Consider the following 282,470-nt stretch of genomic DNA (forward strand, 5'->3'; position numbering starts at 1 on the left):
TGCATTCTGCCCAAGACCTCACAATGCTAAGGCAGAAACAAGAGGCTACACGGAGCAGCGTCCACTCACTATATAAAACAATGATGGGCAAATGTCACCCCGAGGTTAATGCACCCAGCAGACGCTAAGGCTAACCCGTATTTTTACCTTAACTGGGATCCCAGAGATTCCTATAAACCTGATTTACTGGAAGCAAGGGAAGTGGGGATTAACTGAATCTGGGCGGTTTCCATGGAGCCCAGATTGTATAAAATAATATTTAGCCTCTGGCGGGGGTACAAGGACCACAGGTTGGGGAGGGAGCCCTCCTACCTGCCAAGAAGGAACCTGAGAGATCACTCCACTGCCAACTGCCAGCATCAGCAAGATGTCTGGGTCCATGGACCATCCCAGCAGGTGACACAGGGGCCATTGTGTACTGGCCATACTTTCTGAGCACTTCCCTGGCCAGGAGAGCATGGTTTTCATTGGCATACTGGCCCCAGCCCTCCCCGGGCCAGGCTGCAGCAGATCTGCCCAGCGTGCTCTTCCCCAAGACCTGTCTAGGGCCAGGAGATGCCAAGGAGACAGAATGTCACTGTCAGGCAAGGAATTCCTCAAGGTCTCCAATGCAATCATTCATTCATCTATTCATTCATTCATTCCATGTATTCATCACAAAGCCTTTAATTGTTAGATCCTTTCTTATCAGTGCCTGAAGGGTTGGGAGCAGTCATCCCCTGCTCCCCAAATCCTCCAAACCATCACTGACCCTCCATACCCCCGAACTCACTGAGGCTGAGCTGTTGGGTGTAGTGAATCGCATGCCTACACAACACCTTCTCTGGGCATCAGATTCGATTGGACAGTATCTTTAGCGATAACAGCAAGAGCTGGCACAGAGCTCTTACCATGGACTCAGTCTGCCATATATTAGCCCATTTACAATGGCCCAAGATGTAGGTGCTACACTGTATTCATTATCATAAGATAGTGTATTCATTCATTAATTCTTCCAACAAATTCTTATTGAGCATAGACTCCACCCCCAACCCCAGGCCCGTGCAGGGCCCTGGGGAAACCAAAGGCGAATAAAGCAAGGCTTGCTCTTGAGGCGTTAAGGGTATGGTGGCTGGCTTCCAAGATGGCCCCTCCAGGTATTAAAGCTCTTGTGTCATGACCAATAGAGTGGACATGACAATATGTGACGATATGTGACTTCCAAGGCTGAGTCACAGAAGGCACAGTGGTTTCCACCTTGCCCCCTTGGATTGCTCACTCCAGAGGAAGCTGGCTGCCATGCTGTGAGGACACTCAAGCAGCCCTGTGGAGAGGCCATGAGCTTGCCAGGCCTGTTCATGAGCCACGGGGGATGTCCCTTCTCCAGCCTCATGCGGTCCCTGCGGACACCTGACTGGAATCTTCTGAAGGACTCTGAGCCAGAACTATCCAGCTCAGCTGCAGCCAAACTTCTGACCCACGGAAACAATGAGATAACAAGTGTTTATTGTTGTTTTAAGCTATTGTGTGTTTGGGGGTTATTTGTTATGCAGTAACAGATTAATAAGTGTGTATGTGTGTGTGGGTGTGTGTATAACAGACTTGTAAACAGATGAATCAAGTGCAAAAAGGTATGCAGGGGACTATCCAGGGAAGGAAGTGTCCCCATGAGCTAAGTGAGGTATTCCCAACCATGGTGTCCTCAGAGTATACAGAGGAGACACGCAGGAAATAATGATTCACAAACTGTTTTGTTCATTCAGAAAACACAACTGTGAGTGTATATATATATATATGTATAACTGATTCACTTTGCTGTACACCTGAAATGAGCACAACGTTGTAAATCAACTGTACTCCAATAAAAATTAAAAAACACAACTGTGCACTTGCTGTGGACTCAACAGTACTAGGTACAGGGGCTAGGGGTGGAAAGCAGGCCCAGTGCCAGCTGCGATAAAGTTTTCATTCCAGTGGGGGAGGCAAATGCTAGATGAAGTCATAAATAAACATATAATTCCAGATGAGATGAGGGCCATAAGAGAAAAGATGCTGGAGGTCTTACTTAAGGCCATATAAACTTAGGCCAAAAGGATCTGCAAAGTTGGTCAGGTGCTGCTGGGAGGTACAGGGAGAGAGCATTCCAGGCAGAGGGCACAGCATGTGCAAAGGCCCTGAGGTGGTGAGAAGCCTGGTGAGTGGGAAGAAAAAACTGAAGGTCAGTGTTGTGGGAACAGAGTGAGTGCAGGGGAGAGGGACATGAGGTGTGGCTGGGAAGGTTAGGCACAGGCTTTGTGGGCCAGGCTGAGGCTTTCTGTCCTTATGCTAAGCAGAATGGAGAACTGCTGATGGTTCTAGTAGAATAGGGGTGTGTCACTACTACCAGTAGCAGAACACCCAGTTAGATCTAAGTGGCTTGAACCATAAAGTTTATTCAAGAAGAATTACTGAGATAAGAAGTCCTGGGGTTTCCCTGGTGGTGCAGTGGTTGAGAATCTGCCTGCTAATGCAGAGGACACGGGTTTGAGCCCTGGTCTGGGAAGATCCCACATGCTGCGGAGCGACTAGGCCCGTGAGCCCCAGCTACTGAGCCTGCGCGTCTGGAGCCTGTGCTCTGCAACAAGAGAGGCCGCGATAGTGAGAGGCCCGCGTACCACGATGAAGAGTGGCCCCCGCTCACCACAACTAGAGAAAGCCCTCGCACAGAAACGAAGACCCAACACGGCCAAAAATAAATTAAATAAAAATAAATAAATAAGAAGACCCCAAGATCACTATTTAAAAAAAAAAGTCCTGAGGTCAGTCCAGTAGCTCAAGAGTCAAGATTAAAATCCTTAATCACATCTGCAAAATTCCTTTTGCCACATAAGGTAACGTGGGAATGAGCGCCTTACGACCTTTTACTCTACTGTCCTTGGGGTTTTTTAAAATCTCAAATGTGTCACCTTATGGTTGCAAGATGGCTGCCACAGCTCTAGGCATCACATCCTCACACACGAGCATCCAGAACAGCTCTCTCTATATTTGTGAAGTGGGGGGAGGGAATCTTTCCAGAAGCCCCCAGCAGACTTCCCTTTCTATCTCATTGACCAGAATTGGGTCACATGCTCACCCCTGTCCCAGTCACTAGAATAAGGGAAACAGATTGTCATGAATGGCTTGAACTGATCATGATTGATCCCCTGGGGCTGGCCCCAATGATCCCCAAACAAGGGTGGGAATCTGTGCGCAAGGAGAAGTGACATGATTATGTAATCGGGATGAATGCTTCAAAACAGAAGTACCCAGCCTCTTCCGAAATTCTGCATTTGTTTGTCTAGCACAGGCTGCGTCCAGTGCAAGCCCGTGAATGAAGGAGCCTGCATGAGGTCAGAGGTTGTAAGCAGCCTGCAGAAGCGAATGATTCCTAAGACCAACGTCCACATCTGAGCAGATTCAGACCCTCCAGCATCCAAGTGGCCTCTCCAAACATTGGCTCCAGGGACTTCCCTGGTCTGGTGGTTAGGACTCTGAGCTTTCAATGCAAGGGGCGCAGGTCTGATCCCTGGTCAGGGAACGAAGGTCCCACATGCCGCGCGGTGCAGCCAAAAACAAAAACAAAATAAATAAACATTGGCTCCAGCCTCTGGCTCCTGTTGTTCAAGCCAGGAGTTCAGGAGGTCCAGCCACCCACCCTTGGCAGGGTGGGAATGTCAGGTTGACGCTATTGCGCTCAGGTATGAGAAGAGAGTCAAACCCTGGACTCCCAAGCATTTGCCAGGTCACTTCTTTTGGTCACTTCTTTGCCAGGTCACATACTAACAGGGTCATTATTCTGCCTTCCACTATATGTCCTTCTACCAGAATGTAAGTCCCTGAGGCCAAAGGTATTTCCCTGATTTGCTCACTTGCATGTCCCAAGAATCTTCAGGACCTGGCACATAGCAGGAGCTGAATGAATATTTGGTGATTTATGAACACAGGAATGAAAGTGCTCCAGATTTCACAGGGAAATCTTTACAGAACTGTGTCTGGATCCAAGGAGCCCGATTCCCAGGTCAGTTCTGATTGCAGGGAGCAGGTAGTGGTCCCCAAGGGGAGGGCAATGGAGCCACATTTGTCCTTGGCACAGCAGAGGATGGCCCGTTAGGGGACGCGTGAATCAAGCAGGTTGTACCCATGATGCAGAGATCGCAGGTGTGAGCCGCCGTCCAGCTACCAAGAGGCAAAGCAATGTTGTGACAGTGCCAAGGGGAGCCTCCCGTCTCTGGAATGTGGGAGAACTTTGCCTGTGACTCTACGAGCAAGTACAGTCAGGGCAGCAAAGAGCTCTGCCCCCATCGCGCTTGGAGGTGGCCAAGCGAAGACACAGCGAACTACGGGTCCTTTGTAGACCTGGGAGACAGGAACAGTGACTGTGATTCCACTCTAACGCCTGCTGACCTGTTCAGTGTTATTCTGAATCTTTGTTTACAGTTCAGGGTTTTTTAAGGTAAAATTTGCATAGAGTGAAATGCACAAATCTCACGTGTACAATTCTATGAGTTTTGACAAATGCATGCACCGGTGTAACCCACACACTTATCAAGATATAGAACCTTTCCATCACTGCCAAAAGTATCTTTATGACTTCCCAGCCAATCCTGCACCCCCAAAGACAACCAACGGATTTTTTTCATCATTGAATAGCTCTGTCTGTTCCAGAACTTCATATAAACGGCATCCTACAGTTTGTGCTCTTTTGTATCTGGCTTTTTTCATTCAACATAATGTCCGTGTGATTCATCTGTGTTGTGTGCATTGATAGATCATTCCCCTGTTATTAACGAGTAGGATTCCATAGTATAGAGACACCGCGGTTTGTATATCCATTCTCCTGGTAATGGACATTTGGGTTGTTTCCAGTTGGAGGGGTATTATAAATAAAGCTGCTATAAACATTCACATACACATCTTTATTGTGAACATACGCCCTTATTTCTTTCAAGAAAATACCTAGAAATGGAATTCCTGGGTTAGGAGGTAAGTGTGTGTTTTACTTTACAGGACACTGGTGAAACGTTTTCCAAAGTACTTGTAACATTCTGTGTTCCATTCAGCAATTAAGAAGAGTTCTGGTTGTTCCACATCCTTACCAACATTTGGTGTTGTCTATCTTTTAAAATTTTAATCATAAAAATATCTTAATCGTGAGATACTGTAGTAGTATCTCATGGACTATAGTTTGCATTTCCCAGATAACTAATGACGTTGAGCACTTTTAAAAGTGCTTTAAAAATAAAAAAGTGCTCATTGGCCATTCGTATACATTCTTTTTTTTTTTTTTTTTTAAGTTAGGGTTTTAACATTTTTTCAATTGAGGAGTTTTTTGTTTTTTGTTTTTTTGGCCATGGGGCTTGCAGGATCTTAGTTCCCCAACCATGGATTGAAGCCATGCTCCCTGCAATGGAAACGCTGAGTCCTAACCACTGGCCCGCCAGCGAAGCCCCATATACATTCTTTTCTAAAGAGTGTGTCAAATCTTTTGACCATTTTGAATTGAGCACATGCCCTTTGATTATTCAGTTGTAGGATTTTCTATATAATCTGGACACCAGTCCTTTATCAGTTATATGTTTTGCAATATTTTCTTCACGTTTGTGGTTTCCCTTTTCATTTTCTTAACAGTAAGCAGAAGTTTTCAATTTTAATGAAGTCAATCTGTTGATATTTCAATCTGTTGATGGTTATTGCTTCCTGTGTCCCATCTAAGAAATTTCCGCCTGTACACATCAAGAAGTTTTTTTTAATGTTTTCTTTGGAAAGCTTTATAGTTTCAGTTTTTACATTTAGATCTATGATCCATGAATGTTGTCTATAATGTGAAGTAAGCGTCAAGGTTCATTCTCTCAATATGGACTCCCAATTGTTCCACGACCATTTGTTCAAAAGACTTCTTTTCCCCATTGAGATGCTTTGTCCCCTTTGTCAAAAATCAACATGCTGTATAAGTGTGGATCTACCTCTGGACTCTCCAGTCAGCTACATTAATCTGTTTGTTGTGCCTTGATCCCTTAGCCTTGAAATCAGTTTGGGTAAGTTCTCTAACTTACAGCAAATGTTTTGGCTGCCATAGGTCCTTTGCATTTCCATAGAAATATTAGAATCAGCTTGACAATTTATATATTTTCACAAGGCTGCTGGGAATATAATTGGGATTGTGCTGAATCTATCGGTCAGTTGGGGAGAACTGACTGCTTAGCAACACTGAGTCTTCCAATCCATGGACATACTACTTCTTTCCATTATCTTAAGACTTTTAAAATTTTGTTCTTTTGTTGAATTTATTACTAAGTATTTTATGCTTTTTGTGTTATTGCAAATGGAATTTTTTAAAAATTTATTTATTTTTGGCTGCGTTGGGTCTGTTGCTGCGCGCGGGCTTTCTCTAGTTGTGGCGAGCAGGGGCTACTCTTCATTGCGGTGCATGGGCTTCTTATTGCGGCAGCTTCTCTTGTTGTGGAGCACGGGCTCTAGGCACGCAGGCTTCAGTAGTTGTGGCACGCAGGCTTCAGTAGTTGTGGCACATGGGCTCAGTAGTTGTGGCTCACGGGCTCTAGAGTACAGGCTCAGTAGTTGTGGTACACGGGCTTATTTGCTCCGTGGCATGTAGGATCTTCCCAGACTAGGGCTTGAACCTGTATCCCCTGCATTGGCAGGCGGATTCTTAACCACTGCACCACCAGGGAAGCCTGCAAATGGAATTTTTAAATTTTTCATTTTCACCACCGCACACCTATTAAAATGACCAAAATCCAGAACACTGACAACACCAAATGCTGACCAAAATGTGGAGCAACAGAAACTCTCATTCATTGCTAGCAGGAGTACAAAATGGTACAGCCACTTTGGAAGACAGTTTGGCAGTTTTTACAAAATTAAACATACTTTTCTTGCACGATCCAGCAATAGTGCTCCTTGGTATTTTTTTTTTCTTTTTTCCTTTAACATCTTTATTGGAGTATTATTGCTTTACAATGTTGCGTTAGTTTCTGCTTTATAACAAAGTGAATCAGCTATATGCATACGTATATCCCCATATCCCCTCCCTCTTGCGTCTCCCTCCCACCCTCCTTATCCCCCCTCTAGGTGGTCACAAAGCACCAAGCTGATCTCCCTGTGCTATGCAGCTGCTTCCCACTAGCTATCTATTTTGCATTTGGTAGTGTATATATGTAAGTGTTAGTCTGTCACTTCATCCCAGCTTACCCTTCCCCCTCCCCGTGTCCTCAAGTCCATTCTCTACATCTGTGTCTTTATTCCTGTCCTGGCCCTAGGTTCATCAGAACCTTTTTTTTTTTTTTTTTTCAGATTCCATATATATATGTGTTAGCATATGGTATTTGTTTTACTCTTTCTGACTTACTTCACCCTGTATGACAGACTCTAGGTCCATCCACCTCACTACAAATAACTCAATTTTGTTTCCTTTTATGGCTGAGTAATATTCCATTGTACATATGTGCCACATCTTCTTTATCCATTCATCTGTCGATGGACACTTAGGTTGCTTCCATGTCCTGGCTATTGTAACTAGTGCTGCAATTAACATTGTGGTACATGACTCTTTTTGAATTATGGTTTTCTCAGGGTATATGCCCAGGAGTGGGATTGCTGGGTCATATGGTAGTTCTATTTTTAGTTTTTTAAGGAACCTTCATAATGTTCTCCATAGTGGCTGTATCAATTTACATTCCCACCAACAGTGCAAGAGGGTTCCCTTTTCTCCACACCCTCTCCAGCATTTATTGTTTGTAGATTTTTTGATGATGGCCATTCTGACTGGTGTGAGGTGATATCTCATTGCAGTCTTGATTTGCATTTCTCTAATGATTAGTGATGTTGAGCATCTTTACATGTGTTTGTTGGCCATCTGTATATCTTCTTTGGAGAAATGTCTGTTTAGATCTTCTGCCCATTTTTGGATTGGGTTGTTTGTTTTTTTGTTATTGAGCTGCATGAGCTGCTTGTATATTTCGGAGATTAATCCTTTGTCAGTTGCTTCATTTGCAAATATTTTCTCCTATTCTGAGGGTTGCCTTTTCATCTTGTTTATGGTTTCCTTTGTTTATGGTTTCCTTTGTTGTGCAAAAGCTTTGAAGTTTCATTAGGTCCCATTTGTTTATTTTTGTTTTTATTTCCATTTCTCTAGGAGGTGGGTCAAAAAGGATCTTGCTGTGATTTATGTTATAGAGTGTTCTGCCTATGTTTTCCTCTAAGAGTCTTATAGTGTCTGGCCTTACATTTAGGTCTTTAGTGCTCCTTGGTATTTATTCAAAGCAGTTTAAAAACTTATGTCCACACAAAAACCTGCACACAGATGTTTACAGCAGTTTTATTCATAATTGTCAAACTTTGGAAGCAACCAAGATGTCTTTCATCAGGTGAATGGGTAAATAAACTGTGGTAATCTGGACAATGAAATATTATTCAATGATAAAAAGAAATAAGCTATCAAGCCATGAAAAGACATAGAGGAAACTTAAATGCATATTACTAAGTGAAAGAAGCCAATCTGAAAAGGTTGCATACTGTACGATTCAAATTATATAACATTCTGGAAAAGGCAAAACTATGGAGACAGTAAAAAAATCAGTGGTTGCCAGGAGTTAGGGGAAGGGAGAGTATAGACAGATCATTTTTAGGGCAGTGAAAATACTCTATATAGAGAAAACTCTCTATGTATCTAATGGTAAATATATGTCATTTTACATTTACCCAAACCCATAGAATATACACACCAAGAGTGAGCCCTAATGTAAGCCATGGACCTTGGATAATAATGGTGAGTCAATTTAGGTTCATCAATTGTAATAAATGTACCACTGTGGTGGAGGATGTTGATAATGGGGGAGGCTATGCACATGTGAAGACAGGGGGTGTATAGGAAATCTCAACAAATTTATTTATTTATTTATTTATTTATTTATTTATTTTATATTTTGGCTGCACCGAGCGACTTGTGAGATCTTAGTTCCCCAACCAGGCAATAACCCGGGCCATAGCAGTGAAAGCAGCAAGTCCTAACCGTTGGACCACCAGGGAGTTCTCAAATCTCAACAAATTTAAAAGAAATGAAATCAGAGTGTGTTCTCTGATCATAAGAGAATCAAAGTAGAAATCGATAACAGAAAGACAACAGGAAAATCTCCAAACACTTGGGAACTAAACAACACACTTATAAATTATCCATAGATCGGGCTTCCCTGGTGGCACAGTGGTTAAGAATCCTCCTGCCAGTGCAGGAGACATGGGTTCAAGCCCTGGTCTGGGAAGATCCCACATGCTGTGGAGCAACTAAGCCCATGCGCCACAGCTACTGAGCCCGTGTGCCGCAACTACTGAATCCCATGTGCCTAGAGCCCATGATCCACAACAAGAGAAACCACAGCAATAAGCCCGCGCACCACAAGGAAGAGTAGCCCCTGCTCACCGCAGCTAGAGAAAAGCCTGCATGCAGCAACCAAGACCCAATGCAGCCAAAAATAAATAAAATAAAATGAATAAATTAAATACATACATACATACATACTACATACATAAATTATCCATAGGTCAAAGAAGAAGTCTCAAAGGAAATTTTAAAAATACATAGAACTGAATGAAAACAAAAACACAGAATATCAAAATTTGTGGGATGCAGCTAAAGTAGTGTGGTGAGGGAAATTTATAGCACTAAATGCTTACATTAGAAAGAGAGAAAGTCTCAGGTCATTCATCTAATCTCTCACCTTAAGAAACTAGACTTTAGAAATAGTTTTATATGAATGAAATATCCCACCTACAAAGTATAAACTGTAAATCCAGTATTGTATTGGGGAAAAAATTTAAAGATGAAACTAGGAAAAAAAGAACAAAATAAATCCAAAACAAACAGAAGGAAGGAAACAATAAATATAAAAGCAAAAATCCATAAAATTAAAATCATAAAAACAATAGAAAAAATCATAGAAACAAAAAGCTGATTCTTTGAGATGATCAATAAAATTGATAAATCTCTGGCAAGACTAAAAAAGAAAAAAAAAGAAAAATCACCAATATCAAGAATGGAACAGGGGATACTCCACAGACTACGAAGACATCAAAAGGATAGAAAGGGAGCATTGTGAATGGCTCTACAAATATAAATTTGGCAATGTAGAGAAAATGGACCAATTCCTTGGAAAGCACAAACTATCACAACTCACTCAATATGAAATAAATCATTTCAATAACACTATAAGTTTTAAAGAAATTGAAATAAGAAGAGAAGGGAACATTTCCAATTCATTTTATGAGGGCAGTATTACCCTGATACCAAAACCAGATGGTACAAAAAGAAAAAAAGAAAACTACAGATCCACATCCTTAATGAATGTAGAGGCAAAACCCCTTAACAAAATATTAGAATTTGGCAATATATATATATTAAAAAGAATTATACACTGTGATCAAGTGGGGCTTATTCTAGGGGCATAAGACTGGTTCAATATTTGAAATAAATCAATGTAATCCACTGTAAACAGGCTTAAGAAGAAAAACCACATGATTATACTAGTGAATACAGAAAAAGATTGACAAAATTCAACTCCCAGTCAAAAAATGATCTAAGAAAACTAGGAGTGGAAGGGAATTTCCTCCACTTGATAGAGAACATCTACCAAAAAACTACAACTACAATTATACTTAATGGTTAAAGATGGAATGCTTTCCCCTCCTACGAATGGGAAGAAGGATGCCCACTCTCAACAATCTATGTTTATTTGGTGCCAGAAGTTCTACCCAAAGCAATAAGGCAAGAAAAGGAAATAAAAGCCATATAGATCAGAAAGGAAGAAATTAAAACATCCCTATTTGCAGATGACAAGATTGTCTATGTAGAAAATCCCAAGAAGTCTACAAAAAATATCCCAGAACTAATAACTGAGTTCATCCTGGTCATAGGATACAATATCAACACACAAAAATCAACTGTATATCTCTACATCAGCAATGAACACATGGAAACCAAAATTCCAAGTATAATACCATTATAGGAACTTCCCTGGTGGCACAGTGGTAGAGAATCTGCCTGCCAATGCATGTTCAAGCCCTGGTCCAGGAAGATCCCACATGCCGCGGAGCAACTAAGCCCGTGTGCCACAACTACTGAGCCCACGCACCTAGAACCCGTGCCCTGCAACAAGAGAAGCCACCACAATGAGTAGCCAGAGCACCGCAGTGAAGAGTAGCTCCCCTTGCCGAAACTAGAGAAAGCCTGTGCGCAGCAACAAAGACCCAAAACAGCCAAAAATAAATAAATAAAAATAAATTTATTTTTTAAATACCATTATAAAGACTCAAAAAAATGGAATACTTATGTATAAATAAAATGTGTACAGGACTTGCATGTTGAAAACTACAAAACTTTGATAAAAGAAATTTTTTAAAGACCTAAATAAATGGAGGGAGAATTCGTGTTCATGGATTGGAAGAACCAGCAAAGTAAAAATATCAGTTCTCCCAGAATTGATCTGTAAGTTTAATGCAATTCCTATCAAAATCCAATCAAGATGATTTTAATTTTTTAAATAAATTTATTTTTATTTATTTATTTATTTATTTTTGGACGTGTTGGGTCTTTGTTGCTGCGCGCGGGCTTTCTCTAGCGGCGGTGAGTAGGGGCTACTCTTCATTGCAGTGTGAGGGCTTATTGCGGTGGCTTCTCTTGTTGTGGAGCATGGGTTCTAGGCATGTGGGTTTCAGTAGTTGCAGCACATGGGCTCAGTAGTTGTGGCGCATGGGCTTAGTTGCTCCATGGCATGTGAGATCTTCCCGGACTAAGTCTCGAACCCTCATCCCCTGCATTGGCAGGCAAATTCTTAACCACTGCGCCACCAGGGAAGCCTCAAGATTATTTTTAGATATGGATGATATTATTCTAAAATTTATATGGAAAAATCAAAGGAATTAGAAAACCTAAAACAATTTTGAAAAAGAATAAGAAAGTGGGAGGAATCACTCTACCCAATTTAAAAATACTATATAGCTACAATAATCAAGACTGTGTAATATTGGTGGAGGCATAGGCATATAGATCAATGGATAAGAAAAGAGAACCAGAAAAAGACCCACACAAATATATACATGTGATTTTTTTATTAAGGTACAAAATAATTCAATGGAGAAAGGACGGCCTTTTCAACAAATGGTGCTGGAACAATTGGCCATCTATAGACCAAAAAAAAAAAAAAAGTTGAACCTTACTCCTTATATAAAAAATAACTCTGGATGGATTTCAAACTTAAATGTAAAATTATAAAACGTTTAGAGAAAAAATAGAAGAAAAATCTTCTGGAGCTAGTATCTGGGTCTAGGAAAAGAGGTCTTAGACTTAACACGAAAAGCACAATCCATGTTAGAAAAAAATTGATAAACTGGACTTCATCAAACTTTAAACGTTTTGCTTTGCCAAAGACCCTGTTAAGAGGAAGAAAAGACAAACCACAGACAGGAGAAAATAGTTGCAAATCACCTAACATCTAACATCACAAATCATCTAACAAAGAACTTGTATCTAGATTATATAAAGAATTCTCAAAACTCAACAGCAAAAAAAGCCACAAACAATCCAATTAGAAAATGGACAGAATATATGAAGAGATATTTCACTGAAGATATACGGATGGCAAATAGGCACATAAAAAAGATGTTCAACATCACTAGCCATTAGGGAAATGCAAATTTTGTCCACAATGAGGTATCACTATACACCTATTAAAATGGCTAAAATTAAAGAAAAATACTGAAATACAAAAAATCAAATGCTGGTGAGGATGCAGAGAAACTGGGACATTCATGCATTCTTGTTGTAGAAAATAGCATGGCCACTCTGCAATATAGTTGGAGAGGTTTTCAAAAAACTAAACATAGAGTTACCATATGACCCAGCAATCAAGTTTCTGGGCATTTATCTAACAGAAATGAAAACTTATATCCACATTAAAATGCATACATGAATGTTCACAGCAGCTTTATTTGTAATAGGCCAAAACTGGAAACAACCCAAATGCCCTTCAGTACGTGAGTGGTTTTAAACAAACCATGGAATAGTACTCAGCAACAAAAAAGGAACAAACTGTTTTATACACACAACAGCTTGGATGGATCTCAAGGGCATCATGTTGAGTGAAAAAGCCATTCTGAAAATGTCGCATGGTGTAGGATTTCATACATATAACATTCCCTAAATGAGAAAATGATAGAGCTGGAGAACAGATGAGTGTTTTGCTAGAATTAAGGGTGTAGGGGGCAGGGGTTGGGTGTGACTATAAAGGGGCCATATGGGAGTGATCTTTGGGGGATGGAATAGTTCTGCATCTTGATGGCCATGGTAGTTACATGAATACACATGTGTGATAAAACAATACAGAACTCTATGCACCCATTGTATCAATGCCAATCTCCAGGTTTTTCTATTAGACTATTATGTAAGATATAACCATTGGGGGAAACTAGCTCAGGGTACCCCCTCTGTTCTTTTTCTGGAACTTCCTGTGAATCTATAATTACTTCAAAACTAAATTTTTTTTAAAGAGGAAGGAAAAAATACTTCAACCCAATAATTCTATAACCAGCAAAAATATCCTTTAAGAATGAAGACAAGATAGTCACTTTCAGATTTAATAAAAGTTGGGGTTTTTTTTAAACCATTTTTTAAATTGAAGTATAGTTAATTTACAATGTTGTGTTAGTTTCAGGTGGACAGCAAAGTGGTTCAGTTTTATATACATAAATATTCTTTTTCAGAGTAATAAAAGTTGTTTTGTAAATAGAGACTTTTTCACCAGAAGACACGTACATAAGCAATGCTAAAAGGGAAAGAATACGAGATGGAAATTCAGATCTTCAAGAAGCATAAAGTATCTATTTACCTAGATATTTATCATTTAGAAATGATAAATATCTAGGTAAATAGAAAAGATCATTTTTTCCTCTTAATTTCTGTAAAGTATATAGAACTCCCTAAAGCGAAAATTATATACATTTACATATGACAACTATAGCATAAAGGGTGGCAGGGTGGGAGCCAATGGACCTCCACAGTTGCCAGGAGTCTACACTTTATGTGATGTGGTTCAGTGTTAGCTCTAAGTTGAAAAGTCAAGGACGTAGGAATGAATATTTTAATCCCTTAAGCAACCACTAAATAATAATAATATTGGTGCAAAGACGGTAGGAAAAAAAGTACAGAGGAACAAATTGCAGAGTTGTGCTTTAAATATAAAGACACAGCTGGATTAAAAGTAAATGGATGGAAAAAGGTAACACATGCACACAGTAAGCCAAGGGAGGATGGCAAGTTACATAAATATCACAGCAAAGACAGCTCTGTCCCAGGTGTCCTCAAGACCCACTCTCTAACTTCATGCCCACCTCCATCTGGGGCCTCCTCCTGGGGAAGCCTCCTGTGACACCAAGGAGGGAAGGGTGACATGTGGGACACCAAGGCAGGGCTGTGTGTGAACACAGGCTGGGTCTTCCTCTGGCCCCTTTCCACCTGCCAAAGCCTGGCCTCGTTTTGGCACATACAGGGGGTGCTCGGTGAGGACTGGCAGATTCTGTGGATTCCTGGGTGGTTTCTTGATACCGAAGGCTGCCATTTGCCTTTGGTATACCAGCTCCTGGCCAGAGCCAGAGCGGGGGGGGGATTCAGGGGGTCAACAAAATATTTACTGAGCACCTACTGTGTGCCAGGCCTATCTGCGCCAGGTCCTGGGGTTGTATCAGCGAACTGTACAAACCCAGACCCTCACCTCAAGGAGCTTATATTCTGATAATGGGTTAGGGAAGGGAGACAGTAAACAGTAAGCATCATAAAAAATAGATTATGAAGTTTGTTAGAAGGATACTAGTGCTATGGGTCTGTCATACATGGCCTTTATTATGTTGAAGTAGTTTCTCTCTATGCCCACTCTCTGGAGAGTTTTTATCATAAATGGGTGTTGAAGTGTGTCACAAGCTTTATCTGCATCTATTGAGATGATCGTACGGTGTTTATTCTTCAATTTGTTGATGTGGTGTATCACACTGATTGATTTGCGGATATTGAAAAATCCTTGCATCCCTGGGATAAATCCCACTTGATCACGGGGAAACCAAGTGAGGTAGGGTGAAGGGTGGGGTGTGCAGGGGTGGGGTGTGCAGAGGTGGGTCTGGGCAGGTTGCTCTGGGTAGACTTCTTGAAGAGATGAAGTTTGAGCCAAGACTTGAAGCGGGGGAGGGAGGGAGCCCCCTGATCTCTGGGGAAGAGCTCCGGGCAGAGGGAACAAAGGGAACCTGGAAGGGGCCAGGAGCAGCGGATTCTCGGGGGAGGGTGAGCACTGCCAGGATGCTCCTGTTACTTGGGCACCCAAAGGCCAGGCCCAGGCTCCGTCCCTCAACTTGCGGAAGGACAGGTGATCCACCAGGTGACTCCCGCCTTGCAGGGAGGCTGGGGAGTGAGGCTGAGGTCCAGGTTTGGCAGGATTTATTGGGAAAACAGACTTGCTGTTATCAGGCAGTCCAGTCAGTCCCGGCTGCCCTGACCTGTGCTGTCAGAGTCCATCCCCTGTTCTTCCAAAACCCAAGATCTGTTTGCCCTGCCCACTGTCTGAACACATACCCAGGTGTCCTCCCAATGGATTTGGAAAATGTCTGCTGCAGGTCCCATCCTTGGACACATCTGTTCCCAAATCCTCCTTATAGGCTTCTAAGGAACCCACAGTCTAAGTCAGGCCCCCAACACATCCAAACCCAGTGGTCTCTCCATCCATTTCCCCTCCTAAGGTTGCCCAGCCTGGTTACTTGACAACCACCATGGACTCACCTCCCTCCTCCCTTGTTAATGGGCCTGTTTCCCCCCAGAGGCGCCTTCCCACCACACCCCCAGTGCCCTCCTCATCCTGTCCCCCTTTGGCTGGTATTAGCAAGCCCCATTAAGGAACATTCCATATCATACAGGTATTTGATATTCCAGATAAAATCTTGGTAGCCCCCGTGAACCATCTTAACTGTCGAAATGCCCACAGGATGTGGGATTAGCTCTGCAGCACATGCAAAATGAGGGGATTTTATTTGGTGTTTAGGATTTATACATGTATACTTTTGGGGGGGGGAGGGGTCCTGAATATCTATTTAAATCAAGTAACTTAATCCACGGAGTTCAAGGCTAAAACCACCATAGGAAAATGGCATTTACATATATTAATCTCTTAACATCCACAGGGGAGAATGTGCACGCCCCCTTATCACACACATGTGTGCATACACACACTAGCAGCCCAGAAGGCAGCCTCAGCAAGAAGGCCGGTCAGTGGGGGACCCGGCATTCCGCTGACCTTGACCATGGTGCCCTAGGCCAGGTGGAGAGGCCGGTTTCCCTTCTCGGCAGCTCCCAGCGGAGGAGCCAGAGACTAAGCCCCACCTGCAAAGATGCCCCAGGGCTCCTGGGGGCACAAGGCTCCCAGCTCCACTCCCAGCAGGGCCCCTGGGGAAAGACCGCCAAGCCCGGTCCCCAATCACCTCCAGCAACAGCAGCTTCTGAGCTGGCACTTCTGGGACCCTGAGGTGTCTGAATTAATTTGACTCCCTCCTTAGAGATGGTGAAACCGAGGAATTGACTTGCCCGAAGCCACAGAGCCCATCAAGGGCAGGGGCTGGGTTTGAACCCCTTCCGCCTGCGCAGCTTGTGCCCCTTCCCCAGTCACCCGGCCGCATCCCTGCCCTGTCAGGAGTTTCAGTTCAGCAGACTCTCATTCATTCAAAGCCTCCGTAATTCAGAATTCTGGAGAGGAGGAACTTCTCCTTTGCAACAAACACGGAGAGAAGCAGGGTTTACTGAATAAATGAACTGCATTAGCAAGATTCATGGCGAAAGGGTTAGGAGAGACAGTCAAAAACCTGAGAGGCTCACTGCTCACAGAGGATCTTCACTAGAGCCTCTGTGGTCCCAGTTCGCACCACGGGGGAGGAGGAGGCACTAGCCTAGCTGGAGGAAGACCTGCGTTTGCTCTCTGCTGTGTGACCTAGGGCCGGGACACCGCCTCTCTGAACCCCAGTTTCCCATCGAAAGCGTAAATAACAATGCCTTCCCCGCAGAGCTGCTGCAAGAGGTGATGTGTATAAAAACAGTGTGAGGCTTGGTGCATAGTAGGTGCTCAGTAAATCACAGCTGTTTTATAAGAGTTAAAAAGCACCTCATGAACCAAATCTCATGCATCTCATCTTCTCACTAATTCACACTGGTCTTCCCAGACATCGATGAGAGCTCCAGGTACAGTTCTTGCACCTGGCTCAGGGTGGGGACCCCTGCACTTGACCTATCGATGGGTATCAATCAGGTTCTCTGCTGAGGGCTGGGCACACAGCAGTGGCCTAGACAGACAAGATCCCTGCCCCCATGCATAGTCTGGCTATTGAGCGTGCCCGACAGGGCACAGAGAAGGGTGGCAGGTGGTAGGGTTGCCAGATTAAATACACGATGCCGAGGTACATTTGAGTTTGAGATAAACAGCATTTTTTTTTTAGTATAAGTATATCCGGACCAATATTCAGGATAGAGACTTCCCTGGTGGTCCAGTGGTTTAAGACTCTGCGCTCCCAATGCAGGGAACTAGATCCCACATGCATGTCACAACTAAAGATCCCCCACACCGCAAGGAAGATCCCGCGTGCCACAACTAAGACCTGGCACAGCCAAATACATAAATAAATATTTTTTAAAAATATTCAGGATATACTTATACTCGAAAGTTATTTGTCGCGTATCTGAAATTTATGATTGAGTGTGCTGTATTTTTCTTTTATTTTGTTGCTAAGTCTGGCAGCCCTACAAAGCTGGTCTTTCCACTGTTAGCAGTGACCCAGCCCCTCCTGCAGAAGTCCTTCTCCTGAATGAACAGACCTGTGGGCCAGGGGATAAACAGAGGGACAAGCCCACAAGAGAAGCACAAGGGGTGGTCCAGGAGGCCCCTGACAAGTGACTTTTGAGCTCTGACCTGAAGTGTGGAAAGCAAGAGTAAGGGTGTTACATTTACGAAGAGGAGGGGGTAGGAGGGCTGGGGGAGGCGAGGCAGAGAGCCACCGGCTTCGGAGGAGAGCGCGCGGGCCAGGACGGGGGCGGGGGGTAGGCATGGCGGGCTTCAGAGAGGAGGCAGAATGGAGCCAGGCCTTGATGCATGAGGACAGGGTAGCTGGACAGAGGGGAGGGGTGCTGAGGGATCCCAGCTTGAAAGGGGGATGGTCTCCCTTCCCTGGTAATCCAGACAGTAGGCCCCTGAGGTATGGCGTCCCATGCCACGGACCACCTCTCACAAGGGTCTCTGACACACGGGCAAACGCACACAACACAATGTTGGGTGAGAAGTTCAAGTTACAAAACAGACGGCAGCTACGGTGTTGCAGGGGTTGAAGCTGACCACCTGACCTAGCACATCACAGGAGCTCAAGATGTGGGATCAATGAAATCATCGTTTTCCCATTTGCAGACAAACTCAGGGGAAGCAGAGTCTCGAAGGTGTTTTTCTTTCCATTTCGAGAATATTTTACTGAATGAATGAACAAATCCAACAGATGTCAATTTAATAGGACTCCATCCAGAAACCGCTGGTCCCAGACTTAGTAATAAAACAACAAGCAAAGACGGAACCTGCCTCCTGGTCCCCAGTGGGCGCCATGGCTCTTGAACTTGAGATAATCAGTGCGTTTGCAAGTTCCCTGCTCCCTCCCCAGCCTGCTGGGTCTGCGAAGCCTCCTGCCAAGCACAGCAGGAGAGATCAGCTCCACAGCCTCCAACACCCCAGCCCTGTGTTCTCAGCCCCCTGGGCCTTGAATGGGTGTAAGATCCTGGCTCACCAACGAGGGGGGTGGGACCCAGGAAGGGAGCTCTGTGGGGAGGCCATCTGGCACAGACTGAAGGTTTCACTCACCACTGTCCTCCTGTGTGTCCTCGGGCAAGTGGCTTCACCTCTCTGAGCCTCAGCGTCCTCTGTGATGCAGGGACGGATTATAGCCATGCTGCCCTTAACTGATTCACAAAGGTTTGGGGACAACTTGTTGCATGCCAGGCACCACACCAGGGGTGGAGCTACAGAAAGAAGGCCTTGGGACGCCCAGCTCAGGTTCTCACACAGAGGCACCAGACAGTGAACAGGGGCTCAGCCCACGGGATGATCACACAGGGTGGTCAGGGAGGCCCCTCAGACAGGCTGGTCTTGGAGCTCAGACCTGAAGCCTGGGAAGGAGGAGAGAAGACAGATCCTTTCATTACAGGCTGTGGGCGAGAGAGTTCCTGACAGCCAGTTCCTGCTGGATAAAAGGACCCCCAGCCCAAAGAGCCAAGTGTCGTGCTTAAAAGGTCCCCCTTGATTCCCTCAGACTTTTTTCAGAGGGGGAGGTGTTGGCAATGACTTCTTTATTGAAGTATAGTTGATGTACAATATTATATAAGTTGCAGGTGTACAATATCGTGGGTTTCCCTGGTGGCGCAGTGGTTGAGACTCTGCCTGCCGATGCAGGGGACATGGGTTCGTGCCCCGGTCCAGGAAGATCCCACATGTCGCGGAGCGGCTGGGCCCCTGAGCCATGGCCATTGAGCCTGCACGTCCGGAGCCTGTGCTCCGCAACGGGAGAGGCCGCAACAGTGAGAGGCCGTGTACTGCAAAACAAACAAACAAACAAACAAAAAATCGTAATCCCTCCAGCTTTTTAACCTCTTTGTTATTAAAAATAACACACGGGTAAAGTTTGTTGAGCATTTACCATGAGTCCACATCCTCCACGCTTTGAGGGGTTAATGTGCTCAGACCACACAGCAGGACGGGGAGCGGGGCAATGCCCTGCCAGGGCTACACAGCAGCTGGCAGCAGGCAGAGCCAGTGAGCCGCGGCCCAGCCTGGACCCCCATGTTGGCGCCTCCTGGGACCTCTCCTAAGGGGAGGAGGGAGTGAGGGCACAGGCTGGAGACTGGGGCAGGGAGGAGCCCTTCCCATCGCATCCCTACACCATCAGACCCCGAAGCCCCTCTGGCCATCAGGCCCCACCCTTTCCCTCTAAGGAAGGAGAAGCTGAGGCCCCCCCAGGAGACTCAGCTCTCCCAGCTCCCACCCCAATGCTCACCCCACGCTGCCGGCCCATTCCTCAGAGCCCCCTAAGCAGGAAAGGCCCCCCCGCAGCCCTTCCCATGACCGGTGTGCAGAGGATGCGTCGGGACGGGTGGGGAACAGGGAGCCAAAGCTCTGCTCTGAGATCAAGAGCCAGACCTGGGTGCCCAGCAGCCCTCTAGGGCCACCCACGTGTGTCCACACAGCGGGCTCTCCCTCCACATACCACCACCCCCACCCCGAAGTGTCTCCTTCGATGCCACTGTGTGCCCGAGAGGTTGCAAAGGGGAGGGGGCCACCTGGTCAAAGGAGACCCCTGCAGAATGGAGTGGCGCGGTGGACAGCAGATCCAGCGAAGGCAGGGCCCCTGGGTTCCAGGCTCACCTGGTGACCTTGAGTGGCTGTTCCTTCCAAGGCCCGTACACACTGTCCAGACTCCTGGGCCCCTCGCTGTCCCCCAGCACCCTCCCTCCACAACACACTCCCATTTCTCCACACCCTTCTCCTTCCAAGTGACTAGGACTGGGTAACCAGAAGTGACACCACCGGCACTAGACCTCTCGCCATGTGAGGTGAAGTCAGGCCCATTCCCCAACTCACTGGCTGTGTGACCTTGAACACATCACCGGCCCTCTCTGATCAGCTTCCTCACCTTAAAATGGGGGTCACGTCAGCCCCAAGCCTGCAGGACTGTTGGAGGAGGGGGGGTCCCAGAAGATGCACTCAGCACAGACACAGCACCAAGTGCCTGAACCCCCCCTGCCAAACTCGTCATCACCTCTGGGGCAAACGTAACAAAACGAGTATCAACCGGGTCTCCTGACTAACGAAAGAGCAAAACTCTACCCATGGCCCCCCGTCTTGACCCAGCCCTTCAGGTAACACCTTCGCTACGTTTTACTAAATCTGAATCATTGTATTATTTGATGTTTTTCTTTAAACGAATTCACTATTCTCACCTAAGTAAATGCGGCTATCCGGGAACTTTATATGATTACTGTAAGTGGAAAACTAAGATCCCATGCCATAAATAGAAGATAAAAGTAAAGATAAATTACGATTAAAATAAAACAGTGTTAACAAAGTCTATCTGGCTATCGTTGCCTGCCACAGTGCTTTGTAATAAAGGGTTAGGGAGTGTGAGCTTCTCCTCCAGGAAACTGAGGGAGAGTGCAGAAGGGAGTCTGTGGGGCTCCTGGAATCACCCCCTCCTATGTCCCCGGGGCTGCTCACCCACACCTGGGAAACCTCAACCAGTGGGGAACACCCCCCGGCCACTGAACCAGGGACGGGGCTCCCTGCAAGGTAGGGACCCGACCTCATTTACTGCTGACAGGTACCGTCATTACCTCCCTGCAAGAGGCGAGTACCACTGTGGTCCTGTTACAGAGGAGGACACCCAAGTCCTGCGGGGCAAGTCTGGTCCATGGCCTCCTGCTGGAAGTGGGCGGACCACAGCCCTCCGCCGTCTGCTCCCTGCATGGCCAGTCTGTCCTCTACAAAGCCTCCACATTTTGGGGGGCCCCCCTCCTCCAGCCGCAGTGGCTCCCCCCACTCCGGGAGGGTGGGGACACCGCCCCACTGAGGATCACGGGGTCTGCTGGGCTGCTCTGCTCTTTGGGACCCAGCACTCTCTGCAAGCAGGGCCCTGCTGACCGTTGTCCCCTCCACACAGACAACGCAGCCCAGAGCCTTGGCCAGAGATGGAGGGGAAGGAGGCCACCCCCCAAAATCCTCACAAACTACCCTCTTGATTTCTAAGTGAAGTAGGTAAGTCGGAACACAATCCTCCCATAAGCTAACAATTTCCTTTATGAGAATGCAAGTATAAGTCTCAGAAAGGGATGCGTGAATGAAAATGGGTGACGGTGATAAAGGGGGTAAGAAACTCACAAGGGTGCCTGGACGGTCCCCGAACAGTCCTTTGGGTGGGAAGCCAGCCAAGATGGAGGGGACGCTTCTTTGAGGAAAGGACTGGCGGCTATTTGTCCCATCTCGCCCCCCCCCACCAGAACGAGGAGGCAGAGTGGCCGTGTCAGGGGCCAGACAGGCAGGCTGGTGGCATATGTCACAGGCGGCCAATCTGTCACTCAGCCCAAGTGCAGACCATGAAGCCTCTGTCCACATGGGTCCCACTGGGCCATGACCTCCTTCTGAAGCCCATAATGTTCCTTACTTTGACCCCACAACTTCCCTGGTTCCCCTCAGAGCAGCCCGGACACTCTCTGACCCGAGAGCCTCCCTAACCCCTTATAAAATGCGATGAGCCCTGGGTGGAGAGAAGGTGGTGCGGGGTCGGCGGGGGGACTCTTAGGCAGTCCCGCTGGGCTGGGGCCACTCAGACCCAGTCTGCGGAGTGTCTGCCTTAGATGCAACTTGCAGGATGAATTCAAAGGTGAGCCCAGCCCTTTGCAGCCTAGACAGTGATTCTGCAAGTGAGGGCCTGGCCAGGGGCAGTGGGCAGACTCCCTGCCTGCATGCAGACCCCTTATGAGAAACGCTCAGTCCCAGGACCCCACTTCCAGGGTCTTCAGAGCCGTCCTGGTCTGGTCCGGGAGCAGGAAAGCAGGAGGGCCAGCAGTTGCAAAGGGCAGCCCCCAGGCATCCCACCTCACCGTTCACGTCACCCTGAGCAATTGCCACCTTGATTCCTTCTAGGTCTTAGCCTCAAGGTCCCATCTAGGCAAGCGAAAGGGGACCCACCTCCCAAAAGGATTCCCTAGGGCAGAATGCCTAAAAAGCAAGGACAATCACCATGAAATACGGATGGCAAGCGGAAAGCGTTCTCCTAAAACATCCAAGTGCTCTGGGGCCAGCAAGGAGGAGACACGAGAGGGTGATGAGGAGAACAGGGGTTTTGGTGCTACCTAGAGCTGGGTCCAAATCTCAGCTCCACCAGAGCCAGTTGTGTGACTTTGGGCAAGTGACCTCCCTTCTCTGAGCCTCGGTTTCCTCCTCTGCAAAATAGTCAAGACAATAGCACTGACCAAACACAGGTTTTCTGTAGATTTCCATACATTTGTGTGGAAAGCTCACAATGCCTGGGATATGCAGATAAAATTGGCATAGGTGACAGCAATTACCATTATTGAATGTCACGTACAGACAAATATTGGCAGGTATTAAATGTATAAGAAAATTTTAAGTAAAGAAACTTAAAACTGAGAATTCCTATGCATTAATTCAATTTAGTCTGCAGATTGGAACAGATTCCTGCAGTTCTATTTCTGTTCAGCTCCTGGTGCCATGTCATGTCAGAAGTGAGAAGTAAGCCTTGTGGCTATCTGGGGAAGCACATGCTGAAGGGGCCCTTGAGTCCCCGCCCAGGCTCTGAGCTTCAATCCGGGTACCTCGACTCCCAGAGTGGGACAAGTGGCTGCCCCCTCCTCAAAGCAGAGGTGAGGAGCCTGAGGGACCTAAACCAGGTTGCCAGCGCTTGCAAGTCCGGGCTTTCTGGAGCTCGGTTGGCTTGAAGAGGGGTGTGGTCACAAAGGGGCGTGGTCTCTACTCCCTCTGCCACGCCCACCGGGTGGGGGAGGTGAAGGGAGGGACCCGGGAGGGTAACCAGGACCAATAGAGGAGATTCACACAGGATTAGGAGGATCTGGGGGCACCAGAAAACCTTATTCCCTGGGGCACCTCCTTTGCAGAAGAGAGCTGGCCAGCAGAAGGAAGAATTCTTGAGGCTGCACACCTGGCCAAGGGGGAGGGGCCGGGGGCCAGGTGCAACCTGGGCAGGCAGAGAGCGGGAGGAAGCTGGACCCCCGCTCCGGTGCAGGGCGGAGCCTCCCAGGGAAGGCCAGTCGTCTGTTCCTCACTTATTCATTCATGCAATTTGTACCAATGTGTGGTCTGGGTGCGGGCCCCGGTGCCAGGGGAGCCGGCCGACACCAAACACACGGCCCTGCCCTCACGGGGCTCAGAAGGGGTCAGCGAGGTAAGGGAGAGGTGGGATCAGATCGGGCCTGGGTGACGGGGACGTCGGGCCTCCCTCTCCCTGCCATGAGAAGCCACTGGAGGATGCTGAGCCTGCAAGAGACAAGATTGGACTTGCATTTTAAAAGAATGGTTTGGCCTACAGTGTGGAGAATAGGCTGAAGGGGAACAGAGGGTGAAGCCGGGAGAAGGTCAGTTAAAACGGAGGAGCGGGGATGGCGGCTGGCCCCCGCCCCCCGGGTCCCAGGAGGCCGGGAGAAGGGGCCAGATTCCTGGTGTGTTTCGGGTTAGGGCTGACAAGACTCGCTGGTCTGGATGAGGATGTGAGAGAGACAGGAGTCAGGGACAACTCCAAGAGTTTTGACCTGAGAAAACGAAAGCATAGCGTTTCCATTGGCTGTGGGGGGCAGGTTTGGGGTCAGCTGGTGGGAGAGACACTGTTTGCAACCGGTGAAGTGTGAGGGGCCACGAGCCATCCCTCGGAGATGCTGGGGAGGCCATGGGATGTGCAGGCCTGGCGTTCAAGGGAGGGGCCGGCTGGAGGCAGGCATCTGGGGGATGTCCCTGCAAAGCTGGTTCTCAGCCACAACGGAAGAGACCACCCAGGGAGAGCTGCAGACAGACAAGGGAAGCGGGGTCGGGACCGAGCCCTGGGGCAGGTCCAGGTTAACCGGGAGAAGAACAGCAAGAGCAGAGGTGGGAGGTCAAGAGAAGGGAGTCTTCGGGGATGGAGGAAGTGACCGGCTGTGTCCACTGCTGCTGGCAAGTGGACCAAGGGTAACCTTTGGGGTCAGCGACATGGTGATCAGCCCTGACCTTGGCGAAGGCTGTTTGGGTGGAGGGGCGGGAGCCTGACTGCAGCGGGCTCAGGAGATCACAGGAGGGGGCGCGCAGAGAGACCTCACTAAGACCACCCTGACGAGAAAGTGTCCCGGAAGAGGGTGGGATAAACAGCGCTGAAGCTGGGGTGGGAGGATTGTAGGGTCAAGGGGTGGCTGTTTTAAATATGGGAGGCATTCCAGCGTGTTTGTTGCCTGCTGATGGGGACGACCCAAGAGAGGGGACGTGAGAGAGATGGTGCAGAGCTGCAGAGAAGCCTGGAGCAGGTAAATGGAGAAGAGAAGATGCACAGGGCCCCTCGCCAGTTCCACTGCCTGGGGGACCAGGACTTGGCGAGAAAATAGGAGGAGGGAAAGGGCAGGGCGCTGAGGGTGGATGCAACAGAGACATTCGCCTGTAACCTGAGTGAGGACAGACAGAGGCGGTGGCGGAAGGACAAGGAAAAGGGGGTCAAGGATGGCAGGGGGCAAGGAATTATCGGACTCAAGGTCGCAGAGGGAGTGTGTGGAAAGGCAGGAGTCCGAGAACGGGGAGCTGGAAACGGAGACTCCAGGTGGGCGAAGGCATTCCTGGAGAAGACCAGATCCAGGTGTGGCCTTGGAAATGACAGCTGGGGTAGGGGCTGAAAGGTCTTTGGAGCAGAGAGTTTCGGGGAACTGAGAGGTGAGACCAGGTGAGGGGAGGACGAGGCGGAGGGAGTCCCGGAGCAGCCCCGCTTATCACGGAGGTCTCGGCCTTCCCTGGGGTCAGGAATATTCCTGGCATCCTGGCTCCAGCTGCAGAGCAGAGGCTGCCTGAGGCCTCCATGCAGACCACCCTCTGTCCCCCTAAGCAAGGACATCTCTTGATGGTGGCTTCTGGAAAAGGTAATCTTTGAAGTCTTTTTTTTTTTGTAAAATACATAAAACACAACATTTACCATCTCAACCATTTTCAAGTATAAGTTCAGTGGCATTAAGTACATTCACATGGTTGTGTCACCCATCTCCAGAACATCTTCCCAACTGAGCCTCTGTCCCCATTAAACGACTCTCCACTCCCTCCTCCCCCAGCCCCAGGCAACCACCATTCTACTATCCGACCCTAGGAACTTGACGACTCTAGGTACGGCATATACCTGGAATCATACAGTTTTTGTTTTTTTGATGACTGGCTTATGTCGCTTAGTATAATGTCCTCCAGGTTCATGCATGTTGTAGCAGGTATCAGAATTCCCTTCCTTTTTAAGGCTGACTAATATTCCATTGTATGTATTTCCCACATTTTGTTGATCACTCATCTGTCAATGGACATTTGGGTTGCTTTTACCTCTTGGCTATTGTGAATGATGCTGCTATGAACCTGGGTGTACAAATCCCTCTTCAAGTGCCTGCTTTCAATTCTTTTGGGTATATACACAGAAGTAGGATGGCTGGATCATATGATAATTCTACGTTTAGCTATTTGAGGAGCCACCATACTGTTTTCCAAAGCAGCTGTACAATTTTACATTTCTACCAGCAGCACACAAAGGTTCCAATTTATCCACCTTCTCTTGAAACTTATTTTTTCCTGCTTTTTTTTTTTTCTATTAGCCATCTGACATCAAAGTTCATTGACAAACATTGTCTCACTTGGTGAGGCGAGAGCATCCCAGGTGGAAGGGACGTAGAGGGACATCACTTGAGTGGAACAGGAGCTTGAGTGGAACAGGAGTCTGGAAGCTAGGCGAGGTTGGGGCAGAAACAGCAAGTGACGGACATGTTGGGTTGAAGGTCAGGAGTGTAATCAGAGACGAGGCTGGAAGTGTGGGTGGGTGAGGCTAAGCCAAAAGTGATGGGACCGCAGACGAGAGCACTGATTAATCCTTGGGTGAGGAGTACAGGTTGACTGGAGGGGAAGAGCCAGGAAGTTGGGAAGCCAGATAAGAGATGCTTAGGACAGTCTGGAAGAGAAGAGAGGACACTGCTGGGAGACAGCCACCACCATCAACTCTCACTGCTATGAAGCCTCATGTGGACCCAACCCCAAGCCAAACAAAGCCCTGTGCCTCTATCATCTCCACATACCTGGTCAGGTGGGTACAGGATTACCCCAGTTTATAGGGGAGGAGACTGAGGCTCAGAGAGTGTAAGTAACTTGCCCAAGGTCTCGAGCCAATAAGCAGCAGAGCTGGAACTCAAACTCCAATCTGTTCTCCATCATTCCACAAGCATTTATCGAGCACCTACTGTGTAACAGGCCCCACGTCGAGAGCTGTTTGATATCAAATCCATTGCTCTTACCAGCAACTCTACACCAGCTCAAGCAGTGGTCAACCTCCAAGCCACTCTAAGACACAATGCATGAAGGTAATCCACCAGGACACAGAGAAACTGGAGAACAATTAGAAATTGGAGGGAATTCCATGGCAGTCCAGTGGTTAGGACTCCGAGCTTTCACTGCCGAGGGCACAGGTTCAGTCCCTGGTCGGGAAGTTAAGACCCCACAAGCCGTGCAGCACAGTCAAAAATAAATAAATAAATAAAGTACAGCTGAAAAAAAGAAAGAAAGAAATTGGAGAAAGTGGCTAAACCATGTGGGCTATTTTATCACACGCATTTGAACTCACCCAACGCAGAATCTTCTCGGTCCAGGAAAAGGTTGATGGCCCACACAAGAGGGGAGAAGGGGAGTGCCAAGAAATTACAGACCATTCAGAGCCTCCCATCCCAGCAGGCAAGCTGATGGTCACCCAGGGATGGGAATCTGCAAAAAAAGGAGAGGGTGGGAAGGCTTCACTCACAGGCAACTGGAATATTTGTAGGTCAAAATCAACCAAGTTTTGTTGGCAAGCTCCTATGGTTCAATCTAATACAAAACGATGTGGTGTCACTTTCACTGGCTTTCATTCCTTCACCCAACATTCAGTGAGTTCCTACCAAGTGCCAACAGTGGAAACACAGAGAGGAACAAAGCACTTGTGACTCCTGTCCTCGTGAAGCTGTGGTCCGCTGAGGGTCACAGACGTAAAACACACAGTCACAAGTGTAATTGCGGGGGCGGGGGGTTTACCCATCTGGGGCATCAGGAACAGCTTCCCCAATGAAGTATAGTCCAGGCTGAGACCCAAAGCATGAGTAGGAAATGCCCCAGCAAGGGCGTAGGAGGGAACGTGTTCCAGAAGAAGAAATCAAGGGCCAGGAGCCTTTGGAGGAAGAGACAGGGTTTACTGAGCGAGTAGACAGGCTGCCAGATAAAGGGAGACCAGGGTTTTCATCTGTTTAGACTTTCAAAGGTCAAGGCAAATAGGGCTTACCATCAAAAACATTTTAACAGGCGTAGAATCTTTGAAATGTTTCCTGCTGTGTTCTCCCTTTTGCTAACCCAGTATTTTTTTTTCCTCTCTCTCGAATTGCCACCACCATGAAACTTAAACCATGAGGCTTTCGCCCCAGGAAGAGATGGTGGATAACATCTGTAGCACAGAGTAGAAGATTTGTTGCCAGACAGTGCGGGGGTGTGGAAGGCCCTTTCAAGGCAGAAGGAGAGATGGTCAGAGGGTCCTAGGGCAGCAGAACGATTAAGACAGGTTTAGGGGATGTAAGGATATCCAAGGTGGTGCCTGTGCCACCCCCCTACCCAGGTTGTGTCCACATTGGGCCAGACAGTGCACATGGCAAGACTGCAGGACAGTGGAAATGGCTGCAGGTCCCCAGGCAGGTGGAATGGAGGACAGTCTCATAATAGGGACCCTCACTGCCACACTGAGTGAAGGGAGCCCAGGAGCTGAGAAGGTCCAGGGACGGTATTATGGATTGAATTGTCTTCCCCAAAAAAGATATGTTGAGGTCCCCACCACCCCTGCCCTGTACTTGTGATTGTGAACTTCTCTGGAAATAGGCTCTTTGAAGATGTAATCGAATTAGGATGAGGACATTAAGATAGGCATCCTGGTATGACTGATGTCCTTATAAGAAGAGGAGGAGATGCAGGCAGAGATTGGAGCGAGGCAGCTGCAAGCCTGGGGCTTCCAGAGTGGGAAGAGGCAAGGAAGGATCCTCCCCTAGAGGCTTCAGAGGAAGCATGGCATGGGCAACACCTTCATCTCAGACTTCTAGACTCCGGAATAAGTAAATATCTGCTGTTTGAAGCTACCCAGTTTGGGGCGCTTTCTTACAGCAGCCCTAGTAAACCAACACAGATGAGAAGAGGCTTGACTCTGAGATGCGAAGTGTGGTACAAAGCAAGATCCAGAATTACCATCCTCGAAAGTCAGCAGGATGCCCAAAGACCAGTGCGTACCAAGCCAGCCACACCTGAGCAGGTGCAGTAAGTAGGACAAGACACTCCTCCCTCAACCCCTTTAGACCACATAAGCTTCTCCACGCAGCCAGACACCACCTACAAAAGGAACGGAAATACGATGGCCTGAGTGCAGAGGAATCACCCTTACAAGGAGTCAGGGCTTTGAATTGACCAGGTATTTGCCTGGAAGAGACTGTTTTACAAAGGCAGAGATGACTTTCAGTATGTCACCTCACCTCGTCCACTGCCAAGACATCAGTAGGAAAGGGGACACAAGGGCAAAATGAGACCAATTCTAGAATAATCAAGGTTTTCTACACACTTTCGTCCAAGAATGTACATTTCGTCCCACTACACTCGTTTTTATAGATAGTGTCTATGGAATTGGGGCACCTCCTTAAGCTCGGGTGAAGGAGAGGCTCAGAGACAGGAAACAGAGGTGGGATGAATTGATGCATCTCCAGATCAGGTGACCTGATTTATCATGAGGATGTTCACTGGAGCCTGACTTATAAAAGCAAAATGGCGGAAGCAACCTAAATATCCAACCATATGGGATTGAGCAAATAAATAATTATAATGGACTACCATTAAAACCATGCTATCCAAGATTGTTTAACAATATAGAAGAAGGTTGCTGTAAATGGTAATAATAACAAATACAATAATAATAATAAAATAATAATAACAAATACAAATCAGCCTAAAAACTGTATCTACAGTATGATTCCAATATTTATGTGATGTTACTGTATCAGGCTAACTGCTTTAACAAACAATGACCAGAGTCCAATGACAACACAGCCAAGGTTCATTCCACCCTATGGAACTATCAGGGGGAGGTAGGGTCTCCACTGGGTCATTCGGGAGCTCAGGAGCCTTCCGACTAGTGGTCTAACTGCCCCCTAGGGTCTTGAAGTCCTTCACTGAGTCCTTCCCATCCTATGAGCAACAAGAGAAGAGAGAAAGCATGGAAGATCAGAAGAGGTTATGGTCCAGGTACAGAAGGGGGTGACATCACTCCCTCCCACATTCCATTGGTCAGAACTCAATCACATGCCACCCCACCTGCAGGGGAGGCTGGGAAATGTAGTCTAGCTGCCTGCCATGAAGAGAAGGGAAACAGGATTTGCTGAACACATTAAATCTGCCACAGTTAATATGCATTGAAAAAAATACTGCAAAGAAATCACCACATTTTAACGGTAATTATTTCTGGGTGGTGAAATTAGAGCCATTTAAAAATTTTTTATATTTGTGTCACTTTGAATTTTCCAAATTTTCTGAAATAAACGTTTAGTACGTCTCCAGAGAGAAAAAAAAAATAATGTAATTTAATAATTGACAAAATAGTCCCCAGGCTTCCTGTGGGATTTGGACAGGCTTGTTTAGTAGTTAGGCTTCAGGGTCAGACTTACAGGTTATATGATGTAGAGAAAGTTACATCACCTTCCTAAGTCTTCAAGTCTCCGCATCTGTAAAATGGAAAATAAAAATACATGTCAGAGTCGGTGGGAGAATTTAATGAGAAAACGTGTGGAATATCATTTGCCTGGTGCCTGGCATGGAGTAAACCCGCAGCAAACAAACGGCAGCTGTTTTTCTTTCTGGCACCCACACCGCCTTCCCCAGGTCTCTGTGCCTTCTCACTCCCCAGACCATCAGCACCACCTCCCCTGACTCTCTCACCTACGACCCTGTTCTATTTCAGAGGGACATAAACAATAAGAATATCCAGGGACTGGGACTTCCCTGGTGGCACAGTGGTTAAGAATCTGCCTGCCAACGCAGGGGACACAGGTTCAGTCCCTGGTCCGGGAAGATCCCACGTGCCGCAGAGCAACTAAGCCCGTGCGCCACAACTACTGAGCCTGCGCTCTAGAGCCCGTGCTCCGCAACAAGAGAAGCCACCACAATGAGAAGCCCGCGCACCGCAACGAAGAGTAGCCCCTGCTCGCCACAACTAGAGAAAGCCTGCGTGCAGCACAACGAAGACCCAACGCAGCCAAAAATTAATTAATTAATTAATTAATTAATTAATTTAAAAAAAGAATATCCAGGGACTGCCACCACCGCCCCACCCCTGGTCCAGTCCCTTTGCCCCCTCCTGCTCCTAGAGATGCCCAACCCTGCCTTGGGCATCAGAACCCACCTCCTGCCCTCCGGGACATGCCTCACCCCAGCCACTCCGCCTTTCCTCCCACTTCATAAGATTTCCCTTCCCTGCTGGATAATTCTCACCCGCATACAAACGCGCAGTAACTACTCTCATCTTTGCAAAACCTCTGACTGCATGTCTCTCGCCAACTATCACCCCATTTCTCAGCTCCTTTTTATTACAAAATTTATCTAAAGAGTTATCTGCCTGCTGTCCCTGCTTCTCATCCCAGTCTCCCAAAACCTACTGCAAACAGGCTTCATCCCTCCCACTCCACCAGCACCGGTCCGGTCTAGGTCACCAATGTTCTCCCCGTTGCTAACCCGATGGTCCGTTTCCTTCCACCTCTTATTTGGCCAGAAGCAGCCCTGGCGCTGACCATCACTCCCCGCCCCCAATACCGAAGGCACATTCTCCTGATTTCCCTCCACCTCCCCGCCGCCACTCCTCAGCCTTCTTTGCTGGCTCCCCCTCATGTCTTAGGCCTCTTAACATTGGAATGACCAAGACTTAGTCTTCTGACCCCAATAATGGGTTCAGTTGTGTCCCCAAAAAACATATGCTGAGAGATATGATTCAGCCTTAAAAGGAAGGAAATCCTGACTCATGCTGCAATGTGGATGAACCCTGAGGACATGATGCTAAGAGAAATAAGCCAGTTACAAAAGGACAAACACTGTATGATTCTGCTTATGTAAGGAACCTAGAGTAGTCAAATTCACAGAGACAAGCGGTAGAATAGTGGTTGCCAGGGCCTGGGGGAGGGGAGGATGGGGAGTTAAGTGTTGAATGGGGACAGTTTCAGTTTTGTAAAATGAAAAGAGCTCTATGGATGGATGGTGAGGACGGTTGCATAAAAACGTGACTGTACTTAACGCCACGGAACTGTACACTTTAAAATGGTTAGGATGGTAAATTTTATGTCTTGGGTATTTTTCCACAATATACAAAAAAGACAACCTAAAAAGATTTTTTTTTTTTTTTTTGCAGTACACGGGCCTCTCACTGTTGTGGCCTCTCCCATTGCGGAGCACAGGCTCCAGACGCACAGACCCAGTGGCCATGGCTCACGGGTCCAGTCACTCTGCAGCACGTGGGATCCTCCCAGACCAGGGCATGAACCCGTGTCCCCTGCATCGGCAGGCGGACTCTCAATCGCTGCACCACCAGGGAAGCCCTAAAAAGATTTTTAATAAAAAAATTTTTTAAAGATATATTGAAGTCCTACGACCCATCCCCTGGAACCTCAGAATGAGACCCTGTTTGGAAATAGGATTGTGCAGGTGTAATTAGTTAAGATGAGGTCATACATGAGTCAGGTGGGCCTTTATCCAATTTGACTGGTGTCCTTATAAGAAGAGGACAGAGACACAGGGAGAGATCAGATGGCATGTGACGACAAAGGCAGAGATCAGAGTGATGCAGCTGCAAGCCAAGGACTGCCGGCCACCATCCAAAGCCAGGAGGAGGCAAGGAAGGATTCTCTCCAGAGTCCCGAGGAAACATGGCCCTGCTGACACCTTGGTCTTAGACTTGTAGTCTCCTGAACTGTAAGAGAAGCACTTTCTGTTGTTTGAAGTTACCAGCTTTGGTACTCTGTTACGACAGTTTCTAGGAAACAGTACAGGCTCCCCCTCTTTTCTCACTTCCTAGGTGGTCTCAGCCAATCTGGAGCCTTCCAGTGTCCCTCTAGAATCAGGGGGCCCACATTCACATCACCACCCAGCCCTCCCCACTGAACCCAGAAGCATCTTGTCAATGGCTACCTAGTGGTCTAATCTGCATCTGAAATAACACAGGGAGCTCAGCTGGTGCTCTGTGATGACCTAGATGGGTGGGATGGGGGTGGGGAGGGGAGGGAGGTCCAAGAGGGAGGGGATGTATGTATACATAGAGCTGATTCACTTCTTACAGAGCAGAAACGAACACAACATTGTAAAGCAATCATACGCCAATTAAAAAAAATGCCTAAAAGGAACTTCTGTTCTTCCCCCCAAAACTTGCTTCCTCATCTCAGCTAATGGCTGGTCATCCAGCAAGTGGCCCCAGGGCCCAAAACTCTGGGGTCAGCCTTGACTCTGCCTTTTCTCAAAAACCCTCCTCTATCCGCTAATACTGGCAGCTCCACCTTCAAAATCAATCCCAAACCCAGTTCCTTCTCATCTGCCACCTCCCCCTGACCCTCGTCCTGCAGTCCTCAGTATTCCCAGCACGGCAGCCGGGGTTGGGGGGGGGCGGTGTTGTGGGGGGATCCTTTTAAAATGTAAATCAGATTATGTCCTGCTCAGAATCCTCCAGTGGTATCCCACCTCTCTCCTGGTTAAAGCCAAAGCCCCAAGTGACTGCTAAGCCTCTCCTCCCCTCATCTCCTGGTGCCACAGACACCCCTCTTCCCATCCCCACTCCAGCCACACAGGCCGCCTTTCTGTCCCTCAAGTCCCACCTTGGAGCCTTCACACTTCTGGTCCCTCTACTGGACACTCTTCCCCCAGACATTCAACTTGCCCTTCACCCATCCCCCTGAGCCTTTGGTGAAATGTCCCTTTACCTCCAAGGTTTCCAGGGTCTCCTTCGTTCACATCACAAACCACTTCCCAGCACTCCCGTTGCCCTCCGTCACTTAATTTTTCTCCATAGCCTCTATCACCTCTAATAAAGTGTATAACCTACTCACTTCTTGCTTACTATCCACCTCCCTCCACCAGAATTCAAGCCCCTGATGGCAGGATCTTTTGTCTCTTTTTTTCCCTGCTGATTCCCAGTGCTTAGAACCGTGTCTAGCACAGAGCACTGCTCCGTAGTGGGTGGAAGGAGGGATGGATTTTCTGAATAATGCCCACATTTTTTTCATTGGCAATTTCAACTCCAGAAAGGGGTTACATCAGATGGAGGAGCAAAGGGCTCCTTTTCTTGCTTCAAAGCTGAGTTTAGATTTTTCCCCATAAGATTTAAGGTCATTTCAGAGTCCACTGAACTGTCTTCTTTTTTTAAAATTAATTATGTATTTATTTGGCTGCATTGGGTCTTCTTTGCAGCACGTGGGATCTTTCGTTGCGGCACACAACTTCTCTAGTTGTGGCGCACAGGCTATAGCGCTCGGGCCTAGTTGCTCCAAGACATGCGGTATCTTAGTTCCCCGACCGGGGATCGAACCTGCGTCCCTTGCATTGGCAGGTGGGTTCTTAACCACTGGACCACCAGGGAAGTCCCTGAACTGACTTCTGATCAGGGCTGGAGGAGAGTCTGTCCAGTGTTGTTTCTCCTCTGTGTAACTGATGATTCTTCTCCATCCTGGCTCCCACCAGGGATGCCCCTCACCTACTAGACTGAACATGGCACACCCCAGTCTAGGCCTGGGCAGCCAGCTACCCTCCTGGACCCCCATGATGACTCCCTGCCCTAACTCTGACCCTTCCGCAGTCCCATTCTACGTAGCTGTCTCAGTCTCGGCCATGTGACCTTGGGCACGGCCTCTTAAAGCCTCAGTGCTTCCATCTGTAAAATGGAGAGACCAGTAGTCTTTACCCGATTCCAAGATGAAAATGAGAGTTGACAGCCCATACGCAGCACAGTGCCTGGAATCAGGGATCACTCGATAAGCATTGCCTAGTTTTGAAATTATTGTCATTATGGGTGAGTCTTTCCAAATGTTCACCCTTCCATATCCCTCACCCACTGGTGTCCCATTAAGGGTTTTTACTATATGATTTATTAGTAATAATGGTGACCACACAGCCCAGTTCTTTTTTTTTTTAGCAATTTTGTTTTTTGGCCGTGCCGCATAGCTTGCAAGATCTTAGTTCCCTGACCCAGGACCCCGGCATTGAGAGCGCCGAGTCCTGACCACTGGACAGCCAGGGAATTCCCACACACAGCCCAGTTCCCATTTACTAAACGCTCTTGTGCTGAGTGCTCTTTGCACCCCCCAGCACATCCCAGAGCCCCCAGAGTGCTCCAGCCCACCTGCCTTGCCCTGTGTATGTTCTCCCTTCCAGCCTGTAGCTGGAATCCCCATCCTTCTTTTTTTCTGGCCCCCAACATCCAGGATGCCAGCTAAACCAGTGGCCTAGGACTATGGGGTTTCTGAGGAGCCTCCCCTGGGCCCAGCCCTGTGGAGATGATGGAAGAAACAGGAAAAATGCAGCCCGTCTCTGAGATCCTGAAACTTACACATAGTTGCGGGGTGGGGTAGATTTGCACCCAGAACCACCAGGAAACAATTCAAACCAATGGCAGGAACTGGATGGAATTCACCCTGGAGGTGGTGAGAGGTCTTCTTGGCCCCAGGCTTGCGGGAGGGTTCTGAGGCCCACATTCGGTCCCTCCGGCCCACCCCACCTGGCAGTGCACTTTGGATGAAGGTCCTTAGCGTTCCTGGCTGCCTCTGCCTGTCCTGGGGATCCAGACACTCATGGCAAAAGGGAAGATGCAGCAGTACGTGCAGGTGACCTGATCCCCCAGCAGCAAGAGCTGCAAAGCACTGACTGTTCTTGTCCCAGCAGAGTGGCGCTTGGAGAACAGGATCTGGGGGCTTCTTCTCCTTGACACCTAACACGCGGCACATTTTTCTCATTCACCGTTGTCTCCCCACTAGGATGTAAACCCCACGAGGATGGGAGTTTGTGTTTGTGTTTCATCGGTGACTAGAACATGCCTGGTATGTGAGGGGATCTGTAGGGGTTGGATGAGTGAATCGTTTCCCATTTGTCTTAAGTCTAGGCTGGGGACCTTCTGTTTCGTTCTGTGTCTAACCTGAGGGCTGTGAACAGCTGCCGGCTGCCCACCTTCCCATAAAACACAGCTAATGGCCATAAAGCTTTCCAGGCAGGACCGTTGTGGGGACGAAACATGACAATCCATGTAAGAAGCTTGGCATTGACCTGGACACAGCAAGTGCTCAATGGTATCTGCCGCTAGTATTATTTGGGGGTTGATTTCCCACTCCTAATTTGGGGAGACTTCAGGCTGACCATGTTGCGACCAAACCTCAGTTTCCCTTCAGCAAGAGGAGATTGTGATGGGGCCCCTGCTAAGCATTGGGTGGATCCCGAAGGCCCACAGATGCCGGTTACTAAGAGCTTGGGTGTGATGGAGAAGCACGTTTTCCTTCTGGGATCTGCAGTGTAATGGTAACATTCTTGCACGTTGTAAAGTGCTTTCAAATAGATGAAATGCTTCCTGTACGTTCTCTGGTCTCAGTTACGGAGGATGGGGCCGGGTGGGTAATTTCAGGAATCCAAGTCCAGAGAGGGACCGTGACTCCCCCAAGGTCCCACAGCTCGTTGGTGGAGGAACCCATGTTTCCTCCCACCTCCCCTGCCAAGTGGGTCAGCAGGAAGGAGAGGATGAGAGGAGGGTTTGCCTGCCTCTCCAGCTGGCCCACCATCCTTGCTGGGGGTGGACATGGCCGGAAGCTCCAGAAGCGTCTCTGGAAGGGAAGGAGATGAGACTGGAGTGGTCGGAATATCGCCTCCTCAGAGGGTCCCTCCCGGATCAACATACTTAAAGTAGGTTCCCTGTGTTACTTTTCCGCCTTGTCACCTACAGTGTTCACTGCATTCTGTGGCCCTTTTTTCCTCCCTACCTTGCCTTTCTTCTCTTGTTCAGGGTCTGCCTCTCCTACTGGGGAGCATCTTGTAAGGAGGCAGGGACCTGAGGAATCTTTGCCATCATTATGCATCTGCCCCCTTGCACAGGCCGGGCACTTAGCAGCTGCTCAAGGCATATATTTGGGGGGTAAAGAGACACATTCGTCCATGAATTGGTGATAACATATACTTCATGGGGCTGTTCTGAGCTTTCAGGGGGATGGTGCCTGAAAGCATAAGGCACAGGGCTCCTGGCACAGAGCAGGGGCTAAAGATGGTGGCTTGTGTCCCTCCCCTGGATCGGGAGCCTGTGTCACAAGTCCCCAGCACACCTGGCACAGCTTGGCAGTAAATCTGCTGAATGCTTGAATGAGGGATTCACAGGACGGAGAAATGGGGGTAGAATCACTGTGCTCAGTGATGGCTTTTGTTGCCTAGGAACCCCCAAGCCCACCCTCAGAAGTGAGTGACTTTGTGGGTGAAGAATGGGGAGCTAAGGACCCAGGAAGTAAATAGCCTCCACTGTAAGCGAGCAGGTTGGGAGAAGGGCTTGGGAGGGTTCTCAGCTCGGTAGGGCCCAAAGCCGGGAGAGGTGCTGGTTCCTGTTTGGGCAGAATTAAGATCCACAATGATTTCCCTGGTGTCCACAATTTACCAAAGGAGTTTATCATAAGAAAATGATAACATCTGCATTTCAGCTCCAAAATGCAGTTGAAGGATGGGGGTCAGTCGTCATGTCAGTTGATGGGACCTAACGGCAGGTTGTCTGAAAGCTCTGTGGGTCTTGGGTTGACTACAGAATAGTACCCCAGAGGTACCCAGATGGCCCCTCAGCCCCTGAGAGCCACCCAGGGCAGGGTCTCTATGGGTGCTTGGGGTTAGAACTCTAGATCCTCAGGGCCCAGTACATCACTCCATGTCACTGACATGGGCTCTGCTTTGCTCTTGTCATGGATCTTTCTGGGGCGTTTTGGGACATCTACCTGGGGCCCCTCCTCATTGTCCCAAGGTGACTTCTTGAACTTTCCAATTTGGCCAATGGCTGAGGAGCGGGGTGTGGCCCAGTAGGTGAGAGCAGTGATCCAGGTTCAAATCCCATTTTCATCTCTTACTAGTTATGCAGTCTTAGATGATTGCTCAGCTTCTCTGGGTCTCAGTTTTCTCTTCTGTAAAATGGGGTGAACATTCCATGAGGTGACATCTCTGGAGTGCCTGGCATAGAGCCTTACAAGGGCCTTGGGGAAACTTCTTAGCTGACAAAGCTCTTGCTCTGGTGGAAGAAGCTTCCTCTCTCAAGCTGGGCCCCACATGGGGTGCAGCGTGAACAGGAACACGGGAGTCCTGGGGCCCGTGGACATCACCAGACAAGGGCTGACCATTCAGGAAGGCTATTTCTCTCCTGGGAATCCTGGATTGGCCACCATCATACCAGCAGCAATAGTATAAATGTAGGTAAGAGTAAAATTGACAGTAATAAAGGCAATAATAACCAGAATTTATGGAGCGTCAAGAATGTGTTTTATGCTGTGCTGGACACCTTACGAGTATTATCCCATGTCATCCTCACACTGGCCCTGAGAGGTGGATTTTGTCACTATCCTTATTTTATTTTACTTATTTATTTATTTTTTTCTCCTCCATAGAATTCTTTCACCCAAAGCTGGGACTTTGTTTTTTTTTTTAATGCTTTAATTGAAGTATAGTTGACTTACAATGTTGTGTAAGTTTCTGGTGTACAGCAAAGTGATTCCGTTTCATATATATATATACACACACACACACACACACACACACACACATACATATATACATACATATTCTTTTACATTCAATATTCAGTATATTGCAGGATACTGAATATCGTTCCCTGTGTTATACAGTAGGACCTTGTTGTTTATCTATAGTTTGTACATGCTAATCCCAAACACCTGCTTTATACCTCTCCTACCCCTTTCCCCTTTGGTAACCATAAGCTTGTTTTCTCGGTCTGTGAGTCTGTTTCTCTTTCTTAGATAAGTTCATTGGTATCATATTTTAGATTCCACATATAAGTGATGTCATATGGTATTTGTCTTTCTCTTTCTGACTTACTTCACTTAGTATGATAATCTCTAGGTCCATCCATGTTGCTGCAAATGGTATTATTTCATTCTTTTTACGGCCGAGTAATATTCCATTGTATATGTGTGTGTGTGTATATATATATATATATATATATATATATATATATATATATATCACATCTTCTTTATCAGCTCATCTGTTGGTGGATATTTAAGTTGCTTCCATGTCTTGGCTATTGTAAATAATGCTGCTCTGAGCACTGGAGTGCATGTATCTTTTCGAATTATAGTTTTCTCTGGATATATACCTAGGAGTGGGATTGCTGGATCATATGGCAACTCTATTTTTAGTTATGTAAGGAACCTCCAGACTATTTTCCATAGTGGTGGCATCAATTTACATTCCTACCAACAGTGTAGGAAGGTTCCCTCTTCCCCACACCGTCTCCAGCATTTGTTATTTGTGGACTTTTTAATGACTATCCCTCTTTTAAAGATAGGAAAACTCATACTCAGAGAGCTGAAAAGACTTGCCCAAGGTCACCTCACTGGTACATTGTTGGGGGGAGGGGCAGACTTGAACCCAGAAGTCCAGCTCCCAAGTCTCTCAACCTCTCCATCTGGCTGCCTCTTTTTGTCCATCTTCCCCCTTCTACCTGTGCTGATTACAGCTGTTCCCACTTCCTTTTTCCATGGACGTTCTGTCTCAGAGCGGAATGGGAGGCGAGAGCGTGTGTGGTAGGATTGCAAGGAGCTGAACATTGATGGGGGTACCTGAGGGCTATGACAGTGAGTTTCTCACATTTGTTTTGCCTGGGCAAGGGCTCTGTAAGGCTGCAGGGAAGATGGTGACAGGGCCTACTGTCAGTGGGGCTTGGTGTCCCCTCCTGGAATCAACTCCTCCCAAGTAGCCCAGACCCTCCACATCCATCTCGAGTTTTGACAGCTCTTTGAACCTCTTCTTGACCAGGCCACTCCTCTTATGTCCTAGGACTAAGGTAAGAGTCAGGGCTTTGGAGTCCCTCACATCTGGATTAAAATTCTGCCTGAGTGCATCTATGAAAAACCCACGGCTAACATCATACTTAGTGGTGAAAGACTGAAAGTCTCCCTCCAGATCAGGAAGGTACAAGACAGGGATTCCCAGTCTCCCCACTCCTGTTAAGTATTGTACTGGTGGTTCTAGCCAGAGCAATTAGACAAGAAAAAGAAATAAAAATCATCGAGATTAGGAAGGAAAAAGTAAAACTATCTGTATTTGCAGATGACGTGATCTTGTGTATAGAAAACCACAAGGAATTCACTAAAAATATATATTAGAACAAATAAATGAGTTCAGAAAGGTTTCAGGATACAAGATCAATATACAAAACCAATTTCTATATACTAGCTATGAACACTCTAAAACTGAAATTAAGAAAATAATTCAATTTATATTTGTATCCAAAAGAATAAAATACTTAGGAATAAACTTAACAAAAGAACTGTAAGTTTTGTACAGTGAAAACTACAAAACTTTGCTGAAAGGAATTGAAAGAAGACCTAAACAAATGGAAAGACATCCTATGTTTATGGATTACAAGACTTAATATCTCCACCTCACACCATATACAAAAGTTAACACAAAATGGATCACAGACTTAAAAGTAAGAGTGAAAACTATAAACCTCTTAGAATAAAACAAAGGTATTAATCTTCATGACATTCCTTAGGCATGTGACACCTAAAGCACAGGGATACAAAATAAATAAATAAATGCAGCTTCATCAAAATTTAAAGCCGGGACTTCCCTGGTGGCGCAGTGGTTAAGAATCCGCCTGCCAATGCAGGGGACACAGATTCGAGCCCTGGTCTGGGAAGATCCCACATGTCTCAGAGCAACTAAGCCTGTGCACCACAACTACTGAGCCTGTACTCTAGAGCCCACAAGCCACAACTACTGAGCCCACGTGCCACAACTATGGAAGCCCATGCACCTAGAGCCCGTGCTCCACAACAAGAGAAGCCACTGCGTTGAGAAGCCCACGCTCGGCCACGAAGAATAGCCCCCACTTGCCACAACTAGAGAAAGCCTGCACGCAGCAACAAAGACACAAAGCAGCCATAAATAAATAAATAAATAAATAAATAAAAATTTAAAGTGTACTTCAAAGGATGGCAAGAAAGTGAACACAACCCACATAATGGGAGAAAAAATTTAGAAATCATGTATCTGATAATGGACTTGTCTATATAGAGAATTATTTACAACTCAATAATAAAAGACAAATAATCCAACTGAGAAATTCCAAAGAAGACATACAAATTGCACTAAGCCCATGAAAAGATGCTCGATACCACTAGTCATTAAGGAAACACAAATCAGAACCACAATGAGATACTCCTTCACTCCCACTAGGATGACTAAAATAAAAAAGATGGACCATAACAAATGTTGGGGAGGATGCAGGGAAAATGGAACCCTCATACATTGCCGGTGGTATTGTCAAATGGTACAGTTACTCTGGAAAACAGATAGGTGGTTCCTCAAAATGTTAAACACAGAGTTACATATGACCTAGCATCCATTGCTATGTATATACACCCATGAGAACTAAAACATAAATTCGCCCAAATACTTGTACACATATGTTCATAGATACATTATTTATAAGAGCCAAGAAGTGGAGACAACCCTAAAGTCCATCAACGATGAATGGATAAACAGCATATGGTATATTTATACAATGGCACATTATTTGGCAATAAAAAAGAATGAAGTACTCATACACGGTAAAACATGGGTGAGCCTTGAAAGTATTATGCCAAATAAAAGCTTCCTGTGGGCTTCCCTGGTGGCGCAGTGGTTGAGAGTCCGCCTGCTGATGCAAGGGACACGGGTTCGTGCCCCGGTCCGGGAAGATCCCACATGCCGCGGAGTGGCTGGGCCCGTGAGCCATGGCCGCTGAGCCTGCGCATCCGGACCTTGTGCTCCGCAACGGGAGAGGCCACAACAGTGAGAGGCCCGCGTACCGAAAAAAAAAAAAAAAAAAAAAAAAAAAAAAGATCCTGCTTGTGTGGCCTCAGGCAAGCCCCCTCTCTGAAGCTGGGTTTGCACATGTATAAAAAGGGGTTGGTATCTGTCCCATTTCACAGATGAGGAGACTGAGGTTCAGAGAGGTGGCGTGACCTGCCCAGGTTAGAACTGGAGGAGCCAGTATTAGAATCTGAACCCACCCAGCTCTAAATCCTGTTCGTCACTGCCTTGCTTCCCTGTGGACATGGTGGCTACCCTTGGCAGTTGTCATCTGCGTGTGTATGTGTGTGTGTGTGTGTGCGTGCGTGTGAGAGAGAGACCTCGGGGCCTGTCTGAAGCCAGCCTGAAGTGGAGTGGAGTCCACTCCGAAGTGGAGTCTGTTTTCTTCCTCAAGCGGGCACAGTGGACCCTGGGACATCTCTGAGCTGGCTGCAGCTCTCACACAGGCCCCTCAGTCCACCCTGCCCTAGGTCACCCTCTGCCCCCAGCTCCGGATGTCCAGGAGCCAGGCTCAGCGGCCCAGGCAGCCGGACAATGGGCCCTTTGGAGACCTTGCCAGGGCCTGAGCCTCGGCTGTGGGCTGCGGCCGAGGCCACCACAGAAGGTCTCTTGTGGCCGGTCCGGGCTGCAGCCAGAAATAGGTCCTGCTGGGCACGAGCTCCTGAGGGCCCCGCCCTGGATTCGGCCTGGGAATGTGGGTGTTTGTGGCACTGAGGAGAGGAGAGCTTCATCAGGAAAGCAGGCCTATTTTGGGGCCTTTGGAAGGCAGGGAAGAAACTCAGCCCACCCCTTAGTGCGGAGGCGGGAACACAGGCTCCCAAGTCCCCCTGGGCGCAAATCCTGCCTCCGTCCCTGTTGGACGTGTGTCGTGCCGGCTGTGCAGTTGGTTATTTCCTTGTCCGAGCCTCACTTTACTCATCTGTGTGATGGGACAAATCATAAGTCCTTCATTGGTTGTAAGGATTCCAGTGATGCATGCACAGAGCCGGGAATAGTCTGTGCTCATAACACGTCTGTTATTAAAGTGCTTCTACCACCTTCGCCCTCCTACCCCTGGCTGGGGGCTATTGTCCTTGGATGGGTCCTGCAGGGCCTGGAAGGTGGTCTACGGCACACATCTGCATCATCACTGGGGGGAATCAAAGCACTGGAGCCCAGGCAGAGGCCTGCAAGACCCCTACGGCTGGGCAGCCCCACCTTTCCCCTCCCCAGCCCAGCTCCCTTGTTATCCTGCAGGCTCCCCAGGTCTGCTCTGGACTGCAGCCTCGCATCTTCCCATCATGCACTGCACTGGAGTCCTGCAGGAGTCATTCTCAGAGCTGGCAGTGGGAGGGATTTCAGACATTTTTTCCTGCATGACTTTTACATCTGCCTCTCTTTGCCCGAAGCTGGGTAATGGGGGCTGATAACTGAGGAGTTTGCAAGCCTAGGCCTGTGGTTCACAGACAGATACAGACCCAGGGTCAAATCTGGAGTCATACGGGCAGCAGTCTGGCCCTTGGAGAAGGAGAGATGGGAGTCGTGCTTATCTAGTTCTTCTGGAAGCCAGGGGACCAGGTCTCCCTCCTCCCGCCCCTTGGATGTCCTTGAAGCTATTTTTATGTATTGCTGGAAACCAGAATTACAACCAGAGCCAAAAGCACTGGGAGGTTTTCTGTGCGCCACGGGTCTCACCCAGGGGAGCACAGGCCATTCCCAGCAGACTGGTGGAGCCCATCCAGATGCTTTACTGTGTGGGTGGGGAAGCCTGGTCCCCATCCCCCTTGAGCCTGGGGGTCACTGTTGCGAGGCCCCTGGTTGGTTGGCGCAAAGATGAGGAGTGAGGATTTACAGAGGCTGAAGAGAGCGTGCAATGGTCCTGGGGTCTTTGAGGTCTGCGTGAAACTCCAGAATGCTCATGGAGTTCAATCATCCATCCACCCACCCATCCATTCATTCATTCATTCATTCACTTATCGCCGACCTCTTCACTCATCACATATTGAACCAGGATCTTCTTGGTGTTGGTGGGGCATCACCCACCAAACACACAGAGCCCTGCTTCCAAGGAGCTCACAGATCTGACTGCTTCACCCTCCAGCTCAAACGGAGGTGCTGCGATCTTTCTACCATGACAGGGACGAGGCACAGCAAGGGCCCCCACTCACTTAGGTCTCATAGAAGAGGATCTTGATCTTGGCCCCTCCTTCCGTCCTCTGCAGAGAGCTCTCCCTTTCCCAGCCTGGTTCCAGGGAGAGGCAGGGAGGCAAAGCAGAGGGGGAGGAGCACGGTTGTGCGCTTGCTGGGGCAGTTCTGGGCCGTTCTTTATTGGGGGCTCTGTGCAGTGGGGAGAACAGAAAGGGACTGGAGTCCCTGAGGGTGAGTGGAGCTGTAACTGAAGAACTGAGTGGGCAGAGAGGCAAGAGAGCCAGGGGTTCTGGAGTAGAACACAGTACAAGAGCCCTGGAGGGGGCTTCCCTGGTGGCGCAGTGGTTGAGAGTCCGCCTGCCGATGCAGGGGACACGGGTTCGTGCCCCGGTCCGGGAAGATCCCACATGCCGCGGAGCGGCTGGGCCCGTGAGCCATGGCCGCTGAGCCTGCGCGTCTGGAGCCTGTGCTCCGCAACGGGAGAAGCCACAACAGTGAGAGGCCCGCGTATCGCAAAAAAAAAAAAAAAAAAAAAAAAAAGAGCCCTGGAGGGAGAGGTGGGGGGGTTGGGAAGAGTTGCTGGGGGTTAGAAATTGGACCCTCCATGATATTCTTTGCAAGACAAAGCACATTGGAACCCCCTGTAAATAATATGTGGGTGCTGTCCCAAACTCCTTTTAATGAAACTTTGCAGGGAAGAGACCACATGGGCCCCAGGAGTTACTCGGGTTACATTACATGGCTTATGGGGCTTTCCACGATCTCTGGTCTGCCCTTTTTTTTTTTTTTTTTTTTTTGCGGTACGCGGGCCTCTCACTGCTGTGGCCTCTCCCGTTGCGGAGCACAGGCTCCGGACGCGCAGGCTCAGCGGCCATGGCTCACGGGCCCAGCCGCTCCGCTGCATGTGGGGTCCTCCGGGACCGGAGCACGAACCCGTGTCCCCTGCATCAGCAGGGTGACTCTCAACCACTGCGCCACTAGGGAAGCCCTGCCCATCTTTTTAACTTTATCACTCATCTCTTCACTTTTTCCCTCCCCCAACTCCTCATCCAAACCCCACATTGCAGCCTGAGCTAGTCCCTTTGACCGCCTGCTGGCCTTACTGTGACCTCTGCCTGGAACCACCTCTGCTCTCACACCTGGACTGTTTCGAAGTATTTGGTCTCCTGAGCTCTCTATCTCTTCCCTCCCTCAGTCACTGGGTTGATATGCCCAGACTACTTTCCTCTTGTTTTCTACTTTAGTATGATTTTTAGTGCAGTCTTAGACAGATGAATATAAACTTAGCACACCGGTGAGTTTTATCAGTCTGTTCACACTTAACACAGCACACAGACAAATAACCAGAATATCTAGGGAAGTGACCCTGCCTGGCACTTTGTCTTTCTTGTTCACAATAAACCACAGTAATTAATTCATTAAAACTATCCCTTGGGCACCTATTACCTCCTAGATATTCTGTTGGAGGCCGGTGATATAAGTATATTTAATGGAATTCAAATCTACAATCCAAACCCTAACCCAACACCAGGCCTAAACCCAACCCTAAACCCAGCACCAGCCCTCATCTTAATGCCGGCCCTGATCCCAAACCCAACGGTAATCGTGATCTAACCTTAATCCTTTCCTGGCCAAACCCAATACCAACTCTACCCTTAACCGAAACCCAACCCTAACCCTAATTCTAACCTTTGTGTTAAAAATCTTTCAGTAAATGTGTGTCTCCTTGTCTGTCGTAGTCAGTGGATGGTGCTGAGTAGTAACGAAACTCATCTGATTTTGGATCATCCAATGCCTTCAGACTGGAAAAGGTAGAAGGCAGGTGAGACCAAGTTGAACACCAGCCCAATCCAGGAGGTAACTTTGAAAAACAGGGGTGTATATTTTCATGTAAGTCCCCATGAGGCTATGTCATGGCCCATTTTCTAAACTCAAGATCCTTAGTGTGACCCTGCCTGACTCACCTGATACCTGCTGACTCCTTCCCTCGCTGGCCTCTGGGCCACACAGACCCTCTCCTTCTGTGGATGCCCCGAGCTCCTTCTGGCCTCAAGGCACCCATGTGTTGTTCCTCTTGCCTGAAATACCTTTCCTCCCCTCCTCACAGGGCTGACTTCTGCTCAGTCCTCAGGTCCCTCTGAAATGTCACTTCCTGCCCTGCCTGCCCTCTCCCCGCAGACTCGTTTTTATTTCCTTCATGCTCACGGATCCTGTGCTTTCCTTTCAGGGCATTTGTGGATGTTTGTGGCCACATGTTTGTTTGCATGTTTATTCCTTTAATGTCTGTCTCCCCAGCCAGACGGTGACCTCTTTCAGGGCAGGGACTGTGTTTTGTTCACTGCTCTAGCTCCAGAACCTAGCACAGTGCCTGGCACACAATAGACCTGTAGAAAACTCGGTTGATCGAACAAATGAATGAATGAGGGCATTTTCCACTTCTTCATAAAAGTGAAAGAAAGATTCCAGCTAACTGCAGCTCCTGGCTAGGGAATGTTTGTCCCGGGCCCTGAGCTGAGGCTTGGGGAAACCAGGAGAGAGGGGCCAGGTTTCCCAGTGCAGCTGACCATCCATTTCCTCTTTACAGATTCTCCACCACACTGAGCGGGAGGGCCTCAGGTATCATCCTCACTGTTTTAGAAGATGCTTTTGCCCAGGGCTTCCCTGGTGGCGCAGCGATTGAGACTCTGCGTGCCAATGCAGGGGACACGGGTTCGAGCCCTGGTCTGGGGGGATCCCACATGCCGCAGAGCAACTGGGCCCGTGAGCCACAACTACTGAGCCTGCGCGTCTGGAGCCTGTGCTCTGCAACAAGAGAGGCCGCAATAGTGAGAGGCCGGCGCACCGTGATGAAGAGTGGCCCCCGCTCACCGCAACTAGAGAAAGCCCTCGCACAGAAACGAAGACCCAACACAGCCAAAAAAAAAAAAAGATGCTTTTGCCCAGAGAAGTAAAAACGCTTGTGGGGGTCACCTGGCTGGTCGGCAGAAGTGCCAAAACCCTGCTTCCTGGTCCCCAGCCCTTGGCATTGACCCTTCCTTTCCATCTGCCCCCGCAGCTGGAGGTGCTCAGCTCTGTGTCTGCCTCCAGGAAGTCAGCAGCAGGCCCGCTGCCATGGGGACCCTGACAGACTCCAGGCCACCTTCCCATTTTGTTAACAATTATGTTGAGACTGGTGCTGGAACCAGCCTTGAGCAAATGAGTCAGAGGTCAGCACCCTGGGCTCCCAGCTGAGAGGGTGGGTTCTTCACACCCAAACGGGGGCCCTCCTCTCCGGTGGGTCAAGAGAAGGAGCTGAGTCATAAGGGTCACTGCTGTTTATTGAGCATCTACTGGTGCCAGACCTGGGTGAATTGCTTATTATCTCGCTGGAGCTTTACAATACTCAATTTACCAGATGAAGAAATGGAAGTACAGAAAGTCTGTCACTTGTGCAAGGCACACAGCTGGTAAATGTTGCTGGTGGGATCTGAACCCAGATCTAATGGGGTCTAGAACATTAACCTTATACTTAAAGGCAAAGAAAATCCCAGGAGTGCCAAGGAAACGCTGCCCAAATGTTAGCAAAGCTGTCCGGTCCAGATAACGGCACATTATGGCCCCAGGGAGCATCCTGTGCACTGCGGTCCGCCCAGGCTGCGGCTTGTGATCTGGGCCCCGCCCTCAGTTTTCGGACACCTCGGCCCCGCCCCGCCCCTCCTGCTTAGGCCGCGCTTGGCCTCGCCCCAGCAGGCAGAGCGGGACTCCCATTGGCCACCGTTTCCATGGTTACTTGGGGTCTGTGGAGCTCCGGCTTGCCGACACGTGTCCCCCGGAGCCGCCCGAAATTTGACAGGGGACCACGTGCCCGGCAGCGCGGGAGCCAGACAAAGGACCGGGGGAGGCGGGGAACGAAGCCGGCGGAGAGGCCAGCGTGGCCGCTGGTTCCGGCGGGGGTAGGCTCCACGCTCCTCCTGTGCGAAGGAGGAGCCCTCCACCTCCGCCTCTTTGTATTTTGGAGGAAAGAAAAAAACAAAAAGAATTGCTGCGGAAAGTGATGGGGGAAGAGGATTCCAATCAGGCCCACCTGCCCTCCCTCTTCCAGGAAAAATCGGGTACAAGGGCATCTTTTAAGGCCTGAGAGCCCACAGTGTCCTTACTTATGCCCTGGGCTTCTAACTCCGCCTTGACTTCAGTCCTTGAGGTTTCAATTCTCTTTCGCTGGCTTGTTCAGTCAGCAAAAGCTTAACGAGCATGGTTGTTTTGATGCTTGAAAAATGAAACCCACGGAATTCTGGGGGACCTTGCCATCCGTTCACCCTACAGCAGCTACTGCATTCCCAACCGTGATGATGTTGCCTCCGGCCCCAACTTCTTTACTGGGTCCCTGGGTTCTGTGCCTAGCGAAGGCCTGGGCTGGGCTGGGCCGCTCAGGTCAGTGCAGTAGACAGATACTCATCCTGTCCCTGTGGCCTCTCCTGGTTGGGGGCATTGCCATCTTTCCAGTCTCCAGGCCGGATGCCCTGAATATCCCCTATCCTCAGCCCCCATTCCCATCACCAGTTATGTCTGCTTCCTATTGCTGCTGTAACAACTCAGTGATAAAACAACACAGACTTACTCTCTTACAGTTCTATAGGTCAGAAGTCTGACACACATCTCATTGGGCTAAATTCAAGGTGTTGGCAACCCCTCATTCCTTCTGGAGGCCCTGGAGGAGAATCAATTCCTTGCCTTTTCCAAGTGTGGAGGCTGCCCACGTTGCTTGGCTGGTGACCCATTTCATCTCCAGAGCCAGGAGTGGGCAGTGGGGTCTGCGTTTACTGTGACACCGACTCTTCTTCCCTCTTTCATATTAAGATCACACTGGCCAGCTTGATAAGTCGGAATAATCTCCTCATCTCAAAGTCAGGTGATCAACCACCGTAATTCCACCTTCAATCTTAATTCTCCCTGCCAAGTAACATAAAATAGTCACATGTGTGGAGGTCAGGACGTGGACATCTTTGGGGGGGTATTCTGCTGACCACACCAGTCCTGACAGTTTGAACTCCGAAACTTCTCCGCAGTCCCCCCCGCCTCTCCTCCCTTTCTGGCTGCCCATATCTCTGGCAAGATGCTCACAGTGGCCACCTTTCTTTCCATCATCTTCCTCTCTCACCCCCCTCTGTCCACAGCCCCCAGGGTGAGTGCTTCAAGATACAGATGCCGCCACTTCCATGTCCCCAGTCACCTGCAGTTGAGAGTTCAAACTCTGTACTTGAGCACAAAGGCCCTCAACCTGCCCCCGACTCTGCCCCCTTGGCTCCTGCAGACCCATCCCCTCCCTCTCTCTGCCTCATGCCCTTTGCCCCTGTAATACTAAATCACTTCCGGTTCTCTTTATTCCCCAGGGCATTTGACACCTCCTGGACTTTCGGGATTGTTCGCCCACCTTTATTTATCTCCCCCAGGAAACCTTCTCTGACCCCTAGGGCGAGTTAAGGGCCCCTTCATTGTCCTTCCCCAGAACCTAAACGTGCACTGACCACGGCAACTGCAAGAGATCCGAACCTGTGTCTGCCTCCTGGTGTCTCTGCAAGCCCTCCGCGATGGGCCCTCTGGGAGGGGCACTGCATCTCACTCCCCTCTTTTGGCCACACTGCCCAGCATGAATTGGCCACAGTCAGCTCAGGGACTTGGTGGTGGGTGTGAGGAGACCAGCTGGGCTATTCTGGGAAACAAAGGATAAACTGGATGGAGAAGGCCTTTCCTTCCCGATAGGGGAGAACCTTTGCTCCACCTCCGGCTGCTGGGATGGAGTAATAATAACGGCAACAACAATGGAGGCAAAAAACCAAAACAAAATAAAACAAAAAAACTGGGCTTCCCTGGTGGCACAGTGGTTGGGAGTCTGCCTGCCGATGCAGGGGACGCGGGTTCGTGCCCCGGTCCGGGAAGGTCCCACATGCCGTGGAGTGGCTGGGCCCGTGAGCCATGGCCGCTGAGGCTGCACGTCTGGAGCCTGTGCTCCGCAACGGGAGAGGCCACGGCAGTGAGAGGCCCGCGTATCGCAAAAAAATATAATAAATAAAAATAAATAAATAAAACAAAAAACTACCCCAAGAAAACAATGGCGGCCAACGCTGCAGGCTGCTCCACATCAGGGGCACCTGCCAAGTGCTTTATACATGTGTTGTCAGCTGATTCTGACAACAGCCTAGGAGACGCCAGCTATTATTCCCCCACCCCCATTTTACAGATGAGGACCCTGAAGCTTTCCAGGTTAAGAATGGGTGGGCTTCTGAAGAGACCCTGGGCCAGGAAGGTGTCTTGGGCTCTGTTTGGAGGGGTGGTAGGAGCCAGTGGAAAGTTCCCCAGGCTGTGGCTGGCTGTGCCTTGGGTGGGGTTGGCCTGGCCCCTGGGGAGCAGCTTCCGGGATGCACTTCCTAGAGCCTCTTCTTTCCTCTCACTTCCTGTTTCCTTTTCCTCATGGTTCCGCCAGCCTATTGTCCTGTTCAACCAGGATATGTAGGCAGGAGGTTCATTTTCAAAAGTAAAGGAAGGGGAATGGGGAGGTAGGGTTTGTCAGGGACAGAGTTTCAGTTTGGAAGATGAAATGTTCTGTGCGTGAATGGTGGTGATGGCTGCACCACAATGGGAATGCATTTAACGCCACTGAACGGAACACTTACAAATGGTTAAAATGGCAATTTTTGTGTTATGTATGTTTTACGTCGATAAAAAAATTTTTAAAAAAAGCGAAAGGAAAAGTGTTTCACATTTGCAGAAATTTTGAAGATACTGCGCCTTTGTCATTTCTCAAGCCCCTCTCAGGGGCCAGACCACAGGCATCCTCACTTCATCTTGGAAACAACCTCCAGGAGAGAGGTGGCCTCCTCCTTGGCTTATGAGGAGACTGAGGCTCAGAGACTGGAAGTGGTGAGGCTGTGTTTAAAGACGATACGCCTCTAGTTCTAAGGTGCAGTGTAGGGAAGTGGTAGGGGTTTGGGCTTAAAATGAGCTCATCTCCTGACTGCTGTGAGACCTTGGGCAAAAGTTTTCCATCACGGACCTTCCTCTTCCGGCAACTAGACACAATAACAGTGTCCTCCGAAGTATGATGGTAAGATTTGACGGGGCTTCCCTGGTGGCACAGTGGTTGAGAGTCTGCCTGCCGATGCAGGGGACGCGGGTTCATGCCCCGGTCCGGGAAGATCCCACATGCCGTGGAGCGGCTGGTCCCGTGAGCCATGGCCGCTGAGCCTACGCGTCACGGGGAGAGGCCACAACAGTGAGAGGCCCGCGTACCGGGAAAAAAAAAAAAAAATAGTATTGGGGCTTCCCCGGTGGCGCAGTGGTTGAGAGTCCACCTGCCAATGCAGGGGACATGGGTTCGTGCCCTGGTCCGGGAAAATCCCACATGCCGCGGAGTGGCTGGGCCCATGAGCCATGGCTGCTGGGCCTGCGGGTCCAACCGCAAAAAACAAACAAACAAAAAAAGATTTGACAAGATGATGTTGGAAAGTCTTTGCACAGGGCCTTGGCCACCGTCAAGAGAAGAATGCCCTCCAAAGTCCTGCTGGGGCCCCCTCTTGGTGTTACAGTGGCCAGAGGGCTGGGTGTGAGGCCAGGAGACCCGTGTCAGCCTGACACTGACTTTCTCTGTGACCTTTGGGAGGTCCCCTCCCCTCCCTGGGCCTCAGATTTCTCTCTGTAAAGTTTGGAGGGGGTAAGGTCTGCAGGACTCTTCCAGTTCTGGTTTTCTGGGGTTTCACGCATAGCCTAGACATCTTCAGAATCAGTGCCCTCTGTCTGGCCCGTCCTCCGGTGGAAGGGCGGGGCCAGGTCTCTGGTTCTACTTTTGCCCTCCGATCTCTCCAGGATCATTTAATCCCTGACAAGAGGAAAAGGAAGAAGAAGATACCAAGCGGTGTAGCAAAGGGAGCTCAGCTTGGTGAGCTGTGATGACTTAGATGGGTAGGATGGAGGGGGGAGGGGGGAGGGAGGTCCAAGAGGGAGGGGATGTATGTATACATAGAGCTGATTCACTTCGTTGTACAGCGGAAACTAACACAACATTGTAAAGCAATTATATTCCAATTTTTAAAAATTAAATATACTGGGAAAAAAAAAAGAGAGAGAATATATTTCTCTGCCGCATAACACCCCCGAGTCCCACCACCATCCAGCCAGGGATCAGGGGAGATGGGAACCACCAAGAATCCAGACAGGCAAACAGCTTTTTAAAGAGCCCTTGTTCTGCTGGTGAGTCTGGGACACACCCCAGGAAATAAGAGAACAGGGTCTTGCAGGTCTCACTCGTTGCTGAGTCCCCAGCACAGTGCCCTGCACACAGGAGGTGTTCAATCAATGCTCCAAATGAACAGTGAGTCCCCACCCCACCTAGCTGCTCCTCGAATTGTGGAGGATGATGCCGGCAAAGGCTTGCATGGACCAGGATGGTCAGCACAAGCTTCCTGAAGAGCAGAGCCTGGCCTTGCAGATGTGACTAGACAGGGGAAGGGGAAGGGCATTCTGGAAAGGGGCACAGCACAAGCAGAGGCAGAGGGACAGGGAGGGACACGGAGGATGGGACAAAGTATATGGAAAGACAGTAAATAGAATCTAGTGAGAATGCACCATCAACCCAGCCCTCATCAGTGCTCTGAGATGAATAATACAGATAGGGGAAAGTCCCACAGTCAGGGATTCTAACCCAAGTCAGAGACCCAGAGTCCCTGGATATCATCGGACACGCCTCCCAGCCTGACTTTCTCCTAGAAGCAGGTCTTGGAATTTGTGTGCACAGAAATGAACTTTACAGGAAATAGGTTTTCCCATAGTTCAAATTTAAAATGCCCCCTCTGGTATATTCTCCTATTCTTGGGACCTACAGCCCCAGTTCTTTGCTTAGGGGCCAGGGAGAGGGCATGAGCCCCAAGGGAAGTGTGTGTTAGAAGGAGCTTGGAGTCATTCTGTGCAAAGGATTGAGCAGCTAATGTGGAGGGGGAACAAGGAAAGGAGCCCTTCTAGCCAGGCACTACAAGTTCAGTTGCAGGGGATGGGTCCCCAAAGAGCCAGAACGATTCACAGTGTCAGGGAAAAAGTGAGCAGCCATTCATCCATCAATCCATCCATCCATACATACATACATCCATTCATTCATTCAAAAATATTAATTAAGCCCATAGCCTAGTGGAGCGACAGACAGGGAAGCATGTAATCGTAGTGCAGTGTGGTCAGTGCTGTGATGGGGGATGTACAGGGTAGTGTGGGGGCCCAGAGGAGGCACCTGACCTAGCAAGAGGTTGGAGTGGTGCAGTCAGGGAAGGCTTCCTGGAAGAGGTGATGTCTAGCCTGATACTTAGAGGGCAAACAGGAATTAGTCAGGCCACAGGCTGAAGGAACCAAACAGCATCTGCCTACACTCAGAAGTGAGTGGCTTTCAGGGATCAGAACAGCTCAGTGTGACTGAAGCAGAGAGCACCAGGGAGGAGGGGTGAGAGGTGAGCTTACACAGGAGGGTGGCCAAGGCCAGACCTGTCAGGACATTGGGCAAACAGTCAAGACTACCGTCTTTATTGGAGGGCAGTGGGAGCCCATCAAGACTTCTAAATGGAAGAGAGATGTAGCCAGATTTCCTATTTAGAAAGATAACTCAGACTTGCAGTAAATGTGGGCTGGGTCTTTCCGACCAGGCTTCTAGTTGAAGATAACAAGATACTTGAGGTATCTATATCTAATATAGAGATAGGGATATATATTTGCAAAAGCATTAAAAGTTTACAAGAGAGTAAGAAATTTCCAAACCATACCAGAAGGGCAAATAAGAACTCAGAGAGGAGAATGCACATGGAGACCACTTTTGCTTAAAGAGATTTTCCAAGCCCAGAGGAGCCTTCCCTCTGCCAGTCGTGAAAAACTAGGGGGACAGAAACAAAAGCCCAGAACCTACAGTCTGGGAGGAGAGCCTCCCCACAATTAGCTGGGACCCCAAGGACTACATCCTCAGGCAGAGGGAGACCAGAAGTGGACCAGCCCTTCTGAGGAACTCTAGCTGGGTTTGAATGACTCAGGTCTTCCAGGGAACCTCAGTCTTGGATGAAGGTTGGTCCAGACAGGGAGCACATCCAAGTGCATGGTAGAAGCAGCCAAAATTCTCTCTGGAAGAGGTAACTTCACCCCATGCCTTAAATTATCCCTGCACTCAAGTTTTCAAATACTATGGCCAACGTACAAAGAAAACCAGCACACAAATAAGACACCATGAGAAAAAAAAAAGAAACATACCTGTAAAGTTTTCAGATATTGGAATTAGCATAAAACAACTATGCTTACTATATTTTTAAAAATAAAAAGGCAAGCTTGAAACATCACCAGAAAACATAAAACTATAAGTGACATAGCAAGCTGACAAAAGAACCAAATAGAAGCTCTAAAAATGAACATTATGATAACTGAAATAAAATACTCAGACTTCATTTCTTGACCTTTTGGTGATGGTCCCACACTCTTCCAGAAAGCTGTATGTTTATAATTTATGTGTTTTATGCATGTGTGATATATTTCAAAATAATAAAGGATAAAAAACACTAAGTGGATGGGTTTAAGAACAGATTAAATGCAGACAAAGAAATAATTAGGTCAAAAGAAGATAAGTAAAAAGAAAGTAGTATCCAGAGTGCACTGCATAGAGACCCAAAGATGGAGAAAAGGAGAGAGTAAGAGACAGAGAAGATTGAAAATATGGAGTTTAATTAGAAGAAAGAAAGGTAGAAGAAGAGAGAGCGATGGGCAAAGGCAATATTTAAGAGATGATGGCTGATAATTTTCCGGAACTGATAAATGACATCAAACCATAGATTCAAGACACCCCAAGAGTCCCAAGAAAGATAAAATTTAAAAATCCTCACCTCAGGCTTCCCTGGTGGTGCAGTGGATAAGAATCTGCCTGCCAATGCAGGGGACACAGGTTCGATCCCTGGTCCGGGAAGATCCCACATGCCGCAAGCAACTAAGCCCATGAGCCACAACTACTGAAGCCCATGCACCTAGAACCTGTACTCCACAACGAGAAGCCACTGCAATGAGAAGCCCGTGCACCTCAACGAAGAGTAGCCCCCGCTCGCCACAACTAGAGAAAGCCCGCGTGCATCAATGAAGACCCAATGCAGCCAAAAATAAATAAATAAATAAATATTTTAAAAATTAAAAAAAAAAATCCTCACCTCAGTCTAGCATAGTGAAGCTGCAGAAAACCAAAGGTAAAGAGATAAGATACCTAACAGCAGAGAAAAAAACAACAAACAAACAGCAAAAGCCATTCATTTTCAAGGGATCCTTATTTAGACCAACAGCTGACTTCTCTGCAGCAACAATGGAAGCCAGCAGCCATGGAAGATACTCCCCTCCTGGAGGGTTAGAGGCAATGAAAGGACACTCGGGCTGCTGAGTGGAGAAGGGAATGCAAGGGCCAGACCAGAGCCTGAGAAACCGGCCAGGGGCTGAGATGATGGCAGCCTGGACCAGGTCTGCAGCAATGGGGAAGGAGATGTGTGGATGGGTCTGAGAGAAGCAGAGGATGCAAAACCAGGATGACTGGAGACTGACTGTTTACAGGGGATGAGGTGAAGGAGGAGGGAAGGCTGAAGGCCAGGTCTGGCTCAAGGGGCTGCTGGGCTGGAGGGACCCCAAGGGGATGAGATCAAGGAGGAGGACCAGGCTTGGGAGGGGGTGGGGCTTAGTTTGGGATGCGGTAGTCAAGAAAATCAAGGCTGTTGGTACCCAGAGGAAGGAGAATCTTCCAGGCAGAAGGAGACAGGAAAGACACCCAGAGGAGGAGGAAACACAGTCAGCTCTAAAGGGCAGGAGGCAGGAGGGGGAAGATCTACACGGTGGCAGGTCTGCAGAGCACGGCAGCCACAGCTCCACGAGGCAGCGAGGGTGACGGGAGGCCATGGGAGAGAGCAAGCCTGGGCAGGGAGGCCGAGCAGGCAGAGCGCCTGCAACACGCAGAGCTTGGCTCAGTACACGTGCTCAGCCAACCCTTGCTGAACAAGTCAAACAACGACTGCCCGGCACGTAGTGGGTGATCATGGTGGGTGGTGACGGTGAGGGCAGCGCTTCACCTGATTCCCCTTCTCCATCCTGCTACAGAGAGCCAGGCTCACTCACCTGTCACCTTCCCCTTCGGTGGTGATTTCCAAGCCGTAAATATGCCTCCTGCAAACTGCAGTGGGTGTAGCACCAAGTTGGGAAACCGAGGCAGTCAGAAGCCAAGATTGCTTGGCAGAGATTTTTCTTTTTTTCTTTTCTTTATTTTTTGGTAGGAGGAGAAACCAAGCCCCCAGACCCTCCTGCCTGACTCCCTGCTACCCCCACCAGCCCCCACCCCACAGAGGGCTTCCGTAGAGACAGATGCGCACATTCACGTCTCCCCCTGTCGCAAACGGAGAGCCATCACCTCAGCCTCGCTGGCATCCTCAGGGGTCCCCCCTCCAGAGCTAAATGCACAACCATTTAATGACACAGAGACCCTCTCCTCCCTGAGCTGAGAACCCCAGGGGTCCCCGAAGCCTGTGAAATTAGGGACCTGAAGCTTCTCGGAGTCCTCCTGCTCGCGCCTGCCTCGTGGCAGCTCGTTTCTACAAAATCTGTGGGCTGAGACTCTGGTGTGTGACTCACCTCCCTCCCTTCCTCTCTCTGAGTAAATGTCAAGTAACATTAGTTATCCCGTCTCCCTCAGCAGCGACACTCCCCCCCATTTTTGGCAGTGCTGTTTACCTCGGCAGGATCAATCAGAAAATAGAAACCCTTTTAGATCCAATTAATGAAAATTGGGCAGCAGGAACGTGCCTGTTTAAAATTTCACTACCTGGGCAGGGAAAAGCCTGGAGATGCAGGGACGTGGGCCCTGTTATCAAGCCCTGGACCCTTCCAGTATTCAGAAGAAAATCCCCAATTTCTGCAGGGGAAAGAGCTAGGAAGACCCCCCAAACTGGGTTCTGGTAGAACACATCTTTGTGGGTACACAACTAGAAGCAGCCTCTCTGCTTGCTCCTTGGAGGGTGAGCAGGCAAATGATGAAGGAGAGGGGGAGGGGTTTGGGTCAGGTGGGGGCCACAAGAGTAGAATGAAAGCTTTGGGGAGACTCGAGGTCCAGCAGCTGCTTTGGGTGGGGCCTATGACACACCCTCCACCCGCCACTGCATGGGCTTCTCCTCCTTCTCTGTCTCCCTCTCCCTCCCCTCACACAGCCCTCTGGGAGCCCTTCCCAGCAAACTATCTGCACCCAGGCCCTCATTGGGCTCTACTCTCGGGGCCACCCAGGATCAGACAGAAACGAAAAATAGCATTGGTCTTCTAAGCACATGTGATAACCATGTGCGGATCCCACGAGCGGATCCCAAGCACTGCGGGAGTGTGACGGGCCCAGCATGTAGTAGATGCTCAATAAACAGGTGCCCCTTCCCAGGACGGGGCAGCATTCATTCATCCACGCCACGAAGGGTGGAGAGAACACCCAGGAATGGCACACTCCCTGCCCTCGAGAATCACAATCTTCTAGGGCAGACGGACAAGTCAACCGTGGGGTGCAAACCCAAGTGACAGGGGTCATGTCAAAGTTGCAGAGGTGAGCAGGGTGTGATAGGAGAAGAGAGGAGGACATCCCCCGAGCCCCCTGCATCAGGGGTGGGAGGAGGCAGGAAGCGCTTACAGGCAGACAAGGTAGGAAAGACGTTCCAGGCAAAGGGGACAGCTTGAGCCAAGGTCCCAAGACAGAAGACAGCACCAGGTGGTGGGAATAGTCTAGAGGGATGGACAGGGATGAGGCTGGGTGGACCCAGAGTCTCGGGCTCCCAGCAGATCAGGTCCTGCCAGCTGGGTCTTTGCTGGCCTAGGGGTGATGCCTGGCTCCCAGCGCTGGCAGGAGCATCTGGGCGAGTGTGGCACGGACATCCCTCCACCCTGCCAGCAGCAGCTGGGGCTTTTGTGGAAGCACCCAGCTCCGGAGGGGTACACACAGGAAGGACCCCAGCTGTGCCCAGGTTCCGTGTGGCTCGGCCAAGTTCGGAAAGGCCTGACAGAGAAGAGAGGCTGCCCCATGCCAGCCCAGAGCTGAGGGCCCCACTGGTGTCCTGGCGTGGACAAGAGGCCACATCTGCACAGGCAGAGTATCCTGTGCAGATGTGCAGCCCAGCCTCACTCAGACTGTTCCAGGAAGCACTGACCGAGCCCTCCCAGAGGCTGCCCACAGGGCAGGGATGTGGTGCAGTGTCCAGCCACCTTCTCACACGCAGCAGGTGGGGGCCTCAGAGGTGGGAGAGTCGGGCTCAGCTGGCCTCGGTTGCGGGAACAAACACCCCACTAATCTCAGTGGCTCCACAAAGCCACTCAGGGACCTGGGCCAGGAGGGGCTCCCCATCTTGTAGCTCCCCATCTGGAACAGGGGGCCTTCTCGGTCACCAAGGTAGGGGAAGAGACAGCAGGGAAGTTGGTGCTTCAGCCCAGAGGGACCCCGTCTCTTCAAATCTCAGCCCATTGGCCAGAGATGCAAAGGGGCTGGAAATGTGAGACACAGATGAGTCGCTTGGCATGACCATCACTGCCACAAGCAGCAATGTGAATTCTCAGCGTGGGACCCTGGACCTGGTGGCCTCGGGCATGCGACTTAACCTCTCAGAGTCGTCCCCGGTGGAATAGGGACAGGGTGGTCTCAGCCTCACTGGGTTGGAGTGGGGGGCTAAGGGGTGGACTCAGCAAAGCGCTTCTCACTGCACCAGGCCCACAGACAGACGTTCCCTGTGTGTGCGGTTCCTCCTCCCATCTTTAACTGCAATGGTTATTAGAACTGTCAAAACATTTTATTGTGTTTTCTCTTATTTTATAAAAATGAACTGAAAAATGCAAGAGCAGCACCACGAGCACAAAGGGAAGAGAGGTGGGCTTAGTTAGTGTAACGAGACCGAGGGCAGACATCCAGAGACCCACCATGGACCACGGATCCTGAGCCTCCTTTGGACATGCCCCGGATGTAATCCAGACAACAGGGTTGGAAACTGTGAAGTGAATGAAAAAATTGAAAAACACACAAACTCCTGGACCTAGCACCTTGACAATTGTGCCTAAAATGATAAGGGGATTTTATGTTCTCCTGCTTTGAGGGAACAGAAACCCCATTATAATACTCAAGTGTGTACGACATTCACACATTCGCCTCCCAAGAGTTTTCTTCAGGAACATCATATGTTGAAAGGAAGGGATTCCTGTCACAGGATTCCAGGTGCCCTAGGGGTGAGGGGCAGAGGAAGGGATGACCAGTTGCCAGGGGAAGCTGGCTTCACAGAAGAGGCACTGTTTGGGGTTGGCCTGAAAGTGTAAACAGGGTCACATCCTGGAAAAAGGGAGACTAACAGACATTGAAGGTCAGCTCTCCCTTGGACCATTCCCAAACCCTTTTTCCCCACCTGCCTCCCATCACAGAGGCTAAAGAAGTCATGTGCTTACTTAACCAGCCTCCCTTGCAGCCACAAGAGGCCATGGGACTATGTTCTGGCCAATGGCATGTAAGGCAAAGTCTGCAGGGGCTTTGGGGAAAGCTCTTTTCCTCGGGGATAATAGGGGAGAAGCCCGGGGGGAGAGCACTGTCTCACCACCCTCACTGCATCTCCCATCACACACACCTTCTCCCTTCCCACTTGGGAATGTAGTCCAGTGAAATCAGGGAGCCTGGAGCTGTGGCAGCCATCTTGTCACCATGAAAGATGGTCCAAGAGAATCACAGAGAAGCAACCCTAGGGCTCTGACCCTGATCCTAAGGTGAAATAAGCCCTGTAAACACCTTCCCTGGTCTTTTTAGGTAAACTTTAACTGGTCTGGGAGTTAGCTTGTCTGCTACCTGTGGCTAAAGGCATTTCTAAGGGATATAAGTTCACTCCCTACAAGGAGCTTGCAACAATGAGTAGGCTTTGCCTCTAGAAGCCATCTCAGGAAAGCAAGTAAACTCCCACTTAGGCAAAGAATGTCTTCATTATATCAGCTAAAATCAGAACTAAGAGTATCCCTAAATAGCAGCAGGTCTGAATGCAACTCTGGGCCCCTGGTCCTTGAGCTGGAACCCACCCCCTCCAGCCTCACTCTCCTCCACCTCCTCTACCTCCCCCACTGCACTGCAGCTCACCATGACCTATGGCTCCTTAAACACACCGAGTTGTATTCCATCTCCAAACCTTTATCCACTGGTGCCCCACCAGCCGTGCTTGACTGCTACCCTCCTATCTTAGCTTGGGCTGCCAGACAAAACTCCGTAGACTGGGGGGCTTAAACAGGCATGTATTTCTCACAGTTCTAGAGGCTGGAAGTGGAGGTCAGGGCGCCAGCATGGTAGGATCCTGGTGAGAGCCCTCTTCCTGGTTTGAATACAGCCGCCTTCACTGTGCTCGCGTGGTCTTTCCTGGGTGGGTCCACATGGAAAAAGAGAGATCTGTCTCCCTCTCTCTCTCTTCCTCTTGTTATAAGGGCACTAATCCCATGATGGGGGCACCACTCTCATGACCTCATCTAACCCTAATTACCTCCCAATGGCCCACCTCCAAATCCCATCACATTGGGGGTTAAAGCTTCGACAAATGAATTTGTGGGGACACAATTCAGTCCACAGCACCTTCCAAGGCTGGACCTAGTCTCCCTGGGCCCCAACCTCTCACCATCCAGGGTGCATTCACATAACACATCTTTTCTGAAGCCTCCCCTATGTCTTAATAAGCCCTAGAGAGCTCCTGCCACATGCCCAGTACCAAGCTTGGCCCTGGTGTTACAGCCACGCACAAGACACAAAGGTCACAACACACCATTCACTAACTACTGAATTATAGTTGTGACAAATGAAGAAATGCAGGATGCCAAGAAGGCATGTAACAAGGGACTCAGCCAGGTGGATATGAGAAGGACTTTCCAAGGAGGTGACAATTAACCTGAGACCCAGAGGACACAGCAACCTTCTCCACTGGCTGAGGTTGGACAGGTGAGCCCATCTCTCTGAGCCTCAGTTTCCACACCTGTAAAATGGGGTCCTGGTGGGCCTCCCTCATAAGTCAGGCCTGACTCGTGTTAAGTGCTCAACAGACACAAGCTATGAGCATTATTCTTTAGGGAGAGCGGAGAGTCTGTTGGTCCCTTGTGACGGGAGCTATTGGAGAAACAGCCTTTGGCAGTGTGTCTTTGGGCTGAGGGGCTCTGGAGTGGTGGGCGGGAGCCCTCCTGTGTGACGCTTGGGAAAGAAAGGCACTGCTCTCCAGGAGACCCCACCCAGAGGGCAGGGTGCAGGAGACAGAGCCCCAGGCCCAGGGCAGGCAGGCTGTGAAAGGCAACCAGAGGCCAAGGCCAGGCCAGCAAGGGGTCAGAGGTCAGAGAGGAGGCCCCAAGGCTGGGAGGGGCAATGGGTCCTGGGATTGAGAGGCCCAAGCCCTGGAGTCAGACAGACTCCGGTGGGCTCCAGCCCCTACTCTGCCACTCAGAGCTGGGCTATGGGGCAGGTCAGGGCCTCTGGAGCCTCTGCAGCCTCGACTGAAAGAGTCTGCTCACGGCACTGCCTCATGGGGCCCCGGAGGGTGGATGAGGACGAGAGCTCACTGTGTGTTCCCGCCCCGTCACGATCGGGGAGCAGCGCTGGCATCTCCGTGGGAACCACTGTTTAACACGCTGTGAAAACTGCCTTATGCCTCCACCCCGCCCCCCAACCCCTCACCCAGCGATGCCCACACCTCCGTGGCCGCTACTGTCTGCCCTCAGTTTCAGGAAAAAGTCCCGATGCCAGCGAGCCCCAGGAAATTCCGGAATCCCATGGCAGGCCGTGGCCTCCTCCTCGGTTTTGCTGGCTGCATCTCACACCCCGGGCTTGGAGAAATGTCGTTCTATTTGGAGTTGCCAGAATTAGCAAATAAAAATATAGGATGCGGGGCTTTCCTGGTGGCGCAGTGGTTGAGAGTCCGCCTGCCGATGCAGGGGACACGGGTTTGTGCCCCGGTCTGGGAAGATCTCACATGCCGCAGAATGGCTAGGCCCATGAGCCATGGCCGCTGAGCCTGCACGTCTGGAGCCTGTGCTCCGCAGCGGGAGAGGCCACAACAGTGAGAGGCCCACGTACCGCAAAAAAAAAAATAAATAAATAAATATATATATATATATATATATATATATATATATATATATATATATAGGATGCTTTGTTACATTTGCAATTTCAGATAAACAACAAATCAAATTTTATTTCAAGTATGTCCCATGCAATATTTGGGACATACTTATACTGAAAAATTATTGACTATCAGAAATTTATATTTAACTGAGTGTCCTGTATTTTACGTAGCAACCCTAATCCCATTATGTCCTTATGTCATATCCTCCCTAAAGATCCATCCATGGCTCCCCAGTGCCTTAGGCCAAAGTCCAGCCTGCTGCACGTGGGACAGCAGAGACCTGCACGCTGTGGTGCCTGACCGGTGCCAGCCCCTTCAGGAGGAAGCAGTGGGGCCCAGTGTACAAACAGCCCTGAAGATCATGCCCGGGGCGGAGGTCAATTTTTCTTTTTCTGAAGACAATGAGGAGACATGGAAAGAAAACCCCACGCCACCCACGCCCATCCTGGCACCCTGCCCCCACTGGAGAGTAAAAAGGGTCAGAAAAAGTCCTTTTATGTTGCTATTGCCCCCTGACGCGAAGGGCAACAGAGAGGTCCCTGCAAGCATGTCGCAGTGACCAAGCCCAGCAGGGGCCTGGCGACCCTCCCACTGTGGCTGCCCTGGGTTCCCCCCCCCCCCCCCCGTGAACCTCATCCCCATCACAGGCTTCCACCTAAAAAAGCATTTCTTTCTGTTTTAAGCCCCTGCCTCCTCCCTACTTCCTCCTCTTCATGGGTGGGAAACCCCTGGTTTCAGATCAAAAGGACCCAAAACTTCACATGGCATTTCAAGTCGAGTCCTCAGCCAAACTGTCGACTTCAGAGGGTTCCCAAGAGCATCGCTAGGCAGAGTGGTCCCAACCTTCACCTCTCGGCCGAGGGAGGGAGAGACGCACGCTTCCCAGAGTCCTGGACCAGCAGCAAAGGCCACAGGTCTCTCTGCCTTCAGACTGAGCAAGAGACCAACTTGGGGTATGAGTCGGGGGCACTGCAGGGATGAGACCCCAAAAGAAGGGATTAAGGCAGCAACAGTCAACATTTATGAGGTGCTGTGTGCTTAGCAGGCAACCCTGATCCTTTAAGACTTGCTCCAAGTAGACCTTCCCTCGCCACCACCTCAGAACAAGCTGGGTCCACAGGTGACCCGTATCTGAGCACCCTGACCTGGGGCAGATCAGTTTCATGTACTTATTTGGGGAATGATGTGTTGAAAGTCTGTCTCCCCGGTGCTGGGGGGAGGGGCAGACGTCCCATCTGTCCGCCTCACTGCTGACCCCCAGCACCCAGCCCAGCGTCTGACATAGAGCAGGCGCTCAGAACAGATCTGTGGGACAGAGGCGGGAGGAGGACCATGAGCTCCGTGAGAGCAGGCGCCTGGCCTGACCGGCTCCCCGCTCGGCCCTGAGTGCTCCGGGCAGCACCAGGCACATGCATGGTGGACGCCCCAGGAAGCTGTGTCGAAGCAACGAGGGCTCCCTGCGTCAGCAATGTAACATCGGTTCCTAGAATTTAACCAATGAGCCATCATCAGGAAATGCAAAACCTCGCTCATACATTGTTCCCCCTCCTTCTCCCCAGGAGACGGTGGCACAGGCTGGGTCCATCACACAGATGAGGAAGTGGACGGCGCCTGCTTCCTTGTCACACAGGCAGGCAAACCTAAATCCTGGTACAGAGAGAGATGTCAAACTCTAAAGGAAGGCAGGGGAGTGATTTCTACAAAAGTTAGGATCGGGGTTACCTCTAGGGGAGATAAAGGGGGTGTGAACAGTCAGGAACACCCCGGGGGTCGGGGGGCAGGTTCTGGATGCTGGTAGCAGCACTCTGGGTCCTAACTCTATCCACATCTCCACAAGTGAGAGAGACAGAGGGATTTCATGACCTGTAAAAGCTTTGCCTTCTGCTCATCCTGCTGTTCCTTTACAACCCGCTTCTCCTCTAAAGTTCCCCTAACCGTCTGCTCCTTGGGCCTCTGGCCTGGGTCCTCTCCTCACTCCTCCATCCCCTCCACCCAGTGGTCCCCTCCAGGCCTGGCTCCAGCCCCATCCACACACTCCCAGTCTTCTGTCCCCAGCCCAGCTTGTCCAGCTGCCTGTCAAGCCACTCAAGCTCCTCGGGGGCCCCCATGACACCCAGGCTGAGACTGGAGATCCAGTACAGCAAGCTGACCAGGTCAAGGAAGAGTATCCTAGGAGCAGAGACAGCATATGCAAAGGCCCTGGGGCAGTCATGAGCCTGCTCCATCACAGGGGCTGAACGTTGCTCCTCGTGGCCGAGAGGGGAAGAAAGGAGGGAACTAAAGTGGGTGAAATTGTGCAGCGGCGAGGCCTGTGGGACCCCGGGGGGCACAAATGCCTGTGTTTGTATAAGGGCATCCACCCTACACCCCACAGTCCCCCACAGACACCAGCTGACACAGGCCTCATGGGTTCTCACAAGTGGGGTTTATCCCTCCACCCGACCTCACACCCTCACCTGCCAAAGCTCCCTCTCCCTCTGTCCTTCCTCTTCTCTCTCCTCATCTTCACCCTTCTTCTCCCTTCCCCCTCTTCCCCCTCCCCCTTCCCTCCTATTTCACACACACTCCCCATCTGAACAAGGAAGAAAGGACGAGCACAGCCCGCTCCGGCAGAGCAGACAGCCCAGGACCCTGGAAGCCAGGAGGTGTGTTTGGCCTCCACATCCAGCCTGGAAGATTCTTTCAAAGAATGACCTCAGTCTCCTTCCTGCTTTCTCATCCCACCCCTCCTCCGGTGGATGCACCCAGCATGCCGTCCACTTCCTGCAGGGCTCTGGCTGCCGAGGGTGGTCAAGCTCAGGTCTGGCTTTCGTCAAACACCACCCATCCCGAAGACCACAAGCCTAAGCGGAGGAGGAAGGGGTCAGGGGAGGGGGTGGAATTCTCCAGATTTTCTCCCAGCCTCCAAAGGGCCTCCAGAGAGGTGGTTATATAAGCTTTCTTTGTAAAAAGCGTGGAAAGGAATTTCTTGCAAATATTAAGAAGTGCCACGCAGGACAAATAACGGGTGAATACCCAGTCCTGAGCCAGGGAGGCTCAGCGGCTCCCCCGTGGGCAGGGGCTGGACCAGCCTGTCACTTTGGGTCCCCAAGGCCAAGCTCGGCACCAGGCAGGAGGAGGCGCTCAGCGAATATTTGCAGATTTAGCAAATGAAATCAAGGAGAAAAGAGCTGGAGAGGAGGAGAAATAGGCCAGGATTGGGGGTGAAAGGAGGGAGCCCGAGAGAGAAGGCAGGAGGGTGGCTCCTGATGGGGACGGGGCTCAGGAATCAGGAAAACTGCTGAGTAAAAACTGTCTTTGAAAAGGCCCCAGATTATTCATCTAAGTCCTCATCTCGCTAAATTTCAGTTCAAGCGGCTGCAAATATTTGAAATGAGTAATTTCTCCTGATGAAGAGAGTCTGATTTTGATTCTGCCTAATTTATTTTGAGATTTGGGGGAGCACCCAGAGGAGAGGGGTTGAGTCTGTGATCAGGCAGCTCCCGGCCGCCCTCTCCTCCAAGCCTCCCAGTCCTGCCCCGCCCTGCTCCGGAGTTGAGATCCTTGGGAGAGGAGGGTGGGCTGCTGCCCCTGGACCAGTGGAGGGGCCTGCCTGGACCACACGTGAGTCCCTAGGCCCAGTCAGCAGAGGGGCCCCCTTTGGGGGCAGAATCAGAGCCAGGTGGCCCCAGGCCTCCGCGAGCTCCTGGCCACTGCAGACTTACCTGGGCCTCTAGGCCTTCTGGTCCTAGCCTCTGGTCCGCTCTGTCACAGCTGCCAGCCCTGGGTCCCTGAGCCCCTCCGCAAACCCCTGAACCCAGCTAGTCTGGCCCGAGTTTACTTCCCAGCCCCGCCACCCCTAGGGCCCCTCCCTCATCCTCTACTCACCATGGCCAAAGTGTCCCCAGGCCCTGGTGGCTTCTCATCGCTCGGGCAGGCACCAGGCAGTCCCCCGTTCCTCCTACAAGGCTTTTGAGCCCAACATCACCTCCTCTGTGAAGTCTGCCCTGCCACATGGGAGGCGGGAGGCACCTGGGGCTCCCCCGCCCTGCAGAGCCCTTGTCCCCTGAGCAGGTCTGGAGGCCTCCCCACTTTCCTCCCGGAGTGAGGCCCAGGGCTGCTCTGTGATCTGTAGCTTCCCAGCCTGGCACATAGTGTGCCAGGGAAATATTGGGGGTAAGAATTAACTATAAGGGCACAGATGAAGAAGTGACGAGTGTCTGGATAAACACATGAGGGAAGCAACAGATGAACTCAGGGCCCACCCGGAACAAGCAGAGGCCCCGGCACCCTGTCTGGGTCCAGGGGCAGCCACGGGAGCCTCTAGGAGAGGTCAGTCCATGGAACCTCTCCAGAGTCCACCCACCCAGACAGGGAACAAAAGGTCGGCCTTGGCCCTGGGACCCAGACAACACGGTATCTCAGCAGCCCCTCACTACATGCAGAGTGTGGCTGGCTCAGGGCCATCTGTCACCACTGGGAGAAGGCCACTGAAATGGCACACAGTGGGCACTCAATAAACATTTGTCAAATGAATGAATGGATGGATGGAAGCATGGATGGAGGGAGGGATGGATGGATGGATGGAGGGAGGGATGGAGAGATGGATGGAGGGATGGATGGAGAGATGGATGGAGGGATGGATGGAGAGATGGATGGAGGGATGGATGGAGGGAGGAGGCTCCTTCTGATTCTAGATCCCTAGTAAGGAACACAGGCTCTGGGTAAGAGAGCCTGGGCTTGAATGTGGGTTTTTTTTTTTAATTGAAGTATAATTGATTTACAATGTTGTGTTAATTTCTGCTGTACAACAAAGTGACTCAGTTATACATATATATATTCTTTTTCATATTCTTTTCCCTTATGGTTTATCATAGGATATTGAATGTAGTTCCCTGTGCTATACATTAGGACCTTGTTGTTTATCCGTTCTATATATACTAGTTTGCATCTGCTAATCCCAAATTCCCAGTCCTTCCGTTTCCCACCCTCCTCCCCCTTGGCAGCCACAAGTCTGTTCTCTAGGTCTGTGAGTCTGATTCTGTTTCGTAGATAAGTTCACTTGTGTCGTATTTTAGATTCCACATGTAAGTGACGTCATATGGTATTTGTCTCTCTTTCTGACTTACTTTGCTTATTATGATGATCTCTAGGTCCAACCATGTTGCTGCAAATGGTGTTATTTCATTCTTTTTATGGCTGTGTGATATTCCAGTGTGTGTGTGTGTGTGTGTGTGTGTGTGTATACATACCACATCTTCTTTATCCATTCATCTGCCAATGGACATTTAGGTTGTTTCCATGTCTTGGTTATTGTAAATAGTGCTGCTATGAACATAGGGGTGCATGTATCTTTTCAAATTAGAGTTTTGTCTGGGTATATGCCCAGGAGTGGGATTGCTGGATCATATGGCAGCTCTATTTTTAATTTTTTGAGGAACCTCCACACTGTTTTCCATAATGGCTGCACCAATTTACATTCCCACGAACAGTGTAAAAGGGTTCCCTTTTCTCCACACTTGAATTGGGTTTTGCCGCTTCCTGGCCCCGAGACCACGTCAAGCCACTTAGCCTGGGGGGGGGGGGGGTGGGGCTTCCAGAACATCTGAGGTGCCTTGTCTCCCAGGGCCCCAGGAACCCGAGGCCCTGACGACCTGGATAACAACACTCACATCTATTGAGCACTGGCCGGGTACCTGGCCTATATCAAGGCCTCTCCACCCCATGTGACCCACAAGTGACACCACACTGACGCCATGTCACAGATGAGGAGACTAAAGTGCAAAGAGATACAGCGACAGGTCCCAGTTTAGAGAGGGGAAACTTACGCCCCCAAAATTAACTCTGTAAGAAGGGGAAAGAGCACTGGGACAGGAGCCCAGGAGCCTGGGTCTAGGCCACCTCCGCCCCTGCCAGGAGCCCCACAGCCCGCAGGTCCTCCTGTCCCCAGTGGTGAGTCCGCTGTCCCACACTCAGGGTCAGAGCAACACCCAACAGAGCGGGATTCAGCGGAGCGAGCTCGGCCCTGAGACCCTAGTGAGTCCTGAGCCCTAGAGAAGAGGCAGGTGTGTGCCCAGCGGGAGGGGTCATCAGAGGGCTGCAGCACAAAAGCTGGAAAAGGTGGGCGTGTTGATGCCTGGGTGCCCAGCTAGGTGCTCTCGCTTGCATTTTCCCTATAAAGGAAAAGCAGCATGTGCGTGGGGGGTAAAGGGAGTGTCACCAGACAGGTGACAACAGGCTTTACACACATGCCCAAGAGCCTTGGTTCATTTCAAGGACGCTGACCCGGCCCTACAATGCTCCAGGTCCTGGGCTGGGGTGGGGTTCAGAGCTAAGTGAGGGTGGGGGCGTCCCTGGACTTGAGAATTCGGGGTGGGGGAGGGTAGGCAAGCAGAAGCATCATTGGAGGTGGCGGGGCTACTCTCCATGGCAGACAGGGCTGGCAGCTCCCACCATCGAGGATCAGCTTCTGGGCGGAGGGGCGTTGCCAGGCCCAGAACTCCACTCTGGCCCGCAGAGACCAGCACGGACGCTGCCACCCATCCTCCCAGCGAGGGCTGGGCTGGGCTTAGACCCCAGGGAGGAAATATTTGAACTGAGTGAGCCGGTGAGTTCCCACCCCCAACCACCTTGGGTCTCAGATTTCAGGATGCCCATAAGGGCTGGGGTAGGGTAAGGGAGCGGGGGGGAAATATCCCTGGTTTTTTTTTTTTTTTTTTTTTTTTTTTTGCGGTACGCGGGCCTCTCACTGTTGTGGCCTCTCCCGTTGCGGAGCACAGGCTCTGGATGCGCAGGCTCAGTGGCCATGGCTCACGGGCCCAGCCGCTCCGCGGCATATGGGATCCTCCCAGACCGGGGCACGAACCCGTATCCCCTGCATCAGCAGGCGGACTCTCAACCACTGCGCCACCAGGGAGGCCCATATCCCTGGTTTTAAATGCAGGTTTCCAGGCCCCACCCCAGAGGCTCTGATTCTGCCAGTCTGGCCCAGGCCCAGGAATCTGCATTTGACAAGCTGTCCAGGTGACTCTAGTGCAGCAGGTCCAGGAGGGTATCACTGCCCAACAGTGTATTGATGGAGAACCTGGCAAACGTGAGGGCGAGTCCCACGTCCCCCCTTCCCTGCTGCGTGGCCTTCAACTTTCTGCTAGCGCCCAGCGCAGCCATTCAGAGAGGCCGGTGGGTGCAGGGTTTAAAAGCTCAGGCTCCCAGTCAGATGACCTAAGCTTCTGTCCCACCTCTGCTCCTCACGGCTGTGTGACCTTCCACAGGCTAATCAACCTCTCTGTGCCACAGTTCCTTCATCTGCACAGGAAAGGTAATAATAGCACCTGCTCCCAGGGGTGTTAATGGAAAATACACGTGTACGCTAAACATTCAGTGAACCGTGGCTCTTGGGTACGAATTCTCGACTTCCCAATGGTCTCCCTGCACCTGCCCTCACCCCCAGAGCAGCCAGAGGGATCCCGTTAAAACCTGTGTCCCATCAAGTCAGGCCCCCCCTGCAGTGGCCTCCTGGCCAGTAGCCTTCTTTCTCACCACGGGTCACTGGTCCTGGATGCTCTAAGCCCTGCCCATGTCTGTGCGCTCAGCCCCAGCCACCACCTGGGCCCTGGCTCACGTGCCCGCCCTCCCCAGGAACCCTCCCTGGTTTGGCTCCTTCTCATCCAGGCCTCAGTCCAAATGTTAGTACCCACTGTGTGCCAGCTTTTTCGTTTGAATAGAATATTTATATTTTCTCCAACAGGGACACCTCGTCTTACTGTGCTTCGATTTATTGCACTTCGCAGTTATTGTGTCTTTTACAAATTGAAGGTTTGTGGCAACCCTGCATCAAGCAAGTCTATCGGTGCCATTTTTCCAACAGCATTGGCTCACTTCGTGTCTCTGTGTCACATTTTGGCCATTCTCAAAATATTTCAAACCCTCCACCAGCAAAAAAATTATTATTTGCTGAAGGCTCAGATGATGGTTAGCATTTTTTGGCAACAAAGTATTTTGAATTAAGGGGTGTATATTGTTTTTTGTTTTGTTTTGTTTTAAATATAAATCTTTATTTATTTATTTTTGGCTGTGTTGGGTCTTTTGTTGCTGCACGCGGGCTTTCTCTAGCTGCAGCGAGCAGGGACTACTCTTCGTTGTGGTGCGTGGGCTTCTTATTGCGGTGGCTTCACTTGTTGCAGAGCACAGGCTCTAGGTGCGCGGTCTTCAGTAGTTGTGGCACTTGGGCTCAGTAGTCGTGGCTCACGGGCTCTAGAGCACCGGCTCAGTAGTTGTGGCACACGGGCTTAGTTGCTCCGCGGCATGTGGGATCTTCCCGGACAAGGACTCAAACCCGTGTCCCCTGCACTGGCAGGCAGATTCTCAACCACTGCGCCACCAGGGAAGCCCCCTGTACATTGGTTTTTTTACACATAATTCTACTGCACACTTAATAGACTGTGGTATAGTGTAAACATAACTTTTATGTACACTGGGAAACCAAAAAATACCCATGACTCGCTTTATTGAAATATTCGCTTTATTGCAGTGGCCTGGAACAAAACCCGCAATATCTCCAAGGTATAACTGTATCTACCAAAAGAAAATCTGAAAGATTCTTTAAAAACTAAGAACAGTGATTACTGGGATAGGGAATCAGGCAGATAGGCGCAGAGGTGAGAGAAGGGGTTTCCTTTATAACTTTTTCTCTATTCTGGGTTTTGAACCACATGAATGCTCTATATATTCACCTTTTTTGGTGAATAAATGTATAAATAAATGGACGGATGCTTTTTTTAAAAAGTCTCCACCTTTTTCATTGAAAAAAACAGAAAGACAACTTACTGAATTGGAGAAGACATTTGCAAACGATATGACAAATAAGGAGTTAATATCCAACATATATAAGCAGCTCATATAACTCAACATCAAAAAAAACACAAACAACCCAAATAAAAAATGGGCAGAAGAACTGAAGAGACATTTTTCCAAGCGGAAATGCAGATAGCCAACAGGCACACGAAAAGATGCTCAACATTGCTAATTATCAGGGAAATGCAAATCAAAACCACAGTGAGATATCAACTCGCACCTGTCAGAATGGCTATCATCAAAAAGAACACAAATAATAAATATTGGCAAGGATGTGGAGAAAAGGGAACCCTTGTACACTGTTGGTGGGACTGTAAATCGGTGCAGCCACTGTGGAAAACAGTATGGAGGTTTTTCAAAAAACTAAAAAGAACTACCATGTGAGCCAGCAATTCCACTCCTGGGTATATAGCCCCCCAAAATGAAAACACTAATTCGAAAAGATACATGCACCCCAATGCTCATAGCAGCATTATTTACAATTGCCAAGATATGGAAGTAATCCAGGTGTCCATCAACAGATGAATGGATAAAGTTGTGGTATGTGTATATATATATATATATACATACAGTGGAATACTACGCAGCCATTAAAAAAGAATGAAATCTTGCCATTTGCAGCAACATGGAGGGACTTGGAGGGCATTATGCTAAGTGAAATAAGTCAGACAGAGAAAGACAAATATGGTATGATATCACTTATATGTGGACTCTAAAAATAATACAGCAAACTAGTGAATAGAACAAAAAGGAAGCAGACTCACAGATATCCAGAACAAACCAGTGGTTACCAGTGAGGAGAGGGATGGGGGGGAGGGGCAGCATAAGGATGGGAAAAAAGGGTTATTATGGATTTATGAAATCAAGTGTGCGAATCTCTTGAAGACTGTAAAGCACTATAGAATTTAAAGAATCTTTCATTCAATTTTTTAAAAAAGGGCTTCCCTGGTGGTACCGTGGTTAAGAATCCGCCTGCCAATGCAGGGGACATGGGTTCAAGCCCTGGTCCGGGAAGATCTCACATGCTGCGGAGCAACTAAGCCCGTGCGCCACAACTACTGAGCCTGTGCTCTAGAGCCCAGGAGCCACAACTACTGAGCCCACGTGCCACAACTACTGAAGCCCACGCACCTAGAGCCTGTGTTCCACAACAAGAGAAGCCACCGCAATGAGAAGCCCATGCACTGCAACGAAGAGCAGCCCCCACTCGCTGCTACTGAGAAAGCCTGCGCGCAGCAACAAAGACCCCACGCAGCCAAAAATAAATAAATAAATAAATAAAATTTTTAAATCACCTTTCTGGAGAGGCTCTCCCTGACCAACCTTAATAAAACTGCCCCCTTTGAATCACTCTCATTCCCTCACCTGCTTTATTTTTATTCATAATCCTGTCACTGACTGCCATCATTTTAAGTGTGTATTGGCTGATTATTGTGTGTCCCTCCCACTGCAATGTCACCCTGTGAAGAGCAGGCCATATCCCGCCCCAACGCCTTGTCGGAGGTGTGCCATAGATCCCGAGGGGAAGAGTGAAAACCATCACAGAGTTAGTTGCTCTCACCTGCCCGGCTGTGTGCACCTCCACACCCTGTTCAGGGCTTGTTGATATTGCACCCAGTATTGAATCTGGCACAACTTCACGCTCAATAAATCCTTGTTGAGTGAATAAAGAAATGAATGTCTAAAAGACCTTTTAATAGATGGACACATACCTTCCAGAGGGACAAGCAAAGCCTTTTAAGAGGAAAACGCCTAGAAGAGGTACTGGCATAGCGTAGTTGCTCCATACGTGGTAGCTACTATAATTATACTAAAGTCTAAATGACTTACCTGAACCTCTTTCTTTGAGCAGGAAGAAGTGAGGCCAGGAGAGCCCTGAGAAGACAGGGAGGAAGCAATTCCAGAGACACAAAAATCTTCTTTGGAGTTTTTCTCCAATAATTGTATCATTTCCTTTTTCTTTTCAAAAGGTCTCTGTCCGTGTGGGTCTCTGCTTGCCTGCCCCTCCCTGCTGTAAAACATCCCAGACAGTCTGAAGGTCAGGAGCCCCCATCAGAGAAGCTACAGCTTCAGATTCATGGTCACGAAGCTCACAGCCCCCCAAGGGGCCAAAGGGGCCACACCCAGGTGTTGAGGGTAGGGAGAGCAGGGAGTGACCACCTCTTACGCCCCACCTACGCCCAGGGCTCCTCCAGGCCCTGCTCCCAGCAGCCCTGAGAGGCCACAAACGTGCAGCGAAAAGAACTTGGTCTCTAGAATCTGTCAGCCCTGGATCCTGGCCCAGCTCCTGACCTTCCAGCACATTCTATGCCCCAGTCACCTTACCCTCTATTTGATATGCCTGGTTTTATTTCACCCTCACATCTTTGGGAAGCAGTTGTGCTATTGCCCCGTTTCATAGCTGGGGAGGTTGAGGCCAGAGAATCACTTGCTCACATATTGTAAGAGTGTCCCAAGCCAGGAGTCCCAGCCAGCCTCCCTGTGCTCGCATCTCCCACCACGCCGCCTTAGCCCAGGCGCTCCGCCTGCTGAGTCTCAGTTTCCCTATCAGTAAAATGTGGGGAATGGAGGCTCCTTTTCAAGTTTATTGTGAACATATAATCACTTAAAAAGTGACTCACGGAAGCGTTTGACCCAGGAGGGGCTCATCAAACGTTTCCTTCCCTCCCTGGGGAAGCCCTGCATCCGTTTGCCACTGGACAGCAGCCTTGATTGGTCACTTCTTCCGTTTCCCATGTGAGTGGGATGAGGATGCAGGGAGGGCCGCTGGGAGGACCTGAAGGGGCGTAGTGCCCACCAAGCCCGGCGTGGGGAGAGGCTGGGGGCGGAGAGCCCACGTGCCAGGACCCTGCACCCCCCGCCCCCGGCCTGTCCCCACAGTGACACGGTACCTGATGCCATCAGCTCTCCAGCAGGGCCAGCAAGGAGCTGGCAAAGGAGGGCTGGACAAAGAGGAAAGAGCAGCCCTCCTCCCAGCTTTTGTTTCTTCCTTGCAGGACTGTTTTTTGCTTTTTGGGTTTTTTTTTAAATCCAGCCACGCTGTGGTCCCATCCAGGGCCTCCTGCCTCCTTCCACCTCCTCACTGGTGGCTGTCACACGACAGACATTTTTAGTGGTGACAGCTGGCCTTGTGGAACTCAGCTCGAGTACGGGAATGTTTTTTAAAAAAAGAGCGAGCCAAACCACCGTCACTTTAAATAGCAATGCAGCGGGAGGAGAGGCGGGGAAGCGCATGCAGGCAGGAGCCCCACGTCCCCACGTCCCGCATCCCCACGTCAGGCTGGGCTTCCACACACAGCGTCAATGGAAGGAGGAAGGTCCAAGCCGAGACGACCTCAGAGCTCACAGGTCCCACCTCTGCATTTGACAAAGGGAGAAACTGAGGCCCAGAGCGGGAGGATGTCACACCCAAGATCACACGCTTGGGAGTGGCAGGGCTGGGATGCCAACCCAGGTGTGTGTGGGTCCAGCACCAGGCTCTTCACTGTGACAAGGCCCGGCCCCCCGATGCCCCCGTCCCCTTTCCTGACCTTGGAGAGAGCCCACTGCAATGGGCGTGACTGGTGACCACTGCTGAGACCAGCATTCCCAGACCAGGGCACCATGAGAGCAGAGGCCCCCGGGGCCTAGAACAGGCTGGAATTCGGTTAACATCTACAAAGGAAGGACAGGCACAGGCTCAGATTCCAAGGGGTCCACAAGCCCCCCCGGGACCCTCATCTTTGTAGCTGCAGGATCTAGAGCCTGTTGACTCCCCTTGGTCCCATCCAACACCAAGTCTTGTCACTTTTGTCCCCACCACATTCCCTTCAGTAGCCTGAAACTGACCACAGTGGGCCACTGATACCGTGAAATGGACCAATGCGACTGCAGCTTCACACACAGATCGCGAGCATCATTGCTGAGCCCGAGAGACCTGGGCTCCAGTCCTGTCTCTTCCGCTTCTCTCCGCGGACTCAGGCATGCTGAGCCCCCTCCAGCTCCTCTGCGGGGGAGGATAAGAGTATCAGGTGAACTGACTGTGAGAATCAATGAGAAAATGCGTGTAGAGTCCAGAGCCCAGCGCCTGCCTTCGTAAGTGGTGGCTGTTCTTGTGATTACTAAGGTGACACGGATCCCTGTCCCTTCGCCATCCAGGTCTCCCCTCTCTGGACGTCTGCCCCTTTGCTCTGACATCCATAAGGGGCAGCTGATGCTCACCACAGTGCAGCACACGCCAGTCTGGCCTGAGCAGAGAAAGAAGAGGACTCTCCCCTTCCCTGTTCCAGAGACCGCACTGCTCCTAGTGTAACCTAAGAACCAACTCCCCAAGCCTTCTGGGCCACCCCATTCCCTACCACTGCCCTTTCCTGCCTAATTCTCTCCATGGCACTTACCTTCAGCACTGTGTTGTTTGGTTTAATGCGCATCTCCCTCCTCATCCCCACAACAGGGGCTCCATGAGGGCAAAGAGTTTGCTGCGACATCCACAGTCTAGCCGGGTGCCTGGCACATGACAAGAACTTAATACACAACCACTGAGGCTCAAACGTGCCCTGGGGGCGCCTCAGCGGACTGACAGCTTCTCGGTGCCTCATCCAGAGCAACCAGGGCAACCATGGGAGAAGTTAAAAATTAGAGAAGGGAGGGCTTCCCTGGTGGCGCAGTGGTTGAGAATCTGCCTGCCAATGCAGGGGACACCGGTTTGAGCCCTGGTCTGGGAAGATCCCACATGCCACGGAGCGGCTAGGCCTATGAGCCATGGCCGCTGAGCCTGCACGTCTGGAGCCTGTGCTCTGCAACGGGAGAGGCCGCGATAGTGAGAGGCCCGCGCACCGCGATGAAGAGAGGCCCCCGCTTGCCGCAACTAGAGAAAGCCCTCGCACAGAAACAAGACCCAAACACAGCCAAACATAAACAAATAAAGAAAGAACTGAGGTAAAAATTAAAAAAAAAAAAAATTAGAGAAGGGAAACATGAAGCAGAAGGGGGAGATGAGGGCACAACTCCTGCATAGCAGGAGGGAACGTTTGTGTCCCAGGAACCTTAGTTTAAACGCAAACCTCTAGATGCCCTCCTCTGCTGAGGACCTACTGGGTGTCTCTCATTTGACCCTCACAACACCTAGGAGGTGAACTTTTTTACTATCTCCCCACCCAACTTTACAGAGAAGGACACTGATGTTCAGAGAGGTGAATACACTTGCCCAAGGTCACACAGCACTAAGTAATGTGCGACTCAGAATTCTAACCAAAGTCTGACCCTAGTGCCTGTACTCTTGCTATTAATAATCTATTAATAATCTTCAGCCCTGCCCAAGAGAATCATTCTGCATCAGGGCAAAAGATTCAGAAATTAAACAGGCTGGCACATGAAGCAGGGAGCTCCCCATCACTAGAAGCATTCAAGCAGGGGCTGAGCAACCCCCAGAGATGGACAGGATGGCAGGGTCCCTGAACTGGGTGAGGGTGGGTGTGAACTAGAGGGCCTTTAGGATCTCAATGCTGAGACGTTTCGATTCTGTGATCCACACCCCAGGCTGTGAGCTGTGGGTCCGTGTTTCCGTAATCAACACAGTCACTCCTTGTTTCAAGGCTTAGAAAAGAAAAAATAACCCAAAGAGTTAAATAAATGTATCAGCATGTCATGTCATACATTGGAGAAACACACTTATTTTTACATAAGAAAAATTCTGGTAAATAATAATATCTAATATTTTATGGAGTCACTACATGCCAGACTATAACAAATATTTTAATATATTAAATTGTGTAAATATATTAGCCCATTTAATCCACACTGTGATCCTGTGTGGTGGGTACTATTATTATACGCGGGTGGATTAGTCAGGTTTCTGCTACAATCCTGCTGTGTAACAAACCACACCACCAATCCAGTGGCTCGCCACATTTCTCTTCCTCTCTCATAGGTCTGCGGGTCAACTGGGGTGACTCTGCTTCATTCTGTGGGTCGGCTTGACTTTGCTCCAGGCCATGGGTCAGATTCAGGTCAGATTCAGGTCATCTCCACAAGTGTCTCCTTCTAGAACCATCAGTTAGCTACCTGGGACATTTTGCCTTGTAGCACATGGCAGAAGCTCAAGCATCCAGGCCAAAAACCCAACCACATATCAAGCCAGTGCTTTTGTCACATCCACTAATGTCAGACTGGCCAAGGCAAGTCACATGGCCAAGCCCACACTTCAGCGGACTGGGGATTATACTCCAGTGGGGGCACTGCAAAGTCACGTGGCAAAGAGAATGGATGTATTAACCTATGACAGGAGGGAATGAAAATTTGAGACTAACACCCAGTCTATCCCCAAGAGGTGTCACAGATGAGAACCCAGGGCCTCACCTAGGGACACAAGTGGCCCAAGGTCACAGGGCTGGTTACTGGGATTCCAACTGGGATTCTGACCCAGGATGTCTGACATCCAAGCTACTCCACCCCCAAAGGCTGTCAGGCAAGTACCTGATATGTACTAGGTGCTCCATAAATTATCAGCTCATCGTTAAGGTGTATGCTTCAAATAGGTGCAGTTTATTGCACGTCAATTATAGTCAATGAAACTGTTAAGTTGTCTTTAAAAAGAAAATTTAAAGAACAAGAGAAAGGGCTTCCCTGGTGGCGCAGTGGTTAAGAATCTGCCTGCCAATGTAGGGGACATGGGTTCGAGCCCTGGTCTGGGAAGATCCCACATGCTGTGGAGCACCTAAGCCCATGAGACACAACTACTGAGCCCGAGTGCCACAACCACTGAAGCCCGCGCGCCTAGAGCCCATGCTCCGCAATAAGAGAAGCCACCCAATGAGAAGCCCGCACACCGCAACAGAGACTAGCCCCCCGCTCGCCACAACTAGAGGAAAGCCCATGCGCAGCAGCAAAGACCCAACGCAGCCAAAAATAAAAATAAATAAATAAATTTATTTTTTAAATAAATAAAGAACAAGAGAAAAATGATCAGTCAGTGAATGAGATGTTAGTACCTGGTGCAGGACTTGGTTTTGAAGAATATCAGCAAAGGATTGGAGTTTGGCTTCCACAGTGAGAACCAAGAAAGCCTCCGTGACATCCATAACGAGCTGCTCAGAGGGGAGGCCTGGTGGGGAAAGTGCTTCAAAAGCACGCCTCTGAAGTCGTCTTACCAAAAACAGCGAACTTAAATCTGGAAGAGCCTCTAGACCCGAATGCCAATTTACAGGAAATACAGAGAGCAGAAAAACAGGTTAGAAACCACCAAGGGGACACAGTGGGCAAGATCCAGACCAAGGGGAACTCTTCATGACAAATACATTGCAAGGAAAACAACATGGGACTCGGGGAGCCTATTTAAGAACAGATTAAAAGCACTTGTCCATTTCAGTGTGTGGCCCTTATTTAGATGCTGGTTCAAATGAAAATAAACACATATGAATGCATGTTGTATATATTTTCACATATTAAATACATAAATATAAATACAAATTAAGTATCTAATATATGAATACCCTAAATATTAAATAGATATGTTTATGTATTAAATGTAAATTGAGACCATTGGAAATGAGACCATTATGTTATGACACTGCATAAGTGTTTTACATGTATAATTAGGTATGAAATATATTTGCACTTAGAAATGTGATGGTTTCATTTGGGTTTCCTAGGTATCGTAGCTACGTGTTACACTTTGAAAGGCCTTCTTTTCTAGAGCTGCGCTCTGGAGTATTTCCAGATGAAACAATACGGTGTCTGGGATTTGCTTCACAGTAAATAGGGAGGGGAAGCAGGGAGTGGGGGCAGAGGTGAAATGGCACCGATCATGAGCAATGGTTGGCACAGCTGCGTGGTGGGCACACGGGGCTCATTATACCAGCCTCTCCATTTTTGGTAAATGCTTGAAAATTTCCATCTGGAGAAATTAAAGCTAAATAACCTCCATAATAAAAAATTTAGAAAGTTTTTTTTCCATTTTTTATTGCATAAACTACAGATGAACATAAAACTTACCGTTTTAACCACTTTTAAGTCTACTGTTCGGTGGCATTAAGTCCAGTCACGTGGTTGCGCAACCATCACCACCATCCATCTCCAGAATCCTTCTCATCTTGCAAAACTGGAACTCTGTCCCCATCAAACAATTCCCCATTCCCCCTCCCCGCAGCGCCTGGCACCCACCATTCTACTTTCTGTCTCTATGAATTTGATCATCTAGGTGCCTCATATAAATGGAATCACATAGTATTTGTCCATTTGGGACAGGCTTATTTCACGTAGCATAATGTCCTCAAGCTTCATTCATGGTGTAACATGAGTCAGGATTTCCTTCCTCTTTAAAGCTGACTAATACTCCATTGCATGTATAGACCACATTTTGTTTATCCATTCATCCATCCGTGGACACTTGGGTGGCTTCCACATTTTGACTATTGTGAATAACGCTGTGATGAACACGGCTGTATAAATATCTTTTTTTTTTTAAAGATTCTCTAAGAAGATAATTATGGAGGCCATTCTTTCCAAATCAGAAGTGGGAACTCACGGCCTGACATTCCTGCAACATTCGAAATAAGACACACTGGGCACCTGCTAAACGTCAGGTACCATATTAGATTCTATGGATGCCCCAGTGAGCAAGACAGACACACCTTTGGCTGAGTGGAGCTGCCTGTCCCATGGGACCTGTCAGGTCAGGGGGTCTCCAGGGCCGGGGGAGAGGGCATGGGGGTGGGGGTCAGGCCTGTGTTTTCAGGAGCTCTGGCAGGGTGGCAGGCTGAAAGGGGACAAGTTCACCAGCCAAGCAAAGGGCAACAGCAGAGCCATTCCACGCACCCCCATCCATGTCACTGTCCTGCTCCCAACCAGGAAGTGACCCTCTCGTCCCCTCCATCCCTCCCTCCCATCCCCTCCATCCCTCCCTCCTGGCAGCCCTCCTCTGAGCATTGGACTCAGGCAGCCGTGGCTGTCAGGCTGGCCAGCCCAGCATGACTCAAGGGGTCACCTCTGCTTTAACAGGAGAGTAACCTGCAGGCCAGCTTTTGGAGTGAGCCGGGATGCCTCTTTCTCTTCTCCTTTCTAACCGGTGTCCAGGAAAGGAGGGCGGTCCTTGAAGCGGTGAAGAAAGCTGGGGCCGCGCGTCTATCCGGTCACCATGAGCCCCTGTGTGCCACGGCCTGAGTGGCCATCGGGGAGATGGAGGTGGCCGGGCTCCTGATTTCTGCTCTCAAGGGGTTTGCAGTCTTTAGCTGGAAAGCCAGACACACACCCAATGGCAATGCGGCAAGGAAAGTGCTGTGATGGGGGAAGTATAGGCCCAAAGAGGACCCCAAGCACCACTGAAAGGGGATACCTGGGCCAGAAGGCACACCTGGGCTGACTCTGGAAGGTGGAAAGGCAGTGTGACTCCTGCAGCTCAGAGGGGAGGGTGGCCATGGTTCCGTGTGACGCTGGGCTCCAAAGAAGAAGCTGAGCAGTGGGCAGGGCGAGGGACTGAAGAGCCTGTAGGCAAAGGGAAAGGGTCTAGACTTTACCCAAGGGCAATAGGGAGCCACTAAAGACTGCTCCGCAACAGAGAGAGAACGGAGTGTATACACCCTCAAAAGTGCCATCACTCTGGTTGCTGTGGCAAAGATGGGAAGTGGGAGGGGTTAGGCTGGAGGAGGGCAGACGGGTTGGAGGGTCCCACAGCAATCACAGCGAGAGTCTCCAGCGCCATCTCGGGAACCTGCCTACAGGGCAAGCCCCCTCCCACTCAGCCCCCAGCACTGGAGACTCCAGAAATGGCCAGGGCTGCTTCTTTGGCCTCCACCCCAACCTCCTGCCAAGGCATTTAGGAAGACGTGGCTAAAAATGCAGAGCTGCAAAGAGTCCACGTGGGCCTGAGCGGTTAAGAACCTGGGGTGGAAATCAGAGAGACTGGTTGGCACACTTGGCCTCTGCAAAACTTGGAGAAGGTTGTCACTTCTCTGGGCTTCAGTTTCCTCGCCTCTAAAATGGAGATAATGCACATGCTTCCCCTACAGGGAGGCGGGGAGAATCAATGAGAAAAATAAACATCAAGAGCTACCACGGTGCTTGCTCAACAAATCTTGGTTACTGATCATCAGTAGCAGTACTGCTATTACATATGTCCCAGCAGTTCACAAAATCTCAACCCTTCCACCCAGGGCAGCAGGGTTCAAGTGTTCCTGGTCTTTTCTACCTGTTTTTTGTGACTCCTTCTGCCCTGAAAGGTCCCCTCCCTGATTCTCAAACCAGTGAAATCCTGCCTGTACCTCAAAGCCCAGCCCAAAGGTCACCTCCTCCACAAAGCCTGCCCGGATTCCCCCTCCCCACAACGCAGAGACTCTCACGCCCACAGCCTCCAGGGTTCACCTCTGTGGCAGCTCCTAGTTTCCCATGAGGTAAGAAGCTTGTGTCACCTTGTCACTTCCCCCTTCAGTCTGTGAGGGTTGAGGTTCCAGCATAGCGGCTGGCGTGGAGCAAGAGTTCAGTAAATGTGGGCTGGCTGGGTGGACAGATGGACAGAAGAATGGTGAAACAAGCTTTCTGTATCAGTCAGAACTAGTTGCAAGTACAGAAACCCAACTCAATCTTCTGTAAGCCAGAAGGCAGGACTGTTTCAGGCAAAGCTGGATCCAGGTGTTCAAACAATGTCATCTCTTTTTCTCTGTCTCACTTCACCTCTCAGCAGTGTTCTCTACTATGTTGGCTTCATCTTTGCCCAGGCTGTCCACGTGGTTGACCTTTTACCTTATACCCTACCAGCCTTGACTGCCAGCAGAAAAGAGCTTCACTTTCCCCCTTATCTGAGCCCTTGCCCCAGGATTACATCTCATTGGCCTGCCTTGGGTCACATGACGACAACCACCAAGCCCTCTAGCCAGGGGAATGGCCAGGCCAGGGTCACAGTCTCGTCCCCGACCGAGGGAACCAGGGAACCAAGGGTGGGCTTGGAGCAGAGGGCAGGTAAAAACAACAGCCACATCCCATGTCCCCTTCTCACCCTGAGCAGTGGATCTACAGGCTGGGTCTAGCTTTGGCCTAAGTGTAAAGAGGGCCCTCCTCAGAGAACTCAGCCCCAAAGAGGAAACGGACAAGTAAACATATCACTAGGAGCCTCGCTGTGCGGCCACCAGAGCCGAGCAGATGGCCCACAGGAGGTGACCGAGGAGGGAGCCAGCCCCTCCGCCTGGGTGGTCAGGAGGGGCTGTCCCCAGGAGAAACGGAGCAGGGTCATCACACTCACCTTGACCAGGCATCCCAAGACCCTCCTCCCACAGGCTAACCTGCCCGCCCCACCGGGCCACACCCAGACCTGGTATGAGGAGGCCCATGGGTCTCCAGCTCCGACTGGCCCTGACCTGGAGGGCGGTTTCCCTCAGCACACAAGGGAAGGGCACCGCGCCCCACAGTGTGCACTCGAAGCAAGAAGAACCGGAGTCATTTCGATGGCAGTAAATTCAAAAGCTGTCGCCTCCTCTCCCTCCCTCCCAGGAACAACAATAACTATACGATAACATGATGCCCACCTCATGCAGCCCCGGGAAGCTGCTGCACGCCATTTTATCACCGTTCACAGACAAGGACTCGAGGTCCAGGGAAGGACGTCCCCTGCCCGGTGTTACACAGTAAGCACTGGGCTGGGATTGAAGTGACCCCAGAGCTGTGTCCTCCATGCTTCGCTGCTGCCTTTCACTCCAGAGCAGTGTCTCCACACTCGGATGCCCGTCACCACTGCCTTGGGAGCGGCTTAAAAAACCTTATTCCTGGTCCCTCCTCAGACTCTCTGCATCAGGATCTCAGGATGGGAGGGGCCCAGGGATCTGCATTTAGCCAGCCTCCGGGGAGATTCTGATTCAGCCAGACTAGCAGGCACCTGGGGAAACCATTTGGTTTCCAGAATATCCCCATCAAGAGGGTAAGGAACCGGGTAGAGACAGTTCCCAAGGGTCCCACTGGGGAAGGGACCTCAGGGGCAAACGGCCCCCCGTGTTCTTCCCAGCCCCTCCTCATGGACCCCCATATGCTCAGTTTTTAACTTAAATATTCAGAGTCCCCTCCCCTGTTCGAGCATAAATGTGCAGTTCCCACCGGGATTTTGGGGGGTGGGGGTGATCTCAGGCCAACACTTTCTGTGTGCTCCAGTCTTTTCAGGAAGAAGAGGCCCCTAAGCCTCAAGAGAGATTCTTTTCCTACTGTCTGAATTGCATTTGTGAAGGGGTCATTGATTTGCTTCCCCATTTTTTATTAATCAAAGACAAACCACGGCCAGCCAGGCTTCTGATCTGGGGGACGCAGCCACACTGAGATGATCCCATCCTCACCCAGAGCACAGGTACCCAACGTTTCTGATGGGGTCACAGGGGCTTTGTTCCTACTAGGCTTTCTCACGTATCTAGAACACTCCCCAGCAGTCCACGAGCCCAAGGTGCCAGATACGGAGCCTGGGTTCCAGGCAGAGGGGATAGAGCGTAGGCTGAGAACAATTTGCCAAGGTTACCTTGGAAGCAAAACCCAGGTGCTGTCGTAATCGAGGCCCGGGCTTCCTGCCTCTCTCTTTAGATGTGAGCAGAGCCCAAAAGCGCATCCCCAGGGTCTCTTGGCCACAGTGCGAAAGCAGAGAAAACCAGAGCAGCAACCCAGTTAGGGCTCATTTTCAAACAGCAGAACTCCAGACACGGCCCCCTCCACCCCCATGCAACTTGCTGGGCCTATGGATCCCCAACATCTGGCCTGAATCCGTTCTGCTTCTACCACATCTGGGATGGGGAGAGGGTGTGAAAATGACCCTCCCCTATTTCCCAGGGCTGGTTCCTGACAGTTGGAAAGTCTGAGGAGGAGAAGGCTTTTCTTGGATCTCACACAGAAGCTCATTCAGCAGAAGTTTGCCCGAAGTCTCAGTTTCCCCTCCCAGTAACAGAGATGCTGAGCCTGCCCCGCAGCCAACCCACAGCTCCCCCTTCTCCCTGGTGACTCCTGGAACAGCTCCAGGACAGCACCAGACCAGCTCTTGCTGCAACCCTGCCCTGGAGCAAGTCGGGACCTAGAGACAGGGCCCCAGGGCTGGGTCCAGGCTCTGCCACTGACCCCTTAGGCCGGCTGTCCTGCCTGAGAAACACACATCCATGTGAGATCAAATGAACACTCCTCACCATGACTCCAGGTCCTTCAGATGCCCCCACTGGACTCCCCACCTCTCACACTGGCATCTTAGCCCCAAGTCCCCTCCAGCCGCAGAGCTCTCCCTCATGCTGTTCCCTCCAACTGGAACACCTTTCCCTGCTCCTAATCTGGCCAACCCGGCCCAGTCTGAATATCACCGCCCTCTGGAAGCTTTGCCCCTTTGCCCCTAGCTAGGGTCTCTTTCAGGCCCCTGGGCCGCCCTCTCCACGACTCAGGTGGGGTCTTATGTGTTATTGATGGTTGAATGCCTGTGATCCCCCTCTCACGCCCCACCCTGACCCCAAAGGACCAGATACACAGTTGACAACGCTTGGCCAATGGAGATTGGAAAGGTTTCAGTGAGATCACGGGTTTTAAAGCGCCGGATCGCATGCCGCTGGGGGCTGATGTTTGTGAGAGGAGGGTTGGTGAGTCAGGGATGGGGCAGGCGCTCGGCCCCGCCCCTTAAAGGGCTCCCGGGAGCATGCGACCGAGCTATCCAGGGATCCTCAGTGTCTTGAGGGTTAATTCAAAGGGCCTTCCAAGGGTGTGCCCTCCACCGGGGAAAGTGGCCTGCGCTCCTCCACCAACCGCGAGCCCTGCGGGTGCCCGGCTGCTCCGCTCAAGTCTGCGCCAGCGGCGAAGCAACCAGGACCACGGGGCTGAACTACAACTCCCATGATGCCGCGCTCCACGGCGTGTCCGGGAGGAGCGAGCGCCGGCAGCACCACCCCTCACGGCCTTCTGGGGACTGTAGTTCTCCCCAGAGGGGCGCGGCCTGGGGAAAGAGACGTCTGGGCGGTCTCTCAGCGAAATGCTGAGCCTCCGCAGCCCGCTAGTAGGGAGGGGCTGAGGACGCTGCAGGCCTGGCTGGGCCTCCCTTCACTCCAGCAGCGGTCTCTCGCAGCATCACTTCTTCATCTTCATCATGATCATCACCACCACCCTCATCATCATCAACGTCATCACAACTACTCTATTCCGTGAGCAGCTACTTTGTGCCAGGCCCTGAGCTCATCTCTTGGAAGACAGAGATAAAGAGAGAAATGGTCCCCGTCTTTGCTGGCACACAGTCCAGGCAGGGAGACAGACATGGGACATTTAATTGCAGACTTAATTATTTGTGCTGGGTCCAAAAGAGCACAGTATGAGGCTGTAAGAGCAGAGGGGACAGGGAAGGTGATGATGAATAGTTTCTGAGCTAAAGACACACACAAACAGAGTGTGGACAACAATGGACTGGAATCTTTGAAATTCAAAGAGTGAATTTGATGGGTGGAGTGGGAAAATCTAGAACCGTTCCTGCAAATCCCTTCATTATCCCCAAGAAGAAATTTGCCCAGAGAGATTTGGGGACTTGCCCTAAATCACGCAGCAAGTCAGAGGAAGTTGGTACAAGGAGAAAACCCTAGATGTTAAAATCCCCAAGGACAGGGCCTGGGTCTTCTGTCTTCTAGATGCCCCACCCCCCAACACACACACACACACACACACACACACACACACACACACACACACACACACACGTCTCGCCCAGCCTTGCACATAGTGGTGTGAGGAAGAGTTCCAGGGGCAAAAACATCTCATGCCCAGTGTCCTCCATCAATATGGCAGAGTCCAGCCCTTACTCAGCGAAAGTTTTCGCCTCCCTGAGCCTGTTTCCCCATCAATGAAAGGAGGGCACAGTACACCCCCCTCGTGCGGTAGTTCTAGCAGAAAAACCAAAGGTGATGGATCTGAAACCAGCATTTTACAAGCAGGAGAGGTGCTGGTGTGAGTCACTTTCCATTCTGTGCCCCATTGCAACACTGTGGGGCAGCCAGGAGCCATCTGTGGACCGCCATTGGGTGCCGACTAGGGGACAGCTGCCCGTGCGGGAGGTGCACATAGGAGAGAGCTGGGAGCTGGAGGCCCTTCTCTAAGGGGTTCGAGTTTCATCTGAGCCCTGAGGACTCCCCTGTCAAGTCTTCAAGGTGAGCATGGAATGTGTCTCCCTCAGCGACACATCGCAGGTGGTCAGCTTAAACAGCAGAGCTTCAGTGCAAACACAACCATGTCACTCGACCTGAAAACTTGTCCGTGGCTCCCTGTGGCCCTCCAGATGAAATCCACAGTCCATGGTCTGACCCCAGCTCAGTCCTTGCCCCAGAATTCACCAAACCCTTTCCTCCAAGGGAAGGAAGGCCTTTGGCCAAAGCTATGGGTTGGCAACCCGCAGGGCATTACAATCCCTCTCCCTTTCCATCTTCTACTGTAGAGATGAGCAAAATTGTAAAACTCCATTTTCCCAGCCTCTCTTGCAGTCTGAGATGACCATGTAACCCAGTTCTAGCTAATAAGATAGAACAGAAGTCCCTGGGGAACAATTCCCTTTCTGAATAAAGAGATGGAGTCTGGCAGGGAAAAGGCCTCTTCACTCTTTGCTCTTTGGCTTTTAGCTTTTTCCCCTTCTTCCTGCCTGGAACACAGACATGAGGCCCAGAGGTTTGGCAGCCATATTGTGACCATGAGGCACCAATGTGCGTTCAAGGCCTCCCTGCTGAGGATAGTGAAAAGGAAGACAGAAAGAGCCAGGGCGCCTGGTGGCATCTATAAGCCTCTATGCCAGCCCCTGACTGCTCACCCCCGGCTTGTTGTCTAAGTCAGAATCCCCTATCTGTTTAAGCTGCTGTAATAGAGTTTCTTTATTTGACCTGAACACAATGCTGATGATACACGACCCTGCATGAATGGCCCCTGCTGAGCTCATATCTTATTGCTCTCCTGGGGGTTCACTGTACTCCAGCCTCTATACTGGCCTCTTTCGGTTCTTTAACCACACTGAGCTCATTCCTGCCTCAGGGCCTTTGCACTGCCCACGTCTACTCGTGGCTGGTTCCTTCCATCATCCAGGCCTCAGCTTAAATGCTACCTCCTCCGAAAGGCCCTCCTGGTCCACTACACAATCTGGGGGAGCCTCGCCAGAGCCTCCCCTCTACCATATGACCTTGTTTAATTTTACCACCATTCCTTATTGCTAGCTGATAGTTTCTCTTTCAACTTATTTCTTCATGTGCTTATTATACAGAATGTGAGCTTCGTGGGAGGGGGGTTGTCAGGATTTACACCTGTATTACTCGCCTCTGTGTGCACGGTACATACTAAGGGTTTGTTGGATTAATTCATCAATCTGTTCATTAACGCTGCTGCCTTGCCTGACATGCTCTCTCTCTCTCCCACTTTGCTTGGGAACTGAAAATGTCCACTCTTTCTTTGAGCCACCCCTCCTAGGAAAGCCTTCTTGGTACTCCTGTATTTGGGCTGGGACAGGTCTGGTTCCCACACCCATGACTTTCCATGTCTCTCCTCCTCTGCCCTTTCACACTCATAACTGCAGGGCAGTTGACATCTGGCTCTGTTAGATGTCATCTCCCCTTCCAGGACATAAGCTCTAAGAGGGCAGGGACTGTCTGCTCTGTCTTTCATTCCATGGCTAGTGCCTGGCACAGGTAAAAGTGATTGTTGAATGAATGAATAACGAATGAATGACAGGAGCTACTTGCTGACTGTGCGCCAGCTGGGCAAGGGGCTATTTTGACGACTTGGTTCACTGTCCCAGCCTAAAAGGGCTGGGTCTTGAGGGCAGGGACCACTTAAGTCCCGTCAACCCCACCCCCTGCTATGAGAAAAACTAAATCAAAGCAGTGCAGCCAGTTCAGATTTGCCCTGCTCTGAACAAAGGGGCAGCTGTGGCTTCTGCCTAGACAGGCGCCTGCACCATAGCCGAGCAAAGCGAGCCTGCCTGCACAGCCCAAGGGGCTCCGGGCTGTTTCTCAGCAATATTTTGCCCCTTCCCTCCGCCCCATCCCCCTTCCTCACCCTCTCCCCCAAATAACAGCACAAACCCTCGGCCCTCGCATGGAATTTTTCGTCTTCAAAGCACTTTATAAACATTAGCTCATTAGCTGAGCAGCCCCTTGACACCAGGAGGCTGCTCCCTGGGTGTCTTCTGAATCATAGTGCCAGAGTTTACCGACGAAAACAAGTTTTTCCCATAGAGCGAATGTAGCGCCACAGCCAAGATCAGTGTGTCTCAGAAAAACGGAAGAAGGAAGGAGAGAAACGCTGCCTCTGGCGAGCACCAGCCGAGCGCTGGGCCCAGTGTCAACTCCGAGAACCAGGAGAGCCGGGGGTGCCAGGCTCAGGGCGATGCCACCAGGCTTCTGGCCCCTGCCCAGGGTCCGACGACCCCACACACGGGGGAGCAGCTGCTGGAGCATCGCCCCCAGCACCCTGGCACCTCTTCCTGCCTCTCCCTCCTGACCCACATCTGCCTTCCCACCGCTGGGGAGTTTCCCGCCTCCCACCCCCACTCCCAGCCACAGCCCATCCGCAGCGAGCAGAGGACCAGCGCCTCCTCATCTAGAAGAGGTGGCGTCGGCCGTCGGTACAGACGGTGGCTGCTTTGGGACTGGACAACCTGGGTTCAAATCCCAGATCAGCGGCACCTACAAGCTTGGAGGCCTCGGGCAAGTGGCTGAGACTCTGTTTCCCCCTCTGTAGAGCAGGGCCGGATGGGCACGTGCTCTCTCGGGGGTGGTCGTGAGACACCTGTGGAAGATGCGTGAGAAGCACCTGGCACTTGGGGGTCGGCGCTGTTCTCAGTGAAGGGGGCAGCTTCCTCCCTCCCTGGTTCCAGGGCGTGGCAAAGGTAGGGCACAGGTCTCCATGGAGGAAACTAAGGCCTGAGCATCACTGAAGCCTACCACAGAAGTGGGCCCTCTCCCCGAGGGAGGGCCTGGTCTCAGCCACCCCCGCCGCCACACCCCGCACCATCTCATCTCTGGAGGAGGCATTTAGTGAAGGCCCAGACTAAAAGCCCGGAAAACATCACCAAAACCACTGCGGAAGTTAAACTGGCTCATGGTAAAAGCTCTGGAAGTACTGCTTTCTAGAACCTCCTCCCCTGTTTCCCCAACAGATATTGACCGAGCCCCTACTGTGCACCAGGCACTGCGCTGGGCAGAGGACACTGCCTCCGAGGACGGTTAAAGAGAACTGAGGGTCTCCCCTGAGCACACGCCAGCTGCTTGCTACTTCCAACTACAGTGAAAAGATCCAAATCTACATGGCCCCCAAATGTGAACTCCTTGAGGGCAGAGACCCTGTCGGGTGGGTAAGAATACTACTGGCCAGCTGGGTGTCCATTTCAGCTCCATCTCCCCTCCTAACAGAACCTTGGTTTGAAGTGAGTAAATATGCGCAGATAAAATATTCACCTCCCAGACTCCATTGCAGCTAGCTGGGCTGCTTGACCCAATGCTGGCCAATGAAATGGAATTAGGAGTCTCCTGCTGGGAACACCCAGGAAATTGGTTGTTTTTCTGATAAAAAGAGGAATTCACCTGGCAGGAGCCTTTTATCCTTTGCCCTTCACTTTTCCCCGATTTTCACCCTAATTTTCCTGCCTGGAATGCTATCATGATACCTGGAGGTAAAGCAGCCATTTTGTGCCATAAAGACGAAAGCCACATGCTAGGGATAGTGGAGCAGGAAGCCAGAAGGACATCCCGAGAGGCTGCCCAGCTCTGACTGCCTCCCCTAGGACTGTCTGGGTTCTGTGTTTAAGCCATCTTGGTCGGGTTTCTGTGACTTGCAGCTGACTAAATCCTGCCTCATCAGCAGGCCACCTCGGAGACCCTCACAGTGCTCTGCAGAAGGACCAGCACAGAGCGGCTGCTTAATAAACATAAGTGAATGACGGAGTGAATGGATGGAGGGGGCAGACCAGCCCTGAGACTGTAGGACCTGAACTGCAAACTCAACCCAAAAAGGAAGAGTGGTGGACAATCTAGTCAGTTAGGAGACCTGCATTCCTGACCAGCCCTCCCTGGGCCATGCTGTGTGACCTTGAGCAAGTTCTTTCCCCAGCCTGGACCTCAGTTTTCCTATCTGAAAAATTCGTGTGTGGACTTTGATGGGTATGCAAAGGGAGCAGCCAGATTCACAGGCAGTGGCCTCTGTGATTCTTCCTTCTTTACTTTCTGGTGAGGGAGGAAGGGGGCTCCTCTCACTTTCAAGCCAAATTCCACAGAGGGGACGACAAAGGAAGAAGCTGCTGGGTTTGGTTATTATCTGGGAAGGGCTGGCCTTGACCAAGCTTGCCACCTGTGCCAGACACCACCGGCTATGTGTCATCTCTCTGAATCTTCACTCCACCCCACGAACTGGGTGCTCTTATTATCCCTATTTAACAAATGAGGAAACGGAGGTTCAAGGGTTAAATAGCAGGGCCTACTTTCCAGGGTGAGCATGTGGCAGTGCCAGGGCTTGTGAGCCGAAGGGATGAGGCCTGACACAACTGTAATCCCCAGTTATGGGGACGGAGGGATGGAACCTATAAGAGGTGACATCATTTTTCCCAAGGTCCCAGGGAAAAATTCAACAGGCAGTCCCAGGACCGGACCCCAGGTCTTTCTGCCTCCAAAGCAGGTGCCTCCTCCCAGGACGAGCTGGCCATCGAGGGTAGGAGAAGGATAGAAGGAGAGACAGACATCAGTGTGAACCCAACCCGTGGGATGTTTGCTAAGCAGAGATGCTCAGAGCCACGGGGACAAAGAGAAGTAAATAGTTCTGATGGGGACATCAAAGAAGGCTTCCTGGAGGAAGTGACGTTAGAAAGGGACATTTTGAAGGGGTGGGAGCAAGGAAGGGATTGTATTCCAGGCCTGCAGAACCACAGGAGGGCTGGACACTTGCTCCACTGTGTTCTCTGAGTGTGGGGGAGGGCTGACTGTGAAGGCAGCCCACCCATGACTGTCTCCCCCATCAGACGATGTGCTCCTCAGTGTCTTCCTCAGGACTTAGCACAGGCTGGGACTCAGGGGACGGAGAGAGGTTGGATGAGGTGCAGCTGGGTCCCAGAACATCTTGGGGTGAGCAGGGAGTGAGGGCAGGAATTTTCGCCCAGTCCCAGCCTGGCAATACAAGGCGGCTTCCTCCCGAAGAGCTCTCAACTCTTCCTACCTCTCTCACCTCCGGAACCCATCGCATCCCCCACCCCCACCGGAGAATCCCCAGCTGCCCCTGGGAGGCAGGAAGTGCTGGCTGGCAGCTGAGACCAGAGGGGAGTCTGGGGTGGTTAGACTCACGTAAGAATCAGTGTGATGACACTCTCCCTCCCAAGCTTCTGCATAATTAACAAGCCCTCCGGTGGTTCTAAAGCACAGCCAGGCTTGAGAACCACTGACTTAACCTGCTCAAGTCTCAGTTTCCTTATCTGGAAAATGGAGGAGTATATGTCCCACCCCCACAGCATAGCTATGGAGATGGAAAGATGGTGCACAGGAGTGTTTAGCAAGGGGGAAGAGCCCTGCAAGTAAATAATGGTGACTGGTATTCCACACACTCAGCTAGTAACCAGCCACAGCAGTGAAGCAATGGCCCAGACCTCCACCAGAGCCCAGGAAATGGCCCGGAATCTGTGCAAGAAGCTGGAGCATTATTAATTTGTGAAGAATTCACTGTGACCAAATAGCTATTCAGTACCTCCCAGATCTTTTTTTTTTTTTTGCGGTACGTGGGCCCCTCACTGTTGTGGCCTCTCCCGTTGCGGAGCACAGGCTCTAGACGCGCAGGCTCAGCGGCCATGGCTCACGGGCCCAGCCGCTCTGCGTCATGCGGCATCTTCCCAGACAGGGGCACGAACCCGTGTCCCCTGCATCGGCAGGTGGACTCTCAACCACTGCACCACCAGGGAAGCCCTAGATCATTTTTAAAATGCAAATTTTATCAACAAAGAGGAGAGCCTAATGCAGTAACTAGCAGAAGGGAAAGCAGAAAAGTGAATAAACTAGAAAACCAAAAATCAGCCTCTTCACCCCCACACATGCCCAGCAGGAGTCAAATATTAATTAACTGCATCTTCCACTTGGACCCCCTCTTTGCAGGATTCATTCATGTTTGTTAGGACAAACACTGCAGAAGCCAACCAACAAAACCCATCTCTTCAGAGGAAGAGATGGAGCCCAAAGTCACCAACAGAACAGACCCCTGGCTGGGCTGGACCTTGGGGAGTTTTCTCTTAAAACAAATGTGCCCTAATTTTCAGCCACTTGTATATGATACCAAGGAGAGGCAGTGGGGTGAGGTGTTTGATTACTTTTATCTGGAGTGCAAGTATTTGCAGGTACTTGGAGCTATCGAAAACTTGCACTCTTGAAAATAATAATCCCACAGAACATTTAAATAATAATCATGGTATTCAGGCACAAAGACAATTTCAACAAATTCCAAAGTAAAACACATTCTCAACACAGTGAAATAAAAATTTTAAATTAATAGCTAGAGAGGGTTCTTTTAATCTAACTTGGTAGAAGCTCGAAAACTCTTTTCCAAATAACTTTGAGATAAAGAGAGAATTCAAAAGGAAATTACAGCCTACTTAGATGTTTCATACTATTTGGACATTAAATAAAATGAGAGTGTTGAATACTAAAACTTATAGGATGCAGCCAAAGCAATACTCAAAGGAAAATTCATATCCATAAATATACCTAAAGGATATTAAGTCCCTAAGAAAGAGATTCTTTTAACAGAAAGTTGGCTTACCCATCAAACAGCCCTCAGTAAGGGGAGAAACATCTGTCTAGTTGTCTTGCCAAGGTTCCTTAAAGTTCATACAAAAGAAAGATTGCTAATACACAGTTTTCTTCCCCAAAAGTCTCCATCTCCAAACTTGAGATACATGGTGATGAAATCACAGGAGTAGCAGAGATGCGTAAATATACACTGGGTTTGCTATTTCCAGTAGACAGCTAAAGAAAGCAAGCTAGAGGAAGTTTGTAATGCCTACAGGGAACCCTCAGTCCCAGTTCTGTTCTCATTACTGGTTCCTTTACCTGAAAACTCCAGTTAAGCAGTGGATAGGGAGGCCAAAATTCTAGACTCTGGCTCTTCCGTTCATTAGCTGTGTGACCTTCATAGAATCACTTAACACTTATGGAGTAGTCAGCTTTTGCCATAATGATGCTGTTTAACAAACAACCTCAAACTCTCAGAGACCTCCTACACATTATTCTCATTGGTCTGTAGGTTGACTGCAACTGGTTGATCTAGGCTGGACTCAACTAGGTAGTTCTGTTTCAGGCTGTAGGTCAGTTGAACTTGACTCCAGGCTGTGACTTGGGCTCAAGTGTGCCCCGTGTGTCTTCACATTATTTTGGTATCAAAATCCAAATGGGATGTATTCTGTTGTGACAGAACACAAATATGCAAGACATAGGGCAGAAGCATGTGATGTCTCCTAAGGCTTCCTCTCAAGAGGCATCCTGTCTCTTCCACTAACAGTCTGTTGGCCAAAGTAAGTCACGTGGCCAATGCCAAAGTCAGTGGGACAGGAAAATCTATTCTGCCTCAAGAAGAAGGGGAGTGAAGAATTGCTGAACAATAATCCGATCTATCCTACTTTCTTAGCCTCATCTTTCCTGTCTGTAAAATGAGGTTGACGGAAATTCCCACCTCATAGCAACAAAAGTCCTGAGCTTTGCTCTAACCTAACAGCACCTGAACCCTCCACTGGTTGGCTTTGACTCGGGTTATGTCCCCCTGCTGCCCAGTAGAGGGATGGGGTGGCCAGTCCTGGAGCCGGGGGTGGAGCCAGTGCCACTCAAACCCCAGGTCTGTTCCTGGATGGAGAAGAACTGGAACCTGTGTCAGGAACCTCACTGCAAAGCCCACTATCAGTGTTATACACTTGTTATCCATCAAATTTCCAAAACTGCTCAAGTCCCACTAAAATGTTCACTACAGGGATCACCTCCCCTTATCCAGGCCCCTCCGGAGCTAAAAGCAAGGCTAGCTGCCATCACTGATTTACCAGCTGCCTTTTCATCTTCGTCAGTACCTCGTGTCCCTCTGGGCCAAGATTAGCCTGGTGAGCAGCCTCATGCAGACCCCTGGAGACGGAGGGGCCCAAACAGACTCATTTCAAGGTCCAGTCTCAGGATGATTCCCCAGTCAGTCCAGCCTCCTTTTCAAAGGAAGAAAGAAGAAGCCAAAGGCAGGAGAGTAGAGTTGTGAAGCGTTTGGGTTCTGGAAAAGAAAAGACTGGAGTTCAAACCCCATCTCCGCCACTTTCCGACTCTGTAAATTTAAGCAAATCAGGTGAGCCCTGTACACCTCAGTACCCTCATCTGGGAAATGGGCCTGATGACTACATCTCAGGTGGGTGTCTGCACAGAGTGCTGGAGGGATGATTCAGAACATGGGATAGAACAGCACCAGGTTGGAACCCCAGCGCTTCCAGTGAGGGATTCTAGAAAAGCTTTGGTCTCTTCACCTGTAAATTGGGGATGATACAATAAGCTGCCTGACGGGGTGTTTGAAAGTCCTGTGCTGTGAACCAGCAAGTGCTGTGCCTCATATGTACTCAGTTCTCAGTAAATGATGGTTCCATCCCTTCTCCGTGACTGAAAATACCAAATGGGCTGCCTTTAACAACATGGGGACCGAACTAGTCACTAAATGTGGGGTGATTCGGTGTGTTGCATGATGTGCCTTATAAATGTTAATTAGTCCAATAAGTAAAATATCCAGACTTTGTCAAATCTAAGATGTTGTCAATGGTAAGACACAACACAATTTCAGAGGTATTAGATGGGGGCGGGGGGAAGGGCAGGGCGGGGAGTAGGTGCCTTAGAATAGATTAAATTCAGTGTTTGGTACTACAGGTGAGAAATCAAGCCATGATTCCAAAGAATTAAATGGTGTCTGGTTTCATTACCTTGGAATAGCCTCATCTCCGAGTATATTGCATCCACTGGAGAATGACTGTCCTTTCCGATTCCCCTAATATCCTGAAAGGGTTTAGCACATAGCAGACACTCCACAAATATCTGTTGAAAGAGTGAATCAGTCTCTCCCTCCAGTCATCAAAGAATCAAAGAACAAATCAGCAATGAATGACACTTGTTGGTAAAAAACTGTGTTCACCACTAAGAAAGGACAAGACTGGTTAAAACTTTTTTTTTCTTTTCAAAAGGGACTTCCATTCTAGACTGATGTTAAAAAATATTTTTGTCCATATCTGATACATGGAAAGGTAAAACAGTTGTTCACCAATATCCTTTCGCACAGATAGTGTTTGTTCATTGAACAGATAGAAATTGGGCATCTATTATTGGCTAGGGACTAAATAAGGTATCAAGCACAGAGAGTTGCTTGTGGACTCTGCCCACAGGGAGTTTACAGTCTAGGAGGGAAGACAGACAGACATGTTAAAAAAAAATAAACTGTTCTTGGTAGCCATGTGATAAGAAGCCCTCCCCACCCTGTCCCCAGATAGGAGCCTTTTAGTTTATTTTTGTGGTCCACAAATTGGTGAAGCGCTGCTTTTGCTTTCTTCAAGGCCTTCATGTCAGTGACAAAGCTGTGTATTCACTGAACCGGGCCATCTGCCTCCTGTGTGCAACTGAGGACTACACTTTCCAGCCTCCCTTGCTGGTAGGTGGTGCCATGTGACTCCATTCTGGCCAATGGAAGGGAAGAATGCAAATTTAGACTTCACCATAAGACATGCTGCAGCATCATCCACATACTGGCTCCCACCTCCCCTGTGTGCAAGGCTGAAAGCAAAAAAATATGGGATGGTGGAACTGACAATGGGAGGAGGCTGGAGGAAAGCTGTCTGATCCATTGGACTGAGAAAGAAAGAAACTTTTATTGGGTCAAGTCCCTAAGATTTCAGGAATTATTTGTTACTGCAGCAGAGCATAGCCCAACTCACCCAGACCTTTATGAAAATCATTCCCATTTTCTAATGACTGAGAAATGAATGGGACTAAAGATCTCCTCACTGCCAAGGAGGAAAACCAGGCACTGAGGAAAGACCCTGCTACGAAGAGGCAGCACAAAGGGGAGATGAGGCTCTAGGCTGGGTCCACTGCTGTCCCTAGAGGATCAGTGATGGGGCAAAACCACTCCCAACCCTGAGCACTATGAACTAGCGAAATCAGGCTGAAAAGATGAACCAGAACAACATCAAAGATTCACAAGTTCACAGGATATTCACCAGCCTCCGCTCTCAGAGTCCTGGAGGCCACGTTCTTCTTCCTGCCATCTGCTTCCCCAGGTGTCAGGGTTAAAAGAGCCAGGTGTGGAGGCAAGCCAGTCTAGATTCCAGTCAGTTCACCTCTCTGAGCCTCAGCATCCTCGTCTGTAAAGTGGGCATGATAATAAAAGTACTTCAGTCATAGATTCTATCATGAGGATCCAACAAGATGATTCATGTCAAGAACTTGGTGGCTAGTACACAGTAAGTGCTCAATAAATAGGCTAAGGGGAGGGCACTGGGAGCCACCACCAAGGACACAAGGCAGAGACCCACTTTGCTACATGCTGGGGTCAGTTCTGGGGAAAGGTTTTGACCCCCCAGCACAAACCACACGGGGTCACTCTCCAACCTGTAAGTCTCTCTCCCCCTCCTCCCTCTCGGCCAGATTAATCTCAGCCCCTTTGAGGTCGCAGGCTGGGCTCCTTCCCTCATTTCCACCCCTCCTGAGGCCAGAGCTGTGACCAGGTAACTCACTTAGCCCTGAGTGTGTGTGTGTGTGTGTGTGTGAGTGTGTGATGGGGCAGGCAGTGTGGAGCCAGGTGACTCCTGCCTCCCTCTCCACCACTCATTAGCGGGAGGACCCACACAGATACTTCTTGTTTCTGCACCTTGGTTTCCTCATCTGTATGACAAACGTAATGATGGGGCCTGGGTCCCCCAGGGACTAGGTGGGTTTGCTTAGGACATGGATGTCGAGGGCCCCCCCCAGGTGCCTTTTCACCAGCACAAAGTCCCGAACTGAGATCCTACTTAGCCCCGCGTTTTAAGCAATTTTTAAATAAAAAGGAACTCAGGAGATGAATTGAGGACAGATGATCGGTACCCACTGGGCTGTCTCTTTCTCACTCTACACACACACACACACACGCACGCACACACGTGCACATACACATACACACACACGCGTGCACACACGCTTGAGAAATGTTTTTTTTTTTGAGAAATGCTCTCAAAACAAAAACAAAAACTCTGCTTTGTTCCGTGTAAGGAAAAGCATTAAAACTTCCCCAGTTGTGGGGAGGAGGAGGACCAGGAGTGCAGCCTGAGCTCAGAACAGATTGCTGGAGAGCTCGGGCCAGCGAAGCAGGGACTTGGGCCTGGGGAAGGCCGAGGGTGGGGGAGGGGGCCAGGGGAGAGCTGGGAGCTTGGGACCCTGTGGCCAGTGTGCCTTCGAGGCTGGTCACTCCCCTGCCACAAGTCCCCATCACAAAGCCCTGTTTACGTCCTTATCACCCTCATTGCAATCTTGTTTATTTATCTGCTTACTGATTTCTTGTTTGTTTCCTATCTGGTCTGGAATGTAAGTAAGGTCCTTGAGAGTGGGGTTATACTGGTTCTAGGAGCCGATGCAGAGCCTGGCACACAGTAAGTGCTTAATATCTGTGACGGAACAAAAGGATGAAGTGAACAAATGAGCAAATGGATGAATGGACAAAAGACCAAGGACGAGGCACAGCTGGTCAAGAATGGATGAGACAGTCTTTCTCTAGCTCGGATCAGAGTCTGGTACCCACGGACCAGCAGCAGCCAGGAGATGTGTGGCCCCAGGACTTCAGTTCTCTGGGCCTCAGTTTCCTCAACTGTGAAATGGGGATTATTGTGCTACCCACCTCATTAGATTGTTTTGAGGATTAATTTAAAAAATCCATATTAAACATAGTTCTGTGCCTGGCACAATGGTCTATAGTTTTATTCCCTGAGTAGAGAGGTGCAGGTGGCAGGTGGCACATACACCAGCTCCCACTACTCAAATGAAAAAAAAAAAAAAAATCTCAGATTCAGTTCCTAAGATCCAAGGAGCTTTTCACTCCTTAGCAACTCCCAGCTGAGGCCGGTGAGGGGACAAAGGTCTGTACTAAGTGAGTTATAAAAACAACTCTGAGCCAGGAACCTCTGAGCCACCCCCCACCCATACACACACACACACACACACACACACACACACACACACACACACACACACAGGGCCGACCCAGGATTAACTCTGGCCTGTCCAGCATGCTCTGCTTCTGGCAGGATTTTGAGAAAGGAAAAGCGGGGGGAGCGGGGGGTGTTGTTTCCCGTTTCAGTACTAATCCCCTCAACTCTTCAAAGCACTTTCCGGTCATTTGAGGCTCACAGTGCCTCCTGGAGGAAGGTGACAAATGAGCAAACTGAGGCCCAAGAGAGGCGATGCGCATTACCTGAGGATAATAGGCCAATCTGGGGCTAGAACCCGTTTCTCCTGACCTCCAGACCCACTCTGTCTGCTGAACCAGCCCAGATGTCCAAAGCGCTGAACAGACACTCCATCCTCATCCCAGGGGCAGCTACCCAGCAGGTTTACCGTAAAGGCTCCCAGCTGAGCCCTTGGCAGACATCACTAATCAACTGGAGCACACACCAAATCCCTTCCAACCCAGGGTTCCGGGCAGACACTACCAATCAATCAGGGTTGGCCTAGGAGATTAAAAGGATCCTCAGCCGTGCTCTGGCAGGGAGAGCTGCCTGCTCATTGGCCAGTATTTAGTCCATGGTTATTGAGTGAGTGAATGAATAAATGAATGAATGGGCGAGTGAACAAATGGGCACCCAGCCGGCGTCAGGTGCTTGGGCAGAGACCCCAGGTGAGAGATCACATCCGCCCTGTATGCACATTCCATCGATAAGTACAGAAATCATTCAAAAGGCCAATGAATCCAAAAGTAGCAGCGGGGGTCTCCAGTCCTCCCCTGCTGCTCCCGGTGCCCCCACTTCCCCAGAGTCCTGGGATTGCAGTCACTTCTCCTTCCTTGCTCTGTGACCCCAGGCAAATCACCCAAGCTCTCTGTGCCTCAGTTGCTTCATCCATAAAATGGAGATGATAACCAAACCTGCCCCAGAGGTTGGTGTGGGGCTTCAAGCAAGAAGACCAGCATGCGAAGCGCTTGGCCCAGTGGCTGGCACAGAGCAAGAGCTCCAAAAAGCCAAGCTGCTGTCAACCTTCCACATTACATTTAAGGACCTTGAAGCCAGGAGCCATGATGTCTTCCTGGGCACTGAGCCTGTTGCCCAGAACCATGCTGGGCAAACACAGACCTGTCATTAACCTGTGCCTGGGACAGTGACAGGATGACGGTTCTTCAGGGCAGAAGGAGGACCCCAGCCAAGCTTCCCAGTGCCCATCAGCCACAGAACAGCCTTCTTGGGGTACAGCAGGGGGCTCCCTCGTCCAAACACCACTGGCTCCACAGCCTCAGAGAGGACCCAGCAGTGACCCCTGTGGTCAGCTGTGCCCCGTGCCTTCTCTGCCACTGTCCACAGTCCCAAATCTCAGTCCCCACGGAGCAACGCCCACTCCAAGCCATGGAGACAGCGAGCTGGGGCATCCAGAGGCTGGACTGGGAGGTGGGACGTCGGGGTTCCAGTCCCAGCTCGGGGCGACACCTCAGCACATCCTTCCTCCTCTCTGGACCTCAGTTTACCCATCTGCAATTAGGGATGGGGGCAGCCCGATGCCTAGGACCCTTCCAATTCTAAGTGTCTTCTGCATACTTACATTTATTGACTGATTTATTTCACAAATATTTATTAAGTGCCTACTGCATACCAGGCCCTGGGCCTCAAGCTGTTCTCTCTGGTGAAAGGCCCCTCCCCCTCCTTGGCCTCCCAGTCTCAGCTTCCTGCAGGAAGCCTTTTCCAGGCCAGCTTTGGGGTCTCTCCCTGCCCTCCTCCAGCCCCGACCTTCCTATCACAGACTTATCGCTCTGTGTCATCTGGTCTGTTTATCTTGTCTGCTTCCCTCTGAACTGTGGCCTCCTGAGGGCAGGATCACGTCTTGTTCCCCGACCCATTCGCAGGAATTCCAGAGTAGTGTTCTGGAAATACCTCTTGGGCCACTGAACAAAGGAATGAATATGTCATTTCCAAATCTCTCTCCCCCTCCCCCTCTTCCCAACACAAAACCCTCAATTAACCTTTTGTCTCTGCCTCCTCTTCGCCAAAGCAATCCCTGGGAACCCACCAGGCAAGTCCCAAAGCTGACCAGCGTCCTTCCTGGCATGTCTCCCACTTCTGAACGGGGTCACCAAAAGGCGCCCACAGGCATATGTGGCATTTCAAGGTGTTCACGGCTCCATTGTGGGGCTGACACCACCTGGGGTTTGACGGCAGCCCAGGTCCCGAGAGGTTCTGTGCCCCGCTCCACACTGTCCCAGCAGACCCTCGGTAAATATCTAGGCATTAATTAACTTCCTCCAGGGAGCGGTGACTCAGGGCCAGATGTCATCTCCCAGCTCCGGGGGGGAAAAGGTGAGCGCCCCAACCTTTCTCAGGTGCCCAGACCAATAAGGCCACCCCTTCATTCCAAGAAGCCTGGTCTCACTCGAACCTGCCCCCCTGCACACGTGTGCACGCAGATACTCATACACACACGTATACACCCGACGCCCTGCACGGTCTGTAGAACCCTGCTCTGAGCCGCTGAGGATCCGAACAGAAGCCTTATGTGTGACCCACCCATTCTATAAACGTTTGTGAATTCCTACTGTGCACCCCCCAATCTTCACTGCTCCCAGGGGCACCAAAGAGCTCAGCTGTTCCACTGCCTCCCGCAGCAAGTGTTTTCTTACGACAGCTGCAGCAACTCCCCCGTCCAGGCCACCCCAAGAAAGATCAAGGGTTTCATTAAGCTGGACAACTGCTCAGCCCTCCCCACTAGCCACTTCTTGATTCTTGAGCAGGAGGGGAGACCCAGTGAATGCGGGCCCCAGATAGGAGGGCCCAAAGGATGGGGCCACGCAGACAGGGCTGACCACGTCTCAGCTGGCCCCAGGGAGTGGAAGAGCCTTAGCAAAGCTCAAACTCACCTTGGGGGAGAGGCTAAGTAGGGGGGGCTGGCTCCCCTGCCCCCAGCTTGTGGCTAGGGAATCCATTTCCATCCCTACCTACTGTCCCATCTGGACCTCCAGAGTTTGGGGCTGCAGCTCTGAGAATGGCTGTCAATGATGAGCTGAGCTTGGAGAGAGATTTGCTCCTTCACGGATCCTGCAGGCCCTGGTCTCACAGCAGTTGTCAGGATAGAGGTGGGGTGTTGATCAAGTCAAGGGTACGTTTGCCATGAGCTGAGCCCTGAGAACTGGACTCAGATTCACCCAAGGCAGAAGCAAGCAGCTGATTTCAAAGAACCTAAAGCGAGTTCCAATCCTGGAAACAGACCTGGGTTCAAATTCTGCCTCGACCTCTTCTTGGCTGAGTGACCTTGAGCCAGACACATATACTCAAAGTCTTAGTTTCCCCCCAAAAATTCTCAGCAAGCACAGAATGAAGGTCCAAAATCAGCATTAATAACACATTCTTGAGATGTGGCACATATATACAATGGAATATTACTCAGCCAATAAAAGAAATGAAATTGAGTTATTTGTAGTGAGGTGGATGGACCTAGAGTCTGCCAAACAGAGTGAAGTAAGTCAGCAAGAGAAAAACAAATACCGTATGCTAACGCATATATATGGAATCTAAAAAAAAAAAAAGGTTCTGAAGAACCTAGGGGCAGGACAGGAATAAAGATGCAGACACAGAGAATGGACTTGAGGACACAGGGAGGGGGAAAGGTAAGCTGGGACAAAGTAAGAGAGTGGCATGGGCATATATACACTACCAAATGTAAAATAGATAGCTAGTGGGAAGCAGCCACATAGCTTAGGGAGATCAACTCGGTGCTTTGTGTCCACCTAGAGGGGTGGGATAGGGAGGGTGGGAGGGAGACGCAAGAGGGAGGAGATATGGGGATATATGTATATGTATAGCTGATGCACTTTGTTATAAAGCAGAAACTAACACACCGTTGTAAAGCAATTATACTCCAATAAAGATGTTTTAAAAAAAAGTTACATTCTTGGAATCTTGCAATGTGCCAGACGCCATGGAACTGGGTGACCAAAAGGCGCCCACAGGCGCGTCTGGATCCCAGACGTGGTGGTAGAACCAGATAGGACCTCCCACTTCCCTCCACATGCTAATGATATCTCAAAGGTGAACTTCAAAAATAAACAAATGGGGGCTTCCCTGGTGGCGCAGTGGGTAAGAATCCGCCTGCCAATATAGGGGACACAGTTTCAATCCCTGGTCCGGGAAGATCCCACATGCCGGGGAGCAAATAAGCCCGTGTGCCACAGCTACTGAACCTGCACTCTAGAGCCCACGAGCCACAACTACTGAGCCCACGTGCCACAACTACTGAAGCCCACGCACCTAGAGCCCGTGCTCCGCAACAAGAGAAGCCACCGCAACTAGAGAAAGCCCGCGCACAGCAACGAAGACCCAACGCAGCCAAAAATTAATAAATAAAATAAATAAATTTATTTTTAAAAAACAAATAAATAAACGAACGAAGGCTTTGTGTGTCAAGACAGGCCCTGGGGAAGCAAGGAGCAGTGTATTTTTATTCTGACAGGCACTGTCACATAAACAAGTTCCACTCCCATGTTTCCTATCACCAGATCACCAATAGGATAGAAGTAAGATGCCCTTTCTCACAGCTCCCCTAAAATGTCAATCCTGGCTTCTCTGGGTGGGGGCAGAAGAGGTGCTTCTGATCACAGGGGCTCAGACCAGTTTGAGATTGTTCACAGATGGCATGGAAAGGCCAGAGCACTGGACCTGGAGCTGTGGGGCCTCAGGCAAGTCCCTTCCACTGTCAGTGTCCCAAATTTCATCTGAAAAGTGGGGTACGTGCTCCCTAAATCTGTTTTTACCCTTGATGCCTGGCACTGAGTAGATGCTGAAAAATTGTTTGAGGAAACAAACCTGGAGAATTCTTAAGTCTGAGGGGAGACCCAGAAAGTACAGAAGGGGCTGGCTGGGTCTCTTTATTCCTGCCAAGGGATGAAGTCGGTGCTGAGGACAACAGGCCCAACGAAAGAGGAAACTCAGAAGAAATCCCAAGGAGAGGGGGAAACAGCAGGAAGTTTGCTCCCGGGACCTCGTCCCACCCCAGCCCCGCCCCCAACCGCCCCCAAGGCCCACCTAGCCCTCATACTCTCCGTGAAGCCTCTTCCTCCTTCAGGGGCCAACCCTCAGGCAAACCTCCCGACCACTTCAAAGACACCCTCCCAACCCAGGCGCCTTGGACCCCCCCCCCCACTCTGAGCAGCAGTCACCCCCTTTCAGGCTTCCCAGTCCAGAAGGAAAGCGCCCTGGAGATCGTCCCCACCATATCAGGCCCCAGCTGGGAGGAGGTGGCCCGTAAATGGTTCAGGACAAGAAGGAAAACAAAAGTGTCAACAAAAGTTAAGCGGGCGAGTTCCTCGGCCCTTGGTGTTCGCCTCCCGTCTGGAGCTCACAGTCCTGGTGCAAATCCGAGCCCTGCCCCTTAGGAGCTGTGGGATTCCCCACGAGTCACCCCACTCCTCAGAGACTCAGGTCCCCGCTCTGCCTGCAGTCACAGGGAGGGGGTCAGGGCGCTTCTGGCAGGGCCGGCCCCGTCCTAGGCACTTAATAACAGTCCTATTGTCATTATTATTAGTTAGGAAGGCAAGGAAAGGTTACAGAACCGGTGATTAGGACACTGGATGTCAGCTCTCGGAAGCCTTTAGACCTCAGCGGTTTGCGAGGGGCACGCCTCCAAGCCTCCTCTATCAGAGGAGACCAAAATTCACCATGTTTTGGTTTCTCCCGTCAGACAAATGGGGAGGCCGGCCCTTCCCCGAGTGTTCTCTGAATCTCCTCTGCCAAAAAGTCAAGGAGTCAGGCCCAACATACTCGGCGGCTGAGGGTACCTCGAAATCTCTTTCTCCTGAGGGGTCCCCAAAGGTCAAGCCGGAGGCCCCACTGGTCTCTTGCAAAAGTCTTGCGTCCCGCGGGTCACCCGGGGGCGGCAGGTAAGAAAGGAGGTGCCGCGTGGCCGGGAGTGGGAGCCGCGCTCACCTGCCGCAGGTGAGGCCCAGCCGTGCGGAAGGGGGAGGAGCCGTAGCAGCAGCACGCAGGTGAGCCGACCCCCGGCTCCCAGGAACTAGGCCGAGGGCGGCCGCGGGCTCCAACGTGGCGGCTGCGAGGCGACCCGTGTCGCAGACAGCGGCCTCGGTGGCTCCGAGTCCCGCGCGGCACCGCGGCCACAGGAGAACATTCGAGGCAGCGGCGGCGTTGGAGGCCTGGGGTCCGTTCGGTATTTGAATAGCACAAAGGAACCGCCTTGGTCTGATTGGCCAGTCTAGTGGCCCTGGGGCGGGTAGCGTCTGTCACTCGGGAGGTTTAGGGCACTTTTATTGGCTCATCCGGTGTGGGGCGGGGCCCGAACGCCCGGCTAAATAGCTGGGGCCGGGGCCGGCCGAGGCTCATTGCTTTGGCGCCGTCTGGGGAGCACGAGCCCGTGGGTGGCGCGCAGCGCATGGTGGCGGCTCCTCTCGGAGCGCAGCCGACCCGCTGACCCGGGCTGCGTTTCCCCTGACCAGCGCGTCCCGGAGGCCGGCTGGAGGCCGAAACAGCAGCAGCATTAGCAGCAGCAGCGGTCGCGGCTGCTCCGCCGCCGCCGTCTCCGCGGGAGCATGGAGTGCGCCCTGGACGCCCAGAGCCTGATCAGCATCTCCCTGCGCAAGATCCACAGCTCCCGGACCCAGCGCGGCGGCATCAAGCTGCACAAGAACCTCCTGGTGTCCTACGTGCTCCGCAACGCGCGCCAGCTCTACCTGAGCGAGCGCTACGCCGAGCTCTACCGGCGCCAGCAGCAGCAGCAACAGCAGCAGCCGCCCCACCACCAGCACCAGCACCTCGCGTACGCAGCGCCGGGCATGCCGGCCAGCGCGGCCGACTTCGGCCCGCTCCAACTTGGCGGCGGCGGGGACGCGGAGGCGCGCGAACCTGTCGCCCGGCACCAGCTGCACCAGCTCCACCAGCTCCACCAGCTGCACCTCCAGCAGCAGCTGCACCAGCACCAGCACCCGGCGCCCAGGGGCTGCGCGGCGGCGGCGGCCGGGGCGCCCGCGGGCGCCGCGGGGGCGCTCTCGGAGCTGCCCGGGTGCGCCGCGCTCCAGCCGCCGCACGGCGCGCCCCACCGCGGGCAGCCCTTGGAGCCGCTGCAGCCGGGTCCTGCGCCGCTGCCGCCGCCCGCGCCCGCCGCGCTCTGCCCGCGGGACCCTCGCGCCTCGGCCGCCTGCTCCGCGCCCTCCGCGCCCCCAGGGGCCGCCCCTCAGGCGGCTACCGCCGCCTCCCCGCCCGCCTCCCCGGCCCCCGCCTCCTCCCCCGGCTTCTACCGGGGCGCGTACCCGGCCCCCTCGGACTTCGGCGTGCACTGCAGCAGCCAGACCACCGTGCTGGACCTGGACACTCACGTGGTGACCACGGTGGAGAACGGCTACTTGCACCAGGACTGCTGCGCCTCCGCCCACTGCCCCTGCTGTGGCCAGGGCGCCCCGGGACCCGGCCTGGCGTCCGCCGCCGGCTGCAAGCGCAAGTATTACCCAGGCCAGGAGGAGGAGGAGGAGGACGACGAGGACGCGGGCGACCTGGGGGCCGAGCCCCCCGGGGGCGTCCCGTTCGCCCCCTGCAAGCGCGCCCGCTTCGAGGACTTCTGCCCGGACTCGTCCCCGGACGCGTCCAACATCTCAAACTTGATCTCCATCTTTGGCTCGGGCTTCTCCGGGTTAGTGAGCCGACAGCCGGACTCCTCTGAGCAGCCGCCGCCGCTCAACGGGCAGCTGTGCGCCAAGCAGGCGCTCGCCAGCCTCGGCGCCTGGACTCGAGCCATTGTCGCCTTCTAGGGACCCCCGAGGGCACGGGGACCCGGGGCCCCGCGGGGCTGGGGCCAGACAAAGACTCGGCCAAGGGGCGAGAGGAGGGAACGAACGGGCGCCCGGCCACTCGGGGCTGAGCTGGGGGCGAGCAGAGGGAGATGGCTGATGTTTTATAAATTGTAAAATAAAAGAAAAAGAAATCTAAGATCTTGGACTTTATTTTTGCAGAGAGAAAAAGCGCCTATTTAAGTATGCTTTGTGTTTTTCCTACTCTTTTTTTTTTTTTTTTTCTTTTTATTGTAGTGATTGCAGTGGTGTTTAGAGAGGAGCCAGCCACGTGAGGGAAGGGCTGCTGCCCGGCGGTGGTGCCGGGCAGCCGGGGGCGAGGCAGGACGCCCGGACCGCCGGGGCGCGCTGGGGGCGCAGCGCAGGAGGGCGCGGGGCCCGGGGCTCCGATTCCAATCAGTTGTCAGACCTAGGAAGCCCGGCGCTCCGTTCTCCCGAGTCCCTCTGTGGGGTGAGGAATGGGTCTTGTGAAATCCTGAGCAAAAACAAAGGCAAACTCTATCTCCGAAAGGGACGTTTGGGTCACATTTCCTCTCTGGGGGCGGCCTCCAAAGTTCTCAAAATGAGAAGGCAGAAATGAAAACACTTCAACTTTTTTTTTTCTTTTCTTCGCGGGGCGGGTGTCTTGAACCCCTCCTCTCCCCGCCCCTCTGGCTCTGTTCTCCTCCCCTCCTCCACCCGTCTTCCAGACTCGGGGGTGGCGCCCGACACCCCGACACTCTCGGACACTGTTTGGGGAAGGGGTGGGGGGCGGGCACAGCCGACTACATTTCCCATCATGCCCAGCACTGCGGTCCTCACTAAACAAAAAAGGAAGTCGGTTCCTTCACCTGGATCTCCGGCGGCCCCGAGGGAGGGAGGGGCCGGGACCGCCGACTGCGTTGGAGACTTTTCACTAAGTTCCTGGTCAGATGTGGTGTTTGTGTGTGTGCTTCTAAGTTGCACTGTCCTGGTTCAGCCTTCGGTTGCATTTCATGAAACCAGCATTGTTCGAGCCTGTGACAACCCCGTCCTGTGTCTTCAGCTCGATAGATCTTGTTTAATTTAAAGCCTTTTGTTGTAAAAAGGTGGGGTTGGTCTGCAGCCCCTCTGGTTCTCTATCATCAGCACCATGTGGACTCCAAAACAAGTTGCCAACCCTTCCTTTCTTGGCCCGTCTCCCTCATTCCCCTGTATTTTTGTGCATACTGAATTGTATATCACCGGGTAAAACTGTTCAGATTTGTTTAAATTTATAATCTTAATAAAAAGTCGATTATAGAGGATGGCGGTGCCTTGTTTTCAGGTCAACCTGGAGGTGGAGGGGAGAATAGAGGGTGGTGAGGAGAGACCCCTTACCCTCCGGCAAACCCGAGCTCTCCTGGGCCTGGGAGGGCAGGATCTGCCCACAACCGCAGGACCGGGGGTGGGAGCGGAATGGGGGTGTGGTGCTTGTTGCTGGGGAAGGAGCCGGCGCTGCGCGCTTCCCGGGCCCCCCTCCCTAGAGGGGCCTGCCCCCCACGGGAACCGGCCGCCCCCAGGGTCTCCATCAGGAAGCCGAGCGAGCCTCCAGCACATTTCCTGACCTGCCAGGGGCGCAGGGCCTGGTCGGCCTCACGTCTGAGCTCTCTTCGGCTGGGAAGAGCAGCCGGGGGACGCCGGGGGGCTTGCGGGCCCCCCACACTCCCCGCCCTGCGCCTCCGCCCGCACGTCCGCACATCTCGGGCTGCGACTTGGGGAAGTTTTTTCCCTTTTCCTTTTTTTTAAGTTGAGTTTGTTATCACTGCTCGGTGCCACTTGGTGGTGTGCTGGCGGCGGCTCCCTCCCTCCTCGCGCCCCTCCCCTCTCCCTCTCCCCTCCCTCCCGCCCGCCTCTCTTCCCTCCCCAGTGGATGGAGGCAGGAAGGCTCCAGGCGCGCTCTCCCCGCTGACCACCTACGGAATGACCTCAGAGTGGGAGAATGTGCCAAGGCCCCGAGGAAGCTCGCGTCCTCCCCCCTGGAACCAAATTCACATCTGGAGCCGCGCCTCGGGCTCGGGGGCGCGCGGGTTGGTTCCAGCGTAAGAGGGGATAGGAAGGATTGAAGGGGGGGGGGGGGTGGGAAAGAAAGAAAGAGAAAAAAAAGAAAGAAAGCAAAGTGGCAGCTTGCTATTTGATAGTGCCTCTCTCTCTCTCCCTCTCTCTCCCTCCCTCTCTCTCTCCCCGCCCCCGCCCCGTCCCTGGCGGTCTCCCCAGTGCCCTCTCGCTCTCTTTCTCGCCCCTGCGCTCCCGAGCTTTGCTGCATGAGCCACCCCGCAGGACGACTCACGTCCCCGACCCCAGCCTTCACGCCTCCCGCAGCGAGAGGAGGGGCTGCCGCCGAGAGGCCCCGCACCCCAGTCTCCGAGAGGCGGACGCAAGCCAGTCCCAGGAGCCCGCTGGGCTCTGGGTCCCGGTGTCGCGCGAGGCGAAGTTCTCAGGGACACTCCAGAGCCCGGGGGGCCGCGAAGGGCCCGCGATAGGGATGGAGGAAGAGGGAGGCTATGGAGGCATGAGTTACGGGTAGGAAAGGCACCTTCACCCCCCAGGGCTGTTTTCTCGGCCTCCCACGGGAAGAGTCTGGAGCTGCTGAGGAAGGGTAACGGCGTGTCGCCCTCCTCCCCATCCGACCCCCCACCCCAAGTCCGAGGAAGAGCTGTTTGATGCGCGGTTTTGATTCAATCCACCAAGCCAGTTGCCAGAGCTCCCCCTAGCGCTCTTCCAGGGTGCTGCAGCGGCAGCGGCTGGGAGTGGGCGAGGCACAGCCGGGGCGGCGGGGCTGCTGGGGGCTGCTGGGCGCCCACCTGGGGCACAGCGCTGCGTCGGGATCTAGCCCTGGCTGGAGCGGGAACCGGGGGCTGCGTGCATCCCCACTCCAGGCCCGCGGGGAGGAGGGGGCACGTGGTCGGCCGCCTTTGTTGGGAGGGCGGACCTGGGCCTGGGAAGGGACCAGCCGAGGGGCTTGGGAACTCCCACCTGTCGTTACGGCAAAGGAGTGTGGGTGGTGGCCTACGAAATAAGACCTCTGAACTCAACAGGACCCCGGACCGGGGTTCTCCTCCCCTCTGCCAGGTTTTCTGAGCTTCAGCTGCGCTAAGAGACCTCAGGCACACTGGGATCTAGTGAAACCGTGGGAAGGGGAAGGAGGGCGCCGGAAGCACCTGGAAGAGAGGTGCCCTTCCACCCGATTATCTTTTCAGGGCCCAGGGACCTTGGGTAGACACACAAAGGGTTCATGCCCTGAGCACAATGCACAGCGACCCCAAACACAACCCCCTGGCCACCTACCTCTCACACTAAGACATTCCACACAAAGTCGTAACACAAGCAGTGCTGATGTTACAGTACACACCACACTGAAGGCCGCACCTGGCCAAACGCACTGTCCCCAACACAAGACGCTCTAAGGAGCATCCTCACTCCACTCAAGGCCACGCCCCCTCCCCGGAGGTTGGCACAGCTCACAGCGTGCTTTCCCAGAACATCCTGAGAGAATAATACTCCCCAGCTGAGCGCAACTGAAAGGCTGAGGGGAGGTGGGGCGGGGTGGCGGGGGGCATGGGGAGGATGCGGGCCATGAGGGTCTTGGGAAAGGGGGAAGGGGGGCAGGCCGGCAGGCAAACCAGGAGTCCAGAGACCCAGGTCCACAGACAAGCCCTGCTCTTTCCAGGAAAAGACCAAGCCAGACCCCACAAGAGCCCCCAGGCAGGACTTAGTGTGGGGGGCTACTTGAGGAGGCAGGGAGATTGGAAGAGACTGGGGGACTTAGGGAGTGATGAGATGGAGCTTTCAGAGAACAGCAGTTCTGGAAGCAAGAGCTCCAGCAAGCCCCTGGTCCCCCCAAGTTAACCAGCGCACGCCCGCGCGCACGCGCGCACACACACACACACTTCCCTCAGCTCCTAGAACACCACAGGTCCTGCTGTCCTTGATACGTGGTGTAAAGCAGAGCCACGCTTCAAGCTGTGCTCCCAGCGATGTGGAGCTGCGGGGATAACAGCTGAGAGCCTGGGAGAGCTGCAGGCTGCCCTCCAGAGAAGCCAGGGGCTGGGGATGCCCTGGGCTCCCAGGAGGGTCACTGTGTGGGATATTGAGATCTGAGTGCTACTATCCTATGTGTGTGTGTGTGTGTGTGTCCGTGGGTGTCGCTCTGGTGCGGGGCATGTCTTTCTGCATCTCCATGCACGGGACACACATTTGCAGGGTGCCCACTTAGGGCCTGGCCAGTGCAAAGCACTGAGCTGAGTACTGAGAGAAAGAACAGCAGATAAGAGGACAGCAAGTCCTTCTGTATGTATTCACTCAGTTAATTTTCCCAGCTACTCTCAGAGATAGATGCCATGCGCATCCTAGTTTTAGGAATGAGAAATCTTGCCAGAAGTCACATGACGAAGGAGTAGCCAGTCTTTCTGTTGGAGTTCACAGTCTCTTGGAGAAGAATGTATAACATATTACAATGCGAGCTGTCAAATGACCCTGATGTTGTCTAAACAGTAACATTGTTAAGTTCCAGCTGAACCTGAACAAGCAGGGTGGAGGGATGGAGAGACACACAGGACAGCGGTGTCTGTATCCCAGCCCACTCAGGGCAGGGACTGACCTCTTCCTGGTATTTGTCAGGATCTTTATGGTAGGGAACAATGACTTGAATGGAACCAACTTGGGCAAAAGGTGGGATTTCTTGGTTCATGGCACTGAACTGTACAGTGGGCAGGGGTGCTGCTGGCTTCAGGTACAATTGGATCCAGGGACAAGTCTCCAGATGCTCTCTCTGCCTCCTGTGACTTTCTTCTCTGCCTTGAGCACGCCACTCTCGTACTGCAGATCCACTTCTCATGACAGCTGTAAGAGGCAGCTCCTGGCCTCCCATCCCATGGCTTTTCCACCCAAGAAGGACTGTCCTCTTCTCCTGTTTCCAACTAAGAAGATCTCAGGGAAGGACCCTGTCCTGTCCCAAGCCTGCAGCCAGGGTTGGACGGGGCTTGGTAGTGCCCACTGGAAGCTCATGGGCAGAGAAGGGACGCTCTTCTCAGAAAAGGGCGGTACAGGTGACAGACCAAAGATGTCCTCCAGAGACAGGGGCTGCAAGCCAAGCAAAATGAGGCATTTTCACGTGGGACGTGGGGAAACCCAGGACACAGGCATGGTTGCTTTAGGGCCTAGGTGATTAAGTACAGCCAACACAGCTCTGGAAAAGAAACATTCCCTCGCTCCTCAGCAGGATAATGAGGCTCCAGGGCCATCTGATGCCTCCCAGCGTTGCCACTCAGGAATCACCAGGGGAGGGGAAGCTGTAGGCCCCAGGACAGGGGCAGCAACAGAAGCCACCCTCGGGGAACTAGGGCACTGGGTACCCCCCAAGGAGGCCCAAATGGAGGAACTTGGCTGGAGCTCATATGTGGCTCCCCCAGGCACTCCCAGACCTAACTGAAAAGGCTTTGAGGGGAGGCCAAGGTGCTGGCCAGAGGGGTGGAGAGGGACATGCTGAAATTAACATGCCCACCTGTACACCCCCAGCTGGCAGGGCCTAGGGACATCTGGGGTACAGGTAACATTATCGATTCACATGTGCAGATAAAACAGACGGAATAGAAGTGGGAAAACGTTGAAACAGTTGAAAGGTGGAGGGACTATAGATGATCTTTTTTTAATCATATGCACGTTTCTATGTTTTCCAAGTTTTCTACAATGAGCATGTATCACTTTTATATTTAGAAGAAAAAATTAACACTATATTTTTCAGAGAAAACTGTGATATGACAGGTGCTATCACTGATGTACAGTCTGCTACAGAGCAGAGAGAGGGGACCAGTGATATGCCACCTGTCTGGGGCACGCTCAACCCCTGAGAACAGAACGCTCAACCAAAAAGCCGTGGCTCGCCAGGAGCCAGCCTCCTGCCCTCTGTCTCTGTTAAGAGACTATGAGACAAAAGGACAAACATTGAGGACACATCCTGGAGGGAGCTTTGCTTGTTCTCACCTCTGACCCCTGTCCCAGCCCCTCCCAGTCCTTCCCATCAATCATCACAGAATGTTTTGCTCAGAGTTGCTAGATTACCTGACCAGGTGGGTAGCAAGAGGCAAAAGTGCTTGGGAAATGTCTTCAGCAACTTAAGCTGAAACTAAAGACGAAGTGGCAAAGCTCGGCAGAAAGGGCTCTGGACCAGGAGTCTGGAGACCCAGGGGCAGGTTCTGGCTCTGGGTCACAGGCTCGCCTTGGGACCTGGAATGAGTTGCTTTCCTAGCAGGCCCAGGTTCCCTCATCTGAGGAGACAGAGTGGGAGGAAAGAAGTAAGGTCCTAACCCAGTCTTGATGCTCCAAAAGTAGAAAAAGGAACCATTGCTTCCAGCCTTCTGATGATCTGAGGCATGTGTCTAATCACAGTAAGAAAACTGCAGGTGTCAATATCAGACTCCACATCTACCCATGAGCATGGTCATCTGCCTATGTCACTGACTCATTCAAGAAATGCATCCGGGCTTCCCAGGTGGCACAGTGGTTGAGAATCTGCCTGCTAATGCAGGGGACACGGGTTCGAGCCCTGGTCTGGGAAGATCCCACATGCCGCGGAGCAACTAGGCCCGTGAGCCACAACTACTGAGCCTGCGCGTCTGGAGCCTGTGCTCCACAACAAGAGAGGCCACGACAGTGAGAGGCCCGCGCACCGCGATGAAGAGTGGCCCCCGCTTGCCACAACTAGCGGAAGCCCTCGCACAGAAACGAAGACCCAACACAGCCAAAAGTAAAAATAAATAAATTAAAAGAAGGCTCAACATTTAAAAAAAAAAAAAAAAGAAATGCATCCATTCATCCATTCATTCAAATATATATTGAGTACCTATATATGCCAGGCACTGTGCCAGGCACCAAGGACACAGCATGAACAAGACAGACAAGGGCCCTGCCCTCATGGAGCTTACATTCTAGTAGAGAGACAGACAAGAAGCAAGTGAACCATTGAACAGTGAGATAAGTGTGGTGGGAAAATAAAACAGGGCTAGAGAAGACTGATGAGGAGCTGGTGGCACCACTTTAACTTTGATGATCAGAGGAGGTGATATATGAGCTGAGATCTAAATAGGTCAGTTGTATTAGTCAGTGTAGGATAAGCTCTGCTGCGGTAACAAATTAATCCCCAAATCTCAGCAGTTTAACACAACAAAGATTACTTTCTTGACCATGCAAAGTCCAACTAAATCAGACAACTCTCCCAGGATGCTTTCCCCCATGCAGTGACTCAGTGATTCCGGAGTTAGGTTATTCTTCAATGGAAGCGATTCTCCTCACTTATACTCACAGCCCATTGGCTGAATTAGTCCCATGACCCCGCCTAACTGCAAGGGGCCTGGGAGGGGCAGTGCCCCTGGCAGTCTGGGAAGCAGATGGGTGGGCCCTAGAAATCTCTACCATACTAGCTGGAAGAACAATGATGGAAGAGCATTCCAGGCAGAAGGAACAGCAAGTGCAAAGAGTAAACACAGGAACTCACTGGCATGTTGGAACTGGAAGAAGGCTCCCAAGAGGGAGAGGGCAACGGGGAGAGTGGCAGGAGATGGGACCAAAAAGGAAGGCAGGGCTTCCCTGGTGGCGCAGTGGTTGAGAGTCCGCCTGCCTATGTGGGGGGCATGGGTTCGTGCCCCGGTCCGGGAAGATCCCACATGCCGCGGAGCGGCTGGGCCAGTGATGGCCGCTGAGCCTGCGCATCTGGAGCCTGTGCTCTGCAACGGGAGAGGCCACAACAGTGAGGGGCCCGCGTACCGCAAAAAAAAAAGGAAGGCAGGGACGGGAGGATTCAGTTACCACCCATGAAAGGACTTCACGAAGTGCCTGGCACACAGCAAGCACTCAAGAAATGGTAGTGATTCTTGGTGTTATAGGAACTTCCTTCTTTCCCCCAGGTCAATGGGGTGGTGGGGGGTGTGCTTGGTGGGGGCAGAGGGAGGGGATAAACCAGTATAACAACAGTCTGGAGCAGCTGCCCCAACCAGTTTCGGCTGAGGCTCCAGGCCAAGCCGAGCTTTGTCCCTCCTTCCAATGGACTCAGCCCCAAGGACACACCCATCCAAGGGACCCTCAGCAAAGAGGGAGGGTGACCGGGTGGACCTCGGGCTGTATATAGGCTCCTTGTGCAACATCCCCTCCCTGGAGGTTGTTAATATCAGGTGAATGAGCGTGGACCAGCATGCAGAGGCCAGGCGCCAGAGGGCTTCCCAGGGCCACCTCCCCACAGGGCGCGTGTTCGAAGCCGGGGCTTTGTCCTTCCAAACTCCAGAGCCACACAGACCTGATTACAAACCGAGGGCTGCCACTTTCTAGGCAACACTAGGCTCTTCACTTCCCCTTTCCAAGTCTCCAAACCCTCTTCTGCACAATGGGGATGCTTGTGAGCACCCACCTATGCAGTGAGCCTTCTACAGCACCACGCCTGGCACACGGTAGGTGCCCAATAAACAAGAGCTGCGATGTCATCACTGGTCAGCTCTGCTCAGATAATACATTTTCCCTGTGAAATGCAGGACAGTTATTCTACTGATTCTCTCCTGTTGAACAAAATTGATAACCTAAGAAGTAAGAAGATGCACCTTTCTCCAGAGGGACCCTATCAAGTTCTTTTCACTCTGGGGCTAGGGAAGGAGAGCAGAAGAAGTGTCCTGTAAACTCTGTGAGATTTTTTGGGTCTTTCCATAAATGCGCGATCGTGTGTTCAAGGTTAATCTCCAACAAGGTGTCCGGGTATCTTCACGGCCTGGCTATGCCTCACAGTCAATATTTACTCCGTGCGTGTTTAACAATTTCATTCAGGACACAGGCTTGGCGATGGAATGAATGAAGGGATGGATGCACGCATGAATGAAGGGACTATTTGTCCTGTCCAAGGCGTGGGTTAAAGGAGAAACAGTGGGTGAGAGGTGATTCGCCTACCCTCTCCCAATCAGCCCCTTCCCCACCCCCAGCCCCCTGGGTCTCTAACTCCTCTCCAACCCCCGCTCTGCCCCCCAGTCCAGTCATTTTCGGACATTTGTTGCACACTCCCACACTCCTTCCTCACTTTCCTTCCCTGGCTCCCAGCCACCCTCCCAGCCACACACCTGCATACATCCCCCACCCCAGGGTGGGACGTGAGGGTCTCCTTTGACACCCACATCAGCCAGCCTGAGGAACGCTGGAAGGCTGAGGAATAAAGCTACCCTTTGTTGGGACAAAGAACCGGAGGTCTAACACATATAACGGACCTGGCCGAGAACAGAACAAGTCCATGTGTGTGGCGGGGGTGGGCAGTCAGATCTCTGAGTGACCCACAGACATTCTGGATGGGCAGACAGTTCCAAAATTCCTTAAGCCAAGAAAGGAATCCAGGTCTCCAGATTCCCAGGCCTGGATCCTCACCTCGGCAGGTCCCGCATTATTCACACCTCAGAAACTCAACCAAAGCTGGCTTAAGCAAAGAAGAGCTTAATTGGCTCTGGAACTGGGAAGTCCATGGTGTTTTAGCCCCAGGCACAGCTGGACCCAGAGGCTCACATGATGTCAGCAGGGCTCGCTCACTGTCTCTTGGCATTTCCTGTGTCTCCTTGGCCTCCTCTTAGGTTTTCTCTGGGGCGTGAGCAAGATGGCCACCAGCCAGGGCCAGCTTCATGGGCACATGGCCAGCACCCAGGGCCACGCGTTCAAAAGACTCCATGCCTGGGGTTTAACGCTCTGCCGTCTTAATGGGGCTTAACATTTATGCTGTCTTGAAATCCATAATCGTTTTGACTTTGAATCTGTGTTTTGGAAGTGAAGTCCGATGGGACAATGGAGCATGCGCTGAGGGCTTAGAATTTCAACTCACATGTCATCCTGCCTCCCTGCCTCCCTGGGACAGGTCGTCTGTCCCCCACTCTGGCACCCAGGCCTGCCTGGCCTCCCCCCTCCACATGACCACTGCTGCCCTCTACCCTGGGCACAGGCTTAGGGAGGGTTGGGGTCAGGCTACGTGCCCAGCAGCATTGCAGAGCGTGGTGGCCGCCCTCGTTGCCTTGGGTTGGCCAACCAGAGACCATGTGCAGGAGGGGACGAGCCTCTTACCTACCCTCTCTCTGGGTACTGAGATCCTTGGGAGTTACCCCTCTGTTGGAGGTTGAGGCGGGGCTTGTGGGAAGGGGAGGTGCCTAGGTCCCAGGCCGGGGCCAGGACTCAGGACCTCAGTCTGGTGGTTGGTGGCAGGGGTAATTCAGCAACTGTCAGGCCCAAGGGAGGGAGGGAACATGCACGTGGGCATGCACGGCAGGGTGGAGGGGTGCCTGGCAGGTTCTGGAATATCCCCTCAGCCAGCTGCTCCTCCTATAACCTTCCCGAGTCTGGTTTCTACTTGTCTTTTCTGACCAGCTCAAGGCACCCTCAGGGACAAGCCACAAAATACAAACCGTGTAATTCGTGTTACACAAATTAAATACTCTAATATTTGCATTTTAAACTATGGTATTGCACAATATAGAGATGAATGGTAAAATTCATGGTAATCGGTTAAAATGTTTATTTTTCCTTACTTAGAATGACATTAAATAGCAAACAAAAAACACCATGACAAGTTGAGAGCCTGTGGAAGGAAGGAAACACGTTCTAGGCACCATTAGGGGCGCTTTTTCCTGCTTTTTGAGCAGGGGGCCCTGCATTTCCATTTTGCACTGGGCCCACAATTACACAGCTGGCCCTGCCACCAGCATCCCCAGGATAACGTTTTCCCAGCTTAGCAACCCTGGCAGAAGGGGCATCTTCCCATAGCTCCAACAGGAAATATCAGGGATGCCACTCGTTGGCACAGCTTGGGTCATGTGCTCATCCCTGAACTAGTCTTAGCAGATGGGGAGGCAGGAGCCCTCTGATTGGCCAGGTCTGGTCATGTGTCCATCCCTAAGACTAGGGGATTGGTCAGCCCACTTCAGCCCCTTTTGATGAGTTCTCCATGGGGAAGAGGGATTCTATTCCCAGAGGAATGAGGGCTGCACAGCCACCAGCCCCTGATATCCTTCCTTTACACACCCCTCACACTTAGTGTAAAAAACAAAAAACAAAAGTATCAGCTGGGCAGAGAGCACTTTAGTTCTATTCTCCTGGCTCTTACCTCCCCCGTCTCCTTTGCGGGGTCCTCCTCCTCTTCCTCTAAATGCGGGGAGACTCTGGGCTCAGACCTTGGTCCCCTTCTCGCTTCCTGTCACCTCCTCCCAGCAAAACTCATGCAGACCCATCAACTTGCTGACAACTCCATCTCCATCTGCGACCTCTACGCTGAATGTAGTTCAGGGGTCCCAGCCCTGCATGACCTGTCCTCTTGGGGTACCAGCATCTCAGAGCTCACCTGTCTGAACCCAAACCCCCTGAGAACCACCCCTAACCCCTGCTTCCTCCCCACCCCCAGTTTTTCCTGTTCCATCAATGGCACCATCGTCCAGTAAGCTGCGCAGACCAAAAACCTCAGAACATCTGGGCTCCTTCTTTTCTCGGAAACCCAAATCCAGTCCATCAGCACATCCTGGCAGCTCCCCCTCAGAAGAGATTCACAGCCCACCCTCTTCTCACCACAATTGCTTTTGCTCTCCTGGTCCAGACACACCACCGTTCACCTGGATCACTGCACTAACCTGCTAACTGGGCTTCCTAGTTTTTGTTTTTATTATTTATTTTTATTTATTTATTTTCGCTGTGCCAGGTCTTTGTTGCGGCACACAGGATCTTCGTTGTGGCAGGCAGGATCTAGTTCCCTGACCAGGGATCGAACCTGGGCCCCCTGCATTGGGAGCGCAGAGCCTTACCCACTGGACCACCAGGGAAGACCCTAGGCTTCCCAGTGTTGCTCTCACTCTCCTACCGTCCACTCTCCTCTCCCCATCCTCTGACATTTGAAAATGTTTATGGCAGGTCATAGCCCACCCCAACTCAATGCTTCCCAGTAGTGGGACTTCCCTGGCTGTCCAGTGGTTAAGACCATGCTTCCACTGCAGGGGGCACGGGTTCGCTCCCTGGTCGGGGAACTAAGGTCCTGCATTGCTGTGTGTGGTGTGGCCAAAAAAAACAAAAACAAAACTTCCCAGTACTGTAAATGTTTAAAACCAGTTGGGGGGGTGGGGGGTGGGGGGCAGAGTTCACCTGTAGAACTTGCCGACCCCTGTGGTACAAATACTCCCCACCTTGGCGATTCCAAGCTACCAATGTGATATCACCAAACACAGAGTGGGAAAGAGACGTGCACAACCCGCTCTCGCAAGCCTGCTGGCGGGACTCCAGCACACCACGGCTGCTGGCCTGCTCGGAACAAAGTACAAAGTCCTTCTATGGCCCACACGGCTCTGCACCACCCAGCCTGGCTGCCTTTCCACTCATCCCCCGCCTCCCCATCACTCACTGCCCTCCAGCCTCCGCCTTGTCCTCCTACCTGCCAAGGCTGTTCCCACCTCAGGGGCTTAGCATGTGCTATTCCCTCTGCGGGCATGTTCTCACAGCTCTTTCCATGGCTGACTCTTGCTCACATGTCGCCCTGACTACCTCTCTAAGATAATAGCCCTCTATCGCATTCTCCCTTATTTTTTTCATAGCCCTTATCACTGCCTGATGTTTTACTCTAGGTTTATTTGTCCACTTGTCCCTCTTCCTCACTACACTGTAAACTCCACAAGGGCAGGAAGTCATCACCCGCCTGCTCTGCCCCCAGCTTCTGGACACAGTAGGTGCTCAATAAACTTTTTTTTAAAAATTGTTTTATTTATTTGTTTTTGGCTGCGTTGGGTCTTTGTTGCTGTGCACAGGCTTTCTCTGGTTGCGGTGAGCGGGGGCTATTCTTTGCTGTGATGCGCGAGCTTCTCATTGTGGTGGCTCCTCTTGTTGCGGAGCACGGGCTCTAGGCACGCGGGCTTCAGGAGTTGTGGCTCACGGTCTCAGTGGTTGTGGCTCACAGGCTCTGGAGCGCAGGCTCAGTAGTTCTGGCACACAGGCTTAGTTGTTCCATGGCATGTGGGATCTTCCCGGACCAGGGCTCGAACCCGTGTTCCCTGCATTGACAGGCAGATTCCCAACCACTGCGCCACCAGGGAAGCCCCGCTCCATAAACTTCTGTTGGCTGAATGGACCCACTTCCTCTGGGTCAGGGAGGCGGCGCTGGAAAGATGGTATGAATGAGTGCTGGCCCCCATCAATGAAGCAGAGGAGACCCGAGGGGGAGGCCTCAGATGCAGAAAGGAGGCCAGCAAGGGGGCTCACCTGTTTCAGGGAGGGCCCTGAGGGCCAGGATGAACACTTGGACCTTCCCCTCCTATGTCAGGGGGCATCTGTACGTTATCCGAAGCAGGACCACTCCCGCTCCATCTCTCTCCTTGCTGCCCTGCCTCTCCACCCTTGGGGATCTCCCCCAGCCTCAGCCTACCCAGGTTCACATGGTCTATCCCGCTTCCATCAAGAGTGCTGCCCTGGGCTTCCCTGGTGGCGCAGTGGTTGAGAGTCCGCCTGCCGATGCAGGGGACACGGGTTCGTGCCCCAGTCCGGGAGGACCCCACATGCCGTGGAGCGGCTGGGCCCGTGAGCCATGGCCGCTGAGCCTGCACGTCCGGAGCCTGTGCTCCGCAATGGGAGAGGCCACAACAGTGAGAGGCCCACGTACCGCAGGAAAAAAAAAAAAAAAAAAAAAGAGTGCTGCCCTTCTGTTCTCTGAATGAACCACAGAGCCATGACTCCTCAGAGCTCGGGACCCTGGGAACTTGTCCTGCCAGCCTGACCCTCCATGGGGCCGCAGAGCTCCTGCACTGGACCCCGGGGGAAGGACAACTTGGCACCCAAGGCCCCCATCCAGCACATGCGGTCCAGCTTTTTCTAGAACAACTCCAGGGACAGGGCGTTTTATTCATTCATTCATTCAACAAGGAATTACTGGGCACCTACATACTCTGGGGCAGCCACTGTCCCAGGCACTGGAGATTCAGCGGTGACCACAGTGAAGCTGCTCCCTGCCCTCACGAAGCTCACAATCTACTGAGAGAGGAGATGAGAACCCAGCAAACAAGTCAACAGATAACAAAATTTCAGATCATGATGAGTGTCATGAAGGCAACCAGAACAGAGGGCCTACGTCAGGACGGAGAACAGCTGGCATGGTCGAGGCTCCCTCTGCAACTCAGAGAAAGCAGGGAGGGCCCCTGGGAGGTGGCAGCCTCTGAGCTGAGCCCTAAACAACCAGACAGAGCCGCTGCTCACCCTGGGGCCCAGGCAGTCCAAGCAGAGGGAACAGCAGGTCCCCAGGAGAGGGAACTCCTGGGGCAGGAGTGAGCTTGGCACCTTAGACAGCCAGGGAGGGAGCACAGGAAGTGGGAGGGGGGTGGAAAGGGTCACAGGGGTCAGATCATACAGTGGGCTTTTCTGTTGTCAGTGAGAAGCCACTGGTGGAATATGATGGGACTCCCCTTTGATTGGCTCAGCATGAAAGCTGGGCTCAGAGGGTAGAGTGGAGTCAGGAAACCAGAGAGGAGGCTGCCACAGGGGTCCAGTGGGAGCTGACCGTGGCTGAGACCAAGGTGGCCGCAGGGCAGTTCAGGGAGAAGTGGACAGATTCAGGTTATACATTGGCTGGGCCCAATTAGACCTGCTCATGGGCTGGATTTGGGGAATGGAAGAAAGACAGGCTAATGCCTACATTGGGGGCCAGGTGGGTGCTGTCCACTGAGAGGGGCTGCCTGGGCCTGGGGGGCAGAACCAGGAGCCACGGGCCACAAGCAATTTCCACTGCTGTAGGGACGGCTTCCTCCTGCCCAGCTGGAAGTGTGTCGTCCTGCTGACCAACATAGGACCCATATCAGACAAGCCTGGCTCCACCCTGACTCCACAGGAGGAGCTAGAAACCTTGGGCCGTCACTAAAATCCTCCAAACCCCAGTTTCATTGTCCCTAAAATGTGAAAGTGATGCCAATTTCCTGGCTCGCTGTGGGGACTCCACGAAGGCACATGTAAAGCACATCTTGCAGGCTGACACATGGCTATCTGCCAGAATTGTCATTACCGGCCTTGCTATCCTGCTTTGTCTTTGTGTGAACCAGCCCTGCCTCCAGAAACGGGGCTCTGGGAGAAGGTGCCTCTCAGACAGGGCCAATCCTGGAGAGATGGGCTGTGAAAAGCAGGAAGAGGAGGAGGGCTCTCAGGTCACCTGAGTGGAGACAGCACAAGGTAGCCAGGGCCACCCTGAGGCTTCAGTTCGGGCCCCGGGGAGAGGCTAGAGGAGCAGGAGCTTTGACAGGAAAGAGACCCAACAACTCCCCTGTCCAGCCAGTGCCTTGACCCACCTGAGCCTCAGTTTCCTCCTCTGAGAAATGGGTACATAGTTGGCCCATGGTGAGCATGAGGTGAGACAAGGCACTTTCACTCAGGGTCAGACATACAGGCTGAGCTCAGGAGCCACCAGCTCCAGGGTCCATGGGGACACCTCCAGCGGTCAGGGTGCATGTGGCTTCTGGGGCTTGGAGCAGCAGTGGCAAATGAGGAAATGGGGGGCCAGGAACGTGCATAGAGTGGGGCGGGAGCAGACCCTAAAGGAGCTCATTCATCCAGGAGGACTCACCAGGCCAGTGTGTTCCAAGCTGGAGGTCAGGCCTGGAGTCGGCATCCAGCAGTGGGACAATCACGCCCTAGCTGCACCTCAGAGACTTTCCAGGGGTTCTCGCTCCCAGGGGCCCTGGTCCCACCTGCAGGGAAGCCTCCCCACCCCCCTCCCATCCTCTACGGTGCCCATCGCCCCCCGCAGGCCCTCTTGTATCATCCTGAAACCTCTATGAGGAACTAAAAGCCATAATGTAGCTCAAGGGTTAGAATGTCCATGTTGGGGCTCGACGGTCTGGGTGTGAATACTTCTTACCCGGGAAATCCTGACCCCTCTGTGCCTCAGTCACCACACACCCATCCCACAGGGTGACTTGTGAGGATCAAACAAGATAGTGCTGAGCGCTCCCCCTCCAATGGATCGTGCAATAACCCCTTTAAGGCCATGTTTGTTTATCCCCAATTTATACATGAGGCTACTGAGGCTCAGACAGGTTAAGTAACTGGCTCAAGGTCACACAGCTGCAAGTACAAGAGCTGAGTCCTGAGCCCACGCTCACTGCACTCCCCACCGCTTGCAGAAGTTAGGGAGCCGGGTCCAGAAGGGTCTGCTCAGGGAGCACACCATCCTGAATGTCTGCAGGTGGAGGTCTGGGCAGTCTGGTCCACCTGTGGCCCCCCGCCCAGGGCTGGACTCTAGTTATCTGGGGACGAAGTGCCTGCACTCTGCTTGCCTTTGCGTTGTCCCTTCTGAAAAGCCCCAATCTAGTCCCAAGCAAGTAAGGAGGGGAAAGGGGTGTGTCCACACGCAAGAGATCTGTCTAGAGGTCAGCAAAAATCCAGCTGGAGAGGGTGCCAAGTGTCCTGGAGCAGTGGCAGCAGATTGGGACCAGCCAGGGACACAGCTGGATGCCCTGTGGGAGGGGATGCACCTCCCGCTTCTTTCTGCACGTGGGGAGTCGACTTCGTGCCAGGCACTGTTGACACTCTACCTCAGCATCATGGCTCTGGACTGCCATCGACACGCACAAATAAGAGAACTGACAGGTTCAGAGAGGTGAAGACCCTTGTCCAAGGTCACACAGGCCTGCCTGGTTCCCAGGTCCTCTCCACTATCACATTCCCTAGAGACCTTGCGCCGTTCCCAGCTTCCCTGGTGCTGGACATGGTGCCTTCAACGGCCCGTGCTCAGTGGAGGATGGTGCTTCGGGGCTCCGCCCCTTTGCTGGGACTCGGGAAACCAGCCTCTGCAGTATTGAAAGTGTTGAGAAAAATGGAACCATTCATCCCATTCGTCCCTTGGTTTATAACTATGACCACCTCCACCCCCAATCCAGGTCACAGGCAGGAGAAAGCGCACCTCAGCTCCGGGTTGGTTTCTGGACCCAACCCATGTCTGCTGGGATCCTGCAGGTGTCCACCAAGGAGCCACTGACTTACCTCAACTTTCCACATCCAGAGGCTCCGAGAGGAATCCCAGCTACCTCGCTGGGTCCAGCCTGCAGGAGTCCTCATCACAGGTCCCCCAGTAGCTCTACGCCCCGAAGCCTACCTGCCCTCCTCCCACGCAGGAAGACTCTGCTAGAGGTCACCTCCTGCCTCCTGATATATCTGAGCAAGTCTTCCCTCCCGCTTCTCTCCCTCCTGCCTCTCTGCCAGAGGTACACCAGACTCCAGTGCTCTTTAGGGGGAAATTTTTTTTAATTTTAAAAAATGATATGTGGACACTATAGAAAGATTTAAAAATCAAATGTGAAAAACAAAAAGCAAAGTTAAAACTTATCCACAATCTTTTTCTTTTTCTTTCTCTTTTGTGGTTCAGTTTAACATTTTCATAACCATCTTTTGGAGGCAGAAAAAGCAATACGGATTTCCCCAAAACCCTCACATCCCCACCACCCAGGGATAAGCACGTGAGTATCTAGAGAAACAGCCTTCTGGTCCTTTGTCCATGTAGATGGACAAACAGAGAGACAGGGCAATCAAAAATGTAGATTTTCCATTTCTTACAAAAAGGGGTTGTACTTTACCCATAGTTCTTACAGCTGTCTTCCCTGCTTCACAACTGGTCACAAGCATCTTCCAAAAGAATAAATGGATAAGCACCTCATCTGATGGCCCATTGTATGGTTGCTCCATCCGGTCTCCAACAATCCCCCACTGCTGGACACATAGGGTACGTCCAGTGTTCCGGAGGTAGAAGTCATGCTGGAACAGGCTCCAGGAGGGGCGCTGGGAAGCGGGGAGAGTTGTCTGTCTTGCCCACTGTAACACCCCAGCACCTGGCACAGGGCTTGGAGCAGAGTGGGCTCCAGTGATGTTTGCTGGATGAATGATGCAACACCAGCCAGCCTCTCCAGCACCCCCTTCCCCCGTGGCTCTGGTCCTCAGCCTGCAGTTGCACTCAGGTTCCCCAGCGCAGCCCACTGCACTTCTGCCTCGGTCCCCGAGCCCTCAGAACTCTCTCGGAGGTCCCCTGCACACCTAGCTCCTGTGCTGGCCGGCTGGCCTCAGAACAGCAGTGGACACGCTGAGCACCCCCTCCACCAGAGCAGCGTCTCCCTGCCTCCAGGCTGGGTGCCCAGCCTCCTCTCCTCCCTCCCGATTCTCCTGGGCAGGGCCCCTAACTCCATCACAGCCATTCACAGATACGTCTCCGGCACCCTCCGAGGGATAGCGGGGAGACCAGAGGGACGTGGCAGGGACCAGTGACAGGGGGTGCTGAGCAATGGGGGGACGGCCTCAGCCCCCACCAAGGAACCCCAAGTAAAGAGAAGCTGTGTCTGCAGAGCAAGCAGCCCCCTCCCACCCCATCTTCCAGCTAGATGGCTGCCCCCGCATTCTCCCCAAAGATCCTGGAGCAGCTGCACAGACACACGTAGTCCCCAGAGCCGGGTGTGCCCAGCACTCAGAGCAGGGACAGGCGGGCGGCCACGCAAGCACATCCAGGATACCTGCCCTGGTCTAGGGCACCAGGTGAGGACTCTCAGAGGAAGTGAGGCCTCAGCTGAGCCCTGAAGAGGGGCCAGGGGCTCCCAGTGGGGAAAAGGGTTCCGGGGAAGGGGCCAAATCCTAACTATTCAGTGGCCCGGAGAGTCTGAGGGACAGAGAGCAGGGGGTGGGAAGGCAGCCTGAGGCTGGAGCACCGGCAGGGCGGGGAGGGGGGAGGGTGGACCGGGGGGGGGTAGTCCTGGAGGTCCCTGCAGCCCGGGCTCCCCTCCCCACTGGGGACTGGGTCTCAGCAGCCCTGCCAGCCTCCAATCAGCCAGGTCTAACATGTCTACCCAACAGAGCTCTTCAAACTCAGCACCCCTTCCCACCCAAATGTGTTCCTTCCCCTGGGGTCCTCCTAGGCACAGAGGGGGTGTCCCCAGGGTCATCAAGAACCCCACACTCTCCCTCGGCACCAAATGCCACCCCAATCTTCCTCTTTCCAACCCAAGGACTCTCTCTACCCTTCACAGGTCCTTTAACATCTCCTACCTAGGCCGAGGCACCAGCAGCAGCTTCCAACTCAGAACCAAGACAACTGCCCTGAGTTTCCAAATCCCAGCTGGGCAATCTGGCATTCTCCCTCCCTCTCTCCGTCTCTCTCTCTCCCTCCCTCTCTCTCCGTCTCTCTCCCTCTCTCCGTCTCTCCCTCTCTCCATCTCTCTCCCTCTCTCTCTCCCTCCCTCTCTCTCCGTCTCTCTCCCTCTCTCCGTCTCTCCCTCTCTCCATCTCTCTCTCTCTCTCTCTCCCTCCCTCCCTCTTTCTCTCTCTCCCTCTCTCTCTCCCTCCCTCTCTCTCCGTCTCTCTCCCTCTCTCCATCTCTCTCCCTCCCTCTCTCTCCCTCTCTCTCTCCCTCCCTCTCCCTCCCTCCCTCTTTCTCTCTCTCCCTCTCTCTCTCCCTCCCTCTCTCTCCGTCTCTCTCCCTCTCTCTCTGCGTCTCTCCCTCTCTCCATCTCTTTCCCTCTCTCTCTCCCTCCCTCTCCCTCCCTCCCTCTTTCTCTCTCTCCCTCTCTCTCTCTCTCCCTCTCTCTCTCCCTGTCCCCCCTCCCCACAGAGGCTAGTTAAACACCCTCCCTGGTCACTTCTTCGATGTTTACCGCTGCCTGCTGTGTGCCAGTCTCTGCTGGCACTGGGATCTAGCAGTGAGCTGGTCCCTGTCCTCTTGTGGTTCGTCCTCTAGCGGAGAAAAGCCATTAAACACACACATTCGCAGATAACGGGATGCAGTTGTGCGGCCTGTCTCGGGGCTGCGGAGAGGGCTCTGGGAGTCTCACAGAGGCGGCCCTGAGCCCTTCCTGGCCGGCCGCCCCCCCCCGCCTCCGCCCTCCAGTGCTGCCTGTTGTGGCCCAACGTCGGCACCTCCGCTCACAGCAGGGCCCCGCCAGAATGCCCTCCCTCTGTGCCCACCTTCCAGGCCCTGTTAGAATGTCACCTCCTCCACAGAGCCTTCCCCCAGCTCCCCCAGCGTCCCTCATACCCCTTCCTCTGCGGCTGGCCCACTGGCTATCTTATTCCTCCCACTAAGTCAGAAGTTTCTTGAAAGCAGGACTCTCACCTTTTCACCTCCACATTCCCTTGTATGGAGCATACGCTTCATGCTTTTCGGATTCATGGAAAACCTGTCACCCGACTTGGTATGAGTCTGGGGCACAAGCAGCCTTCACCTTTGTTCTCCTTCCAACCCAGCTCCTGCCTGGACTTTTCCTCCTAGAAGAAAGCCCCTTTGCTCTCACCTCCCCTGGGCATGGCTTGGACTCAGCCCCTTTGAGCCAGAAAGGAACACAGCTGGAGTTCAACTTGTTCCCTGGGGCCTCTCTGGCCCAGAATGGTGGGAAGCCGACACCACTGCCCCTCCAGCTCTGGGGGCCAGCCCCACCCTCAGATTTCCCTGGGACCCGCTGGCCCTCAGGGGATGACAGCAGCGCAGCCATCCTTCACAGAGCACAGGTGGGCAGGCGGCATGAACCGTCGCCACGTTCCATCTCCCAGGTCCTGCGTGGGCTTCCCTCCCTGCCCCGAGGCCCTTGCCCACATCCTGCCTTTCCCCACCCCACGGCAGCTGATGGCCTCGCCTCGCAATTCCCTGCAGAACTAAATCCAGTACAATCCGCCTAATGGATGCCGAGGGTCTGCCTTCCCTCCGTGAGAAAGGACCAGCAGCCTGGCGCCTTCTCCAAGGCCCGCTTGCATCAATTCTCCCCCCAGGCCGGCATCGCCGCCCTCTCCCCTCTCCGGGGTCGCCCCCAGCATACAGCGGACACGGCAGTCTGCAACCGGCCTGAACATCACCCCTTCCAAAGGCTTCCCTGACCTTGGGCCCCTGCCCACCCTCCCAGTCTCTGCTCCCTTCACAACAAAACTGCTAAAGGGGGAAGCAAGGTGCCGGTAAAGATCAACTACACCGCCCAGATCCACACTCCTGCTTCCGGGCGGCGGGGCTCGGATGAGGGACCTCTGTGCTCCCACAAGCCCCTCACCAAGCCACCGCCTCCGTGTTCCGTCCCCGCTCCCTCCCGAGCCCACTCCCAAGCTCCCACCCAACTGCAGCAGCCCTTCGCAAGGACACAAAGACCCAGGGCCCTGCCTCTGTCCTTAGTCACACGTCCAGCGTGTCGCCACCACCTCCAGGGCCCCTCATGGCACTGCCCCGCAGGCTCCTGTGCTGGTGTGCCCAGAGTCAGTCCCTTCTCTCCTTCACCTCCCACTCCCCAGTGAGCGGTGAGCCTGGGACCCATCACTTGCTGCCCAGTCCCTCGTCCACCGCAGCAGCCCGGCTGCCCCGCGGCCAGCTGCCCACCCCACACCCCCGCTTGGCCGCTAACAGCATCCTCACGCTCAGCGGCAAATCCCCTCCCCACTCAGCCCCACCTCAGGAAGCGGCATCCAGCCACAGGGGCCAGGGCCTGGGACTGTCCCTGGCTACTCCTCTCCCTCTCCCCTTCCTCCTGTGGGCCACACGCTGAACACAGCCTGAAGCAGACCACTGCTCACCACCTCCAGCCGAACCCTAACCTAGGCCACCAGCCTCGCAGACGGGGCCGCCTCCCCCCACCCCCCCAGGCCCTTCTCCTGTGCAAAACCCCCCGGCAGCTTCCCACAGACAGCTCCCAGCCTGGACCCCAAACCCCTCAGCAGAGCTCACGAGGGCCCCCCGGCCCCGCTGCCTCAGAGCCTGGCCTACCCTGCCCCTCCTCCCAGGCTGGGAACCTCCCCCGCTGGCTGGAGCCAGGCTCCTCCACCCCGGCTGCTCCCCTGAGGCCTGCAACTCTCCCCATGGCTCTTCCTCCTCGGTGGGGTCTCCGCTCATGTCTTTCCTGACCCTTGTAGCTCTGGCAAACTCCCTCGCTGACCCTCTCTAATTAACTGCTCTCATTTTCTTCTTTGTAGTAACATGCCACTACCTAACATTCTGGTATTTGGGGATTTACTGTCACCAACACTAGGATGAGAAATATGTCGCCACTGTTTGTGAAATGAATGAATCTCACAATCCGTGATCTAAGTACTATTATGCCCATTTTTCAGATCAGGAAGCTGAGGCTCAGACATGAAGTCAACTATCAAGAGTCTCCTAGCTACCAAGCAGTGGGCTTTGGGGTGAACTCACGTCGGCCTGGCTCCTGGCTACCAGGCTCTCTGTGCCCTGTACTAAGGCCTCCCGTCCGAGGCTGGCAGGAAGGCCAAGGGCTCTTGTTCTCGGAGGAGGAGGCTCGTCTGAAGACAGAAGCCAAGTCTCAGGCACAGCAGCCCCACAGAGACTCCCAACTCCAGCAGGACAGGGACACGAGGCGTGGAGGAGAGAGCAGAGGGCACCCCCTTAAAAACTGCAGGGGCACGGTTCACAGCCAGGCCCAGTCCAATGGCTCCCCAGGCCAGTTCGGGGCTGACCCAGGGGTTCAGAAAGGCTGCCTTGATCAGGAAACAGCCGCAGCGACCACAGAGCATTTGCTACGTGCCAGGCCCTGCGCTGAGGACTTCATACCCCTCATTTTCTCCTGGCAATCACCCTGTGAGTATCCCCATTTTATAGGTGAGGAAGCTGAGGTTCAGAGAGATTCAGGAACTTACCTCAGACCCTGCAGCTGAAGGTGGACACAACCAGGATTTGAACCCGGGTCTCCACTTCGAGCCCGCCTAGGCAACCCAGACCCCAGCTGGACCAGCTCAAGCCCCAGATTCCGTGGCCCAAGGGAAGGGGACTTGACGGGGGACAAACTGTCACGTGGAGAAGGAACAATCATGTGGCATGAAAAGACACACCTCACACAGGTGACAGGTGTAAACAGAGGCTTTAATCTGAAGAGCAATGAAGGCGCCAAGGGCTGGGGGGCCCAGGGGGCACAGGGAAGGAGGGGCCAGGAAGCTGCGGTCTGGACCCTGGGAGGAAGGGAGGGAGGGAGGGAGGGAGGGAGGGAGGGAGGGAGGGACTGAGCCTTTCCTAGGAAAACTATTTCTGTGACTCTTGCAGCTCCTGTCCCAGCCTGTGCCCAGGCTGTCGGCCTAGACCTGAAGGCCAAGCCCCTGAATTGTGCTTCTCGGGTGCTCCCCCTTCCCAAAAGCTGTGTGGACCCAGATACGGGGAGGGGGCAGTGGGGATGGGCTGCCCTGGGCTTGGGCAGGGGAGAGTCTGCGAGACCCAGGCCTGGGAGCAGCCCCCCGCAGAAGAACATTCTGGAACTGGCCTGCTGCTCCCAGCACCCCCTCACCCCCCAGGGGGGCCTACCCGGCCCAGCCCCTGCCAGTCCTCGGAGCTCATTCTGGAACTCCAGCAGGCGAGTCCGGGGAGGTGGGAGGGTGAAGGGAGTGGGCTGCTGTTTTCGGAGCCCTCCTGCGGCCCACTCACCCACTGCCCAGCTAGGGGGGCACAAGCAGCAGCAGCGAGGGACGTGAGGATGAGCCCAGGTCCTCCTCGGCCACACTGGCCCCGAGCCCACCCCCCTTCCTTCAGAGATTCTGCCACCCACTCCCAGCCAGGGGGAGCACCGGAAAGGCAGGCCTCACCCAATCCGCTGGTGAGCAAGCCCTGCCGGCGCCCTCCAGAGGCCACCCTTGAACCAAAAGCCAAAGAGCAGAAAAGCAAGGATGAGGCACTGGACACAGGTGCCCACAGGCCCAGGGGGCAGCCGTGAGGAGGAGCTAGGAGGGTCACTGGCCAGAACAGCCAAGGCTTCTCCCTTCCCCACCCCTGCCCTCAGCCTCCAGCCCTCAGGACACCCAGACACCCACCCAAACAGGGCTTGGGAAATTGACCCACGCCGTGGCGAGCAGCTGCTCCAACCCCTAGAAAGACAACCTGGGAAGGGAAGGCAACCGCAGCAGCACATACCTCCCTCCCCTCCCCACAGTGGCCCAGGACAGCCTGCTCTGAAATGGGACTGAGCAGGGAGGAGCGGGGCCCAGGGACCCTGCGCCGGCCCCTCTCTCCTTGCCTGTCCGCCACAGGGGAAGTCAGGAAGCTGGCCACACTTCGGTCACTTCTCCCAACTTGGGTCCTTCAGCCTTATGCCCTGAACCTCCCTCAAGCCCATGCTCACCACCCACCCCAGTAAACAGCCTCTCATCAAACAGAAAGAACAGAGGGAGGGGTGGGGAGGGGGCCACAGCTGGGGCGGGGGAGGGCAGGCACTAGCTGGACGATGTGACCGGGTGGATGGGGAGCAGGCTCCCGAACTTGAAGTGCTGGATCACCGGGAACTTCTCCAGGCACTGCGAGGAGGAGGGAGCAGAGAAGAGAGGTGAGGGCCGCACTGCACCCCCGCCGAGGCCTGCCCAGCCTCTCGGGCCTGCCTCCCAGGGACCCCTGGACGACTCCGGAGGCCCGGAGCAGCGCAGTTCCAGCAGGGGTCCACCCGGGGCCCAGGAAGCGGCCAGGCCTCTGGGGAAGGGCAGAGCTTCCGACCCATTCCTGATCACCCCCTCCCACCCAAAGACCCCCCGCCCCACGACAATCAGGTCAGGTCCACCAAATAACGAGAATGAGAGTGAGTGAGAGGGACCCAGCGGGGAGGGGGAGGGAGAGAAGGCAGCCTAACCCCACAAGGCAGGAGCCAAGAAGAGAGGCAGCCAAGTGACGTCACTTGGCCCAGAGGGACAAGTTGGGGACCAGAGGTGAAAAGAACCCTCCAGATCATGGGGGTTCTCCCAGCCCTGGAGAAGAGGTGTGGGGATACTGGGACCCACCACGCCTGAGAAGGGTCCAAGGCCCATTTTCCCAATGTTCAGTCCTCTAGACTGAAAAAGGCATCTTGGCACTTCAGAGTGAGACAATAAGAACCAGCTGACAGCCTCCCCACCCCCAGGGCAATTCCCAGCAGCCCTGTGCGCGGGGTAGAGAGAACAAGAGCACTGTGCAGGGGGATGGCTGAGCAGGGGATGGCGCTGCTCCCTGAACCCAGCCCAGCCAGGGCCTCAGCCCCAGGGCTCTGGCAGAGGAGGGGAGACAAGAGAGAAGCAGGACCGACCAAGAAGCTGGCCTGGCCCACAGGCAGCCGGACCCCAGGCCCACACCGCACAGGACCGGGAAGGTGACGGGCCCCCAGCTCCCAGCCTCCTGCACCAGCCCTGCCGTGCCTGGCCATCACACAGGCAGCAGCCCCGCACATGGGAAGAAGGATCTGCCTCCTCTCAGACCTCTGGCCACAGAAACGGGCAGAATGCGCACCTCCTGGCTGGGGTGGAACAAGACTTATGGCCTCCGAGAGGGTGAGAGTTCCATCCTGTGCCTATGCTCTCCACCTAACTCAGAGGAATAAAGGCACGCCAGCGCTGGCCCAGGTTCCCTCCCCTCAACGACCAGCCTCAGAGGTGAGGAGGTCTCTGCCCCACTGTGTGTGTGTGTGTGTGTGCGCACGCGCGTGTGCGCGCACGTGCGCGTGTGTGTGTGTGTGTGTGTCAGAGTGGGGGGTGGGCCACAAGGCCTGAAGGAAGGGAAATCGACGACGGAAGGATGGGGAACCAAGCTGTGTGTGGGAAAAGAGCTCCAGGCCACAGCCAGGCTCCTGGGCCTGGGGCACACAAAGTGGGGAGCAGGCAGCTGGGGCGGAGGGTGGGGGCAGGCAAGAGCAGCAGATCCAGGCCAGAAGAAAAGGCAGCTGCCATTGTGCTTATGTCATGGAGGAAGTGGTGGGAGTTTGTCAAAGGGGAGCCCCCCCAGGGTCCTGGAATTCCAGAAAGGGTCAAAGGTGAACCTGCTTCTAGCTTTCAGGCCTGAGAAGCTGCAAAGGCAAGAGGCTTAGGGGGAGGGCGCCGGGCAGAGGTTCTCCACTCGGCCCTCAGGGACCCAGAACGAGCTTCCCCCAGGCCTGGGGCAGGGCGGGGGGCGAGGGGCTGGGCTAAAGGCAGAAGGCTGCTTGGGGCAAAGGAAGTCGGGGGCTTCAGGGTCACAGCAGAGGGAGCCTCTGGCCAGGCCTTTCTCCAGTGACCTGTGCCCCGGCGCTCCCCGTTTCCTGGGCAGAGCAACAGCTTCCGCCTGCCCATGTGCAGACCTTCCAGCTGGAGGCCCTCCCAGGTCCCGGCGACTCGGGGGGAGAAGGGGCTCCCCAGGTCCTGACAGGCCCTTCTGAAGGGAGCCCCAGCACGGCGACAGCCCTCAGGAAAGACAGGCCCCACCACCCACAAGGGTCCCGGAAAGCATCTGGTTCTTCAGTTCAGAAAGGCTGAACTGACAGGCAGTTTGGAGATGCAGACAGCTGGTCCCAGATCCTGATGCCAGGCCCGGTCAGGCCTCTATGGCAGCTCAGGGGACCCGCTCCCCTCCAGCAGTCATCTCTGGCCAGGGGCTCTGGCCTTTGCTAACCCCCATCTGGACTTCAAGAATGGTGAGCCTCAAAGGTCTTCCCCAAGGACCAAGAACTGGTCTGGAAAAGCAAGTCCTTTCCTTGCTTTGCTCCGAGCAAAGAGCATATGACCACGTGACTCACAGGGACCAAAGACTAAGGGCAACCTGCTAGCAACTTACAAACGAGAGTGTCACATGTCACAGAGACTTGGTGTCCTTAAACTAAAGTCAGTGAGTTCCAGCGCTGTCCTACAAAGCCGTGTGGCTGCCACGCAGCGCCCAGCAGGCTGCGTGCACCCAGGGCTGGCATTTCCGGGTCTCAGGAAGGGCGCTGGGTTATCTGCTCGTGCTCCTGCGGTCTGGTCTGGCTGACCTTCTTGGGCTCGACATCCAGAGAAATACTGACAATTGTTACACCATGGACGGTTTTGTTTGTGTGGTCCCATCACCATCTCTAATCTTAATCTGCTTCTCCCTCAACCTGTCAGCCAGAGTTCTTTTGCCTTTGGACAGGGCGGGTAGGGAAGCGAGGCAGGGTCTCCTCCGCCCTTAGGGGCCCAGGTCAAGATAAGTTTAGTCACTCAAGTAAGAGCCTGCAGAAAGGACGGCATTTAAGATCGCAAGCAGGAAAGACACCAAAGAGTCCCGCCTTTGGGGGGGTGGCATGGCCAGCAGGGAGTCCCCCTCAGCACCCACTGTGGGACTGGGGCGGGCAGGGGTGTCAAGAACAACAGAGCACGCAGAGGGCAGGACCCCGGGTGCTCTCCCGCGCACTGCGGCCAGAAGGAGCCTGCACAGCCCCAGCAACCGCTACTCTCAGATTAGAGAGGTATGTGGGCTGGAACCTAAACACAGGATGTGAAGTCCAGAGGAAGGGGACCGGAGGCGGAGGGGCGGAAGGGAGAGAGAGAGGGCCAGGCCCGGTCAGTTCCAGAGCCTTTAACCCCTTCAGGGCCACGCAGAGGGATCCAGGCCCGCTGGAAGCACTGGTACTACCAAACGCACCCAGCCTCCTACACCCTGCCCTCCCTGCTCCTCTGCCTCTGTTGACGGGTCTGAGTGAGCTCTGGGTGTAAGGAGGGCACCCGAAGAACGCCCCGTCCCCAGGAGAGGGATGACCAAGGGTCAAGAGAGGCGCACCTGCAGGGCAACACCCGAGACCAGCAGCCTGAGGGTGAAAAGAGGGGACTGTGGGACCCACTGCTCCAGGTGCGGGACTTCACGCCCAGGCCCTCCCCAGGCCAAGGTCAAGCCGTTCCAGGACTGGCCTGCGTAAGATGTACGAGGAGCCAGAGGAAAGCAGGGGGGTGGGAAGAGATGACTCCTCCCTACTTGCCAGAAAAGAAGCCACCTCCTTGGCTGGGAAAAGGGTGCCAAAGAGGGTGAGCAGAGAGGGCCGGCGAGGGGGCAGCCGCCTCCCGGCGCGGGGAGCTCTGGAAATCCAGACCTCTCCCTGCCTGATTGGAGAGCAGGGAGGACCACCCCAAGTGGTCATTAAAAATGCCAGCTCCCGGCCTCCCCACAAGCCCTCCCACCTGCCCGGCGATCAGACCCACCCAAGCTGGAGAGACATCACTTTGGATGATGCCTCCAGAGGATACAACCCTTTCCCAAGCCTGTTTTCATTTTCGTGTCCCCACAGGAGACAGAGCTGAGAAGGGCCTCCAGCCATTTGACAAGTGGGAACAGAGACCCCCGAGCAGCGGGGCCTTGGCGCAGTCACAGGGCAGAGCTGGGCCTCAGTCCAGTGCTTTTCTGACTGCCCATCCCACAGACAAGAGATTCTGAGGCCTCAAGCGTCAGAGGGGCTGGCCGGCAATTCAGAGCTGGATTCAGAGCAAAACAGCGGGGCGGGGAGGAGCGAGCAGCAGCCCAGGACCGAGAGTGCAGGCCAGTCCCCACTCACCTCGGCCTTATACATGCGGATGAGACCCTGGTTCACTTTGGACCAGGAGGGGACGGCACTGATGTTCCACAGCTGGTTGGAATGCTCTGCAAAGGGGCCTGTCTTCATCTGGAAAACACAGAGTCCACGAGCTGGAGAGATGGGCCGCCCGGGAGCCCACCCCCGCTCCCCTGCAGCAAGGTTGTACACACACGCGCAAGTTGCAGGCCCGTACGTATACGTGGACACACACGAGGACACACACACACAAGTGCCAGAGACAGGGTCCCTCTTGGCCTGCCACAGGCAGAGCTGGAAGAGCCGAGGGACGGGTCGGTTTGGGGGAGGGCCCAGGCCAAACCCAGGCATCGGACTGCCCTCTGCATGGCAGGCGGAAGGAGAAGGAAAAGAGGGGGCAGACGTGAGCCACAGGGTACCTGCAACAGATGCGGGAGGGAGGTCTGTTCAGAAAGCCAGCCTGACCTGGCAGGGGAGTGGGGAAGGGAGGGCGACGGCAGCGACGGCTCTGTTCCCAGTCCCTCCTCTTGGAAGAAATTCTGCGGCAAGCCCAGTGGAGCCCCCGTGATATCAGAAACCACCGCGCGGAGACGAGGAAGCTCGTGCACCTGAGTGCACCCCGCGAACAGCACAAGGCCAGCACGTCTGTATTTATTAACAAGCCGTTCACAATCCCCCGCCACACAGTCCCTTCCCGGGCTGATAAGCAACACTGATGCTGGGGGAACGGGGCTCAGCACCCGGAGCCCCAGGTTTCAGAAGAAAGAGTTTGAAAAGCAAAGAGGCTGAGCTGGCAAGAAAGCAGACTTGGACCTTGAGTAGGTGGAAGGTTCCAGAAGAGGCTGTGTGTGGAGGCGGGGCTGGTGGAGATCTGTTCCAGAGAGAAGGGATGGGTCTCCATACTGGGCATCATAAGCATAAGGCCCCAGGAACACAAACCCCCCACCCTTCAGCTGTGACCCACTCTCGCAGGCCTCTCACTCCTGCAGCAAGGCAACTCTTACAAAACTGTAAGATCTAAGTCGAAAAAGCTGCCATTTTACCCTTGCCATCTCCCTCCCCTGGCCCAAGTCCCCCCAGAGCCTGTCCCAACCCCCGGGGTGCAGTAGAAAGGACAACAGGCTCCTTCCTCGAGCAGTGAGGCCATGGCCCACGGTCCCCACAGGGCTTCTCCTGGGCCAGTCCCTTCACCCAGAATCTCTCCCCTCCTCTCTGTAAGGCTCCCTCCTCCAGGAAGGCAGCCAGGAGCCCCCAGCCTGCAGGGGCTTGGCCTTCGGGGCGCTTCGTTCCCCAAGTCCCACTCCGTCAGGCTCCACCCGGCCCCTCGCCCCGCCCCCTCCCCAGGCTCTCTGCCCCACGGGAGGAGCGCTAGGCTCCAGCCCTCTCTTGCATACTGCCAGGCCCTGAGAAGCTCAGGGATCACTGGAGCTGGGGAGCCAGTTTCACTCTGGACTAGGCCCCGTCAGCGAGCCACCCAGGAGGCACCCTGCTGGCTCTGTCACAGCCGCAGCTCCAGGGGTCTGCTCAGCGAGGGCTCCGTGGCCAAGGCTGGCCCAAGGACGTGGGGAAACCAGGGGTTCTGCCTGTGGGCCAGCCTCCCCCGCTAGGGGCACGGGGTGGGGGACCCAAAAGGCCTCTCTGGCCCGCTGGCAGAGCCGGGGCGGGGTAAGCCCGAGCTCCGGAGCCCCAGTGGCCTGGGCCGCCTCCGTGGAAAGGCCAGAGATGCTATTTAGAGGGGCTGCCCCCCCAACCCCCAACCTTCAGGGTCCCAAGGTCTCCTTAGGTCTTTCAGAAGGAGCCTCTGCAACTCTGGAAAGGAAAGCAGATAAGGGGGAAAAAGGAATGGGGTCAAGAAGACAAAAAAAAATTCGCTCATTCTAGCCACAAAGGGAGAAGAGAAAGAGCGAGAACGAGCAAGCAAGCTGCAGTCCCGCAGTGACCCCAGGGGAATCGTATGAGTCAGAGCAGCCATATTGAGCAGGAAATTACTCACAGACGCTGCGTTCCTGCCTCTCCGCTCCCAAGAGAATCGGCCTTTTGTAAATGGTTCCTCTGTCAGTAACTGAGGGGGGTGGGGTGGGGGGAGGCTCTGCACAGCGCCTTCCTGTCAGCTCCTTCCCTTCCAGCTGAAATCTGATCCCTCCCTTCCCAAAACTCCAAATTTAGAAGCCAGATTGAAACTGAAATTCTTTTCCTGCCTGCCCTGGGCTCTTAAAGGCGCCAGGGCTGCATTTCCTGAGGCGGCAGGAGCCCTGCAAGGTGAGGTCCCTCATCCGGGATGCTCAGGGCCACCGGGGCAGGTCCCGGCGGGAGGAAAAGCGCGGTCTCATTTCCAACTTCTTATTTGTTAAGTCCCCTAGCTGCACCAGCTCTAGTGATCCCTGGGCCTGGGGTCTCCAGAGGCAACACTGCCCCCTTCCCAACCACAGCACACAGAGCTCCACGCAGGCCGCCAGGTCCCCACGTCCCAGAGTCAGGCCTCGGGCCTCCCTCACCACCAACGGGGGGCTGCGAAAACCCTGGTCCGGGTGGTGAGCCCAGACTCCGGAGAACTAGCGCAATGCGTGCCACCGTCAGGAACTGCGGCAGCCTGCTCTCGGCTGGCTGAGTAGGCGAGAGGGACTCTTGCCGGTCACCTCGGCTCTGGGGCACGTCCCCTGCTAGCGTCCAACGTCCACCACCAGGCCCAAGCACCGAGGGCCAGGGCGAAAACCAGGCCTTGCAGAGCGCGTGTGGAACCACCAAGGAACGCCAGGGCCTGCCGGCCTCCTGCCAGGTCTTGCCTCTCCCTCAGCCGTTACCAAAACCTCCTCCGAGTTCAGTGTGTCTTTAGTGCCACCTAGTGGCCACTGTAGGATTTCCTCTAGCAGAGGACCTGGGTCCCAAACTTCAGGAAAGCTTTGGGGTTTTCACACCAGCGTAACCAAACAAACAAACAAGGAAACAAAGTTTTAACCTGGAGTCAATTCCCAGACTCCCTGAGGCCCAGCCTGGACTTCCTCCTTGTTAGTTACTGGCAGGGACCCAGGGGCTTGGCCAGCCGAAACAGCTTAGCCTCTTACCCCCAGGAGCGGGCGAGCTCCTCACCCAGCTCCTCCTGGGGTCTCCCCAGCTCCGCAGACCCTCCCATTCTACTCTGGAGAGAGCAGCATGTGACTGGCTCTCAAGGCAGTGAGCCAGGCTGCCCCGGAGTCCTTCCGACCTTGGTCTGCCTACAGTGCTGAAGGCAGCAGATCTCTGAGAATCAAGTGGTGGCCGCCCAGCCGTCAGGACGGCCTTCATTTGCTGACTTGGAAAAACGTGGCATTCCTCTCTGGCCTCTGGAGTTTGGCGCAGGCCTGAGCCGAATGCTGACCAGGAGAGTCTGAAGCTATGGCTGCTTAGCCAGGCGTCTCCCCCTCTTCAGGGGGCTCAGAACGGGCAGCCAAGAGAGAAGCCCGCACAGGCAGGGGCGTCCACGGGTGTGCAAGGGACATCACCGGGCCAGCAGGAATGCCTGCGGGCGTCAGGAAAGAGAACGGGAGCAAGACCCTCTCCAGGTGGCAGAGCCAGGGTGCCCTTTGGAAGTCTGTGGGGCGGGTACCAGGCAGGGAGGATGAAAGGTCCCCACACCTCCTGAAAGAGAGGCCCGAGCGCAGTGGGTCCCCAACTTTCATGCATGATCACCTGGCATATGTGTTTAAATTCAGGTTCCTAGCGCTCGTCCCCCAAGATTCTGATTCAGAAAGCTGAGGTGGGGCCCAAGAATGTGCATTTTCACAAGCTCCCCAGGTGACCCTGAGGAAGCGGTCCAAGGCTGCACTGGCGGGAGGCCCTACTTTAGCAGGACAACGACATCCAGTTAAACGACCCCCGCTGGGTGGGCTGGGGGTCCAGGCCTGCTCACGTGCGCTTCCAGCACCTCCCTTGGCCCGGGTCCAGCAAAGGTGTGTCCCTTCAGCAGGGATCTGTCCCGCCGTCCACTCCAGTCTCTCCAACTCTTGCAATGGCTTCGTCGCACACGTCCACACGCACATAGCTCTGCAGACCCTGTGGCCCCCACCCGCAAGATGCTGACACACACCCACCCACCCCCAACAATACCCACCCACCCTTCAGACCTGCTGCGTCGGTCACCAAGTCCACCTAATGACCAGGTCTTAATCCGTCGGCTCCAGTAGAAACCCCAGAGTACTGACTTAGAGGAAGCGAGCCTGGACAGTCAGAAGGTGGCTCAACCTTTCAGAGAGGCCTGGCTGGGCTTCCCTTTCAACAACCCACTTCAGGGCTTGGCCCTGCCATCTTCAGACGGCAGCTCTGGCTCCTGTGTCCAAAGCCACCACCTCAGCCCCTTTCAGCCCGGGGGCTGCCGCGGGCTCCCCCTCCCTCCCTTGCCCTCACCTCGGTGATAAACAGGATACACTCCAGGAACATGTAGTCCTTGTGGTTCTCGTTCACGGCCTTCTCGTCGACAAAGTGCCTGGGCTCCAGATACGGGTGGTCTGGAAACGGCAAAGAGCCCCAGGGTTCAGAACCAGGCGTTCGCACCACCGGGGCACCGCAGCCCAGTGCCATCTGCACCCACCCCAGGGTTGCAGTCCTGCCCACCACCCTCAACGCCTGATCTCGCTGGAGCAATCAATGGCCCCGTGCAGGTTTGTACTCTAGTGTAATAAGTTCCGGTTCTGCTTCTTTCCAGCCATGCAACTCAGTTTCCTCACCCATGCAGTGGGGCTGTGGAGTGCCACCTGAACATCAGGACCACCGTGAAGCACTCGGCACGGTGCCTGCACAGGTAAGTGCTGGTCAGAGGTTTGCCGGCAAAGACCCTTCCCAGGGTCCTTGCGATGACCTGCCTGAAGCACAGAGAGCAGTGCCTGGCACAGGGAAGTACTCAACAAAGGGTCGTTTCTTAATATTATTTCGTAGGCGGTTCATCCTATGTGGAAATAGACGTGGACCCTTCATCCACTCTGGCTTGCCCGTGGGAAAGTGGGGGGAACCCCCAGAGCGGGCCTGGAGCGAGCAGCAGCTCCTCGATGGGCCCCCCTGTGCACGGCTCGATAATAACAGTGGATGACGCTGGTCACTGAGTCAAAAGAACCCCTCATTTTCAACATAAAACCCCGCAGCTGCCGCCAGGAGCCGGGGCGCATTGCACACCAGTCCACTACGCGCCAGGCACCCTCGCCCCAGCCCGCGTCCCTTTCCATTATCTGCCTCAGCCTCCCCAGCCTGCCACGCCAGCTGCAGCAGAAGGTCGGCAGCAAGCAGCCTCCGTCTATAGCCGGTCTAATGCCTGCTTTACAAGCCGTCACTGTGTGCCCTGGGCAGGGGGGGAGGGAAGGAGGGGAGGGACGAGGGCCGGGGCACCTGAGTACCTATCAGCTGCGAACTGCCCCAGATGAAGGGCAGAAACTGGAAGTCATCCAGGCCCCACACGCCCTGGCTGCCGGCCGGCTCCATCCTGTACGTCTTCTGGAGCTTCCGCATAACCTCAAGGTACCTGCACAGGAGGGCAGGGAAGGGAGGGGAGGTGGCAAAAAGCAGAAAGACAGTCTCAACCCTTCGGCCACTGGGAGCAAAGGAGGCCAGAAATAACCACCTAAGAGTGTAACAGATGTCCTTTTCAATTAAAACTGACACGCCTATGTTATGCATCAGCTGATACACTCAAAATTATGCAACTTCATTTTCTTCCCTCACACTCAGCCTCCTTTTGGCCCAGGAAAGGGGCAAAACACCAACCGGGAAAGCGGGTTAGTGCCATCACCTCCTGACAACTTGAGAGCCTGGGCAGGAGCCGCAGCTTCTCTTGCTTCGGGTTGCCCATAGGAAAGCTGATGGGAGTCCAAGGAGATCATCCCCTAGATCCCTTCGGGAACCGCCCTTGGAGCTGCGGCATCAGCAGCACCAGAGTGGGGCCCAGAACAGATGTGTCAGCGCCCTCTGGTGACGGAGACACACCCATGTGCCGGGAGGTGGTCTGGGTGGTGAGGGGAGGTCAGAGCCTGACTGCCTGGGTTCAGCTGGCTGCGACCTCAGTGAAGGGACCTGATTTCTCTATGCCTCAGTTTCCTCATCTATCAAACGGAAATGAGCGTCTTTGTGAGAACAAAAAGAGTTGTATGTAAAGCGCTTAGAAGTTACCTCTACGTGATAAATGCCACAGAAGCATTAGCGGTCATTATGCAACATTCCCTTCGCTTATTTTTACCTGAACTTGAACCTGTCGGAAGGAGGAGTCTTGGACACCCTGTTCACAGTCACAGCTTGATTAGGACAGGACAAGAGAACCAACAGCCCCTCGGGAGCCCCCTCTAGCACCCTGTCCCCAGTCTGATGGTAACAAGGAGGAAAGAGACGCCGGCTCCTCCTCCCCCAGCAGCCGCCCCTCCCGCCTGCCTCACTCACCGATTGAATACCTTGAAGACGATGGCTATTTGGTCGTCCACTCGAAGCACCCCTATCTTGCAGAGACAGCAGAGGAAAGCAGCAAAGGCAGCTTCATGTCCTGGGGGAGAAAAAACAGCCGAGGTTGACAGTCTTCCAGAAGGCGTGGGACTGTTTTTGGTCTCACCAGAGTCCAAATCACCGTTAACTTCCCCTCTAAGGAGGGGGGTCAACATGGAGGTAATGGGGCCTCTTCCCCATCCAGAAAGAACTAGGTCCTTTTAAGAACCACTAGTACTATAATTCTACTCCTAAAAAGGCCCAGGCTGGTGATTCTTAAATAGGCATTCACACTTTATCTTGGAGGTTTAACTCACTCATCAATTCTACCCTATTTATTCAGCACCTACTATAGGTGGCAATCACTGTCCATGTCAGGCACTAGAGGACAGAGGCCAGAAGTCCCTGCCCTTGTTTGAAAGTTTATGACCTATCAGGATGACAGACATTAAATATACAATCACTTCTATGAACCTACCTCTGAAGGAGAAGGATAGGGTGGTAATTGGAGGATATCACAGGGGGATCCTGACATTAGGGTTCAGGAAGGTTTCCCTTCAGAAATAATATTTAATTTGAGAGATGAGTAAGAGCTGGCAAGGCACAGGGCGTGAGGGAAGCAAGGAGAGCACTCTAGCCAGGAGAAACAGCATATGGAAAGGCCCTGAGGCAAAAAAACAAAAACAAAGAAAACCAACTGTGATTGTTTGAAGAACCCTAGGAAGGCCAGTCTGGCTAAAGCAGAGAGCAAGGGAGAAAGTGTAATGCAATGAGGCTGGAGATCAGACAGGCATTTACAGCCACAGTAAAAAAGTTCAGACTTTGGGCTTCCCTGGTGGCGCAGTGTCTTTGAGAGTCCGCCTGCCGATGCAGGGGACACGGGTTCGTGCCCCGGTCCGGGAAGATCCCACGTGCCGCGGAGCGGCTGGGCCCGTGAGCCATGGCCGCTGAGCCTGTGCGTCCGGAGCCTGTGCTCCGCAACGGGAGAGGCCGCAACAGTGAGAGGCCCGCGTACCACACACAAAAAAAAAGTTCAGACTTTATCCTAAGAGCAATAGGAGCCACGGAAGGCTTCTAAGCATGGCCACATTCGAAGCATGGCCACACGGCAGGGTCAAAAGGCTCCCCCCTTCCTTGCCAGTCATGTCAAATAGAAATGGTCAGTGCTACAGAAACCACCGGCTGGACTCTGGGCCGAATCCCACAGTTCAAGGTGTCATAATAAACGTATCTGGGGGGAGGGGAGGAGAGAACATTTCAGTGACTTCCGGTCCTATTTCTGCAGAATACGGGTCCCTCCAAGGGCCTGGAAAGCTTATGCGCTGTGACTTTCACCTGCACAGCTTTTGGTCGTGAGCAGCCAGAGCCCAAGCCACCTCACTCAGGGCCAGCCGTCACCCTTGTACAACTAAGAGCATCTGGGAGGGGAGGAAAACCCAGCCGCTGCTGACCTGGCCACTCTCGCCTCCAGGTCTTTCTGGTTGGTTGGTCTCAAAGCACCGCCCCTAAAAGTCTCACTTGATAATAAGCCTGTTCCTCAGCATCAGGGGAGCAGATGACAAAACTCTCCCACGACCCAGGTCCAAGGGGGCCCTTCTCCAGGCCCGCCCCTGTAGCCTGGGCTCCTCCAGAGGCAAGGGAAGGGCCCGAGAGAGCAGGAGCTCTTGCATTTGCCTGAGCAACCATGAATGTGGCACCAGCTCCCCCTGGTGGACCACGCCAGAGCAGCAGGCGTCCCTGCACCTGGCACGCTGCACCCCACCAACACAACCCAGAGCAAAGAGGAGGCAACCCGAGAAAGGGCCACTGCAAAGCCAAGCAGGCGCCGCCACGGTAACGGGTACCTGTGCCGTAGTCGATGCGCGTAGAGTTCCCTACTGACTCCTTTAGGTAAACAGCCACCTCGGGCACAGCAGCTGCCAGATGGGTGGGGACCACTGTGGCCACCAAGTTTTCTGCTTCCTGATAACACAAGAGACACAAAGTGGTGGCAGCAGATTAGGCAGCATCTCGGTGGCCGGGTGCCCAGAGGCAGCATCTTGGCTGGAGCCAGGCTGCCACGGCGAGCAGTCCTGGACCCCTGCTCTGACTGCCCACAGAAGGAAGAGGAGGGAGAGCATTTATTTTCACACAACAGAGACCACCCTGGGGTGGCTCTTCATCTGCTGACCCTCCCTCCAGGGGACACGGTTCTGGGGACAAGACAGGAGGGATCTAAGAAGAAGCCATTCGACTTTCCCATCTAGTAACTCACTGACATCTCCAGAGATGTCCTCTTTCTTCATACTCCCAGCAAGGCAGTTTGTGCCCGACGTCCACCAAAGACGTATGAGAGGACGTTCATGGCAGCATTATTTACAGCAGCCAAAACGTGGAAACAACCCACAACTGAACCGTCCGTCAACGGCAGAATGGACAACTTGTGCTATGGCCTCACCCTGGAAAGCTGCGTAGCAGTGAAGAAGATCCACTGCTCCGCACAGCACAGGGGAGTCACACAATGTTGAGCAAAAGAAGCCAGACATTTATATGAAGTTCAAACACAGGCAAGATCGATCTATAGGACAGCAGTCAGAAGAGTCTGGGGGATATCAACTAGAAAGGGGCACAAAGGCCCTGCTGAAGGGCTGGAATGTTCCATGGCTTGATACGGATGGATGCAAGGGTAAAAACATGTTAATATCTATCAAGGGGACTTCCCTGGTGGCCCAGTGGTTGAGGGTCTGCCTGCCAATGAGGGGGACGCGGGTTCGGGCCCTGGCCCGGGAGGATCCCACATGCTGCGGAGCGGCAGGGCCCCTGTGCCACAACTGCTGAGCAACCCCCGCTCGCCACAACTAGGGAGAGCCTGCACACAGCAACGAAGACCCAGTGCAGCCAAAAATAAATAAATAAAAATAAATTCACTAAAAAAAAGATCTATCAAGCTGTACATGGTTGATAGCTATGATTTGTCAGCTTTCTTTAAGTTATAACTTAATAAAAAAAAAATGCCCATGTGACATCTTAGAGACCAGAAGCAGCCCCAGGCCACTCTTACACAGGGACAGTGTTTTGCTGGGTCCTTGGGACTCCCCTCTGTTCCATGTGAAAACACTAGGCCAAAGAAACTAGGATGCAAGTTTCTCTAAGTTCAGTCTATAAACACCTGGCAGGAGGGACTTCCCTGGTGGTCCAGTGGTTAAGACTCTGCGCTTCCAATGCAGGGGGCACAGGGTTCAATCCCTGTTGGGGGGACTAAAATCCCACATGCCACGTGGCATGGCCAAAAAACAAAGAAACAAAAAAACCCAAAAATCACCTGGCATGAGAATCTCCTGGAGACCTGGTGAGAATCTGGACTCCCAGGGGTGGCTATCCTGCATTTTTATTTTTTGTTTGCTTCTAACAGGTATTACCTTTGCATGACTCAAAAATAAATACATTATAAATAAAAGGGATGCACGGAGAAGTCTTACTTCACCCTTTCCCATCCACCCCCCTCCCCCAACCCTCAAAAAAAGAAACCACAGCCTTATTTGCCTCTTACATATCCTTCCAGGGCAAACTGAGCAATACAAACATACCTTTTCTGTTTCCCCTCTTTCTTACCAAAAGGCAGCTTGCCATGTGCGTAACACCGCAGCTCCCCTCTAACCTAACAGTACAGTCGGCCCTTTGTATCCACAGATGGAGAACCCGTAGATACAGAGGGCTGACCGAACCTCGTCATTTTATACAAGGGACTTGAGCATCCACAGGGGGTCCCGGAACCAATCCCCCACAGATACCGAGGGACCACTGGAAGTTGTGGTCCCTTCCCCTGAGTTCCCTAGTCGGCCTCCCTATTCTTTCTCAGAGCTGCATGGTACTCCCTGGGTTGACTTTCCAGTTTATTTAACGGATAATAAACTGCAGATGGACACGTGGGACGTTTCAATCCGTTGCTACGATCACCTGATAAACAGCCCTGTGCAGAGGACTGCGCATCCACAGTGGTGATTCTGGAGGATGGCTGCGGAAGAGGGTAAACGCATCTGTACTTTGGGAAATGGAACTGCCATTTTAACAAACTCCCCAGTGATTCTGATATCTGGCAGCTTTCTCCCCAGCCCAGGCCCCAAGCCTGTCCTGCGGCAGCCTCACCTCATCAAGTTTGGCATACCAGGTCCTGTAGGCCTTGTTCCCAAATCGAGAGGGCTGGTCCACCGGAGGAGTCTCATCAATCCACCTGTCCAGCGTGTTGAGAAGAGCGACCAGTTTCTCAATGGCCTGTGGAGGCAAATAGAGGGGGCCAAGCCACGATGACTAGTGTCCCCAAGCTAGAGCCACAGGGGGAAGTCCCAACTGCTGCTGGACAGTGACTGCAAGGCCTGGCACTACTGGCATCTCCCTGCTGTCCCCCTTTCTTCCCAACCACCCTGAATATGAAGGAGGGAACGGGTGAACACAGTGGGCCTTACAGAAAGGGCCCAGCACTAGGCTGAAGGACCAGCGTGGCTTCTGTACCTGGTTTCTCTAGCCAGCTCATCCAGGGGGAGCTGCTGCACAAGCACAGCTGCAGCCCTGACCTGCTTTACTACACTGTATTGGGGTCTTCCGTTTAGTACACAATACCTGCTCATCACTGAAAACAGGTATGTAAAAAGGAAGAAAACAAAAATGACGGACAATCCTGCCACCCAGAAATCAACACCATAGGTATCCCCCGCTTTTCCAAAGTTTGCTTTTCCCCACTTTACTTTTACAGAAGACCTACATTAGTAGCTGTTTTTCTAACCAAAAGAAATCTAAAGAGGATTTTCACTTTACACCACTTCGGTTTACAAAAGGTTTCATAGCAACGCTCTACTTTCAGATAACAGGGGAACCTGTATTAACATTTTAACGTACTCTTCTATTGCATCTTTTTAATAGTGTTTTCCATTGCTTACCATGGTGAGAATTTTGAAGGCAGCTGGACCTGCCTTCAAATCACAGCTAAAACACCATTTGGTTGCTGCAAGACCTTGACCAAGTGACTTTGACTCTCTGAGCCCGTTTCCTCATCTCAAAAATGCGCATGATGGTAAATAACTCCAAGGGCTGTCACAAGGACTAAGTGACGATCCATGAAGCATGCTAGCACAGTGCCTGGCACAGGGTAATGGCATACATCCACACACAGACTCTAAAACAGGGGTCACAGGGCACACGCTGCTTTGTAGCCTGATCAGTTTCCTCATGACCCTCGTTCCACAGCAACATGGAAACATAATTTTGCAAAAGCCTCTAACAAGTGAATAATATTTCACTGTACCAATGTACTGTGATTTACTTACCAAATCCCTCACTGTTAAATGTCTGGGTTACTTCCAATTGTCCACTCCATGAACAATACCCTTCGTAGAAATGCTGGGTCAGAGGTGCGAACGTGGGTAACGCTCTGTAAGGCCAGCAGTGTCTGAGACCCATCTCTCATCCCTCACCTCTCTCTTTCCTACAGAGGGCAGGGACTAAGGAGTGGAGTTGGTGTGACAGGCCAGGCAGCGTTAGCACACCACATGTTACTCACCGAGGACATCAGGTGATGCTGTCTATTATCTAAGACAAAGTCTGCGAGGGCAGCTCCAAAAGTGCCCCTTCCAGATGTGGCTCGCAGAAATGGGCCAGGACAAAGGTATCAAAAGGCTCGGGGAGCACATGACACAGGGGACAGGTGGGCCGGGAGGAGGGGCCTTGGCCAGAAGCAGATCTCGCCTGTGTCTGCCGGGTACAAATGGTATAAGGAGACACCTCCAGGCGCTCCTGGCGGGGGTAGGAACTAGCAAGAGGTGCCCACGGGAAAAGGGGCAAAGGCACAGAGGGCGAGGCACAGAGGGCGAGGCACGGTCAGATCTGCCACTGCTGAGACTCTGCAGAGAAGTGGTCCCGAGAGCTGAGTGCGTATTTGTGGGGAGGGAAAAGGCGGCCTTGAGCTAACGGGGTATGTGGTAGCCAGTGCCCCCCCCACCGGGAGGCACAAACCACACTGCAGCCCATGCAGTCCACACAAATAGCAACGTGCCAGTGGCCCTGAGGCTGCCCTCCCTCACCTCCCCTTCCCCTACGCTGGGGGCCTGGGAGAAGAGGAAAGTTATCTGTAAGAGGAGAAAGTTCCCTTTATACCTGGCAGTGGCCAAGGGCCAGGGTGACAAAGAGCTGCGTTGCTGAAATGTGACCAAATGCACTGCCAGAGCCTGGCTTTGTGAAGAACCAGGTCGCCAGGAAGCGCTGATAAGGACAGAGCAAACCTGACCCCACGCAGCCGCGGGGACACAAGGGGCGGGGCAGTAATCCTGGCCCCAGAAGCACCAGAACAGATTCCCCAGAGAACTGCCTTCGGTGAGGCACTGAACGGGATATAAAGAAGGTGCTTGAAGCCAGCGGGGGCCAGGCCCCAGCTGCTAGCTCAGCTGGGCCAGTGAATAATTAAAAGGCTCCTAGCTCCTCTTTCTGGAGAGGGTTTTTGAAGGCAGGGGCTGCCTCTGTTGTTTGGCTTGCTGGGGGGAGAGGGCTGGAGGGCGGGGAGCTGTGGGCTGAAGCCCCCAGGAAGCATGAAGAATAATTTGAGCCACCCTCCTCCTCCGTGGACCAAAGCTTCCTTTTCAGATTTCATGGACCAGTAACATTTTCTCCAAAATCTTACCCGCCAATTTTAAATTCTGCCCTCATTTAAAAAACTCAAACGGAACAACAACAAAACATAAGCCTCCTATCTACTATCACCTTTATTTTACAAAAATAAAACATTTTAACCCCCAAAGAATAGGACAGACATAATTTCAGAAGGAAGGAGCGCATTCTCAACATGGGTCTAGACAATGTCATACATCGCCCTCGCCGGTTCCCCTTGCTGCGGGTGGTCTGGAAGCCGCCCCCAGGCCACTCCACCCTCTCCCCCGCCAGCCGGCCAGCCGGCCAGCCGGCCAGCCGCAGCCGCCTCCCCCTGCCTTGAGAGGCAGGAGAAGCGGCAGGGGAGACACAACAGCTGGCCAGGCAGGAAGGGAGGCCGCATGCTGTGTGCGGTGCCTTCTGCCGCCACTGCCAGCAACCGGGAGACCTCTGGAGACCACACGGGCCACCCCCGTCCCCTGAGTGAGAATGAACCCAGCTCAGGAGGAGCCCCAAGTGAGACAACATCAGTGTTACTGGAAATTAAAACTGAAAACCAGCTAACGATAACAATAGCTAATAATGACAATGCCATCTAGTATGTGCCAGGCTCTGTGCTAAAAAAAAAAGAAACCTACATGCGGGATCTCCCCAGGGGCCATGAGTAGGTCCGTGGTTCTTCCCACTCTATAGATGAGGAGATGGAGCGTCAGAGGCGACAAGGCCACTCAGCTCAGAAGTGAGAGGTTATCAAAACCTGATGAGCCAGACTCCAGAACCCAAGCACTTAACCAGGCTGCAATCCTGCCAAAAGAATGGCTCCTGAGCTGAGACAACACCTGGGCGGTATGGACATCTCCCATCAAAGCCTCAGGGGTAATGAAGGGACCTGAGAGGGCTTTGGCAGCTCAGGATCTGCTCGGGTAATTACAACACTGCCCTTTAATTAGGCTTCCCCCACATTCCCCAGCCCACTGAGCTTCCTTATCACAGGCTCAAGGAGAGGCCCTCTCTCCCCCCACCCCCCGCTGTCTGCGCCCACAGCCAAAGCCCCAGAGCACTGAGCAGGCCCAAGAGGAACCCAAGAAGTCACTGGTGGGCCAGCTCCCAAGAGAAGGCTGTCAATCCCCATCACAGGCCTGGCTCCCCGCAGTGACAGAAGAGGACCTCGGCCACCCAGCAGCCAGTTAGGGTCCAGGAGCATGAGGGCTATGCCAACCTTGTGAAAGGTGGAGGGACTGGGCCAGGGCAGGGCCAGGCCTTACCCGACAGACCGAAGCTACGGCTAGAGAGCGGGGTGGACAAGGCACCGAGAGGCTGCTCGGGCCTGGGGTCTGAGATAAGATAAAGCTCAAGGGGGCTCTGGGCTCCTGGGACAGGAACACAGGAGGCCGCTGGAGGCCTGGCACCGGGGCTGGGATGGCATCCAGCAAAAGCCAAGAGCTTGCGAGACCACACCTTCCCGTGCCTATCAGCCTCCCCACAGCTCTCACCCTCCCTTTACAAACAAGCCGGTCTTCGAAACACAGCCAAAGAGCACCAAGCAGTGCAGTGTACGCCCTGCAACTCAGCATTTCCACCTCTCGGAATGAATCCTTAGGAAAGAACGCCCACAGGTCTATGTGCGAGGGTGTTCAGAGCAGCAGTGTTTAGGGAAATAACCTCAAAGTCTAAGCGGGGGACTGTTTAAACCAGCGAGGGCATGGCTCAGGGGGCAGAGGGGCCCCCGGGGCAGGTCTGGGTGACAGTCCCCACGCTGTGAGCAGGAGGCTGCCCTTGGGAGTCGGTTATGGGGAGGAATACAGGGCGGGGCCAGCTTTTCTGTTCGTGTTATACACGTTTCTAGCAGTAATCTCTTTTTTTTTTTTTTAAGATTTTTTTGATGTGGACCTTTTTTTTTTTTTGAAGTCTTTATTGAATTTGTCACAATATTGTTTCGTTTTATGTTTTGGTGGTTTTTTGGCCGCGAGGCATGTGGGATCTTAGCTCCCCGACCAGGGATCGAACCCGCACCCCCTGCACTAGCAGGTGAAGTCCCAACCGCTGGACCGCCAGGGAAGACCCCTCTAACAGTAATCTCTTCAGTGAGCATATTTACCTCTTTTGTGATCATTTTTAATTTAAAAAGTTACATACAGACACCAGTTGACAAAAATGCAGGCTAGGGAATTCCCTGGCGGTCCAGTGGTTAGGACTCCATGCTTCCAATACTGGGGCCCGGGTTCAATCCCTGGTCGGGGAACTAAGATCCCACAAGCCACACGGTGCGGCCCCAAACAAAAAACACAACAAAACGAAACAAAACAAAAATGCAGGCTCTAAAACAGCTTATATACCTTGATCTCAATTTTATAAATACACATCTATTCACAGATTTTTTTTTTTTAAATTAGAAATGTAGACACTAAAATGTCAGCTGCACGTGTGTCTGGGTGATCTTAGTTTCTGCACTGGCCCCACTGTGGGCTCTCGGGAGCTATGTTTGGAAAGACCCTGCCCAGCAGGCTCCTGCCCTTGCCTACCTCAGAGACTCTGTACTCGGAGCTCAGCTTCCTCCCCTTCACACCTTCGTTGAGGGTGAGGATGAATCCAATGTAGTCAGCGTATGCCTGCCAAACAGAGGGGGGGCGGGACATGGAGAAGGGTGTCAGAGCCCCACCCTCTACACCCTTGCCAGCCCCCAGCTCCGCCCAGTTACCACAGAGCTCCAAGCTGCCCCTGGCTCCCAACCCGACAGCAGGAGCAGCAGAAAGATAATGCCAAACACCCAACCCTGATCCTCCGTCCAAAACCACTGGCAGGCCAGTGACCAGAATGACACCTGGACCTCCAACCAGAGTCTACTGTGCACTCGCCATTGCTGCCAGCAGCTTCTTTATACAACAACCTCACAAGGCAGACACTATCACTGTCCCCATTTTACAGATGAGGAAACCAAGGCTTCAGGGGAAGTGACTCCTAAGACCAAGATGTCATTAGACGTGGAGCTAGGACCCAGCCAGCCAAACTCCAAAGTAGAGCGGCGAGTACTCCACCATTATACTACACCACCAAGGGTCCATCCCCTGGTAACTTTCAAGATGCTTCCCCCACCAGGCAGGCCAGGCTGCGTATCTGCATTGAAGATGCCCTGCTCCCAGGAGATGAAGCTGTTTTCTGCCCATGGCCAGGTCTCCCAGCACACCCATCCCCAGCTTCCAACTGGGCAACCTCTTCCCTGTGGGGCTGCAGGTTACAGCCAGCACAGGGCTAAGAAAGCACTGAGGTGCAGGCCCCTGTAGAGGCAGTTCCTGGCAGCAAGCAACTTCTGTGTGGTCTTGTTTCTTCTTCATCCCTTTTGCCTCTCACTTTCTTGCTTCCTCTTTATCCAACACTTAAGGATGCTGGGGGGCGGGGTGGGGGGGGGAGACTTCCCTGGTGGTCCAGTGGTTAAGAATCTGCCTTCCAATGCAGGGGACACGGGATCGATCCCTGGTCAGGGAACTAGATCCCTCACGCATGGCGCAACTAAGACCCAGTGCAGCCAAAAGAAAAAGAAAAAAAAAAACAAAAAACAGGCGGAGGGCCAGATTAGGCTGCCCACCTATAGCCCAGAGCACAGCAGCTCAACCCATGGGGCTCCAGAGCCAGGCAACCTGGACATAACTCTTTGGACTCTCATCTCGACCACTAACTGTGCCTTGCTAAATGTCTAAATGTCTTCACCTCCTGGCCTCAGTTTTCTCAATTTCAAAATGGAGATGACCTCAGAGTCCCAGGGTTTTTGTGAGGATTAAATCAGCTAAAGTACCTGGCGCATCATAAACACCCAATGTTCTTTGGAAAACTTCTAGGGGAAAGCAAGGAATTAAAGCCACGTTTGGATTCAGACAATCCTGCAGGTTCAGGGAAGATAAAAGTGATGGTTCTCAACCGGGGCGAGAAGGCTCCCAGGAGACTTCCAACATGTCTGGAGACATTCTTGGTTGTGATAACTGGGAGGAGGGCTGCTACTGGCATTGAGTGGGTAGTGGCCAGGGCTGTTACTAAACATCCTACAGTGCACAGGACAGCCCCTACAACAAAGGATTATCTGCCCCAAGTGTCGACAGTGCTGAGCTAGAGAAACCCTGAGGCACAGCAACCAAGATGATGAAAGGACTCGAACCACATCCTTTGAGCAGCTAAAGAACTAAGGCGTTTACCCCGGTGAAGACTTGGCGGAGAAAACAACTCAGAAAAGACACGATAACCATCTCCAGATATTTAAAGGGCAGGCTTGTGAAAGAGGAGCCAGACAGGCTAGCATGACCCCGGCCCCAGCAAGGCCAAGATATGGCTGCGGTAGGGCTTGGGCTCAATGTAAGCACAGCAGACTCCTCACAGAGAAACTGCCAAGCTTGCCAGGACCCTGGGCCACCCTTCTATACAAGTGACACTCCCCAAGTGACACTCCCCACTTCAGCTGCCCAGACCAGGTGTAGGTAACTGGATGGAGCTGGACACAAGCCCTTCCCTGAGAACTTGAAATTGGCTTTCTTTTTCTTAGTCCCAGTCTTTCCACTGCCCGTACCCGAAGCCGGGAAGGTACAAGCTGTTGTCTTCTGCCTACCATGAAGACTGAGAAGTGCAGAAAACTGGGATCCCAGTTCCCCGGTGTTTTAGACTCAGCCACCTCCCTGGCCTAGGTTTCCATGTGGTAACCTCCTCTCCCTGTGATACACTGGCTCCCAGACTTGCTATTACTTGCAACCAAACATCAGAGTGACCCACTCCATCATGTAGGATGTTCAGCCAATACAGTAACACCCAAGGGGCGATGGCTTACAAGAATCTGGAGCAGAACTCTCCATGGTTATCCTCACCCCAGCCCCCAGAGACCTTCCCACTAAAGCGCCCTGAGTCCTGCCCCTGAGGGGGAAGAGAGAGCCAGCTCCCCTGTCACCTCTTTCCATAGCTTCTAAACAGCTCTAGCTCCAAAAGCAAAAAGGGTCAGGAGCTCAGAGCCCCACTCAGGCCTAGAAAACAATTGTCTTTGAAAAAGCCCAAGTTTCTCATCCAGTTCTGACCCTACAGTGCAGACACCATTGGTACCTGAGAACGCTTCCATTTGCTCATGTCTGGAACAGTGTGGATCTCTTTTTTTGGAATGATGAAGTTCTCAGTGGCTGGAGCGATATCCTCCGAAGAATCTTGACAAAGAAAATGAAAAAGCAATCAGATAAATAGAATCCTTCCCTCCCAACACACACACACACACACACATTTAAACCAAGACTCCAACGCGCAAGCCCTAGCATAAACCAGACACGTACTCCCAGGATAAAGTATTGGCTTGTTAAGCCAAACCCACTGGCTTCCTGCCTTTCCTCACTCTGCAAGGAGCTGGGCAATCCTGGCAACCCCCTCAACAACTGATACGTCCAGTGGATCTCCCATGCCCTCTCCTCCTGTTCCCCAAGCAGGCAGAAAGGTTAGAAAAATAAAGTCAAGTTGACCTTTTAGACATAAACAGGCAACTCAAAGAAGAAGAAGGAAAAAAAAAAATGGCCAATAAACATTTGAAAAAAATTACCAACATCCCGAATAAGCAAAGAAATGTAAATTAGATGAGACTGCTTTTCTAAATCAGGTTGGCAGATTAAAAACATCTGGCACTGATTGGGGAAGGGGAAACAGGAACTCTCCTGCACTGTTGGTGGGAGTCTTAGATGGTAGAATCTGCTGAGGGGGCAACTCAGCACTGTCGTTTGAAGTAAAAACTGCATACTACACCCATTGAGCCAACAGTAGGAATCAACCCTACAGATGTGCCCACAGAAATAGACAAAGATGTATATAAAAGTGCTTACTGCATTGAAAAAGATTAGAAACAACCCAAATATCAATTAATAAGGTGATGGATTAATAATGATATGCCCGTATGATGGAAATCTTCCTAGCTTTTGAAAAGAACAAAATCTAAATTACTGACATGAGAAAAACAGCCTAAATATTAATAAATGAAGAAACAAAACTGCAGTATATTATATACAATATAATCTTATTTTTGTAAAAAAAAATTTACATACTAATATAAATAACACATATACCTATTAGCTTATGCATTGGAAAAATCTAAAGGATTAAACACCAAAGTTAATAGCTGTCATCTCTAGGAGGTAAGATGTATAAAGGACTTCCACTTTCTAAGCAACATATTACTATTAAAAACTGGCATTGTGGTGCTTTTGTAATCAGAAATAAACTATTTTAAATAGAGTTTCTGTATTTTCAGAAGCTGAGGGAAAGGAAAACACAGGGTAGTTTGTGTATCCCATTTAGCTGAAATTTATATTTTGCTGCATAAATCTTTTTGTTTGATTATGGGACACTGCTTTCTGAAATCTGAAAAACTCTGAATTCCAAAATACACCTAGTCCCAAAGGTTACAGGTTGGGAGTTGTGGGCCTGAAGCTACTCTTGGAGATTTGTCAGATTAGTAAGCCCCTTCCTTTAAAAATGAAAACTCTCAAAAAATAAAAATAATTTTTAAAAAAATAAATAGGGCTTCCCTGGTGGCGCTAGGGTTAAGGATCTGCCTGCCAGTGCGGGGGACATGGGTTCAAGCCCTGGTCCGGGAAGATCCCACATGCCACAGAGCAACTAAGCCCGTGTGCCACAACTACTGAGCCTGCGCTCTAGCGCCCGTGAGCCACAACTACTGAGCCCACGTGCCTAGAGTCCGTGCTCCACAACAAAGAGAAGCCACCACAATGAGAAGCCCATGCACCGCAACAAAGAATAGCCCCCGCTCGCCGCAACTAGAGAAAACCCGTGCGCAGCAACGAAGACCCAACGTAGCCAAAAATAAATAAAATTTTTAAAAAATAAATGTATTTTAAAAAGTAAATAAATAAGAATGAAAACTCTCCAAGAAGTGTAAAGTACTATCAGTCACTCACAATGTAGTATAAATCTGTTCCACTGCTGTCCTCCTAAAACCTAGCTCACATCAGCTGCATGGAGAAAAGGGAACAAAGACCTAAGTAGGTTCTAGAACATGTGACCTTTGGGGGACTAGAGCCTGCCTCGAGAGGCCCTGAGGAAAGGAAAAGTGCCAGGAGACCTGGAGACCTAAGGAGACAGAGAATCTGGGATAAGACCAAGGCAAACCTCTGCCTAATTCAAATTCAACCCAGGGCCCAAAAGAACAGACCGGAAACTCTCTTCCTCCTCCCACCTGTTCTGCAAGTCCTGTTCCCAGAACCTTAAATTGACGACCACACTATTAATAAATTGCTACTTCAAGTAAGATGCTAAATTAAAAGCTTTGTAGGTCAGGCTGGCGACCTAACCGCATTGTTTTTATGGGAAAATGCGTTCTACGTTCCAAATTATCCATTTGCACATGATCTTTGGGAACAGAGCCTTTTTCTAAATTTGCGAGAACTGTTCCCTGCAAGGGACTAGCCCTCCCGACGTTATTTCACAGGGCTGGGCCCTGTTCCCAGTGGAAAGGCTACTTGGAAGTTTTGCGACCAATCACTGATGAAACACACACACACACAATTCGCCAGAACATGCAATCCCAAATCAAAAAGACAAGCCTTCAAACTCGAGACTGTGATCAATGAGGTCAGACCCACAGCCTCTCTAGCCTCAGATTATTCCGTCTCTGACAAAGGTGCCACGGGACAGTTGGATCCCCTACAACCCCTCAGTATAAGATAGAAACATCCAGAGTTTTAGGTGTTCCTTAAAAATCCCACAGAGTATAATATGTTATCACCTACGATTTGGGAACCTGTCTACATGTTTAACCTGTACCATCTTTGAAAAGGATAACAGTAATCCAGATTTACTGATTACCCCCACGCCCCATGATTTGCCCACACCATCTACGGAACGCACACTACCAGCTCAGTGAGGAAGCTACAGTAGCCCCATTTTGAGAGGTAAGAAAACAGGCTCACGGAGGCTGCAGCATGCCAGGTAGAGCCAGGTCTATGTAACTCCAGAATCCAAGGTTTTCATCACTACACTGCCTGAGTTAAGCAGTTCTTTCCACTGTTCCTAAACATCCCTTGTTTCAAACTTCAAAGAAGGAACACCTCCTGGGAACCTGAACCTTCTCAGCCATAGATAACCTCCCTGAGCCTTCCTTGGTCTCAGTGCACAGGTTCTCCCCCCACACCTCCCACCGCCCATCTTCACAGACACATTCATCTCACTGATAATTCTGGTTGCGTTATATATCCTGATGTCATTACCGGAACTCCTAAGGGCACATGCACAGAAGTTTTGTACCAAACAAAATAAACGTCTGGTTTCAAATGCCTTAACAGACCATACCCAGCTCTTTGGGTTTTTGTTTTCGTTTTTTTTTTTTTTTTTCTTCGAGGCGGGGTGGGGAGTAGAAGGGATGCCTCTTTTGATCTTCAAAGTTTCTCCCTCCTGACGCCTTCCCAGAGGTCATAAAAGGGGAGACAAGGTAGAAGGAACCGTGAATGGTTTCAAAACCATTTTGAAACCATAGCTGTTTTGAAATCGCTGTTTAGCCAAACTATTTGCACCTCTGACAGAATTTTACAAGTCCTTCTTAGCTCAAGGGAGGGGAGGGGGAGGGGTCAGCAAACACCCTTCCATTTCCCCACGTTACAGGTCTAAGAAGTTCCTTTCCCTCGCACCTCCATCCCAGTTATTTGAGATGAACAGTGTAAATAAAAGTTACAGATGGTGATGCCAGAAAGAAAGCCGTCTCTTTGTACAACCAGCGTTTTTAAATCAGTGGTTTAGAGGACCAAGAGCAGTTTCCCTCGGTAACTTCTTAGCCACTGAAACTCCGGAGCCCGATCTCCAAGGGGAAAAGAGAGCAGGTGATGAGGGGTGGTCAGGGCCGAGGGGTCGAGGCAGGCCCCACGGAGCACCAGCCCCCAGCCCCAGTGCAGGGTCTAATGAAGACAGCAGCCCCCATCCCTGGCTGCTTCCCCGCCAGGTCGAGAGCTGACTTTAGCAGGAGCAGCACAGGTGTGGAAAAGGCCTCCCCTTCGGGCCACGGGGCTGCCCACCCGACCCTCAGGCAACTCAGGCTCCCCAAGTCCTGGCGTTACGCCCCACCCATCGCCCTTTTGCAGTCCCGGGATCCTGCCCTCCCTCCAGATCCCCCAGCACTTCTCCCTCGGGGCCCCTCAACTCTTGCTCCTCCTCAGGGCCCAAGAGCGTTTGCCCCTCGAGTTCCTCCACCTCCCGACCCTCCTCCCCTCGCTGAGCACCCCACACACCACACCCCGTCCCCGCCCCCACGCCTGGCACCGCCCCCGACCCCCCACTCCACCGCGGCCCCTCCGCCCTACCTGGCGGCGACCGCCGCTCGCCCTCGGCCATCTTCCCGCCGCCAGGAGCCGGCCTGGATGCCTGCAGTCCCCTCTCACCTTTCACCCCCGCACCCACCCTGCCTTTCCCCGGCCCCACCACGCGCTCAGAGCTTTCCGAAGAGAAATGAGCACCGGCCGGCTAGAGCCGAAAACCGAGAATTAATGTCACCCCAGCGAGGACGCCCGCCATATTGATGCGGGGCACTCAGGGAGCATGCCCAGCAACGGCCGACTCGCGGCGGCCACGCTCACCCGGAGGCGGTGGCCATGTTGGTGCGGGGCTCCGGAGAGCATGCGCACCAACGGCCGGCTCGCCGCGCGACTCGCCAACCGCCTGCGGGGAGGGCCCTGGGAGCGCGGCAGCCATGCTTTTGCGGGGCAGTCCCCACCTGTCGTCTTGTAGCGCGGCTCTGCCGCTATCCCTAGGACTAGTAGAAGACATTCCCTTGTCAACATGGTTGTGTTTTCCCACTACTCTGAGAGCAGCGCTCAAGGGCACCAACAGGACTGAGAGGGGTGCACACCACTGCCTCCAACAGTTTGGACGGCTTATGGAGGTGGGAGAGGGCGAGCTGGACGGCAGCCTCCGCCTTGCTCCCTTTCCGGGGTTCCACCACCTCGCGGGGTCCCCAACCGCTAACTGCGCCCTGGTCCCGCCCCCGGCCCCGCCCCACGCTCTCGGCTATCTGCCGGGGCCTGTAACTGGCCCGAGGCCGCGCCCCAGGAGTCCGCCTACCCCGGGCCGCCTGCCCGGCCCGGTGGGTGGGCGCGGGGCCGCCTCTACCGGCTGGTGGCCGTGACTCGACGACCTTGGCCCAGAGGCTCTAGCAGGAACCCACCCACGGCGGCGGCGCGGACTTTGCCCAGCGCGGGGGACGGAGCGGACCGTGTGTCCGCGGGCAGGCCGCAGAGATGTTGGCCTTCGCTGCCAGGACCGTGGTGAGTGCGGCCGGGAAGCCGGCCTAGCGGGCCCTGGACCGGGCGGGCGGGCGGGCGGGCCTCAGACCGGGCCAGCAGCGCAGCTACGCCCGAGTGGGAAAACCGGCCGTCAAGGCGCCGCGGCCCGGTGCCTGCAGTCCAGCTTCACCAGCAGCTGCTGGGCCGGGGTCGGCAGGTGGGCTAACTCCGCTTGGCAGAGGGGGAGACTGAGGCTTAAGGTCAGAGGCTAGATCGAAGCCACGCTCTGTGGCGCCGAATTCCAAAGACCCGGCAGACACAGTAAGGACCCTGGCTTCGGGCAGCGCCTCCACCTTAGGCCTGGAGCCAAGGAGCGGAGAGACCAGGAGTGTCTCCTCACCGTATTCTCTGCCTCACACGCCTGTCGCACGCTCGGCCTGAGCCATTTCTTCCCCGGCCAGAGCCACGTCTCCAACCCCATCCAGTTGGTCACCTTCCCCGGGCTTATCAAATGGCCCCTGGGGGATTGTGTGTGGCCAGAGACACTCCAGTGAGGGCATCAAGCTGGGCTGCTCAGAAAGTCCTTAGAATTGGCAGAAGGCAGCAGGTGGCAGCCCCATATCCTCCCTCTCCACCAGTCACTCCCCCAACTTGATTAACAACTGCACACCCCCATGCCTCCATCCCTACCCCCAATCTTCCCCGGGGGGCAGCTTGGAGCAGGTAGTGCTGCTATCCTGACTTGGATTCCTTTCCTCTCTACTCCAAGCATATCTCTGTTTGTATCTCCCTCTGTCTGGGCCAAGAAGGGTATTCAGACACTGCCGGGCCCAGAGGGCTGAGGTACCCATCCATCTGCCCAGAGGCTTTTCCAGATTCTCCAGGACCTCAGAGCTCCATCTCCTCCTTGCCACTGCCACCTGAGCTCTGTTCCCATCCCACAGATGGCCTCTGGGTCATCTTCTAGGATCTGCTAAATGGCCTGATCACTTTACTGCCAGGAAAACTGAGGCAAGGGGAGACTTGGCCAGCATCCCCTGGACTCAAATCTAGTCCAGTCTCAAAGCCAGCATTCTTTGCTTTGGGTTTGTTGGTTTTTTTTTTTAATATTTTATTTATTTATTTATTTATTTGTCTGCACTGGGTCTTAGTTGTGGCACTCGGACTCTTTAGCTGCAGCATGCACGTGGGATCCAGTTCCCAGACCCCGAGGGATCAAAGTTGGGTCCCCTGCATTGGGAACTCAGAGTCTTTTCCACTGCACCACCAGGGAAGTCCCTGATTTATTTTTAATGCCCAAAGATCTCATAACCCCCAGCTGAATGAGCCACAACTCAAGAGAACCAGGCTTTGGTGGAAGGGTGGCCCAGACGGGCCCCAAGAGTCTTGGAGGGAAATGTCCATTTACACTCCCTTCCCAGTGTCTGCTGCTTTGCACCAACCCCAATTTTCAGGACTGTATTCAGGGTTGTGGTTTAACCTCAGCGGCCAAGCAGTTTCTGTCCTCCAGCCAAGTTGTCCCTTATCAAACACACCTATGCAGATTCCGACAGGTGCATTTTTAAAACCTCTTGGCCTGCCTCCTTGGCATTGGGCCCATCCAGGGAAGAAAGGGAAAAGTTTTCCAGGTTTCCTTCTACTCCAGTGCACACTACCAGCCCTCTCACCTGCTTCCCATTCCTCCACTTCTGGAAGCTCAGGAGGCTGGAACAGCTGCTCCTGCGACAGCCATAACCCCAGATGCCACCACAGTAGCCACCGCCACTGCCACCTCTGCCTCCCCCTGAATCTTGGCTCTTGTCTTTTCTTTCCAGCCCGGGCAAGTGGCTGCCTCTTGCTAGGTTCTGCTCACCCACTTGGTAGCACAGTTAGGCTTAGAGGTCCAGCCCAAGGCAGACAGACAGGGCTCAGAACCTCAGTCCTGCCATGGAGGACGGGCAGCAGAAAGAGAAGGTATGAAACGGAGCCTCTGCCGCTTGCCTGCCCACTGCTGCCAGCAGCCTCGGAGCCTCCTGTCTTTCTTTCTGTCCGCCTCCAGAGTCTCCAGACTCTCCCTCTCTGTCAGCTCTCACCCTCCTTGCCAGGCCACTCAGCTCTCTCTTGGCACAGCGCTGCCCCCATGCCACCCCTGTCCCCACCCCACAGACAGGAAAAAGCCCAAGACCTCGCCCTCACCCAGAGGTACTGTCGTCGTCTGGCCCTATCTGATTTTCTCTTCTTTGCTCCCATGTCTCCACCTGGTAAGGATGGGAGAAAAGGAGGTGGGGACCCCCGGGAGGGAGTGGTCACCTCACTGCTGACTGGCTCATCGTCCAGGGTGAGAAAGGTGGGGCCCTGTGCATCCAATAGGTGAGAGGTCCCCCTGAGTTCTGCCACCCCCAGTAGGTGCCGTTCATCCTGAATCGGTTCCTCTGAGTGCTGCCAAGATCAGTGGCTGCTCCCCAACCTCCTCCATCCCTACTTACATCTCCTGGCCCCTAAGAGGTGGAGACACCTACAGCTGGAGAGCTGGGAAACCAGGGCAGGCACCACCCAAGAGGCCATCTCTGACCCCAGGAGCGGGCACATAAGTGCCCAGGACTTCAGTTTTGGGATTGCCAGGGCCTCCCAGAGCCGGTGAGAGAATGAACAGAGAGAGAATGTGAGAGATGTGAGAGAATGTTCTGCTGCCTGCAGGTGAAGCCCCTGGGCTTCCTCAAGCCCTCCTCCTTGATGACGGTTTCCAGTCGCTTTAAGACACACCAGGACTCGCTACCCCGGCTGCCCGTGCCCCCGCTCCAGCAGACCCTGGACCACTATCTCAAGGCGCTGCAGCCCATCGTGAGCGAGGAGGAGTGGGCCCAAACCAAGCAGCTGGTGGAAGAGTTTCAGACCGCGGGGGGCGTAGGGGAGCGCCTGCAGAAGGGGCTGGAGCGCAGGGCCAGGAAGATGGAAAACTGGGTGAGTGAGAAGGCAGGGGCACACCAGTCCCCTTGGCTCGCGTGGAGGGTTAGGGGAACAGGGCACCCCCCACCCAGAGACCCTGGGTCGTTGTGAGCATCCCTCCTGTGGCCTGTTGCTGGCTGCACACCCCAAATTTTCCAATACGGGCTGCTCTGGTGCATCCATTTGCACCACGGAGTTTCTTGAGCACTTACTCTGTGCCTGGCACCAGGCAGGGTGCTGGGTGAGCAAGAAGGGCACCGTCAGCGGCCTGTTGGAGCTGACATTCAAGTAGGGCAGGAAGAGGACACACGCGAGTGGACAAGCTCATCTCAGGCAGTGAAGTTCTATAGAAATAAAAAGCACGATGCGAGAGGGAGAGTGGAAAACAGTGGCATCTTCATTGTGAAGGGGCCGGGAGGGCAGGGAGGAGGCAGTGTTGGGTCTGAGACAGACAGAGGGAACAGCACAGGCAAAGGTGGCAACAGCCAGCGCGTTCGGGGACAGAGGCTGGAGTGGAGTGCAAGGGCAGGGTGGGGCGGGGCCCCCAGGAGAATTCGACACTTGGACTTGAGCTGAGTGGGAGGGGGCTGCAGGGTGATTATACTGACAGTGACTCATCGTCCTGGCTCTGTGTCTCAGTCTGTCACAGAGGCGTGTTCAGCGTGTGCAGATGCCTCGGGCCCTTGCCTGTGCGCATCTTACACCTCAACGTGAAGTTAGAGAGGACTGCCCTGCTGCTGGGAGGGAAGCAGGGTGGGACAGGGAGCCCGGTGGGGAGGCTGGCGGGGAGAGGGTGGGAAGTCATTTGGTCCAGGGTATATTTCGGTGTCATGGCACTTGCTGATGGGGGTGGAGGGTGGACAGTCCTGTCCTAAAGCAACTGTGTGGGGGAAGCGAAGGGGGATGTGTTGAGAGAGGGGTGAATGAGGGAGAAGCGGGTGTGCAGGAGAGGACCAGAGCCAGGTCTGGCCCTACAACGTGAGGGGCGCTGCGAGGGAGCGGGGGGAAGGGTGGGGGCTGCACAGAGGAGGTGGGAGTCATCAGCTGGCGGAGGGCACAGATGAGCCTTGGCAGGTCAGGGCCTTGGACCCTGGAATCAGGGTCTCAGCAAGTCTGAGGCCTGGCAGTTTTCCAACTTTGTTCAGCCCAGAACTACTGCCTCAGACAATCTGCTGGACAAAGGGCTGGGGGCACCACCCCCTCTCCACTCACAGGGCTCTTAAGGGGCTCCACCACTGCCCAGCAGATTCTCACTGAGGGAATGCCCACATCTATAGGGTCTCCCCTTGACTCCCGAGCTCGGGTCAGAGGCTCTGAGGTCCTTGGTGGCGTGAGGGCTCCTGGCTAAAGGGCAGCCCAGCCCGGCTGTCCTCAAGGGGAGGGAGTTCCTGTCTGCCCCTCCCTGATCTACAGATGAGGAAACTGAGGCCCAGAGAGATAGATCGAAATCCCAGAGGCACACAGCAGCTCTCCAGGAGGCTCCGAGTTAGACAGGAGGGTCTGGCTGATCAGGGGCCGTGTCTCCAGGTCACAAATCAGCAGACAGCAGTCGCCCACTGGCCTGCTGTGCCACCCGGGCACGTTGCCCTCCTTCACCCCTTGCCAGGGGCCCAAGGCCAGCAGTTTCCCAAGGGGAGTCTGTGTGGTGAAGAGGCACGTCCCAGTGCTATTTAAGATGGGATGCAGAAGCACAGTGGGGCCTGGGTCTCCAGGGATTGAGGGACCTGCCACAAAGAGGCACATTGGGCCTGTGCTTGGGGGAGTGTGTAGTGGGGGCGATGTTGCCATCAGCACCTAAGGTACAAGGGTGACAGTCACCTGGTTGTCCCAAGACAGGAGCCTTTAGCAGCATGTCCATGGCTAGTCCCCAGAGATACCCTGCCCTGGGCAGAGGACGGCCAGCCCAGTAGAGACGCAGTATGTGTCACCTACATCTTGGCACTAGTGCAATGATTTGTCTTTACAGTCAGCTCCCCAGATTACCCTGACCTTGAGATCCAAGTGGGTGTCCATTCCCTAGTATGACAGCAACAAAACTGAGGCCACAGGGGACCAGGATTCCTGAGGGCTCCTCCAAACCCCGGGCTCCTGCCTACCTGGACAGTGCCTACCTGAGATGGGCAAAAACTCATTCATCAGACTTTCTTTTTAGATAGCTTTCTCTGTTTTCCTTTCTGTCTATCAGACAGACGTTTTTATTTCTACAAGTATTAAAATCATTGATCTGAAACGGGGAAGATAAGGAAAAATGGTTGATATTTCTGCCTCTGTTCTTCCCCCCACCCCAGGTTTCCTGCCAGTCTTTTTTTTCTTGGCAGTGTTGCCTGATTTCCCTCGCTAATGCTGATTCGCTCCATCTAAAGGGAAGATGATGGGATGCTGCTGGGTTTAAGGGATGGGTGGGGTCTGGATCTGAGCATTCACTTTGAGAATCTGTGCTCCCTAGAGGGGCAGAGGGTGCCCAGCCAGGTCCACTGGCCCTGGTGGGGAAGGGGCAACCTGGTCCCCTCCCACTCCTCCTCACAGGCTCTGGTCCTTCCCCCAGCTGTCCGACTGGTGGCTTAAAACAGCCTATCTCCAGTACCGCCAGCCCCTAGTCATCTATTCCAGCCCTGGCTTGGTGCTGCCCAGGCAAGACTTTGTGGATCGGCAGGGCCAGCTCAGGTGAGTGGCCAAGGTGCGCGTGGGGCTCTGGGCCTTCTGCTGGGAGATCGGAAGGGCCCCAGCCCTGTTCGTTGTCTTTCATCCCCACAAACAGCCTTAGGAAGTAGGGAGCATCATCCCTGTTTTACAGGTACGGAAACTGAGGATCAGAGCAGTGAAGGCACCTGCCCAAGATCACCTTTCAGGATTGGCTGACCCAGACAGGAAGCAGGATCTTCCTGGCTCCAAAGCTTCATAACTGTTAACCACCCAACTGCAGACTAGGTCCCCTCCCTCCCCCTAAACCTGAGGCTGCCCCTCACCCCAGTCCTGGCACTTCACCACTCCTTCCTGCTCTCCTCAGCGGGCCACAGGGGTGACCTTTGTACACAGTCCCCTTTCCACGTTTGGCCGTGTCACTTTGCCTTGGCCCCTGCTCCAGTCCTACCAGGGGTAAAAATACCAGTGACGAGGCTCTCCTGCCCAAGGACTAGACACTCACGGCTATCACTGCTTCTCTTAAAGGGATCAGGGCACCCCAGGAAGGGCCAGGGGTTCAGGCCCAGGAACTCCAGCCAGCGGGCCCCATGCTGGGGGCCAGGAGCACCCCCAGGCTTCGGGCATGGTTGATACGGCCTGGACAGTCCAGGGATGAAGGGCAGGTTGAGCAAGGTGGCCTGGGGGACACAGAGGCCCAGAAACAGGAAGGGAGCTAGGAGAGGGGAGCACCTCATGCCACTGCCCCCCCACACACCCTCCCCCACCCCCACAGTCCTAGGTCCCTCCATAACTGATGCTTCGGAGCCGGGTGACGGCCTTCCAGACTCCAGGCTGTGGATCAGGGCCTCAGGCCCTCTGCGGGTGGAGTCACAGGGCACTGACTCATAGCCCAGCCATAATCATGCTGCTGTTCCTGCCAGGCGCTTGCCCAGCGCATCTCCCTAATCCCTTTTCCTAGAGATGACGCGGGCTGGGACTGGAACGCAGGTTCTGCACTTGAACTCCTTCAGGCTCTCTCTAAGCAGGAGAGAGCAGGAAGGCAGTAGGTCGCTTCCCTGGACTAGGCTGCTCCCATCACCCTGGTGTCTCTGACCCAGGGACCTCCTTCTGGGTGTCCACACAGCCTTCTGATCGCTAACTGGTCCCTCCAGGTTCGCTGCCAAATTAATCGAGGGCGTGTTGGATTTCAAGGCCAGGATTGACAAGTGAGAGGCCCCGCCCCCGCCCTGTCTCCTCCCACCTTGATTGCCTACTTGCCACAGCCCCTCCAGCCGGGCCCGCCCTACCCTAAGCCGGAGCCCCCGCCCCGCCCCCCGCCCCCCTACCGGGGTGCTGAGCAGGCCCAGAGCTCAGTCGCTTTCACTTCCTGTTGACCCAGCCTCTTTGGGGGCTGGGGACACAGAGCATGGGGATTCCTCTGCTTCAGCTGCCGGGACCTCCTCCTGGTGATCCTATTCCAAGAGACCCCTGGAATTGGCGTCCCAGCCAACGAGGACCCCGCCCCGCCCCACCCCCGGAGTTGACTTGCCGCTTCATCTTCCCTGTGGCAAACTGAAGCCCAGAGAGGAGAAGGGAGTTTCCAGGGTGACTCACGAGCAGGGTGGCTTTCAGGCCTCCTGACCCAGTCGGGTTCCAACAGGCCCCCCTGTCCCCAACCTCACGCTGAGGGGGCGGGGGGACACAAAGAGCCCCAGCACTGCTCGTGTGCGCCCCACGGCCTGGGGGCCTGACCAAGCCCGCAGCCATACCCAGCAGCTCCCTGTGGGTCCCGCCTTCCTCCCTGACCCTCCGCCCCTGCAGCGAGACCCTGCCCGTGGAGTACCTGGGGGGAAAGCCGCTGTGCATGAACCAGTACTATCAGATCCTGTCCTCCTGCCGCGTGCCGGGCCCCAAGCAGGATTCGGTCACCAGCTTCAGCAAGACCAAGAAGCCACCCATGCACGTCACCGTGGTGCACAACTACCAAGTGGGTGGGCCCCCACAGCCTTAGCCCCCGCGCGGTTGCCAGGAGGAGAGGGGCAGGGCCGAGAGCTTCCCCAACACACCTGCCCATGTGCCCCTGGAACAGGCGGGCCCCGGGCCTCTCTCTGCCCTGGGTGTCCAGCCAGGCCCCGGCCTGGGGGAGGCCAGGAAGGGCTATGGGCCTGGCCAGCCTGGGGAGAGCAGTGCAGGGACCTCCTGCCATCTCCTCACCCTCGGCCTGACGCCGTCCTCTCAGCTGGGCTGCCAAGGCCAGTAGGAGGCTATGCTGGGAGGTGACTGCTGCCCATGTGAGGCTCCCACGAACCCCCTTCTCTCCACCTGCCTGTGCCCGGACAGTTTTTTGAGTTGGATGTGTACCACAGCGATGGGACGCCCCTGACCTCGGATCAGATCTTCATGCAGCTGGAGAAGATCTGGAACTCATCACTGCAAACCAACAAAGAGCCCGTGGGCATCCTCACCTCCAACCACCGTAACTCCTGGGCCAAGGCATACAGCACCCTCATCAAAGGTACCCCTGGGGGTGGAGAGGGGAGGCCCACACTGGGCCCTGGGCAGCCACGTGTCTCACTGAATCCTCTCAACTCGGAGCGGGTGCTGTTGGCCCCGTTCCACAGAAGAGGAAACTGCAGTGCGGTTGGGTCCAGTTAGTTTATTCTTTCTATTAAGTAGCAAGTTGCAGTGAGAATGCAAGTCCTCTGGCCGAGGAGCCCACCTCCACCTTCCCTCCAAATCCCGTGTTGGTCAGGGGCATTGTCCCCAGAGTCAGCCCCCGCGTCGGATCCCCGACTGCCTCACCGGCTCTCTCCGTGACCTGGGCTTCTGTTTCCTCCCTTCTGAAGTGGGTCAGGTGTTAGCCCTGCCTCACGGGGTGCCGTGGGGCTGCAGGCCCCTGCCAATTGAAGCTCCGGAGGCCTCCCCAGGCCTGGCCCCCATGCCACCACACACACACGTGCACACACATCTCCACAGACAAGGTGAACCGGGAGTCAGTGCACTCCATCCAGAAGAGCATCTTCACCGTGTGCCTGGACGCACCCATGCCTTGGGTCTCAGAAGGCATGTACCGCAGCCAGGTGGCTGGCCAGATGCTGCACGGGGGTGGCAGCAAGCTCAACAGCGGCAACCGCTGGTTCGACAAAACGCTGCAGGTGAGGACCTGGCAGGGCCAGGACTCCCGCCCAGGCATGCACCCAGGCTTGGCCCACTGCTACCCTGGGACTTCCTGCCCCTCCCCTGGTGCCCAGAGTCCCTGGCTTCCCAGCTTGTAAAGCAAGGGGGAAGCCAGCAGGTGGACGCGGCTATAATTAGCAGCAGTCAGCCTGTCATTACTGGGCCTGGCCCGGTAACCCGCGTCACTCCTCCAACATATCCATCAGCAGATCAGAGAGAGCCTGGGATGTGGGGCCAGGCAGAGTGGCACAACCTTGGTCACGACTTTGCCTCTGTACCTGTAAAATGGGGTGGTAGGACTCGCAAGGGTCGTTGCAAGGACTCAGAAAGGTCTATTTAGCACGGGATGTGCTTAGCGTGACCCGGGACAGGTGTTCCAAGGAGGCCCCCAGTGAGCGTTAGCTGTTAGGAATAACAGGAATAACAGTAACAGTAATAACAGTAATAAGTCAGCGGAACCCCTTGAGATGGTTTAGGGACTCCCTACCCATGGGACCCAACCGGAGAGTGGCTCCAGGGACCTGGGGTTGTCGGGGTCCCCATTCTCCTCTGCAGTTCATCGTGGCAGAAGACGGCTCCTGTGGGCTCGTTTACGAGCACGCGGCAGCAGAGGGACCCCCCATCGTCACCCTCGTGGACCACGTCATCGAGTTCACGTGAGTGTGGTTGGTCCCCCACCCTCCAGCCAGTTCTCCAACCCCTGATGGCAGGTGACACAGAGGCGACAGAGTAGCCTTCAAAGGAGCAATGGCACTCTCCCTTATACCTGGGAATCTGTTTCTTCAGAGGAAGCCAGAAGAGGGCATGGGTTTTAGAGTCGATCAAACCTGGGTTTGAATTCTGGCTCTGTCATTTCTCAGCCTTGTGACCTTGGACAAGTCCCTTCCCTCCTCCGTTTCGCCATTTAAAAGCTGAAATGAAGGCAGGTTTCAGAAGAACAAACCCAAGAGTCTCCCTGGGCTGGTCCCCGCCAGCTTCGGGGACCCATCCTAATCCCGGGGATGGGCCCAGGCTCCCGAGACACCCGGCAGGAGGCTGAGACCCCCACGTCCCATGCAGGAAGAAGCCTGAGCTCGTGCGGTCTCCCATGGTGCCCCTGCCCATGCCCAAGAAGCTGCGGTTCAACATCACCCCCGAGATCAAGAACGACATTGAGAAGGCCAAGCAGAATCTCGGCATGTGAGTGCTGGGTGCCAGGCGGGCGGGGCCGGGCCCCTCTAGCCAGAACAAGAGTCAGCTGTGTCATCGTGCCTGGCTGGTTCTGAGACTGCCCTCGGCCCCGCCCTGGGGTTGGCAGAGGCTGCCAGGTGTCTGCTCCTCACCCACCTCCCCCGACCCCCAGCATGATCCAGGACCTGGACATCACGATGCTGGTGTTCCACCACTTTGGAAAGGACTTCCCCAAGTCTGAGAAGCTGAGCCCAGACTCCTTCATCCAGATGGCACTACAGCTGGCCTACTACAGGTGCGCCCGGCCCCCCACGAAGGAGGGATGAAGCCTGGGGGCAGAGGCGGGGGGACCTGCCAGGAGTGTGCTCAGCCCACGTCCCACCCAGGATCTACGGGCAGGCGTGCGCCACCTATGAAAGCGCCTCTCTGCGCATGTTTCACCTGGGCCGTACCGACACCATCCGCTCGGCCTCCGTGGACTCACTGACCTTCGTCAAGGCCATGGATAACCCTAATGTGACGGTGAGAGGTCCGGGGCGAGGGTGGGAGAGCTGGGTTTGAGCCTGCTCCCTTCCTGCTCGTTCTGTCAACACGCAGTGAGCACCTGTCGTATTCCAGTCCTAGGGTGGGTACTGGGCATCCAGGGGAAGATGGAGCCATGAATTTATCAGCGTGGAGCTTTCTCTCAGCCAAAGAGAAAAGGGAACTGCAGTGGACCCTTGAACAACATAGGGGATAGGGGCACCCCACGGTCAGAAATCCACATGTAACTCTGTAGTCAGCTCTCTGTATCCATGGTTCTGCATCTGCAAGTTCAACCCACCACAGGTCGTGTCATACTGTCGAATTTATTGAAAAAAATCCACGTGTAAGTGGACCGGCACAGTTCAAACCCGAGTTGTTCAAGGGTCAGTCCTCAGCAGTGAGCACTTGCCCTGTGTCAGGCCTTGGCTGGGGACTGGCCAGAGAGATGGCAGCTCCAGTTTCTGGTCTCAGGGAGCTCAGAATCTAGAGTGGGGAGTGGGCCACTGAGGAGGGTGGCAAGAACAGGAAGCTTCAGCACCACCCCCCCACCCCGCCCCGTCCCCTCGCCCTGCCTAGGAGCACCAGAAGGTGGAGCTGCTGCGGAAGGCCGTGCGGGCCCACCGAGCCTACACCGAGCAGGTGAGCCGGTCCCCCGCCCCGTCCCTGCTCGCTTGACCTGGGCATTTCCCACTGGCCTGTCCACCTGCCTGCCATCCCTGCAGCAAATGTCTGCTCCCCTTAGCATCAGACACCCCTCCCCTAAGGCCTGGGGCGTTGGAGCAAAGCTGAACATCCCCATTTTACAGTAGGAGAAACCAAGGCGAGGCCCAGTGACTGCCCGGGTTGGCCTCTGGATCTTGCGTCATCAGGGCTCCCCCCTGATGCCCCTGGAGCCCAGGATGCTGAGGGTGTGCACGGGCTGGCAAACAGCAGGGTTCCTGCCGTCTTGACAGCTTGGGCTGCAGTCAGGGGGTGGAGGTCTGGTTCCCATCCTGGCCCTGAGCGCCTGTACATGCCAGGCTTTGCCCATGTCACATGCAGAGGTCTATTTAGATCTCACTGCCGCCCCGCAAAGGGAGTTTAGTGACTGTTCCTATTTCACAGATGAAGACACTGAGGCTCCAACATATAAGTGACCTACCAAGGTCCCTGCCAGGATGAGTCCAGGCCATCCAGCTGCAATCCTGTGCTCTTAGGCTGCACTTTCCTGCCTCCCTGGGTGGGTCCCTGGGCCTCAGTTTCCCCATCTGTGAAGTGAGGGCTCTTCTGCTTGGCTGCTCTGGTCTCACGGGTCTGAGGGGCCAGTGAATGGAAGAGGCATTGCCGCCACGGGCTCCTGAGGAGAGCAGCGGTGCCTCGTGGGCCTGAAGCCCCCGTTCCTGACAGCTCCCCTTCCTGCAGGCCATCCGTGGGGAGGCCTTCGACCGGCACCTCCTGGGCCTGAAGCTGCAGGCCATCGAAGACCTGGTGAGCATGCCCGACATCTTCATGGACACCTCCTACGCCATCGCCATGCACTTCAACCTGTCCACCAGCCAGGTGGGTCACTGCCCTAGGTGCCCTGGGGTGGCAGGGAACAGAAGCCACTAGAAACTGGAGCCGGACAAAGGCTGCACTGAGCGGAGCCGAGGTCCAGAACACGGTCACTTGGTGGTGATGTGACCCACACAGGCGCACTCCCGAAGCAGCTGAGTTCTGGAGGAGGAGCTGGGGTCGGGGCTTCGCTGCAGCTCGGGCGGATCCGCCCCCACCCGCTTTCATTCATTCACTGGTCAGATGTGAAGGAACGTTCGATCCATGCCAGCCTGTGCTGGGCACTGGGATAGAGCAGGGACAGACCACGGTCCCTGCCCCCAGGGGCTCACAGTCCCCCTCAGGAACGTCAGGGAAGTCTCTGTAGGGAGGTGACACCAGAACTGCACCCCAAAGGATGAGAGGGAGTAAGCTGTCGGCTGGAGACGACGAGAGGGCGTCTCGGGCAGAGCACGGTGGGAGCCGACGTGGAAAGGCAGGCTGGTGCCACCATGGGGCTGGGATGAGAGCCTTGGTCCTGTGCCATTCTCAGGTCCCTGCCAAGACAGACTGTGTCATGTTCTTTGGGCCCGTGGTCCCAGATGGCTACGGTGTCTGCTATAACCCCATGGAGGCGCACATCAACTTCTCCGTGTCGGCCTACAACAGCTGCGCAGAGACCAACGCGGCCCGCCTGGCACACTACCTGGAGAAGGCACTCCTGGACATGCGCGCTCTGCTGCAGAGCCACCCCCAGGCCAAGCTCTGAGCCCCGCTGCTCAGGCCTGCCGGTGCCACGGCCGAGCCGCCTCGGGCTGGCCCACCACCGGGCCCTGCTCCTTCGCTCCCTCTCCCCCTGGGCCCCTGCAGATCCGACCGAGTCTGGGACGGCATCCCCCAGCGGGGCCCGCGGGGCCGAGCTGAGTACCTCCCGTGGGTCCTCGCCAGCACCCGGGCTGAGTCCAGAAGCTGAGCAGGAGGTTGGGCCCGGCGCCCAGCATCTCACCCACCGCGGCCTCCTCCTGAGAGGGGAACCAGCCGAGCTCATCCCTCGTCAGGGTGGGGACTGGGAAGTCCCTTTCTTACTAGCTCAGCTCTACCCAGTTCTTGCCGTGTGCGCGGCCAGGCTTGGGTCTGTACCCTGATCCTTAAGCTCCCAAGGACCTAGAGACAGGGTTACCTGGAGCTGGGGGCCTCCAGGCCTCCCCAGGGCTGAGGGGCCAGGGCACGAGGTGTGCTGGTGGAGGGGAAGCCCATGCTGTGTCACAGCACCGTCCCCCGTGGCTCCGTGCTCTTCTGGGTGATGTGGCTCACAGGCCCCAGCTCGCTTGCTTCCACATAGCTTGATTCCTGAACCATGTCCTGGTTGTATAATAGTATCACGCGAGGCAGTTAATAAAGGGGAAATTTGTTGGGAAAGAGTTGTTTCAGCCGAGGAGGCAGGCAGGGTGCGGCAGATGCCTGGCTTTGCCTTCCTGCAGCTTCCCCCGCATCTGGCAGCTGGTGTCCAAGCAGCCAGTGGGCCCAAGGGTAGGGCTCCCAGAGGAGCGGAGCTCTCAGGCTTGGGTCAGGAAGCCAAGGGCCAGCTCGGACCTCAGGGCTCTGGGCCAGGACGGACGGCACCAGACCCAGGCCTGCGTTCTTCACAGATACCTCCCACCTACCCGTGACTTGGGCCTCTCCAGTGCCATGGGCTGTGCGCAGGGACAGCCCTCCCAGGGGACTGTGGGGCCCTATACCCCCGGGTCTGGTTGTCTGGGCAGTGTGGCTGACACCCAGGGCCCAAGGACTCATCTGCTGCCTTGCACTGAGCCCAGCAGGAGTGGTGGCTGGGCAGCCGTGCTGACTTCAGCCCTAGCCACTGCCTGGGACCACCAGGCACCAGATCGTGTGGCCAGCCAGTCCGAACATTGTATCTGTCCCCAACCCCATGCACCTGGTACGGGCAGGGTGTCCTGCCAAAGTCAGCTGGGCTGCCTGTGGAGAGTGGAGGGACTCTGGCCCTGAGGAAGACACATGTGAAGCCCCAAAGGGAGATGCCAAGGGTGGGAAAGGCTACCCAGCCTGTGGGTGCGGTGCTTCATGGCCTGGCTGACCTGCGGTGGTCACTGCGGGAGGCGGGTCCTGAGGTGGTCTCCGTTCTGCAGATGACGGAACAGCCTCGGGGAGCGCGTGCCACGCCGTGGGGCGAAGCCTCGGGGAGCAAGGAGTGGAGCCCAGCCCGTGGGGGAGTGGGTGTTACCCGAGACCTGGCTGCTCCTTGGGACCCCGGCAAGGCCGGCAGGTGGCGTATTGCCAGGGCAGGGGTGCACAAGTGTCCCTTCAGGGACCTCGAGCAGGAGGACCTGAAGAGGATCCCACCTCAACGGCACAGAGGCCTTGCTCTGCAGCTGGGGCACGGGGCTGGCCGCTGGTGTCCTCAGGCTGGGTCTCAGAAAGCAGCGCCCGCAGCAGGAGCTGAGCGTGCCCCGTGTGAGCAGCGCTGGGGCGGAGCTGCACCGACCCAGCCAGGGGCAGGCAGGGAGGGGAGACAGTGATGCAGGCCAAGGACGCTGCAGTGACGCACACCCAGGACTCCTGAAACCCAAGTTCTAAGAACTGTATGGGTCTGACTGTAAGGCAGGAGGACTTTTTCCCAAAACGTTGTCCTTCAGAAGTGAGGTCGTTCCGTTGCATCTGAGTCGTTACAGGTCTCGTAACACAGGCTCACTCGGTTCTTTAGGACAGCAAAGTACTGTTTGGGGAAGACACCTAGAACAACCCCAATCAGTGTTAGATGGAATGCTTAGAGGTCCCCTGGTGGAGCTTCTGGGGGGCAAAAGTCAAAAGAACGATGAAGATGTAGTAATTATTCCCGAGGGTGTGACCTGTGACCTCACACTTTGCAAGTGTTGGATGCAGGACAAGCAAGTGTCTTACGGGTCTCTGGACATGAGGGGAGGTAAGTTTTGGGGAGGTCACATACTCCTACAGGATCGATTTTTTAAATCCAGCTGTCTGAATGTTACACCAGTATGTTTGGAATAAAATTTCAAGTACAGTGTCATGCATGAAATCCAGGAGGTGCTGCTGTTTCCCAAACTGCCTGTCTAGTGGACCCAGGAGAACTAGGTCAGCAGACCCAGAGGTTGCCCAGGGACAACCAGACCCTGATGCCAATGATGCACATGAAGAACTTGATTTTTTTTTTTTTTTTGCAAAATGAGTGAAAAAGAACTGTCCTCAATTTATGTATTTTGTGTAATACAGCATTTGAAATTTGAGAATAATAAAATTAATAATAAAGATCACTTGGCTTTTACCTAGATCCTCTAAAAGTTTGTCCGGGTTGGCATGAACTTGATTTTGGTTCTCTCCATTGGGAAAGTGCAGTGGCTGGAATCAAGGGCAGGCCTGGAGCAGAGGGCTGGACGCCATGGGCCAAGTTACAGACTTGGGTTGTATCCCTAGACACTGAGGACGATGTTTTAGGAAGACGCTGAGGAATGGACGGAAGGGCCCTGATGGGTGGGGATGAGGGCAACCTGCCAGGAGGCTTTGCTGCTGCTGAGCAGGGGGTAGTGGGCTGGGACCCAGACTGGCCTGGAAGGCAGCGAGAGTGGCTATTTCAAAAGACGCTTACAAGGTGGAGTGAGCAGGGCTTGGTGACCAACTGAGTGGGAAAAGGAGTTGGGCAACCCGCAGGTGGGGTGCTGGGCAGCTCTCTGAGAGCCCGACCAGGGTGAACGTGTGGGTGAGTGCCAACTGGGGTAAAAAGCAGCGTTTACCCGGGACTCGGAAACCTCAGGGCTCATGAGACGGCCCCGTCCTCTCTTGCTGCATTCTGGATTTCCTCTGACCTCCAGTTTTTCTCTTTAACTATGTCTAGTCTGCTGTTAAATCTACCTACTGAGTTCTTGTTTTTTAGCTATTGTATTTTCCAGTATTCATTTAAAAATCTGCCAGGGTTCACGTTATAGTTTCCTGTTCTCTGCAGATACATGTATATATATACATATATATATATGTATGTGTATATATATGTTTATTTTTGGCTGCCTTGGGTCTTCGTTGCTGCGTGCGGGCTTTCTCTATTTGTGGTGAGTGGGGGCTATACTTCGTTGTGGTGCGTGGGCTTCTCACTGAAGTGGCTTCTCGTTGCGGAGCACGGGCTCTAGGCGTGTGGGCTTCAGTAGTTGCAGCACGCAGGCCCTAGAGTTCATGGGCTTCAGTAGTTGTGGTGCGTGGGCTCAGTAGTTGTGGCTCGCAGACTCTAGACCACAGGCTCAGTGGTTGTAGCACACGGGCTTAGTTGCTCCATGACATGTGATATCTTCCTGGACCAGGGATCAAACCTGTGTCCCCTGCATTGGCAGGTGGATTCTCAACCAGTGCGCGACCAGCGAAGTCCTGCAGATATTTTCAAGTTTGTCCCTTACTTCTTTAAAAAAGTAAAACAACTTAAAATCTGTGCCCGATCATTCCAGCACCTGAAGTATGTGTGGGTTTGTTTCTAATACTTGTTTCCAGCTGGTTCTCAAGGATGGTGGTGATTCCTTTTCTACCTGGTCATCTTTGTCTATATTTTGTTCATGGTAATTTCTTAAAACTGTATAAATAATTGAAGTCTAGCATGAAGGTTCCTTCTTCCAGAGATTTGTTTGCTTCTGCCACATGTCTGGGATGAGGTCACCTTAACTAAATGTCCAGGTTGTGTGGACCGTGGTGGGGAACCCAAACCCAGCCTTCGAGCTCATGTGAGGATGGGATTACTTCTGATTCGCCTGAGGGTGAAGCTGTTATGAATCTCAGGTTAATGAATTAAAGAAGGGTTAGAACCCCCACTTTGGACTCCTGAAATGACTTGTGTTCTTTTCACTCTTACAAGGCATCCAAAACCCAGGTCAGTTTGCAGTTATTTCTTCCAAAGCATGATACTCACCTGTCCGCACACTAAAGAAGCACTGAATTCAGCAAGGAGTGGAGGTGTTTATCCTGGCAGAGGCTTAGGAAGGACATGCTGATTGTCCCAGTCTTCAAGGGCTGTCACATGAAGGAGAAGCTAGGCTTACTGAGAGCAGAACCAGCCAGCGCCACAGGGGGAGGTAGACTGGGACTAAAAAAACTCAGTGGAAGGGAGCTGTCCTCAGACCCCAGTGGGGTATGTCACAGAGGCCACTCCAACCCTGGCTTTGGGGGCTGGAGGGAACTAGGTGTCTTGGAGACACGTACGATCTTCTGGTCTTAACCGTGCCCTCGTCCCTCGGGTCGTGTGTCCGCACAGCCACGTCCCCGCCTCCTCCCATCAGCTCAGTCAACATGTTCAAGCTGCCAGAGTTCAAGATTTTATTTTAAAACAGTAGTAAACAATTTTCATTGATTTTTCTTAAGTCAAACCACCTCACACTTGGCTTATCTCAGGCAAAAAGTAAAAAATAAAAATGAGAAGGGAAGGAAAGGAAAATGTGGGGACTGACCAACCTTCCCCAGAAACAGGCCCCTGGTCCTGGCATCTGGAATGGCTTTGGACACTGTCTTTAACAAATGAGAAAAGAAAGCACCAAAATATTGTGCTTCAGCAGCAGATTAGGAACCTCCACAAAGAAAAGGCGGCCGGGGGAGGGAGGGGGGTCGGGCCCTGAACACAGGTCCCGAGCAGCCTGGTTCAGTTCTAGAAGCTTCCGAGTCTGGATGCATCTCCTCTCCACAGCTCCATTTCAAAGCGGCCTCAAGACGGGGAGGAGTCGTCCTCCGAGCTGGGCAGTGCGGATCTGTGAGCCACACCCCGGACACAGGCTTGGGGTGACCCAAGCAGGTTCCCAGCTTCTCGGAGCGGGGTCGGGAAGGACAAGGAATGCTCAGAGCACACAGAGGGGAGGGAAGGGTGGGGACAGTAGGCACCGCTGCCCCACTCCTCTCACCAGCTCCTGCTTCCTCTGCATTTTGTTCGGGTGGAGATGAAGACGAACCACTAGCGGACGGCAGGACAGGAAAGAGCTGTAAACAGCGTGGGTTTGCTCACCCGCACGTGCAGGCTCTTTCGTCAGAAAGGGGCCGCTGTCTTGGGGACAGGGAACCAGAGAAAGCCCTTGCGGCGCAGGGTCGATGCGGGTAGGACACAGCGATGGCAGCGCAGACGCCTGCTCTCCCTGGGCCTGGCCCCCACACGGGAACACTGACCGAGGTTCTGGAATGGCGTTGGCGGCAGGGGGGGCATGGGGGTGCTCCCTCCTCCTGGGCCCCCAGGCCGTCTCTCGGGCCCAGGGCAAAGGGCCTGGGAAGCTGACCTGGGCTCCTTGGTACGCAGGGCAGCCCCCGCAGAGCTGGCTCTTCCAGTCCCTCTCCAAAATCCCATCTGCCTTTGACAAAACCAAAAAATAAATACTGTGCATTTTTCACGCCACCTAAATTTCCTGGCCCTGTGGCCAGAAGTTCAAGCCCTCCTTCTCTACCCCACGCCCCAGTGCCCACGCCAGGGGCACTTTCCGCCGAACTGGGGGCTGGCAGCAGCACTGCGAGGGTCTCTGGCTGTGAGGCCCCCCCGGCAACAGGCCCTCCAGGGTCCTGGCTGAGGGGCTGGCTCAGCCCTTTGGTCCACCTTGTTCATTAAAATTAAAATAAGAAAAAAAAAGGCTCCACTCGGTGACTTGGGTCTGTAGAGGTCTCTGCTTCGTCCCTCTGTCTGTCATTCCATCCACCCTGCAAGGCATCGTGCAGGCCAGATCTGGAGGCTGGAGCCAGCCACACTCACCGGTCACTGCAGTTTCGTCCCCAGCTTGCGCTGTCTGTTCCTGCAAAGTGGGGGCGGGGGTCAGATGAGGGGACTCCTGGCGTCCAGTGACTCGCCCCTCAGCTGTCTCCTTCCTCCCCACAATCCCATCAGAATGAGTGAGTGTCCACTCCCAGTAGCCCCAGCAGTTGGCTCAAGCTGGGCCAATCAGAGCTCCTGCCCTGGGACCTGGGACTTGGGGCCTAGAGAGGGTCAATGTGTCTGCTGGGCCTGTACCACAGGTGCTCAGCTCTGGAGTCCAAGTGCAGCCAGGAGGCTGGGGCAGGGGTGGGGGCCAGGATGGGAGAACAGAGGCAAGAGGGACCTGGCTGGATTCCAGTAATCATGGGCAGTTCCCACTTACAGATAAGCCAGCATAAGTGGGCTTCTGTAACCATCAACCACAACAGACAAGGAGGTAGTGAGTTCTCCATCTGGGATGCACATAAGCAAAGGTAGGAGCACTGCTGATACCAGTTATCGAGCGGATAACTGACTACCTGACTTGCGGGTGTGGCGATACCTACGACGGGCTCAGGAGCCTGAGGGCAGCAGGGGCAGCCCCGTTCCCTGGAGGGCCTGGCTCCTCGAGAGACCCCACTGGAATTCAGAAACCTAACTGTCCCCACAGGACCTGTGAGATGCAGCCCCAGCCTCGTGCCGTGGCCAGCCCCCTTCTTCCCTGGGCTCCAGCCACACTGGCCTGTGTCTCTTTGGTGGACTCCCCAAGCTTCCTGTCCTCAGAAGCTTTGCACAAGCTGTTCCCTATGCTGAGAGCACTCTCCCTGCCAAACCCCAAGTTGGACAGTCCCGCTTTCTCTCTGCTCAGACCTGTCACAGCGGCCAGCCAGCCCAACCACACAGCCTCACAGTATGCCGCTGTCACGAGCTCTCAAGCCCGAGGCACTTGTCGCACAGGTAGGTGCCTCATTCCTCGTGATCCCCCCTGCCGGCCACTGCCGTCTCACTCTGGGCCTATCCCCAGCCCACGGCCTGGCACAGAGCAGGTGCACATGGAAGTGCGGGTACACCAAGGCGGGTGGCGGCCAGCCGGGAGAGGCGGGGCTGGGGGGCGGGGCCGCTCTGGGAGCCAGGTGGAGAGCCTGGGCCAGCTGGGGCCTTCCGCCAATAACAGGATTGCCTGCCCTAACCCCTCAAATCCCCTTTCCTCAGGATCCAGGGCTTAACCCTTAAGTTCGTTAGGATAATTTGGACCATGATGCCCTAGACACATTTCCCGGCTGCTGTGACCCCGCCCCGCGGTTCCTCTCACCAGGAACCCAGGGCTCCTCAGGAAACCTCCCAGGCTTGTGCTGGAGCCCAACCTCGCCTCGGCTCCCCTCTGAACCTGGGAAGGAGCCAGGCCTTCCCGACCCCAGCTGGCACCCCACCCAGGATTTGGAGTGCGTGCAGAGCTGAGTCAGAAGAAGGCTCCAAAGCTGGCTTTGCCCTGACTGGCTGTGCAAACACGGGTGCCCCTAACTCACCGCACCTCAGTTTACCCCTCCAGAGGAAAGTGTCTGGACTAAACGGTCCCGAGGGGGGTTGACACACAGGCCCCCAGAGAATCCTGGCTGCCCAGCTCTCTGGTTCCAGGCCACAGAGGTTAAAAGCATGGCCCTGGGCCCAACAGCCTAGGTTCCCAGCCCAGCTCTCACACCCGCGATCTGCAAACCCTTGGTCAAGTGATTCCTCTCCTCCCCTCTCTGAGCCTCAGTTTTCTCATCTGTAAAATGGGGTCCAGGGGAGGATTCACTGAGGCAGTACAAGCAAAGTGCTTAGGTAAGTGCCCGGCTCTCGGGCAGCCTTCCAAAACTGGGGGTGGCACTGACTGAGGGCTGTGCCCCACTGAGCCAGGACCCAGAGATTGCTATCCCCTTGACTCACCTGGCTTCTGCCCGGGTTACCGTGTACTCAAACCAGAGTACGTTGGGAATGAGGCTCGTGTCTCGGATTAGGAAGAACTCAGAGATAGGCCTGTAGAGACAGACACCCGGAAATCCAGGACTATATCAGGACACGAGTCTGTCACCAAGCCAGACTCTCCGACCAGTGCCTGGGGCCAGCGATGCACCCTCTCCCCACCACTTCGCCTGGCCTGTGCAAGACCCAGATGTGTCACCTGTGTGACACTCAGGCAGGTCCACTGCCCCAAGGTACACACAGCCCAGAAGGACACATGCTGCTTTCCAAGTCCCTGAGAGGCCAGGCAAGGACAGAACCTGGCACCTTGGCTTCTGGGCTGAGAAAACCCCTGGGGGAGATGGAAGCCAGGCGAGCAGGGCCTGCAGCCCTATGCCCACCAGAGGCCTGGGCACTAGGGCCCTCCCAGGGAGACTGAGGCTGGGGTCAGGACACCTGGGTCCTCCCACTGATGGCCCCTTTGCAGGAGGGGGCACGCGCCATAGTGCCTGGGAAGGTGGCGGGGGGCGGACAGCAGCAGGGGCAGGAGGCAGTTACCAGGCTGCTATCCTAGGGAACAGGGGGGTGAGGACCTCCTGAGTGAAGACGAACCAGGCGATGGCCATGAGGCCTCCAGCGATGCCCCCATAGAGCACCTGGCTCCAGGTGTGGTACAGCAGGTAGACCCTGGGCCAAGGACAGAGGGAAGTTCATGAGAGCCAGCCAGAGACAGTCCTGCACAGCCTCCCCGCACGCCTGAGTGCCAGCTTCCCTGGACCTCTGCACACACACGGGAGACATACACAGACGGGACAGACCCCTGTGACCACACGGACTCAGAGCTACTTCTAGAAGGAGGCAAGGGGTTGGACCCCAACAGCTGCTCCTCTGACTCTAGAAGTGAAGGGATGGCTCAGCTAGGATTTGCCTCCCTTCTGTCCAGCCCTTGAACTTGGAGTTTGTCTGCAAGGGGCTCCTCCAGGACATTGGGAAGAGACGGCTAACCCTAGAACCTTGGGCCCAACCAAGAGGAGAGAGCAAGGACTGGGTTGGAAGGGGCAGCTGGAGCCCTGGCCCTTTAAAATGAGAGGCCTGGAGCTTCCCTGGTGGTGCAGTGGTTAAGAATCCGCCAATGCAGGGGACACGGGTTCGAGCCCTCGTCCGGGAAGATCCCACATGCCGCGGAGCAACTAAGCCTGTGTGCCACAACTACTGAGCCTGCACTCTAGAGCCCATGAGCCACAACTACTGAGCCTGTGCGCCTAGAGCCCGTGTTCCACAGCAAGAGAAGCCACCGCAAGGAGAAGCCCGCGCACCGCAATGAAGAGTAGCCCCCGCTCGCTGCAACTTGAGAAAGCCCGTATGCAGCAATGAAGACCCAATGCAGCCAAAAATTAAAAAATAAAAATAAATAAATAAAATAAAATGAGAAGCCTGGGACCCCCTTCGCAGCCCTGCCCTACAGGCTCTGGGACTCGGGTCCACAGCGAGGTCCAATAGGGACCAAGATTCCAGCTAGACCCCAGCGGGCAGGGCGTGGGGCTCTCCCTCCCTCTGTACCTGCTATAGGAGACTAGAAACGCCACGGTGAGGAGACCCAGGGAGAGTACATGCCTCCACAGCAAGTCCAGGAACCTGGCGTTGTTCGTTTGGTGCATTCTGGGAAAACAAGCCTGTTAGGGGGCCTCAGCCCACAGCCTGGGGCCCAGGCCTCCCACACAGCCCCGGCCCCAGCCACACACTCCCTGGGCACCTTCTGCCTTGGCTGCAGCTCCTCCCACCCCCAGTAGAGGCCAAGCCCTAAATGGCATCCAAAGGGCTTGCAGCAAGTCCCTGGCAGAGGCCAGCCTGGGCCAGTTCAGGGCCACCCCAGCCAGGGCAGAAGCTCACCTTAAATACAGAAAAAGGAAGGAATAGACGGAGAAGAACCACATAAACTGGGAATGGCTGGAGGGCATCCCGTACTTGATGCCCACTGTCGTGTGGGGACCTGGTGGAGACAGAGAACAGGGCATGATGGGAGGATGCAGGCCTCCCAGTAATGCCCTAACCTGGGGGACCCGCAGACCCCCAAGGCCTGGGCCCTACCTCCACAGGGCCGTGGCTCCTGGATGACGTGTTTGATCAGCCAGTTGACCCCCTCGTTCAGTGCCAAGCCCCCAAGGAACGAGATCTGCTGGGAAGATGTACGGTCAGCAGGGCCTCTGTGTGCTTGCTGGCCGCCGCCCAGCCTGAAGACCGTGGCCGCCCACTGAACCTCCAGCCCAGTGGACAACCTGGAACCAGCCAGGAGGCTCCACACGCCTCAGCAAAGGTGGAAGCAGGGAAGGGAAGGCAAAGCCCCGGGAAGGAATGGTGAGGCCCCTCCTCCCTGGGGTGGGAGTGACTCCCTCACCGTGTGCAGCTCCCGCTTGAAGATGATGAGGGTCACAAAACCAACGATGACAAATATGGGGCTGAGGCTCAGGTAGGCAAGGAGGTGGCCAGAGAGATCACCTGGGCAAGACAGGGAGAACAGGATGAGGGCAGAGCGCGGCCATCGAAGAGGGCCTGGCCCCCAGCAAGCCAAGGAGGGCCTCAGTCAGAGAGGTGATCCCAGCAGGGCCCGGAGCGCAGGGCCAGGCGGCTGGGGGCACCTCAGCGTACCGGCTCACCACACGTCCTCAGTCACGGGCACAGCGTGCTTACTAAGCACTCAGGTTCACAGATCGTGCGTTTAAAGCAGGTGCCTTCACTCTCCCTGTTCTACAGATGAAGACACTGAGTCCCACAGGGATTGCATGATTTGTCCAAAGTCACACAGCCAGAAAGAGGTAGGATCTGACTAAAATCCAAGTCTCTAGCCTGGTCCAGGTGCTATACCCACTATCCCACCAAAGCGGGAATTTGAACCTGGCTTGGTCTGACCCCAGAGGCTGGGCCCTGTCCCAGGAGGCAGCCTGGCGGGCACATGGATGCCTCTGGAACGCAGTGCTGTGCGGAGACCGACCCAGCCAAGCCCTGGGCCTCCAGGGGAACCTGGTATTCTCTGAACACCACACAGACTTGGGTCTACACTGCGGACTCTGACAGGGACCAAGGCTGGGGGTGGGGAGGAAGCTCCATTGCCCACTATGGCCACCCGTTGCAGTAACAGTTTCTCACTGCCTCTCTACTGGCAAAAAATTGGCTACCTATTGACTACCTGCTTTTTACCCCCTAATAGGTCTCGGCAGGAGGATCCTGAAGCCAATAGACAGGAGCCACTTTCCTGCTTGCCCAAGGGCAGGGCTGACACCGAGTCCAAAGGCCACCCTCACCATTCGAGACAGGGCAGCTATATAGCAGCTCTGGGGTCAGAGAGTGTGGTTTAGTTCCCGTGCCAGCACTTGCTGGCTCCACGACCTCAGGCAAGGACTTCACCTCCCTGAGCCTCAGCTCTCTCACCCGTGAAATGGGGATATCAGTAGCCACCTCCTACAGCCATGGGAGCTCTGATGTGACCAGGCCTGTGAGACGCCCAGCTCGGTCCCTGGCACCCAGGACACTTCCATGTTTGGAGAACTCAGTGTGGGAAACGGCCCCACCACCAGCCTGGCCTCACACAGGCAGGAGGAAGGTACCCACCCAAGGCCGAGCCCAGATTCCAGGCTGAAGGGATGGGCACACACCTGGCCTCCCCACACCTACCCAGGGTAGGGCTGGCTTTGAACTGGCCTGGGAGAACAGTCCAGCAACATAGGTCCAGATGCTAGTGCCCCCTGGATGACACTGGGTGAGGCCCTTCCTGTTCCTGGGGCTCTGTCTCCTCATCCACACAGTGGCCTGGCCCCCTCCAGCCCTGAGATTCTGGGTCTCTCAGCTGTCCAGCTGATGCCCAGGACACTGGGTCACCAGGAGGACAGGAAGTGGCTGGTGCCCCCAAACCCTTGGCCATCTCCATGGCCTGTCTCACAGCAAGTGCTACCTTTGGGCCTTCCTGCAGATGCTGTCAGCAACTCTGGCCTCACCATTCTCTGGTCTAAGCCCTCCGGTGGCTCTCTCAGCCCTTAGGATAAGTCCCACCTCAATCCAGCTCATCAAGCCCTGCAGTCCTGGCCCTGCTTCCCTCCCACCTTCTGCTCCAGTTCCAGGAACCAAATCCTAGTTCCCTGAATGCACCATGCTCTGTCCTACTTCTGGACCTTTGCACACACTGTTTCCCCCACCTGGGCTGCTGTCTGGGTTAACTCAACATAAATGAAGTACCCACAACAGTGGGAAAAATAAAAAAAATCACACTCCTGCTACTGCAGAGCTCTCAGAATCTGTAACCAGGGCATTGTTCATGACACCACTCATTAGTGGAGTTATCCGGCCTGCACCTGTCTCTCCCTCTAGAAAGTAGGCGCCATGGGGCTTCCCTGGTGGCGCAGTGCTTGAGAGTCCGCCTGCCGATGCAGGGGACACGGGTTTGTGCCGGGAAGATCCCACATGCCGCGGAGCGGCTAGGCCTGTGAGCCATGGCTGCTGAGCCTGCGCGTCCGGAGCCTGTGCTCCGCAACGGGAGAGGCCACAACAGTGAGAAGCCTGCGTACCGAAAAAAAAAAAAAAGTAGGCGCCATGAGTGCACCCCACTCTTCACCCCACTCAATCCCCCAAGCCCAGCACAGCAACTGGCACTTAACTGGGCTCTAAAATGATGTTAAATGAATGGAGAATGGATGAAGGAAGCAGGGTCAGTGTGATGAGGGGCGCGAAGGAGAAGTGCAGGGGGTCACAGAAGAGTTAGCAGGGGGACTAGACCTTGAGAGAGGCCCCCAGGTTCAGCCAGGTCTCTCCTCCAGGCACCCACAGTCCCTGCAAAGGGTCCCTCATCACAGCCTGAGTCATGCTGCTCACATCTGCCGGCCTCCTTCTTCTCGCCGTGAGCACCCAGAGAAGTACTCCCAGGCCAGGGAGGGGAAATCATGAAGGTGCTGAGGACTTAAGCAGGTCCCTTCCCCACTCCAGACCTTGGTTTCCGTCCTGTAAAGTGGGTTTTTTTTTTCACAGTCTGGGAGTTCAGGGACATATTGGTTTGTTCACCGTTCAAAATGCAGAGCGAGCCCAGGGCCTGGCATTCAGGAGGTGCTCAGTGGATACCAGCTGAATGAATGATGGGTGAATGGCGGGGAGGCAGGCAGACAGTAGGGCCCAACAGCTGCAGGGCCGCCCCACCCCCACTATAACCCAGAACACCTAGGGTCAAAGTTTCCTGGCATCCAGTCCTGGGGCCCTCAGCAGGGCCAGGTTCTCATGTCTCTGCATGAGTAGGCCCTTCCTGGGGCAACCAGGGCTCAATGAGGGGACCCCCAGCCTCCCCCGACACCCAACCATGCTACACATAGATGGCAGTGTGGGCTTGAGAGGGTCCTGGGAAGGTGGGATCATGGTAACTGCAGTTATTGCTTCAATGTTTACTGTACGCCAGGCACTGCACTCAGCATTTCTCACATCTCCTATTTCTGATTCTCACATCACCACTAGAAGGAAGGCACTGTGATTAGTTCCACTTTAGAGAGGCACAGAGAGGTGAAGTCACTTGCACAAGGCCTCGTCCTGAACTCTGACCCCAAGGCCCAAGCTCTGCACCGCTCTACTAAACCGCCTCCAGAACGGTCACCAAAGGACCTCACAGATGGAAAACGCTGAGCTTCTGGAGCTGTGACTGATGGGAAGCTCCAGAAGTCAACATCCCAGAGGCTGCCTGACCCCTCACCGGGTCCCCTGAGTTGTAGAGCAGTGCCCTACCCAGGGCGTGGCACCAGAAGTACTCAAACAACGAAGAGCTGCCCGGCCTCGATTTGCACACTCCCTGCAATGGGGAGCTCTTTCTTCCAGGCAGCCCAAAAGCACTGTTTGAAAGAAAAAGGCACTCCCTACACGCCGAGGAGAGAGTTCAGCCTCTCCGGCTCCGGGAAGGGCGGGGAAGAAGGGCCCAGGTCCAGGCCAGTGATCCGTTCCCGCCTCACGCAGACCACCGCCCCATTACAGCCCACCGGCGCCCCGGGACCCAATGGAGCACCCCGGCCGCGCAGCCGCAGAGTGCGCGAGCGAGCGGCTCACAATTTCGCCCAGCTCATCGCCACATCACTGCGCCTGCGCGGCGCGCGCGCCGGCCGAACCCTCCGTGGCTCACTATTTGACAGTTCCCACCCCGCTCCCCCGGCGCCCCCTCTGCGAGCTTGCGCCGGCCGGAGCGCCCGGCACTGACAGGCCGGCCCCGGGAAGGCGTCCTCGGAGCCGAGGTTGTCTTTTACCTGCAGGATATTCGACGTGGGTGAGGGTCACCGGCCGCCATGAAGCGGGGAGCGAGCACTGTCCGTCCGCTGCCATCTTACCCGGAGACCGGGCTTCGCCGAGCAGCCAATGGGGAGCCAGGGGGGCGGTGGTCCTGACCTATCACGCCGGGGGAGGTGCCGCGCACCCAATCGGAGGCCGATACCGGTAGCGGCGCAACCATTCACCGTGCAGGCCGTGGGGCAGGCCCGAGCGGCGAATCAGGAAGCAGGGCCCCTAGGAGCCAGCGAGCCGGCCAAGACGGCGCCCAATCCGGGACGAGCGCAGGTAGGTGGCTAACCAATCAGATAAAAGGAGGGTTTCAGCACACAACAGAGAGCAGAACAGCCAATCAGAAGGTGAGGCCGGCTCGCGGTGTGGGCAGGGCGGGCCAATCACCCGCTAGCTTGGGGGGCGTGTTGAACTTTGGTGGGAGCTTTGGTTTGGTGGGGACGTTCGCCGAGTGAAGGCTTCCTCGGTACCCGGAGTCAGGCCGGGGTCGGCAGGACTTGAGCGCCCGTCAGAGCGCATGCTCGAAGCGGGGAGGCAACCTCGGCGCTATGGAGTCTGAACTCACCTACTTTTAGTTATGAGTAAACTGAGGCCGGAGACCCAGAGGGGACTTATTTTCCTTTGCCCTTTACTGACTGGCAACAGAGCAAGTCACACAAAACTGACAACCTTTCCATTAAAGGTGGGAGGTGGGATGGGTGAAGGAACGCCCGCGTCGGGGCGCACAGTCGGCCCCCTAAATGCTTTATGGAAGCTTAACTGATGTCGAGTGGAAGCGTAATTGAAATTAAAAGACTCCGTCCCTCATTTCATTCAATTAACACAGATTTATTGATTCAATCCCGTTTATGCTGCTTAATGAGGCATCTTGGGAGCATTTTAAACAAGAGGCCGGTTTTCCACCTATACCTCAGTTTTCCCAAAACATTCCTCTCATTGTCCTACAGGCCTTGCATAAATAGCCACACCTTACCACCCACCTCTCCCTCTCCCACCCTCACTGTCTCTTCCAGCTAGATTGCAGTGCTTATAGTCCAGGTAAAGTGCCCGGCTCTTCCTGTCGTTGAGCCTTTTCACATGCTGTTCTAGTCTGTCTCAGGTGTCTATCCTCACTTAGAGGTTTCCATGGCCAGGAGAGGGGCCTTCACTGGGCTCCCACAGTTGCATCCCAGTTGCACATCCCCTCTCCTACCCCAGCACTGACCACACTGGGCTGTAATTGGCTCCTTGTCTGTCTCTCACAGTAAACAATGGTTCTCTGAATTCATGCAGCGCCATGTAGAAAATCAGCTTGTAGAAAATGGGCCCTGGATTGATCCAGTAGACCTTGGGTTGCAGCCTTGGCAAGTCTACATTCTTGTGTCCCCTGGGGTTCTGATATAAGTGGTTGCAACCACAACTGGAGAAGACCTGGGCAGCATGAAGACAGGGCCTGTTATGTATTGGAGACTGGTCCAGGCCGATGCCAGAACAAGTGCCTGATAAATAGCCTAAGTGTTTATGAGAAGTGAGAACTCAGCGGAGAATGCCGCTGACTCTGTGAGCCAGCCAGGCAGCTGGAGTCAGTACCATGGGTGGGGCTGAAAGGACTGGTGGGATGATGGTGACTCAGAACCCATCAGCGAGCCAGGAGGGCCCCCAGGACCCTTCAACTGTACTCAGCTTCCCACCCGGCCCAGCCTGGGCTCATGTGGGTCAGGTGGCCCCATTTCACTGTCACCTGCCCTCAGATACCTCAGGCACTGCCACCATTAGCCGCTGAGAGGCAGGAGGTGTGAGGAGTGGGCTGTGAGTTTCCCAGAATAGTTCCCTAGGACAGGGCCGCCGTCCCGTCTGGCTGCATGGCCCCTCCCTGGTTAGATGGCATTTCGTGGATGAGCAGTTAGGCTTGAGAAGCCAAGTCCCTGAAACCCAGGCCTATCTGACTACAGGATCCTCTCACCTCAGGGAGAGTGTTCTGGAGGAAGTGTCAGGGTGAGGAACTATAAAATGTGATGGAGTTAGCTGGGGCGGGGGGTGTTTCCTGGCAGAGGGAACAGCGCAGGATGAAATGGGCAAGAGAGAGGGAGAGGTGAGGTGCTGGCGGAGAGGGGTCTGGCCTCCCAAAACTTGGAGGGCCACTCTTGGTGACTATAGAGGGGATCTTGAAAGGTGACTTTGTCGTTTGGTTCAGTTTTGCCTTTGAAAAAAATTAAAATGTAACACTCATAGAGGAAAATCCAGAAATCCAATGTGTATAGCTTGATGAAGTTTCACAAACTAAGCACACCTGTGTTAGCGCCCCCAGATCGAGAACCAGAACCCCAGGAGCTCCTGACACCCCATCTCATCACCCCAGGGTGACCACCATCCCATCTGCTAGCACCATACATTAGGTTTAGTCTGATCTGTGTACTTTCTATAAGCCGAATACTACAGTACGTACTTTTGGGGCATGGCTCCTTTCCCGGCATTGTGTTTGTGAGATCCATGCTGCAGCCTCTAGTTGTAATTCGTCTACTCTCCCTGTGTAGTGTTCCACGGTGTGAACACACCATGTTTATTGGTTTCTTTTCCATTCGACTCGACTCTTTTTTTTTTTTTTGGCCACACCACACAGCCTGTGGGATCTTCTCCGACCAGGGGTCAAACCCGTGCCCCCTGCATTGGGAGCGTGGAGTCTTAACCACTGTGCCACCAGGGAAGTCCTTCCATTCAACTCTTGCTGGACTTTGGGGTGTTTCCAGGTCTGGGGTGTTAGGAATGGTGCTGCTAGGAACAGCCTTGTGAAGATCTTTGGTGTACAAATGGATTCTTTTCCGATGGTGATGCGCCTAGGAGCCAGTGCGGGGTCCCATGAGATGGCAGAGATGACAGGACAGACCTGCCATGTGGATGAGGAGCTGGGCGATGCAGGCATGAATGCTGTGAGGGGAACCATGGGAAGCTGCAGGAGCCACCTGCCTCCTCCCTGAGCTGAGGGGTGGACCAGTGATGCCCCTGGTATCTCTCTGAGCATCCTGGGAGGTGCTCCATCCTTAGTCACTCATCTTAGCTCCACTACAGCCTGGGAGGCAGTTATTAATGCACCCAGTTTATAGCTGAGGACAGTAAGGCTCTGAGCGTCCCACCGTTTGCCAAGTCAACTGGCTAGTGTGTGACAGAGCCACGATTTGAATCCAGGTCTGCCTGATGGGCAGGCCCAGGTTCTGAACCACCCTGCATCCCATCAACCAAACTGCAGGCTGCCTCCTCCCACTGCCCAGAGGAGTCCTCAGACAAGCCGCAGCTGTCCCGGGCAGGGCTGGCCTTTCACTTTGGCCTCTCCTCTGGAAGGGAGTTCACAGACAGTGCGGCCCCCGGATTAGAGGCACAATGTCTTACTCTGTGCACCACACCCCGGCCACCCTGGCATGCGCTCAAAGTCCCTAGGAAAGAACTCTTCCCCTCTCTGGGCCTGTTTCCCCAAAATGTGTCAGCTGCTGCCCACTAGATTAGAGGTTCGTTCATGCACTTCCGGGACTATCTGAGCTCCTAGGTGGTGCCAGACCACGTCTGGGCATCAGGGATGAAGGGAGAAAGACGGAGAGGAGCAAGGGCGCCGCCGTCGAGAAACCGTCCTTCCCATGGAGGATGTGGGACTCCTGGATCCTAAAGATGCCAGTGAGAAAGACAAATGGTCTCAAAGTAGAAGTGACAGTTTTGGCTTCGAAACCTCTGAGAGGAGCCATTCACTGTCTGTGTCTTAGAATACAGGCTTCTAGAAGTCAGGGCCTAGCGTTCCAAACACCGTGGAGCCAAGTCCTCGAGACACATTGTCTGGCTCAGTCTCCCAAGCCACAAGCTCCCCTGGTTTGTGGCATGTGCTGACTTCCATGGTGTAAATACTCTCTCCTGTGGCCACTTGCCAGCCACCATCGTGATGGTACGGAACAAGGAGTTGGGAAGAGATGCACAGTCCGCTCTCGCCAGCAGATGGGGTGCAAGCCGGCTCCAGAGCCTCCACCGCTGCCTGTGCAGCACCTGGTGCAGTGCTTGGCACACAGTAGGCGCACAGGAAATACTTGGTGGACAGATGATCCTTCTTCACCTGTCCTGTGCCATTTGCATACACGCCCTGGGAGCCATTTATATTGTAATCGAAACCACTGTTTACTGAGCACTTGATGTGAACCACAAATTGGGCCAAAGATGACACTATGAGATCTTACCCTCCACACCCCCCTCAGGCTGCATGAAAATCAGTCTCACAGGCGATGCAGCAGAAGCCCTACAGGTTCAGGAGATACGGGTGTCCACGCTGGGGCTGCTGTGTATTCGCTGTATGCACTGGGGCGGTCATCCTCCACTCTCAGTTTCCCCTTTCATCAACAGGGGGGCTGGCATCAGTTACCTACTGCTGTGTAACAAGCCAGTCCCAAACCTAGTGCCTTAAGACCATCACCATTTTATTGTTCAAGATCTGCAACTTGGGGGCTTCCCTGGTGGCGCAGTGGTTGAGAGTTCGCCTGCCGATGCAGGGGACACGGGTCGTGCCCCGGTCCGGGAAGATCCCACATGCCGCGGAGCAGCTGGGCCCGTGAGCCATGGCCGCTGAGCCTGCGCGTCCGGAGCCTGTGCTCCGCAACGGGAGAGGCCACAACAGTGAGAGGCCTGCGTACCGCAAAAAAAAAAAAAAAAAAAAGATCTGCAACTTGGCTGGCTCAATTCTGCTGGGTCACTAATGCAGCTGGTGACTCGACTGGGCCTGTGTGGTCCAAGGGGCCTCCCTCAAATCTGACACTTAGCTGGGGCTGCTGGCCCGGGTGCCACGTTCTCCTTCATGTGGCCTCCAGCAGAAGAGCCAAGGTTTTCATGGCCGCAAATACTCTCCAAGAGGGCAAGCCCCAACGCACCAGAGCTCACCAAGCCTCTGCTTGCATCACGTCACTCTTGTTCCACTGGCCAAAGGAGGTCACATGGCCAAGGTCAGAGCTGATATGGGAGAGGCCTATACAAGGACATGGATTCCAAGAGGCACGATTCGTGGGGGCCGTGACTGTAACAGTCCACTGGCCGCCACAGAAATAAGTGGGCCAGGATTCCCCTGAGGGCCTTTCCAGACCTGGTGTCTGGTATTCTGAGCTTCCTGGGACTTGTTATGCTACAAAGGAAGTTCTTGAAGACTGATTCAGGGTGTGGTGGGGGGATGGGAAAAGGACCCAGGAGCCAGCTCAAAGGGGCTCCCACTGGGAAAATCTGTGACCATTTGAACATCAGAAAACTGATTGTAACTGACTGTAAACATCAAATAAATAGTAACCTACGAGTCCACAGTGGTATTCAAAAAAGAAGAGGTAAAACTCTTTGCGGAATGCTATTCAGCAACAGAGAAATAAAATACTGATACATGCCATAAAAGGGATGAATCTCAAAAACATTATTCTATGTAAAGAAGCCAAGCACAAAAGATCACATGTTGTATGGCTCCATTTACAGGAAATGTCCGGAAAAGGCAAGTCATGAGAGAAAGTAAATTGGTGGCGGCCTGGGGGCTGCAGTTGAGCATAAGGGGTCTTTTGGGGTGATGGAAATACTCTAAAACAGGGTCCCCAACCCTTGGGTGATGGACCGGTAGCGGTCCGTGAGCAGTGGGCGAGTGAGTGAAGCTTCATCTGTCTTTACAGCTGCTCCCCATCGCTCGCAGTACCGCCTGAGCTCCATCGCCTGTCAGATCAGTGGCGGAATTAGATTCTCATAGGAGCACGAACCCTACTGTAAACTGCGCATGCAAGGGATCTAGGTTGCACACTCCTTATGAGAATCTAATGCCTGATGATCTGAGGTGGAGCTGGGGCAGTGATGCTAGCGCTGGGGAGCGGCTGCAAATACAGATTAGCAGAGAGGTTTGACTGCACAGAGACTGTAATAAATCAGTTGCTTGCAGACTCATATCAAAACCCTATCAGTGGGCTTCCCTGGAGGTGCAGTGGTTGAGAATCCGCCTGCCAATGCAGGGGACATGGAAAGGAAAAAAATCGTGTACTGAGGTTGCTGAGATCTACAGTAAGAACAAATCTTTTATCCATGAAATTATGAAGAAGGGAAAAGAAATTTGTGCTAGTTTTGCTGTTGCACCTCAAGCTGCAAAAGTTACAGCCAGTGTGTGATAAGTGATTAGTTGAGATGGAAGAGGCATTACATTTGTACAACATTTTGAGACAGACCATATTCACGTAACTATTATTACAGTATATTGTTATAATTGTTCCACTATTCTTGTCATTAATCTCTTACTGTGCCTGATTTACATAAATGAAACTTTAGGAATTCCCTGGCGGTCCAGTGGTTGGGACTCCGTGCTTTCACTGCCGAGGGTGTGGGTTCAGTCCCTGGTTGGGGGAACTAAGATCCCGCAAGCCACGCAGCGTGGCCAAAAACTAAATAAATAAATAAACTTTATCATAGGTATGTATATATAGGAAAAAACGTAGAATATATAGGTTTCAGTACTATCCATGCTTTCAGGCCTCCACTGGGGGTTTTGGAATGTATCCCCCGCCCATAGAGGGGATTACTGCACCTTTCGAATAAACTTTGTGATGTCTGACCGCCCATGAAAACTTCTGAACACCTGGTAAGCTCAGATGTGCTCCATTCCTGCTCCAGCCCTCCCCGCTGGCTCTTACCCACTCAGCCATTTACAGTGACCAAGAGGCTGAGTCTGCACCCCTGCCGGGTCCTGTGCCTGTATCTTAAGAGGTGTGGACAACGAGGCCCCTGAGCTAAGCGACCTTACCTAGATGCTGCCGGAGCAGGATCCACTCCCAGGCTGCCCCACCCACATCTATGCCCTTAAGTGCTGCAGTGGCACCCTCCCCACGTTCACCCGAGGGACACATGGCCCTGCCAGGCTGCCGAGCGGCTCATAGGCTGCCTTCCACGCTGCCTTCCACCTTTGCCCTCCTGGCGCCTCCCCCAAACTGCACCCCAAAGAGCAGGCCCCCAGGAAGCAACAGCCACACGTGCACGGCAGTGTGGAAGGAAATCATTAAATCATTTATTTGACTCGGAGTCAATGTGCACACGCCCTACCGTACAAAAGTGGGAAGCTGCAACAAATCAAGTGCCAGAGGCAGTGCATGGACGTGTAAACAAAGACAAAATGAAAATGCCACTTCTGTGTGATTCGGAGCAAATCAGAGCAGCCGGGGGCCCAGGGCCAAGATGACATTCACAGCGCGGGGAAGTGCAAACGAACGGAATGTCAGGTCCTTCCCACCCGGGAGGCTGCTCCGTCCAGGGCAGCGACTCCAGAGAAGTGGGTTTGGAGCCAGAAGCACGGTTAGCGCACAGCGGTCCTACAGTCTGGGGGGCAGGAGGGACCACGTGGGGGAGGAACTGGGCTCAGAGATAGTGGGCCCTCTTCCATCCCCGCTCCTCCCCGCCCCCAAGGGCCAGACCACCCCCCGCCCCGGACCCCTTTGCCATTCAGGGGAGGGTGCCCCCCCCATCTGAGCCAGTCCCAACTCCAGAGTGTGGAGAACCAGGAGTCTGTTTCTCTTGTAGGCCTCTCCACCTGGAAAGGGGCAGACCTCAAAATAAAGTGTTAAGGCAATAAATAAAGCAGCCCACCTCAGGTGAAAACACTGTAAGAGAAGTGAGTCTACAAATGCCGGCCAGCCTTCCTCTGCAGGACCAGCGGGGAGGCGGGCTCTGCACCGCTACATGGCTTGAGAGCATTTGTCATCGAGCTGAAGGCAAAGTGCCGGGCAAGTTTCTTGTCCTGATGCTGGTCCAGCCGCCTACATCCTCTAACCTCCCGTGATGTGGCCCCTGGGCCCCCTCACTCCAGGGGCCCTGCTCCTGCTGACCCACGGTCAGAGCCTCCGGCTCAGTGCCTAGCACCAGCCAGGGAGTTCCGGGCTCACGGAGGGCGGGGCAGGGACGAGGGGACCAGCCCCACCTCCTCCGTCTTTGGTGGCGGCAGAGGTAGGTGGGAGGAGAAGTGACAGCCTTTGGCAGGGCCAGGGTATGTCAGAGGACGGTGTCCCGGTTCAGTGCTTGGGTTTGTTCAAGGGCCTGGTCCCCGCCCTGACGTGAGCGCAAGGAAAGCGGGCCCGCCTCTGGATGGCCCGGGCCCGCTGCCCACCAAGGTGCCCCCCGGCCACACTCTGTGGCTCCCACTCTCCATCTCTGGAGCAGCACATTCTCTCGGGTGGCAGCGGGCCGTCAGGACTGGCCGGGCAGATGCCTGGATCTGAGACTGTCCAGCCCAGGTGCCTCCACCGCAGCGCCCGGCCACCCCCCCTTTCATCTCCACCCTCCCAGCCCCACTCGGCAGCCCCGGGGCGGCAGGAGGTTTTGGGCACCCACCCCTGGGGCATCGCATCTCTGCCTGTCCTGATTCTCCTCACAACCCCTCAGGCCCCACTGGCCACTGGTGCAGCCTCTGCTTTCCCACGAACACCTGAGGCGGGCCCCTCGGGGCTCCACGCCGCTTCGAGGAAGTTCATCCCCTGGGCCTCGGGGATTCCCAGGTGATGGAGGTTGGGGTGGGGGCGAGGTCAGGGGCGAGCACCCTTGGCCACCATGGCCTGGGCTCTGCCACTGCTGACGGCCAGACGCCCAGGCCTCCAATGCCGACCCCAAGGCCTTCTCTCTGCCATCAGCCGCGTGAATGAGGACCAGCCAGCCACCTCTCCCGGTCCACACCCACCACTACTGCAGCTCCTCTGGGGGCCCGTTCTCTCGGGGCAGCACGCCGTTCAGGCCAACGCTGCCGGCCACTGGCGCCCCCAGGTAGCCGAGCAGGATCTCGCTGCGGCGCCGGGAAAGCTGGAGGATGTCGTCTGCCAGCGCCGGCACCGATGTGTAGCGCACGTTGTCCAGGTCGAACATGTCCCTCAGGTACTGCACGATCTGGTGCTGGGGGAGGGGGCAGGCACTGGGCCTGGGCCTGGGCCTGGGCCGGGGCCCCTGCTCCCCCTGCGCTGAGGTCCTCCGGGCCACCCACAGCCTTTTCCTTCACCGCTGGAGCCCTGACCCAGCCCCTTCTGTTCTCGGCTCCTGCCCTCCCGGGGCTTCCTCTGGACCCACCCGGGTCAGGCTCCCAGTGGGAGGAGCAGCACAAGCTCTCAGACACCGAGCTCCCTGTTTACCTTAAAGAAAGCACAGACTTCAGAGAGCTGAGGCTTGGGTCCGAGGAAGCCGAAGGCTAGGATGGGGCTAACGTGCTCCGATACGGAGTAGAAATGGGAGATGAAGCCATCAGGCACCTGTGGAGGGTGGCAAGGCTGAGGGCGGGACCCAGGCAGGGTGAGGCAGCCAGGCCCTGGGGTCGTATTAAGAGCCGGGGCTTTGGGCTTCCCTGGTGGCGCAGTGGTTGAGAGTCCGCCTGCCAATGCAGGGGACGCGGGTTCGTGCCCCGGTCTGGGAAGATCCCACATGCCGCGGAGCGGCTGGGCCCGTGAGCCATGGCCGCTGAGCCTGCGCGTCCGGAGCCTGTGCTCCGCAACGGGAGAGGACACAGCAGTGAGAGGCCCGCGTACTGCAAAAAAAAAAAAAAAAAAAAAAAAAAAAAAAAAAAAAAAAAAAAAAAAAAAGCCGGGGCTTCAGAGGGAGGCCCGGCTCATTACTGTCCTTGCTAGGTGATGCCGGGCAAGTGACTGGGGCTTTCTGGTTTTTTTTGGCCACACCTCGCGGCTTGCAGGATCTTAGTTCCCCGACTAGGGATTGAACCCAGCCCTCGGCAGTGAAAGTGCCGAGTCCTAACCACTGGACCACCAGGGAATTCCCACGACTGGGGCTTTTGAAGCCCTGGTTTTCACCTCTGCAGAATAGGGGCAACCTCGGGGCTGTGGTGAGGGCTGCACGAGGGGCCCGGGGTGCGCTCAACACAGGAAGTGCCCAGAGCATGTGGCAGTGGCAGCTGGTATCAGCTGGGCAGCAGAGCCGGGCTGGCAGAGGGGAACAATGGATCGCAGCAGCCCGGATAGTGCAGCCAGTCGCCGCCTGGGAGAGCAGATAATGCAGCCCGATGGGCGGGAGGGAGGCTCTGCCTGCTCCGGGAGCATCCTGCCCCGCCCACGCGCCTCCACCAAGCCAACCGCCACTGCTCTACACGTGCCCTTCCTCCCTCTGAAGACACCCTTTCCCCACTTTTGATTCCTCTGACATTTCACAATGGCCTGCTCTGTGCTGGGCCCTGGGTGGGAAGATGAAACATCTACGTGTGCCTTTGAGGCCCTCCTGGTCAAGGGAGAGGTAATGGCAGGACAGGTGGCCGGTGCTGTGACAAAGGCCAAAAGGTGCAGCAGGGCCTGGGGGCTCAGTAAGACCTCCCTGCACGAGCCCCATTCCTCTGCCCAGCCCACACGTCCTGCCCCTAGACCAGGATCCAGCACACACCAAATGGAGGGTCAGCTGAGCTGGGCACCACACCCACGGCCCCCGCGTGGCGCTCCCCAGAGGCCCTGTCAGCTCACTCACCATCAGCAGCCTCCTCTTGGCTTTCAGGACAGACCAGCAAGCAGTGGCCAGGGCCTAAATCAAAGATGGGAACCCCCGGGGGGTCAGACTAACAGGCCGGGCCGGCAGCCGCTAGCCACCCCCAGTCCGGGACCAGGCCCTTACCCCCAGCTCATCCCACCCCAAGCAGGGAGATGGGGACGGCTGTCTGAGCTCTGTCGTCTCCCTGCCCTCAATTAGGAGTTAGGCGCACCTGACTCTAACCCTTCTGGGCGGCTCCCTGGACGAGCCACCAGTGTTCTCTGGGCCTCAGATTCCTCATCTGTAAAATGGCCATGACTCAGCAGCCCCAGCTCACTCAGTGACTGTGGGGATCCATGGTTACCGCCTATAGAAGACCAGCCGCACCCCTCTCCAGACCACCCCCAAGGCACACAGCGCGGCCGCCCTGCAGGGGCCTGTGCTCAATGCTCTCCTGCGGTACCTCTTGTTTCTTTTCTTCCCCCGTACTTTAACTTATTTAATGCATTCAAGTGGAACAGCATGAATGGCAGCCCAGCAATGAGTGGAAGCAGAAGGGAAGGGCACGTCCCTCCGTGCTATACTGGTCAGAGGAGAGCCAGGGGATCCTGTGCGAAGTTCTCCAGGGCAGGGGACTGGTGTGCCCAGCAGGCCTGGATCACAGCGGCAGGCAGCATCCCAGTGGCGTGACTGCTCCCGGAGGGGTGGGGAGCCAGCCTTGGTGCCCAAAGCCAGGGACGGAGGGATGTGGGATCCAGGCGCACGCGTGGGGTCACGTGAGCGTGTGCGTGCCTGGGAGTGGGGCGGCCACCCACCGTCTCCTTGAAGCTGTCCGACAGCCAGCGGTTCCTCAGGACGGCGAGCACCGAGGACGGGGGGTTTTCCAGGTCCTCGAAGGCGTCCATGAGGATGAAGTCCAGCACGATGTCGAAGAAGCTCATGCACACCACCTGCGGGGGGCAGCAGTGCTCTGAGGGCAGAGCGGGCAGGGTGTGCAGGGGCTGGGTGGGAACACCGGGCTGAGCAGGCACACCAGGCGGCGTGAGGAGGGGCCTGGGGCAGGCAGGGCAGGAATGGGGGCTTCTAGCAGCCATGGAGCCATCGTAGAGCCTCGGAATCAAGGCAGAGCTCCTACAGGCACCTCCACCCGGTTCAAGGATCTCAGGTGCGGGGGACCCCAGGACACCGAGGCTCAGCAGAAACAACTCACCCCTCGGCCCTCCAGCTCCAGCCGCGTGGTGGCCCAGGTCTCCGGCCGCAGGGCATAGCTCAGCATCTCCTCGTAGCTCTCCAGGAAGCCTTTGGGGCTCTGGGGGGCGAAGCAGAGCCTGTTTTGGCCGTGGGAGAGGCCCCAAGACGCAGCTGGACTAGACCCACAGGGGCAAGCTGGCCTGTGCATGAGGGACACACCAAGGCTGGGCCAAGGCCAATCCCTGAGTAGCAGTCATGGAGAGAATGGGGCAGGAAGTGTCCTGTGCCTGCCTCCACACACCCCTGCAGCGCCCAGGGCAGGTCCCGGAGGGATGCAACACCAGGGGCGCCCAGCAATGTCTCACACCAGCTCGTTACTGAGCACTGACCGCCTTCCAGAAGATGTGCACATGCCACAGAAGGCGCTCACTTTGGAAGGATGCGCAAGGGTGTGAGGTCGAGCCAGCCGCCAAAGTTTCAGATCTCCGCAATCATCGGCCTCACTGGTGAAACGGGAGAAGCTACAGCCCCACACTTGGGGCTACTCTGGGGGAGTCAATGAGCTCGTTCATGTAACACAATCAGGCAATAAATAGTGTATAGGACTAATGCTGCCAGGAACGGAGATGGTCAGCACACAGGAGGAATTCTTCACTCTCTGGGACTGGGAGGCTTAGCTGGGGCTTACGACACAGTTTGCAGACACAGATGTAATTCACGGACGTGGAAAGCTAGTACGTGCCAGGGCTGACCTAACATGGATCAACTCATTTAATTCATACAGTCCTACGAGGGATGGTCCAATATTGTGCCCACTTTACAGATATGAATCCTGAGGCTTCAGATCACTGATGTGCCCAAGAGCCTGGCAGAGTGGAACTGACACAGAGCAGCAGGGGCAGGTTGATGCCATTTATAAGAACCACCAGCAGAGGGGGCATTGGATGGATGTTCACCAAAATGTGAACAGGGTGGCGTTGGGGACAATTTTTCTTTCTTTTTGCATCATCTTAGTTTTTTCTACAATTAGCATGAGTCATTTTTATAATCTTTTCTCTTTTTTTTGCCATGCCACACGGCTTGCAGGATCTTAGTTCCCCAACTGGGCATTGAACCCGGGCCATGACGGTGAAAGCCTGGAATCCTAACCACTAGGCCGCCAGGGAACTCCCCTTTTTATAATCTTTTTTTAAACTATTTTCATTAAGTTTTAAAGAGAATTTGCTAGGATGACCCTGGGCTGTGCCTTAACCTCCCCAAGCTTCAGTTTCCTCATATGTAAAAGTTGACAACGAAGCTGAAGATGAGGGTTGGCCCCTGCTGACAATTTTTTTTTTTTTTTTTTTGCGGTACGCGGGCCTCTCACTGTCGTGGCCTCTCCCATTGCGGAGCACAGCCTCCGGACACGCAGGCCCAGCGGCCATGGCTCACGGGCCCAGTCGCTCCACGGCATGTGGGATCTTCCCGGACCGGGACATGAACCCGTGTCCCCTGCATCGGCAGGCGGACTCTCAACCACTGCGCCACCAGGGAAGCCCCTTGCTGACACTTTTGATGGCCACTGGCATCAGCTCGTGACATCCCCAGGACACGCCCATTTACACAGTAGGGGACTGAGGCTTGGGGAGGCTTCATGTCTGGCCCCAGGCATAGCAAGGAGGCGGCCTGATTCCACAATTCCAGAGCCTGGGTGTGTGCAGGGGCTGGCATCTTCCCAGACAGAGGCCACCCCAGCTCTGCTGCCTGGAAAAACCTGACAGGGCTGTCAGTTACCGCTCAGTCCAGGGCTGGGAGTGGGGTCTGGCGCTCAAGAGCTGCTAGATAGCCAGCCGAGCCTCTTCTTGATTTCTTAATCAAAATCAAGCCAAGGACTTCCCTGGTGGTGCAGCGGTTAAGAATCCGCCTGCCAATGCAGGGGACAGGGGTTCAATCCCTGGTCCGGGAAGATCCCATGTGACATGCCACAGAGCAACTAAGCCTGTGTGCCACAACTGCTGAGCCTGTGCTCTAGAGCCCCTGAGCCACAACTACTGAGCCTTCGAGCCACAATGACTGAGCCCACACGCCACAACTACTGAAGCCTGCGCACCTAAAGCCCATGCTCCGCAACAAGAGAAACCACCACAATGAGAAGCCTGTATGCAGCAACGAAGACCCAACGCAGCCAATAAATAATAAATAAATAAATAAATAAATAAGTAAATAAAATCAAGCCAAGTCCTGTAGTGGTGCAGAGGCCGGAGAGAAAAAAGCCGAGCCTCCGGGCCCTTCTGGGAGCAGCCGCAGAATCGGCCGTCCACTAAAGCCCCTGACACCTGCTGTAGCCTCACTTGCCCTTCTTCACTTGTTCGTCCTTTCACCCTCCTGGGGAGGCCAGAAAGAACAGGCTAAGGGCATGGCTGGGCTCAGGCTGACTGGGGTTCAAATCCCAGCTCCACCCTAATCTTGCTTAGTGACTGGGCAAGCCCCTCTACCTCCCCAGGCTCACTTTCCTTTTCAGCCGAGCAGATGGAGACACCAGGATCAAATGAGCTACCAGAGGTGACGAAATGTGAGTGAAGCACCAGGCTCGCTGTGCTGCTCGGTAAATGGCAGCTGCTGGGAGGATAATGAGTTGTCCCTCAGAATCTGCAAAAGATTAGGTCCAGGACCTATGCAGATACCAAAATCTAGATGCTCAAATCCCTTATATAAAAGGGCACAGTATTTGCATATAACCTAAGCACATCCTCCCCTGAACCTTAAATCATCTCTAGATTACTTATAACACCTAGTACAATGTAAATGCTAAATAAATAATTTGCTGGTGCGTGGCAAATCCAAGTTTTGCTTTTTGGAATTTTCTGGATTTTTTTTTTTTTTTAGTATTTTCAGTCTGAGGTTGGTTGGACCCACAGATGCAGAACCTGCGGATGTGGAACCCACGGATATGGTGAGCCAACAGTATTCACGTTTATGGAGCAGCTGCCCTGTGCCAGGCCCTGGGCTGGGCACACACCTGTGCCAGGAGAGCAGGGCTTCTGGCCCTTGTAGGAATGAGGAGGATGCAGGGTGATAGGCAGGATGAGCCCAAGGGCTCTCAGGACACAGGGGACAAGTCAGGTGACGTTCTCCTGGGGAAAGAGCTGGGACTCAGAAGGCAGGTGACCAAGGAAGAGAAGGAGGGAGTGGGACAGGGACTTCAGGATACTGGTATGTGTTCCACCTTCTACCCTGGGGGCTGGTACACAGGGGTTCATCTTTCCATTCATTAAATCCTACTTTTTAAAAAAAATTTATTTATTTTTGGCTGCATTGGGTTCTCGTTGGGTTCTCGTTGCTGCACGCGGGCTTTCTCTACTTGCAGCAAGCGGGGGCTGCTCTTCATTGCGGTGGCTTCTCTTGTCACGGAGCATGGGCTCTAGGTGTGCAGGCTTCAGTAGTTGTGGCACGCAGGCTTCGGTAGTTGTGGCTCGCAGGCTCTAGAACGCAGGCTCAGTAGTTGTGGCGCACGGGCTTAGTTGCTCCACAGCATGTGGGATCTTCCTGGGCCAGGGCTCAAACCCGTGTCCTCTGCATTGGCAGGCAGATTCTTAACCACTGTGCCACCAGGGAAGTCCACATCCTACCTTTCGATACTCTTATGTGTGTATTTTACAACAAAGTAACTAACGACAACAAAAAGAGTTGAGGAACAGTGTTCCAGGTGCTGAGCGACCAGCATCTGCAGAGGCCAGATCAGGGAGGAAGTCTGTGAGCACCAGAAGCCCTGAGGCCACAGAGCAGAGCTTGGTCTTTACACCAAGGGCAGTGGGAGCGAGGGTGGGTTTTAAGCAGTTGGGTGACGTGTCAGAGGTGACATTTCAGAACGATTACCTCACATTACGCCCAGCCCATGAGGAGGAAGGACTCAGAGGAGAGAGGCGGGTTCAAGAGCTTTGCTCAAACCCACCAAAAAAAAAAAAAGAAACACAAGCGGCCAAATAAACATGAGAATGTATGCAACCTTGTTAATAATCTAAGAAACATAAAGTAATGGATGAAACAAAGATTAAAAAGATTACAGGGACTTCCCTGGTGGCGCAGTGGTTAAGACTCCACACTCCCAATGCAGGGGGTCCAGGTTCAATCCGCGATCAGGGAACTAGATCCCACATGCATGCTGCAACTAAGAATTCACATGCCACAACTAAGGAGCCCTAGAGCCGCAACTAAGGAGCCCACCTGCCACAACTAAGGCCCAGCACAACCAAATAAATAAATACATATATAAATAAATATTTTTTAAAAAATTACAGGCAGACGTCGTTGATACTGCAGGTCTGGTTCCAGACCACCCCAACACAGTGAATATCTCAATAAAGGGAGCTGCATGAACTTTTTTGGTTTCCCAGTGTGTATAAACGTCATGTTTATACTATACTGTAGTGTATTAAGTGTGCAATAGCATTATGTCTAATAAGACAATGTACATACCTTAATTCCAAAATGCTTTATTGCTAAAAAACACTAACCAGCATCTGAGCCATTGGTGAGTCATAATCTTTGTGTTGGTGGAAGGTCCTGCCTCGATGTTGATGGCTGCTGACTGATCAGGGTGGTAGTTGCTGAAGGCTGGGATGGCTGCAGCAATTTCTTAAAAATAAGACAATAGTGGGGCTCCCTTGGTGGCACAGTGGTTAAGAATCCGCCTGCCAATGCAGGGGACATGGGTTCGAGCCCTGATCCGGGAGGATCCCACATGCCACGGAGCAACTAAGCCCGTGCGCCACAACTACTGAGCCTGCAATCTAGAGCCCGCAAGCCACGACTACTGAGTCCATGTGCCGCAACTACTGAAGCCCACGTGCCTAGAGCCCGTGCTCCGCAACAAGAGAAGCCACCGCAATGAGAAGCCGGCACACCGCAATGAAGAGTAGCCCCCACTCACAACTAGAGAAAAGCCCGCGCACAGCAACAAAGACCCAACGTAAACAAAAAAAATAATTAATTAATTATTTTAAAAAAAGAAGGGCTTCCCTGGTGGCGCAGTGGTTGAGAGTCCGCCTGTCGATGCAGGGGACGCGGGTTCGTGTCCCGGTCCGGGAAGATCCCACATGCCGCGGAGCGGCTGGTCCCATGAGCCATGGCCGCTGAGCCTGTGCGTCTGGAGCCTGTGCTCCGCAACGGGAGAGGCCACAACAGTGAGAGGCCCGCGTACCGCAAAAAAAAAAAAAAGAAAAAGAAAGACAACAGTGAAGTTTGCCACATCTACTGACTCTTCATTTCACAAACGATTTCTCTGTAGCGTGCAATGCTGTTTGATAGCATTTTACCCACAGAACTTCTTTTAAAATTGGAGTCAATACTCTCAAACCCTGTTGCTGCTTCATCAACTATGTGTATGTAATATTCTAAATCCTTTGTTGTCATTTCAACAATCTTCACAGCATCTTCACCAGGAGTAGATTCCATCCTGAGAAACCACTTTCTTTGCTCATCCATAAGAAGCAACTCCTCATCCATTCAAGTTTTATCATGAGGTTGCAGCAATTCCGTCACACCTTCAGGCTCCACTTCTCATTCTAGTTCTCCTGCTATTTCCACCAGACATGCAGTTACCTCCTCCACTGAAGTCTTGAACCCCTCAAAGTCATCCAGGAGGGCTGAAATCAACTTCTTCCAAACTCGTTAATGTCGATATTTTGACTTCTTCCCACTAATCACAAGTGTTCTTAATGGCAACTGAAATGGTGAATCCTTTCCAGAAGGTTTTCAATTTACTCTGCCCAGATCCACCAGAAGAATCACTATCTAAAGCAGCTGTAACCTTACAAAAGGTATTTCTTAAATAATAAGACTTGAAAGTCAAACATGATTCTTTGATCCATGGGCTACAGAACGGATGTTGTGTTAGCAGGCATGAAAACATGAATCTCGTACATCTCCATCCACCTTGGGTGACCAGGTGCATTGTCAATGAGCAGTAATATTTTAAAAGGAATCTTTTTTTCTGAGCAGTGGGTCTCAACAGTAAACCATGTTGTAAACAGATGTGCTGTCATCCAGGCTTTGCTGTTCCATTTATAGAGCACAGTCAGGGTAGATTTAGCATAATTCTTAAGGGCCCTAGGATTTTGGGAATGGCTAATGAGCACTGGCTTCAGTTTCAAGTCGCTATCTGCATTAGCCCCTAACAAGAGAGTCAGGCTGTCTTTTGAAGCCAGGCATTGACTTCTCCACTCAAGCAATGAAAGTCCTAGATGGCTTCTTCTTCCAATAGAAGGCTATTTCATCTACATTGAAGGTCTGTTGTTTAGTGTAGCACCTTCATTAATTCATCCACACTTAACTGTTTCACCTTGTACTTTTTTTTTTTTTTTTTGTGGTACGCAGGCCTCTCACTGTTGTGGCCTCTCCCGTTGCGGAGCACAGGCTCCGGACGCGCAGGCTCAGCGGCCATGGCTCACGGGCCCAGCCGCTCCGTGGCATGTGGAATCTTCCTGGACCAGGGCACGAACCCACGTCCCCTGCATCGGCAGGCGGACTCTCAACCACTGCGCCACCAGGGAAGCCCTCACCTTGTACTTTTATGTTATGAGACGGCTTCTCTCCTTAAACCTCATGAGCCAACCTCTTCAAACTTTCCTTCTGCAGTTTCCTCGTCTCTCTCAGCCTTCACAGAATTGAAGAGGCTGGGCCTATGAGCCATGGCCGCTGAGCCTGCGAGTCCGGAGCCTGTGCTCCGCAACGGGAGAGGCCACAACAGTGAGAGGCCCGCGCACCGCAAAAAAAAAAAAAAGAAAAAAAATTACAACAGTAACATCAAAGATCACTTATCACCATAACAAATAGTGATAAAAAAGTTTGAAAAATGGCGAGAATTACCAGAATGTGACAGAGACATGAAGTGAGCCAATGCTATTGGAAAAATGGCACCAACAGACCTACTCGACACAGGGTTGCCACAAACCTTCAACTTGTAAAAAACTGCAAAGCACAATAAAGCCAAAACACATACAATGAAACGAGGTATGCCTGTACTGATATCCAGTATGGGCCAAGATGTAAGGAGACACAGTCTTATACTGCTGGCAGGGGCTCAAGTTGTTAAGGCATTTCGGAGGGTAAACTGGCACGATCTGCCAGCCTTCGAAACGTCTGCGCCCAAGACGCGGCCTTGCCACAGCTGGGCTTTGCCCCACAGAAGATCCCACAGGTACCTAAAGAGGTCTGATTATAAACAGACTGAGTATAACAGCGGTGTCTGTGATACTGGAAGAGTCAGACACAACCCAAATGTCCGTCCCTGCGAGGACAGATTAACCAGAGCCGACCCACCCGACAGAATGCTACCCAACTGGTCCATCTATTGACCCGGAAAGATGGACGAGATGGACTCTTACAGAACAAAATAAAGCTGCAGAACAGCCCGTAGAACACAAACCAAGCTTTGGAAGTTAAATTACCATATTCAAAGATTAGAGTCTATGGAATGGAGGAGGGAACATACATCAGGTTGTGCGCAGTGGTTCCCCCTGGCAAGTGGGGCTCCCGGCGACCCTGTACGGTTTGCATCTCATAATCGGCGAACTTTGTAAAACTGTGTCGTGTTGTAGTCAGACATAAGAGGCAAGACAGATCCATATTTTTCAGAATTAGCACAGGGAGCAAAAAAAACCCAACCCTTTCCCTGCTCTCCTATGGCCTGCAAGATGAAGTCAGAGCTCGTCAGCTCGATTTTAGACTGGGTTTTTTCTTTTTCTTTTCTTTTTTTTTTTTAACAGAACTAAATAAAAGTTAGAAAGATTAAAAAAAAAACAAAAAAACAAACAACGCAGGGGGAAGAAGAGTCGAGAAGAGCCCCCGGCTCCCTGCTACCTTCTCAGCCTTGGTCATCAGGCCCGTCACCATCTGCCGGCCAACCTCCCCGAAGAAAAACTGGTGACTCTTGTCCTCCAGGAGGCCCTAAGGAGTGAGGAGGGAGGGGGTGAGCTGACAGGCTGGCGGCCCCCCAAAGCCGTGGACAGGGCAGCACCGTGGGCTGGGCAGGTGGCCATCCGCGCAGAGGAGCCTGCTTGACTGCCCCCATCCCCCCAACGCGCCCTGGACCGCACCCACCTCGAAGGCTTGCCGCACACAATGCAGCTTGGCCAGAAAGTCCTGGTCACTGTAGCAGCCCAGCAGTTCTGTCCTGAGGGGAAGCGCAGAGTCACAGCACCTGGGCCCCAGCCAGCGACACCCCCGTGGGAGCCCTGGGTGGCCCTGCCTCCACCTGGTAGTGTGACCTCGGGCAGGTGGCTGCCCCCCTCTAGGCCTCAGTTTCCCCCAAACCCAAGGAAGGGGCTGACAGGATGCTCCCTGAGGTCGGGTTGCCTCGATGGCACTGGGCGCCCCCGGCAGGTGTGGTCACTGGGGGTCGGGCTGACCTCGGCCTCCTTTAGGCCCCAACCAGCAAAGGACCCTCTCTAGCAAAGGACCAAAATGGCCAAATTGCTCCCAAGGCCAGGGCAGGGCTTTCTGGGGCAGCTAGAGGTGCCCTGATCTGGGCACTTTATCCAAATCCCAAGGCTTCAGCTGGGGCTTTTGGCCATTTTTGGTCAGTGAACTTTAAACGCACATACTTAAATCTGGGCGTCATGACCATCATACAGAACAATTAATTTAAGGTGGATAAGAGCCCTAAATATACCACACAGGAGAAGACTGAGGCTAAGAGAAGTCAGGAAACTTGTCCAGGGCCACACGCCACAAAGTAGCAAGACCTGGAGAGAACCGGGGTCTGTCTGTCTCCAAAGCCTGGCTTCTGCACGGCTCCTTAAAGGAGTGTGTCAGAACACAGGGCTCAGGGACAGCGCCCACCGTGCTTCCGTGATTGGACCCCTCTGAGAACTTAGAACACCTACGAATGATTGTTATTTTAATTCCTTATATTAATTAGTTATTGTGATCGTCAACCCTAGACCTGCCCGTCTTGTACCGGGGCCATCCTAGGGTCTCCGAAGCTGGGGCAGGAGCCACGGCCAGACCATCCCATCCTCAGCCTGCCTCAGCTGGGTCCCCACCAAGCCCTGCTGGCTTCCCCAGCCTCCTCCAGGGGGACAGCCCCCACCCCCCGCACCTGCCTCCTTCCCCCCCATGCTCACCTGAGGGTCCGGCAGTGCACTCTGCCCTCCTTCGCCAGCTGCAGGGCCTCCTCGTAGGCGGCGGCAGGCCTGGAGAGTGGGCTCGGGTAATCTCCGACCTGCAGGGACTCAAAGAGCTGGGGGGAGGGTGGAAGCCTGTGTCAGCAGCATTGGCGGGTGGGGGCGGAGCCCTGGGGTGGGTCAGGGGCAGCTGCCCAGGGGACTTCTGGCGGAGTCCGCCCTAGGGGCCGACGCTTCAGAGGGAACGTCAGCGGGAATGCTGGCCGAGGGCAGAGGCCCGGGTTTGAGTTCTACTCTGGCTCTCAGCATCCCCATCACCGGGTGCCCTTCCCAAAGGGACCATCTACTGGACACACACCCGTGTCCTCCCACCCCAGGAGAGGACAGCCGCCTGGCACACGTGGCCATGGCAGGAAACTAACCAAGCAATGAGCACTCGGTCTGGAGAAGGGAGAGGCCGGCATGGGCTGGAGCCGCTGGGGATGGGGACTCCTGCCCTCACTCATAGGACCTACGACCCCTGGTTTCTCAGGCTTCCCCATTCCAGCAACACTGAAGAGTCCCCCGGCGACCTCCAGATTCTGCTCCCATCAGAGGAAATTTCCCCTTCACTTTCCCACAACCCAGTGCTCGCCCGCCAAGGAGCCGCGCGGGAGCCCTGGCCTTCACCCCTCTCCCCGCAGCCATCCCCCCAACCCGCGTCACCTCAGTGGCGGAGAAGAAGGAATCCTCCGAGGTCAGGCTGTCCTCATGGTCCACCCGCAGATGCAGCGAGCCCTCGGTAAGGGGCAGCATGAGGGTCCGCTCTGGGCAGAGAGGGAAGGGAGGGGCTGCGCTGAGACTCCTGAAATCACCGAGCTTCGAGCTAAATGTACACCAAGCCTCCCAACACCCGATTCTGGACGAATGACGCTGATGGTGGCAAAGCTCCTATTTTCTGCGCTCACGTCAGGGGACCTGCCACGTCCATACCGCCTGACCCTGAGGCCTGTGGGCCCTGAGCTCTGAGGGCAGGCTGTGCTGTGCTGTGTGGCCCTGGGCAAGTTGCTCCCCTTCTCTGACAAGCTGAAACAGCCTCTGATGCCAAAGGGCCACTCACTCAGCACTGCCATCCCCACCCGCTCAAGGGCGAAGGGGTCTGGACACCCAAGGGGACTTAGGAACGGTTCACAGCCCTGAATGCCCCACCAGCCTTCTCTGTCACACGGGGAGGCCAGAGGAAGTGGGACTGCTCTGACGGGGACAGAAGTGGAAGCTGTGTCACCCTGGCCGGCCCTCACTGGGCCCGTGTCACCACTGGTAGAGCCAGGGAGCCCGACACTCAGTAGTCTGATGTTCCCCCCCGGGGGCGGACAGCACCCAGGGAAGGGCCCTGGGGGGTCACAGTCACCACAAAGGGTCTGGCACGCAGCAGGCACTAGAAGACCACTGGCTGTTTGGCTGAATAACTTCATTACATCTCAGTGATGTCACGCCCCCTGACCTCAATGGGCAGGGCAACGGCACGTGTGTTCTCAGCCCTGTGGCCTGCTTCGGGCTAATCTCCACGTGAGCCACCCTCCGCCCACCCGGTGTCCGCAGAATAGGGCTCAAACCAAACACCTGGAACAGCCGGCAGGGGCGATGTTGACATACAAGCCTCAAGGCCCGCTCCCAAGGGGATGGGGCAAGGCACACCGGCCAGGGACTCCCAGGGCCTCATTCCAATTCTGTTCCCGCCTGTGGGGCCTCAGTTTCCCCATCTGTGCAGGGAGGCACTGATCAGATGAGGTCGTGGGCCCTGGGGATCCTGCGCCCCAGCCCCGCTCACCGAGGTCCAGCAGCATGTTGTCGGCCGGGAAGGTGGACCCGAACTCCTCCTGCAGGTGGTAGGCCCGGTGCAGCAGGGACTCCAGCTTCTCCGCAAACTCCCTTCGCTGTGACTCTGGCTGTGGGTAAAACAATGACGGTCAACCCAGGCCCCCCAAGCTCCCCACGCCAACGGCCCCTTCCTTTAACCATGATGGGGCCCCAGGCCCCGGGGAAACAGGGGACAGCTCTGAGGCCCAGCAGCAAGCGCAGGTCTGGACTGAGCTGCCCCACACAGGAGCCACCAGCAGCGCACAGCCAGTGCACACTTGAAACTCGGCCAGTCTCACCTGACATGGGCCATAAGCATAAATACACACCAATTTCAAACACTTAGTATCCCCCCGCAAAAAAAACCCCAAGACTACAAGAACGTGAAATACCTCAGTGATTTTTCATCTTGATTACATGTTGAAATGATAATATTTTGGATATACTAGATTATAGAAAATATATTATTAAGTCATTTCAGGGCTCCCCTGGTGGCGCAGTGGTTGAGAATCCACCTGCCAATGCAGGGGACACATGTTCGAACCCCGGTCCGGGAAGATCCCACGTGCCGCGGGGCGATGAAGCCCATGCGCCACAACTATTGAGCCTGCGCTCTAGAGCCCGCGAGCCACAACTACTGAAGCCCACACGCCTAGAGCCCGTGCTCCACAACAAGAGAAGCCACCGCAATGAGAAGCCCGTGCACCGCAACGAAGAGTAGCCCCTGCTCGCTGCAACTAGAGAAAGCCCGCGCGCAGCAATGAAGACCCAACGCAGCCAAAACTAAATAAATAAAATTTAAAAAGTCATTTCACCCATTTCCGTTTGCTTTTTAACGTGGTCTCCAGAAAATTTTTAATAAGATACACGGCCTCCTACTGAACAGCGCTGCTCTAGACCCGAGCAGACCTGGTCCAGACCTTGGCGCCACCAGTTCCAAGCTGTGTGACCTTGAGAAAATAACTCCCTCATTCTGAGCCTCGGTTTTCTTATCTGTCAACTGAGGTAAGAGAACCTACTTCCTAGGATTTTAGGGAAAACGTGAATGAAATAAGGCATATAAAGTACTTCCTACAAGACTGGCTCATGGTGATGGCCAGTAAGTGCTGGCTATTATAATCAGAGGGCAGTTAGGAGCCCAGAAAGAGCTGGGTTCAACCTGTTCCTGTTAACCATGTGCACTTGGGAAGGCATCGCACCCCTGGCACCACAGCCTGTGGCCTCAGTGACCTCTTCGCTGCCCTTGGCCTCCAGACCAGGGTGTGGGAAGACGGGGGCACTGCTCCTTTGAACCCAGGAGCTTCTGGGCCAGGGGGCCAGGCACGGGCAGGCCTGACTCTGTTTTCCACAGAGGCTGCCAGATCCTGCAAGTACATGTAACCAGACCCTGGGGAGGAGACAAGGGCCAACTCGGGCCTCAGGTCACTGGGAGAAAGAGGCGGAAGCATTCAGAGAGGGACAGTAGGATTGTAATGGCTGCCTTTCACTGAGCGCTAGCCCTGGACCGGCAACTCGCTGTCCAGCCTCAGGGCTTCCTTGAGGCAGGGATTGCCATGACCCCACTTCACAGAGAAAACTCAAGGAGGTTATGTGGCCCAGCGCACCCAGCTAGAGCCTGGCGGAGCCCATGGGACCCCAGACCTGCTGGCCGTCTTGCTCAGTAACCCCGCTCAGTGTGGCCAGCAGAGCCTTGTAGCTTTGGCAGATCTGCCAGCTCTTTCTCTGGGAAGCCACCTTGGGATAGAGAATGGTTTCTTACATACGACACAAGTGACAAAAGAATAATTAGATACACTGAACTTCATCAAAATTAAAAACCTTTGTCCTTCAAAGGACACCATCAAGAAAATGAAAAGATTGGTAATTCCATGGCCATCCAGTGGTTAGGACTCTGCGCTTCCAATGCAGGTGGCACAGGTTCGATCCCTGGTTGGGGAACTAAGATCCTGCAAGCCGTGTGGTGCGGCCAAAAAAAAAAGGAAAGGGTAAAGACAACCCCCAGAATGAGAAAAAACATTGACAAAAAAAGTACAAGAAAAGCCTTCTCCTCCTTTCCCTGCAGACCCTCTCCTCATAGATCACTGTTAACAATCTCCTGTGGGGACTTCCCTCGTGGTCCAGTGGTTAAGAATCCACCTTCCAATGCAGGGAACACGGGTTCAATCCCTGGTCAGGGAACTAAGATCCCACATGCTGCGGGGCAACTAAGCCCACACGCCACAACTACTGAGCCCTCGAGCCACAACTAGAGAGAAGCCCAAGTGCCACAACGAAAGATCTCACGTGCCACAACTAAGACCCGATGCGGCCAAAGATATAAAAATAAATAAATAAATAAATATTCTTTTAAAAAATCTCTTGTGTTCTGTCCAGAGGGAAATAAAAGTGCACATACACACCAGCAGTTACCAACAGGCATATGTAGGCAAGGATGGATGTCTTTTTAAAAATGTACACATCAGCAGAAATTAGTACAACATTGTAAACCAACTATACTTCAATAAAATAAATAAATAAAACGTACACATGGGTCATGAATCACTATGTTATATACCTGTAACTTACATTATGCTACACATCAACTACATCTCAATAGAAAAAAATGTACACATGGGTCACTATACACATTCTATATCTTGCTTTTTTCACTTAATAAAATATAGCGGAGAGAGCAACCTAACAGCCCATACAGCTTTCCTTCAGCCTTTTATTTTTTTTCTTTGCCTCGCCGCGCGGCTTGTGGGATCTTAGTTCCCCAACCAGGGATCGAACCCCCACCCCTTGCATTGGAAGCACGGAGTCTTAACCACTGGACCGCCAGAGAAGTCCCTCCTTTTTTTCTATTTATTTTATTTATTTTTTAGGGGGGGCGGGGGGGCTGCGTTGGGTCTTTGTTGCTGCACACGGGCTTTCTCTAGTTGCAGTGACTGGGGGCTACTCTTCGTTGCAGTGCACGGGCTCTAGGCCTGCGGGCTCCAGTAGTTGCAGCACATGGGCTCAGTAGTTGTGGCTTGTGGGCTCTAGAGCGCAGGCTCAGTAGTTGTGGCGCACGGGCTTAGTTGCTCCGCGGCATGTGGGATCTTCCTGGACCAGGGCACGAACCCGTATCCCCTGTGTTGGCAGGCGGATTCTTAACCACTGCGCCACCAGGCAGGCAGATTCTTAACCACTGCGCCACCATAAAGGCTGCCTAGTATTCCAGACCCCTACTGATGGGCACTTACAGTCTCCAGGTTTTCATCTTTTTTAACTACTACAAAACAATTCATCCTAGGACATATATTTGGTGTGCTTTGCACACAAAAAATTTTATTTTGGCTTTTCCGCTTTATTTCTCTTTTCTGATATTGAGATAAATATTCACTTATAGAAAACTTGGACTGTGCCAAAAAAAAAATGTATAAAGAAAAGACAAGACAAAAGCTGTGTGACCCAATCAACTATGAACACACGATATTTCCCTCCAGCCTTTCAAGAATGCTTTTTTTTTTTTTTTTGGCCAAGGGGCATGCGGGATCTTAGTTCCCCGACCAAGGATCAAACCCATGCCCCCTGCGGTGGAAGTGTGGGGTCTTACCCACTGGACCGCCAGGGAAGTCCCCATTTTTTTTTTTTTTTTTTTGGCTGTGTTGGGTCTTCGTTGTTGCACGCAGGCTTTCTCTAGTTGCAGTGAGTGGGGGCTTCTCTTGTTGCGGAGCGCAGGCTCTAGGCATGCAGGCTTCAGTAGTGGTGGCAACGTGGGCTCTAGAGCACAGGCTCAGTAGTTGTGGCACACGGGCTCAGTAGTAGCGGCGCGCGGGCTCAGTAGTAGCGGCGCACGGGCTCTAGAGCGCAGGCTCAGTAGTTGCAGCACATGGGCTTAGTTGCTCCGCGGCATGTGGGGTCTTCACGGACCAGGACTCGAACCCGTGTCCCCTGCATTGGCAGGCGTATTCTTAACCACTGCGTCACCAGGGAAGCCCCCCGTATTTTCTTTATGTAGTCAGGATCAGGCTGTAATCACCAGTGTGATTTACTGAGTAATTACCAAGTACCAGGCATGGGCTAATGCACCTTACGTGAACTTTCTTACTCAGCTGGGTCAACATCCTGGTCAAGGGGAAGCTCCCACCCAGGAGGACGTGAAGGGCTGGCAGAAGGCGGCACTGCTAGATGCCTCCCGAGCGTGGCCCCCCACCAGCCACACCACCAGCCTTCCCGGTGGCCGGGGGTAGGAGAGACCCGGGGGAGGACTGCGTACCTCGGACGGCACCTCGGACGCGGTCTCGGGGCTCCGGAGGCCATCCCCCCTCTGCCCCACGCTCAGCGCCTGCTCCCACTTCTGCAGAGCTTCCTCGAATAGCTCCATGCCTGAGTGTGGGCGGGGGAGACGGGAAAGAGGGGTGTCAGGCCCCAGTGGAGGGAGAGCAGCCATGCCCCCCACCGCGTCACTCAAGACGGGGCTCAGAAGAGAGAGGAGGCAGGAGAGCCCGGGAGGATGGGAACAGCCAGGACCGCGTGGACCAGGTCCTGACCCCTTTTTCAGGGCTGGCCAGCTCGCAGGCCTTCATTCAGACCAGATCTGTGCCTGGAGTCTCTGCCCGGTCCAGAAATGGCTGGAAACCATTGAGACGGGGATCTGGGGTGGGTGGTTTTGGAACTGGTTGCAAGCAGCACCCAGAAAACCCAGCCCAGGCTCCCGGGAGGAGGCCACGCTCCCCACTACCCTGCCCCGGCTGCGGGGGTGGGGCGGGCGCTGGGCAGGGGGGTGCCCAAGGCCGGCCTCCTGGCCCGTACCTTGCATGTAGAGGCTCTCAGCATTGCCGCTGCTGGTGGTCACGGGCTCCTCCATCCCTCTGGTGTCCCACGGCCCCGAGCATGCAGCCACAGGGCTGGATGAGTTCACCACTACCATCTGGGTGCCAAGTAGCGCAAGAACCCGAGAATAAGGGATGAGGCCTTCCCAGACCCTTTGCAGGACCCCTGAGCCTCCCCCCACCCCCTGCCCCTCACCACACGCCACGTGCCCTCTGCAATACCATCCCTGATGCCAGCCCCGGGCCGCAGTGGCCGAGCCCTTGGTCCAGCCTGCTTCCGTCAACTCCAAGTGCCTGAGGACGGGTCACAGAAATGGCCAAAGCAGGAGGAAACACTGAGGCCAATGCCCAGCCCGGGAAGCTGCAGCCTCCTACGAAACCCACCCTGAGCTCCACTCCCGAAAGGCATGACCCCCTCCCTGCTCCGGGGCTCCACTAAGAGTGGGACAGGGAGGACTCAAGGAGCACCCATTACATACAGGCCGGCAGGGCCCGGCTGTCGCCCACGCGTCTCGCCCACACGAGCGGCCACCCGCCTCCCAGGCGGGAGCAGAACCAGCTCTTGCTCGTGCCTGGGTCCCCAGGGCAGTGGGCGGCTCAGAGCTGGGGCTCAGTGCTCGCTGGATGAGTGAACAACTAGACGAGTGAATGAGCCAAAAGCCGTTCCCCAAGAGAAAATAAACTTCTCTTTGTCTTATTTATCTCTATATCCTCAGCACCTAGTAGTCCCTGACATAAAGCCGGTGCTTGCTCAGTGTCTGATGAATGAATGAATGAATAAATGAATGCACTTTCATGGGTAAGTATCTTCCCCAAGAGATCAAAGCTTCTCTTCCGCATTTATCCACCTTTCCCTCACCAATGCCCGGCACACAGTGATCACTGACCATCCCTGGAAGTCTGCACGGATGGATGTGTGAATGAACCAACGAATGAATGGATGGAACCTCTTCTCCTACCTTCCTACCGGCCCAGAAGCCCCCGAGGGCAGAGACCGGAGCCCCAAGGCCGTGACAGGCACCCTGCTACCCTCACCGAGGCCAAGCTGTGGGAGGAGCCTGAGTGCTTGCTGGGCTCGATGGAGGAGATGCCGCTCAGAGTGTCGTTGCTCTTGCTACTGGGGCTCTGGACCCTCCGGCTGGAGTAGCCTGTGAGGAACAGGAGGAGAGGGGTCATGCCAGCTTCCCACCCAGCCTTTGCACGGCTGTTGCCCGCTCCGGACCCCTCTCCCCGTCCTCATCTGGGAGTCGTCCTGACCTTCTAAGTCAGGGTGACAGCAGAGCACCCCCAGGGCGTGCACCTAGCAGCAGAGGGCTGGGCCCCTGCCCCTTGTCCTGCTCACTTCCGTACCCCTGTTACGCGGCGCAGGGCCTGGCCCGGAGGGGCCTGGATCTGCTGGGTTAAGCCTGAGAATGAGGCCCAGCCACTTCTGCCTCCTGACTCAGCTTCCCCTGTGTTGTTGATTGACTGACTGATCTGGAATTCTCCTCCTTTGAAAAAGGATTTGAGGTACCAACTTTTCAAAATACATAGTTTTGTTTTGGTTTGGTTCTTTTAAGTGAGAAAAGTAGGGAAGGCAAAATAAGGTGGAACCAGAGGTGGTGCTGGTACAAAGTAGGCAAGCAAGAGGTTAGTCCAGAAACGACTCCAGGCTTCCAGTGGGGCCAATGCAGAATGGAAAGCCAGCTGTGCCAGCATGTCTCGTGGTCTTGTTCTAGATTAGTCTACAAACTTCTCTGTCCAATTGAAAACACAAAAACTTCCCTTTTGCAATGATCATTCATAATTAAAAGTCATTGTCGGGCTTCCCTGGTGATGCAGTGGTTAAGAATCCTCCTGCCAACACAGGGGACATGAGTTCGAGCCCTGGTCCGGGAAGATCCCACATGCCATGGAGCAACTAAGTCAGTGCGCCGCAACTACTGAGCCTGCGCTCTAGAGCCCACGAGCCACAACTACGGAGGCCACGTGCCACAACTACCGAAGCCCGCGCGCCTAGAACCTGTGCTCCACAACGAGAAGCCACCGCAATAAGAAGCCCGCGCATCGCAACGAAGAGTAGCCCCCGCTCGCCGCAACTAGAGAAAGCCTGCGCACAGCGACGAAGACCGCCGCCAAAAATAAATAAATTAAATGAAATCAATTTTTTTAAAAAAGTCATTGTCACAAAAGGAGATTTTGCCTCTTAAAACAAGTTTCTTCCAACATGAGAGCCTTTGAGGACTCCTTGCCTTGGAAAGCGATCTGTATACGGCAAACACGGGGTTACTGGGTTACAAGATTAACGGGACCATAAGAGGCTTTTAAAGCCACACCAGCAGACACAAAACAGGTCAGTGGCTGCCAGGAGCTGGGGGCAGGGGAAAGGGGCTGACTACCAAGGGCCCTGGGGGGATTTAGAGCAACAGTTCTTGATTGTGGTAGTGACTGTATGACTATAAGTGTTTGTCAAAACTCAAAAAAGGGTGAATCTTACTGTATGCAAAGAGAAGAAGAGGGGGATGGTGAGAATACCAAAAGGCTCAGGAACCATCTGGCCCTTCTGCTCCTGAGCCAGGGCACTTGCATCGCTGGACGGAGGAGCCGCACCCCACCAGCCCACCCTGGACCCGGGGCTCCCAAAGGGTCCTCAGATAATGAGAACCATCGCTTCCAATGACATGTGCATCCGGCCACATCACCCAGCAAATCCTTACAATGACTTGCTTCCCAGGTGAAAGGGACTCAGCTTGGAGACAGGTGGTCACTAGCCCAAGATCTCAGCTCATAGGGGTCCAGCTGAGACTCGACTCCAGGTCAGGTCCTTCCCCACCACCTCACACCTACCTTTCTTCACTGACGGGACCTTCCTGGCCATGAGGATGGGGAGGGGCGCTGTGCCCAGATGCTCGCCTCCCATCTCGGGGCCGACCTGCTTCTTCCGCCGTCGCCTCTTCAGCTGGTGGGCGGCCAGGGCCAAGGCCACAGTCCCCAGGGCCGTGGCAAAAAGGACCTTCCGCAGGCCTGGTGTCAACCGCAGCTGGGAGAAGGCAGACTGCAAGAAAAGAGGGAGCAGCCAGTTACATCTCCCTGGGAGAGCTGCCCTGAGGAACGCGTGAGGGGCAGGGAACGCGTCAGGCCCCCAGGGGATACCTCCTGACCAGGAATGACTGAGAGGCAGCCACCTGCAGGGGACTGTGGGGGTGGGAGTTGGGGGCCCTGGCCTCTGAAACCTGGATCACAGAGATGTAAAAGAGGGGGACGGGGGATGGCAAAATGACAAGGCCAGGAGATCGCATCTGGGGTCCAGCAGGTGTCCCCAACACCATCGGTCAGCATTCTACCAGCTGCAGTGACTGAGCACCTATGCCAGCTACTGCACCAGGATTTCGCCTGTGTTACCTGTCCGAATGCCCATCATTTTCCAGGTGAGGCACCTGAAGCTCACACGGGTTAGGACGCACGCTTAAGGTGACAGAGAGGCAGAAGCGGAGCTCAGGTCTGCCCGCCCCACTTCTCCATCTTCAAAGACAATGACGTTCACTTTACCCGATGGTCCATCTGAACACTCCCCTGCTCCACCCTCAAGCTGCCTGCTGGACCGGGAGCCCCTCGAGCGAGGCTGCATCCCACAGGGCAGAGCTTCAGGAAGTGTCAAGAGGACTGGTCAGCCACAAACATTTAAAGTTGGCAGGCATTACTGACCTCTTTTATAAACTGAGAAACTGAGGTCAGGAGTCCACATAGGCCTGGGGTGGAGACTGGGCTTGGGACCCCAGACTCCGAACCCAGTCCTCCTTACTCTGCTCAAAGAGGATTGCCTGGGACAGCAATCACGAGGGCCCAACTTTCCTGGATGCTGAGGGACCCTGGGATGAGTGGCTCAGTGTTTCAGGGACCAGAGGGGTAAAGGGCAGGACCACAACCCGCCCCGATCTTTACCTGCCCAAACGTCGTGTAAAGGAACACAGGGATCTCTGCCACCGTCATGGCCAGGGCCTGGATCATGGACATACCCTCAGTCCTCCGGAATGCCATGGCAGGATGGGCACCCCAGGCGAGAGCCCTCGGGGCCGAGAGCTTCCAAGGAGAACGTCTTCAACTGGTTGCTGGCTGGGTCCCGGGCAGCATCCACGCCCCGAAAGGACAGGGACACACATACCAGAAGGTCCCTCCACAGAGCTGAGAGACAGACGACCAAGTCAGCCACAAGGGTGTGTGCATGTGAGCATAAAGAAACACACACAAGAGTGGGGGATGAGGTGGGAGCAAAGCCCACGTGTGGAATGCGAGGCCTGGAACCAGGCCCCCGCCTTCTGCACCTGCCACCAGGAAGGTAACCAAATGCCCCACGGACTTTCTGCCCACCTTGAGCCCTGGGAGCAGAAGGCAGTGTCTGACATGCTGGCCCAAGTGAGGACCCAGAGCCTGGCAGATGGATAGGTCACTCTCAAACTTGGGGCTTTATACCACACTTTCTCAATCTTTTTAAACCCATGGCCCACGTGCTAAGCAAAAACCTTAGGCCTCTAAAGGGTCAGACCCCTGAGTGAGAATCATTGCATCTTTTCCACCTCCCACAAAACCAAGAATGTTGTACTTCCTGTGGACATATTACGAAAACAGCAGGGTATTTCCTCAAATAATAACAGCTACTATACCTTATGTGGGTATTCTGTGCAGAGTTCCTTACAAACATTATTTCATTGAATCATTACAATTCTATGAAGTAGATACGATCTACCTCCCACACCCCTGCCAATTTCCAGCGAGGAAATTGAGGCTCAGAAAAGGTAAGTCAGGAGTCCAAAGTCACATAGCTGGTACCAGGTGGAGTCAGGACTTGGACCAAGATCTAACGGACTTTCGACTCTGCGCTCAACACAACCCTTTCGCCAAATCTGACATGGAGCAGGAAGTAGGAGTCTCAGCAGAACTACAGACTACAAGGGCAACTTTCCCCTGGGGCCTTCTGAGACCCCCAGGGTACTCCACGGCCCATTCCAAGGCCAGTGAATAAGTGGCTTGAGCACATATAACCCAGTCCCCAAAATCCTGCAGAGAGCTCCGCGACCACCACCACCAAGGCCAAGGATGCCTTCAAGGTCTCCTGGGACTTCAAATGAAATGAACACGAAGGCCAGATGGACCCTGTCTACCTGGGATGGCGGCCAAAGTCACTGGACCGGCACAAGAAACGGCTTATCCTCAGTGAGTGGGAAGGATGAATGATCCTATCAGTTAGCTCTAGGGCTGTGGGGCTGAAGAAACTCGTGTTGTCAAGGGTAGGGGGCATCCTGCCAGGAGGCTACCAATTGAGCGATGTGACCTCCAGTGGTCACAAGCCAGCTCTCTCAGCACCACCCCCAACTTGGCCCAAGCCTCAGAACGAACGAGGGAAGACAAGAACGTCAAGAGCATCAGCGGCTACTATTTCCCAAGCACTTACTTTAACAGGCCAGGCTTGGAACAGGCTCTCCATGGGGGGTTTTAAGTCTAGTCACCCACAGAACCCTCAAGGCAAGCACTGTTTATCTCAGTGATGGGGAAACTGGGGCTCCAAAAGGTAATCAACCCTACTGAGGTCACTGAGTAAATGGCCAAGCTGGGATATGACCTCAGCTCTGGGAGACCCCAAGGCTTGGCATTTACCTGCAGGAAAGTCAAGAGCAGCCTCTGCTGCCCCGATTGAGGAAGGGTGGCAGGTGCCAGGTAATGACACCCACGCCAAGACAACTTCACTCCAGGGATGGATCCATATCCAGCCCAACCATACCCCGTCCTTCCTCCTGGCACGACCCAGGGCTGAATGAGAGAAGCCTCCACTTTTTCTCTGTGATGACAAGACCATGGCAATGTCCCCCACCACGTGGACACTCCTAATGTCGTCCCCACCTGGGAAAGTCACCTCTCCTGCCCTGTAACCTTGGGCAGTAACCTCCTCATTCCACCCCCACCAGGGCACTCACAACCTCTCAGCTTGGATGCCCACGCTTTCCATCCCGGACACCTCTTCCCCTGCCCTGAACCACCCCGTAAATGACTCTAGCCTGAGCACCCTTCATGCCGCCTTGACCCCAGCAATGTCCCCCCTGCCCAGTCTCCGTTCATTCCACACCGGTGGGACACCTCAGCAGTCTGACCCGGACCGGCACTGAGCACTCCCACGCTGGAGCTCAGCAATACCCTCTTCTTCAGAATCTGCGCTTTCCATCCCAGACAATTCCTTGCGCATGCCCTGGTCAGGCCCCCTCCTCTCTTGCCCCGACCCCCGGAATATCCTTGAGGGTCGTCCAGGTGCCCACTGCCGCCGCCTTCCACAGCCCGCGCACCCGCTCCTTCCATCCCGGTACTTGCCCAGCGCGGGTCCAGTACCTGCGCCCCTGCTCCGATCTCTGCAATGTTCCAGGCCCAGGCATCTTCCCACTGACCGGGTACCTTCCGTTCCGCCTCTCGCGCCGCCCACGGCCCGAGTACCTGCTCTTTCCAACGCTGGCCCTTCTAGTCGGACTAAGCTGGGACACCTGCAATCCTACCCAGTTCCCCGCTCAGGCACGGCTCCCGCCCGCTGCAAGCCTCAGTTCCGGACCTTGCCGCGCCGCCCCCCTGCTCCGCGGGCTCAGCCCGGACCGCCGCCACTCACCCAGGATCCCATCGCTGCGGAAGGACAGCGTCTCCTTCCCCGGCGCCCGCGCAACCAACCTCGGGGCCACGGGGGGCGTGGCCTCACGCAGGGCCAACCTTTCTTTGGCCAATGAGTGTTGCCGAACTCCTCTGCACCGCCCCGGCCTCTGTGCAATTGGGTGGGTCACGTGACCAATGTTGTCTCACCCTCCCTTCTCCCTCTGTTCCACCCCCTAAGTGCGGTTGAGGCGCGGAAGTGATTTTTTTTCTCTCCTGTGATTGGCCATCGAGATTAGATTGACCCGGGTGCCTGAGTGAGGCGGGGCCGCTCTTAAAGGGATGAGGCGGAGCAAACAGATTTCGAAGGCGCTTTGCGGAAGGAATCGCCGGTGGTCTGAGCTCTCACATTTGGTTCCTCTGCCTCCACTGGTGCCCACACGGACAAGTTCTTCCCGCCCTTCGAGCGCCCACTTTCCAACGCCACCGCCTCTAACTTCCTACAGCATCCTCCTAAGCACTTGCCACTCTCCACTTTCTGGGGTTGTTTGCAGAAGTGCCACGCCTCCCCTACGAGACGTTGTCTCCCTAAGAGTTGGCGTCAAGTGATTCGGTTCACTGTGCCTTGCACTAAACACTGGGTTTGGAATCAGGCCGACCTGAGTTGGAATCAAGTTCTGCCACATCACTTTCTGGGGTTTACTCAGTTTACCCCTCTGTAAAATGGGAATAGAATTCTTGCCTTGCCTGAGTAACAGGGCTTTGGTGCTGATCATAAGAAAACAGTGTGGCAGCTCTTTCATAACCAAAGAACTGGACACATCTAAGTTTTTTTAATGTAATTATCAGTAAGGTCACATTCTTTCATTCATCAACAACTAATATTTCTGTGTGCCAGCCCTTTGGCTGGATTGGGAGCGCAGTGGTGGACAAGATACATATAATTAAGATACGTAATTACAATCTTATGTGATATTGCTCTAATGGTGGAAACTCAGGAATATGGGGATTCCCAGGGACACCTGCGCTCCCATGGGGAGGTGAGAGACTCCCGAAAGAAAGTGACGTCCAAACAGAAACCTAAGGATGACTAAGAGTTAGCTGGGCAGAGAGAAGAGGAAGGAGTGTTCAGGAACAGCATGGGCTGTGTGATCCAGAGGCAAGAGCGAACTTGGCATGTTGTTTGTTTGGTTTTTTTTTTTGGTCATACCCCGCATCATGAGAGATCTTGATTCCCTGACCAGGGATCGAACCTGTGCCCCCTGCAGTGGAAGCACAGAGTCTTAACCACTGGACCACCAGCGAAGTCCCCAAACCTGGCATCTTTGACTCAAGGTGGCAGAGAGAGGGGAGAGTGGTAGCTGATGAGCCAAGGAAGTGGCAGCCAGAGCAAAGGAGAGCAGGCTCCACCACTGAACTGCCTGTGTCTGGGGCCAAATCCACTGCTTCCTCCCCTGTGTCCTTGGGCAAATCACTTAACTTCTCTAAACCTTAGCTTCCTAAAATGAGGAGAATGATGGTTTCTGAGCTTTTATGAGGACCTTAAGTGATTATTCACTTAAAAGTGCTCAGTGCTGGGCCTGGCATGGTCTTAGGACATTTTGGCCATTGCTATTAGAAAAAGTGCAATAGCCAAGCAGAAAGCTAGATAAATAGATGCAACATACGGACTGGGACAGCTACAAGATCAGGAGTAACTAGCACCTACTGTCTCACTCTCTCTCTCTCTGTCTCTCTCTCTCTCTCCTTTACCCTGTTGTTTTTCTTCCCAGGATCTGACCTGTTATATAGCTGTTTATCCAAGAGGTGAAGAGCCTTGTTTTGTTCACTGCTGCATCCATGGCACCTAGAACACCCCCTGGCACATAGTTGGTGCCGATAAGGTCTTTCTCCTTGACCAAACCAGAGTCAGGCTCCTGTGAGCCAGCCCTCTGCTTGACTAGGTGCAACCTTGAGCTTCCATCTTGTAGAGTCCAGTTTTAACAAGAATTCTGCAGGGTCAGTTTAGTAAAATCCCCAACCCTGGGTATCTGATCACCCTCCACATTTGATCAAATTCTTCATCCTCCATCCTCAATATCTTAACCCCCTAGCCTGCCTTCAGCAAGAATCTCACTAGCCTTGATGTTTCCACTTAGTCATTTTCCATCCACTGACATCCCCACTCTGCTCATTGTGTATAAATCTCCACTTGTCCTTGTTGTATTTGGAGTTAAGACCAATCTCTCTCCCCTACTGCAAACCCCCCACCCTGCATTAGGCTCTCTTGAATAAAGTCTTCCTTACAGTCTTTAACAAGTATCATGAATATTTTTTTCTTTAACCTTGCTCAGTGTGGTTATTGAATGAATGAACATGTAACTACATTGATTTATGGCTGTTGAAAGATGATATGATTGTATGCTGGCTAAATAAATGATATAGTCAGCTACAGATAGACACTGGTAAAAAAGTCAGTGATCAATACAAATAGAAATACGTAGTGAACACACAGAAACACACAAAGAAACACATAGAGATGATGAACTGCAGGTGTGTGAGTGACACGAAAGTTGATGATGGCTCCATGTAGATAATAATGCAGATCAGTAGTTCTGAACCTGTGGTGCACATTTAAGTCACCTGGAAGCTTTTCAAGACTCCACCTGCCGGGCTCCACCTGAACTGAGAGAACCAGGGCTGGGAGTGGGCCCAGGGATTTTTCATAAACCTCCAGATGACTTGAAGCTCACTCTGGACAGACAGGCTGGGGTAGAAGATGGGGAACTGGTATAAGTGCAGGGAGATAATCGAAGCCAGGAATCCAGGGGACAGAGACAGAGAGGAAAGGGTACCAGTTCAGGAACACAGCTCTCCACTGGGTAAGAAGATGAAGTCTAGAGGTAGAGAGCGGGGAGCAGTGGAAACAGGTAATAAGCCCCTTCCAAGCCCCATGGGAGGGGGGGAATGTATGTGCAGGCCATCCTTTTGCCTGTTTGGGGCCGTGAGAAGCTGGTTCAAGGTCAGCACATGTCTAGGCCTGGAGGGTAGCATGTTCCTCCACCTGGGCTGAACGGAAGCCCCTCTTTCTCTTCTCCTTCCTTCCCCTTAACTCCTCCACACACCCTCCCCCAACTTTGGAGAACCAGAGGGTTTCCGGGGGCCAAACAGCCATTCCCCAGCGGTGGAGGACCAGTCCCCAGCTGGCCTATCCCCTGGCTCAATTGTCCTTACTGTCACCAAGGTCGGGGCAGAAGAGGAGGGGGGCTAGAGAGGTCAAGGTGGTGGTGATGGTCGGCACAGAAAGATCCAGGTCAAAAGACGCCGAGAAATAGGGAGCCAGAGGGCCCAGCAGGCCAGGAGGATGCGAATCGACAAAGGGAAGAGGCACAAATGGGCGGGGGCCACAGGACAAGGAAGCGAGAGGCCGGCCCGGCGGCGGCCGCAGGGGGCAGCCGCGAGCAGCCTCAAGCAGGGCCCCCTCCGCCCCGCCCCGCCCCGCCCCCCGGAGGCTCCTCCCCCGCGGCCGGTACCCCTCCCTGCGCGCTTGGGCAAGCTCGACGGAGGCGGTTGCGGTTGGGCCAGGCGGGCGCGCTGAGGGCCAGAGCACCGGCAGCAGGTGGGCGCGGTGCGGCCTGGCGGCGGCGGGCCGGGGGCTGCCGGGCGGCGCTCGGGCCGGACGTGGCCGGCCGTGCGGAGCGTCATGGACTTCAACATGAAGAAGCTGGCGTCGGACGCGGGCATCTTCTTCACCCGGGCCGTGCAGGTGAGGCCGTGCACCCTGGGCCCCGCGCGGCCGGCGGGCACCCCTGCAGCAGAGCCCGGGGCCGCGGGAGAAGGCCCTCGCGGCCGCCGCTCCTTCCCCGCTGCGGAGTCGCCCTAGCCACCCCCCCGCCCCGCTCCTCCTCCTTCTGCGGTGCCCAGTAGAGAGAAAGAGCCCGGGGCGGCCGGCCACACTGGCCGCACCCTCAGCGTGGCCCAGGCCTGGGGAGTGAGCCGGGCCTGCCTCGGCCCTGCTGCCGCGGGGGAGGTGTCAGCCTCCACCATTTCGACCCGCCGGCCGGGTAGTCCCGCTGTCCTGGCGCCCGCCCCGCCCCCGTGGGGGGCTCCGCTGAGGAGGGCAGAGGGCCCCAGGCGGTTCCTGTCTCCTTGCCCTTGCCCAGCAGTGACTCTGACTCCCGGCAGGCGTTTGGAGGCCTGAGTTCCAGGCCTTAGGACTCGTGCACCCGCCCTGACCCCTTCTCTGAGCCTCAGTCTCCGCACCTGTGCAATGGACTGGTGGTACTGATTCCCTCAGGTCCCTTTTACACGCTTGGATAGTCAGTCCGGAAGCCAGGAGGGCTGGGGTTATTTCCTTTCTGCTCCGTGGGAGGCCTGTTTCTCTTATTTCCCCAGGCCCCGGGGGCTGGCTGGGTGCCCTCCTTGGGAAGCTGTACAGTGGGTGATGCTGGGATTAGAACAAGTCCTATCCATTTGGGGACAAGGGAAAAAACAGAAGCAGCTGAGTGTAATGGTGAAGACCGGGAGTCAGCTGTGGGTGTGGATGCCCCCTCTTGTGACTTTGAAGACGGGGGCTTCACCTCTCTGGGCCACAGTTTTTCAGTCTGAAAAATGGCCTTAGCAGTCCCTCTCTCCCAGCATGGATGTGAGTGTCCCAGGCACTCCACGGGAACATGCGCACTAAAGGCAAGTCATTCTCCGTGTAACGTGGTTAGTATTGCAGCTGGGCAGCATGTGACATTAGGCAAGTCTCGCAGCCTCCGTGTTCCCTTCCGTCAACCAGGGGTCGCACCAGTCTGCCTCCCAGGGTGGCTGCAGCCTTGGGGCTTGGCCCGTCACAGCGCTCTGGGAACAGATTCTGTTGTTTGTCCTTGCCCTGGTTGTTGGTTCTCTGGAGGAACCCAGCCCCAGACAGTCTCTTGGAAGCCCACATGCCCATGTTTACTAGAAAGTACAGTGTCCCGTTGAGGATTTGTGCCCCAGAGAGGGTTTGCTGCTCCGTGTTCCAAGCCCTGCCGGGGACCCCAGCCCTAGTGGGGATGCTAGCAGCCTGGAGTTCATTGGCCAACCCCTGTCCATCCAGAAGGGAGGGAATTCTCCCCAGTGTTGGTATGGCAACCACTTTATCTCCCACATCTGGGAAGAACCTGATCTGCCAGTTTCCTGCTACTTTGGGGCCCTAACACCTGACCTGGCCAGGCCTGCAGAGCCTGGGGTATGGGGAAGCGTGGTCCCCTGTGGCCTCTTTTCTCCTGAGGGGGTGGCAGGCCCACTGGTTCGCCCATACTGGAGTGGGAGCCAGCGCCCAGGCCCCCGCCTCCAGAGTGGAGGAGGGAGCTGGGAGCTTTATAAATAGAGGCTTTCTCTGGCCCTGCACGCCCACCCCCTGCTGCTGCCATCTTGCAGGGAGCAGCCTCTGAAGCCTGGGCCCTTCCTCTTGGCAGGGATGGGGCAGGGTGGCAGCCAGAAGAGAGAAGGGCTTGAAATGTTACCTGGGCAGGAGGGCACACTCAGGGGACCCTCCTGAGGCCAGTCTGCCCTGGGGTAGGAGTCAGCCAGGAGGGACGGGGGGTGGTTTATTATTAATGTGTGGGCAGCTCCTCTGCGTAGGTGCCACCTACCTACGCACGACCTGCTGGGTAAGCGCTCAGCCCCTCCATGTGTCGAGGACACTTTTAGGAGCCTCACCTCATCCCCATCCGGTAGGGAACTGGACCTTGGCCCTGGGAGAAGAATCCGGAGGCCAGATCCCTTTTGCATGGGAGATTCTAGGATGGCTTCTCAGTCCCCGAACTGTGCCTTGAAGGTCAGGAGGGGTTTGCCGAGTTGGTCCAGGTGATGGGAACAGCCCAGCTAAGGGCACCCAGACAGGAAAACCTAAGGCATGTTTGGGTAAGATGCCAGTGGGGGTGGGGGTGGGCAGTAGAAGAGCTAGTACTAATGCTGTTGGTAGTAACTGCAGTATTACTAATAGCGGTGGCAGGAGTAATGATAATAAAAGCCAGGGAGGCTGTGGCATCGTTCTCATCCGAGCCAGGCAGGCAGCGGTGAACGTGGGAGGGATGCCCAAGATGTTGGGAAAGCCCGGTAGGACTTTGAACCTGGGTGGGTGTGTGGTGTGAGGGACGGGTGGCCAGGTGGCCCGGCGGGGAGCTCTGCCATTAACCTGGGTAAGAAGGGGAGATGCTGAGGTGCACACTGAGGGTGACACAATCACCTGAATCAGACTGGCTGGTGCCATCAGGGTAAGGATGTCCCTAGGTGGCTCCTGAGAGCCAAGGAGGGACCTGAGGGAGACCTTTTATTAATGACGATAATGACGCCAGCTGACGTTTATCAGGCCTATACTGTGTGCTGACCCCGAAACTAAGCACCTTCCAAATATTCTGTGAGATAGGTCCTGTTATCCCCGTCCTCCGGGGGGAAACTGAGGACCCGAGAGGTGACTTTGCCTCTGACCCTCGATTTTCTCATCTGCAAAATGGGGTAATGCTAACCCCTGAAGGGTCTGGGTGAGGCGAGGCCTGTTCAGGGCCTGGCTCCGGGAGGCCCCAGCTTGGGGAATGTGAGGAAGAAGAGGAGTCGGGAGACCGGGAGGAGGCCAGGAGCGGCTGGTTCCCAGGTGAGGAGCCGCAGGCTCTAACCCTGGCCCACCCAGCTCTGCAGAGGGAAACCCAAGCCCCCATGCATAATTGATGGCTGCCGAGCTGGAGCAGCCCGGCAGGGCAGCCTGACCACCGGTGGTGCCTCCTGCCCCTTGCAGCTGGGCCTGTCCTTGGCCTCTGGATGACTCACCACTGCCTAGTCATCTGGGAAGGGCCTCCAGACCCCCAGCCTATGTGACTCCAGCACAGCCTGCCTCTTGCTCAGTCTCAGCGGCATCTCCTGTGAAATGGGAAACTTGGCCGGCCTGAGGGCAGTGTCTCCTGTTGTCAGGGCTGATCTTACTCCTGCAGGTCTTCACACCTTTGCTGTTTGCCTGTGACCTCCCCTTGGCTGGACAGGGCCTTTGAGATCAGAGAGGCCAGGACTTGGGCCGGTTTCTGGCTTTTCTTAGGTGGCCCCCATGGTTTCTGCCAGCTCTGAAGGGGGACCCTTGTGACATCCTGGTCCTTTCCTGGCCATGGGACGGGGCTGCCGAGCTTTCTGGGCCCTGGGCGTGCCCAGCAGTTGGCTCTGATGAGCTGGCGCTGTTCCCCATCTACCACTCCAGGCAACCGGAGGCCAGCCATGTGGCCATCCTCCCCCCCGCATTCCCCTTCCTTCCCAGCCATCTCTCTGCGCATCAGCTCTTAACAGCATCAGCACTTACACTGAACACTGACTGCCTGCCAGATCCTAGCCTTCATGTCTTATCCACATCTTTTTTATTTCATTCTTACAACCTATGAGGGAGATGCTATTACTTATTATTACCATTTTCAGCTTAGGAAACGGATGCTCAGAGAGGCAAAGCCACTTGCCCAAGGTCACACAGCTCATCAGACTGAGACTTGAATCAAGTCCCTCTGATCCTGGAACCTGGGTTCCTCTGACTTCCTCCCTTGGTATCCCCTTCCCGTGGCTCCCAGCTGCCCCTGGAACATCCTGATAACCCCAGACCTTGCTCTGTGCCCCTTTTGTTCCCTGAGCACTGTTACCAAGTGCTTTCCGTCAGAGTCAGGCTGGGAGGACCCTTAGTGATAGGCTCCCAAGGGTTCCTTACACCCTAAGTTGTATGTCTGATTTTGTACAGATGTGCTTTTTTGGGGAGAGGGAGTCTGTATCTTTCATTGGATTTCCAAAAGGAGCCATGATCCCCAAACTCTGGTCCAACCACCTCATTTCACAGAGGAACAATCTGAGGCCCAGGGCAAGGTTGCACCTTGATCAAGGTCACAGAGCAGGTCACGGGCAGGGCAAGTTTCTTGACCTTGGGGCCTGAGTTCCAGCCAGGTGGGAGGGGTAGATGGGTGGGGCAGGGGTGCTCCTCCCGTCCCCCTTTCTGAGCCCTCCACCCTGGGTGCTCCCCCCACAGTTCACAGAGGAGAAATTCGGCCAGGCCGAGAAGACCGAGCTTGATGCCCAGTTTGAGAACCTTCTGGCCCGGGCAGACAGCACCAAGAACTGGACGGAGAAAATCCTGAGGCAGACAGAGGTGTTGCTGCAACCCAACCCCAGTGAGTGGACACGGGCCGGCCCCGGGCTCGGGGCGGGAAGCTGCGGGCAGGAGCCCCAGCTGCTGAGACTATGCAGGTGGGCCTGGGCGGCAGGTGGGATTTGGGTTAGACTCTTGGGGCTTAAGGCTGCTGTTTTGGGGGCGTCCCACTTAAAAAAAACAGCAGACTCAGTGTTGGGCTCCAGGATGTGCTCTCTGGAACAGTGGAAATGCTAAGTGTCGCCCAGAGGAGTTGAAGAAATGCCTGGAAACTAAAACACAGTTGGGAGAAGAGGCAGGAGAAACGGGAGCCAGGTCACTGGAGGGAGGGCAGCGAGGCTCAGGGATGAACGAGGACTTGCCGAGAGTCACACGCAGCATGGTGCAGGCAAACGCAGCTGCAGGAGAACCTGTGGGAGGAGAGGGCTGGCCTGGGGTCGTGAGACTCGTCTGACTTATGTCTGCTGTTAGCTGAGTGAGTGTGCTGAGAGCTTTCTGGGGCCAGGCCAGGGCATCGCTCACGTGTGTGTTATGCCCTGTAAATCCATCCTGTAACGAGGGAGAAGTGGGGGGGTGGGAAGGGGTGGCAGTTGCCTTCAGGCCCGTCACCTGCAGCTGTGTGACCTCGGGCAGGCATTTCACGTGTCTGAGCCATGGCTTCTTCCTCTCTAGAGTGAGGGCTTCGTGGGGTCAAGTGCCAGTCTCACACAGTTGAGAATCAGCAAGAGAGTATTCTGGAAGTCACCAGGCTAGACGCCCCTGGGGGCAGGCCTTGGTCTGGATCTGTTTCTGTCACCACGGCTTTCATCCTTGGGCTCCTACTGAAGAGCTCTGTGGCTTTGGCTGCTGTCTCCCCGCAGGTGCCCGAGTGGAGGAGTTCCTGTATGAGAAGCTGGACAGGAAGGTGCCCTCGAGGGTCACCAACGGGGAACTGCTGGCTCAGTACATGGCAGAGGCGGCCAGTGAGCTGGGGCCCACCACACCCTATGGTGAGCCAGTCCCCACAGCCAGGGTCGGGGGTCGCGGTCTCTGGCGCTAATCTTCTTCCCTCCCTTCTCTCCTTCCTTTCTCTGTTTTTTAATTTGCACACATGATACCTGGATTCATTCTGCTTGTAAACACCTCAATCAGTGGAGATGAAAATAGAGTAAAAAATAGAAGCCTCCTGGGACTTCCCTGGTGGTCCAGTGGTTAAGACTCTGCGCTCCCAGTGCAGGGGGCACGGGTTTGATCCCCGGTCGGGGAACTAAGATCCTGCATGCCGCACAGTGCAGCCAAAAAAACAAACAAACAAAATAGAAACCTCCCTTACCCAGTTTTGGTTTGTGTGCATTTTTTAATGGGATCATATTAGGTGTACTGTTCTGCAACCTGATTTTTAAACTTGGCATTGCACTACAGATAACCTGTTCACAGCACTTAAGAGAGTCACCTCAGCCTTTATTTTTTAAGTTTTATCTAGGTACAATTTATACACTATAAAGTACACCTGTTTTAAGTGTATAATTTGATGATTTTTAGTGAATTTACAGAATTGAACAAACATCCCCCAATCCAATTTATGTATTTTTTAACATTTTATTTAATTCATTTTTTAATTGAAGTATAGTTGATTTACAATATCGTGTAAGTTTCAAGTGTACAGCACAGTGATTCAGTTATACACACACACACACAACATATATATATTTTTTCAAATTCTTTTCACTTTTAGGTTATTACAGAATATTGAGTGTAGTTCCTAGTGCTGTACAGTGGGTCTTGTTGGTTATCTATTTTATATACAGTACTGTGTATATGTTAATCCCAACCTCCTAATTTATCCCTCCTCCCACCCCCACTTTCCCTTTTGGTAACCATAAGTTTGTTTTCTGTGTCTCTGAGTCTGTTTCTGTCTTGTAAATTAGTTCATTTGTATCATTTTTTAAGATTCCACATATATGTGGTATCATATGATATTTGTGTTTCTCTCTCTGGCTTAACTTCACTTAGTATGATAATCTCTAGTTGTGTCCATGTTGCTGTAAATGGCATTATTTCATTCTTTTTTTATGGCCGAGTAATATTCCATTGTATTTATATACCACATCTTTATCCATTCACCTGTTGATTGACATTTAGGTTGCTTCAATGTCTTGGCTATTGTGAATAGTGCTGCAATGAACATTGGGGTGCATATAGCTTTTCCAATTATGGTTTTCTCTGGATATATGCCCAGGAGTGGGATTGCAGGATCATATGGTAGCTCTGTTTTTACTTGTTAAAGGAACCTCCATACTGTTCTCCATTGTGGCTGCACCAGTTTACATTCCCACCAACCGTGTAGGAGGGTTCCCTTTTCTGCACACCCTCTCCAGCATTTATTATATGTAGACTTTTTGATGATGGTCATTCTGACTGGTGTGAGGAGATACCTCACTGTAGTTTTGATTTGCATTTCTGTAAAAATTAGCGATGTTGAGCATCTTTTCACGTGCCTTTTGGCCATCTATATGTCTTCTTTGGAGAAATGTCTACTTAGATCTTCTGCCCATTTTTTGATTGGGTTGCTTGTTTTTTTGATATTGAGCTGTATGAGCTGTTTGTATATTTTGGAGATTAATCCCTTGTCAGTTGCATCGTTTGCAAATATTTTCTCCCATCTTGTAGGTTGTCTTTTCGTTTTGTTTCCTTTGGTTTGGTTTCCTTTGCTGTGCAAAAGCTTTTAAGTTTAATTCCCATCTGTTTATTTTTGTTCTTGTTTCCATTACTCTAAGAGACGGATCCAAAAAGATACTGCTGCAATTTATGTCAAAGAGTGTCCTGCCTATGTTTTCCTCTAGGAGTTTTTTGTTTGTTTGTTTGTTTGTTTGTTATATTTATTTTTGGCTGCGTTGGGTCTTCGTTGTTGTGTGCAGGCTTTCTCCAGTTGTGGTGAGCGGGGGCCACTCTCCCTTCCGGTGCACAGGCTTGTCATTGCAGTGGCTTCTCTTGTGGAGCACGGGCTCTAGGCATGTGGGCTTCAGTCGTTGTGGCTCTCAGGCTCAGTAGTTGTGGCTCGCAGGCTCTAGAGCACAGGCTCAGTAGTTGTGGTGCACGGGCTTAGTTGCTCCGTGGCATGTGGGATCTTCCCAGACCAGGGCTCAAACCCGTGTCCCCTGCATTGGCAGGCGGACTCTCAACCACTGTGCCACCAGGGAAGTCCCTTATTGCCATTTTGTTAATTGTTTTGGATTTGTTTTTGTAGGTCTTTTTTCTTCCTTTCCCCTTTTCTTTCCTCTTTTCTTGTGATTTGATGACTATTTATTTCTTAAGGGTTTAGGATAGATGGATTAAACGTTTTTAAAAATATTTATTTATTTATTTGGTTGCGTCAGGTCTTAGTTGCGGCACGAAGGATCTTTCAGTGTGGCACGCGGGCTCTTCGTTGCGGCATGTGGGCTTCTATCTAGTTGTGACGCGCGGGCTCCTGGGCACATAGGCTCTGTAGTTGTGGTGCGCGGGCTCCAGAGTGCGTGGGCTGTGTAGTTTGCAGCATGCAGGCTCTCTCATTGAGGTGCGTGAGCTCAGTAGTTGTGGCGTGTGGGCTTAGTTGCCCCATGGCATGTGGGATCTTAGTTACCCGACCAGGGATTGAACCTGTGTCCCCTGCATTGGAAGGTGGATTCTTTACCACTGGACCACTGGGGAAGTCGCTGATGACTATCTTTAGTGTTGCGTTTGGACTCCTTTTTCTTTTTCATGTGTGTATCTGTTATAAATTTTTCATTTGCAGTTACCATGAGGTTTTGATATAGCAGTCTGTATATCTACATGATTGTTTTAAGTTGCTGATCTCTTAATTTCAAATGCATTTCAGATGTCCTGCACTTGTACTCTCCTTCTCTCACAGTTACTGGTTTTGATATCCCGTTTGTGTGTGGATGATTTCCTACCTTTACTGTATGTTCATCTTTACTGGTGAGCTTTCCCATTTCGTAATTTTCTTGTTTCTAGTTGTGGCCTTTTCTTTTTTGCTTAGGGAAGTTCCTTTAGCGTTTATTGTAAAGCTGGTTTTGTGGTGCTGAATTCTTTTAGCTTTTGCTTGTCTGTAAAGCTTTTGATTTCTTCATCAAATCTGAACGAGAGCCTTACTGGGTAGAGTATTCTTGTTTGTAGGTTTTTCCCTTTCATCACTTTAAATATATCGTGCCACTCCTTTCTGGCCTGCAGAGTTTCTGCTGAAAAATCAGCTGATAGTCTTATGGGGATTCCCTTGTATGTTATTTGTTGCTTTTCCCTTGTTGCTTTTAATATTTCTCTTTGTCTTTATTTTTGTCAGTTTGACTACTGTGTGTCTTGGTGTGTTTCTCCTTGGGTTTATCCTGTATGAGACTTTCTGCACTTCCTGGACTTGGGTGACTCCCCCAATCCAATTTAAAGAACATTTCCATCACCTGCAAAAAAGTAACTTGTGTCTACTTATAGTCAGTCCCACTCCCACCCCCAGACAACTAATGTGTCTTTGTTATTTTTCATTGTTGTTTTTGTCGTTTTTTATAAATTTATTTATTTATTTGGCTGCATGCTGGATCTTTCATTGCGGCACGCAGGCTTCTCTCTACTTGCGTGGCATACAGGCTCCAGAGCGTGTGGGCTCAGTAGTTGCGGCATGTGAGCTCTCTAGTTGTGGCACGTGGGCTCTAGAGTGCGTGGGCTCAGTGGTTGCAGCACACAGGCCAAGTTGCCCCGCGGCACGTGGGATCTTAGTTCCCCGACCAGGGATCAAACCCAAGTCCCCTGCATTGGAAGGTGGATTCTTAACCACTGGACCACCAGGGAAATCCCAATGTGGTTTTGTCTCTATAAATTTGCCTTTTCTGAATATTTCATATAAATGGAATCAAGCGATATATTGGTTTTTGCACATGGCTTCTTTGTCTTTGAGGTTCATCCATGTTATGTGTTTTAGGATTTTATTCCTTCTTACTGTTGAAGAGTGTTCCACTCTATGGGCTGATCTCATTTTCTTTGTTCACTTACCATTTGAGAGACATTTGGGTTGTTTTGCTTTAAACAGTTCCATATCAACTTTTGTGAGGATATATGTCTTCACTTCTACTGGGTGTATACCTAGGAGTGGAATTGCTGAGTCATATGGTAAATTTATGTTTAACATTTTTTTTAAATTTTATTTTATTTTTGGCTGTGCTGTGCAGCTTTCAGGATCTTAGTTCCGCAACCGGGGATTGAACCCTGGCCCTCGGCAGTGAAAGTGCAGAGTCCTAACCACTGGACCACCAGGGAATTCCCTGTGTTTAACCTTTTAAGAAATTGCCAGACTGTTTTCCAAAGTGGCTGTGTGATTTTACATCCCACCAGCAGGGTGGTGTTTAATTTCCTGATATTTATGGATTTTCCAAGTTTCCTTCTGTTGTTGATTTCTAATTTAATGTCGCTGTGGTCAGAAAACATACTTTGCATGATTTTAATCCTTTTAAATGTATTAAGACTTGTTTATGGCCTATAGCGTATGGTCTCTACTGGAGGATGTTTCATGTTCACTTAGAAATTGTACTTTATGTTGTAGGGTAGTGTTGTCAGGCCATCTTGGTTGATAGTGTTGTTTATCTTCTATATCCTTGTTGATTTTGTCTTATTGTCCCATCCTTTAGTGAGAGTAATGACGTCTCCAGTTATTTCTGTTGAACTGTCTATTTCTGTCTTTATTCTGTCAGTGGTTGCTTCATGTATTTTGGAGCTGTGTTGTTAGGTCTGTATGTTTATAATTGTATATCTCCCTGTTGAATTGACCCTTCTATCATTGTAAAATACTACTCGTTGTCTCTAGTTAACATTTTTTGGTCTTAAAGTCTGCTTATCTGATAGTAGTACTACCACTCCTGTTCTCTTACGGTCACTCCTATTCTCATATTGTTATATGCAAACAGGGGCATGTATCTTTTTCTGTCCTTTTATTTTCACCATACTTATGTCTTTAAATCTAAGGTATGTCTCTTATAGAGAGCATATATTTGAATCTTTTTTTAAAAAATCCAATCTGACGGTCTTTGCCTTTTGATTGGAGTGTTTAATCCATTTACATTTAATGTAATTGTTGATGTGGTCAGATTGCCATTTTGTTATTGTCTCCCTGTATCTCCCTGTCTGATCCTCTGTTACTGCCTTCTTCTGAGTTATATAGATATTTTCTAGTGTAATATTCTAATTTCTTTGTTGCTTTTTTTTTTACTTTAAAAATCTTTCTTAGTGGGTTTTTATTTTTAATATTTATTTATATTTATTTTGGCTGTGCCAGGTCTTAGTTGCAGTATTCAGGATCTTCATTGCGGCATGTAGGATCTTTAGTTGCGGTATGTGTGTTTCTTAGTTGCGACATGCATGTGGGATCTAGATCCCCGACCAAGGATCAAACCCATATCCCCTGCATTGGGAGTGTGGAGGTCTTACCCACTGGACCACCAGGGAAGTCCCTCTTAGTGGTTTTACAGTTTAAATTACAATATGCATTTTAACTTAACACAATCTACTTTGGAGTAGTACTACCTGAATTCCAGTAAAAGGTAGAAACTTTGCTCCAGTATAACTCCCTTCTCGCCCTCTTCCTTTGTGCTCTTGCTGTCATACATATTACATCTCAACAACACAGTTTTATAATTATTGTTTTCTGTCGTTGTCTTTTAAATCAATTAAGAACAGTTTATCCTGTCTTTTCTATGTGCCTATATAATCACCTTTACTGGTGCTCTGTATGTCCTTATGTAGATTCAGGTTACCATCTAGTGTCATTTCACTTTAACCTGAAGTATTTCTTCTATGGCAGGTCTGCCAGCAATGAATTCTTTTAGCCTTTGTTTATCTGGGAATGTCTTTATTTTGTGTTCACTTTTGGAAGACAGTTTTGCTGTATATAAAATTCTTGGATGAGAGTTTTTTCCTTTCATCACTTTGAATATACCCTCTCACTATCTGGCCTCCCTTGTTTCTGATAAGAAGCCAGTTCAAACCTGCTGTGGAACCCTTCTAGTGATTTTTTCGTATCAGTTGTTATACTTTTCAACTCTAGAATTTTCATTTCTTTTTTATAATTTTAATCTGTTTTTTTTTTTTTTTTTTTTTTGCGGTACATGGGCCTCTCACTGTTGTGGCCTCTCCTGTTGCGGAGCACAGGCTCCGGACGCACAGGCCCAGCAGCCATGGCTCACGGGCCCAGCCGCTCCGCGGCATGTGGGATCTTCCCGGGCCGGGGCACGAACCCATGTCCCCTGCATCGGCAGGCAGACTCTCAACCACTACGCCACCAGGGAAGCCCTATAATTTTAATCTCTTTATTGACATTCCTTATTTGAGAAGTCATTGTCATCATACTTTCCTTAAATCTTTAAACATCGCTTCTATTAGGTTTTTTATTTTTTAATTATAGTTGATTTATAATATGTGTTTCTGGTGTACAGCATAGTGATTCAGTATTTTTGCAGATTATATTCCATTATAGGTTATTACAAGATAATGGCTATAATTCCCTGTGCTATACAGTATATCCTTTTTTTTTTTTTAATTTATTTTTGGCTGTGTTGGGTCTTCATTGCTGTGCACAGGTTTTCTCTAGTTGCAGCGAGTGGGTGCTGCCCTTCGTTGCGGTATGTGGGCTTCTCATTGCAGTGGCATCTCTTTGTTGAGGAGCACTGGCTCTAGGTGCACGGGCTTCAGTAATTGTGGCATGTAGGCTCAGTAGTTGTGACTCACAGGCTCTAGAGCACAGGCTCAGTAGTTGTAGCGCATGGGCTTAGTTGTTCCATGGCATGTGGGATCTTCCCAGACGAGGGTTCGAACCTGTGTCTCCTGCATTGGCAGGTGGATTCTTTTTTTTTTTTTTTTTTTTAATAAATTTATTCATTTATTTATTTTTGGCTGTGTTGGGTCTTCGTTGCTGCACGTGGGCTTTCCCTAGTTGTGGAGAGAGGGGCTACTCTTTATTGCAGTGCACCGGCTTCTTATCGAGGTTGCTTCTCTTGTTGCAGAGCACGGGTTCTAGGCACGCGGGCTTCAGTAGTTGTGGCATGTGGGCTCAGTAGTTGTGGCTCGCGGGCTCTAGAGTGCAGGCTCAGTAGTTGTGGCACATGGGCCTAGTTGCTTCACAGCATGTGGGATCTTTCCAGACCAGGGATTGAACCTGTGTCCCCTGAATTGTCAGGAGGATTCTTAAGCACTGTGCCACCAGGGAAGTCCCTATATCCTTGTTGCTTATCTATTACATATATAGTACTTTAATCCCATAACCCTAATTTGTCCCTCCCCGCTGTCAGGGTTTTGTTTTGTTTTTGTTTTTTTACTTATTTGTAATAGCTGCTTAGAAGTCTTTGTCTGCTAGGTCTAATATCTGGGCCTCCTTGGAGATACTGTCTGTTGATTGCTTTTCTTTCCCTGTGTACTGTCCGTACTTTCCTATTTCTTTGCATGTCTTATAATTTTTGTTGAGTTATTACTGCTGTTTGTTTGTTTGTTTCTTTAGAGACTTGCCTGAGCTAATTGTTTAGAGTCTGTGTTCTCTGCAGTATGCAGCTACTGATGTCTCTATTTGTTTTTCTTTTTAAATTATCCTTTTTATTTTTAAGCCTAGCTTCCTAGGGGTTTCTTCCAGGTCAGCATATGTTAGTGGTCAGCCAATGATTAATCAGAGGTTGTGCTTAAACATCTTGCACCATGAAGGCTTTACTGATGAATTTATGAGTGGGCTGGGGAACACACTCAAAGTTCAAGCAGTTTACGTGTCTGCCCAGCTTTTAGTTTGTGAATGTGCAAAGCATCCCACTAGCCAAGAATGAGCTGATAGCTGGGGTTCTCTCCCATCTCTCCCAAGTGTACTATACACATGCATAGCCTTCCAGACCACCAGAGATATCTGGATTTTATCAGGGCCCACTATGACTATCTCATTTCCCAGATCTCCTGTTAAATTTCCGGCAGGTCTGTTGCTTGTTCCAACCAGTATTCCAGCTTCATGTTAGCTGTGATGTTCCTGATTATTTGCCACTGAGATCACTATTGTTTGTGACCCTGTCCCACGGGTTTCTTTGTGTTCCAGCCCAAATCAAGTCAGCCCCCTCATGGCTTGCCCCACCCTGCTAGAGCTACAGCACCACAGAGCTTGAGGAGATGGGAGTACCCCCAGGCCAAAAAGCCATAGGCTCCATTGTTTTTACCAAGGTCCAAAAGTTCTGGAATAAATGCTTCTCAATTTGTTATTTGCCTTAGGTTAATTTCCAGAGCCCAGAAATCATTGTTTTTGAGAACTGTGTCCAGTTGTGGTTTTTTTAAAAGGATATTCTTTTTTTTTTTTTTTTTTTTGGGTGGGGGTTGCTGCACTGCACAGCATACAGGATCTAGTTCCCAGACCAGGGATTGAACCTGGGTCCCCTGCAGTTGAAGTGTGGAGTCTTAACCATTGGATCACCAGGGACGTCCCTGTGTCCAGTTTTATTATTGCTTTTTGGGGAGAGGATTTGCTGAGCTCCTTCCTCTGTCATTCTGAAAGTCCCCCCCACCACACGTCTTTTTAATGGCTGTGTAGCGTTCCGTTCTTGGGGCATCCCACTATTTATTTGTCGATAGGCATGTGGATATGTAGCTTTTCCACATCTTCCCAGGCCAGCCATTCTGCTCTTGCCTCTCAGAACATCTCTCTCTGAGCTCTCCCCTACTTCCTGGGGGTCAGAGCGGCCTGAGCCCGACCCTTTTCCTCACCCCTCCACTTTGTTTCTCAGGGAAGACACTGATCAAGGTGGCAGAAGCAGAAAAGCGCCTGGGAGCCGCAGAGAGGGATTTTATCCACACGGCCTCCATCAACTTCCTTACACCCCTGCGCACCTTCCTGGAAGGGGACTGGAAGACGATTTCGGTGAGGGGCCTGGGGCCACTTGCTTCCTGCTAACAGTGGCAGCCCTCTCCTCATAGCTGCTGAGCCCAGGCTCTCCTCCCATGCTGGGACCTGGCACTCCTGGGACCTCCCCAGACATGGCTTTTGTGGACTGAGTGGCCTGGAGAGGATGACTCCCCCCGTCCAGGCCTCAGTTTCCCCGTCTTGACCAGATGGTCCTGGGGGCTGGTCCTGCCAGGGCCAGGGGTCTCCCAGGGCTGCCCAGGTCTCACTGTTCCCTGTTCCCACCCCCTCAGAAGGAGAGGCGGCTCCTCCATAACCGGCGTCTGGACCTGGATGCCTGCAAAGCACGGCTGAAGAAGGCCAAGGCTGCAGAAGCCAAAGCCACGGTAGGTGTCCTGCTGGCTTCCTGCCCCCACCCCGGCCCTGGTTGGAGCCAAGGAGGGGGTGAAGGGACCTGGTGTTTGGCATGACTTCTCCCCCCTGTCCCTGTCTGGAGAGGCCTGGCTGGGGGCTGCTGCTCTGGGCTGACCACTTCAGGTCACGCCTCTCTGCCCCACCTGCAACGGACCCCTGGCGGCCCAGAGCCCTGGGACCCAGGGCAGACGTTGATGGGGTGGGCGGACCAGCAGTGCCCCGACCTGGGCTCAGGGCGGCCCGCAGCCTCCCCAGACAGCCAGCCAGTTGGCTTCTTGCATGCCCCCGCCCTGCCCTCCCCGGGTGCTCGGCTGTGTTCCCGGCTCTGCCCAGACGTGGCTCCCCCTACTAACTCCCCCACCTGCTGCTCCAGCGCTGGTCGCAGGGTGCCCTGTGCTCAGGCTCCCCTGTGGTGGTGCGGAGGGCCCCGGAGCTGGACCGCCCGCCTGCCCAGGGGCGTGTCTGAGGGGCCCTCTGGGAGCCCCACGGCACTGGGTAGGGCCTGGGCTGTCTTCGCTCCCCCTTCACTCTCGGCTCACGGAGGCCTGTTCAGCCAGGCCGATGGGACACAGTGTGGGACACTTTGACCAGGGCTAGGCCAGGGTTGGGAGAGCTGGGCCTGAGGGTGGCCAGGCTGCTTGGGGTGCAGGGCCACCGAAAGGCCCTGGGGAGGGAATCCCCAGGTCAGGTCCAGGGCACGCCGTGGAAACATCCATCCCGGGCTCCCCGCTCCCCTGAGTTCCAGCCTCCAGCCCTCCTCCCGTTCCCCTCCCTCAGTGTGGCCACCTGGGGCCGCGGAGCCTGGGCAGTGCGTCTGGCGAGAGCCGTGGGCAAGGTCCCGGCTCATCCAGTTGTGTGGGGTCCAAACTGGAGGCAGGGGCTCAGCCACTGGAGTCTTGCTGGCTTGGGCAGGATGATCTGTGTCTGTCTAAGTCACCTGGACAGGACAGCCTCCCCGCCACTCAGGGGTGGACCACCTCTCTGGAGTAACTTGGCCAGGACAAGCTCTTCCTACATCAGCCAGGCGGGGGAGCCCTTCCTTAGTTACTGGGGCGGCACGACCTCCCTTCCAGTTGGTTGGCCCAGAGTCTTTGGCTTGGGCAGGACACCCCGTCCCGAGCTGGGCCCTGGCAGCCCAGATACAGCATCCCAGAGGACTCCAGCCCAGCAGTGCACCCTGTGCTTCCTGCCCCTCTCAACACACACACACACACACACACACACACACACACACGTCAGGACTCCTTCCAGAGGGCAGGGCTGTGTGTACCTCCCGCTGGGACCCCGGGGGCCTGCTCCTGCCTGCGCTGTGGACTCACTAACTCTTTGTTTTTGTTCCTTTCCGTTCTGCTTTGGGTAACTTGGCTCAGTGTGAGGGAGATGTGAGTATACCTGTCCCACGTGCTGTGCTGCTTCTGGTTTGCCCATCTCGGCCTCGGGCCCACAGTGCCGGGTCGGCCGGGGACGTCCTCAGGGCGTTTTGCAAGCAGCTGGTCTCCCCACCGGAGGCTCTACCATGCGTAGCCTCTGCTTCGGGGGGACGCCAGGCATTGGAGCCTGTGAGTCAGCTTTTTGCAAATGTTGAAAGCCTGTCACTGTGTCCATCCATGCATCCGTCTGTCCATCCTCGTTGTGGGGAGGGGCCTGGTCCTTGCTGCAGGAGTGAGAGACGTGGTGTGCGGAGGTTCTGGACGGAGAGAGCTGGGCGGGGCGGGCTTTGTTGGGAGGACAGTGGGTCTAGCTGGGGCATCTGAGTGAGGCTGGGGCCCCGGGAGGAGGGGCCGTGGCCGCCGGGCCAGGGGCTGGACCCGTCTGTGGCTTGCCCCAGGTAAGGGCCCCGATGGCAGGCATGTCCACCCACTTAATCTTGGTCTGGACTCGCCTCGGCCCGCCTCCTCTGCAGGTGGTTGGCTTGGAGAGAAGCGGGGGGCTCCGTGTTGTATCTGTCTGTACCCTCCTGTCCGTGGGGTCGGGGGCTCCTGGCATCTCCCATGAGGGTCTAGGGCGGCCTCCCGGCCCGGCCCCGGCCCCGCGTGACCCCCTCCCCCCATGAACTCTGTTCCCCGCCAGACGGTGCCTGACTTTCAGGAGACTAGACCTCGTAATTACATTCTCTCGGCCAGCGCCTCCGCGGTAAGCGCCCCCGCCCCGCCCCGCTCCCCCTCCCCTCCCACACTCGGGCCTGACGTGCAGCGAACTGGAGCCAGAGGGGCAGGTAGGGGCCGCACCCCTGGTCAGGCAAGTCCTGTCCACCTGCCTCTGCCCTGTGCCCATGTTGCCGGCCTTGCTTCTCCCTGCCCAGCGCTGAAGGTGAGCCTGGCCCACTGCGCAGGCACAGCCCGGTGCACTTGGGGCGGCAGCGGCCCCCTCTCCAGGGCACCTGAGAGTCTGCCCAGCCCCGACCCCCACAAAGCAGGCACCGCCCCCTCCCACACTCACCATCCCGGAGCGCCCGGCCATGCGGCCCGGAGGAGAGGGAGGAGGTCTGGGCCTGGCCTGCCACGGGGTCATGGGGGACAGGGTCGGCGCTGTCCATCCAGCTGCCTCCGTAGCACATCTGCTAGGTGTCGTGGAAGTGCTTGAGACTAACAGGGAGGGTGGGAGGGCACAGCCGGGTCGGGGAAGGAGCCACCTGGGCCCGAGGCCCAGAGGTTGGAGAATAGAGCGTGTCCTGAGCTGGCCTGAAGCTGAGCGTGAGGGCGGGGCAGGGGCTGGGACTCTGGAGGTGGGATGGGCGGGGCTGGGTCAGGAAGACGTTGAATGTCGTGGTGTCTTTTCTTCCTACAGCTCTGTTGAGATTTGTGGTATTTACTGTTTAGTTTGGGAACTAGGCAGATCACACCCATCCCATCATGCCTGTCGAAACCACCGCTGTGTCCTTCTCTGCCTCTCTCTCTCTCTCTCTGTCCCTTCCACCACCCCCCACCCCCCCCCCCCCCGACGGGTGACAACCTTCCGCAAAGACCCTCTGGCTCTTCTCCATCTGTCATAAGCATGTTGCCGTGTGCAGTCATTTGTCCTCGGGGGCGTGAACCACAGTGCAGTCCACCGGGCCCCTGTGGCTGGGTCTCCGACGTGTGTCCACGTGGAGGTTGCTTCCCGTGTTGTGATTTGCTAAACGGCACTGAGGTGGGACACCTCTGTCCAAGGGCTGGCCTTGTTTTGCTTTCCGCATTTCAGGTCACATCTTAGGGTAGCAGCGGGCAGGAGAAATGGGTCTCCTAAGCCGTGGGGGGGGGGAGGGGGGTCTTTCTTCTTTAGACTCTGGATGACACTTCCCGCCCCCCTTCCTGGGCCGAGTGGAAAGAGGACTATCCAGGAGGGTGGAGACGGCCCTGTTTTTTCCTTGTGCCTTTGAACCCCAGTGTGACTCGGGCACGAGGCTGCCTTTCTCTGCCGAAGGACAGAAAGGTTCAGTGACTGGTCCAGGGTCACACAGTCCTGCCTCCCAGCCCACCAGCCTTAGCCAAGTGTCAGGGTGGGGTGCGGGACGCTCGGTCTCCCTTGAGACCCCGGTCAGAGCCTGGGGACTGGCACTATAGGAGAAACCCAAGTAGGACTCCCCAGCTGGCTGTCCCCCCTCCCCGCATGTGGCATGTGGGACTAGATGGACTATGATGTCGGAGCCCCGCCTTTCACACCAGGCCTCACCCCAGCCTCAGCTCCTCGTTGGGCTGTGGGGAGGGAGTTGGGGAGAGGTTGGGGTCTCAGGGAGCTGGGGCAGGGCCTGGGCTCTGGGGTTCAGCCGTCCTCCCCTCCCCCGCTGACCTGTCCTGTTGTGGTCTCCGCAGCTCTGGAATGATGAGGTGGACAAGGTAAGAGGGAAGAGGCTGCAGGGGGTGGGCGACGGGGGTCCAGGCTCACCTGCTGCCGTCGGGGGCAGGTGTGTTTCTAGTTCTGGGCTCTGCCCTCACTCGCTGGGGCCACGGTAGGGGTTGTCGCTTCCTCTCTGCCCTGTTGCACACAGTGGGCCCTCCAGAGGCGACTGTTGGTTGGATTTGTCCCTGATGCGTGGTGGCGTCAGATGGGCAAATGAATGAGTATGAAAGGCCAAGGCAGGGCGCCCGAGGCTCTGTCTGCTTGCCCGGGAACTGGCCTCAGGAGGGGGTGGGGTCCAAGCGGGGCTGTCGGTCCTCCAGTGGTCAGGGCTTCAGGCTTGAAGTCAGGGGTGGGAAGTGCACTCCTGCCACCGATGTCTGCATCCCCGGGGGGGAAGTGACAACTGCCACAGAAGGGAAGAGGAGGCCGCTCCTGGGTGGCTTCAGGGGCGCGGGAGAAGGCTGGTGGGAGGGAAGCTGGGGGCGGTTCTTGTTCTCACGCTCATGCCCCGCCCTTCCCAGGCTGAGCAGGAGCTCCGAGTGGCCCAGACAGAGTTTGACCGACAGGCAGAAGTGACCCGGCTCCTGCTGGAGGGAATCAGTAGCACTCACGTGAGTCCTGCCCCCGGTTCCTCCTCCTGCCGTCCACCGTCTTCTTGCCGCCCCTCGTGTCCCCGTGAAACTAGTCCATATTGAGGCAGAGAGTGAACCTGGATCTCGAAGGCAGGTGGGGAAGGGTGCACTTGAGCCCGCAGTCTGTAAGGATGGGATTTAGCCTCGGCAGAGCAGGTCCCAAAGGGTGGGTACCTCCCTCCAACCCCAGGGAGCAAGTGGCCTGGGCAGAAGACATCGGAATGCCGGGCCAGGGTCTGCAGAGGACGGGATGGGGAAGGGACATTGTTTTGGCCCCTTGCCTCCCGTCAGCCATGGGCGTCTTCCCCGCAGGTGAACCACCTTCGCTGCCTCCATGAGTTCGTTGAGTCTCAGACCACTTACTATGCCCAGTGCTACCGCCACATGCTGGACCTACAGAAACAGCTGGGCAGGTGCCCACCGGGGTCCCCTGGCTCCCAGCCCCGACCGCCCCGAGCTCGGAGAGCCCCGTGACACCCAGGGTGGGGTGGAGGGCTGCCGACTGTGGTGGGACATCACACCGCTCTCTGGGCCCGGGCACCCTATCACAATGACAGCGAGGTGGCTGGCCTTGGGGACCTCTGGCGCGGTTTCTAGAGACTGTGCGGGGTGGGGGGTGGCGGGGACGGCGGGAGCAGCTCACGTTCCCCATTTCCCTCCTCCTTTCATGCCGCCAGCTCCCAGGGAGCCATGTAAGTAGCGGGGTCCCCTCGCCTCCGTGGCCGTGGACCCAGCTGGCGTTTGGCAGGGCGCACGGGACTCCCGGGGGGGGGGGGGGGTTTGGCTCCCGGCCGCTGAGGTGCGCCCCCCTCCCTCCTCTCCAGATTTCCAGGCACCTTCGTGGGCACCACAGAGCCCGCTTCCCCGCCCCTCAGCAGCACCTCGCCCACCACCGCCGCGGCCACTATGCCTGGGGGGCCCTCTGTGGCCGGCCTGGCTCCTCCGGGGGAGGCCGCTCTCCGCCTGGAGGAGGTGGCGCCTCCCGCCAGCGGGACCCGGAAGGCCCGGGTCCTCTACGACTACGAGGCGGCCGACAGCAGCGAGCTGGCCCTGCTGGCTGACGAGGTGGGCCTGGGGGCCACGAGGACGGGGGGAGGGCCGGCTCGCGGGCGCCGGGAAACCGGAGCTGGGGGCATGGGGCCTGCAGACCCTGCACCGCGGGCTTCCAGCCTCCCAGTGGCCCTGCGGGTGGAGCTGGGGCCAGTCAGGTAGGCGGAGACGGCTCCAGCTCTGAGGAAGCAGCCTCTCTGATCTCTGTAGAGCCGCTGAGGAGGTGAGCGCCCGCCTCAGGAGGTGTCGCTTCCTATGTATCAGGGGAGACCGCAAGTCTGTCCCCTCGTAGGGCTGGGGCCAGTTCTGCCTGGCCGGGGCGTGACCCTCCCTCTCCGCCCTCCTCTTCAGCTCATCACTGTCTACAGCCTGCCTGGCATGGACCCTGACTGGCTCATTGGCGAGAGAGGCAACAAGAAGGGCAAGGTCCCTGTCACCTACTTGGAACTGCTTAGCTAAGCGGGCCCCCTCCCAGGCCCCTGCCCGTTCTGGCCTGGGCAGGAGAGGATGGGTGCAGCCCTGCCACTTGTCTTGTCTGTTGGTGACCCAGCTGCTCAGGGTGGGGAGAGTAACCCCATCCCATCCCGCCCCCGGTCCTCCAGCTGTGAGGGGCCCCGGAGGCTGAATGATCCCGGCCCCTCCCCCAGCCCTGCTTCTGACCTGGTTCTGGAGATTCCCCCCCGCCGCCCCCGCCTGCATCCCCGAGCGCCCCAGCCCTCCCAGCTACTGCTAAGGAGGGAGGGCCTGGCTGCAGCAGCTGCACTCAGCGCCTAGGCCCGTGGGGGTCAGTGCAGAAGGCCTGAGGAAGCCCTGGGGCGCACCCTGGGGGAGGGAGCTCCTGCCTTTTAGTTGCCAAAAGCAGCAAAGGGGGAAAGGCAGGCAGGTCTGTGGCAGGCCTGAGGACTGGATGTCGTCCCCTCTGGATGAGCTGGAGCAGAGGGGAGCCTGGCAGGAGAGGCGGGCCTGGGCCATGGAGCGGCATCTCCCCGGTGCTACCCTTCCCCTCCCATACAGCTCAAGCCAAGTATGGTGGCTGCAGCCTGCACCTCTCCACACTCACTTTTTAACTGATCTTTTTACTCTGCCTGTCTGCTTGCTCTCTAGCCAGTGACAAATAATAAACCACCCTTCGTGCGCATGTTGCCTGGGCTCCGGTCGGGTCTCGGGCCTCACAGGTGGGAAAGGGAAGAGGAGACTTCACATCTGCACCACCCCTCCTTCTGGGGGGGGGGGAGGAGGCGTGATGTACAGAGAGAGCAACGCCATGCTGGGGCCCCCTCCCAGAGGCACTAGGGCACAGGGAGGGAGAGCTCTTAGGGCAAAGCCAGCGCCTCCCTTCCTCCCACACTGCCTGTGCTGCTCAGGAGGGAGTGCTGTTCTCCTATTGCAGCTGCGTAATTACGTTTTGTTTTGTTTTGTTTTTTTGGGGGGGGGGTGGTTTGGGCAACGCCGTGCAGCTTGCAGGATCTTAGTTCCCCAGCCAGGGGTTGAACCCAGGCCCCCTGTAGCGGAAGCGCAGGGTCCTAACCACTGGACCACCAGGGAAGTCCCATGAAGCTGCATAATAGATGTTTTATTCCTAAGAAAAACTTGCCTAAAATCGGGCAGACGAGTGGACTGTAAAATTTGCATGATAGTTTAAGCTTGAGTGATTTGACAGCTGACAGTGCTTCCCAGGGGCCCAGCATTGAGCCAAGCACGTTCACATGTATTCTTGTGTCATCCTCGCAGATGAGGGAAGAAGAAATCAGAAAGTCACCTCCGCAAAGTTCCATAACTGGCAAGTGGCCACGCAGGGACTCTAGCCCAGGTCGGTCTGGTTCCAGAAACTTCAAGTGGTAGCTCTGGGCTACAAGCCAGTCTTAGATTAAGGCTTGTAGCCGGGCCCAGAACTCTGATTAGGTCCCGAGGAGGCTAGAGGCTAGAGGCTGGCGGGCCCCACTTCCGGGCCTTCTGAAGGGAGGGGCGGCACAGAGCTATAAATAGGAGCAGAGCTCCGAGGAAGGCTCCACCCGGTGGTGAGCTCAGCCAGCTGTAAGTGGAGGCGCGTGGTAGGGGTCGGGGACAAGACCTGGGCGGGGGCCGAGGAGGCGGAATCTGAGCGCCCACCCAGCACCCCCAACGCCGAGACGTGAACAGAGGAACGTTCGTTAGGTCAGTGGTGGCTATCTCGCCTTCCCCAAACCTCCACTCCACTCTGGGCCCTCGGCCGAGGGAGGCGGTTCGATGCTCAGAGCTGGCTAGTCCTTGGGCTTTGAAGGTACACCCCACACAGTTGTGTATAAACAGTATTTTAATATTTGTATAAATAGACCACAATATTACCCAAAAACTGCAAGAACAGAGTGTGGAAAACAGATTCTCAAACCCGTGCGTACAGCCTCTCCTGGTTGCACGTGACACTGGCTCCCCCATCTCTCCCCGGGGCCAGGGTCAAGTGCTGTGGGGAATGCTTGAAGGAAAGGAATACGCCTCTTGGGGGCATTCTGAACATGAGACTGAGCGCAGCAGACTCGTGGCTCCCCGCTGTTGACCTCTTGCATCTATTACAAAAATAATGCTGGGCGCTGGGGGCCGGTGGCTGGAGTCGTGGCTACTCTGGGGAGGTGACAGGAGCTGCTCTCAGCCCCGGACAGGCCCCTCAGCAGCACCCCTGCTGCCCAGGGCTGCCATGCAGGCTGGTGGAGAGTGGAAGGCGGGTGGCGGGCCCGAGGCCCTATCTTTGCACGTGCCGGACAAAGGCCTGCACTAGCTGGATCAGAGGCTCCTGACTCTCAGGGCTGACCTTGGAGAGAGAGGCGGACTTGCCCTGAGGCGAGGGAAGGATGCCAGCAGCAGGGGAGCTGGGGGCTCCCCGGCGGAAGTAGCGTGAGAGGCTGGAAAGCAGAGTGCTCTGCAAGAGAGAGAAAGCACCTGATGAGGCCCCGCGTCCCCCACCCTCAGGGCTGGCCGTGGGAGGTGGGGGACTGGGACCTCCTGGGGCCCCTCCCCACCAGGCAGGGCCCCCTACCCCCATCCTACCAGCTCTGAGCTGAGCTCCTGCTTCATCCGCTGCTTGTCCCGGGGGTGTACAGCCGGGTCCCTAAGGTAACGCATTGCCTGGGAGATGAGCAGGTAGAAGCAGTTCTCCATGGTAAACATCAGGAGGGACCTGGAGAAGGGCAGGTTTGGGCGCTGTTGCAGAGAGGGCCGAGCTGGCAGTGTGCGGTGGGCCCCGGAGCCAAGAGCAGAGCCAGCCCAAGACGGCCCCAACCCCAAACCAAATCCCAGGAGGGCTTTCTTACTTCAGTGTTCTGGTCCCTTCCGCTTGTGTGCTGAGCCCCACTGCCTGGGTGAGAGGCTCCTTTTTCTTGTCCAGCTGGAGAAAAAGAAACGGGGGTTAAAAAAATAAGGTAACAGGAACAGCTCCAACTCATTGAGAGCTTCCACTCTGCAGGGCCTACACTAAGCTGTTCTATCAGTTATTCATTTAAGTCTCACGCTAATTCTTACAGGTCGGCTCTATCACACTCACTTTATGAAGGGAAGGCTAGATAAACGTGCCCAAGGTCATGGTTAGGAAAACCAGGAAGACTTGGGTTGAGGGGCCAACTTACCTCTCCAAGCATGTTTAGGGCCACGTTCACTGTGGCCAGAAGGGTCCCAAAAGAGGGGGCCACTTCGGAGTCAAAGGTGGGAGTGGTGAAGCTCAGGGCAAACAGGAAGTCGTATTCAGCAAGGTCCAGGGACTGCAAGGCAAGGCAAGACGAGAGCGATGTAGGGCCCCACAGGACCCAAGCAGCTCTTGGTGCAGAGCAGGGCACAGCAGAGCCTTCACGGCTCCACTGGAGGCTGGTGGCACAGTGTGGCTGGTACCTGATCCAGCAGGATCTGGCACACGTCGGGGGTGAAGTGGCGCAGGGCCGCCAGGGTCCTGCTGAGGATCTTGAGGAGCCCGTACTGGACGGTGTGCAAGGCCCGCTGCTCCGAGGCCTCTGTGTCAGGAGCGGGCTGCTTGGAGGAGCAGGAGGGGGCAGCTGTGGGTGGCCGCTGAGCTCGGGGGGCGACAGCCGAGGGGATGCCCTCCCCGTTTTTGTTCTGGGGGGGGAGACAAGAGATGGCTGGAGCCCACGGAAGCCAGGGGTGAGGTGGTCCAGGCAGCCGCGGCGAACAAGGGCTCAGTTACCTGCAGGTAGTGCTGCAGCATCTTGCGGCTGTGCAGGAGGGAGGTACAGGCCTGGCACAGGTAGCCCAGGTTTACCTGCAGCAAACCCAGGGGAGGGGTGAGGGGGAGCCTCGAGGCAGCAGCCCAACCAACTAGACCGACCATGCACGTCTCTATGGTAACAACGTACTTCTCGGGCCCCCTGAGCCTCTCCCTACGTTCTCTAGCTCAAAATCTCACAGCCACCAAGCAAGCTCGACTGCAAACTGTAGGTCATCAGATGCCTGGACGGTTTCCCTGGGACCCAGCTAGATGCCAGGCACAACATGAGGTCCTAAGTAAATAAGTAAGATGGGGATAATTTTCCCATCTTACAGAAGAAGAAAAAGGCTTAGAGAGAGGTGAAGTAACTTCGCCAAGCTCACACAACCAGCAAATGACAGGCCTGTCCGACTCCAGAGCCTGTGTTCTTTCCCTGCCCCCCTCTTCGGCTGGCTCCCAAGTCCTGTTCTAAGGGATGCGAACCAAGGTTGATCCCACAGAGCCCAGCTTCTCAACCTATGAGGCTGCCCTGTCCTGTGGAGGGAAAATTCAGCTCCAGAGGGAGCAATGTGAAACCAAACCCTGTGTTACCTGAAGAAAAAGCCCACATTCCAGGAACAGGCCTGCGATTCACTCCCCGCCCCATCCCCTCCCCCTCCGAGCATTTCCCCAGGCCCTTCAAGAAGCAGGTCTGAGGCCCCACCTGGACGTCCCGCATAAGCTGAGGCAGGTGGAAGTGCCACTCCTTCCTGAAGCTGGAGAGCTGCAGGAGGAAGCCCACGGTGTGGTCCGCCTCCTCCAGGCACGCCAGACTCTGCACCGTCCTCACCGCATTGAGGCACTGGGAGGGGGGACACGGGGAAGGATGGGGTGACTCAGGGGCCTGCCATGCCTGCTCCCACCCTCCCGCGGGGAGGAGAGGTCCTGGGTCCACATACGCTGAGGTGGCAGCGTTAACAGGAGGCTGGACGAAGCGGTTTCTGACTAAGAGGTTTCTGTCTGAGCAGATCCCAGACCGTTCCCCTCCCTCAGCAGGGCAGCCACACTGCTCGGCCTGTCAGCCAACAGTCCTTACGGCACCTCAGAAGCGGGAGCACTGGCACTGCTCAACTGCCAAGCCTCAGCCCCGAACAGCCCAGATGCCCCTGAACCCCAAGCCTGGACCCCAAGGATGCCAGCAGCCCCTCACCTGTAAGGCCCGCTCCTGGTGAACCCCCACGAAGTCCAGGGCCTCGGTCAGGAAGTTGTAGCGCAGGGTTTTGAGGAGCCGCTCCATCAGGGACATGGACAGGCGATAGACACCCGGCCAAGAGGGGGCGTCCAGCGACTTCCGAGAGGTGCCGGGCGTCTGAGACACAAACAACAGACAGGATCACGACAGCGACAGCGCCGAGGAACCCAGCTGACAGGTAGAGCAGGGCCTCCTTGCAGCCCAGCAGCTGAGGCAGCCTGGCTGGTCGGAGTAGAAAAGCTCCTGGAATGGACGCCAGCAGGGCCAGACGGGGTCCAAAGGCAGCAGTTACAGGAATCTAGGTTCTAGATCCGCGTCCAGCACTAACTAGCTGTGTGAGCTTCTCTTGCTAGAGGTCAGTCTGGGGGTGGGGAGGATTCTGCACCATCAGTGCATTAACTAGGCCACTAAAGAGAGCAACTTCCGGGGCAAGTGAAAGCACCAAGGTGGGCTGGGGGAGGCAGTGGCAGGCCACTGGCACTCACCTGCACTGTCCCATTGGTGCTGAGCTGGTACACACTCAGGAGGGGCAAACAAATGCTCTGGGTGATGCCGGCTCCAGCCACTGCTGTGGCCCCCTGGGAGGGAAAGATGCAGAATGAGATGGAAGCTGTCACTGCAGCCACCCCACCCAAGGGCAGGTGGAGGTCTTGGGCTGGGAGACTCACAGGCAGCGTCAGAACCCACCCAGCACAAGCAAAGAGGCTCCCTCGGGCTTGCCTCCTACCTGCTGGGTGCGAGCCAGGGTGAGGAGCAGGTGCAGCGCGGCCTCGGTGAAATGCAGGTTCTGCTTCACGCGGAGGCTCACCTCCAGGGTGGTGAAGAGGGTCGGCAGGAGGGGGAGCCTGCGGGTCACCTGCAGCCACGAGTCGCCATCCTCGTCCACCTCACACAGCTCCTTGGCCAGGTGCAGGCCCAGGACACACACCTGCTGGGGCCCAGGGGCAAAGATGGGTGAAAGGGAAGGAGGCAGTGCAGGGGGAGGAGGAGGGGAGGAAGAGGATGGACTTCCCCCGGTCACCCCCGCCTCCGAGGGAGCCGGCTGAGACAGGACTCGAGCGCCCGTGTCCCGCAGCTGTGCCTCTGCCCTCCCCCCGACCCCAAACTGCCATCAAGCCGTGTCAGCGCTCCTTCCCAATTCCACCACCCGAGCCGGTGCTGTGTGGAGTCCAAGTGGCCGCCCCTCTGGCTGCACTACTGCAGTCGCCTACTAAATGGGCCTTCACTCTCTCTGGATCCTCTCTACTCCATTCTTCACCCCAGTGGCTTTTCACACTTACTGTTGACCACAAGCCACCCAAAGTAATAATACGTTTTACACTGCGCTCCAGTATAGGCATACTCACGTTTTCATGAAACCTACCCTTATCTCCTGCAAAGCACAGATATTTTCGCTTACGTTTTATTCTACTTCATTGAAAAAATGCTGGTGGTAACCAAATGAGCTCAAGACCCACTTATAGGTCCTGACAAGTGTCTGAACAAGTGTTCCGTACTACACCCAGCACGCTCTCTGAAGTACAAACCTCATGTTTTCTCTCCCTTTGCTTAAAATCCTTAACTCGTTTCCTGTTTCACTTAGGACCGAAGACCCTGACAAGGCTGCTGGTCCTCCAGCCCCCAGCCCTCCAGGCCTCACCCCATCTTGGCTCACACCAGGTGACTGTCACCCACAACTCAGTACACGCTGTCCTCGCTGCCCGAAGCTCCCCTGCTCCCGTGGCCCGCGCGGCTCTACCAGTTCTTTAAGTCACTGCTGAAAGGGCGCTTTCTCTCTCAATCCCGAGATGATGTGAGAACTCCATGCTGCACATTCTCCCTGTTCCACCCCTGCAGGACTTTCCACAATGGAATTCTGACACATCTCTGCACGGTCTGATTTATTAACTTTCCGCATCAGGCTGTGACTGTCTTGGTCACTGATCACCCCCGGGGCCTGGCACAGAGGAGGCAGCAGTTCCTATGTGTGGATGCGTGTGGGAAGGACAGACAGGGTGCCCCCTTACCCCATCCCGCTGGTCCTTGTGCCGGGGCCGGGAGCAGTCGTCAGTTTCCATGCTGTCCTTGTCCTCTGTGGCACTGCCTGATGCCAGACTGTGGCGGGTCTGGTCGAAGAGTGCGATCACCTCTTCTTGGAGGGTCTCACAGACGTTCAGCACCAGCTGGGAGTACTGGGGGATGTCGCTCACTGCAAAGCAGACGGGGGGGGGACGCTGTCATGCTCACCAAGGCATCTGTCCCACGGGAGGGGAGGAGAAAAAGAGTTTTCCTGAAGGTAAGAGTTCCGAGACCAAAAACTCAAGGCTCGCAGGAGAAACGTCTGGCTCTGAAGTGGAGGAAGCCCTGTCCAGGCTGCCACAGGGGCCGGGAGATCGCTCCACTGGCTCCTCTCTGCCTCTCACCTCTCATCTCCTTCATCTGCAGCACCGTGATGAACGCTGAGAACACCTTGGCCTTGGTCTTCTCCATGAGTTGCTGGTCTGCCTGCAGCACTCCCTCCAGGATCTCCGTCAAGGGTCTGAGGATTCCGTCCACAGAACCTAACTCACTAGAAGCAACGTGGAGAGGAGAGGGTGGGGAGAACACACCTCAGAGAAAGGCCACACACTGCCCTGCTCCCCCTCAGGATGCCCGCGGAGCAGTGAGCCTCACATCAGGTGTCTGACTGAGTCCCGTTCCCCACGAGGGGAGGCCAGCCCTTTTCACACCCACTTCCTCCCCTTCGGGAAGGGTAAGGCAAGCGTCAGTAAAGAGGATGGGACAGGCCGCCCCTCCCGGCACAGGGCTCACCTCTTCCACTGCCGGAGAAGAATCAGCAGCAGAGTGCACATCATGGAGCCCAGGCGGAGGCAGTTCACGGAGGCGGGGACTAGGAGCTGAGGGGAGACAGCACACAGTTAACGTCAGGCTTCCTATGAGCTGACGAGGTGGGAAGACGTGAGCTCCGTCCACAGGCACCTTCGGCCTCAGGCCTTTCTTTCCCAGCAGCAAGCTCACAGGGGTGGGTCACGGGGAAGAGGCCAGGGGTTGGCACGGCGGCAGCAGGCCTCTGCCTCCCACTGCAGCCTCGGGCCTCCCAGGCCACTTGAGCCCTTTAACCTGACCACTCTTGTGGCTGCAGGCTTGTGAGCAGCTATTTGACCTCGGAGACCTTCTCCCTGGGAGGAATGGGAAATCTCCCAGACACACTTACTAACGCCTTGGTCCCATGGAGCACGTCAAGAAAGAGCTGGCGACGCACTGCAGAGTCGGTCAGGTGCATTATCTCCGCCTGCAAAGGAACAGGAAAAAAACGTCAGGAAAATTTCCCAGACTCTAAAAGCCAAGAAAGGTGGGGTCCTCTGTCAGGTAATTAGTCACCGACTGCCTGTTTAAAATGGGGCTTGAGGGCCCTGCTGTTTCTTTGTCCACCTTAGCCATGGTCAGAACCAAGCCCAGGTTCACCTCCTCCCCCGGATGACACCCTTCCTCTGCTCAGACCCTTCAAGGCTTCCCAGTGGAACCCATCTAGAAACACAAACTCCTCTACAAGGCCTGGGAGCCCCTTAGGATCTGGTCCACCTGATTTTGGTATCATCCCCATGGTGCTCACTCTACTCCAGCCCTACAGGCCTACTTCCTCCTCCGTGAACCGGCCGAGCTCTTCCCACTTCTGGACCCCTGCATCTGTGACTCTGACTGCCTAGAGCACCCTCTGGAAGGTTCCTCACACACTCAGGCCTCAGTGTGGACAGCACCTCCTCAGAGAGGGCCTCCCGACCACTCCTATCCTCCTTTAGCAGTCGCTACCATAGCATCTTTTTTTTTTATATATATATATATATTTAAATTTTTATTTATTTATTTATTTTTGTCTGTGTTGGGTCTTCATTGCTGCACACAGGCTTTTTTCTCTAGTTGTGGTGAGCGGGGGCTACTCTTTGTTGCGGTGTGCAGGCTTCTCATTGAGGTGGCTTCTCTTGATGCGGAGCACGGGCCCTAGGCACGTGGGCTTCAGGAGTTGTGGCTCGTGGGCTCTAGAGTGCAGTCTCAGTAGTTGGCGCACGGGCTTAGTTGCTCTGCAGCATGTGGGATCTTCCCGGACCGGGGCTCGAACCAGTGTCCCCTGCATTGGCAGGCGGATTCTTAACCACTGCGCCACCAGGGAACCCCTACCACAGCATCTTGGTTATTTCCTTCCTAGTGAACTACCACAATCCCAAACTATATTTCTTTGTAAATTTGTTCACAATTTACCTCTCTCATGGGCCACCTTCCATGAGATCAAAGACTGTATTTGCCTTATTCACTGCTGCATCCCGGTGCCTGGCACACAGTAAGCATTCCATTACTATCCATTAAATGAATGAACAATCAATATCCTGGACTAAACCAGATAGGTTTCCTAGGGGAAAAGAGGATGGTGGGATTTTCAGAGCTGCAATTCAAGAACTGCTACCCAGGTAGGACCTAAAAGGCGGGTGACACACAAATTACTGCCTGGGGAATCAATCATTCCCCCAAGATGGTTGAGCCTTTTAGTGTGTCTACAGTCTCAGGGGTCCAAAACCACTCTGCCACAGCCAAGCTCCAAGGCTGTGGGCAGTCTGGCACTAGGGAACAAGTCATGGAAGATGTAAGAGTGTGCCTAGAACAAAGGGCATCTATTAAGCTGAAGTTAGTAATGAAATCAAGATAGTAATGTGGATTCCCTAAGGCAAAATAGGTCAATATCAAGTCCTTACTCCACAGCATGGCGTTGTCAAAGCGCGCGCGCGCATACACACACACACACACACACACACACAAGCCAAGGAAAAATGCAAATTCTTCCCAAACGTTAACTCTCTCTCTAAAAACCAACGCTCTGTAGACACACGTTGCAGAGACAATGGCCTTTGTTCTTTTTCTAAGAAGACCAGGAAATGCTGTTTCTAGAACCAAGGAAAACCAACTGTTCCCTAGAGAGGGTGCTGCTGCAGCTGTTGCAGCTACCTGCTGACTAGTCAACAAATATGTACTTAGCGTCCACAGGGCACACAGCATGAGAAGGCCAACTATCCACGTGCACAAGAGGTGGATGAACGAAGGGAGCCCCCGGACCTATCCAGGGCCCCAAAGGTGGCTATAGGAGGGTTTTATGAATGTCTGAAGGGATTTTAAATGACTTCTCTGCACTTTCTTTAAGGGTCTTTTGTTTGCCCCAAAGCCCTCAAACACCCCATATTTGGCACAGAACCTGTTACACTTTAGCTCTCAGAGAAAAATCCTGATTCATTCTTTATCCCAAGGGGCTGTATCTGCTAGGCATCCCAGCATATTGTTGCTAAGACACCAAAGTGAAAACCGCACCCCAGGAGATTCTTACGTGACTGGTGGCGATGATGAGAAACATCCTCCAGGCGGAGACCAGCATCTGATACTCTACCAGGGAGGTGCAGCTGCTGCCCTCTGTGTCAGCCGTGTGACATGCCAAGGACTTGACATACCCTGACCAGTAGGCAAAGCGTTTCTCGCTGGAAAATTTCTCGAGTGTATCTTTTAAAGACTGGTCTAGTGAGCCCCTATGGTGCCGAGAAAAACAAAACCTACAGTTAGGTTTTAAAAGCAGATGGGAATGTGATGGGCACAGACCGTTGCTGAGGCAGAGAAAACCACCTCACGTGGGCTTAAAAGCAGACAGCTCCCGATCAGCTCCGATGTGTGGGGTTCACACTTCTTGCTCAACATAATGGGTTAGGCTGAGGCCTTTTCTAGGATTCCTCCTCCATAAAATCCCGAGCACACAGAGTTTGCTTCACAATAACTCTTTCTGACAATCCTAAGTGCCATCGATGAACTGGCCAGGGAGGACACAGACCAGTGGCCCTCCATAAATGGCTCCAAACCAGCTCTCTCCTCTGCCTTGGCTCATACAGCCGTGCCCTCAGCCGTAGACTACCATGGTCCCCCCGCCACAAACCTCTAATTAAAATCTCAAAAGGGGAAAGGACTCACTTAACTACATAGTATATCTCCAAGCAAATTATCTTCATGATTAGGGCACAGGTTTCCAGGATGCTGGGCTGTGGAGGGGGAGAGCAGAGAATCATGAGAACCTCTCCCCTGCTGCCCTGCCCTCCCACAAGGAAACAGAGCAGGGACCCGACACTAGAAAACGAGAAAGCACATTCCCTGTCGAATGTGAGTGGGCATCTAACTAGTAAGAGCAGAAGCATCAGGTCCACGGTGTCTCCAAGTGAGCAGAGACCACAGAGCCAGCAACACAGAGCAGGGCATGCCACTTCCCAGAGCAAGAAAGCAAAGGAAGAGGAGGCAAGCACTTCTCTGAGAGAGAAGTTTCTAGTGAAGAAAACACTCTGGTTGTTTAATTAGGGGAGGAGTCACTTTCCACAGCTCAGTCTCACAGCCCAGCCTTGACTCCCAGGGACTTTCAGTCACTGTCCCTCCCTCCACCACTGCTCACCTCGGATGTTTCTGAGGGAGGAGAAAGGGTTCCAAACAGTGGACTGGTTAAATTCTCCCAGAACTTGGGTCTAAAAAGAAAATACGTGTTGGCAATCACATGTTCTCTTACCCGGTCCCTTCTCCTCTCTCCACCTCCCCTTGGTGGTTACTTCTCCACATTTTATCGCTCCCACAACCCTAACATCTGCTGCGTGGGCCACTTGCTCCTACATAAACATCAAGGGTTCCATGGACAAAACAGGCTCCAAGAGAAGAGCGTGCTCCGTTCAGTCCAATGGCTTGAGTGAGTCACTCTCATCTGAATCTACCGTTTCTCAAGAACGATGGTTTTGGGGGGTTGGCAGAAGGCAGAAATGCAAAAGGTGGAAACTCTTAAGGTAAACACATCAGAGTAAAGGTTACGCCCGCTGGTGGCAGCTTTAAAAAGGGAATAAACTCCCACACACCGACCCAGGCATTAAGCACTTTTATGCATGTGCCCAGGGACCTGTCACAACAAATCTCTCAGAATGACTGTTACCCCATCTTACAGACAAGGACATGAGCTCTGGGGGTTAAGTAACTCCTGGAGACAGACTCACTTGGTTCTGAGGACCAGCATGGCACTGTCCCGACGGTCCTGCCACAGGGCATGCAGAAAGGCAATGGCTGCACGGTGCAGCAGCGGTGGGCACCAGTAGCGATCCTGCTGCTGGGAATCAATCAGCTCCAGCACCACATGGAGACAGCTCCATACCCCAAGGCTGAATTCCTGCAAGAGGGGCAGGCGAGAATTCAGCCCCACAGCTTCTGCCATCAACTGGACCCGCAGAGTCCAGCACCCACCTCCCAGGGAGCCATGTCCCAGCTTCATCCCAGGTGCAGGCTCACCTTGGAGCCATCACTGCCATCCTTCACCTCCAGATTCAGAAACAGTTCAATGAGGCCTGGCTGCGTCTCTACGGCAACTGTGAGGAATTCCAGAATCATGACTTTGATGCGCATGTCCTCAATCTTGCTCCGCAGTCGGGTCAGGAAGGCATCGCGGATGGCAGCCGCATCATTGCCCAGGCAGGCATATACTGACATTGGGGCCACCTGGTGGAGACCAGAACACACAGGCTTAGAGCTCTACCTCCAGAGAAACCTCAACAGACTCCTGAAGAAAGGTGCTAAACAACTCTCGGAAAATGCCAGAAAGGGAAACATTCAGATGGATAGCTCTGGGTCAAAAGAGACATCATTCCAAACTGCAGCAAAAGATGCCCAACAATTCCCATTCCAAACTGCAGCAAAAGATGCCCAACAATTCCCAGAAGAAATAGTAATCAACATAAAAAGATGCATAACCTCTCTCATGGTTAAATAAATGCAAAGTTAAAAAAAAAGATATTGATTTGTCTATTAGATTAGCAAAGATTAAAAAACTGATGAAGCCACTGTGGTGAGGATACAAGACTTGGGTTTTAGGAGCATAAACTGTTACAATCCTTTTTGGAGGGTAATTTCAAAATTTCTAATAAAAATTAATATGTCCATTGATATCTATCTTTTTTTTTTTTTTTTTTGCGGTACACGGGCCTCCCACTGCCGTGGCCTCTCCCATTGCGGAGCACAGGCTCCGGACGCACAGGCCCAGCGGCCATGGCTCACGGGCCCAGCCGCTCCATGGCATATGGGATCTTCCCGGACCAGGGCACGAACCCGTGTCCCTTGCATCAGCAGGCGGACTCCCAACCACTGCGCCACCAGGGAAGCCCTCTATCTAATTTTTAGGAACTGTAAACAAAAGTTTACAGAGTTCTATGGATAAGAATGTTCACTACAGCACTGTTTAACACTAAGACAGAAAATAGCCCAAATAAATTAGGATGCATCCATTCTATGGCATGCTGTGCAAGCATTAGAGAATGAAGTAGCTCCAAATGTGCCCACACGGCAAGACTGCAGGATATCGTGTTAAGTGAAAAAAGCTAGACACAAAACAGTATGTATCGTGGAATTCTGCTTTTGGAAAGAACAAAAGCTCACACCAAACATCCCTTAATATACAAACTCAGATAAAAAGAAATCTGGAGCAACGCGTACCAACCTGCTCATAGGAATTCTTGGAATGAGGAGATCATAGGGTACCTTAACTTTCTATGTTACATTTATCTGTAACATTTAAACAAACATTTTAAAATGAATTTGTATGTCTTTTATAAACAGGGAAAAAAAAAAACCTCTCATAAAACGCAACTTGCGTGCGTGTGTGTGTGTCTTTATGGCTACATCACTTTAAAAGTCCAAGTTAGCTACTTCTCTTGGGAGAAAGCAAGAGTGGTCTCAAGCACAAGGTCAGTTTTCTGGGGCTTTGACTCGTTAGATGGGATCCTACCGTGGCCAGACGTTTCAGTAGCTGTATGGCAAGACGTGGCAAAGCAGGGTCGTGTCTGTGGTAGATGTATTTGGCAAGAACAGCAATAAGGTTGTTCCCATGGGCACCTGAAGAAGTACAGGAAACAGTTTAGACACCAAAGCATGCCTGATTCAAGCTCTTAAGAGAGCCTTCTGTTCAAAAAGGCTCATATGTGTGAGGAAATTTACTCTCAAGTACTTGGAGGGCCAGAGCAAATCTAGGTGGCTGTATCATCCTCTTTTTTCAGTAGCCAAGGGGACAGGCAGGACTGGGGGTAAACAGCTCAATCCAATTCATTAAGAGCAGAAAAAGAGGGACTTCCCTGGTGGCGCAGTGGTTAAGAATCCGCCTGCCAATGCAGGGGACACACGTTTGAGCCCTGGTCCGGGAAGATCCCACATGCTGCAGAGCAACTACGCCTGTGTGTCACAACTACTGAGCCTGCGCTCTATAGCCTGTGAGCCACAACTACTGAAGCCCACGAGCCACAACTACTGAAGTCCACACGCCTAGAGCCCACGCTCCGCAACAAGAGAAGCCACCTCAGTGAGAAGCCCGTGCACCGCACGAAGACCCAACGCAGCCAAAAATTAAAAAAAAAATAGATTAAATAAATCAAAAAAAAAAAAAAGAGCAGAAAAAGATACATTTTTAAGAAAACAGCCTTTTAACAAATAGGTTAGGAAAACCTAACCACATTAAAGCGTCACATTAAAATGCCATCACATTAAAGCATGGCACTGAAATGCTAAAAATCCCAAAATGATACAGCTCGAAAAAGGTCGCAGACGTTACCCAAACGCCTACTTGAAAATGAGGAAACTGGGTCCCAAAGAGATTAAATGAGTAGTTTAAGGTCAAAGAGTAATAACAGTCAGTACTAAACAGGTACCAGGTTTTACAAGTAGTAATTTAATCTTCATTATAATCTCATAAGGTAGATACTGCTATTATCCCCACTTCATAGACAAGAAATCTGAAGCAGAGTTGTTTAATTACGTGCCCAAGGTCAAAGCTGGTTGAAGTCAGAATTTGAACCTAGACAGTCTAACTTTGAACATGTGTTCTTTACTATTATTCTGTCATCAACAGGAGGCAGAGATGAAGTATGATACAGTCTTCTTATTTCTAAGTCCAGGATGGGAACTGGTGATCACTCCCAAGTTTCCTCAAAGAGTTCATCAGAAAATATTGTTGACCTCTAACAACACAGCCTGAAGTACGTACTTATGGGCAGAAGTGCTGCTGAGTAGAAGGAAATTACATACCATGCTGCGTGAGAGCCTGTTCCAGGGGGGACACCACATTAGAAGGAGGTTTCAGCCGAATAGCGTTGTTGGTGACGGAGAAGGCCAGTTTCACCGTCTTGATCAGCAGCTGGCCCTGCCCCTGGCCCTCTGCCCCATCGCTAGGGTGCCAAATGGAAACCAAAGTTGATTCAGACAATATGACTTCATTCGCAATATATGTGCTCTCATGAGTTAGATTCCAACAATAGTCCCAGAGTTCAACAGCTTCTCTTAGAGGCCCCAGTCCAAACTAGGAGAGAGGAGGAGCAATCAACTCCCTTTGCTATGTGCCAGTCTACAGAGCAGCCACTAGGTTATACAAAGGCTATGCCCTAGGAAGAACAAGGTTGTCTTTCTTATGCTGAAGTTCTTACAACATGCAGGCACAATAAAGATAAATGAGGGAAGGTGGCAAGGGAGGCCTACCTGCGGGGCTGAGCAGCCATCACCATGTCGATGGTGTCCACGCCAATGCCCATGATATTGATCACAGTCTGTCCTGCTTCCGTATAGGCCAGGCTGCAGATGCAGAGAGACTGCAGACTGGGGGTATGACTGGAAGACAGACATGTTCTGAGTTACCGGGGAGCTGCCAAATTTACTACTGGAAGGAAAGGGTATTATCCAAACCTAAACAATTGGACATTAGTGATACAGATCAGCTCTCGCTGTCAGAGGAAGTCATCTGATTCCTTTCCTTAAATAGACCCTGAGAAACAATCTAAATGTCCATCAACTAATGGATATGCTTACTGAAATGAATCATAATTAATCCATACAATGGAATGTATGGAACCATTAAAACAAGACAGATCTATATGCAGTGGCATGGAAATAAAAGGTACAGAGTTAGTACAAGCAGAGGAAAAAACCTAGAAGACACACATTAACTTGTTAATAGTCCTGTTTCCCTATGAACATGCATAATTTTTGTAAAGGTCATAAAAAAGGTGTGTGTGTGTGTGTGTGTACAATTTCACTGGGAACAACCTTGTTCCCATTTCATTTGCTCTTCTCTCTTCATAGGGAGAAAGGAGAAACAGCCTGGTGGAAAGCAAGTCAGAACCCAGGAGTACTGAGCTCTGGGCCTAACCAAGTTGAGTACTCTGGAAGAATGAGCTAGCTCTGCACAGCAGAAGCCTGTGTCTTCCCTTGCGGACTGGCAGCATCTGAGAGTACCAAGCTCTAGCAATCACCCGCCTCCTACCTGCTGTGCAGGTCTGTCTCATGACACAGGTTCAGTATTGCATGAATCAGCTCCAGGATCAGGCAACCTGGACTCCAGAAAAGACAGAGGGATGACGCGGTCTTGTGTGATGAACCTTATCCCAAGAGAGAAAAATCCAGGGAACCAGCAATTCCTCCCATCTTCCCTGCCCATGCTTTCCTTACCAATCTGTTCTCTCACTCCGTGGGAGTTGTACCGCCACTTGTGGTAACTCGGCAGCATCTCCTTCAGCACAAACATGACACAGGGCACCAGCCCTTGGCTCTGGGTACTACCAAGCTGCCCCTACAAGAAACCATGCTGTGAGGGTTTATGCCACTTAAAGGTACGTCATTTTGTCACTAGAGATTTAACTCCAAAACCATAGGTCCAAAGGAAATCTGGGCAACCCTTGGCCATCAGTGGAAAAAAAAAAAAAGAAACATCAGAATACTCTAGTTCAACTGAATCCAAGTTGTAGGTTTCTCTAGAACAGAGGAAGGGACTAAAAATACAATTTGACAATGTCACAAAAGGCACCTACAAGAAAGAGAGGGATGAAGGCTAAATCTGAGCAGAAGAGAGGTCTATCTTAAACACAGAGGATACAGTAGGACTGTTGACGATGGAGAATGCCAGTTTCACTGCCATGATCCCCAACCACCCCCAACCTCTACCCCATCACTCAGATATCAGAAAGGAGATCTGACACTCCAAATTCTTTGTCCTAATATTACTTGTTACCATCAGCTTCCTTATCTTAAAAATGGGGTTCCTTTATATAAACATCAATATCTATATCCCTACCTCTACATAGGATTGTTTCTATCTTTTTAAGCATTCACTGATTGACTGACTCCTGCAGGCAGGGAGTGTGCTGAGTATTTTTCATGTGTGGCCCTCTCAACAACTCCATGAAGCAGAGATATTTATCATCCCAGTTTAGAGAGGTTCTAAGAAATTCAATACTTGCCCAAGGTCATGCAGCTAGTAAGTGGTCAACCTGAAATGTATACCTAATTCTGACTCCAAAATCTATGCTACACAAGTATTTTTCAAAGAGAGCTGTGACCCATTAGTGGATTGTGAGATAACTTATTAGAAAACATCTGAGTGCATCTTGCATAGTAAAAGTACTATGCGAAACTCCGTTTTAGAAGTAAACATACAATGTGTATCCTGGGATATGATGTAATGTGTACATATTACCCTGGGCTCTGCCAAAATAGCTTGAGAGTTGCTGCATTATACCATACAGCCTCTGAGTATTAAATAAGTTAACACAGATAAAGCATCTACTATAGAATCTGGCACACAATAAATACTCAATACACAGAAACTGTCATCACCATAACCTCAGGACAACTGGTCTAGCTGCAAACAAAATGACTACAGTAGCTGGGGGCAGGGAAACTATTTCAGATGCTTCTATCTGATTAGATTTTACCTTGACAAGAGTGGTGATCAAGCGCAGAAAGGCAACAGTGACTCCATACTCGCCCTGGGGCTGTTCACTATTCATCAAGAGGTTTCCATACCCTCCAGCGTTCATCCCCTCGGCACTGGGAAAAGACAGAGAGGCAGAGGGAAAAAAAGGTTTCAAAAAATTATAATCACATAATAATAATCTTATTATTTAGATGGCTTGGGCATAAAATAGGAAAGCTCTGCAAAGGAATTAATCAAATCTAGGCTATTTAATACCCAGGGTAAGCATTAAAGACTTTATTGATATACAACCTCGAAAGTGAAAAATCAAATAAACATGAGGAAAACATCCTCGTCTTGTAAGCAAAAGAAGGCAAGGAGAGAATGTTCAGGTAGTAAGACGGAGCCTGTGTATTAATAACTGGTCTACCAGGCAAGCTCGAGTGGCCATGAATCAAGGAAAAGTACAGAGTGACTATGGCTTCAAAAGGGCAAGTTGAGCCTCTGGATCCAGAAACCTCTGGACTCTCTAGACTGGAAAGTTAACTCCCACGTACCTAAGGGGAATGAGAAATACCTCTTTCTCTGTCTCTCTCTCTCAGGCTTTGAAGACTGTGAACCATCAGTGCTGGCCTAAGAGGAAAGCAGCCTCTGTGCCCCAAGTCCCATCACCTCTTTTGCCTTGCCCTCACTCATTTCTGGTGAGAGGGCTGAACAGACAAGGAGCAAACGGGCAGAGAAGCATCTTTAAAACTAACAAAGCTAGCTTAGATCTGAAATGTATACGGTACTCCCAGGGAATATACTCTAATCCCTAAGACCTGGCTCACCTAATCATCTGACTCATGTTGGAGACCTGGTGGGCCACGAAAGGTAAAAAGCCTGTGTGACGAAGATCAGTCCAGACCTGAGAAGGGAAAAGAAGAGTCAAATGTCCATATGTCTTCAGGTATACACCAAGCGTGACATTTTTCAGCTGTTAGGAAGACCTGGTGTCTCACCTTTGCTGGGTTCCGGGCAGCCAGAACGGTCAAGCAATTGACACAAGAAGCAATGACATCCACAGGCCGGGAGATCACAGTTGTTAACCTGGTTGGAGAAGAGTGCACTGTACTCAGTAAAATGAATAATACGACTTGTTCCATCACAAATATTTTCCAGTTTTCTCTTCCCAAATCCCTCCTGGAAGCAGGGATGTGAAAACAGGAAAGCCCTCAGCTGGGGATAGATACCACACCAGGGCTGTCCACAGTGGAACATGTGCGGACTTTAGTCCAGTGGAGTTACCAGATACTGACCGCTGCAGCAGCATGTAGATGCGGGACGTGATGGGCAGGAGACAGTCTGCTATCGACAGGTCTGTACTGATGACCTTATGGACCAGATCAATGATGGGTCTGACCCGCTGGCAGTGCTGAATCACATCTGAGGGGGAAGGAAGCTTGTGATCTCAATGAAAACAATTCCTTTAAGATCACTGAACAGTCTCTGAGACCCAGATGAACAAATTATGCTAATCACAATCTGGAAGGTTCTGAATCTTATCTTGAAATTCTCTATCTTCCAAATCCTCTAAGCATGTCCATTTTTCTTCCCACAGAGATGTCTCCCAAAGCTGACCTCACCTGCAGTGGAAACAACATGAAGCAGCATTTCAATCTCACAGGTGAAGAGGGTCCAGCTGCTATAAGAGTATTCCCAGCGTACCAGGTAGGCCCTATCGTCCAACATTACTTGGCCCACAGTGCCTTGAGGTATGCGAAGGTTGGTCTGACCCCCTAAGGAAGGGAGAGAGAGAAATTAGTCTAATAGGAAGAGGTGACTCCTATAACAGACAGCAATATTTAATCACACAGAGATGCATAGTTTCTCTTCCTAGTATCCAACACTGCTACAGCTTTTTCCATTAAAAAGAAAAACAAAACTCCTCTCTTGTCATTGGGGAAGTGACTCTTTCCATGTGTCTGAAAAACAGCTGAGTGCAGAGTGGTTCTCCACTCAAATGATGACTATTGGAAGACCACCTTATGGGACAGTAGGTGCCTGGGTGACTGGGTAAGTCGGTAATGATGCCGAGATTAGGACAGTAAGGCTGTTACTCTTAGACATTGCCAGTAGGAAAGGAAATTGCTACAACATTTTTCTACAACTTAATTTGACATTACCATTCAAAACTTTTAATTATTTTTTTAAATTGTGATAAAAAAATACATAAAATATACCATTTTAACCATTTTTAAGTGTTCAGTCCAGTGGCGTTAAGTACATTCACATGGTTATGCAACCATCCCTACCATCCACCCAGAGAACTGTTTTCATCTTGCAAGACTGAAATTCTAAACCCATTAACCAATAACTCTCCATTACCCCATCCCTCAGCCCCTGTGACCACCATTCTACTTTCCGTCTCTGTAAATCTGACTACTCTAAGTACCTCATATGAGTGGAACAGTGTTTGTTCTTTTGGGACTGTCTTATTTCACTTAGCATCATGCCTTCAAGGTTCACCTGTGTTACAGCATGTGTCAGAATTCCTGTTCTCTTTCAGGCTGAATAATATTCCACATTTTGGCTCTTAGGAAGACTTGATGTCTCACCTATATATACCACATTTTTAAAAATCCATTTCATCTGTCAGTGGACATGCATTTAAAATTTTTACTGTATATACCCTTTTACCCACAATCCCACTTTGGGGATTCTATATACTAAAAATAAAAGCACTAGTATATAAAGGTATATGTCCCCAAAGCAGCATTGTTTATAGTGGCAAAAACCTGACACAGCCTAAATGTCCTCTGGAAGGGAAAAGATAAAAAGTTATGGGACATCAAGAATAATTACATAGTTACTAAAAAGAATGAGTCAGATCCACATGTAATAAAATCAGTTTGCAGAATGAATTTGTGAGAGAACACAGAAATGTGCAAAAGGACACACACCAGACTCTTAATGTTAATCATCTGATGGAGACAGGTCTAAAGAGAGATTAGCTTTTTAAAATGTATCCCTGCATTGTTTCCCTTGTTATAATGAACATGCATTATTTTTGAAGTAAAACAATCTAAAGATGGAAAAAAGTGAGAAACTAACTAATAATTTATCAGCAAATCAACAAGCACAGTGGAGAGGAGAAGGACCTGCTTTAAAGGCACGCATGTGAAATATTAAAACAGCAGTAAGGTCCACACAGAGGCCATGGAAAAGAGACAACTGAACCAGCGTCTGCCTATCTTACCAAGAGGGTAAAGGAGTTTGGGTGTTTGCCTCCGCCAGAGAGTTCCATCTTCATGGGAGATCACATCATGGGGCTTGTGCTTATAAAGTTCATTGTAGAAAGACATCTTATCCAAGAAACTATACACCTGCCAACACACAGAAAAAAAAAACTCAGCCACACATTTACCAGGGGGACATTTAAGGGGTCTTTCCCATCTACTTTTCTGCTCTTTTAGCCAGACTGTGTGGTCAGCCAGACTGTGCCGACTCTCTAGCTTCTTACAAACCCATCCCTGTGACTCTCCTTAGACTTGCCTCTGCACTCCTTGTCAAATCCTTATTATTCTTTAACACCCAAGTCAAGGCCCCCCTCACTCCACACAGAGTTCCCTCTCCTGGACAGTATGGTCTTTACCACTCAGATGACATTAGTTACATACCACCTGGCGTTATTACTTATTTCTTAGACCCCTTACTCTCTTCCATCTAGATACTAAGGGACTTCACATTTTGTCTCACTCCCACAATATCTACAATAGGTACTTAATAAAAAGATTTAAATTTAATTTTATAGAACTGATGCACTATCTTTGACATTTTTCATTCAACCTCAGACTAATTCTTGCCATGGCAATGAAATTTCAATGTGGAAAGCAAAAAGGATTCCTAAAAAACATCTCCTACTCTATTTAGGCATCTAACTGAATAACCTACCTTCTTGGCAGTAGACTTCCCTGATACGAGGGCTTGTAGCAATTGCAGGAGTGGGGAGAGGAGATGGGGAAACATTCCACATACACTGTCCAGAATGATCCCAAGACCAGAGGTTGGCTCCTATGATGGAAGGGTAGAAGTCACTGACCTTCACATTATCCACGGATTAACACATCTCTGAACTGCCCAGCAATCATAAGGAAGGTAAAATTAATCCTTTCCTTTAGGCAGACACTATTCCTCTCTAATAATTTAAGACTTCCACGTTTCCACTGAAAAAGGTTATCAACAACTGATTGAGTCAGGACCTGAGGAGAGACTATTGCTGCCTCCAGTGACCTCTGCCGTCCTCTCCATAGGAAAACACCATTCGCCTGTGCATGACCTGTTTCCACTAACGTGAAAAGCACCCACATGTCAGCAGATAGCACCACACACACGAGCAACACATCCTCAATCTGAATTTTGTTTCCCACCGGCTTCTCCCTGGAACACTGATTCTGTAAGACTGGATAGCATCTCAGGAAAAAGAGGATAAGATATACAGGCAAATCAGTCAGGCCACAGTTTAAGGGAAAACAGATTTATTCATCAGCTGGACCTTGAGGCTTGAGGCCGTCAATGGTAAGACTAAGTACTGGTGAGAAACTGTTCTCTCCAAAGCCATATTCTTACTCTAAACCTGTTACAATATTCTGAAATTTCTTAAGACACAATTACAATCGTCCAGTGGTACATTCAGGAGTTATAGCACTACTGGTGCCTGAGACTCTCAATGTAAAAAAAGACTTGATGGGCAGGAGAGAGAACACACTGGTTAGTAATGTGGACTAGGGACTCAAGTCAGACAGAACTAGATCTTGATCCTGACTGTCTAGCTGTGACTAGCTTGGGCAAATCACTTCACATCTCCGAGCATCACATTTCCTCACACGCAAAATGGTGATGATAATAGTACTACCCAATCCATAGATTTTTGTATAGATTATATGAGAAAATAGACTTAAAAGCTTAGTGTAAGACCTATCACAAAGTAAGTGTTTAATACACTACAGAGAATACCATAGCATGGCTCCCTCTGACATACTTACTGTTCCCCAGAACAGTTCTGGAAGAGAAGGGTCTGCCAGGACTTCACATGCTGTGTCAATTACATCCTGTTGGGGAGGGAAAAAGAAAATGCTTATTTTCCCTAGTTGAACCAGGCCATCTTTTTTTAACTGTATTCTGTTAAAATAAAAACATGAATAATACCTTCATATAGTATGTCAGAAAGAATTCTGGGATTAAAAAGTAAGGGATGGGGCTTCCCTGGTGGCGCAGTGGCTGAGAGTCTGCCTGCCGATGCAGGAGACACGGGTTCGTGCCCCGGTCCGGGAAGATCCCACATGCCGCGGAGCGGCTGGGCCCGTGAGCCACGGCCGCTGAGCCTGCGCGTCCGGAGGCCACAACAGTGAGGGGCCCACGTACCGCAAAAAAAAAAAAAAAAAAAAAAAGTAAGGGATGTTATCTTAATCTGTTGTATGATGTTAGGCAAATTAACCTTTCTGAACTTCAAATTCTAAAATGGTGAAACTATTATTTGCTTCACAGTGTTGTCATAAGGATTAAATGAGATAATGTACGAGAAAATGAACTGTAAAGTTTAAAATGCCATGTAAATGCGAGGTACTACTAGATTCAGCTAAACTGTGCTCCTAGAGGTCAAGAATAACACCTTTTTAAATTTTTCATCCCCAGCACCTGGCACAGAGTTTGGCACACACTGGGAATCCAGTGAAGGCTTATGAAATCATTTATCGAAAAAATTCCAAGTACTAGGATACCTGTAACCCCAAAATGTTAACACCAATCCTCCAGGCATATAGTAGGGTCCAAATGTGACCGGAATTTTGGCAAAGGATGCAAAAGCTTGTTCTATGCTACTAGAGCTTTGGAAATTGAGTCTTTCAATTAACACCAATTTCTTTTCTCTCCAATGATAAGAAATATTCATTTTCATCAACTTAATCAATTTCTTCAATTTCCAAAATAAGTTACTCATCATAAATGAATAAAATGACTTAGTTATAAAGAACTCCTCAAATATCATTTCCCACTGAAAGGAACCAGGGCTCCTTGGAGAAATGGCAGATTCCAAGTCTGGGGCAAGAATCTTCTAAGATAATCCTGCAAGATTTTGTCATATCAGAAAGCAACAGAGCTATCAAAATGTGTAAGGGAAATGTCAAACAGATTCAGAAGCTAATCTGAAAAAGCTCTTACTGGCCAAAGATGGGGCAACCTGAGCCTAAGAATACTAACTGCAGAAAAACAACAAACAAACAAAAAATGAAAAAAGAATGATGACTGCAATGAATTAAAACACAGCTAATATGTTTAAATCCATGAGTTCACAATGCCATGTAAAAAATTAAAAAACCTCAGTAGCCAACTTGGAATGCTACTAAGGATGCTAGGGAAAAGTGGTAAATATAGGAAAAGAAGCAGGTATAGTACTCTATACCAGAGTATCAAATAGTTAACGAGAGAGAATTTCTTTTTTTTAATTGAGAAATAATTGAAAGATAACATTATATTAGTTTCAGGTGCACAAGATAATGATTTGATATTTGTATATATGGTGAAACAAATTTCTTTTTTATAGCAATGTTCCAACCAGTAAACAAAAGAGGAAAGATAAGAGTCAGAATAGTGCCATTTTGTAACTCCTAAGGAACTAATGGATCTAGACAATGATGTGTCTTGTGGTTACCATAGTGGACAGCACAACTATAGACTAAAAGAAATTTGACAGACTTATCAACCAATAATGTACATATCTATTTATTTAGATCCTGATAGAAACTTATGATAAACTTATGACATTTATAATTAGAAATTTGAACCCTGCCTTGATTATTTGAAGATTTTTTGTTTAGATATGATAATGGTTGTCAAATTTTACTAAAATGATGTCTGGGATTTGCTTCGAAATAACCAAGGAGGAAAGGGGCAGAAATGAATAAGATCAGCTGTGCATTGATAATTTGGAAGCTGGTGATGGGATCATTAGACAATTTTTGTCTCCTTTGGAATAACTTTGAAATATTTCATTTTAAAAAAATATTGCACAAGAATATTAATTAGCATCCACAGCTGTTTGGGACAGATGCACTACAGAGTAAAAAAAATAGGTTACAAAACAGTATATACATTGTGATTCCATTTCTAGAGAATTTTTTTTTTTTTTTTTTTTTTTTTTTTTTTTTTTCGGTACGCGGGCCTCTCACTGTTGTGGCCTCTCCCGTTGTGGAGCACAGACTCCGGACGCGCAGGCTCAGCGGCCATGGCTCACGGGCCCAGCCGCTCCACGGCATGTGGGATCTTCCTGGACCAGGGCACGAACCCGTGTCCCCTGCACCGGCAGGCCGACTCTCAACCACTACGCCACTAGGGAAGCCCGAGAGAATTATTATATTCTTATATTTGGAAGGGAACACATCAAAATGTTAACATATGTTATCCTGCAAGATGGGATTATAGTTTTTTCTTTTTATCAGCACTTCCTAATTTTTTAATCATTAATATGCATCATTTTTATAATATAATAAGTGGAAAACAACAATAAACAAATCATACTTGAAGTAAATGGGTCTGTGTTATATCAGCTTCAAAGGGGTATCTTAGGAAGATGATTGCAAAGAGGGGCAGTGTAGACAGTCTCATGAAAGCCAGACACTGACCTGCTGATTGCCCAGTGTGTGCAGCTCCAGCGAGGTCAGAACAAAAGAAAGGAGTCCATAGACACACATGCACGCGGTGCTAGTGGTACACTGTAATGACAAAGGAGTCAGTGGGTAACTCTGAGTAACACCACTCTTTTCTAGACTCAGCTCAATCCCATCACATTAATATAGTCTACAGTCTGTAAACAAATGGGAAGAGAACCTGAGGCTTCATAATTCTTAATTTAGTCCCAAGATCAGGAAGACAAAGGGAGAAAAGAGAAAGGAGGAACCATAAATATTACAACATAGTCAAGAATAACATCAAAAAGGAACCATTTTCCAAATGATCAAAGTTTTTGTGGGGAAGAAAACCACCTCCAGCCTACAAAAAGGATAGAGTCTCTATGTGCTGGTATGAATGATGCAGCTGCCTGAACTGTCACCGAGATAAATCAACCAGTGCCAACAAGTTGGCTGAGGTTTCCCTTAGCATGTCAAAACAAGCTGATTAAACTGTGTCACTCAAATTAAGTCCCAACACAAGACTCAAGAGAATTTCTAATTCATCCTGTACAGTTGAATGAATAGCCCCCCAAAAAGATTTCTCCAGTCATTATGACCAAAGCTATCTTCTAAGAGATACTAAGTGGCACAGCATAAAATACTGGCAAAGAGTCAGACATAGTTCAAACTGTATCCACCATTTACTGCCAGTTTATTGTTTCTGTGGGCAAATTCCATCTCCCTCAGTCTCAATTTCCTAATGTGTAAAATAGGATGATAAGCCCTAGTGCACAGAAGTATTTTAAGGATGGAACAAGATATTGTACAGAAAGTGCCGAGCACGTCTGTCAGAGTAAATGCTCTATAAAGGTTAGTTACAAAACTATTTTCATTATCCATGTCCTTGACAACTACTATTATTATTATCATGACTAATTAATGAGCTTCTGCCCCGCTCTTTGCCCACTCTCATGCTCAAACACCTATAGCCCGAGCCTCACATCATTTCCCCCACTGGCCAGTGAGCGGAGCAGTCGGGTCAAATACTGAAATACGTTCAGTTGGATGGCTGTGCCACCTATCTTCCGGACAACACTGCTTGTCTCTTCTGGATTCAGGGTGTGACGGAGGAGAGCCCAAGCCAAAAGCACTGGGGTATGATGTGGAATGTCCCCGAGGGTCAACATCAAACGGTCCATATCCTAATGAAAAGAGAAAACAACATCTGTGTCACTTAACAGAAAGGGTCAAGACCCTTCCAGAGGATCCTTCCCCATGCTTAATAAGTCTTCCATTCATCCTCAGTGGCCACTCTCCCATTCTGACATTTTACCCTTCCCAAGCCACAGCCACTTCGTTACTAGACCCCTCAATTACTCTTCCCTTTACCCCCATTTTCTCTCTTGATTTTAAGTAGTATTAAGATTATAACATACATGTTCAAATAAGACTCCTTAGAAAATTTCCCTGATCCTTCTAGAACTTTCTCAGATCTCTCCTCTTTTTCTATCTTTCTGACCATCCCATCTCATGTTCTTCCCCTTTCCTCTTCTTTCACAGGCTCCATAAACGCAGACAACAGCCAAGTTTCTGTCCTTGGGCCTCTTTTGTCCTTATATCATCTCCCTGAGTCACTCTACTTGTTCTCACAGATTCAACTCTCACCTCTGTGAAAATAACTAACAAATCTGAGACTTCTTCCAGATCCAATTAACTTAACAATGTAGAACCACAAATTCCACAATAAGGAAAATTTTATGTGGCAGTATAGTTGAGTGGTTAAAAACTTACTACTAACTACAAACCATCTGAAAAAATTAAGAGGCTGCTCCAAGTTCACCTGACAAATAAGCCCATCCTGGGCATACTGGTGCAGTTCTTTTCTGTCATCCAAAGCACACTTATGCAAGGATTCAATATCCATGCCTTCCACCAGGATAAGGGCACTGAAGTAGCTGGAAAGAAAAATATCACGGTGTCATACATGCTACTCTGAACCTCAGTGGAGACTAAGGTGAAATGTAAGACACTTTAGTGTCAAAAAGGTTGAGTTATTTTACATTCTCTTTTCATACTAAGACTTCTAAATCCAATATGTATTTTACAATTCCAGCACATCTCAATTTGATAGGCCATATTTTAGTTTTTATTTTTTGGCTGCAACACTCAGCTTGTGGAATCTTAGTTCCCCAACCAGGGATTGAACCCAGGCCCTCAGCAGTGAAAGCAGAGTCCTAACCACTGGACCACCAGGGAATTCCCATGACCAGTCTTATTTTATTTTTTATTTATTTATTTTGGCCACATCGCGCAGCATGAGGGATCTTAGTTCCCCGACCAGGGATTGAACCCACACCCTCTGAAGTGGAAGCGCAAAATCTTAACCACTGGACCATCAGGGAAGTCCACCAGCCATATTTTAAATGCTTGGTAGGCTCATGTGGCTTCTGCCTATCAAAGCACAGATCTAGTACTGAAGGTTTCTACAGCCACCAATTACATCTAGGCCAGATCAAATGTCTCAATGGTCAAGTGTGTATTTTTTTTTAATATATTATTTATTTGTTTATTTATTTTTGGCTGTGTTGGGTCTTCGTTGCTGCTCACGGGCTTTCTCTAGTTGCGGCAAGCGGGGGCTGCTCTTCATTGTGGTGCACAGGCTTCTCACTGCAGTGGCTTCTCTTATTGCAGAGCACGGGCTCTAGGCGCGTGGGCTTCAGTAGTTGTGGCGTGCAGGCTCAGTAGTAGTGGTGCATGGGTTCAGTTGCTCCATGGCATATGGGATCTTCCTGGAGCACGGCTCGAACCCGTATCCCCTCTACTGGCAAGTGGATTCTTAACCACTGTGCCACGAGGGAAGTCCGTCAAGTGTGTACTTTTGTTCACAGAGGAAACAGGCCTCAAAATGTGGATATACCCATTTCCATAAAATTCAAAGTACATAGACTATGACGTCAAAGAGGGCAGGGAATACATCTCCCCTATTTATCACTGTCTTCTTAGCATTCGCACAGTGCCTGGTCTACCACAGCTGCTCACCGAATTTTTTGTAGAACGAAAGGATGAACTCTTAGATGAAAACAGTAAGTAAAAGAATAGAATGTGGTGCTTATTTTGAGAAAAGATATCCCTCTCAATCCAAGTCTTCACTCCCTGAATGACCTAGCACACAGCAGTACACCCATCTATTTCCCCACCCATGAAGTGAAAAGTATACCTAGCCCCTCCCTTCACCCATTCACAGGACCACTCTGATATCAATGCTCTAAACTCTAAACATTGTACAAGTTCTAAGACCTCAATTCAGACTTACCCAATCCGATCCACAAAAGGATCCATGGTCTCATCTACCAGGTGCCTGTTGGTCTGCCTACTACCAAATCCTTGCTCTTTAAACATCTTGGTTAATACCAATAGGTCAGTAGATGCCATCTCAAAGTATGCATAATAAAGGAAAATAATTTCTAGGAGCATGGATTGCTCCCGAAGGCACTGAACAAACCAGCGAGACACCTGGCGCTCAGTCTGCACAACCAATGAAGAAAAATGGGAGAGAAATAAAGTCAGATTTTAAAACACATTTAAATTCTTCGAGTTATTTTTATTAGGTAAAACATGTATAAAAATAAGATTAAAAAAAAAGTATCCCTCCCTACAATTCCTACTGCCCAGTCATCCAAATCTATCCCCAGAGGCAACCACTGTTAGAGGTTTTTGTCTTTCCTTCCAATAATATGCCACACACATTCATTCATTCCGACTGGTAGTTGCTGGCGGCCAGGGGTCACAGACTAACTGGAAACTTACTGGAGAGACAGAAATGTTCTATCAATATATATTGATCATGAAGGTGGTTACTGCATATAACTATACACAACTGCCAAATTCAAACTGTACACTTAAAATGAATGAATTTTACTGGATGTAAATTATACCTGAATAAAGCTGAGGGATGCTACAGATTTGTCATTTACACAGCATTTCATGTAAGTGTGAATGTATCTATAGGATAAACTCTTAAAGTGGAACTACTAGGTCAAGAAATATGTGCTTTTCAATTTTTAGATATTGTCATAATGTTTTCTATTAAAAAGTATACAAATTCAAACAGCAAAGTATGAGTGCCCATTATCCCATCCCTTGGATATGAGTGTTGTCATGTAAATATGTATTTCATTTGCCTGTTTTTCTGTTCGGTTTTGCTTATTGACTTACAGGCGTTCTTTCTATTTCAAGAACCCTTTATGCTATGAGTTTGTCTTTTGACTTTGCTTATAGCACTATTTTTGGTTTTTTGCCTTGTAAAAGTTTTTGATTTGATGTTGCCGGGTTTATCTTTTCTTTTTTCTTTTATGGCTTCTCAGTTTTACTTTATTTTTATTTATTTATCTATTTTGGCCACACGGCACTTAGTGCTCCGACCAGGGATCTTAGTTCCCTGACCAGGGATGGAACCCGTGCCCCGTGCAGTGGAAGCGCGGAGTCTTAACCACTGGACCGCCAGGGAAGTCCTGTGTGTTACTTTAAAAAGTCTTCTCCAATCCAAAAAAATAAAAACAAAACTACCTCCCTTGTGTCTTCTAGTATTTTTATAGTTGAATTTTTTAAATTTAAATCATTGATATCTCTCTGATTTTCTTCTGGTAGAAGGAATGAGATAGAGATACAGTTTGATTTTTCTCCAGATGGCTACCCAGTAGTTCCAACACCATTTATTGAATAAACGAACATTTCCCCATTAATTTGAAATGCCACCTTTATCATACATTAATTCCCTATCAGCATTTGGTCTACACTAGACTTTCTACTATGTGCTATTCATCAATCTATTTATTCATGTACCAATGCCATGCTTTAAATTATTTTAGTCTTATTATCTAATAAAGCTTATCTTCCTTTCTGAAAAACTTCCTGGCTATTCTTATTTATTTTTCAAATGAATTTTAGAACCAGCTTGTCTAGTTCCAAAAAGGCAAAGCAAATACTTGTTAGTATTTTTTCTAGGATCACAGTAAATTTATAGGTTAAAATAAGAAAGACTGACACTTGGTGCTGAGTCTTTATTTTCAAGAAGGTGCCATGTCTTTCCATTTGATTATGACTGTTTATATCCCTTTAGCATTTTAAAGTTCCCTTCATTTAGATTTTGGATTATAGTGAGCTTATTCCTGAGAAATTTATGCTTTTGTTGCTATTACAAGTGAGCTCTTTTCTTCTATTAAATATTTTAAATAGCTACTGTCTGTATTTTGAATTGTTTTAATAAACGTAATAATAATAATAATTTCAAAACAAAAAAGGTCATGTTCTAATCTATAAATGCACATTGGTTTAAGATTTAGGATAAAACAATTAGACTAGTGTCACACACTTAATAGATAACGGTAATAAAGAAGATGAAATCTTGGGTTTAGAGTTTCATTAACCACTAAGAGAATATTTCAGTAAGAAAAAAAATAAATTAACTGGAGAGACAAAGTCAAGGGGAAGGTCCAAATTAAATACCATTAGTTAAAGTCAATGTTTTGATTCATATCACATGTTTAAACTATTCTAAAAAATGATAATTTACAAATGTTTTAAGTTCATAGGTGAATAAATAACTTAACCTAGAGCTCTATGAGCAGATATACAATTCTCCTGAGCATTACAGGAGGGCCCAATAACCACATACCATGAGGTTTCCATGTGTCTCCCATGTTGGTGCTTCAGTTTTATAAAGCTCTTCAAATTGCTGTCTATAGTTTGTAACTAGTTCCTTTTCCAATTTATCAACACAGTCTGCATATTCAACCTTAAAAAAAAATCCAAAACAGTAACTTATATGTTGAGTAAAAGGTAAATATTCAAATGAACAGAAATATGAATAAATTATAAAAAAGGATTGAATTTTACAGGGTAAAGAGAAACAAGAGGACTAAATGGGCTTACCCTATAGGGGTGTCTTTCATCTTGGAAATAAGTGAGAAGGTGTAAGACACAACGAAGAATACAGGTTCTTTCTTCATAGTAATAATCTGCAATCTGGGAAGAACCCAAAGATTCAAAATCAGTTACTCACCTTTGCATAGAAGATATTCAATTTTAAATTTATTGATTAAAAAATCACTTAAAAGATGTGAATGGGGGACTTCCCTGGTGGCGCAGTGGTTAAGAATCCACCTGCCAATGCCGGGGACACGGGTGCGGGCCCTGGTCTGGGAAGATCCCACATGCTGCGGAGCAACTAAGCCGGTGTGCTACAGCTACTGAGCCTGCACTCTAGAGCCCGCGAGCCCAAACTACTGAAGCCTGCGCGCCACAACTAGTGAAGCCCACACGCAGAGAGCCCGTGCTCCACAGCAAAGAGAAGCCACTGCAACGAGAAGCCCGTGCACTGCAACAGAGTAGCCCCTGCTCGCCACAACTAGAGAAGGCCCACGCGCAACAATGAAGACCTAATGCAGACAAAAATAAATTAATTAATTAAAAAAAAAAAGATGTGAATGGAAAAGTTAGATCTGTGTAAATAATCACAGAAATGGAAACAGTGTTAGGCCAAAAGAAAGCAAAAGACCTTCATGAACTAGGATACGAGTAAAGTTATACAAGATAAAAGGAATTATTTAAAAAATATAAACAAGTTTTCTAGCATGATTTCTCAGTTGGGCATTCAAGTAATACCCAATGCTATAAACTGACAGGCCAGGGACTTCCCTGGTGGTCCAGTGGTTAAGAATCCATCTTGCAATGTAGGGGACACCAGTTCGATCCCTGGTCAGGGAACTAAGATCCCACATGCCATGGGGCAACTAAGCCCGTGCGCTGCAACTACAGAGCCCACACGCTCTGAAGCCCACAAGCCGCTAGAGAGTCCACGTGCCTCAACTAAGACCCAATGCAGAGCTTCCCTGGTGGCGCAGTGGTTAAGGATCCGCCTGCCAATGCAGCGGACACAGGTTCGAACCCTGGTCCTGGAAGATCCCACATGCTGCATGCAGAGCAACTAAGCCCATGCACCACAACTACTGAGCCTGCGCTCTAGAGCCCACGAGCCACGACTACTGACGACTGCGTGCCTAGAGCCCACGCTCCACAATGAGAGGCCACTGCAATGAGAAGCCCGCGCACCGCAATGAAGAGTAGCCCCCACTCGCTGCAACTAGAGAAAGCCCGCGTGAAGCAACAAAGATCCAACTCAGCAATCAATCAATCAATCAATATTTAAAAAAAGACCCAAGGCAGCCAATAAATAAATAAATAAATAAATATTTTAAAATAAATAAATAAACTGACAGGCCAAATACATGAAAGCAAATATAAAAATACCATTAGTATATGTCCTAATTGCTTGTAACTGATGTACCCAGTTCTCACTAAATACCAAATAGGAAACTACTTCAGATGTCATGGTCAAATTCTATGCTAAAATGAGATCCTATGCCCACTCTCACCAGTTCTATTCAACACAGTATTAGAAGTCCTAGCCACAGCAATCAGAGAAGAAAAAGAAAAGGTATCCAAATTGGAAGAAAAGAGGTGAAATTGCCACTACATGCAGATAACATGATACTATACATAGAAAACCCTAAAGATTCCACACAAAAACTACTAGAACGGATAAACAAATTCAGCAAGGTAGCAGGATACAAGATTATCATACAGAAATCTGCTATGTTTCTTTACAATAACAATAAAATATCATAAAGGGAAAGTAAAAAAACAATCCCTTTTAAAATCACATCTAGATAATCAACAAGGACCTACTGTATAGCACAAGGAATTCTATTCAATATTCTGTAATAACCTATATGGGAAAAGAATCTGAAAAAGAATGGATACATGTATATGTAAAACTGAATCACTTTGCTGTACACCTGAAACTAACACAACATTGTAAGTCAACTATACTCCAAAATAAAACAAAAATTTTTTAGAAAGAAAAAAAAAAAAGAAAATCACACCAAAAAACAAAAACAAAAAACTTAGGAACAAACCTGACCAAAGAGGTGAAAAACTTATATGCTGAGAACTATAAAATATAAAACACTGATAAAGGAAATTGAAGATGATGCAAAGAAATGGAAAGATATCCCACGCTCTTGAACTGGAAGAATTAATATTGTTAAAATAGCCAGACTACCCAAAGCAATCTACAGATTTAATGTGATCCCTATCAAATTACCCATGACATTTTTCACAGAACTAGAACAAATAATCCTAAAATTTATATGGAACCATAAAAGACCCAGAATTGCCAAAGCAATCCTGAGGAAAAAAAACAAAGCTGGAGGCATAACCCTCCCAGACTTCAGACAATACTACAAAGCTACAGTAATCAAAACAGCATAGTATTAGCACAAAAACAGACATATGGGGACTTCCCTGATGATCCAGTGGTTAAGACTCCACACTTGCAGGGGGTGCGGGTTCGACCCCTGGTCAGGGAAGTTCCGCATGCCATATGGTGCGGCCAAAAAAAAAAACAGACGTATGGATCAATGGAACAGAATAGAGAGCCCAGAAATAAACCCACACACCTACAGTCAATTAATCTTTGAAAAAGGAGGCAAGAATACACAATGAAAAAAAGATAGTCTCTTCAGTAAGTAGTGCTGGGAAAGCTGAACAGCCACATGTAAATCAAGGTCAAAGATACAACACTTCCTCACACCATACACAAAAATAAACTCAAAATGCCTTAAAGTCTTGAATATAAAACATGATACTATAAAACTCCTAGAAGAGAACAAAGACAAAACATTCTCTGACATAAATCATAGCCATGTTTTCTTAGGTCAGTCTCCCAAGGCAATAGAAATAAAAGCAAAAATAAACAAATGGGACCTAATCAAACTTACAAGCTTTTGCACAGCAAAGAAAATCATAAAACAAAAATACAACTTTGGGGGTGGGGGGAGATAAAGAAAGAAAGATAAAGAAATTTAAAACTTCAAATTAATCCTACTGCATTTAAAAAAGCCAGCAATGCTCAGAACACGGTCAAGAATCTGTTGCCCAAGTTTACATCAAAGAATGGAAATGGTGACTAGCACTGACCTTCAGGATTAGGGCCTGGCTCTGCCTCTCATCTTGCAGTACCGTCTGAAAGAAAAAAGAACAAAGCGCCATCTTATTAGCAAAATCAATTAACAAAGAAAAAGGTAAACATCTTTACCTTACCCTTCAAGATTATAATTGCCCGTTCATTTCTGGATACATTTTTTTACCTAAGTGTATCCAAGTCTGTGCTCAAATCCCTGCCCCTCTCCTCCGGCCTCAAGTGCCTCATATATAAAATCAGGGGCTGGAAAGGCTAGATGTTGTCTCAGGTCCTTTTCAGCTCTGACATCCTGCGATTCTATGATGAACATGTCAATCTTTGACCTCTCGGCCCCTCCAAGTCTGAGGACAGACCTCGACTTAAGCATATGTTTTTTAAAGCTTTACAAAGTCTTTCCTGAGAATGGCTGTATCTGATCACCTATCTCTGTTGCAGAGAACTGGTACCAAAATCCTGAATTATCTAAAACCAACAAGGAAAAGGTTAAAGGCAGGAGAAGGGAGCTGGACATAACTACAAACCTTTAGTGAGTCCCTAGTACCTCTGTAATCCTCTTGAAGGTAACACTGGAGTAACTGCACGCTCTGTTCTTCATCAAGACCCTGAAAACAGAGGTTACAAGGGAGGAACAGCCACCTCAGGTCAGAAACCACACAGAGCACGCAAAGCAATCTAAAGATTTGTTCTCTAGAATGAACACGGAACTTGAATAAACAAAAATTATTTTAAAAGATTTCACACAACATAATTTTAACCCAAATAGGAGAAAAAAGGAGCAGCCACTGACATGTAATTTACATGCCAGTTAAACTTACATGTCAGAAACAACTGTGCTTATTCACCAAGAACATTAATATAGCAGCAGGCATGATCTGGGTTTCCAAAATGAAAAGGAAACAACTACATAATTAAATACAATCTAGGCGACTTAAAGAACACCCCAAGTATGCTGAAGAAAACTCTATGATATGCAGTAAACAGGGTCAGGCAACTTGACTTGTGGCTTTTAGCAAGAAGAGTTGCAACTTGCGCATTTTTGAAATATAATATGCTCAATTTAATCTCTAAAACTGAAATAAACTGAATTTTCACTAACAATCACTAACAACAAAACCACGCATATCCACCCTGCAGGTAATAAACAGAGCCAGTGCTAATTTTTACTCACCAAAAACTTGCTGATTCTTAAACCCAGTTCCTTCAGTGGTGAAGCTACACCTTTATTAGCTTTCACTTTTTCAGCTGAATTTGGACTATGAAAAGAACAGTGAATCATTTCCACATTCTCAATGACCCTCTAGGGGTTTAAAACAAAAACATTAAAGATATTTTTACCACAGACCTTTTTCTGCCTTTTAGGTGCCCATAAAATACACACATGCGCGCGTGCGTGCACACACACACACACACACACACACACACACAAAAGTTCATCTCTACAGACTTTATAACACAAAACTATGTCTAAGTAATAAATACAGTATATGTCTGTTACAAACTATAGTTATAACTATATTACTTGTAGATCTACTTAGTTACATTAATTATTTTTGATCCTTATAACTATCCTGGAAGGTAAACATTACTATCCCCATTTTACAAATGGAATTACCAACACTTAGAAAGAATAAATAACTTACCAAAAATCCCACAGCTAATAAAAAGTTGAGGTGAAATTTAAAACCAGGTCTGTTAGTATACATACATATATTACCTATGTACACGCAGAAGGCCTAGAAGCTATGACATTCCAGTAGCAGCGAGCACACCCAGCACCCAGATCTTTATTTCTAATACTGTTCTCTAACAAAAGGTATCAGGACTCCTTGGAGAAATGGCTGATTCTAGAGCTGGGGTGGGGAAAATACCAGATGAGCCTGGAGCATCTTGCAATGCCAGAAAGTAAGAAAATACTCAGAAAACAAAAGCATGGGGACATGTCAAAACCTCAAGAATGCCCAATGGACAAAGCTGGAACAAAGTAAAAACAAAGTATGAAATACATGAGTCTATAATGATCTAAATAAATGAATGAATAAATATATATAAATAAATGGGGAAGAAGGGAAAAATTTTCCTTACAGAAGGAGTTCCAGTAACACACATATATGCTACCCGCTTCAGGAGGTAGTTTAATTTCACTACACCCACACTGAAAGCGGGCTATACTGAGTGACTCACTTCCGAAAAATAGAGTAGGGAAAGAGAAAAGAGTGACTTTACAGAAGAGATACTTGGCAAATGCTACCTTACCCAAGTGAGCAAGGTTAACATCACCAGTGACTTCATGTGGATAACATGTATCCTCTGCCATGATGTGATAAGAATGGTACTTCACCTCAGGGTATTCTTTCCAAAAACCCACAACCTCAATCTAATAATGAAAAAAAACCCAAAAATCAGACTTCCAAATTGAGGATATTCTACTACAAAATACTTGACCAGTCTTCCTCAAAACTATTCAAGGTCATGAAAACCAAGGAAAGACTGAGATACTGTCACAGCTAACAGCTAAGAAGACATGACAACTAAATGCAATATAATACCCTAGGCTGAATCCTGGAACAGAAAGAGGACATTAAAAAAAAAGTTAAAAATGTTTAAAAATCTGTGTTAAATCCAAATTAAGCCTGCAGTTAAAAAAAAAAAAAAAGTCTGTCAGACTTTAAATCCCATGCTACTACAAAGGGAACTTTTGTCTTTAAAAAAAGAAATTCATACCACAAATGCCCATTCTGTGAACTAAAGCATACTGTTGTTGGATTTTTTCTTTTTTTTTAGAGAGACTCTCACATTTCACAGAAAATCCACAACACAAAGGCTAGTATAAAGTTAAACAATAAGGTCTGAAAGAGGCAACACAGAATGATGATTAAGAACACAGACACTGGAGTAAGACTGCCAGGTTCGAATCCTGGTTCTACCACTTACTAGCTGTGTGACCTTGGGCAAGTTACTTAACCTCTTTGTGCCTCAGTTTCCCCATCTGTAAAATGGAAACAATAATAATAAAAATACCTAAATGTGATAAGGTAGTGCTTATCTTCTTTTTTCAAGTCCATATATTCTGGATACATAGTAAAGTATTTATAGATAAAATAACATGATGTCTGGGAGTTACTTCAAGATAATTATGGGGGAAGGGTTAATAGATGATCAAAGAAAGAAAGTTCTTCACTAACCTAAGAGAATGAAGATGGAAGGCGAAGATGTACTAAAATCAACAGGTGTTCAGAAGTAGAAGGGAAATGAGGGCAGCTTGAGAACTATGATGCATAACAGAATGGGACCTGGACTAGGAATTAAGATAAAAGAGTCTTCTTTTTTAACCACTTTCTATTTTATCATTGTTCTTTTCCTCTGCCGAGCAAAAAAAATCTATATATTCAAACAAAGAACAAAAATAGTACCTATCTCAAAGGGCTGTTGTGAGGATTAAATAACTTACCGTACGTCTACTGCTTAGAGCAGTAACTGGTACATAGCAAAAAATACGTGAGTGTCAGCTGCTATTTTGTGTCAGCATTGTTCACTGCTATATCCTAGCATTTGGTGCTGACAGTCTCTCACACAAACATGATGGACTGAAATAAGTATTAGGAATCTTAATTGAGTATTTAATAAATCCTCATCCCTGGATACTAGGGTTATACAATGGATTCAACAATACTGTATTTCCAGAAGGAATTTCCTTTTCTTCAACAGAGAGAAAAAAATACGCCCTACTCTTTTTCCCTGGTTAGCCAAATTATATACCCTCTGATCTAACTAACCCAGTAATATCACAGAATCCTACATGAGGGTGGTTTCATCTATATCAGGTTCCTCAGGGGAATTACTCAAATGAGACCCACAGAATAGCCATACCTGGGAGGTTTATAGTAAGAAAGCCCTTCTAATAGCCGCTGCCAATGCTTATTCAGCTCTGCCTCAATCTGATGCTGGAAAAGAAGAAGGAAATTATACAAATGCAATTTTAATCAGATTCCAGGATCACACTGAGGATAACATATTCCTTTGAGTCTTTTTAATATGCATTTTTCCCCACAGTTGAAATAATTTTGGATATAGAATTCTGTAGCCTGCTTTTCTTTGCTTAACATTCTAACATAATGATTTAACCTTATTATGAAAATCTTGATAAACATCCTTTCTAGTGGTTGCATAATATTTTATCAAGTGGCTAGATCATAATTTATTTACCATTCTTCTAATGTTAGATACATTTAAGCTGGCTATAATTCTTTATTTATATGAATAACACTATGGTAAAGAGCTTTGTGCCCAAAACAACTTCCTTCTTTTAAAATATATTCTCAGATGTGGAATTATCAGATGAAGGCATATCAAAAAATGTTAAGGCTCTAAAAATGATGTTAACATTCATTATGTTAATTACAATAACAACACTAGTAATAATTATATGTCATCTTAACACTTTAGCCTCACAGAGTCAGAACACTCAGGGATCCACATGAAGAACTGTTCTTTATTGATTATATACTTGGAAATGTCCTAAAAACCTCTGCCTCTGTGACCTAAGCAGCTAGCTAAACAGAAAAGGAAGAAAAGGCAAGTCAATATGAGACAGAGAAAAGGCCTGAGAATCTTTGTTAGCCTATGGTAGTAAAATGGTGTTTGTATCCCTACTCTCAGCAGCCAGTCAAGTAGCACTGGTATCTTTTCAGAAAAGGCATCACTGAGGTACAAAGAAAAGTGGAGATTTAGAAAACTTCAACAGCTAGGCTATAAGACACACTGCATTTCAGCAAAGAGAAGTGGGGAATGCATAATGCCTATTTTAGGAATAAAATAGGAATTAATTTTAGGAATAAAAGGTGTTTACTTCCTATTTCAAAGAGAAGGGCATTTTTGGTCATGTAAACTACACAAAGAACCACAGAATCCATTCAAGAACTTACCAGTTCTCTCAGAGCTGACCTTCCAAGCAAAATTGTCCACAGTTCTCTACTACTCCTAAAAAATGACAGAAAGCAGAGGTAATCTTGCTCTTTCGGAAAAAAAAAATGTATATTTTAGAATTAATGAAACACAGTAATTAATGAATTTCAGTACATCTTCTATGCTAAGAAGATGCCTCAATTTAGTATTTCTATCTCCTCCCTTCTCATTAAAATGTAGTGACCAATAAGGAACAAAAATCCAGAAAAAGACTAATCTATTTCAGGACCCCCAACACCTTCAGAAAATTTTCTAAGTACATGACATAACGCACTTTCTCAATCCAGTAGAGTCTAACAGTCATTAAGAATGGCACTACGTTCATTCACTCATTAATGAATTCCCACTAGGTACCACATGCAG

At 52.3% G+C, this 282,470-nt stretch overlaps 7 protein-coding genes across 21 annotated transcripts in view; 3 read left to right on the forward strand and 4 right to left on the reverse strand.

Annotated features, from left to right (window-relative positions):
* Positions 1-104,797: 104,797 nt before the first annotated feature.
* On the forward strand, positions 104,798-106,181 carry IER5L (immediate early response 5 like; the record flags this gene model as incomplete). Its single annotated transcript, XM_079706133.1, has 1 exon — positions 104,798-106,181. The coding sequence occupies one exon, from the start codon at positions 104,798-104,800 to the stop codon at positions 106,007-106,009; it is 1,212 nt and encodes a 403-aa protein (XP_079562259.1). The 3' UTR covers positions 106,010-106,181.
* Positions 106,182-128,863: 22,682 nt separating this feature from the next.
* Positions 128,864-156,699, reverse strand: PTPA (protein phosphatase 2 phosphatase activator). Of its 7 annotated transcripts, none has more exons than XM_079706980.1 (11): positions 156,630-156,643; positions 155,629-155,737; positions 152,389-152,486; positions 149,838-149,924; positions 144,829-144,954; positions 142,548-142,665; positions 140,665-140,764; positions 139,632-139,756; positions 138,652-138,752; positions 134,275-134,382; positions 128,864-130,297 (listed from the first exon to the last, which is right to left on the reverse strand). In XM_079706980.1, exons 3-11 carry the CDS (start codon positions 152,410-152,412, stop codon positions 130,217-130,219), a joined length of 870 nt encoding a protein of 289 aa, XP_079563106.1. In that variant the 5' UTR covers positions 152,413-152,486; positions 155,629-155,737; positions 156,630-156,643; the 3' UTR covers positions 128,864-130,216. The 7 variants fall into 7 exon arrangements, with proteins under 7 accessions (XP_079563106.1, XP_079563105.1, XP_079563102.1 ...); XM_079706979.1 differs by having other exon boundaries at positions 155,547-155,737; XM_079706976.1 differs by lacking the exon at positions 155,629-155,737 and having other exon boundaries at positions 156,630-156,699.
* An 863-nt stretch (positions 156,700-157,562) lies between these two features.
* Positions 157,563-170,897, forward strand: CRAT (carnitine O-acetyltransferase; the record flags this gene model as incomplete). 5 transcript variants are annotated; one of them, XM_079706893.1, is made up of 14 exons in its annotated part: positions 157,563-157,589; positions 160,224-160,487; positions 163,018-163,136; positions 164,267-164,320; positions 164,916-165,081; positions 165,435-165,609; positions 166,071-166,249; positions 166,827-166,927; positions 167,331-167,450; positions 167,614-167,736; positions 167,828-167,963; positions 168,543-168,605; positions 169,353-169,505; positions 170,032-170,897. In XM_079706893.1, 14 exons carry the CDS (start codon positions 157,563-157,565, stop codon positions 170,245-170,247), a joined length of 1,896 nt encoding a protein of 631 aa, XP_079563019.1. In that variant the 3' UTR covers positions 170,248-170,897. The 5 variants fall into 5 exon arrangements, with proteins under 5 accessions (XP_079563019.1, XP_079563020.1, XP_079563022.1 ...); XM_079706894.1 differs by having other exon boundaries at positions 169,368-169,505; XM_079706896.1 differs by having other exon boundaries at positions 169,368-169,433.
* Positions 170,898-176,211: 5,314 nt separating this feature from the next.
* DOLPP1 (dolichyldiphosphatase 1) lies at positions 176,212-184,464 on the reverse strand (the record flags this gene model as incomplete). Of its 3 annotated transcripts, none has more annotated exons than XM_079706817.1 (8): positions 176,212-176,248; positions 178,114-178,203; positions 178,687-178,815; positions 179,689-179,787; positions 180,019-180,118; positions 180,217-180,301; positions 180,524-180,624; positions 184,389-184,464. In XM_079706817.1, the coding sequence occupies 8 exons, from the start codon at positions 184,462-184,464 to the stop codon at positions 176,212-176,214; spliced, it is 717 nt and encodes a 238-aa protein (XP_079562943.1). The 3 variants fall into 3 exon arrangements, with proteins under 3 accessions (XP_079562943.1, XP_079562942.1, XP_079562944.1); XM_079706816.1 differs by having other exon boundaries at positions 180,217-180,343; XM_079706818.1 differs by lacking the exon at positions 178,687-178,815.
* An 8,634-nt stretch (positions 184,465-193,098) lies between these two features.
* MIGA2 (mitoguardin 2) lies at positions 193,099-215,815 on the reverse strand (the record flags this gene model as incomplete). 2 transcript variants are annotated; one of them, XM_079706413.1, is made up of 15 exons in its annotated part: positions 193,099-193,305; positions 193,539-193,655; positions 194,869-194,922; positions 195,684-195,818; positions 196,079-196,177; positions 203,899-203,985; positions 204,139-204,211; positions 205,164-205,279; positions 205,869-205,969; positions 206,974-207,091; positions 211,243-211,352; positions 211,779-211,896; positions 212,834-212,946; positions 214,625-214,832; positions 215,720-215,815. In XM_079706413.1, 15 exons carry the CDS (start codon positions 215,813-215,815, stop codon positions 193,099-193,101), a joined length of 1,752 nt encoding a protein of 583 aa, XP_079562539.1. The 2 variants fall into 2 exon arrangements, with proteins under 2 accessions (XP_079562539.1, XP_079562540.1); XM_079706414.1 differs by lacking the exon at positions 193,539-193,655.
* Positions 215,816-221,970: 6,155 nt separating this feature from the next.
* On the forward strand, positions 221,971-242,883 carry SH3GLB2 (SH3 domain containing GRB2 like, endophilin B2). The gene is made up of 11 exons (XM_079707191.1): positions 221,971-222,143; positions 226,395-226,536; positions 227,375-227,503; positions 236,258-236,391; positions 236,667-236,759; positions 238,858-238,920; positions 240,579-240,602; positions 241,128-241,217; positions 241,551-241,651; positions 242,063-242,303; positions 242,640-242,883. The coding sequence occupies exons 1-11, from the start codon at positions 222,081-222,083 to the stop codon at positions 242,745-242,747; spliced, it is 1,188 nt and encodes a 395-aa protein (XP_079563317.1). The 5' UTR covers positions 221,971-222,080; the 3' UTR covers positions 242,748-242,883.
* Positions 242,884-244,260: 1,377 nt separating this feature from the next.
* NUP188 (nucleoporin 188) overlaps positions 244,261-282,470 on the reverse strand; it is a gene marked incomplete at its 5' end in the record, with an annotated part of 43,911 nt that continues 5,701 nt past the window's right edge. Inside the window, 43 exons of one of the 2 annotated variants that reach the window (XM_079706395.1) lie at positions 244,261-245,181; positions 245,310-245,439; positions 245,573-245,646; positions 245,885-246,016; positions 246,144-246,365; positions 246,454-246,528; positions 247,178-247,315; positions 247,664-247,822; positions 248,191-248,283; positions 248,433-248,633; positions 249,712-249,893; positions 250,108-250,253; positions 250,496-250,581; positions 250,899-250,976; positions 253,053-253,248; positions 253,682-253,749; positions 254,151-254,220; positions 254,734-254,903; positions 255,023-255,229; positions 256,512-256,618; positions 257,801-257,940; positions 258,248-258,376; positions 259,029-259,095; positions 259,214-259,334; positions 260,476-260,590; positions 261,287-261,363; positions 261,458-261,545; positions 261,755-261,881; positions 262,082-262,234; positions 263,695-263,821; positions 264,390-264,509; positions 265,481-265,546; positions 268,115-268,204; positions 269,104-269,304; positions 269,943-270,057; positions 271,416-271,627; positions 273,777-273,896; positions 274,034-274,126; positions 277,142-277,186; positions 277,667-277,747; positions 278,314-278,398; positions 281,013-281,086; positions 282,068-282,122. In XM_079706395.1, coding sequence (XP_079562521.1) covers positions 245,005-245,181; positions 245,310-245,439; positions 245,573-245,646; positions 245,885-246,016; positions 246,144-246,365; positions 246,454-246,528; positions 247,178-247,315; positions 247,664-247,822; positions 248,191-248,283; positions 248,433-248,633; positions 249,712-249,893; positions 250,108-250,253; positions 250,496-250,581; positions 250,899-250,976; positions 253,053-253,248; positions 253,682-253,749; positions 254,151-254,220; positions 254,734-254,903; positions 255,023-255,229; positions 256,512-256,618; positions 257,801-257,940; positions 258,248-258,376; positions 259,029-259,095; positions 259,214-259,334; positions 260,476-260,590; positions 261,287-261,363; positions 261,458-261,545; positions 261,755-261,881; positions 262,082-262,234; positions 263,695-263,821; positions 264,390-264,509; positions 265,481-265,546; positions 268,115-268,204; positions 269,104-269,304; positions 269,943-270,057; positions 271,416-271,627; positions 273,777-273,896; positions 274,034-274,126; positions 277,142-277,186; positions 277,667-277,747; positions 278,314-278,398; positions 281,013-281,086; positions 282,068-282,122 — 5,212 coding nt within the window. In that variant the 3' untranslated portion in view covers positions 244,261-245,004. Of the gene's footprint in view, positions 245,182-245,309; positions 245,440-245,572; positions 245,647-245,884; positions 246,017-246,143; positions 246,366-246,453; positions 246,529-247,177; positions 247,316-247,663; positions 247,823-248,190; positions 248,284-248,432; positions 248,637-249,711; positions 249,894-250,107; positions 250,254-250,495; positions 250,582-250,898; positions 250,977-253,052; positions 253,249-253,681; positions 253,750-254,150; positions 254,221-254,733; positions 254,904-255,022; positions 255,230-256,511; positions 256,619-257,800; positions 257,941-258,247; positions 258,377-259,028; positions 259,096-259,213; positions 259,335-260,475; positions 260,591-261,286; positions 261,364-261,457; positions 261,546-261,754; positions 261,882-262,081; positions 262,235-263,694; positions 263,822-264,389; positions 264,510-265,480; positions 265,547-268,114; positions 268,205-269,103; positions 269,305-269,942; positions 270,058-271,415; positions 271,628-273,776; positions 273,897-274,033; positions 274,127-277,141; positions 277,187-277,666; positions 277,748-278,313; positions 278,399-281,012; positions 281,087-282,067; positions 282,123-282,470 lie in introns of both variants that reach the window. The other variant, XM_079706394.1, reaches the window with a different exon arrangement.

The sequence above is a fragment of the Hyperoodon ampullatus genome, assembly GCF_949752795.1.
Source record: "Hyperoodon ampullatus genome assembly, chromosome: 6".
NCBI classification, from domain to species: domain Eukaryota; kingdom Metazoa; phylum Chordata; class Mammalia; order Artiodactyla; family Ziphiidae; genus Hyperoodon; species Hyperoodon ampullatus.

Bases quoted from the DNA above. Each gene is read 5' to 3' on its own strand.
- PTPA (XM_079706974.1), bottom strand. From the start codon at position 155,752: ATGACCTCTGGGAAGGCGTCAGGAGGGAGAAACTTTGAAGATCAAAAG. The intron at 142,666-144,828 runs GTGAGGCTGCCG...TTGTGTTATCAG, and splicing joins GGTATGCCAAACTTGATGAG to GAAGCAGAAAACTTGGTGGC. The intron at 139,757-140,664 runs GTGAGTGAGGCA...CCTCCTGTGCAG, and splicing joins GTCTTCAAGGTATTCAATCG to GTACCTTGAGGTTATGCGGA.
- SH3GLB2 (XM_079707191.1), top strand. From the start codon at position 222,081: ATGGACTTCAACATGAAGAAGCTGGCGTCGGACGCGGGCATCTTCTTC. The intron at 222,144-226,394 runs GTGAGGCCGTGC...CTCCCCCCACAG, and splicing joins TCTTCACCCGGGCCGTGCAG to TTCACAGAGGAGAAATTCGG. The intron at 238,921-240,578 runs GTAAGCGCCCCC...TGGTCTCCGCAG, and splicing joins TCTCGGCCAGCGCCTCCGCG to CTCTGGAATGATGAGGTGGA.